This window comes from Pan troglodytes, chromosome 9, assembly GCF_028858775.2.
Source record: "Pan troglodytes isolate AG18354 chromosome 9, NHGRI_mPanTro3-v2.0_pri, whole genome shotgun sequence".
Lineage (NCBI taxonomy): Eukaryota > Metazoa > Chordata > Mammalia > Primates > Hominidae > Pan > Pan troglodytes.
This window is the reverse complement of record NC_072407.2, coordinates 59,483,919-59,720,000: the sequence shown is the minus strand read 5'-3', so window position 1 is coordinate 59,720,000 and position 236,082 is coordinate 59,483,919. Positions and strand designations below refer to the sequence as shown.

At 48.0% G+C, this 236,082-nt stretch overlaps 7 protein-coding genes and 1 non-coding gene across 34 annotated transcripts; 7 read left to right on the top strand and 1 right to left on the bottom strand.

Moving 5' to 3' along the window:
• Window positions 1–18,932: 18,932 nt before the first annotated feature.
• Window positions 18,933–39,443, top strand: SLC43A3 (solute carrier family 43 member 3). 18 transcript variants are annotated; one of them, XM_016920896.4, is made up of 14 exons: window positions 18,933–19,014; window positions 19,769–19,833; window positions 20,069–20,434; window positions 20,753–20,882; window positions 22,399–22,445; window positions 25,055–25,131; window positions 25,364–25,456; window positions 28,553–28,692; window positions 29,770–29,867; window positions 31,334–31,507; window positions 31,709–31,825; window positions 36,282–36,468; window positions 37,104–37,227; window positions 38,495–39,443. In XM_016920896.4, exons 3-14 carry the CDS (start codon window positions 20,251–20,253, stop codon window positions 38,597–38,599), a joined length of 1,476 nt encoding a protein of 491 aa, XP_016776385.2. In that variant the 5' UTR covers window positions 18,933–19,014; window positions 19,769–19,833; window positions 20,069–20,250; the 3' UTR covers window positions 38,600–39,443. The 18 variants fall into 18 exon arrangements, with proteins under 18 accessions (XP_016776385.2, XP_063640089.1, XP_063640082.1 ...); XM_063784019.1 differs by having other exon boundaries at window positions 18,941–19,014; window positions 20,032–20,434; XM_063784012.1 differs by having other exon boundaries at window positions 18,997–19,014; window positions 20,714–20,882.
• Window positions 39,444–46,737: 7,294 nt separating this feature from the next.
• Window positions 46,738–58,952, top strand: PRG2 (proteoglycan 2, pro eosinophil major basic protein). Of its 4 annotated transcripts, XM_063784020.1 has the most exons (9): window positions 46,738–46,808; window positions 52,626–53,810; window positions 55,314–55,473; window positions 55,572–55,696; window positions 56,336–56,405; window positions 56,997–57,304; window positions 57,606–57,737; window positions 58,448–58,559; window positions 58,780–58,952. In XM_063784020.1, the coding sequence occupies exons 5-9, from the start codon at window positions 56,348–56,350 to the stop codon at window positions 58,836–58,838; spliced, it is 669 nt and encodes a 222-aa protein (XP_063640090.1). In that variant the 5' UTR covers window positions 46,738–46,808; window positions 52,626–53,810; window positions 55,314–55,473; window positions 55,572–55,696; window positions 56,336–56,347; the 3' UTR covers window positions 58,839–58,952. The 4 variants fall into 4 exon arrangements, with proteins under 4 accessions (XP_063640090.1, XP_063640091.1, XP_009438690.1 ...); XM_063784021.1 differs by lacking the exon at window positions 55,572–55,696; XM_009440415.5 differs by lacking the exons at window positions 52,626–53,810; window positions 55,314–55,473; window positions 55,572–55,696 and having other exon boundaries at window positions 46,743–46,808.
• A 6,566-nt stretch (window positions 58,953–65,518) lies between these two features.
• Window positions 65,519–69,533, top strand: PRG3 (proteoglycan 3, pro eosinophil major basic protein 2). Its single transcript, XM_016920883.2, has 5 exons — window positions 65,519–65,665; window positions 66,497–66,810; window positions 67,490–67,621; window positions 68,466–68,577; window positions 69,394–69,533. Exons 1-5 carry the CDS (start codon window positions 65,605–65,607, stop codon window positions 69,450–69,452), a joined length of 678 nt encoding a protein of 225 aa, XP_016776372.1. The 5' UTR covers window positions 65,519–65,604; the 3' UTR covers window positions 69,453–69,533.
• Window positions 69,534–73,698: 4,165 nt separating this feature from the next.
• On the bottom strand, window positions 73,699–109,791 carry P2RX3 (purinergic receptor P2X 3). Of its 6 annotated transcripts, XR_010147546.1 has the most exons (14): window positions 107,078–107,408; window positions 101,573–101,831; window positions 99,099–99,234; window positions 98,591–98,662; window positions 98,293–98,356; window positions 97,508–97,601; window positions 97,067–97,144; window positions 95,862–96,003; window positions 94,847–94,983; window positions 77,654–77,747; window positions 77,319–77,384; window positions 76,972–77,186; window positions 76,319–76,396; window positions 75,144–75,873 (listed from the first exon to the last, which is right to left on the bottom strand). XR_010147546.1 is itself a non-coding variant. In XM_063784008.1 (13 exons), the coding sequence occupies exons 2-13, from the start codon at window positions 107,194–107,196 to the stop codon at window positions 75,760–75,762; spliced, it is 1,194 nt and encodes a 397-aa protein (XP_063640078.1). In that variant the 5' UTR covers window positions 107,197–107,260; window positions 108,921–109,791; the 3' UTR covers window positions 73,699–75,759. The 6 variants fall into 6 exon arrangements, 4 of the variants coding, with proteins under 4 accessions (XP_063640078.1, XP_063640079.1, XP_001136930.1 ...); XM_063784008.1 differs by lacking the exons at window positions 76,972–77,186; window positions 101,573–101,831 and adding an exon at window positions 108,921–109,791 and having other exon boundaries at window positions 73,699–75,873; window positions 107,078–107,260; XM_063784009.1 differs by lacking the exon at window positions 76,972–77,186 and having other exon boundaries at window positions 73,699–75,873.
• Window positions 109,792–109,851: 60 nt separating this feature from the next.
• SSRP1 (structure specific recognition protein 1) lies at window positions 109,852–119,751 on the top strand. The gene is made up of 17 exons (XM_003954230.5): window positions 109,852–110,013; window positions 110,503–110,675; window positions 111,095–111,280; window positions 112,201–112,306; window positions 112,592–112,782; window positions 112,886–113,116; window positions 113,255–113,358; window positions 113,461–113,589; window positions 113,851–114,072; window positions 114,812–114,884; window positions 115,310–115,448; window positions 115,601–115,646; window positions 117,313–117,442; window positions 117,857–118,027; window positions 118,225–118,313; window positions 118,850–119,036; window positions 119,261–119,751. Exons 2-17 carry the CDS (start codon window positions 110,622–110,624, stop codon window positions 119,330–119,332), a joined length of 2,130 nt encoding a protein of 709 aa, XP_003954279.2. The 5' UTR covers window positions 109,852–110,013; window positions 110,503–110,621; the 3' UTR covers window positions 119,333–119,751.
• On the top strand, window positions 116,778–116,880 carry LOC112204923 (small nucleolar RNA U13). The gene has a single exon (XR_002938666.1). It is a non-coding gene; the product is annotated as a small nucleolar RNA U13 (small nucleolar RNA).
• A 1,008-nt stretch (window positions 119,752–120,759) lies between the features above and the next one.
• Window positions 120,760–146,107, top strand: TNKS1BP1 (tankyrase 1 binding protein 1). 2 transcript variants are annotated; one of them, XM_016920876.4, is made up of 12 exons: window positions 120,760–120,897; window positions 123,785–123,943; window positions 125,034–125,667; window positions 127,860–127,929; window positions 131,860–133,215; window positions 135,193–137,354; window positions 142,924–143,290; window positions 143,525–143,675; window positions 143,806–143,942; window positions 144,708–144,865; window positions 145,149–145,221; window positions 145,668–146,107. In XM_016920876.4, the coding sequence occupies exons 2-11, from the start codon at window positions 123,850–123,852 to the stop codon at window positions 145,207–145,209; spliced, it is 5,190 nt and encodes a 1,729-aa protein (XP_016776365.3). In that variant the 5' UTR covers window positions 120,760–120,897; window positions 123,785–123,849; the 3' UTR covers window positions 145,210–145,221; window positions 145,668–146,107. The 2 variants fall into 2 exon arrangements, with proteins under 2 accessions (XP_016776365.3, XP_016776366.3); XM_016920877.4 differs by lacking the exon at window positions 120,760–120,897 and adding an exon at window positions 123,411–123,498.
• Window positions 146,108–208,243: 62,136 nt separating this feature from the next.
• APLNR (apelin receptor) lies at window positions 208,244–212,107 on the top strand. Its single transcript, XM_521984.8, has one exon. It carries the CDS (start codon window positions 208,694–208,696, stop codon window positions 209,834–209,836), a length of 1,143 nt encoding a protein of 380 aa, XP_521984.1. The 5' UTR covers window positions 208,244–208,693; the 3' UTR covers window positions 209,837–212,107.
• The last annotated feature ends 23,975 nt before the right edge of the window (window positions 212,108–236,082 follow it).

Genomic DNA, 236,082 nt, shown 5'->3' with positions numbered 1-236,082 from the left:
TCTTCAGAAGTAGAAAGTGGCCCTTCCCCAGTCATGGAATGAAAGAGTTTCCTTTCTGTCTGGGATTGCTTAGGTCCACCCACCTGAAGCCAATGACTGTCACCAGGAAGGTAATATACACTGATTGTCTTAAGTCAGGGTTCCTGAGCCAGTCTTGGGCAAGGAGTGTGATACTGTCATGATTGTCTTGGGCTCATCAGGGCAGCTCTGCGGATGAGATCAAACTCCAAGCTACATTATTCTGAACAGTGGGAAGTAGGAAAGAGACATTTTGGGAGATACAAAACACAATGTCTATCCCATATCCCTAGGTCCAGGTCACAGTGTCTTGGTTGGACATCAAATGTAGAAAAAGAAAGACTGTCCATCCATTTATCTACCTATTCATCTGGTTTTTGATTTTTTTTAAATTTTATTTTAAGACAGTCTCACTCTGTCACCCAGACTGGAGTGCAGTGGTTTGATCATGGCTCATGGCAGCCTCAACCTCCCAGGCTCAAGTGACCCTCCCATGCTCAAGTGATCCTCCTACCTCAGCCTCCCAAGTAGCTAGAACTAAAGGTGCATGCCACCACGCTCAGTTAATTTTTGCATTTTTTGTAGAGACGGGGTTTCGTCATGATGCCCATGCTAGTCTGGAACTCCTGAACTCAAGCAATATGCCTGCCTTTGCCTCCCAAAATGCTGGGATTGTAGGTATGAGCCACTGCTCCTGGCTCATCTGTTTAATAATTTATGAAACAACTACTGGGTGCTGAGCACGGGGCCAGGGGCTGGAGATCTAGCAGGGACCAGGCAGATCTCTGCCAAGTCCTTGGTTTCTTAAAGGTTTTGCTCATAATTCCCCTTTTCTTTTCTCTTTCGTTTTTTTTCTTTTATTTCTTTCTTTCTTTTTTTTTTTTTTTTGAGACAGAGTCTCACTCTGTTACCCACGCTGGAGTGCAGTGGTGCGATCTCAGCTCACTGCAACCTCTGCCTCCTGGGTTCAAGCGATTCTCCTGCCTCAGCCTCCCGAGTAGCTGGGACTACAGGCGCCTGCCACCATGCCCGGCTAATTTTTGTGTTTTTAGTAGAGACTGGGTTTCACCATATTGGCCAGGCTGGTCTTGAACTCCTGACCTTGTGATCCGCCCGCTTCGGCCTCCCACAGTGCTGGGATTACAGGCGTGAGCCACGGCGCCCAGCCAGTTTCCCTTTTCAATGAGGCCTCCCTGACCTCCATACTCTACTCCTCCACCTGGCCCACTCAGCTCTACTTTTTCTTCCCCATAGCACTCACGACCTCCTAACATACTATGTAAGTTATTTATTTACTAGGCTTACTGTGTATTGTCTGTCTTCCTCTACTAGAATGTAAACTCCATGAGAATAGAAATTTTTGCCTTTTTATTTAGTGTGGTGTCTGCAGCCCCTGGCTTAGTCCCTGGCATACAACAGTCACTCCACCCACGGTTGCTGAATAAGTGACTAAAGGTCCCTGCCCTCATATTGTTATGAGGGAGTGTGCATGTTGTTAGAGAAAAATCTGAGGCACAATAAAATTTTATAGAGTTTAAGTTTTCTTTTTTAAGCAATCCACAAATTGGGGTAGTTTCAGAGGTAGTTTTTCAGTCATGACGTATTTCAATGGCTTCACTGAGCCCAAGTTCTTTCACCTCTCTAGGACTTTATTTCCTTATTTCTAGAACGGGGATAACACATAGTTCATAAGGCAGTTATGAGAGTAAGGGAGCTGGTATGGGGTGATGCATAAGGACAGGATAGAGCAGTGGTGAGACCGCTCAGATGACAAAGCGTCAGAGACCAGTATTTACGACGGAAATGTGGAAGCATGATAAAGAAATTATTTGGGCTGGGCACAATGACTCACAACTAATAACAAAACTTTGGGAGGCCAAGGTGGGAGGATCACTTGACTTGCAGAAGGTCAAGGCTGCAGTGAGCTGTGATTTTGCCACTGCACTCCAGCCTGGTCAACAGAGTGAGACCCTGGCTTGAAACGTTATTTGATTGGTTACAGTTATACAGTTGCCTTATTTGGTCTATTCCATTTGAAAGTTCCTAGTTCTATAATTTTAAGTTTGTTGGCTGTTTCTGATTGGTTAAGCTTAAGTTTTGTTTTCCTTTAATACAGTTAAGTGCCCCATAATGACATTTTGGTCAAGGACAGACCACATATACAGTGGTGGTCCCATAAGATTATAATGGAGCTGAAACATTCCTGTTGTCTATGGCGTAGTGGTCCTGATGTTGTAGCGCAATGCATTAGTTATATGTTTGTGGCAATGCTGGTGTAAACACACCTACTGCACTGCCAGTGATATAAAAGAATAGCACATACAGTTATATATAGTACATAATATCTGATAACGATAATACATAACTATATTACTGGTTTATATATTTACTATATTATTTATCTTTATTTTATTTTTGAGACAGAGTCTCATTCTGTCACCCAGGCTGGAGTGCAGTGGCGCGATCTTGGCTCACCGCAACCTCCGCTTCCTGGGTTCAAGTGATTCTCCTGCCTCAGTCTCCTGAGTAGCTGGGATTACAGGTGTGCACCATGACACCCTGCTAATATGTTTTGTATTTTTAGTAGAGATGGGGTTTCACCATGTTGGCCAGGCTGGTCTTGAACTACTGACCTCAAGTGATCACCCCGCCTCGGCTTCCCAAAGTGCTGGGATTACAGGCGTGAGCCACCACGCATGGCCTATTTATAATTATTTTAGAGTGTACGCCTTATACTTATAAAAAAAGCTAACTGTCAAACAGCCTCGGGCAGGTCCTTCAACAGATATTCCAGAAGAAGACATTGTTATCATAGGAGATGACAGCTCCGTGCATATTATTGTCCCTGAAAACCTTCTAGTGTGGAAGTGGAAGACAGTGATATTGATGATAGGACCCAGTGTAGGCCTAGGCTAATGTGTGTGTTTGTGTCTTTGCTTTTAACAAGAAAGTTTAAAAAGTTAAAATAAAATACAAAAATTTTTAAATAGAAAAAAGCTGCCCAGGAACAATGGCTCACACCTGTAATCCCACCATTCGGGGAGGCCAAGGCGGGTGGATTGCTTGAGCTCAGGAGTTCAAGACCAGCCTGGGCAACATGGTGAAACCCCATCTCTACAAAAAATACAAAAATTAGCCGGGTGTGGTGGCATGCGGCTATAGTTCCAGCTAATCGAGGGGCTGAGGTGGGAGGATCACTTGACCCCAGGTGGTTGAGGCTGCAGTGAGCTGTGAATGTGCCACTGCACTCCAGCTTGGGTGACAGAGTGAAACCCTGTCTCAAAAGAAAAAAAAAATCTTAAAGAATAAGGATATAAAGAAAGAAAATATTTTTGTGTAGCTGTTCAATGTTTGTATTTCAAGCCAAGTGTTATTACAAAAGAGTCAAAAGTTTTTAAAAATTTAAAAGTTTATAAAGTAAAAAAGCTAAGTAAGCTAGGGTTAATTTTTTTATCGAAGAAAGAAAAATATCTTTGTATAAACTTAGTGTAGTCTAAGTGTACATTGTTTTTATTTTATTTATTTATTATTTTTTTGAAATGGAGTTTCACTCTTGTTGCCCAGGCTGGAGTGCAATGGCATGATCTTGGCTCACGGCAAGCTCTGTCTCCTGGGTTCAAGCGATTCTTCTGCCTCAGCCTCCCAAGTAGCTGGGATTATAGGCACCCGCCACCATGCACGGCTAGTTTCTTTGCATTTTTTTTTTGAAATGGAATTTTGCTCTTTGACCCAGGCTGGAGTGCAATGGTGCAATCTGGGCTAAATGCAACCTCCACCTCCCGGGTTCAAGAGATTCTCCTGCCTCAGCCCCCTGAGTAGCTGGGATTACAGGCATGCACCACCACACTCGGCTAATTTTTGTATTTTTAGTAGAGACAGGGTTCTCAACTAAAGAGAACCATGTTGGCCAGGCTGGTCTAGAATTCCTGACCTCAGGTGATCCACCCACCTCGGCCTCCCAAAGTGCTGGGATTGCAGGCATGAGCCACCATGCCCAGCCAGTATACAGTGTTTATAAAGTCTCCAGTAGTGTACAGCAATGTCCTAGACCTTCACATTCACTTACCACTCACTCACTCACTCACCCAGAGCAACTGCCAGTCCTGCAAGCTGCATGCATGATAAGTGCCCTATATAGGTGAACCATTTTTTAATATTTTATACTATATTTTTACTGCACCTTTTCTATGATTAGCTACACAAATGCTTACCATTGTGTTACAACTGCCTACAGTAATCAGTACAGTAATATGTATGGGTTTGTAGCCTAGGCTATACCATGTTGCCTACGTGTGTAGTAGTCTATACTGTCTAGTTTGTACACTCTATCATGTTTGCATAAAGATAAAATCACCTAATGACACATTTCTCTGAGTGTATTCCTGTTGTTAAGCAACACATGTATAAACATTTACAAGAAATAGCTCAAATTTTTTTTTCTTTTGATACAGGGTCTTGCTTTGTCACCCAGGCTGGAGTGCAGTGGCGCAATCTCGGCTCACTGCGATATCTACCTCCCCGGTTCAATCGATTCTCCGGCCTTAGCCTCCTGAGTAGTTAGGACTACAGGCACGCACCACCACGCCTGGCTAATTTTTTTGTATTTTTATTAAGAGATGGGGTTTTGCCATGTTGGCTAGGCTGGTCTCGAACTCCTGACCTCAGGTGATCTGCCCGCCTTGGCCTCCCAACATGCTGGGATTACAGGCATGAGCCACCATGCCCAGCCATTACGTTTTTTTGGTTGTTTAATTTTTTTTTTTAAGAGACAGATTCTCACTCTGTCATCAAGGCTGGAGTGCAATGGCACAACCATAGCTCACTGCAGCCTCCAACTCCTGGGCTCAAGGGACCCTCCTGCCTCAGCCTTCCCAGTAACTGAGACTACAGGTGTGAGCCACCATGCTCAGCTAATTATTTTTTATCTTTTATTTTTTGTAGAGGGGGGGTCTTTCTATGTTGCTCAGGTTTGTCTCAAACTCCTGGGCTCAATCAATTCTCCTGCTTTGGCCTCCCAAAGGGCTGGGATTACAGGTGTGAGCCTGAAAACCTTCTAGTGTGGAAGTGGAAGATAGGCCCAGGCCACTTATATTTTCAAGTTAAGCAAGGTTTAGGTCACTTATGAAGCCTGACTAGTTTTGTTTGCTTAAGGGATCTGCAGGCCTGGCCTCGGTTTTCATTTGTTTTAACAGTGTCTATGTGTATGTGTGTGTTTATGTACGTGCATGATGGGGGGAAAGCTCAGAAATCAAGTAAGCCAAACACAAACATGTAATTATAAGCAGGGATAAATTCTATGATGAAGAAGTATGGGCCACGGGAGAGTACTTGTGCCAGTCTGGTGATCAGGAACAATGTCCTTTGGGAAGTGACATTTGAGCCATGCCCTGAAGTATGATAGGAGTTGGTTAGGGGTGAGGCAGTAAGACCCAGAGCTGGGCTTCCTGCACAAGCTCAGCTGGGCACTGAGGACCCAGTGGACTCTGCTACAGGGCAGTGAGGAGCAGAAAGGCTGAGGAAGGCTGGGTGTGGTGGCTCACACTTGTAATCCCAGGGCTTTGAGAGGCTGATGGGGGAAAATCGGTAGAGCCCAGGAGTTTGAGACCAGCCTGAGCAACATAGCAAGACTCCATCCCTGTAAAAAGCTTTTAAAAATTAGCTGGGTGTGGTGGTATGCATCTGCAGTCTCAGCTACTCAAGAGGCTGGGGTAAGGATTGCTTGAGCCTAGGAGGTGGACGCTGCAGTGCGCCATGATTGTGCCACTGTACTCCAACCTAGGAGACAAAGCGAGATCCTGTCTCAAAACTGAATGAATAGGCTGTGTGCGGTGGCTCACTCCTGTAATCCCAGCACTTTTGGAGTTTGAGGTGGGTGGATCACCCGTGATTGGGAGTTTGAGACCAGCCTGGCCAATATGGTGAAAGCCGATACAAAAATTAACTGGGCATGGTGGCTTACATCTGTAATTCCAGCTACTCAGGAGGCTGAGGCATGAGAATGTCTTGAACCCGGGGGGCAGAGGGTGCAGTGAGCTGAGATCGCACCACTGCACTCCAGCCTGGGAGACAGCGAGACTCCATCTCAAAAAAAAAAAAAAAAAAAAAAAAAAAAACAATTAAAAAAAAAATTAAAAGGCCAGGGAGCACTGGCAGCCTGTCCAAGGTTTCAGGTCACTTTAGTAAAGGGAGAACAATGGCTCCTCCCAGGACCTCTGGGATCTCAGCATTGATACGGCAGTCATGGAAATGCTAGGGCCCAGGCAGACCATCTCAGGGAAAACAAGTGGCTCTGCCCTGCCTTGGCCACTTCCTGGCCCTCTGCATGCCCCAGGGTCTCAGCACCAAGCTGTTCTCAGTGAGTAGCTCTCATTTAGTGCCAGGGCTCTTGGGCTTACATCCTACGATGACGATGGAATGCATAAAGGATGGGGCTGTGATAGCCCAGAGCTAGGGGTTCGAATCTCATGAGATGTTCATGGAGCCCTGGGAGGGAGCTCAGTGCAAGTTCATTTCTCTTTTTTGGTTGAGATGGGGCTCAGAGGAGGAAGGACTTGTTCAAAGACACACAGGGAGTGTTTCAGTGTGGGACGGAGGTTTATGGAGAAAGGGTGACCATCCAAGGCTTGGACAAAGATCATGACTTCGACCAGCAAGCCTCAACTCTGTAGACTTGGTGGGGGCCAGGCCCTCCCAAACACACCTGATAGGTGTCTGTGGTATTGGGGACATTGTCGCTCCCCTTCCTGCTGATGCTCTGCTGTCCCTCTCCCATGAAGCGTATCTCTTCGCTGTCTCCCATCCTTGCTGAGAGAGGATGGGTTCTCTTCTTACCAATACTGAAGATCTTTAGTAAAGTTCTCTTTTTTTTCATTTTCTGAAAGTCCCTCTCTTGAGAAATCAGGACAAGTGAGTCAGGGCCAGGACAAAAAACAGTGTGGGACGAGTGTGGTGGCTCACGCCTGTAATCCCAGCACTTTGGGAGGCCAAGGTGGCGGATCACTTGAGGTCATGAGTTTGAGACTAGCCTGGCCAACATGGTGAAACCTCGTCTCTACAAAATACAAAAATTAGCCAGGCGTGGTGGTGCATGCCTGTAATCCCAGCTATTCGGGAGGCTGAGGCAGGAGAATCACATGAACCCAGGAGGCAGAGGTTGCAGCGAGCTGAAATTGGGCCACTGCACTCTGGCCTCTTGGCAACAGAGCCAGACTACCTCTCAAAACAAAAACAAAAACAAACGACAAACAGTGTAGACTTTGTGTTTTTCTCAAAAGCACTGTCAAGCCAGTGCCCGCAGCAGTGGGCCTAGACACCTCCAGTCTTGCCTCAGGGTCAGTTTCCAGCCTCCCTGGACACTTCCCCCAGGTATGTGTACTTTTTGATTGTCCTAAATCCAGAGTCTGTGGCCTGACCTGGTTTGTCACAGCTCTCAGTCCCTCCCCATCCCAAATCCCAGGGAGCCGCAGGTGTGTGCAGAAGAGGCACACCACACTCAATACATCTTGCATCCTCGCTGGACCCAATCCATTGGCTTGGTGATGTACAGACTGAGCCTCATTATAGCCGTTCGTTCCTGTTGACCTTTCCAGATCAATCTGCCAGCTTGGCTTCTCCGAGTTTCGCTTGTCAGCATTTCTCCAATCCCATCATGTACTTTGGACCTCTTTGTTGGGTGGCTTGCTTTATCTGAAATTTTCAGATTTGACTTCAGGTCTCTCCTTTGTCCCTTAATATGGCTTAATGGTGGACCCTGTCAGGGGTAGAGAAAATATTGAGGAGCCCTGACTTTGAGGTGCACAAGTTAGAGGGTTAGACAAGTCCAGCCACAACCAGCCCAAGCTGCAGTGTAGGGAGGCCTGTCCAGCTGCTCCACGGTTGAGGGTGGAGCATACAGGAAGGCTTCCTTCTTGCTGCAGCCCAGGTGTTCCGGCTGCCCTAGCTGCCTGGCTTTGGTAGAAGAAAGAAAGGCTCTGTCTCTGACTTGTCACCTAATGGCACTATGAGATTGCACATAATTAACCTGGGTCTGCTCTTCCAAAAGCCTTGGGCCTCTGACTGCAACATGGAGTCTGGGTATCACTCCCCATCCCTGCGCCACTCACCTGCTCTGGCGCTAGGCGTGTGCCAAATCACTTAATTTCTCTGTGCCGCCTCTTAGGTATCACTTCCCCTGATCCCAAATACTTACCAGGTGTGGGATGACACCTGACTAGTTACTCCTTGGAGGTATCTGCTTCTCACCGGGGACTCCGAAACCAAACGAAGAGCAAAGCCAAGCCCAGCCTAAAGGACGCTTCCTACATGACTTCAGGCTTGCGGGGGCTGGAGCGTGGGGGTGGCAATGGAGTTGGGGGGGTGCTCAGGGAGGGGATGTGGAAGTGCTTTGCTTTGCAAACTGTAGAGAACTGTGTAAATAGGAGTGATTATTCTGTCCCTTCCCTTTCTTTCCAACAGGAATCAGCATCCCACAGCCCATGTTCAGCTATGAAGAATGGAAACTGAGGCTCCGGGAGGGGTATAGGGAGGAGCCAGCAGGGTCTTGAGTTCATATTAGTGCCCTTTCCTCCATAGGCACATCTGTGTTTTCTTTTATTTTATTTTGAATTTAATGTTTTTTTTTTTTTGGCAGAGTCTTGCTCTGTCGCCCAGGCTGGAGTGCAGTGGCGCGGTCTCGGTTCACTGCAATCTCTGCCTCCTGGGTTCAAGCGATTCTCCTGCCTCAGCCTCCCGAGTAGCTGGGATTACAGGTGTACACCACCACACCCAGCTGATTTTTGCAATTTTAGTAGAGACAGGGTTTCACAGTGTTGGCCAGGCTTGTCTTGAAATCCTGACCTCAAGTGATCTGCTAGCCTCGGCCTCCCAAAGTGCTGGTATTATAGGTGTGAGCCACTGCGCTCGGCCACATCTGTGTTTTAAATGGGAGGAAAGGGGATAATGTGCATTTTGTGGAAGCTTGGGCCGTTTGTGTCTAGGACTCTTATGATCTTCATGAGTTTTCCCCCAGGGAGGACACTGTTCCCCTTAGGGAGTCAGGACCCCCAGTCCTTACAAGATTCAGCCTCTCAAAATGGAGACAGCAGTTCCAGGCCTGGGCTGGGTTCCGTTCACACTAGGAGAGGGCAAGTGAGTGGTGTTTGGGATGTGGGGAAGTATTATGAAAACAGAGATGCTCCAATTCCTAGTGATAGGAAACCATTAAGCTACTTGGCATCTTAAAACCAAGAGCGGTTCAAGTTCTGAGATTGTTAACACACCTTACAACACCGCCGCCGTTATTAGGAAGAAGCTCTGTTTGGTGATGTCCCACACTGTGGGTACCTTTATGAACAGGAATTTGCTTTTTCAAATCCCAGAGAAGTAAGATTAAAGTTGGCTGTTCTCCATCCTTGAAAAATTTGGTTTTAGGGTGAATTCAAGAATGACTGACCATACAGAATGGGGAGCAAACTTGGGAAGAAAGAAGGCACAGTTCAGAGCTCTCCCAATAGTCACCCCTGAACTGCACCCGGACCATCAGTTATCTCTGTGGGTAGAGCTCAGGAATCTAAAATCCATTTTAAAATTAAAGTATATCGGGGCTGGGCGCGGTGGCTCATGCCTGTAATCCCAGCACTTTGGGAGGCCGAGGTGGGAGGATCACGAGGTCAGGAGTTTGAGACCAGCCTGGCCACATGGTGAAACCCCGTCTCTACTAACAATACAAAAATTAGCCAGGCATGGTGGCAGACACCTGTAGTCCCAGCTATTCGGAAGGCTGAGTCAGAAGAATTGCTTGAACCCGGGAGGCAGAGGTTGCAGTAAGCCAAGATTGTGCCACTGCACTCCAGCCTGGGCAACAGAGGGAGACTCTGTCTCAAAAAAAAAAAAAAAATTAAAGTATGTCATACATACTGTTACAGGCACAGACCTTAAGCGTACAGCCCAATGAAATTTTACACATCTATACAGCTATATAACTACCACCTAGATCAAGACACATTCCAGGAACTCAGACTCCATCATACCCCTCCTCAGCAGAGGTAACAGACCCGCACCTCTCCTGCTCCGGTGGTAATTAACCACTATTCTAACTTTTCTATCAATTAGTTTTGCCCATTCTTGAGCTTCACACAGATATACATTGTCAGGCATGATGACTCATGCCTGTAATCTCAGCACTTTGGGAGGCCGAGACGGGAGTATCACTTGAGCCCAGGAGTTGGAGACTACTCTGGACAACATAGTGAGACCCCCGACTCTACAAAAAAAATAAATTAGCTGGTCATGGTGGTGCGTGCCTGTAGTCTTAGCTATTTGAGACGCTGAGAGAGGAGAATCTCTTGAGCCTGGGAGGTTGAGGCTGCAGTGAGCCGTGATTGCACCACTGCACTGCAGCCTAGGTGACAGAGTGAGATTCTGCCTCAAAAAAGAAAAAATATGGCCGGGCGCGGTGGCTCAAGCCTGTAATCCCAGCACTTTGGGAGGCCAAGGCGGGCGGATCACGAGGTCAGGAGATGGAGACCATCCTGGCTAACACGGTGAAACCCTGTCTCTACTAAAAATACAAAAAAAGAAAGAAAAAAAAAATTAGCCAGGCATGGTGGCGGGCTCTTGTAGTCCCAGTTACTTGGGAGGCTGAGGCAAGAGAATGGTGTGAACCCGGGAGGCAGAGCTTGCAGTGAGCCGAGATCGCACCACTGCACTCCAGCCTGGGCGACAGAGTAAGACTCTGTCTCAAAAAAAAAAAAAAAAAAAAAAAGGAAAAAGAAAAAATATATATACATTGTGTACTTTTCGGCATCTGGTTTATTTTGCTCAACATCACATCTGCGAAATTAATCTACACTGTGTGTATGAAAGGTTGGTTCTTTTTGTTGTGATGCAGTATTCCGTCGTGTGACTACGGGACGATTTGCTTATCCGTATTCCTATCGGTGGGCATTTGGGCTGTTACCAGGTTCTGGCTGTTATGAATAAAGTTGCTATGGATATTCTTGTACACTACTTCTGGTGAGCGTATGCACTCATTTCGCTTATGTAAATATCTTGGGTGGAATTACCTGGTCATAAGGTAGGTGTGTTGGCTTTGTAATGTGCTGACTTGGTTATGCTGAATTCCCTTTTTTGTGTATTTCTGGTTAGAGCGGAACATGAGGGTGTCTCTTCAGGGAATCTGGAGGGCGGAAGGGAAGCAGCAGTCGGTTTGTGGCTCACACATGTGACTGAACAGCTGGTGCACCTGGTTGGCATGGAGCTGGCTTCTCCTTTGGCGTTGCCTACTGTTGGGCCAGGTGTGTATGTGGTTAGCTCCATGCAATGAACCCGGGCTTCTGCAAAATACATTAACAACGACAGAGACAACAAAAGCTGATGTGGATTTAAAGGCTTCGGTTCATCCTCATGGGGTTCCAGTTCATATTTATGGGGCTCAGTTTGCTCTGTCTTGCCCACTTTATATCCATCTTCCTTTCCCAATTGCCTGACCTGTGGAATTCAACTGCAACATGACATGCAAAGATAATAGCCTTACAAGATTGCTTAACTACCTCCTACAATTGAGTAAGGCCAAATCCCTGTAGCAATCCACAGAGAGAGTGGTTCCACATCCCTGGTTGAACTTGGCGGATTCATTAAGTGTTTGTTTAACTTATTTCGAAACTGCCAGACACTTTTCCAAAGTGGTTCTTACTGCTTACTCCCTCCAGTTGTTCTGTGTCCAAGCCCCACCTTGATATTTTCATTCTTTTAAATTTTACCCATTCTGGTGGGTGGATATACCTGATTTTGAAACAAGCTCTCCTTCAGCTTGTTATGAAAGCAAATGGGTAAGAAACTAGTCTGTGGAAAGACTTTAGTGCTTAAAGGATGCCAGTTTGATTTTCAATTATATCTTCACCACTTACTGGCTGTATGATCTTAGTTGACTTTTTATCTCTCTAGGCTTCAGTTTTTTCATCTATGAAATGAATTATTAATCATCGCTAACAAGTATTGACTGCTTACCAGATGGCAGACACTGTTCTGAGCACTTTATGTGTATTCCCTCATTGAATCCTCTTGACAGATGTTGAGGTGGGTGCTATTATTATCCCCAATTCAGAGAAGGGGAAACTGACTTAGGTAATCTGCCCGAGGTTGCAGAGCTTATAAGTAACAGAGCCAGGATTCAAACCCAGATGGTCTGGCTTCCAAGTCCATGTTTTTACCATCTCTGTCCCTCCATTATAAGGAAGCATGAGGATACAGTGACAACACAGAAGTGAATTCTCTGCAAAGGGCAACACAGCTAGTATGTATTGATTATTCCTCTTCAGTGGGTCTCAATGGGAAATTGCCTTTCAGTTCTATTAAATACGCAGAAATTAATCTAAGCAAACAAGGAAACAAAAAGCCTTCCACAATCATGATAAATGCAGCCAGAAAGGTAAGATCTTCATAGGATCCAGAAAAATCCAGCACTGTCCAAAGGAGAGGACACCCAGGTGGCTCCCTGCCTTGGATATTCTGATCCTTGGCAGGATGGAGGCTTTATAGAGGTATGTCAAGCTTCACCTACGTGTCAATCCATCAACTCCCTTCCCTCTGACTTTGTACTCAACAAAGAACCTTCTGGTATTGATTTCCTTTCCCAAAAGCCTGTCCTTCCTGAAAGAGATTGTGCTGACCAGTCAGCCTTAGGATTCCCATCTGCTGCGTGGTTTCATTTCTCAGTGTTAATTAATAAATTGCATTTCAGGTTTATCAATCAGTCTCTTATGAGTTTGTTTAGTGTGGGTCATTTCCCCTATACTTAATCACAACAACTAAGCTCCCAGGGAGGGGCAGGGGAGGGAACACCATTGGAGTAGTATAACAGAGATGTCCAAAGAATGGTATGAAAAGATATACTATCAGGCTGAAGAGGACACAGAGAGGACTTCTGTATGGGGAAGGGAACATCAAGACAGGATTCCTGGAGGCAGATCACATTGGCACAGGAAAAGAGGTACTTCAGCATAATGGTGAAAACATGGGCTCTGGATACTGGGAAGTCTATCTCTTCCCATTTACTGGCTGAGTGACTTGGCCAAGTTACTTCATCTCTTGAGGCCTCAGTTTCTTCATCTTTAAAGTTGGCATAATGATAGTACCTCCGCCTCCTTATGGGGTGGCTGTGGGCATCAAATAATAATATATATTACATATAGCTCTTAGCCCAATGCCTGTCCCAAAAGCAGCACTCAGTAAATGACTGTCATTACTGTTGTCATTATTAATACCCAAAAGGGTGCTTTCACTGAGAATTCTAGAAAGGCACACATTTGAGGCCTGCTGCCTCCCTGATGCCCCTGAGGCAATTTTGTCTTAAAAGGAATAAGGATTGAGTCTGTGTTTGCTTTAGGACCTGGAGGGCAGAATGCTTTTTGCAGATAGGGCTCTTTCCTTGAGAGTGGTCACAGCCCATCTTGCGGTTTTGCAGCCCACGAGGAGAGCTGCATGTACAATCTATAAGAACCCATCAGCCCCGGGAACTTCCGTGGTTTCTGAGTCACTCTCAGGCCACTTCAGCTTCCAAGCAGAGGCTCCCAGGGCGGACTCACCATATAGGCCTTTTCTGCCCTCTCCCGTGCAGCATCTGGAGGCACATTGCAGCACCCCACGACAGATCCCTGCTTAATGTCAGCCTCTGTACAGAGTCCCAGCATTTCAGCAAGTCAGGGCTAACAGAGGTTCAGCACTCGCTTCACAGAGGTAGGAATGGAGGCCCAAGAGAGAAAGGTGCCCGGGGCAGCCCACCCAGGGGGCTCCAGGGCCAGGACTGGACCCTGGGTCTCCCACTTCCTTGTCCAGTGCTCTGTCTACAGTCCGCAGTGGAGCCTTCCCTAATTTCACCACAGACTTGCTTCTGGTCTAATGCCATGCCTTGAGTATCATCTGGGGTTCCCATCCTACATGTGCTCTCCTGGCAAGTGGAGGTTCCCCTCCACCCCAGCTTCTCCTTCTCCCTCCAGCTAATCCCTACCCACTTCCCCATCCTCCAGCACCATGGAAACTGTTCCAGTCTCTTCCGGCTTCCCTTTGCCTTTTTCCACAACAAAAGTCCAGTGTTCAATCGGCCCCAGCAGTTTCCTGCTCTTTTCATCTTTGGGGTGTTGGGCAAAGCTCTCAATGTGAAAAACCCCGTTGTTTTCACTCAGGAGTCGTCTCCTTCTCCTGGATCCATTTCCTCTTTTCATGATCATGCGTGTGGGTGGGTGTGGTGTCTGTGTGAGCAGGGCAGGGAGACACAGAATCACAGAGAGGCAGCACTACTCTCTTGTTTTAATCAAGGGTGCTGTCTGAAAGAATTACCCATCTTCATTCCTATTAGTAATAACTGGTACCCCCATCAACCCGATTCCAGAACTCATGCTCTGTGTAGCTCTTGGGAAGCCTCCCAGGAAGGCTGGGTAGGGCACAGATTAAGAGCATCAGCTGGCTGGGCATGGTGGCTCACACCTGTAATCCTAGCACTTTGGGGGGCCAAGGCAGGCAGAACACTTGAGCCCAGGAGTTTGAGACCAGTCTGGCCAACATGGCGAAACCCCGTCTCTACAAAAAATGCAAAAAAATTAGCTGGGCATGGTGGTGCACGCCTGTAATCCCAGCTACTCGGGAGGCTGAGGCAGGAGAATCACTTGAACCTGGGAAGTGGAGGCTGCAGTGAACTGAGATCACACCATTTCACTCCAGCCTTGGTGACAGAGTGAGACGCTGTCTCAAAGAAAAAAAAAAAAAAAAGCATTAGTTTCAGTCAGAGCATCAGGTTTCTATCCCAGTCCTGACACTGCTACCCGGTGACGTTGGGGGAGTTGCCTCATCCCTCTAGGCCTCAGTTGGCCCAGATAATAGATGCTAATAACAACACCTATCGTGAGATTCGGTGACAGATTAAGCAAAAAGCGCTTCGAATCAGATACATAGTCAGTGCTCAGTGCCCAGCAGGTATTATTGATATTCCTTATTTTTCTTCTCAGGGGTAGGACGTGCCTCCATGTTGACACAGTGTTCCCCAGCCTGGTCCTTAGAGTTGCAGGTTTAGATATCGTCAGTGCACTGAGGCATTCCTTTCTAGCAAAGTCTATCGGGAAGTGCAGTTACCAGTAAACAGTTGCTTGATGAACATAGAAGTGGAGCTGGGGCTTGGGAGGGTGGGTAGCAGTAGCCTCATAAGCCCTGGTGTGGTGGGGCTTGGGGCTCTGCTTTCTCTTAGGCCTGGCCCAGTGCTTCCAGTATCTGGTCTGGTGGGGGAGATCTGTTTTCTGCATGGTGAAAGGGAGGCTGATCCAGGCTGATCCTCTGCTGCCTCTAGCATCCACTGAAGCTGAGCTGGCTGCTCTGAGGGGCCAGAGTGGCCCCCACCCTCCAGTGCCTCTTTGGGTATCCTTTCAGATTCACCTCTGTTAAAGAGAAATGTCTCCCCAGAGCAAGGAGGCCTCATATTTACTTGGCTATGTAGTAGTTCCCCACCCTCCTGAGAACTGCTTTGAACACACTAGGAGATACCCTGAAGAGCCAGCTCTAAGACTCCATCCCCTTCCTGTCTACTGTGGCTCATGAACAGACTTCCCACAGCTTACAGGACAATCCAAGCCCCTGCCTTAAGCCCAGACAGTCTTGGGGGGTTGTACTGAGTGCATTTGGGTGTCATCTAGAGATCAGTTCTCTAGGGTGGGACTTCTTAAGCAAGGTAAACTGAGCTCACCCATTACTTAGTGGTTTTCCCCCTAATTTATTTCTTTTTTAGGTTAGGAACACTTTGAAATTCTCCCTAAATGTGACTTTATTTCCTCTTTGTTTTCCAGTAAGTCAATAATATTTGTTAACAACAGTAGCTGCTATTTATTAATAGTGTACTAATTGGGCAGTTTTCATACATTATCTTTAATCCATACAGCTCGATTCCAATTTTATAGATGAGGAGACGGAAGCTCAGAGATATCAGTAATTGGCTCGATAGCAGTGTGCTTGTATTATTTTTGGCACTGCCTCAAGAGGATTAGAATTTTCTCTGCAGGTGAAATGATGTTTGCATTTACCTTTTGCTTTCTGACTTCCAACACAGGCTCTAGAAACCCCTTTCAAGACCGTAGGTGGAAAACCAAACATTTTAATTTACATGAGCCCATTGTGAAAGGAAAGCTTATGTTTGTTTGTTTATGTGTTTGGCGTATCCGAAATCAAAGCCCTTTATGTGAATGGCTCAGAGTTTATCTACATATACAAATTTAGAAAGTGATGTCAGAGGGTAGGAGAGAATATCTGGACTCTGCCCAGAGAGTGGCAATTGCCCTCGCTGAGGTTGTTCAGAGGAAGTTTGAGGAGAGAGGTCTGTGGACAGGCAGGGACTGCATTGGAAGGTGATGCTCTTGAGGACTAGAGGATACTAGCCATTGTTTGTGCCAGGGGAATGATGGAGTGCAGCTCACTTATACTGCCCTCTTTGGCAAACCCTCTTTCCCTAACCTAAACATATCCATCTTCCCACTCTGTCCATAAAAACATCCATAGGGTGGATCCTGGATATCCAGACTTGCTGATGATGGGAAGGAAAACCACCTCCAGCATTGGTACTTGGGCAGTAGGATGTAGGAGATCCAGTTCTATGCTCCCTCTTCCCCTCAAAGCAATGTCTCATGGCTGGCATCCCCAGACCCTGGACTGGTCCTTACCAGCCAGTTGACTGGACCTCAGAAGGGTTTTGAGCAGTTAAGTGAAGTCATCCAGTGGGAACCATGGAAATAAACTCTTGCAGGAGAATGGCGATGGCTTGGAAGCAGATGATGCCTCTGTGAGAGATGATGAGTGTCTGCATAGAGCAGTGGCCAAGGATAGATAGGAGAGATATTAAGGGGTGAAATCAATAGGACATGATTGATTGATGTGGGCTGAATTCTTAATGCCCTCACTTAGATGGCGACGCTGGCCTCAAATCTTGCCACTTTCTTCACCAACCTGTGCTCTAGCTGGTTCCTAAATGTTATTGTTTTGTTGAGGTTCCGTGCCTTTCAATGTGCTGTGCTAGCATCTGCCTGGAAGACCATTCCCACACTCCAGAAATCTTGGGTTTCTTTGTCTGTCTCTCCCACAAGAGAATGAGCCCCTTGAGAGCAGGCACTGAATCTCTTCTCTACGAATCCCGGCACTTGGCACAGAGCCTGAGGTACCACATGTATTTGTTGAACCAATCAGTCAATTAAAAAAAAAAAAGGCGTGAGATGATGAGGAAGGAGGCGAAGAGAAAAGGGATGAAGACATCGGGTGCACCGTCAGACCTTATTATAATCACTTCTCTCTCTGATGTTACTCATTAATCCTCATTGGAGCCACGCAGGAGAGTGATCAGAATAGCATCTGCCTTTTCTAGCTGCTGGAATTCGAACCAAAGAACATGGGAATGGTTCAGAGGATATTCTAATTTCCTGTCCCATCAGTTCAGTAAGACTTGTGTTAGTGGAGGCCACGTCTTCTGCAGACATTGATGGGAGATGTGGAGTGGAGGCTCTAAGAGTCAAGAGAGGTAACAAGATAAGGTGGACAGAACCCTGGACGACCTGCCCCGTGTCCCATGCTTCAGTCCTGGATGTACAGATAGCCCATGAGCTAGATCTTTCTGGCAGGCTCCTGCAGATTAACATTCTAAAATCTCTCTCTTTACTTTGACTTTTTTCTGTTTCTCCCTTGCTACTTCCACACTTACTGATCCCCCCAGGAGACTAAAATGTATGCCAGAGCAGAAGATAGGGCATGCATTAATTTCAGAGTCTTTGTGTCTTGCAGTAAAATAGAAAATCTTGCATCTTAAGCCCTGTTTGTCCTGGGATGCTATATTTTTGTGGATTTTCTCCCATAAATAATGTTATTTTAAGAAAAGACTTGTTTTCTCTAATGTCCAAATGTTTGTTAAGATGGGGTGATGAGAGCATACGTTTCAGAGTTGGGAAGGTACTGCAGCTTTGTAGAATGACCGTGGGCAAGTTCCTTTGAAATTCCTCCCCAGAGCTGCTTCTCTGGCTCTGTCTACATAACTGCAGACTAGAAAATCTACTACCCTACAATCTGCCTATAGCACCTGCGCCATGCAGGGACCTCATACACCCATCTTATACTTCTTTTATGACAATTCCTATAATTAAGGTACTATTGTCCTCGTCTTACAGGTGGGGCAGCCAAAGAGCTTGCCTCAGGTTGTATAACTAGTGAGTAGCTTGGGGTACAGGACCCCAGCCACTCTTCCTCCATTCAGTCAAGTCACTAGGGTGGTTGCAGACTTTTATCTTTTGTGCTTTGGTGGTGATCTGGAAAATCCTCAGTTCTGGCTGTCCCCTATCCTAACCTCTATTTCTTCCTCTTAAAAAAAAGAGGAGTGGGCTTGGAATAGCTGGAGTTCCTGGGCCCTCAGGGGATCCAGGTAGCTGGGGTTGGGAGTCTGCAGACTGCATCTAATACGCAAGAAGCTCTCCCCAAACTGAGCTTTTGGCAAGGAAACGGCCACACAGGCCAAAGAAGACGTCAGCTCACGTGCTCTGGGCTGGAAGGATAGTAAGGCAGCTGCTTAGTAAGGCCTCACGCTGATCACAAGCTCCGATGAGCAATTATATATGTCTTTGATTAATAAAAAATGGGGCAATGAATGAATAGTTAATCAATGCAGTCTGGCGGGAAGGCTCTTTCAGAACCTGGGGGGTGGGGGTGAGGCAGGGAGTCATCTAAGGGGTCTTTGGGAGTGAAAATATGGGGCAGTCCTCCAGGGGATGGTTTCTGAAAAGCCCTCAGTCCTGGTTCTTGGCTTCCTGATTCTGTGGTTGGGATTTTCTTGGCAGCTCTGGGAGTGTGAAACTGGGAGAGACGGTTAAGCTGGTGAGCAAATAGGAAAAATATGTTCCCTGCCAACCCAGCGGTCAAGGCAAAATGCACAAATAGAGTGTGTGTGTCCCTATGCCCTCATGTGCTGTCTGTGTGTCCTCTGGGTGCTGTGTGTGACATTTTCCCTAGGTGGGCCTGAGCGAGTAACAGCATTCAACTAACTTGGTTAGGGGAGGCAGAGGCAAGGGGGCTGGGAGGCTGAAAGGCAGCGAGGAGGGAGGGAAAGACACCGCTGGGGTTCTAGGGGGTTCTAGAGGGAGAAGTTTCAAGAGGGAGAGGTAAAAAGGGCGCGGGAGGCTGTGAGCAAGGGAAAAGAAGAAGGAAGTGATGGAGAGTGGGAGGCCTGCCCCAGCCCCTTCCGGGCGGGCAGGAGGGGGCGGAGGCGAGCAGGGGACTGGGAGGGGCTGCGAGAGGCGCGAATGCGAACCTGGCCCGTGCGGAAAGGGCGCGGAGAGCCCCGGCGCGGAGCAGGCGGGTAGGGCGAAGGGTCCCCTTTCGGGCCCATGGGGCGCCGAGCGCAGCCTGGCCCCTCGGGCTCCTCTGCGGGGAGGGCGGGCCGCAGGCTGGAGCGGGGTGCGGAGGCTGGCGGGGAGCGGCCCCCGGAGGCTTTCCTGGTAGAAGTTGATGCGAGGAAGGGCGGCGGGGACCAGGTTTGCGAGTCCTAGGCGAGGGTCATGGGAGTTGGGGGTATTTCTGGCAGTAGAATGGCCTGCGTCGTGACTAAACTAGCCCTGTGACCTTGGGCAAGTTCCTGAAATCCGTGGGAGCTTTTGTTTCATTGTCAGTAAACTGAAGATAACACCAACTTGGCAGCGGGAGTTTGTGTCTTCTGTATGAAATCTCCCTGCCTCTGCACCTGGTTGAGTTGCTGTCATTATTTTAGGGGACGGTATTCAGAATTCGAGCGCAGGAGCTCCGCTTCTCCACCTGCTCCCGGGGAGCTATTGGGTAAGTCGTTTATCTCACCTGTGACTCCAAGTGGCCATCAAGACCTGCCTCTCTACTTGCCACGTGGTTACTCAAATGCAGTGCCTAAGATGATGTATTGGAGTATTTATTCCCCACATTTGCTGCCAGCGGCCATGATCATCCTACCTCTTAATGCACCTCACAAATAACTCTAGTCTACCTTTCCCTTTCCCGCAGGCCTCCTCTTCCAGCAGCCTCTATCTTTATTCTACAGGATCCAGAGAATCACCCGCTGATGGTTTTTGCCCAGGCCTGAAACAGAACCAGAGAGCTACGGGAAAGGAAGTGCTTGGCTTGCCAGAGGAATTTTCCAAGTGCTCAAACGCCAGGCTTACAGCGCCTGTGATCCGTCCAGGAGGACAAAGTGGGATTTGAAGATCCACTCCACCTCTGCTCATGGCGGGCCAGGGCCTGCCCCTGCACGTGGCCACACTGCTGACTGGGCTGCTGGAATGCCTGGGCTTTGCTGGCGTCCTCTTTGGCTGGCCTTCACTAGTGTTTGTCTTCAAGAATGAAGATTACTTTAAGGATCTGTGTGGACCAGATGCTGGGCCGATTGGCAATGCCACAGGGCAGGCTGGTAAGGGCAGGGATGACTTTTCTAAGGAAGTTAAGTCTGGTTCCCACGTGGTGGCAAGGAGCAGGAAGGACTCTGCCCCCTGCCCACCCCTCTTTCTATGATGAGAGGAAGGGTCAGCAGCTCTCACCCCACTTGATCTGGGAAGTGCCTGGGAGGGAGGCACCAGCTCCTGAGGGGTAATTAGGGGCAGCCACATTTCAACTCAGCTTAAGGGACAAGTTTGCGACCGACAAGCTGTCTGAGGTGGAGGGGAGCCCAGCCTGTGTGCTCATTTGGCAGGAAGGCTGGGATGCATGGGAGACCTTTTTTCTACTCCAGACTGCAAAGCCCAGGATGAGAGGTTCTCACTCATCTTCACCCTGGGGTCCTTCATGAACAACTTCATGACATTCCCCACTGGCTACATCTTTGACCGGTTCAAGACCACCGTGGCACGCCTCATAGCCATGTAAGTCCCAAAGGCCCAGCCCAGGCAAAGGTGGGTGAGAGGAATCCTTCAGGCAGCAGCCTAGCTTGGAGTGAAATCCAGAGTCAGACAGCCCGGCCACCCTGCCAGGCACCACACCTGCAGCTCGCTCCCAGCAGCTGTTAGGAACAGCCCCAGGCAGCGGGACTCTCTCTAGACTTGCCCACTTCACCACAGCCCCACTTCCATTTCCTTACCTCGTTCCCTGCTCTGCATAAATGTGGCTTCCCTATCACGTGCTGAACTGAGCCGGAGGCCAGGGTGACTTCCTGTAAGGGCTGGCTTGGAGCCAGGGTTACAAAATTAGCAAAACCTAAAATTGCTCTTCTCTTCCTTCACCCCAAGGATCCTTGTCCTCATCCCCTGCACAGCCTTACATCCAGGTTGCCCAGGCTTCATCCTCATCCTCCTCACCGCCCCCCCTCCCCACCCCAACAGCCAATTACTCCCTAGGGGCTTAGCTAATAGGAAGTTTCTTTGGTATTGCCACTGGTGGAATTTCAGGTCCCTTCTGACTGGAGGGGAGACTGTGGGGGTTTCCTGTGCAGATGAGTCAGAAGGTTCGGGACGTGATCTCACACACAGTGTGTTGCTGCATCCTAATCTCGTGCTCTGTGGCCAGGCTCAGTGGTAATCAGTGGCCTGCTGGGGGCTGATACAGCTCAGAGCAGGTGCTCCCAGGGAGGCACATGTGAGATTGGCTGTCAGAGAGAGAGACGGGAGGGCTGGCTGGGCCTGCCTTTCCGGAAATAGCCAGAGTAAAGACAGTCCCTTACAATTTAAGCCTTTGGATGCAGAATGACTGTACCTCAGTCCTTCTTGGTCCTTGGCTCCCTGCTACCTCCCCTTTCCTCCCCTTCCTTTGTCCCCTCCCTCTTCTCCAGCCTTAGGATATTGCTTTTTTTTTTTTTTACTCCATGCCTTACAAGACCCCCAAATGCTAAGGGAGCCTGATAACCTTGGGACTGTAGTCCTGAAATCATAGCACTCTGAGCTAGATCAGTCCGATCATTTCTTTTTATAGAAAAGGCTCCTGAGGCCCAGAGAAGGACAGCGCCTTGCCCAAGGTCACAGAGTGAGGAGGAGTTAGAACTCAAGGCCTTGATTTGCAGACCAGGCACTAACCCCTTTCTCCAAGGGGTTGGGCTGTTGGGGCTTCCAGGTGGGAGGACCTTCGCTTTGCCCATTCTGTCCTGGCTAAGTCCCAAGCCACTCACATCGTCAGCTGAGTTCATTGTCCAAGACTTTCCATGCTAGCCTTGGGCCTAAGAATGAGCAAAATGCACTGTCCATGAGGTCAGGACCACATCTCAATCTCATCGCGGCTTCTTGCGCCTGGTTTTGAGCCTGGGGCTCAGAGGCATCAGTGCCCGTTGCATCCCAGGCTGAGGGTGCGGTCAAGTCCTACACTTGTGGGCTGGCCGAGCAGAATCATGTTTTTTTCTCCCAGGTTTCTCCCTCCTTGACAATATTCTGCTTTTCCTGTTATGTGTTTCAGATTTTTCTACACCACCGCCACACTTATCATAGCCTTCACCTCTGCAGGTGAGTGCTGTCAGGTGGGTGGGAGGGATGCAAGCTCAGAGGCACCTGGTGGCTGGGGCAGGTGTGAGCAGAGGGCTATAGGCAAGACATACAGACCACATGGTTATTCAGAGATCTGCAGCTTGAAAGAATCCTGGAAGGATCTTGAGCTATTGCTGGTCTGTGAAAACAGTTTGTTGAGAAAATGTGAAAAGCAAGGATGATGGAGAGGGATTACTTCAGAGAGTAGAATTTATTCAAAACTTTACATCTGGCCAGGTGCAGTGGCTCACTCCTGTAATCCCAGCACTTTGGGAGGCTGAGGCGGGTGGATCATCTGAGGTCAGGAGTTCAAGACCAGCCTGGCCAACATGGTGAAATCCCTTCTCTACTAAAAAAAATACAAAAATTAGCTGGATGGTGGTGCGCGCCTGTAATCCCAGCTACTCAGGAGGCTGAGGCAGGAGAATTGCCTGAACCCAGGAGGCAGAGGTTGCAGTGAGCCGAGATCACACCATTGCACTCCAGCCTGGGTGACAAAGTGAGACTCTACCAAAAAACAAACAAAAAACCCTAAAAAACAAAACAACAACAAAAAACCTTTACATCCTTCTCCTATGTGTTAAAATGTTCTCTTTCTCTTTTTAATGAAATGATTATATGAATGACCATTTTGAAAATATCCTTACTTAGCAGGGTAAAAGTTGACAACCCTATTGTACTCAAAATCTTTGTTTTAAAATTTCACCAGTCTGTTAAGTCTGGAACTCCAATCTGGTTTATTTTCCACCACCCTTCCACCCATTACACAGAGGAGAAACTGAAGCCACAGCAGGACCCCTTGCAAAGACATGTCCATGGCCACAGAGAAAGCAAGTGGGAGGTGGGCCTGATGTGCAGGCCTCCTGATCCCTCACTCTTCTTTCTCTCATTGCCTTGGTTATGGTGGCCACGAGATGCCTCCCAATATTCCTTCCTAGTGTTAGACCCGTGGCTCAATTTTTGGTTTAGGAAAGAAAGTACATTACTCTTGTGTGTGTAAGCTATGCTAAAGCCGACAGCATCATGAGATTGTCTGCACTCATGCTGGGCAAACACAGAGGCTGAGTGTCTTTGTTCACACAGATCTCATGAGATGGCCCAGCACCTCAAACCAATTATTTCAAACCACTCTCCTTATCAAACCAGCATCATCTACTCTAAAAGCCTGTAAATGATTTTTAAGCAACTGAATGTGGAGGTGGTGGCTGGGTAATGTTTGACTCGTGCTTGCAAATCGTCTGAGCAACAATCCTCCTCTTCCTCCATAATATAGGGCTTTTCGGTTTTGAAAAAAGCATTGAGCCCATAAGGACTCTATTGTGAAAGGAGTCTCCAACCTTTAGTAATAGGAGAGATGTACGTTTTATAAAGACAGAAATTGAATGGTAAACTGTGTGAATACTCTAAAATTAGCTCTTGGCAGTGCTTCTTAAGGTATAGCACGGTAGTTAAGAGGATGTTAGGGGCACACGCATACTACGTGAACTACACTAACAAACATCAAATCACCTGGTAGAACAGCTATTCCCTTTTTATTTCTCTTTCAGTCCTTCTGATTTCATGAAAGAATGTCTTCATGTGGGGCCAGTGTGATTTTAACACTGATGGGAAGAGCAGGTCTTAGGCTTTGAACATTCTGAGGTCAAATGCATCCAGCTACAATTGAATAACATTGTTTTCCTTTCATTGTATTTATTTTGACAGTTACTTTCTATTCATGACAAGCAATGCCAGTGTTTTCATCTACAGTAGTGATATAAAGTGTCCTTTAAAAATAGATACTTTTTTGGATAAAAGTGAGTCAACTTAAAACATTTTAGCAAATAATAGGACAGGCATAGGTTGTGGCCAGAATAATGGTGGGCAGAAGTCTGGTTTGGGGAGGAAGAATTTGTCAAGGGTTCCCCTAGCCCAGCTCTTGAGCTTTTTTGCTGTGGTCTCACACTTACCAGACCTGTTATAACCATTTGTTTGCATGTCAGTCTATTTAAGGGCAAGGACTATCTGATTCATCTTGCATTTCCAGTGCCAAGCACAATGCCTGGCACCAAAGAAGTGCTCAGAGTTTAGTGAACAAAGAAAAGACCATGGTCCTTTTCTCACTCAGTTCTCATAGCACCTGAGACAGGAAGAGCAGGAACTGTTGTTCCCATTAAACAGATGATTGAAGCTCAAGGCCAATACCATGAATTAGGGAATGGGCTAGAGGGTTGAGCCAGGGACCTGAGTCCAGGGTCTTCTTTTCCAGGAGTGTCAAGGATGAAAGGGAGAGGCAGCTTGTGGTTTACTGAGGGAAGAGAGAGGTGGCTTCACTTAGAGCTCTGCCTCTGTCTGTAGACTTCCTGGCCTGCCACAGACTGAGGACCAACTTTGGTTGGGAAGAAGGTGGCTCAGAAGACTTCCACAGAGATATCTGGGGAAGCCTTGGCCGGTATCCTAAAAACCCTTGAAGGACGCTGGAACGCTGGCTAGAATTGGGGCCTGGATACCAGGATTGTTGGGAATTTGGAGCATGTGGGAGCAGAGTTTGGGGCTCCATGTTTGGGTTGCACTATGACACCACCCTACCTCTGACTTTGATGGTCCAGGCTCAGCCGTGCTGCTCTTCCTGGCCATGCCAATGCTCACCATTGGGGGAATCCTGTTTCTCATCACCAACCTGCAGGTGGGAGCCTTCCCTAATCCCAGGCACTCGGCAGGGTGGAGGGAAGGTGGAGGGAAGGAGAGACCCTTTTCTATAATTGGCTGCCTCAGATGGGGTTGGCCCAAGCTGAGGTGGGAGCTCTAGCGGTGGAGGGTGAGTTTGGGTATAAGGAGGGTCTGCCACATGCTGGGTGCTCAGGAAGTATCTGTTTCATGAATAAATAAGTGATCCAGGCTAGTCCTATCATCCCCAGATTGGGAACCTATTTGGCCAACACCGTTCGACCATCATCACTCTGTACAATGGAGCATTTGACTCTTCCTCGGCAGTCTTCCTTATTATTAAGGTAAATATAGCAACAGCCTACATTCACTGGGCACTTGTATATGCCAGACACTTGTCTTGTGAACCTGCATTATTTGTCTCCATCAACTCGGTGAGGTAGGTACTGTGTTACCCCCATTTTACAGATGAAGCATTTGAGTCTCTGAGGTTAAAAAGCTTGTTGAAGGTTCTGCAGCTAGTAGCCATGATACTGGAACTTGAACCCGGCCTTGTCGGTTCTAGAGCCTGAGCTTGTAACCGCTAAGCCCCTTCTTCAGACTTGCCCAAGCTTTTGTGGCAGTGGTCATAATGTGCTTGGGCCAGTGTTGGGTAGAGGCTGGGGGACCTTTAGAGTGGGGCGTTTGCTACTGTGAGCTTCTAGTTTGGACAAGAAGGTGGCAAGTGGCTAGTGGGTACAGCAGGGGCAGACACAGAGGCTTGTCCAGCTGTCCCAGTGGCTGATGTTGGGGTATCAGGGGATGAACTGTTGCCAAGGCTATTAGAGGTCAATCAACAACCATTCTGTCTTATTCATTGCGAACAGTTTTATCTGGGCAGTGACCCGCTTAGCCCAGGGGATGAATCCTGATTGATCAAAGCCAACCATGGCAATCCATTTACCCGTTGCTAGTGATAGGTGGAGGTCAGCATATGATCCAGTCCTTTTTAATGAGATAAAGGGAGTGTATATAGTGGAAGATTCAAGGGGACTTTTCTTTCCTGACGGAAGGTGAAAGCAGAGTAAAAACAAAGTCTTCCTCATTGAATGTTGCGGTGTGAGGATGTGATAGCTGGAGTTGTGGCAACCATGCTTCAATTATGAGGCAGCAAGCTGGAGGACTAAAGCCAGCACACCACAGATGGCTGAGTGAAAGGAAGGGAAGAGTGTGGATCTCAAGCCATCCAACCTGGGACTTCTCTCTGGGCTTAGTGTTAGCTCACAGGCAGTTGGCACTGCCTGCAGGTTATGGGGGCAGAGAAGAGGATCTCTGGCAGTCACCACCCAGACATGAGTCTAGCTTAGTCCCATAAGCTTTGGAGGTTTGGAGGGTTATGCAGAGACTGAGCCCCTGAGGCACTCAAGCCTTTCTACTCCTGGCATAAGAGTCACTTTCTGGGTTCTCCCTCCTTCCCCTGGAGAACCCAGATGGCTGCCTCATCTTTCTTTCCTCTCTCTTTTTTTTTTTTTTTTTTTTTTATTATTGAGTTGGAGTCTCACTTTGTCTCCCAGGCTGGAGTGCATTGGTGGGATCTTGGCTCACTGCAATCTCTGCCTAGTGGGTTTAAGCAATTCTCCTGCCTCAGCCTCCTGAGTAGCTGGGACTATAGGCGTGCCACCACACTCAGCTTATTTTTGTATTTTTAGTAGAGATGGGGTTTCGCCATGTTGGCCAGGCTGGTCTTGAACTCTTGACCTCAAGTAATCCGCCTTCCTTGACCTCCCAAAGTGCTGAAATTACAGGCATGAGCCACCATGCCCAGCCTCTCTCCTGTCTCTCTAGAGTTGGAAGGGGAAAGGGAGCAGGAACAGGAATTCTTAGTTTAATCTGACTTTGCTGCTGCTTACTCTGTCAATTTATTGAGCAATTCACTGCACCTCTCTGGACCTCAACGTCACTCTCTGTAAAATGGGAGGAGGTTGGGCTAGATCGGTGGTTTTCAAACTGAGCTGTTGAGGAACTTAGGAATTCTCTTTGATGTCATACCAGTCACCAAGGAGAATAAAGAGGGAGATGACTGGCAAGCTCCCCATTGGTGTGTTTTGTAAGATGAATTTTTGTGTAAAATTTTCTTTGAACAAAAGGCCTTTGCTGTCGTTGGGGGAAAAAAGGCACTGGGCTAGAAAATCTCTAGGGAGCCACACAAGGAGGCTCCACCGGCTGTGGGGATGGGTCATATGAGGACTCCTCTACTGCCGGGTGTGTCTTGGGGTGGGTGGGGGCATGTGTGTACCAGGTGTCCCTAATCAGCTTACAGGATGGTAGGTGATGGCTTGTACTAGGACTCCTTAGAAAACAGGGTTCCAGCCCCTGCCTCTTCTGCTGATGTTTTTGTATGCAATAAAATATACATAACATAAAATTTACTATCTTAACCTTTTTTTTTTTTTTTTGAGACAGAGTCTCGCTCTGTTGCCCAGGCTGGAGTGCGGTAGCAGGATCTTGGCTCACTGCAACCTCCGCCTCCCGGGTTCAAGCGATTCTCCTGCCTCAACCACCCGAGTAGCTGGGATTACAGGTGCGTGCCACCATGCCCCACTAATTTTTGTATTTTCAGTAGAGACGGGGTTTCACCATGTTGGCCGGGCTGGTCTGGAACTCCTGGCCTCAGGTGATCTGCTTGCCTCAGCCTCCCAAAGTACTGGGATTACAGGCATGTAATCATGTAATCATATCCTCTCACCTCAGCCTCCCAAGTAGCTGGAATTACAGGCATGCACCACCACGCCCAGCTGATTTATTTATTTATTTTTAGTAGAGATGAGGTCTTGCTGTTTCCCAGGCTGGTCTCAAGCTCCTGGACTCAAGCAATCCTCCTGTCTTGGTCTTCTAAAGCACTAGAATTACAGGCAGGAACCACTGAGCTCGGCCCTGCATAGTGCTCTTAAAGTTCATCCATGTTGCAGCATGTGTCAGAATTTCTTTCCTTTCCTTTTTTTTTTTTTTTATTTGGAGGCAAGGTCATGTTTCATTGTCCAGGCTGGGATGCAGTGGCCCAGTCATGGCTCACTGCAGCCTCAAACTTCTGGGCTCAAGAAATCCTCCCACTCAGCCTCCTGAGTAGCTGGGACTACAGGTGTATGCCACCACACCCAGCTAATTAAGTAAAAATTTTGTAGAGAAGGGGTGAGGGTCTCACTATGTTGTCAAGGCTGGTCTTGAACTGGGCTCAGGTGATCCTCATGCGTCCCAAAGTGCTGGGATTGTAGGTGTGAGCCAGCATGGTTGCCTCTTTCCTTTTTTAAGGCTGAATAATATTCCATTGTGTGTATAGATCACATTATGTTTAGCTATTCATCTGCTGATGGACCCTTAGTTTGCTTCCATCCTTTGGCTATTGTGAATAGTGCTGCTGTGAACGTGGGTGTGACACTGACTTTTTCCTTCTCCTTCTGCAGCTTCTTTATGAAAAAGGCATCAGCCTCAGGGCCTCCTTCATCTTCATCTCTGTCTGCAGTACCTGGCATGTAGCACGCACTTTCCTCCTGATGCCCTGGGGACACATCCCATACCCACTGCCCCCCAACTACAGCTATGGGTAAGGACTATCTGGTGATTGTGGGCCAGAGCCCCTCATTGGCCCTAGGGTGGGATGGACAGGGCAAAGCAAACCTATCACAGGAGAGGAGGAGGACTGGAGCAGTGCATCTGTTAGCTATTGCTGCATAACAAACTGTCTCAAAACTCAGCAGCCTAAAATGTTAAGCATTTATTATTTTTCACAGGTCTGTGGGTAGCTGGCTAGTTCCGCTGATCAGGGCCAGATGTAGATGATTTTGACAGGGCTCATTCATGCATCTGATCATTTGGAGGATTACATGGGGGCTGGCTATGCTAGGATGGCCTCACTCACATAGGTTTGGAGTGACAGGGATGCCTGGGTCACGTGGCTGTCATCCTCCAGCAAGCCAGCGTGGGCTCATTCACACCGTGATTTCAGGGTTCTGAAAGAGTGCAGAAATGCACAAGCGTTCTTGAGGTTTAGGCTTGGAATTGGCACAACCACTTCTGCTGCATTCTTTTGGCTGAAGCAGTTCACAAGGCTGGCCCAGATTCAGGGCATGGGGAAATAGAGCTGCAGTCTCATTCAAATTGGGGGAAATACAGAGGAGGTGAAGAAATGTGATCATTTTTGCAGTCATTTGCCACAAGGAGTAGAGGAAGGGCATTCCTTTGCTGCTCACTTACTAATTGTCAGACCCCATGTGCTCTCTGATTTCATCCTCACAATAATCCTCTGAGATATCCTTATCTCCATTTTCTAAATGCAAAAAATGAGGCTCAGAAGGGTTAAGTCTGAGCCATCTTTCTGTTGCTAGGAAGAGGCAGAGCTGGGATTTGAACCTGGGCCTGCCCTACTCTTTTCATGCTTCCTAAACTTTGCTGCTTATTAGAATCACTAGATTCACATAGAGATCTTAGAAAAGGAAGCCTGGCTCTCACCTCCAGACATTCTGATTTAACTGGTCTGGTCTGCAACCTGGGCATCAGGGTGGCTAAAAGGTGATTCCAAAGTGCGGTGGAATGTGGGATTCACCATACTATTCCCTCCAGTCTGAGTCTTAGGTTCGGCTCACAGTCCTTGGCCTTGCTGGTGGGGCTTTTGTTTCCATAGCCTGTGCTCTGGGAATGGCACCACAAAGGAAGAGAAGGAAACAGCTGAGCATGAAAACAGGGAGCTACAGTCAAAGGAGTTCCTTTCAGCGAAGGAAGGTGAGCCCTGCTGGCTAACCCATCTGTCCTCCAGACCCAAGCCTCTCCTTGTGCCTTTCCTGGCCCCTCACCTCCAGAGCTCCCCCAGGGACCCAGAATCAGGAAAGGCAGGACAGAAAAAGGGCCTTAGGCATCTTCCCAACCCTCTCACTTAATGGAGGGTCCAGGGCTTTCGTCTCTTTTCTGTCCCTCTTTTCTCTATTTCGCATCCTATCACTTCCCCACCCCTTGAAGCCCGCCTTCCATGGGTTGCCTTCCCTTCCCCCCACTCCTCGGTTCTGCCCTCTTCTGTGATGCCATTGCACTAAGTCTGGTACAGTGCCCCCATTTCTCCAGGTCTCCTGGGTCCGCCCTCTCTTATTGTCCCAACTCTATCACTGCTTCCTTTCCTTCCTCTCTGTTCCGCGTCTTTGGTTACACACATCACAAACCGCAGCTAGCTACAGTAGAAATAAGAACGGGGTGGGAGAGGAGATGGGAGATGCAGGTCGAAGGACAAAAAGGAGCAGATGAGCAGGATGAACAGGCCTAGAGATCTAATGCACAGCACGAAGACTGTAGGTCATCAAACTGCATTGTGTTTGGGACTTTCCTAAACAAGTAGATTTTAACTGCTCTTGCCACAAAACAGGTAGAAATGTGAGATGATGGATATGTTAATTTGCTTAACTGTAGTAACCATCTTAGTAGCTATATGTATCCTATGACCTCATATTGTATATCTTAAATATACAGAATAAGATTTTTTTGTTTTTATTTTTACCATCTGACAATTGGATCCAAAACATGTATTTATTTATTTATTTTAAAGAAAGAAGAATAGGGTTCTGGGAAGCTTCCAAAATCAAGGGAGGACATTGAAATTGCCAGGGTGTAGGACCTATTTTAGATTAAGTCCGTCCTAATCTAAACTCATGGCCGGTCTGCCTTGTTAGGAGGAACCATCTCATTGGTTAACCTTGAGAGAGGAAGAGAACACTGAATTCACAGTCCCATCTGGACCATGAAGATTAGGGTAGAGGAAGATTTCCCAAAGAAACTCAGGATACTGGTATCAAAAGAAAGGGAGGTGCTGAGGAGCAGGTTAGAACAGAGTATCCACACTCATTCTCCTCTCCCTTCTGACTTTCTCCTCTCCTTGTCGTTCCTTTCACCTTTCTTGCTGAGAAAGATCAGGAAGGTATTACTGCAAGAAGTGTCATTGACCAGGCTGTGAGAGACAGATCGGATTTCAATAGACAGAGAAGAACACAGAGGGTCATCCAAGGTGGTAGGGCCAACATGACAAAGCAGGGAGGTGGGGATGTGTGAGTCCGAGGCAGGTGCAGAGCATGCCGGGTGAGTTCTGGGAGCCAAGGGTAGAAGGTGGGCCCGGATCTGAAATGTTCCATTGAAGCCTCCACACTCCCCATCCTACCTGTCCACTTTCCTCGTAATTCACGTCCAGATCCTCCTCTCCCCATTAGAGACCCCAGGGGCAGGGCAGAAGCAGGAACTCCGCTCCTTCTGGAGCTACGCTTTCTCTCGGCGCTTTGCCTGGCACCTGGTGTGGCTGTCTGTGATACAGTTGTGGCACTACCTCTTCATTGGCACTCTCAACTCCTTGCTGACCAACATGGCCGGTGGGGACATGGCACGAGGTATGTGGTAGGGCTGGGAGGTAGCCCATCTGCATGTCCCAGCTGGGAACACAGAGCCTCCCAGCAGGGCTGTACACACCAGAGGAGGGTCTGATGGTGTGGGGAGGAGGGACGTGCAGACAAGGGTAAGGTGGGAGAGTCCCTGCCTGGAAGGGAGTTTTGGAAACTTCTCATCAACCAACCTCTCTCTTCCTTCTGCAGTCAGCACCTACACAAATGCCTTTGCCTTCACTCAGTTCGGAGTGCTGTGTGCCCCCTGGAATGGCCTGCTCATGGACCGGCTTAAACAGAAGTACCAGAAGGAAGCAAGAAAGACAGGTGAGATGCGGGGGAGGGCAGGGGCTGGTCAGGGAACCAGGAAGGGAGGTCTTCATTTACCCCATGACATCTTCTCTCGCTCTTTTTTTTTTTTTTTTTGTGATAGAGTCTTACTCTGTTGCCCAGGCTGGAGTGCAGTGGTGTGATCTCAGATCATTGCAGCCTGCACCTCCTGGGTTCAAGAGATTCTCCTGCCTCAGCCTCCCAAGTAGCTGGGATTACAGGCGTGTGCCACCATCCCCCACTAATTTTTGTCTTTTTAGTAGAGATGGGGTTTCACCACGTCAGGCTGGTCTTGAACTCCTGACCTCAGGTGATCTGCCCACCTCAGCCTCCCAAAGTGCTGGGATTACAGGCGTGAAGCACCATGCCTGGTCTTCTCTTTTGTTCTTAACCCTGTCTAGTTGCACTCATTCGTTCATTAAAACACTAGTCACTGAGTGATAGTTATGTGTCAGCCATGGTGCCAGACACCAGGGATTCAATGACAGACAAGATAGATGTGTTCTTTTTCTCAAGGTATTCTTAGTCTAGAGGGTGGAGAAAGGCAGGTAGTCAGGCAGTTATAATCCGTGAAGCAAACCCACAGGGGGCCATGGGGGGCACAAAGAAGCGCACATAATCTGTTCTAGGTGAGGATGGGATTGGTGTCAGGGAAGGCTTCCTGGAGGAAATGGCACCTAAGCCAAGACCTGAAGGATGAGTAAGGAGGGAGGAGATGAAGAGGTGGGGCCTTGGAGAGTGGCCCAGGAGCACAGTGGGGTCAAAATGGTGAATGAGAGAGTGAAACATTGAGGAATCTGGGCAGATGAGTCGGGCTGGCTAGGGCACAGAGCACTGGGGAATCTTAGGGAAGTGGCTGGAGAGAGAGAGGTAAGAAGGGGTCAGGCTGTTTACCACATCAGGGAGTTTTGGCCTGATCCTTGGACCTGGTTGGAGGAGTAGAGGTATGCTGAGGTATTTTAACCTGCTGGGTCAGGAGGGACAAAAGTAGACTAACATTTTGCATACTTATTTCATCTATCCCTTCCTCCACCCATGCACCTACTTCTCCCACACCTGCTAGAGTTTTCAAAGCAAATCTCAGACATCGTATCATTTCATCCGTAAATATTTCTCTATACCCATAAATGTATCTCTAACAAATAAGGCCTCTTTTACTTAAACATCACCATAAAATCATGATCACACCTAAAAAATAACAATAATTTCTTCATATCATCTACTGTGCAGTCACTGTTCAAATTCCTCCAATCATTTCAAATACATCCTTTTACAGTTGGTTTGTTCCAATTAGGATCCATGCCTGGTCCATGCAGTGTATTTGGTTGCTGTGTCTTCTATAGCTTTTAAAATCTAGAACAGTCCCCCCCCCCCCAACCTTTTCTTGTTTATTTGTTGAAGAAACTGGGTCATTTCCCCATATTTTGGATTTGGCGTTGTTTTAATGTGTCATTTAAAAGTATTCCTTTCCTTGGGTATTTCCTGTAAACAGCAGGATTAGAAGCTTGGAGGAAACGCAGTTTAATTTTTTTTTTTTTTTGCCGTGGATAACTCAGCGGTAGAGCTATGGGTTTCCTCTGTTCTCCTGTCAGCAGCCCCTGGTGTCTGTTGTCTTGTTACGATGTTAAGATTGATCAACTGGTTTAGACATTGCGAGTCTGATCCATCCACTATAAAGTTTCCCATCAACCATATACTTAGTGATTTTAGGAGCCATTAATGATCAATGCCTAGGCCCATTATTTCATTAGGATCGCAAAAGGATGCTTTTCTTTTCTTTCTTTTTTTTTTTTTGAGACAGAGTCTCACTGTGTTGCCTAGGCTGGAGTGCAGTGGCGTAATCTCAGCCTACCGTGACCTCCGCCTCCCAGGTTCAAGCGATTCTCCTGCCTCAGCATCCCGAGTAGCTGGCATTACAGGCGCCCACTACCTGGCTAATTTTTGTATTTTTAGTAGAGATGGGGTTTCACCATGTTGGCCAGGCTGGTCTCAAACTCCTGATCTCCGGTGATCCACCTGCCTCGGCCTCCCAAAATGCTGGGATTACAGCCACTGCCCCTGGCCAAAAGGATGATTTTCTATTTCTATCTTCTGCTTTTAATCACTAGAATTCTTCTAGAAAGAAAAACATTCCTTACTATTTTGTTACCCAGAAATAAATGCTTGGTTTACACATTTATTTACCAGTTTGAAATCTGAGTTGGTGCCCTAGTGACCTTCAGGGATGGCTACTAATTGTTTATTTTATAATATTTCATTTTAAAATATATTTGACATGTTTTAATCTGTTCTGTCATGATTCTTCTTGATGCTCAAATTGTCTCACCTTTGGCCATTGAAAACTTTACCAACCCAGAATCTGTGTCTTTTAGATGAAATCACATTATTTCTAGAGAGTTTCCTTACTTTCTAACACAATTAAATGTTCAGGTCCATTTCACTAGGTGTGTTTCTTGTCCTAGACATGAAATTGTCATTTTTCCCAACTAGCCCTGGGTTTCTTTAATTGGAAATGGTAGAGACTACAGTCTGGATGCTGAGGTTTCTTATTGCTCCTGGGTTGTCACTGCTTTTGGGTTTTGGATAGAGTTAACATATATATAATTTTTTATAAGAAAAATATCATAAATAATACTGATATTTTTATTCAAATTTTTATTTCCTTGATTTTACATTTGTAGCCCTTTCTCTTCCTCTGATAATCTTGGTTCCTAACATATGCATATATAAATGTACATACACATATATAGTATTTTAAATATAATTACTGGTTTTACCAATATTGATGTTACTTGATAACAATACAATTGCTAAATACTGTTGCTACTTCTTTGTTTCCTTTTTTCTGTCCTTCCTTATTCCTTTCTCATCCTTAGGATATATCCCATTAGAGATGTACAGTCAAATTGCCATATTTTCTTTTTTATTTTTAGGGATGAGGTCTCACTCTGTTGCCCAAGCTGGAGTACAGTGGTACGATCATGGCTCACTGCAGCCTTAACCTCCTGGGCTCAAGCGATCCTCTCCCTTCAGCCTCCCAAGTAGCTTGGACTACAGGCAGGCACTACCGTGTCTGGCTAATTTAAAATAATTTTTTTTTTTTTTTTGTAGGGGAAGGGTCTTTGTTGCCCAGGCTGATGTCTAACTCCTGGACTCAAGCAATCCTCTTGCCCTGGCCTCCCAAAGTGTTAGGATTGTAGGTGTGAGCCACCACACTGGGCCAAATTACTGATTTTAAGGGTCACTAATTTGGTATAGAGTTATGTTCATTGGTTTCATTTTATTTTGTTTCTGATTTTTAAAGATTGTTTTACTTGTTTTCTTCCTATTATTATTTTATTTTATTTGTAAAACATTTACATATCAGACATTTACATTTTCCCAAAGGTAAAACTGTGAAACAAGATATATTCAAAGAAGTTTACTTTCCCTCTCTGTTTCTTGTACCCCTTTTCCTCTTCTTTAGGTAACCATTTTTATTTTTTTAAATATAAACATTGTGTAGGTGTATATACATGAATTAGTCGGTTTTCATGCTGCTGATAAAGACCTATCTGAGACTGGGAAGAAAAAGAGGTTTAATTGGACTTACAGTTCCACATGGCTGGGGAGGCCTCAGAATCATGGCAGGAGGTGAAAGGCACTTCTTACATGGTGGTGGCAAGAGAAAAATGAGGAAGAATCAAAAGTGGAAACCCCTGATAAACCCATCAGATCTCGTGAGATTTATTCACTATCACAAGAATAGCGTGGGAAAGACTGGCCCCCATGATTCAGTTACCCTCCCCCACTGGGTCCCACCCACAATACGTGGGAATTCTGGGAGATAGAATTCAACGTGAGATTTGGGTGGGGACACAGCCAAACCATATCAATACATTTCCCTCTCTTTTAGATAAAAGGTAGTATACTGTATACACTATTCTGCAGAGTTTTTTTTTTGATGTAACTCTATCCTGAGGGTGCTCTGTAGCAGGGACCTCTCATGCCTTTTAACCACTGCCTGGGTCTCCATTACATGGCTGCAGCGTAGTTGCCACAGCATTCCTGTACTGATGACTATTTGGATTGTTTCCAGTCTTTTGCTATTACCAGTAGTGTTACAAAGACGATCTGGCTACATGTTCAGGGCGGGGAGGGGCAGATGTGTAGCCTGTCAGGAGGGCATTGCAGTAATCCATGACTGAGTTAATGGTGGTTTAAAGCTAGGATGAGTCAGTGGGGTTGGAGAGAAGTGGGCACATTTGAATGATATGTAGGAGGTGAATGATCAGCATTATTGATGAATTTGAGGTGGGGCATGTGGGGAAAGGATTCGAGGATGACTCCCAGGTTTCTGTTGGGACAGTGGATGGATAGTGGCTCCTCCCCTTTTTCCAATCTTCCTTGGCTCTTTGCTGACTTCTGTTGGGTTGGCCTACAGAGAGCTTCTTTTTCCTCTCTGTTCGCCCAGGTTCCTCCACTTTGGCGGTGGCCCTCTGCTCGACGGTGCCTTCGCTGGCCCTGACATCCCTGCTGTGCCTGGGCTTCGCCCTCTGTGCCTCAGTCCCCGTCCTCCCTCTCCAGTACCTCACCTTCATCCTGCAAGTGATCAGCCGCTCCTTCCTCTATGGGAGCAACGCGGCCTTCCTCACCCTTGCGTAAGTGGCCTTGGGGCGGGCTCTGTGGAGACGGACACACTGGGGCAAAGAGAAGCTGGAGGTAAAGAAATTGGGATGCAAGGCGGGGCCTGGAGGCAGTCAGGTGCGGGAGACTGGGTTTGGGGGCAGGTGTGGAGGGGGTGAGACCAGAGGTGGTGGGAAGGATAGAACATTCATGCACTTGAGCCTTTACATCTGCGGTGCCCTCTCCCTCTGTTTTCTACCTGGTGAACTCGTATTCATCCTCTGAGGCCCACTTCTGTTTCAGTTCTCCAGGGAAGAGATGGAAAAGTGTCTTCCCTTCTTTGTGCCCTTAGTACTCTAGTCTTACTTCCTTTGCTAGTGCGTGCATTGTCTGGCATGCCATCCATTTACATGCCTGTCTTTTCTTCCCTGGTGCAGCCTGCAGGAAGGTCCTGTCTGTTTGTCCAGGGCCCCGCATGTGCCTTCTCTGGGTTCTGTGGGTCAAATGTCTGAGCAGAGCTGAAGAGGGAAAGGCCAGACAGGTGTGGCTGGAGGGCAGGCCTAGGACAGGGGAGCTGGGGACAAGCGGCCGACAGCCCCCAGAGGCCAGGCTCCTGCTTGGAGGGAGGGTCCCTGAAGCTCACTGGAACCCCTGTGGTTTCTCTCCCCAGTTTCCCTTCAGAGCACTTTGGCAAGCTCTTTGGGCTGGTGATGGCCTTGTCGGCTGTGGTGTCTCTGCTCCAGTTCCCCATCTTCACCCTCATCAAAGGCTCCCTTCAGAATGACCCATTTTACGTGAGTACTGGGAGGATGGGGATCCCTGGCAGGAGGCCTGGGCCTTAGGCCTTGGCTGCCCCAAATCTGGCTGTGATGGCCTGGGTATGTAGCATGGTGCAGCTTCCCAAAGGGTCTGTGTTATTCAAGTATTTGGGGCAAAAGTATTAGTGTGTGTGGGGAAACAGACATTCTGGAGTAGGGTGGGGAATTCTCACGAAACTTCAAGCAAAATCCTGAGACCTCAAAGGTGTGGTGAGTGCAGGCCCACCCTGGCCTCTGCCCTAGGCCCACGCAGAGTTTCCACAGTTGGCCCCAGGGACAGGAGCTCTGTGCTTTCACCTCTGTGTCCTTACACCTGGAGGGATGCTCTGAGGTCCTGCTCTAGGAGGTGGGCATGAGTCTCCTGCTCTTTGCAGAAACTGAGGCTCAAAGAGGTTACTTATGTGTTCAGAGGCACCAGCTAAGGAGCAAAAGTCAACTTTGAATTCTGTGTTTTGACCACTGTACAGCTCTATTTGCCTCATTTTTTATTTTTAAAGCAGCAAATCTTAGAGTAGGAGTTTAAATCCATCACTTGGAGAAAAGAAAGACTAAATGTTTTTTGTTTTTGTTTTGGAGACACGATCTTGCTTTGTCACCCAGGCTGGAGTGCAGTGGCACAATCTCGGCTCACTGCAGCCTCGATCTCCTGGACTTAAGCGATCCTCTCATCTCAGCCTCCTGAGTAGCTGACACTACAGGCATGTGCCACCATGCCAAGCTTATTTTATTTTATTTTTTTGATAGACACTGGGGTTTCGCTATGTTGCCTGGGCTGGTTTTGAATTCCTGGCCTCAAGCGATCCACCCGCCTCTGCCTTCCAAAGTGCTGTGATTACAGGCGTGAACCACTGTGCATGGCCAAAAGAGTAAACTTGAAATCTGAGGCGAATGACTTGATTGTGACATCAGGTGACCTAGTAATCAGCTGTGTATTCTAGCTGGTGCCTCTACCAGCTTCCCATGTGACCTTGAACATGTCATTGAATGCTCGCTAGGCCTCTGTTTCTTTATCTGTGAAATGGGCTTGATATTCCTCCTCTACCCCACCCGATAGTGCAGAATGAAAAGTAACTGAAAGTCCTTCCTCCAGGGCACCATAGTGTCTGGGTGAAAAGTAGAATATAAACTCGGTAGACTTCTGGTCCCTTCATTGGTCATGGAATGGACCAGTGCTTGCTTCATTGAGCAACAGTTCTGTTGTTCAGAATTCCTGGATTTCACCTCACTTCTGCTCTCCCTGCAGGTGAATGTGATGTTCATGCTTGCCATTCTTCTGACATTCTTCCATCCCTTTCTGGTATATCGGGAATGCCGTACTTGGAAAGAAAGTCCCTCTGCAATTGCATAGTTCAGAAGCCCTCACCTTTCAGCCCTGAGGATGGTTTTGTTCATCTTCCACCACCTTTGAGGACCTCGTGTCCCAAAAGACTTTGCCTATCCCAGCAAAACACACACACACACACACACACACACAGACACAAAATAAAGACACACAAGGACGTCTGAGCAGCAAGAAAAGAATCTCAGTTGCCAAGCAGATTGATATCACACAGACTCAAAGCAAAGGCATATGGAACTTCTTTATTTCAAAACAGGAGTGTCTCCTTGCACTTAGCCTTGGCAGACCCTTGACTCCAGGGGAGATGACCTGGGGGAGGAAGTGTGTCAACTATTTCTTTAGGCCTGTTTGGCTCTGAAGCCTATATGTGCCTGGATCCTCTGCCACGGGTTAAATTTTCAGGTGAAGAGTGAGGTTGTCATGGCCTCAGCTATGCTTCCTGGCTCTCCCTCAAGAGTGCAGCCTTGGCTAGAGAACTCACAGCTCTGGGAAAAAGAGGAGCAGACAGGGTTCTCTGGGCCCAGTCTCAGCCCAGCCACTGATGCTGGATGACCTTGGCCTGACCCTGATCTGGTCTCAGAATCACTTTTCCCATCTGTAAAATTGAGATGAATTTTGGTGTTGAAAGTTCTTCCTGGAGCAGATGTCCTAGAAGGTTTTAGGAATAGTGACAGAGTCAGGCCACCCCAAGGGCCATGGGAGCCAGCTGACCTGCTTGACCGAAGGATTTCTGACAGACCATCTTTGGGGATGTTTTCAAGAAGGGATATAAGTTATTTACTTTGGGCATTTAAAAGAAAATTTCTCTCGGGAATAATTTTATAGAAAAATAAAGCTTCTGTGTCTAAGGCAACTACTGTTTCCATCTCTCTAGGCTTTGGGCCTGGGCTGTGTGTGTGTGTGTGTGTGTGTGTGTGTGTGTTTGTGTGTATGTGTATGTTTCTGAGGAGGCCCTACCCTGGCATGAGAAGAGGGTAGGGAATCTGGCTACACATCTAGTGTGGCAGCTGGACCCAGAGGTGGGGCAGGAACCCTGACTATGATTCACCCCGCTGGTCCTGGGATGTGGGCCCAGAGACTTCCCCAGGAACCCCTCTGCTTCCTCTTCCTCTCCACATCCTTAACTAACTTTAGCAGAACCCTACTCCTCACTACACACCCCCAGCTAGAAGCGCTGGATGGAATCAGAAATTTCTAGTTTGAGTTTCAATTCTGCCCCTCAGCAGCTGGGCAAGCCCCTTAACCACTCTGAGTCACTAGTTCCCCACCTGCAAAGTGCAGTTAATCATTTCTGTCTCTGATGGCGATTGTGAGAATGTAAAGTCATTGCAACTGCCTAGCACATGGTAGGAGCACATGAGGGTTTGCTCCTGTGTTTACTCATGACCCTTGGGGAGGACGGGGGCAAGGAGGGAGAAGTTGAGGGTGCAGGAGGAGAGATGGCAGGTGGGTGGGATGGGAGAATCTGGGGCACACCCGCTGTCTCATTCCCACCTTGCTAGGAGAGGGACTAGGAAAGAACAGTGGGAGGCAGGGGGATGGGGGTGGAAGGCAGGGGGCTGGCAGGTAGGTTCATCCATCCATTCATTCAACAAATGTTTATTGAGCACCTGCCACGTGTCAGGCCCTGTCCTGGGTGCTGGGGCTATAAAGATGCAGAAGGGTCTGAAACCCAGCTCTTCCTTCTTCCTGTGGACGTCGGGGTGTAATTTCCAGGGGCCCAGGAGCCTGGGTCTGAGGGCGGACACCAAAGTTCTAGTGGTGTCTATGAGCAGCGTCTAAATCTAATGGATGGATTTGGTCTTGTTACCCTGCTCAAAAGCTTTCAGCAGCTCCCCACTGTCCACAGGACAAAAACCCAGATGCTAGCCTGGCATTCAAGGCTGTCACTAGTGTGATCTCAACCTATCCCCTTCCCTCTTTACCTCCTACCAACAGCGGGGCAGAGCCCATCCCTGTGGACCAAGATTCCCAGTCTCTGGGTCTGTGTGTGCACCAGTTCCTCTGCGTGGGTGGCTCACCCTGCCTCAGCTTGTGAAATCCATCTGGTCTGCTGGGATCCTGCTCAAAATGTCATCTTCTCCAAAAATCATTACTCAGGCTTTCTAGCATGTCTGAGTCCCTGGCACTTGGTCACACCCTTCCTGGTGACTGGCATTTGCCTCCACATCATGACCCTCCCACCCCTTGCCTGGGCAGCATACTCCAGGAGGCAAGGTCTGTTCTCGCCTGGCTCTAATTAATCCGTGCTTACCATCCACATGGTACCAGCTAATTCTTGTTGAATGAATGATCGTTGAATGAGTGGATTCTTGTTTTGGCCTCAGAACCAATTAGAAGGAGCCAGAAAAACACATGGGGGTGGGGGAGGTGCAGTGTGGTGCAGTGGAAAAAAACCCTTCTGGAAATCTCAGCTCTGTCACTTACTTTGTCAGCTCTGTGACTTTGGATGGACCACTTCTTTGTCAGTATGGTGGGAGAAATAGACATGCCTCTCTGGGCTGTTGTAAGGATTACAAATTAGGTCGAGTGCTTGGCATGTGGTGGGTTGAACAGATCACAGCTAGCATTACAGATGATATATTAAAGCCAAAAAAAGATGCCTAATGTCCATCAGTTGGTGAACGGACAAAGGAAATGTACCATATTTGGGATATTATTTGGCAATCAAAAAAAGTACTGACACATGCTACAACACGGATGAATCTTGAAAACATTAGACTAAGTGAAAGAAGCCAGACACAAGAAACTGCTAATGATTCCATTTAAATATGAAATATCGGGCCAGGGTGCAGTGGCTCATGCCTGTAATCCCAGCACTTTGGGATGCCAAGGTGGGCAGATCACTTGAGGCCAGGAGTTCGTGATCAGCCTGGCCAACATGGCGAAACCCCGTCTCTACTAAAAATTAGCCGAGTGTAGTGGCATGCACCTGTAATCCCAGCTACTTGGTTGGCTGAGGCACAAGAATTGGTTGAGCCTGGGAGGTGGAGGTTGCAGTGAGCCAAGATCGTGCCACTGCACTCCAGCCTGGATGACACAGTGAGGTTCCGTCTCAAAAAAAAAAAAAAAAAAGAAAAAAGAAAAAAAGAAATTTCCAGAATAGGCCAATCTGTAGAGGCAGAAAGTAGATTCATGATTGGGTAGGCCTGGGTGTGGAGGCCATGGGTAGTGATGGCTAATGGGGAAGGGGTTTCTTTTGGGGTGATGAAAATGGGTGGACTTATGGTATGTTAATTATACCTCAATAAAACTGTTATTTAAAGGAAGAAAAGATGCCTGGATTCCCCAGGAAGTGTACAGTAGACTTCTGTGAGAATCAGAAATGATTTCTGGGGAAGACGGGCGAGAGGAGAGTAAGTGGGAGAAGTGACCACATGCGCAACTCTCATTGTTCTGCCCTGAGAGCCTTCCTCCTGCAACTTTATTTATTTATTTATTTTGAAACAGGTTCTCACTCTGTTACCCTGGCTGGAGTGCAGTGGTGTGATCTCAGCTCACTGCAGCCTCGACCTGCCAGGCTCAAGCAATCCTCCTGCTTGAGCTCCTGAGTAGCTGGGACTACAGGCGCATGCCACCACATCTGGCTAATCTTTTATTTATTTATTTATTTATTTATTTATTTATTTATTTATAGAGATTGGGGAGTCTCACTCTGTTGCTCAGGCTGGTGTCAAACACCTGGACTCAAGTGATCCTCCCACCTTGGCCTCCCAAAGTGTTGGGATTATGGGTGTGAGCCACTGTACCTGGTGCCTCCTGCAACTTCTTCCTCAAGTGGAACCAATGAGGAAGCAAGCAACTCAGAGCTTTCACAAGTTTTGATTTCAATCAGCAACGGGCTTCCAATGCAACCCTTCTTTCCTGTAACTAGCCTCAGTAGAGAGGAACTGGAGGTGAATTGGCCCCCATCACACCCCCACAGTGCCAAGCTGGGCCCTTCCATCAGGGGGAGAACACATGCCGTGTAAGGGACAGCCAACAGCATGAAATAGGAATTGTGTGATGATCCCTTTTAAGCCTATTCAGCCCAGGGAAGTGCATATGATCAGCCCCATTTCATAGATGAAGAAAGTCAGGTTCACCCATTAGCACATTGTGGGGCTGGTATTTAAACCAGGTCTGTCTGGCTCCCAAGGTCACATTCATTTAGACATTACCTTTACTTTACATTTCTTCTTCTTCTTCTTCTTCTTCTTCTTCTTCTTCTTCTTCTTCTTCTTCTTCTTCTTCTTCTTCTTCTTCTTCTTCTTCTTCCTCTTCTTCTTCTTTCTTCTTCTTCTTTTTTTTTTGAGGTGGGGTCTTGCTCTATTGCCCAGGTTGAATGCAGCATCATCATACCTAAATGCAGCCTTGAACTCCTGGCCTTAAGCAATCCTCCTGCCTCGGCCTCCAAAAGTGCCAAGATTTCAGGCATGAGCCACCATGCCCAGCCTGCATTTATTCTCTTGTAAGAAAGATATCATTTAAAACAGATGAGAAAATAAAGAGGGACATGAAAAAGACGCATCACCATTAATTGGACCACTCAGAGATAATCATGGTTAACATGTTGGTATGTTCCCTCCCGTCATTTGACTGGATGTATGTGATAATTTAAATGATCTCATAAGCTTTTCCTTATGTAATCAAATAGTAGCCAAAAACATGATTTTAAATGGCTGCTCACAACCCCATCTCGTGGTTCTGCCACGCCTTGTTTATCCCCATCCACCCCTTACTCCCTTTCCCCTTCCTTGCCTGTGTGGGGGTCCTAGATGACGGTGAGCCAGAGGGCAGCCTTGGTCAGCAGACTGGAGAGTGCAAATAATAAAAACACTCAGAAGGCGAGCTGTTGTCAAGTGGGCTTATCACAAAAGAGCATCTTGGGATATTCCAGAGAATGACCTCATACCCGCTAATCACTATCCATAATCTGGTGCTAACTGTGCTTTAGCTGAAGGTGCTGGCAGGTCCTGCCCAGGTGCTGCTAAGAGCACTTCTATTCTGTGAGAATCAGAGATGATTTCTAGGGAAAATGGGCGAGAGGGAGTAAGCAGGAGAAACAACCCACAGGCACAGCTCTCATCTTTCTGCCCTGAGAGCCTTCCTCCTGCCACGTGGTTTTGTTTGTTTGTTTGTTTGTTTCAGATAGGGTCTCACTCTGTCACCCAGGCTGGAGTGTAGTGGCAAGATCATGGCTCACTGCAGCCTCGACCTCCCAGGCTCAAGCAGTCCTCCCCAAATTCAAAGCTTGGAGTGATGGTCCCAGTGGTTATGTCTAGGAGCCCTTTTTCCTGCCAGCCCCTCAGGGGATAGATGACTCTCAAATGCTTCAGGTGTGACATGGGCACAGCAGTGAGTCATTCCTCTGACATTCTTTGGGAAGAACATTTTCCATCCAGGCTTCCAGGCATAAGATCCAGTCCTCTGGTGATAAGGAGTTCACAGACAGGACAATGTCTGAGTGTATCTTAAACCCAGGACCATGGCTTGTGTTCACACCAGACCCTCCAGGGATTTTGAGGTGTTTTGTTTGTTTGTTTGTTTTGTTTTGTTTTTTTTGAGACAGAGTCTCTCTCTGTCACCAGGCTGGAGTGCAGTGGCACGATCTCAGCTCACTGCAAACTTCGCCTCCCGGTTCAAGCAATTCTCCTGTCTCAGCCTCCTGAGTAGCTGGGACTACAGGTGTGCACCACCACACCCGGCTAATTTTTGTATTTTTAATAGAGACTGTGTTTCACCATGTTGGACAGGATGGTCTTGATCTCTTGACCTCGTGATCCTCCCGCCTTGGCCTCCCAAAATACTGGGATTACAGGCGTGAGCCACCACGGCCGGCCCAATTTCGAGTTTTTATGTTCTAATCCCAAACATCTGCTCACAGGCCCCTCAGCATATTCTTTCCTGGGTCCAGTGTCACCTCCCAGGCCTGCAGGCTGGCTAGAGCAGTAGGGTGTGTGGGAAAGCTCTGGGCTTTGCAGGCACTGATCAGCTGTGTGACCTTAACCACCCTGAACCTCAGTTTCCTCACCTGTAATGGAAATAGGTACCACGGCGGTTTGTTGCAAGGACTAGAGAGTAACCTTGGGAATAAAAGGTAGCAGCAGCTTGGGCTCTGGAGATGGACTGTCCAAGACCAACTTCCAGTTCCTCCCCACACAAGCTCTGGCACTTAGATTCCTGGTACCTCCGCTCCTTCATCTGTAAAATGGAGTAACAATAGGAATACTTTATAGAGTTGTAAGGATTGAGTGGCTGGATGAACGTCAAGCACTTCAAAGGGGACCTGGCATGTAGTGAGTGATCAATATAAACCACCTGGCTTGTAGCAGGTGTGCTGTGTGTGGCTGCAGGTGTTATTAGTAACATCTGTGTGCCCTTCAGAGCGTGCACCACACTTCACACCTTGTGGAGTCTGGAATGCCACTATTATAGTTCAGGATAGAAAACCTCCCTGCAAGCACTTGCTTTAGCTTGTCTCCACCTAACAAAACAACACAAGTTCTTTATTACTTGGAATGGGAAAACTTCAAAGGCAAAAAAAAAAAAAAAAAAAAAAAAAGACTTTCGAATTACCCCAAATCTTAAGCCAAAGTCAATGAAAAATATCAATCTTCATATTCAATTTTTGCGATACTTTTGTCTCCCCAGCAGTCAATGGAGAGAATCCAAGCGCACAGAAATGTCAATTACCAGGGGCAGGGCTATGAATTCCTTTCAGAGGCCTGGGCTGGGGAAGAGTGCAGGCAGACAGATCTGGGTCCTGTTATCACGTTCTTAGATTGGGTGTCCTTGTAGGAGTCATGAAGCATCTTAGTGCCTTTGTTTGCTACCTATAATGCCTACCTCAGAGAGTAATAAGGATAAGTAAGGCTCTACGTGAAAAGTGCTTGGCCCTGGCACATAGTAGGTCCTTCATTAATGGCAGCTACTAATTTTTATTACATATGCAAAATCACATTACAGGTCAAGTACGCTACATGACAGTGAAACAGTTTTTTTGTTTGTTTGTTTGTTTTGAGACAGAGTCTCGCTCTGTCACCCAGGCTGGAGTGCAGTGGCACGATCTCGGCTCACCGCAACTTCTGCCTTCAAGCAATTCTCCTGTCTCAGCCTCCCGAGTAGCTGGGATTACAGGCATGTGCCACCACGCCAGCTAATTTTTTTTGGTATTTTTAGTAGAGACGGGGTTTCACCATATTGGCCAGACTGGTCTCAAACTCCTGACCTTGTGATCTGCCCACCTCAGACTCCCAAAGTGCTGGGATTACTGGCATGAGCCACCGCACCTGGCTGTGAAACAGTTTTATTGTGTTTCTGTGGAATGTGTCCTACCCAACCTATAGCTAACTCCTATAGTTCCCTCAGTTCTCAGCTCAGATATCCCTTCCTTTCTGTACTGTTACCTAGTACTGGTTTTCATAGCACCAGGTACCTCTCTGGCATAGAGCTTGTCACAGTTGCAGTTTAATGTACCATCATAGGATTTTAAAAATATTCAGTTGTGTCTTCCATTAGGCTTTCATTTGGGAACTCCACGCAGGCAGTAACTGTATATTTTGTATTGCCTACTGTATCCTGAGAACTTTGTACCCTACTTAGCACAGAATGGAGGCTCAGTAAATACTGGACATGAGAGAGAGAGAGAGAGGAGAGAGAGAGAGAGAGAGACAGAGAGATTCAACCTACAATCCCAGCTCTGAGCTTCTAGTTCCCTGATGGTGAGGACTGTGATGTGTCTCACACGGTAATGAGCATTTATGCAGAAGAGGCTCAGAAAATCTCTCCTCATGGCCAACGGAAGACTTTGAGTTCTTTTCCAAGCTCCACCGTTTGCTGGCATGCAAAATTTGGACTATCACTTAAGTTTTCCAAGCCTTGCTTTTTCTATCCCTAACATAGGACAATATTCAGCATTGTTGTTTGTTTGTTGGGGGCACCATGTTTCAGGCACTTAGTAGATTATTGTACCACCACATTTCAATTGGTCCTCCTCAAGCCCTGCAACATCTGCAAGGTGGTCATCCTTAACAACTCACAGATGAGCAACAGGAGACTGGGGGGATGAGGGAACTGCCAAGGAGGTCCAGCTTATGGGCAGCAGAGCCAAGAATGGAACCAGGGTCTTTTATTTTTTTAATTTTTAAATTTTTTTTTTTAACCAGGGTCTTTTAACATCCGAGGACCACATTCTTTGTGCTTTCCAAATCATCACCTGCCCCATGCAACTTACAGGGTAAGTTACATTAAACAACGTATGTAAATGGCTTTGTGCTAGTTATTCACCACCACAGGGGAAGTGAGTCATGGACAATAGTGCAGCCGCTCCATTCGGATCCTGGCTCTGACACTTACCTGGCAAATGACTTAACCATTCCCAGGATCAGCCTTTTGTCTGTAATTTAGGTAGTTTAATGGCACTTGTGTCCTAGAGTTGTTTAGAAGGTTGAATAATATGGAGCACTTAACATACTTAGCACCTAGAATCACTTCCTAAATATTAGTTGCTGCTGTTGTTATTGTTATTAAAATTTCTGCCTAAGATCTCATTTCAGGGAGCCCAACTCAATCTTTCAAGCTTAAACAAAAATTGCTTTTCTTCATTTATTCACTTACACAGCAAACATGAATTGAGCCTGTACTGTGTTTCCAGAACTGTGCAGGACCAGAGAGGCACAGGTGAAGGAAGCAAGGCTCTGGCTCTACTGGGGAAACAGCAAGAAGATTGCTACAATGAGGTGGGAAGGGGGCTGGACTAGAGAGAAGCCCTGATTAGTGTCCTTGCTACCTTTCTCTGGGAGAGCCAAGGCAGGCTTCCTGGAAGAGGTGATCCTTGGCTGAAACTTCGATGAAGAAAAGGAAAGAGCGCAGTGGTTAGGGAGGAAAGGGCATTCTGGGCAGATGAAATGACATGTGACAAAATATGGGTGATCATGGCATGTTAGGAAAATAGCAGGGTGTTCAACATGATTGGAGCACTGTGTGTGTGTGGTGAGGGGGAGAATTGAGGTTGTCAAGAAGTGGTTCTCAACTGAGCATAGTTTTGCCTCAGAGGGGACATTTGGTAATGTCTGCAGACATTTTTTGATTGTCACAGCCCAGCCGAGAAGGTACTACTAGTATCTTTTTGGTAGAGGCTAGAGAGGCTGCTAAACATCTAACAATGCACAGGACAGGCCTCTGTAACAAAAAAGTATCCAGTCAAAAATGTCCACAGTGTTGAGAGGTTTAGGTAAGTAGGCGCTAAAACATAAGGAGACTGTGCCTGAGAGCAAGAAGGAGTAATTGGAAAGTGCTGGCGTGATTAGCTCTGGGTTTTAGAAAGCTCATTTTGGCTGCTTGTAGACAGTGCATCAGAGGTGGAGGAGGGTGGTAAGACTGGAGGCAGGGAAAGTAATTTGGGAGCCACTGAAATGATCCAGGTGAAAAACGGTCAGCAGGTGACTAGGAAAGTGGCAGAGGCAATGGGAATGGGTGGCTGGATGAGATGGTGAAGAAAGCACTATAACTAACTAATGTGTGGGTGATGGGCAGGAGGGGTGAAGGATGACCAGAGTCCTGCCTTGCAGGTCTAGTTGGAAGGTGATGGTTTCTCCTGAGAAAGTGACCACAAAAAGTGAAGCAGGTTTGTGCATATGTGTGTGTGTGTGTGTGTGTGTGTTGAGTTGAGTCTGAGATGTGTTGGACTCACAATGCCCATGGGACATCCAAGTGGAGAAGCATCTTGGGTGACCATATGTGTGAGTCTGCAGCTCAGAAACAGGCCTGGGGCTGGAGATGAAGACTTGGGAATGATCTGCGTATATATTTGGTAGCTTGAGCCACAAGAGTAGATGACATAACCCGTGGTGGGTGTGCAGAGTTAGGAGAGACGTGCACCAAGAAGCCAGGTGATCCCCAATATTTAACCATCTGGAAGAATAAGAGGAGCCTGCCAACAGAAATTGGGAGGGAATGGCCACAAAGGCTACTGAGAAGGGAAGCAGTTCTTAAGAAGGGGGAAGTGAAGAGGTATCACTACTGCAGAGGTCAAGTAGGATAAGAACTGAAGAATGTCTGTTGGGTTTGGCAATGGGGTAGTCAGTGGGCACCTGGGCAAAAGCAGTTTTGGTGGAGCAATAGGGATAACAGAAACAAGACTGCTATGGTAAGAGGAGGAAGAGGGTGTTGAGGAAGTGGCCAGCGAGTCTACACCACTTGCTGGAGGAGCTTGGCTTTGGTGCAAAGCAGAGAATCCAGCTCACTCATTGACTTAACCTCCAAGAAACACAAAATCATCCATATCCTGGCTCAAATTCCAGCACTACCAGGAGATGGTTGGCCCCTAGAAATGCCATCCCACTTCTCCTCTGCTTATCCTATCCTATCTGTCAGTCTGTTGAGCCCAGGCTAAGCGCTACCTCCTCAAGCAAGCCTTCTCTGCCTGCCGTCACACTTTAAGTGATCCTGACAACACTGAAAATGTGTGTCTCTTCCATTCATGTTAGTTCTACACTTCTGAGTATCTCCTCAATATATTGCCTTGTTTTACTAATATGCTCATTCTGTTTGCCTTATTTATCAGCTACCTTAAACCTCCCTGCAACCAGAGATTCTCTTTAAGTATTTATTGAATAAATGAATGAATGAATCGATGATCCAGAGCCTGGTAGAGGCTTGTGTCCATGGTGGATGAGGCTCAGAAAATACCTGTAGAATCGAAATAAATGCATGTGTGCTCTGATCTAAACTCAGCTAAACTTTCTCCAGGGGGTAAAGTTCAAGTTGATTAGTCAATTGATTAATTAATTCATTATGTAATGGAAAAACTCCTTCTATGACCTGGGCAGAGTTATAGGCAGTGAACAAGACAGACAAGGTCCCTGTTGTCATGAAGTTTGCTTTCTGAAGGAGAGAGATAATAAACAAGAAACCAGTAAGAAAGCAAGATTATATCATTTTGGTAAATGTTCTTGTGGAAATAAATGTGATGATGTGTAACAAAAGTACCAAATAGGAGAGTGGGGTGGGTGGGCTTCTTTTAGAAAGAGTTCTCGGAGAAGGCTTGTCTGAGGAGGTGGCCTTTTAACCAGTACAAATGCTTTAGCTTGGCCAGTGGAGCTGGGACCAGGATGACAAGGATCACTTGTCATGCCAGTGAGTTTGAGCTTGTAGACAAGAGCCTGATCATGAAAGACTTTGCAGATGGTGGTAATGGGTTTGGGTTAATTGCTACTATGTGGGAAGACTTTGAATGGGAAGCATGGGGACAATGGCCTGTGATACATGTTATCAAATATGGTCGCAGGGGCTAGTGAGGTGGCAGCAGAGATAGGGAGAAGTAGACGGACTGGGGAAGGTAGAAGATGGGGCAGGGGAGGCAATTACTGCAAAGACATATTCCTTCTAAGCTCACTGAGTGTTCATGGTCTCTGGGAGCAGAGGTTCCTGGAGGGGAAAGAGGATAATGTCACTTCCTGAGGAAGCGGGAAGAACCCATCTGAGACGTGGGGACTGTGCTGGTTCGTTTCTAAGGGGCCTTCCAGATCTCACATGCCAATCGTCTTGGTCTATGTCAATTGTTGGGGCATCCAAATGGGGAACTGTTGTCCAGGCCGATTTCACAGAACAACAGCCCAGTCCATATCTCCCGAGCCATTCACCCCTGCAGTGGCGTTAGCTCTTTCACCAGCTTTTATCTGCCCCGTGGGGATGTTGGCCAAGCCCAGTTAACAAGCAGTTGATCAGCCCCAGAGATCAGGTCCCTGGAGTCTGTCACTTTTCTGAGGGTGGGGAGAGAATCCTGGAGCAGAACATGTAACTGGAAGGGCCACCTGGCTTCCTATGGTCTGAGGGAGAGAATGGTGGGATCTCTGGCCTGAATCAAACCTCCCTTTCTCAGTGTCCATCTTACCTCTCTGCTGTACCTGGGTTATTTTCCAGCAGCTCCTCAGCCCGTTCCTGTGGGACCCTTCTCTGCCAATCCCTACACCCACTGTAAATTTCACCGTGGGAGGGAGATGGGCCTTGAGGGCTGTATTAGTCTTCTATTCTGCATAACAAATTGCCTCAAATTTAGCAGCTTCAAACAACTCATGTTTATTAGCTCATCGTGAGTTCATCAGCAGTGTGGGCCCAGCATGGCTAGGTTTTCTGCTCAGGGTCTCACAAGGCTAAAATCAAGATGTTGTCTGGGCTGTGTGCTCATCTGGAGTTTAGGGTTCTCTTCCAGGCTCACGTGGTTGTGGCAGAATTCTGTTCCCTGGAGTTGCAGGGCTGAGGTCCTGTTTTCTTGCTGACTGTCAGATGAGGGCTGCTCTCAGGTCCTCGAGGCTGCCCACATTGCTTGCCACGTGCGTGGTCTTTTCCATCCTTGAAGCCAGTGATGGAGAATTTCCTTTGGATTGAATCACCCACATGGTTGGACTCTCTGACTTCAGGAAGAGAGCCCTGTCTCTTTTATGGGATCACCTGATTAGATCATACCCATAGAGGGCAGTTCCTTTTCCTTAAAGTCAACTGTGGCATGTAACATCACACAACCACAGGAGTAAAATCCATCATATTTACAGTCCCAGGGATTATGCACAGTGCACCAGGGGACAACTGAATTCTGCCTGTCAAAAGGGCCAAGCAGGACTTTATTGGTGAAGAACAGTGGAATGTCATTCTTGGTTCTTCCAGAAAAAAATCACTCAGTAAAGTTAGAGGTTCTCTTGCGTTTTGGGAAGTCATCAAAGAATCTCATGGAGGGTTTGGACCTTCACCCTAGAAACATCACACCATATGTTTTCTATAATTGCAGGGTTCATGGTCCCTTGAAGCCTATTCATAGTTTCCAGGTCGAAAAGCTCTGCTGCAGGGTGTGGGGAGGGATGCAGGTGGAGGTGAGGGCTGAATAGTGTGAGCTGCTTATCTGGAGCTGTGGTGGTTTTTTTAGTCTTTAAGCTGCCATGTGTTGGGGGTTGGGCATGGGAGGGGCATCCCAAGAGCTCCTTGGTATTGACACCATCTCCAAGGTGATCTCTGCTCTGCCTGGTGCACACATGTTTTTCTCCTGTTGCAACAGCCCACCCTTGTAGAAGAGCAGACCCCTCAGTACCAGGTCTGACCCTGGACAGCTTGTACCAGGAGCTACAGCACACTCTCCCACAAGCCTAAAGTTGGGATGAGCCCCCGAGAATTAGATCAGAAAAGATTAAATGCAGAGGTGATCTGTCAGGTCGCCTTTGGAAGTGCTGGTATGGAGAGGATTGACTGAGTCTGTTTAGGAACCTCCAAGCTCTGTAGTAACTTTAGGGCTAGAAAGGAGGATGCCTAAGATTCAGGATCCTGCAGTGTTGAGTCAACATTTCTTGGGGAAGGAGGCAGGGCTGAGGATTAAACAGAGATGATGGGTAACGTTCTCTTGCTCAAAGGCACTGGACCCCAAGGCCTCCAGCTCTTTGCTCCCATTTGAAATTCAAGTCCTGAGCACACCACAGTTGTGATGCAGGGAAAGAATGTGCTTATCAGAGAGCCTGGGCAAGTGGGCCCCTTGTGAGTACCGTTCAACCTCATTTATGTCATTGGCACCAAAAGTAGACATCAGTCTCTTGAAAGTTTGATTAATGCTGGTCACACTCAAAGACCCTGGGTAGCATTCATTTACTAAGCAATTACTAAATACCAGTTTCTGTGCTAAATGCTGCATCAGTCAGGGCTCTTAATGGCAGGCAGCAGAAACTCTCCTTGGCTGATCTAAGTAGAAAAATCCAGGACTGAAAGGAAACGGAGTAGCTCATGAAATTGCAGGAAGGGCCGGAAAACCAGACATGGAGCCAAAGTCAGGCTGCAGAACAGGTCTAGGGAGGATCCCACTGCCGCTGAGACCTAGACCTTGTGTCTGGCACCCAGGATGTTATAGGGCTCAGACCCTGGATCAATGTATCCTGCAGTGCCTCTGTGGGTACTGCAACTCCAGGAACTCAATCTTGTCAACGCCACCGCCAGAGAGAGGCCTTCTTGGCCTCCATCTTTTTGGTCACTAGCTCCAGATTCAAAATCTTGAATAGATGCTTCTTCTCTTTGATAGAGCCCAGTCATATGCGTTAGCTGCAAAGGAAGCTGAAAATCTATTAGGAACTTTTGTCTTCAAAAATGAGAGGCCTGTCCTCCACCAAGATCCATAGGAAATGGAATCCAAGAAACCACAGGAAGGGGTGAGGTGACTGGGCAGCTCACAGCATGCATGCTACATGTGAATTATCTCATTCATTTCTCACACTACCCAGTGAGGTAGGTATTGTCATCTCTACTTCATAAATGATGATATGAGGTACAGAAAGTTTGAGGAACTTGCCCAGGACACGACACGCAGCTATTAAGTGCTAGACCCAGTCAATTTGAGTCTGACTTGGACTGTCTGACTCCAGAAGCCACCCTCTCAGACACTGCTGTATACTTCCAGTGAATGTTGATGAAATTTTCAGGGTTGCTAAGCTGTGGATTTCAGATCCTGGATTGTATGACCTAAAAGAGAGACTTCCCTAGGAGTGAGGGTCCCTGAACAGTCAACTGGTTTCCAAGAATGGGCTCCCTCTCATCACCTTATGACAGTAATCCTCTGTCCAACAGCCAAAGAGGTCCTGTGGGGAGGGCTTGCAGATGGGAGTGCGCAGAGCCCAGCTCAAAGCTCCTGACTAGGCTCTTGTTGAGTATTCCTTTGATTCCTGCTTCTGTCTTTTTAAATCAATGGAGACAGGGGAGGGTTATCTCCATCCTTGGCTCAAGATGAAATTCATCCTTCCTCGTTTTTCTCATTCCTTCCCAATGTGTGTACTGTTAACTTTAGTTATGAAGGAAATTACAGTGTCCTGTGCATATACCAAGGTTGTCCAACCTCCACACCTTTGCTCAAGCTGTTCCTTCTACTTGAAATGCCTGTTTCCTTCCCTTCTAGTTGCACCTTTCCATCCAGGTAGGAATCAGCTCCTTGGTTCATGGAGCCTTTTCTGCTCTGTTTTACTATGGATGGACTTCCTTCTGAATTAGCAGAGGATGTTTCCTAGCTTGGTCTTAACCCTTGTCCTTTTGTTTGACCTCAATTTACTCATCTTACAAATTAGGTTGTAAGCTAATTGAATACAGGATCTATGCTTCACTCTGATTTTATCTCCACCTGGATAGCATCATTTTTGACACACAAGCAGGCATATGGGAGGGGAGAGAAGTTTGGTGCCAGAAAGAACTGGATTTGAATTCTAACCCTGTTATTTACGTGAGTACATTACTTAACCATTAATTACTTCAATGTATATTTATTGAGTACCTACTATGTGCCGGGCACTGTACTAAGCACCAAGGATACAACGGTGAGTAAAGAGATGCAGCCTTCACCATCATGAAGGAAGACAGATGTTAATCCGTTAACCAAGTAATCTCACAAGAAAAGTAAAATGACTAACTGTGATAAGGACAAGCCCCTGGAGCTACAAGAGGGTGTATACAGGGCATCGATCCAATAAGGGCAGTGTTGCGGGGAGATCAGGAGCCACACAGAGCCTGGGTTGTCTCACTTGGAAAATGGGATATCAACCACCTACCTCACTAGGTTTTTAAAATCAGGTTAAATGAGGTAATACTTGCCATGAACAGTATTTTGTTGATTGATGATTGATTGAAACGGAGTCTCACTCTCTCGCCCAAGCTGGAGTGCAGTGGTGCAATCGCAGCTCACTGCAACCTCCGCTTCCTGGGTTCAAGTGATTCTCCTGCCTCAGACTCCCAAGTAGCTGGGATTACAGGCAGCCACCCCTATGCCTGACTAATTTTTGTATTTTTAGTAGAGACAAGGCTTTGCAATGTTGGCCAGGCTGGTCTCAACCTCCTGACCTCAAAAGATCCACCCACCTCAGCCTCCCAAAGTGCTGGGATCACAGGCATGAGCCACTGCATCCAGCCACTTGCCATGCATGGCATTTAAAAATGTTCAGTAAATGTTACCATAATGAAGTCTGGTAGGTTGGCCAACTGAGTGGTCTGATTCAGAAGGAAAGAAGTTAGACATACGTGAACATTTCCTGTACTTGAAGATCCTCAGGACAGTGACTCCTAGACCCATCTTCCATCACAGTCAGCTGGGAAGCTTTTTAAAAAATGCAGACATCTGACCTTCACGCTAGACCTATTAGCCAAGCAGAAGTTTCTGGGCAGGGCATCTGCATATTTTTAAAAATCTTTAATAAGGCAGCCTCAAAATTACAGATTCAGCACGCATTTACCATAACCACTGAAGTTATAAAAAGAAGATAAACAACAATCTGTCTCCTGCTTTCTTCCCTCTCCTCCCCTGCTTCTGGAGGCAACAAGGTCAACTATTTGGTGTGATTCCTTTTAGCATTCCCTCCATCAATGGTCACATAAGGATGCTCACAGATAAGCACCTATGCGGGTTTTTTTTTTTCCTTGTAAAACTATTCACATACTAAATACTTTCCTCAGTATCTTGCCTTTTTTCACTTCATGTCACAGAAACATCTCTTCAGGTTTATAGATACAGGTCCAGCTCTTCTTTTCATAGCCATATAACATTCTGTAGAATAGAGAGGACACATTTTACTCAGTGTCCGATTGATGGATATCAAGATTGTTTTCATTTCTACAAATAGTCAAGCAATAACATAACTCTGTAAAAGTTTTATTACTTATAGGCACATTTATGCCTAAAGGATAGTCTCAAAAGAGTGAAACTGATCAAATGTGCATTTTTTTATTTTAATAGGTATGGACAGATTTGTTCTCAAAATGTTTGTGGCAATTCAAAACACCAGTAAAGCAGGGGAGATATGTATTTTGGAAAAGCACCCAAGGCGATTCTGAAGTGTAGCCCAGGATAAGAACCATTGCCCAGAGCTGTTCCAGATGGCCCCTGGGTTCCTGAAGTGGGTATCGGGAGAGAAATCTTCACTGAATGAATGAGTGGGCTCCCCAGGGAAGTGATGAAATGGTCCTTATCAGCCTTGCTATCTCCCTCTGACAGAGGCAAACTCTCTCTCCCTGGGGGAAGTTCCTCCAAGGCCTCTATATAAGAAGTCTTTGTGAGAGGAAGCAAAGAAGGACCTGGGCTTTGGGAAGATCTAAAGACCCAGGAAGGTCTCTGGGTGGGTGAGTGCTTTCTCTGCTGTGGTGGAGCTCGTGACAGTTTATTCTCCCAGGAGGTCCCTGGCTGTGGCTGACAGTTTCTGGAGGGCTGGCAGGGGTCTACCTGTGGCTTTCAGGTTATGAGGATGTCAGCAGGGGCAGCCTTCATCCTCTGCCTTGCACATTCCTTCTGCGGGATGTGAAAGTGCTCCTTGGCTGGGGAAAGGAGATGGTGGAGACATGGAGGAGGGTGTGGGTGGCTTCTTGAACTCTGAGGAGGGGACATACCTTCTAAGTCCTATGTGTTCCTAGGAAAGCCAATAATCATTGCTTCTCCCACCTTTTTTATGTCATAGACTCTGAGGGACCCATTAAGTACAAACAAATAAGCGTAATAGTCCCTTCTTTACTTCCGGGCCTGAAGGAAAGCCAGCCTCAGCCACCCCTCAGGGTTTGCTGCGTTCTGTTTAGAAAGAGGTCCTTGCGTCCTGGATCCTGGAGCATCAGGAGCTGGGCTTGGCATGAGCTTTTCTGGCCCATCCTGATTTCTATTCAGGCCTTCTTTTTCTCCACCTCACTCCCACGGTCCCCTAATGGTGTGATTGTGATGTGTGTGCATGTGTGTCTGTGTGTGTCAATGACAAACTGTGTTCTCCATTGCAGGATAAAGCCAAGATGAAACTCCCCCTACTTCTGGCTCTTCTATTTGGGGCAGTTTCTGCTCTTCATCTAAGTAAGTGTTTTTTGCCTTCAGTCTTTCTTTCTCTGTTTTTTCCCTTTCTATGGTAGATGGGGTCAGAGTTACACACCCACCCCCTTCTTTGATCGTCTTCTATTTCTGAATTTCTGTGTGCTTAAAGGGATGGGGACTCTATGGCCAGGAGTTGAAAGGATTTCCCAAGGCGTCTGTTATGTCTGTGGTCTTGGTTCTACTGTGACATTCCCAATTTTGTCCTTTCTCCATTATGCTTATTTTGAGCTTACTGAGTGCACAGCACTTTCCATGCCTTCTCTCCTTTAACTCTCTTAGCATCGCCATGAAGTAGGTGGTATTGTATACCCATTTCACAGACAAAGAAATACAGCTGGTGGATGATGGAACCAGTACCCAAGCCCATGACTGCCCGACTCTAAGTCCATGCTCTTAACCACCTTGACCTTGTCAGGCAGCTTGGGTTCCCCTCATAGAGACTGGGTTCCAGGTTCCCCTTCCCAGGCAGAGTTGAGCACTCTGATGCCCAGGGCAAGGTGTGAGCTGTCTGTGGTTCTGGGGAGGAACAAGGGGAGATGCGAAGGAAGGACACTTAGCTATCCTCCCTGCCAGGGTCTGAGACTTCCACCTTTGAGACCCCTTTGGGTGCTAAGACGCTGCCTGAGGATGAGGAGACACCAGAGCAGGAGATGGAGGAGACCCCTTGCAGGGAGCTGGAGGAAGAGGAGGAGTGGGGCTCTGGAAGTGAAGATGCCTCCAAGAAAGATGGGGCTGTTGAGTCTATCTCAGTGCCAGATATGGTGGACAAAAACCTTACATGTCCTGAGGAAGAGGACACAGTAAAAGTGGTGGGCATCCCTGGGTGCCAGACCTGCCGCTACCTCCTGGTGAGAAGTCTTCAGACGTTTAATCAAGCTTGGGTGAGTGGCCTATGGCTGAGGCTGAGGTGGGAGCATGGAACGGGTGTGGGATATGCCCCCAGCATTGCTATCACTGGCTCTTTTTCCCATTGAGGGCCCTGGGGGTGTCAGTAGAACCTGAGCCTCACAGAGGTGTTGGGGTAAGAGGGGAGGGCCACCTACAGACAGAAGTTGCATTTTGGTCTCCAACCTTCAAATGGTTGTGGCAGGGGAGGGAGGGAATGAATTGTGGGAACTCAAGACTCATGTGAATTCATGTAGGAAGGATGCTCCATTCTTTGTCTTTTATCCTGCCCTGTAGTTTACTTGCCGGAGGTGCTACAGGGGCAACCTGGTTTCCATCCACAACTTCAATATTAATTATCGAATCCAGTGTTCTGTCAGCGCGCTCAACCAGGGTCAAGTCTGGATTGGAGGCAGGATCACAGGCTCAGTAAGAGAAGTGTGAACACTAAATGGGGTGCACCTGCTGATCTCAGCCAGCACTCAGCTTGCATCAGATTTGTCTGTTTTTCTCCTGTATAATCTCCAGAAGAACCAGGGATAGATGGACACCCACAGACAACACTGAGGGGGCTGCCTGGGCATTCAGGGAAGAGCTAAGGATTTAGAATCAGGAGGTTTGGGTCCAAGTTCCTTTCCATTTCTCACTATCTATGTAACTTAAGTTAGCTGGGCATGGTGGTGCATGCCTGTAATCCTAGCTACTTGGGAGGCTGAGGCAGGAGAGTCACTGGAACCTGGGAGACGGAGGTTGCGGTGAGCCGAGATGGAGCCATTGCACTCCAGCCTGGGCAACAAGAGCGAAACTCCGCTTCAAAAATAAATAAATAAATAAATAAAATTAAAAAAAATTAAAACAAGACCATGAGTTTGTTTCCTCATCTCTAGGATGAGTTGGCAACCCCTGTTGTACCTTTTGTTAGGGCTGGAAGGACAAGCCTGTCACTGGGATGCATAGACTCTGATGGTGATAATTGCCGTGGATCAGCATTTCAGATGACCAGGACTGTTCCCATCATGGTCCAGCAGGGAAGGGCCCATTGCCCGGTGGGCAGCAGAAAGAGCTGGCAGATACGGGGCCAGGTCTGCTTCTCTGCCTTCCCTCTGCCCCATCCCTTCTTCCCCTCTTGCTTTCTCCAGGGTCGCTGCAGACACTTTCAGTGGGTTGACGGCAGCCGCTGGAACTTTGCGTACTGGGCTGCTCACCAGCTCTGGTCCCGCGGTGGTCACTGCGTGGCCCTGTGTACCCGAGGTGAGGTGGGGCTGGGGATGAACGATGGAAAGGTCTGGGAGATGGGAAGTGCCCCAAGGAGGAGATGCTACAAAGAGCCTGACCCTTTGTGGGAGAGGTTTCCTGGGTCTTTTATATACTCTGACTCCACAGCAGTGTGTGGGTGGGAAAAGAGGCCCTCCTGTGGGTTGAGTTGGGATGGACAAGAGGCTGAAAGTCCCTTTCTGTTCTGCCTTCACAGGAGGCCACTGGCGTCGAGCCCACTGCCTCAGAAGACTTCCTTTCATCTGTTCCTACTGAGCTGGTCCCAGCCAGCAGTTCAGAGCTGCCCTCTCCTGGGCAGCTGCCTCCCCTCCTCTGCTTGCCGTCCCTCCCTCCACCTCCCTGCAATAAAATGGGTTTTACTGAAACGGATTTATTTTCTCCTCTGATCGCTGATCCACTCTGCTTAGCCCTCATTGAAACTTCTTCCTTATCATCTCTCCCCACACCACAACTTTCATAGAAGTGTCAGAAGCTACCACTCCTTGAGGAGGAGGATGGAGGGTGGAGTTGGGTCTATGGAGACTTTTGGAGATGGAGGAATGGGCTCAGCTAGTTCTCTTCATAGAAAACCTGATTACTGGGCACCTGCATAGGTGCTGCCAGGACCTTTCAAGGTTGTAGGTAGACTCCCAATGGCCCAGTTTGCATCTCTGTAACCAAAGGCCTTTTCTCTCTCTCTCTCCAACCCCAGAACTGTGGTTGGTTTTATATGTAAGGAAGTTAACATGTCCCTGGGAACAGTCCACAACATTCAGGAATGAATGTATAAGTACCGCAATCCCCGGCCCCTCAAGTGGAATAAATCTAACATGTATTGGGCACCATTTCCCAGTGGCCTGCTGTGGTAGTTGGCCTTATTCCATGCATTTTTATGGGCTGCCTTCCCTTCCTCAACTGCATTCTCTGCTCCTTCCTACTCTCTGCAACTCCCAAATAAACACTTGTACGCAACTCCCTCTCTCAGGATCTCCTTCTGGGGAAACCTGATATAAGACAGCTTGCCATGCGTCAGACTCTGAATGAGGCCTGGGAATACAAGACATAGTCCTCTGGCACTTGGGATATATGGTTATTTGTAACATAGGCACAAAAACATCTACTAGTTGTTACTGCTTATTGAGCACCCACAACATACCCCCTGCTGTGGCAGGCACCTTGCCTAGATGACCTCATGTGATCAATAATTATGAGCCCTATTTTACAGAACCAGGCTCAGAGAAGTTAGGACCTGTCAAAAGACTTGCCCAAGACTGAACCTCTAAATGCAACTCATATTGAAATTCAACTCTGCTCCAAAGCATGTTACTTTAACCCTTGTGCTTTTACAGCTGGCTACTCTCCCCTTATGGTCACACGGGGATGAAGCACAGGGGGAGGAAAGCCAGACTGTCTCACTCTTGGGTTCATCTTGGGACACACGACACCAGCCCAGCTGGAGGTGAGGGAGCTTTAATCAGAGGGGAGGGAGGAAGGCATTCTCAACCCTTTCTGTACTAGGGAGGTCAGCAGAAGAAAATAATTCAATGTTCTAAAGCCATTTTTTTCTCCAGCATTCCTCCAATTCATAGATCTTCATATGGGATTGGGGGCTCAGAGTGGGGTGAAACAAGAACTCTATTTTTTTGGAGTGTGGTATAGAGAAGGGATGCTAATTCTCTAAGGTCACATAGTAAGTTGAGAAAGAGACAGAAATCAAACTCAGGTTCATTTCAACTATTGTTCCACAAGAATCTGTTGATTTCAAAGATGGTGGACTATGGGTTCATCCCTGTGGTGAGTGCTGTGAGGATGCAGCTGAGGTGGAACTTTCACTACTTGCCCTCTTGGACTTTATATTCTGGTGTGGAAAGGCATTGCTTCCCTTATTTCAATATTAACAACAAAGGGTAATAATATTTCCCATTTATTAAGCATTTACTAGGTGTCAGGTACTGTGCTAAATGTTAGGTGAACTTTGTCTTGTTCCTCATAAATCTCTGCCGCTATGGGTGTGTGCTTTGACAGAAGTTTGACTTCCAGTCCACAGAGATCTTCTTTGGGGGAGTAATATCAAGAAGGGGCACGAAGGAAGCTGCAGGGCTCCTAGTCCCATCCTGTATCTCGACCTAGGCATGTTTACATTGGTGCATTCACTGTGAAGTTTCCCTGAGCAGTCCACTCTGTAGTGTGCTTTATAGGAGCACATTGTACATTCATTGAAAAATTTTTCTTGGCCGGGCACGGTGGCTCATGTCTGTAATCCCAGCACTTTGGGAGGCCGAGACAGGCAGATCACCTGAGGTAGGGAGTTTGAGACCTGCCTGACCAACATGGAGAAACCTCGTCTCTACTAAAAATACAAAAAAATTAGCCGGGTGTGGTGGCACATGCCTGTAATCCCAGCTACGCAGGAGGTTGAGGCTGGAGAATCGCTTGAACCTGGGAGGCGAAGGTTGTAGTGAGCCGAGATCGTGCCATTGCACTCCAGCCTGGGCAACAAGAGCGAAACTCCGTCTCAAAAGAAAGAGATTTTTTCTTTTTCTTAAAAAGTAAAAATCATGAAATAAGGGGACTGGGCTAATATTCCAAAATATGGGTTTGTGTGTGCATTTTCCTCTCCAGTAAGATACTAACTAAGCTCTGTGAAACTGTTTATCTATGATTCTTTATCATTGAATCCTTGGAGTTCCTTACACTGTGCAGGGCACAGAGTAGGGGCTCAATCAACAGTGCACTCATTGCTTTTTCATAGACAAGGGCCACCCTCACTCAACCCATGTGCCAGGCATAGTTCTGAGAGCTTTGCTTAAGCTGATCTCATTAGAGGTAAGTCTTGTCATTAGCCTTAGTTTACAGATGAGAAAGCTGAGGCAGAGAGGGGCTGACCCTGGAACTTGTGATTTCATTATACATCACCCTACACTGCCTCTCAAGATGGCAAGGCCTACCGTCTGCATAATGAGGGGATGGACTGAATCTTGGAACAAGAGGCGGAGTTTGAAACCCCTATGAACACTAATGCAAACATTAAGCCAGAGGCTTGGGGTTCCATGGATGCTGAAAGCAATGTTGTCATCATTGGCTAGATCATCTGGGGGTAACACATCTGGGTGTGTCAAAGAAAGCAAAGATTTGGGAGTCAGACAGACTAGGATCTGATGTATCATTTGTTACTAGTTGTGCAAACTTGGATAAGTCATTTGACTTCTCTGGGCTTTTGTAGTACCTATATAGACTAGAGATGGCAATACCCAATTTGTAGGATGACTTTTAAGGATTAAGCTGTTGTTAAGTAACAGATGTAAAAACCTTAATGAAGCATAGTGTCTGGTCCATGGAAGACCTTCAAAAATGTTTTTTCTTGTTTTAAATCAGACAGAAAAGGTCACTGAGGCCCCATTGGAATGTCTTTGCCCAGGGTTTATATACAGTGAAAGCAGGATCGACTTGAAAGAGGGAATGGTCTGTTCAGGAGGGAGGTTGATGAGAGGAGGCTAGAGAAACACAGCTATCCGGTGGATAAGGAGCTGGGAGCCTACGGTTCAGGCCTGTCTCTACTTGCTGTGTGACCTTGGGCAACTTGTTTAAAGTCTCTGAGATGTCATTTCTCCATCTGTAAAATGAAACAACAAGGCCGGGCATGGTGGCTCCCACCTGTAGTCCCAGCACTTTGGGAGGCCAAGGCGGGTAGATCACCTGAGGTCAGGAGTTCAAGACCAGCCTGGCCAACATAGTGAAACCCCGTCTCTACAAAAATAAAAAAATTATCTGGGCATGATTGCAGGTGCCTCTAATCCCAGCTACTCGGGAGGCTGAGGCCGGAGAATTGCTTGAACCTGGGAGGCGGAGGTTGTAGTGAGCCGAGATCATGCCATTGCACTCCAGCCTAGGTGATGGAGCAAGATTCTGTCTCAAAAAAAAAAAAAAAAAAAAAAAGAAAAGAAAAGAAAAGAAAAAGAAACAATGAGTGAGTGTGAGGCTCATGGTAGTATTGGTTCCTGAGAGTAGCCAACCTTATTGGTCATCCCAGCCACCAAGTGAAATGGTACCCCTGGCTTGGGCCAATGAATGAGGAAGAATAATGGCAAATGGGGGTCTATGCCTCCACCCTCCACCACTAGGGAGGTCTCAAGCTTGAAATCCAGTGACCAGGTTTTTAGGTCCTGGACCTGGCCAGTCCTCCTACAGTCAAGTAGATAAGTGGAGGGTTTGGTCCGTTGGGCTACGGAGATAGTGATCAAGGCCGTTACTCTGCAATCAGACTCAGAAATGGCCTCTCAGTTACTTCTCCATTTGTGGGTCTCTTGGGAGAGCAGAGGAGAGGAAGGAATTTAGGTCTTCTCACCCTCTGGGCTGCCTGTCCCTGCTCCCTGAGCCATGGAGGGCTGGGGTGGAATATGGGGAATAAATCTGTACTTTTTTTTTTTTTTGAGACAGAGTCTTGCTCCGTCGCCCAGGCTGGAGTGCAGTGGCATGATCTCTGCTCACAGCAGCATCTGCCTCCCGGGTTCAAGTTATTCTTCCACCTCAGTCTCCTGAGTAGCTGGGATTACAGGTGCCCACCACCACGCCCAGCTAATTTTTGTATTTTTAGTAGAGACAGGGTTTCACTGTGTTGGGCAGGCTGGTCTCAAATACCTGACCTCAGGTGATCCACCCGCACATGCCTCCCAAAGTGCTGGAATTACAGGCATGAGCCACCGTGCCCGGTCCTACCAATCTGCACATTTTAATTGACAAGGGTCACCCTCCACTCATGTGCCAGGCATAGTTCTGAGAAGCATCCCACAAGGATGCCTCTGAGTTCACCCTGACAAGTCCACTAGCTCTTGGCAGAGACATCTGGCAAATTCAAGGCTTGAGACATGCTGGCCTCTCTTTAACGTGCAGCAAATTTGTCTAGAGCTTGGTCAGTTAAAATTTTGATGTTTTGTTTTGCATTAATTTCAATTTTTAAGAAATGTTGCATTAAAATGTTATTTATCTTGAATAGTGAATTTCTTAGTGTCTCCTTAATTTCTTAGTGTGTCTGAGTTGAGAGCCTCCCCTGCCTGATTCTAGTCCAGACCCTGGGGTGACAGAAGACTGGTGGGAGATGGGAGGTGAGGAGGGGAGTGTTGGGTGGAGAGGATGATCTACAGAGTGCTGGAGAGACTCTGTGTGGAGCTTTTCATGCTGCCTGTTTGCCAGCCCTGAAGCTATGCCTTGAGGTTGGGCAAGGTGGCATATTCTAGATCAGAGATCCTCAACTGGGGCCATTTTTCTCCCCAGAGGACATTTGGAAACATGTGGAGACATTTTTGATCATCTGCGGGGGTGGGGAGAGGTGCTACTGACATCTGGTGAGTAGAGACCAGAGGGACCATTAAACTTTCTACAACGCCCAGGACAGCCCCTCCACAATAAAGAGTTATTTGACCTCACATATTAATAGCACAAAGTTGAGGAACCTTGATCTAGATCCACAGCACAGAAGAAAGGATGTAGATTTTTCACACATTAAAGATGAGAAAGCTTGTGCCTATAATCCCTGTGACTCAGGAGGCTGTGGCAGGAGGATTACTTGAGCCCAGGAATTCAGGGTTACAGTGAACTATCATCGCAGCACTGCACTCCAGCCTGGGTGACAGAGCAAGATTTTGTCTCTTAAAAAAAAAAAAAAAGATGAGGACAGACACAGTGGCTCATGCCTGTAATCCCAGCATTTTGGGAGGCCGAAGTGGGTGGATCACGAGGTTAGGAGTTCAAGACCAGCCTGGCCAACATAGTGAAACCCCATCTCTACTAAAAATACAAAAAATTAGCCAGCTACTTGGGAGGCTGAGGCAGGAGAAGCGCTTGAACCCGGGAGGTGGAGCTTGCAGTGAGCCAAAATCTTGCCATTGCACTCCAGCCTGGGTGACAGAGCAAGACTCTGTCTCAAAAAGAAAAAAAAAAAAATGAGAAAGAGGAAGGGAGAGAAAAAAGAGAGAGAGGAAAGAAAGAGAGAAGGTTTTGGAGTCAAAAAGACTTAGAAATTCCAGTTCTTCCACTTCCCATGGAACCTTGGCAAGTTGCCTTCTCTCTTTCTCTGAATCTCACATTTTGCCTCTGTGAAGTAGGGGTGGTGCCTGGTGGAGATGATGTGGAGATGAGGGTGATGGGTGTGTTGCACACAATGCCCCTAGGATGGGTGAGAGCTTGGGAGCACTGAACCTCCCTTTCCCCTCTTATTTCTTCCCCCCATTGTCTCCCACCAGCTCCCTGGGATCTCCACTTCACTCCCTGGGATTCCACCAGCAGGAGGCTACTCCTGGAGTTAAGGCATGTTGTTCAGACTGGGGCATTTTAGGGGGCATAAATAATAATTATGCCTGGACAATGGACATAACATCTAGGGCCTTCTGAAGCAAACCAGGGTGTGGGGTACCCAAACAAGGCAGTAGGCCCCAGAAGGCAGGTCCCTGCAGTCCCAGCAGAGAGCAGGGCACAGGGTTGAGAAGACTGAGCAAACTTCATTATCAGCTCCTTTGTCCCCCACTCTGTCCTGGAGCAATCATTCTGGCCTCTTCCCACTTCCCCAAAAACCCAGTATAAAGGCTGCTTCTGGCCCCTGAAGCCAGAGGCACTGAGAGTGGAGGTCTCAGACTCTTGGAAGGTGAGTTCTTTTCTGGCTGCCCAGGCAGGACCAGTGTAGGCCCTGGGAAGAAGCAGCACCTCATAGGGCAAACACGTAGGAGGCCTGTCCTTAGGAACATCATAGCTAAGCAGACCTGTCCCCGCAGGGGCAGGAGTCTGGGCTAAGGGTGATACTGGAGAGCAGCAATGGAGACTGGAAGACAAATGAAATTTGGTACCTGAGTTATCCCTCCCACCATTCCTTTTCTAGACTCTCCAGCTCAGGGTCTGTTCATGGCAAGAGGAGAAAGCAATCTTGTTTGCTCTTTAATCAAACAATTAAACAAACATTCCCTCTATACTATGTGCCAGGGGCTATACTAGACACACAAAGACAGCCCCAAGAAGGAAGGTGGAGTAGTGTCCTCGCTAAAAGACAGTAGATATGCAACGCCTCTTGCTCCTGCCCTTTCTCCTGCTGGGAACAGTTTCTGCTCTTCATCTGGGTAAGTCTCTCCCTTCCCTCCTCATGCGTCTTTCTCTTTTTTCCTTTTTCCTACACTCCCCTCCCCCCGCTTTTATTTGCACTCATGAGGCCAGGACCACAGCCTTCCCTCTTTAGCTGATACAGCTCATCTCCGGTAAGATATCACTTGGACTCAGAACTGTAACCTGGAACTTTCTCTTTTTTGTTTGATTTTTTTTGTTGTTGTTGTTTTTGTTTTTTTGTTTTTTGTTTTGTTTTGAGACGGAGTCTCACTCTGTTGCCCAGGCTGGAGTGCAGTGGCGCGATCTCGGCTCCCCACAAACTCCGCCTCCCGGGTTCAAGCAATTCTTCTGCCTCAGCCTCCTGAGTAGCTGGGACTACAGGCACATGCCACCACGCCTGGCTAATCTTTGTATTTTTAGTAGAGACGGGGTTTCACCATATTTGCCAGGCTGGTCTCAAACTCCTAACCTTGTGATTTGCCCGCCTCGGCCTCCCAAAGTGCTGGGATTACAGGCGTGAGCCACCGCACCCGGCCAACTGTAACCTGGACTTTCAGAAGGAAAAACCACCCACCTGTTAAGATGAAGGGCTGGTGACTGCCCCAGGCTTCTCACACGTGCTTTCTCCCACCTTCAAAACACACACTCGTGGTGTCGGCCAGAAGTCAGGTTCTTGTCCATTTGTGGGTGTGACCCGAGAGATCTCTCCTTACCTAACACCAAGGAAATCCTCCAGTCTTGTCTTCAGGTGGAATTCCTAGGAAAGCTCGAGCGAGGTTGCTGGAGCTGTCCACGGTGCTGGAACTAGGAAGCTCTTGACCTGATGGCAGGTTACCTCTTCTTCCCAGAGAATGATGCCCCCCATCTGGAGAGCCTAGAGACACAGGCAGACCTAGGCCAGGATCTGGATAGTTCAAAGGAGCAGGAGAGAGACTTGGCTCTGACCGAGGAGGTGATTCAGGCAGAGGAAGAGGAGGTCAAGTCTTCTGCCTGTCAAGACAACTTTGAGGATGAGGAAGCCATGGAGTCGGACCCAGCTGCCTTAGACAAGGACTTCCAGTGCCCCAGGGAAGAAGACATTGTTGAAGTGCAGGGAAGTCCAAGGTGCAAGACCTGCCGCTACCTATTGGTGCGGACTCCTAAAACTTTTGCAGAAGCTCAGGTAAGTAGTAGGGAGGCTACTGCGGAGGACCTGGGGGAAAAGAGAGTACATTCAGTCTTCTGTTCCCTATTCATTTTAGGCTAGTGGTTCTCAAAGCCTCGCATGCATCAGAATCACCTGGAGTTGTTAAAACACAGCTTTCTGGGCCTCACCTGCACAACTTCTGATTTAGGAGGGCTGAGGTGAAGCCTGAGAATTTGCATTTACAACAAATCCCCAGGTGATGATGATATTGTTGGTCTGGGGAGAACCACCGATTTAAACAAAAGGCTTTGGTGTTAGAAACGCCTGTGTTAAATTCTGGTTCTGCCTTTTATTAGCTGTGTTACCTGGGCAAGTTGCTTTGCCTTTCAGAGCTTTAGCACCTTCATTTGTAAAACGAAGATATATAGCACCAACTTCTTAGAGTTGTAGTGAGCATTAAATGAGATAATACATGAAAAGTGTTTGGAATAGTCACTGGGCTGTAATAAACTCTCAATAAGTGGTGGTTATAATTATTATGAGTATTATCATTTCCTGTAGGATTGTCCTGACAGCTAATTAAGAAGCAAAAGATAGGATTAAGGGAGTCAAGTAGGTTTATTTTTAACCTGAAAAGGGATGCTGGGCTCTTGCCTGGAGACTCAGAAACTTGAAATAAATGAGAGGGAATTCTCTACTTTGTTTCCGTCTGCAGAATGTCTGCAGCAGATGCTACGGAGGCAACCTTGTCTCTATCCATGACTTCAACTTCAACTATCGCATTCAGTGCTGCACTAGCACAGTCAACCAAGCCCAGGTCTGGATTGGAGGCAACCTCAGGGGCTGGGTAAGTCAGGGGCCAAATCTTGGGTGCAGTAAGTTCTTTCTGAATGTGTTAAAGTAGCATCTGATGGTGCCAAGCCTCAGGCCAGCAGCTAAGGTTTCCTTAATGTGGCAGGCAATGATGTGCTGGAGATGGCTTGTACTGGCTCAGGAGAACTGATGGTGCACATCTCTTACCAACTCCATGCTCAGTGACTACATGCTTGCAGCTTGACATCAGCCATGGTGGGAGTATTTACACAAAGGAAATAGGCAATTGCTACACATCAGGGCTCCTTTCTACTCCCCATCCTCCCACCCACCCCAAGAGCTGGTATAAACATTTACCAGCATACCACTGGAGTCATGAGACAGAGTCCAGGCCCAGCTTAGTCACTTAGAAAGCTAGCTAAATAGGTTTCTTGGAGTCTTGGTTTTTTTTCAATCCCTGAAATGGGGACCTTCTTCTCTCAGGGTGGTTCTGGAATTGTGGGTGAATAAGTGGCATTATATTTGGTATGGTCCATAGATCAGCAGTATGGTCCATAGATCAGCAGTACCACCATCCCCTGGGAGCTTGTTAGAACTGCAGAATCTTGGACCCCACCGCAGACCTCTTGAATCAGAACCTCCATTTTAACAAGATCCCCAGGAGATAACGTACGCACAGTAAAGTTTGAGAAGCCTGCTCTGTGTGATGTCTGAGAGAGATGGTTGCTCTTCCTGTCATTGCCTGGAAACTCTTAGGAATGGCTCTCTAGGGTGTCTGGCTCCTGGCCAGGTAGGCAGTGAGAGAAGTCAACAGGGGGTATTCCATGAGGTCCTGGATCTGAACTTCTGCCCTCTGACCTAGACTGTCACTTCTCTAGTTCCTGTGGAAGCGGTTTTGCTGGACTGATGGGAGCCACTGGAATTTTGCTTACTGGTCCCCAGGGCAACCTGGGAATGGGCAAGGCTCCTGTGTGGCCCTATGCACCAAAGGTGAGGGGGAAGGGCACCAGGGCAGGGAGAAGGGATAGTAAAGTGGATTCTTAATACTACCCCTTTGAGCTGCCTGAACACACCTCCCCAAACTCAGACCCTCCCGCTGACTGAAGAACAAAAGTCCTGTGTGTAAGGAGGGCTGAGACATAGGGAATCCTCAAAGCAAAACCAGGTGATAGGAGTTCTGGAGACAGGGGGGTGGGCTGGATGGTGTGTGTGTGGGAAAATTCTTTGCCTCCTTTGATATGAGGGCAATAAATTCGAACAACAGGTATGACCAATGAGAGTAGCGGAAGTGGATATAAGGCGTGGATGAGAGAAAAGGAAGGATGGGGGAATTAGGGATGGCTGAGAGACAAGATGCCCGCCTCCAACAGCAGACGTGGGCAGCAGCATGGGTGCCAGATGTGAGTTTAGTATAGTGGCTGAGACCATATGTGCTGGAGCAAGACTGCTGCAGTTCACATCCCAGTGCTGCCACTTGCCAACTGAGATACAGGCACGTTGTTTATCTCCACTAAGCCCCCGTTTCCTCATCTGTGAAATGGGGATGATGACAGCACCCACCTCTTGGAGTCATGGTAAGGATTAAATGCAATAGTCCACCTAAGTCCATCTAATGCAGTTAGCACACAGCCTAGCTAGCAGTAAGAGATCAGCAAATGTGAGCCAGTAGGGATGTGGGGCAAGCACACAGCTGGCAGATGACGATGGCCATAGATGGGGACATAGGAGGCCCCTGAGGAGGGAAAGAGGTGAAGCCCAGGCCAGACCCCGCAGTGCGGTGGACTTCACTGTGCTCTCTGCTGCTAGGAGGTTATTGGCGACGAGCTCAATGCGACAAGCAACTGCCCTTCGTCTGCTCCTTCTAAGCCAGCGGCACGGAGACCCTGCCAGCAGCCCCCTCCCGTCCCCCAACCTCTCCTGCTCATAAATCCAGACTTCCCACAGCATTTCCTGACTCTCGTTTCTTTATTGCTCACTTTGGGGATTACCCCAGTTCGGAAAAATCCTGGAAGCATTCACTCTCGGGAAAGTGAGCGATGGCCGAGTAGGGCGGCCCGGTGGGGGCTGGCGGCGGCGCTGGGCGGCAGAGCGGGACCTGGGGCGGCCGGAAGGCCTCCCCGGGCGTGGGGTAGGGTTGGGGGGATGGGGACAGGGGTGTGGGTGGTGGGAGTAGAGGTGGTGGAGATAGTGGTGGGGATGGGAGTAGGGGTGGGAAAAGGGAGGTGGGGGGATGGGAGTAGGGGTGGGGGTGGGAGGTGGGGGGTTGGGAGTAGGGGTGGGTGTGGTGCAGGTGAGGGGTTGGGAGTAAGGGTGCGGGGATGGGAGTAGGGATGGGTGTGGTGCAGGTGAGGGGTTAGGAGTAGGGGTGGGGGTGGGAGGTGGGGGGATGGGAGTAGGGATGGGTGTGGTGCAGGTGAGGGGTTGGGAGTAGGGGTGGGGTGGGAAGTGGGGGGATGGGAGTAGGGATGAGGGTGGGAGGTGGGGGACTGGGAGTAGGGGTGGGAGTGGGAGGTGGGGGAATGGGAGTAGGGGTGGGGGTGGGAGGTGGGGGGATGGGAGTAGGGGTAGGGTTGGTGGAGGTGAGGGGTTCGGAGTAGAGGTGGGGGTGGGAGGTGGGGGGATGGGAGTAGAGATGGGTGTGGTGGAGGTGAGGGGTTGGGAGTAGGGGTGGCAGAGATGGTGGTGGGGATGGGAGTAGGGGTGGGAGTGGGGAGGTGGGGGGATGGGAGTAGGGGTGTGGGTGGGAGGTGGGGGGATGGGAGTAGGGGTGGGGGGATGGGTGTAGGGATGGTGTGGTGCAGGTGAGGGGTTGGAAGTAGGGGTGGGGGTGGGAGGTGGGGGGATGGGAGTAGGGGTGGGAGTGGGGACGTGAGGGATTGGGAGTAGGGGTGGGGGTGGGAGGTGGGATGGAAGTAGGGATGGGTGTGGTGCAGGTGAGGGGTTGGGATTAGGGTTAGGGGTGGGAGATGGGGGATAGGAGTAGGGATGGGTGTGGTGGAGGTGAGGGGTTGGGAGTATGGGTAAGGACTGGGGGAGTGGGGGATGGGAGCTCAGTTGGTGTGGGGTGCTTTGCTGGTCCTCTTGCTTTGTTTGGATTCAGTATGCGGTGCAGGGTGGGGTGGCTTTCCAAAATAAAGGTGATGGAGCTGTTTTAAGAGTTGGTGTGGAACACTGAGGTCCCACCTAGGGGACAACACGAGGAAGTGGGGAGAAAGCAGTCTTGTCTTGGGGCAGACTGCTCCTCTGGCCCTATGCCTTTCTGGGTTCTTATAATGGCCCCCAATTTTATTTCCAGCCACCTCTGTGAGTCCCCAGCCTCCTCTGAGGCATGTTCCCCATCCATTCCCAGGAGGGTGGTGGTCCTCCCCTTCCTTCCTCCTGGCCTACCTCTGTAGAGGGGCCACATCCTTAGGAGGGAGCGACTTCTCCCCAGCAGGGCCCTGGGCACAAAGCCAGGGTGTCTGGTAGTTCCCATTCCCAGTTCTGCAGCCCCAGGCCTCTGTGTCTCTCCATCCCCCACTTTCTCAGACCCTGGGGACATTGAGAGAGATTATTGTTGTTGCTATTAACTTTGTCACAGATGAGGTACTGGGCTCCAGGAAGGATGTAGAGGTGATGAAGTACGAAACTCAGACCTGAGACTGGGTATCAAGAGGGTAGAGAGCCCTGGATTGTAGGGGGTGGAGGTGGTGGGGAGAGACAGACTTCTTGGGAGTGTGTTTCCACATGGGGCCCAGGGAGAATACAAAAGTATTTCTGTGTGTGCACATGTACATGTGTGCGTGTATATCTTGGTGTGTACATGAGTCAGTGTTTGTGTACATGTGTATACCTGTATATGTGTGAATTTATATATGTAAATGTGCATAAATCTGTGAGTCAGTATGAATTTGCATGTTGAGTATGCATATGTTTATATATCTCTGTGTATTTATGGATATGTCTGTCTGCGTACACCTGTGAATGCATATGTCTCCATAGCTTTGCAGCCTTATGTTCCCAAATCTCTCTGTGTATGCATATGTGTCTTCCTCTGTGTCTTTGACTGGTATGTATGTGGGTGGGTATATGTCTCAGTGTGTGTCTGAGCATAACTGCATACAGGACTATGTTTGTGTGTTTGTGTATATCTGTACCAGCATCTGATGGGATGTGGTTTCAGGAGCGAAAAGAACTTTTCCCAGATGTGCTGTGTTTCTAAGGGTGCTAAAGTTGAGGGGACAGGATCAGAGAGCCCTGGGGAAAGTGGGTGATGGAGAAAGCAGAGAGATGAGGCCCTTCAACATGGGCAGGCCTCTGGCAGCAGGAGAATGGGTGCTGGCATTGCCAGGGACTTTATCCATCCTGGGCCCCAGGGACTGTCTCTACATGAAAAGGCCTGTCCTCAGTAGAGGGGTCTGTCCAACTGCCATGGATGGAAATTGGGTCAGGCAGCTCCTAATCACAGCATGTCAAGTGGTCCTTCTCCCAAAGGGCATGGAAGGGGAGCTACCTGGGATTAGGGCCCCACACAGATCCACACACTACACACTACAACAGTCCCTTCTTTTTTTTTTTTTAACTTTTATTTTAGGTTCATGGGTACATGTGCAGGTTTGTTAACACATGTAAACTCATGTCACGGCGGTTTATTTGTTGTTCAGATTATTTCATCACCCAGGTACTAAGCCTACTACCCAATTATTTATTTATTTATTTATTTTTGAGACAGAGTCTCACTCTGTCGCCCAGGCTGGAGTGCAGTCGCACAATCTCGGCTCACTGCAAGCTCCGCCTACCTGGTTCACGCCATTCTCCTGCCTCAGCCTCCCGAGTAGCTGAGACTACAGGCACCCGCCACCACACCCAGCTAATTTTTTGTATTTTTAGTAGAGATGGGGTTTCACCGTGTTAGCCAGGATGGTCTCGATCTCCTGACCTCGTGATCCGCCCACCCTGGCCTCTCAAAGTGCTGGGATTACAGGCGTGAGCCACCGCACCTGGCCTACCCAATATTTTTCTGCTCTTCCCCCTCCTCCTACCCTTCACTCTCAAGGAGACCCCAGTGTCTGTTGTTCCTTTCTTTGTGTTCATGAGTTCTCATCCTTTAGCTCCTACTTATAAGTGAAAACATGAAGTATTTGGTTTTCTGTTTCTGCTTTAGTTTGCTAAGGATAATGGTCTCTAGCTCCACCCATGTTCCCAAAAAAGACATGATCTTGTTCTTTTTATGACTGCATCGTATTCCACAGTGTATATGTACCACATTTTCTTTTTCTAATTTGTCATTGATGGGCATTTAGGCTTATTCCATGTCTTTGCTATTGTGAATAATGCTGCAATAAACATTCTCGTGCCTGTGTCTTCATGGTACAATGATTTATGTTCCTCTGGGGATACACCCAGTAATGGGATTGCTGGGTCCAATGGTAGTTCTGTTCTTAGCTCTTTGAGGAATCGCCATGCTGCTTTCCACAATGGCTGAACTAATTTACGCCCCCACCAAGGGAGCACGTGTTCCCCTTTCTCCACAACCTCACCAGCATCTGTTATTTTTTGACTTTTTAGTAATAGCCATTCTGACTGGTGAGATGGTATCTTGTCGTAGTTTTGATTTGCATTTCTCTAATGATCAGTGATACTCAGCTTTTCTTTTTTATATGAATAAGCCCATTCTTTTTCTTTTTTTCCTATTGGAGAGTCATGCTTTAGAATAAGCCCACTTTTGATGCTATGCTTCTGGAAGAACAGTGTTGTCTGTCTGTGGGGGTGGGAAGGACAGGCGATAAAGGAAGTTCTGTGCACGTGGTCTGGGGATTGGGATTTCAGCTGAATGCCAAGCCCTTTGTATAACCTCTACTTATCTCCCTGATGGAGAACGAACTTTAGCCCTGCCAATAGTAAGTAATCAATGTTGGCTTTTATGCTGAATGATTAAAGAGGCAATGTAGTGTTAGGAATGGGCATAGGTTCCAGATCTCATTTCCATGTACTGTAAATTTCTTTTTCTATCAAATAGGATTAATGACAAACCATAGCAGACTCACCAGCGTTGGTGTGAGGGTCCATGTGATTATGTTGGTGATTGTGCTGAGTAAACCATAATGCAACAGAGACAAGGTAGCTGTTTTTATCACTACTGATATTAACCCTACATCTAGCACACAGAAGTGGTAACTTAGTTCAGATATGCGGAGGACAACCTCAGGCTCACACACACTTGCTGGCCGGCTCCAGAGGGGCGGAGGCACCTACAGGAGGACCACCTCCATCTGGGTAAAAGGGAGGGGTTGGGGGGGAGGGTCCCTTCAGGACACCACTGCCTCCATCTCCCCATTAGAGAGAATCCCTGTGACCCCAGCCTCCCAAGAGCTGAATTCCCCAGGGATGCCTGGGGGAGTCCCAGGTGGAGAATGTGGTGCTGCCTTCACTGATGTCTCTGCTGGAGAAGCATAGTCTGGTCAGATCTCCAGGCACTGCCCAATTCCCAAGGCTGACCCTGGGGAGATATGCCCCACCATCCTGGGCATGGGGCTGTGGGTTAGGGCAGAGTGAGGGAAGGGGTGTTGAGCTTTATGTGGGGTGGGTCTTACCCCTTCTCCCCCTGGAGCGGGGGGGTCATTGGGCAAGGCCTTTGCAAGTACCCACCATTTGAGCCTCCTGAACTACTCCTGAAGCTGTCCCTTCCCCACTTCCTGTGCCTTGTGTTGAGGGGCCGCCCTCCATCTACAGTTGAGCTGGTGCAGCTAAGACCTCATGATCATGCCCACTCTGACTGCCAGATGCAGATTTATCATGAAGCTATTGAAACATTCTTTAGGCTCATTCACTTGCATGAGCCCCTTCTAATACCTAATTTTGTATTCTTTCTAAAGAGATGCCCCCAAATTGTATATGCTTAGGATTCACAAAACCTGGTTCTGCCCCAGAGCCCTGCCCTGGGGCAATTTCTGGGCCTCTCACTGTAGGAGAGGACAGAAAGGGGATAGAGGATGTCTGGGTCAATGGATCCAGCTTCCTGTTCTTGCCTCCTTCCCTGAAGGGCCAGGACATGTGGGTTCCTTTTTGGCCACGAACTGTGGCACTGAACCAGTCATTTTCCCTTTCTGGCCTCAGTTTGCTCATCTGTAAGCAAGAGGGTTAGATAAGATGGTTTAAAAGGCCCCTTTAGCTTCTAACCTTAGAAAACGGGGCACCTTATTAAGACCCTATGGGGACAGGCCTGGCCAACCCAGCTGAGCAGCTCACAAGGCACCAGGCCTTACTGGAGCCTTTTCACTGTTGTTGTAAATGAGGACTGCTGAACTCCTGGAACAGGGTCCCAGCCTACGACAGGATCCCAGGTCCGGGAATCAAATCCCCAGAGTGAGGGGGCCCAGATGTGTGTGGGTGTGGGGTCCCAGAGAAGTACAAGAATGACCCCTTCCCTGGTTTGGGGAGAGAGCTGTGGGGAGTGATGAGGAAAAATTCACTGACAGCCATGCCTTCTGTTTCCTTCTAAATTTGGGATGCACCCAAGTCAGAGATGGGGTCCCTCACCACTGTCTAACCAGTCTCCCTAAAATGCAAACTTTGTTGCTGGGAAAGGCATGGGGCTTACTCTTTATTAACCGAATCATGGTCAGGGTGGAGGCGGCTGAAGCAGCAGGGCTGATGGACCCTGGGAGTTCATTCTTCTCTCAGGGGGTGTGGGCGATGGAGTTAGTCAGACGGACGTTCAAATCCCAGCTCTCTCACATCCTGGCTATCTGGCCTGGGGCAAATGACTCAGTCTCTCTGAGCCTTGGTTTATCTTCAAAACAAGGGAAACTAATATCTACCTCATAGGATTACTCTAAGGATTAAATGAGATAACGTGTGTGAAAGTGCCTGGCACTTGGTAGGCCCTTGTGGCCATCTGTCCTACATTATCATCTCTACTCTTTGGGAAAGGGATGGCTGGTGCTCCTGCCCCAGGGGTCCTAGGAAGCAGATGGGGCCAGGCAAGGAGTGAAGGTGAGATTGGGGTCTCAGCAGGGAGCACTGCCTGTCTGCTGGAGCAGTCGGAGGCCCAGACACCTGGGTCCCAGCTATGCTCATGGAGTGAGCAGCAGAAATGAGAGCCCCTCTTCCCTCCCATGCCCCCTTGCTCAGGCACGGTCCTCTGTGGGGAGGCCTGGAGCCTTTGTGAGTGTGGGGCCCTGGAAAGAGGCCCTAGTGGCCTATGGAGAAGGCCCCCGAATCGGTGGACTGCTTCTCTGCTGTGGTCTGGTCGCTGGGGTACACTGGGTTGGTCAAAGCCGCGATTTTCAGCGTAGTCTCATTCACCTGCAGGCGAAAGAGCTGGTGTTGTCAAGTTCTGACTATGGGCAATGTCCTCTTTTGTGACCCCATTTGACAGACTCAGCAGTGGGCGCCCATGACCTAGTCATGAGGGGAGCCAGGACATCTGTGTGATCCCAAGGCCCCTCCCATGTACCCCGAGGGCAAACAGAAACCCCATTCATCCCATGGCCTCCCCTAGTCCTGCCCCAGAAATGGAGAGGGGAGGTGACAGGGTGGGGACCATGACAGAGATGACCCACAGAACCCCCAAGATTCTCTGCAGAGCCCAGTCTTGGCCAAGCCTTCCCTTGTCTGGACCCCAAATATTCATTGAGGCCTGGTGAGCCCCCCTTCAGAAGGCCTCAGAAGGGGAGCCACTGAGAGTCCCTGCCCCTGCCTGCCCTGCCCCCTCTCCCTTTTATCCAAGGGTGCCCCTTCCCCAACCCACCTCCTCAAACTTCTTGGCTTTGTACTGGTCGGCCCCCTTGAGGAAGTTGAGCAGGATGATGTCACAGAGAACAGTTCCCTGGAGGAGGAGAGGCAGGGCGGGCTCCGAGGGGTGCCCTGGGGTGGGTGGGATCAGGGTGGCAGGAAGTGCTGGGCTCGGGCAGCATCCCCAAGCTGCCTAAACAGTGGGCAGGACATTTCACCCTTGCAACAAACTTTTGGGATAGTGCTATGGTTTGAATGTCCTCATCCAAACTCGTGCTGAAACTTAATCCCCAGTGTGGCAGTATTGACAAGTGGGGCCTTTAAGAGGTGATTGGACCCTGCGGGCTCTGCCCTCATGGATGGATTAATCCGTCCATGGATGCATGGATTAATGGATTAATGGGCTATCATGGGAGGGGAGCTGGTGGCTTTATAAGAAGAGGAAGAGAGATCCGAGCTAGCATGTTAGCAGACTGCAGGCCAGGGTGGGGACCAGTCCTCCAGGGAGGACTGAATGATGTTCCCTCTTAGAAAAATGCCCAGGGACTTTGCAGGATGTTTCAGGGCTGCCTTCCCAGCTCCTAGGGGTGACCCAGACCACAGCTGCACAGAGAGAGGACTGCGTGGGGTGGAAGGGTAGAAGTCCCTGAAGGCAGGCTATGTGCCCACCATGCCACGTGGGCTCTGTTCCTCATTAAGGCATCTCAGGTCTGCAGAAACCCAGAGCCTCCTCCCCCAGCTATACGGTGAGAAACAGAACTCTGTAACAGGTGGAGTCTCCTGAAAACGGGAAGGCTGCTTCCGGAGGTAATGAGCTCTCCATGACTGGAGACGTTCCAGCCAGGGCTGACGCAGCAGGGTGGTGGCCAAGGAGACTGAAGCACCTAGCAAGTGGGGGTAGGGGTTTTACATTCCAGGCAGAGGCAGAGTTCTGCCCCCGTCACTCCCCTGCCTGCTGGTACCAGTCCGGGCCCCACTCTGACTGGCCCGTCAGAGCGTGGAGGGGCTGAACTCACCACTCCCACAGAAGTAAAGGCCGCCACAGAGCTGATGATGGTGGGGATGATGTTGAACTTGCCAGCCTGTGTGCACAAAGACCAAGGCAAGTGGGCAGAGGGCCCATGGGATGGGGGTGAGGCCCGAGGCTGCACGTGGCGCCAGAAGGGTTCTTGGTGGATCAGCAGGTCCCTCCCCTTCACGGCACAGGTGAATTGATGGGAGAGTGACCCACCGAGGGTGTCAAAGCTGGCCAGCAGCAGACCCCTGCCCCCCAGAGGAGCTTTTTCAGAACCCGAGAGGTGGTCTGGGCTGCCTCCCCTGTCCACCCCATCTGCCTGGCCCAGGGACTCACATTCCCGTATACCAGCACGTCGAAGCGGATGCCAAAAGCCTTCAGGAGGGTGCGGTACTCACTGCCATTCTCCATTTTGTAGTACTTGGCAAACCTGGAGGTCAGAGGCAGAGATGGGTCCCTCTGTGGGATCCTGTCTCTCCTGCCTGAACCTTCTGGGTCCTCCAGAGCCCTGTGTCTTGGCTCACTGAGCAACCCTTACTTACGGTTTGCTGAGACACCTGCCACGCTCCTCCCCGTGTGGTTAGCTGACCCCTCACACAAGCATCATCTTGGGGGCTTGTTATAAAAGCAGATTTCTGAGCTCCACCCTGAACCCACAGAATCAGTATCTCTGTGGGTGCAGCCCAAGAACTTGCCTTTTATTTATTTTTATATTTTTGAGACAGAGTCTCATTCTGTCGCCCACATTGCAGTGCAGTGGTGCGATCTTGGCTCACTGAAACCTCTGCCTTCTGGGTTCAAGTGATTCTCCTGCCTCAGCTTCCCGAGTAGCTGGGATTACAGGCACGCGCCACCATCCCTGGCTAATTTTTGTATTTTTAGTAGAGACAGGGTTTCACCGTGTTGGCCAGTCTGGTCTCGAACTCCTGACCTCAAGTGATCCACCCGCCTCGGCCTCCAAAAGTGCTGGGATTATAGGGATGAGCCACCGCGTCCGGCCAGAACTCGCCTTTTAAATAATTTCCATCAGTGATTCTGATGTGCTAGAAAGTTTGAGCCACTGCTAGACTCCAAGCTTCTTCAGTTCCATTTGTCTGGGTCTCCCAGAGCCCAGCTCACTCTGCTTATTTGGGCTCAAAGCCTGGCTCTGCCGCTTACTGACTGTGCAATGTTGGGCCAGTTACTTAACATCTCTGAGACTCAATTTCCTCATTTGTGGGTGGGAATACTATACAAAAGTCCTGCTTCATAAGGCTGCCATGAGCATTGAGTGAAACCACACACGTCAGGGGTGTAGACAGTGCCTGGAATACATTAAGCACTCAGGAAACCCATTGTTGTTGTTTACATTTATAGAGCAGTTTTGAAAGGTGCTTTCAGACTATTCATCTCATTTCACCCTTGCAACAAACCTTTGGGATAGTGCTATGGTTTGAATGTCCTCATCCAAAACTCATGTCAAAACTTCATCCCCAATGTGGCAGTATTGACAGGTAGGGCCTTTAAGAGGCGATTGGACCCTGCGGGCTCTGCCCTCATGGATGGATTAATCCATTCATGGATTAATGGATTAATGGGCTATCATGGGAGGGGAACTGGTGGGTTTGTAAGAAGAGGAAGAGAGATCTGAGCTAGCACGTTAGCACACTCAGCCCCCTCTCCATGTGACACCCTGCGCCCGAGACTGCAGTCCCCACCAGTAGGAAGACTCACCACATGCGTCTGGCTCCACAGCCTTGGACTTCTCAGCCTCTATACATGAAGAAATAAATTCCTTTTCTTTGTCAATTACCCAGATTCAGGTATTTTGTAGAAGCAACGGAAAGCGGACAATTATAGATAGGCATGTGATTGCTCTGTTTTTCAAATGAGGTTCTGAGAGGGTAAGGAGACTTGTCTGGGGTTACCCAGAGCTGGTGCTGAGTTCACCAGCTGGTGAGCTCAGCACTAGATTTGCCCAAGTCCAAGACTTTGACCCCTGCACCTTCTCTGCCTTGGCTTCTGGGTGCCATGAACCATGCTGGGGACTCAGGAAAATGATCCCATTTCATTCTCACCACAAACAGGGGTTAGTGTTCAACACAGAGACGTGAGTGTTCAGACCCCCATTTTGCAGATGCCTATGGTGGGGAGGAGATTTGCCTGTGGTTTCGCAGTTAGTGAAGTGCTGGATTTGGGATTCAAATCGCATCAGTCTTTCAGCTTCTAAAGCCAGTGCACTTCCTGCTGTGTGGCTCTGCTCATCACGGGCCAAACTCTAACATTAGGAAAGTGTCATCTCTTTGGGCTACTGTCCTACAGCTGTAAAATGGGTTCCTGATGCCAGTAACTTTGGAAAGTGGTGAGGATTAAGTGAAATCACAGGAGCGAAAGGGCCCAGAAAACTCCTTAGCCGTGTGGGGTCCACATTGTTCCCTCTCAGTGTCTCCAGTCCCCACAGATTCCCAGGCCTCTCCCACCAGGGGCCTGAGAAACTGATTCCCTGAAAGTGTTCAGTGATTGACGTGATGCTCCTGACAGGGATATTTGCATTTGAACCTGTACAACAGAGAGAAGGAAATGCTCAGCCCCAGCGAATCAGTCATTGAGGGATTACAGGCATAGGAGGAAGATAACTTGTGATGGGGAAGGAGAACGTCTGCCACTATCTGCTCTGGCTGCCATCTGGCAGTGGGGCATTCTGGAATTAGGCAGAAATGAATCTAAATCCTGGCTCCACCACTTGTTAATGTGGCCTCTGGTGTTCCTTAGCCTTCAGGGTGTCCATTTCCATGTCTATAAGCACAGGTGTGCTCATGCCCTGCTAGAAGGTCTGTTGGTGAGACAGGGTAAACGCGAACACCATTGAGATTCTTGTGTTAGAGATTCTGTCTGCTCCTCCACAGCCATTCTCTGTCCCTTCTGTGCCCAGCTCTGGGCCCTGAGAGCCTGATCTGCAAAGACCGCTTTGGCCTCCGTTTCCAGGTGGGTTCAGCCAATGGAAGGCGCTGACAGGAGATCAGAGGGCAGGGAAAAAGAGAGGCCAGGGCATTGAGGTGGCTGGGCAGCCTCAGCTTTTGTTCAGGTTCTGGGAATTGCTCCTCCCCTCACTCCCGCCAGCCTAGGCGGTAGCAGCTTGGCCTCACTGCCAGCACAGAGGCCCTTCACTGGCCTGGTTAGTTCCCTTCCCTTTACCTGGAATGCACCTTTGTGTATAGTCTCTTTATTCAGTCACCCCTGTGAGACCACCCACTGTTTCCCCTCAGGTTACCTACCCTGACCACTCCCACTTTACAGAGGAGCAAGCTCAGTCCTAGAGAGCTTTATCTGGGTCAGGAGGGAGCACAGGAGAATGGGTGACACATTTTCTCTCTCTGCCTATGCGTGGGCACGAGCAGAGCTGGTGTGCCTGAGTGATGTACCTGTTGCTCGAGTAAGGCTGAGAACGACTCAGTGAAAAAAAGGTTTCCAGGGGAGCCTGACCTGGGAAGGTGTTTCCTTGTGGACTGTGCAGCTGAGGGAGGGGCAGGGGAGGCAAGGGGATCCCAAGAAAGAGTAAGACCCAGAGTAAGAATGAGAGTGGCCCTTGGAAGGCAGCAGAAAGAAGTGCAACCACTTATCCGGAAGAGGGCTTGGAGGTCAAGGAAAGAGGGGAGGGGCTAAACCAGCTTTAAAATGATGCTAAGTTCAAGTCTAGGTGGTGGAGGAAGACAGCCTCATAACCAAGGCAAAACAGAATGAATTCAAGGTGCAGCAAAAGGAGGATAATAGGATGGACACAAGAGAGGACATCATTTCTATAAAGATGACAGGGTCTAAGAACATAATTCTCCAAGGAGGACTCTCGGGATATTTTAAAGAAGTCTGCAAAAGAAGTATCTGGAATGGGCAGAAGACTCCAGGAGGTCCTTATAGACCATCACTGTCTCCACGCCCACTGTTTATAGAGCACCAACCATATAGGAAGTTCCTTAATATAAGCGTCTCCACTAATCTCATGAAGACTATACTGTTGTTGAGTCATTGTACAGATGAGGAGACAGGTGAGAAGATAACTTGCCAGAGCTGGGATTCTAATCCATACCGATGCCTCCAAAGTTCATGCTCATACCCCTTGAACCATCCTGCCTCTGAGCTCTCGGAGGCTGTTAAGGATAACGCAGCCCTTGTGCAAGATCTCAAAGCCTTCTAAATACTGTGTTCTGTCTCACATCACTGGAGAATTTAAGGCCCTTGTCTCAGAGATGTGGTTCCCCATGCCCATGGGTAGTGGGCAGGGGTGAGAGGGTGGATCACAGAGGTTTGGGGCAGGGCAGAGGCTGGGCCTGTGATCCGGAAATCTTTACTGCTGGCCAAAGGCTGCAACCATGAAAACGGCTCTGACAGTGACATCAACTTGGAGAACAAAAAGTCGTATCCTGGGCACTGCCGTTCAAAGTGAGGGCTGGCTAAATTTATCCTGGGAAGGAATGTGAAGGGAACAGGGAGAAAAATCAAAGCGGACTTGGTTTTTCTCCAGCACCTGCCTTCCAAGAGGCAATAAGCATGGTAAGATCATTATCTCACCAACCACCCACCCTCTGAGGAGGGTTGGCAGGGACTGGTTCTCTTCCCGGGTGGAGGGAGGAGGAACAGAGCTCAGGGATTGTGGGCCCAGGCTGCAGACAGAGGGGGTAACCCAGAAGTCCCAGCTTCTGCACTCTCCTGTGGCCGATGGGGATCACAGAATCTGCCCACCCCTGTGACAGAGACAGCTCATTGGTCACCAGGGTCTGGTTATCTCCTCTCTTTGCAGATGATTAGACCACATTTCCCAGTCCCCTGCATTTAGCTGGGGCCCCATGACAAGTTTTTGCCGATGAAATATGAATGGCCGTGAGGTTTGTTACCTCTGGACTGAGGTAGTTTAGAGCAGTGTACCTTCTATGTCTTCCCTTTCCTCACCTGATGGCCAGTTGCTCAGGAGTCAGGAGAGGACTCTGAGGCTCTAGAGAGACTGAGTCAAGATGGCAGAGCCTAGATCCCTGAATGACTGCATGGCGCTCCCCACCCCCACTGGCCCACAGTGCACTGTGCCATAGGTAAGAAATCAACCTTCACATTAAGCCACTGAAATGTGGGGTTTGTTTGTTATAGCAACTAGCAATGCTAACCCTGACTGTTGCAAACTCCCAGAATTTCATGGCTGAGAGATGTAATTTGCCAAGGGACAAAGAAAGAGCTGAAGTTGGGGAGTTACTCAGGATTAGACAGAGGGCACAGTCCCATGATGCTATATCCCAGGAGTAAACCCTCTAAGGAGGCCCTAGGGGATCTGGGTGTGGTGCTATGGCTGTTGTGAATTAGCTTCTTGATCTTGGGAAAGTCATTCGACTTCTCTGAGCTTTTTACTTCAACTGAAAAATTGGAGGAAAAAGAGCTCTGAGGAGGATGAGTTGAGAGAGTGTCCATATATAGTCAGTGCTTAAAACACATCCCTTTCTTATCCTAGCATAAAGATAAAATGAAACAATATCTACATTTACTTTAATCATTACACTCTCCTGGCTCCTGTAGATAATGATATTAGTAATAATAACAGCCAACATCTACTGAGTACTCCTCTGTGACCCGACACTGTGCTAAGTGCTTACGCTTATTAGCTCATTTAATGCTCACAACCACCCCATTGCATTTAAGTACTGTTGCTATTCCCATGTCACAGCTGAGGAATCAAGATCAGAGAGGTGAAGCAACTTGTCTAAGGTCACAAAACCAACAGTGAGTGAAGCTGGGATTCGAACCCAGGCAGTCCAGCTGTCGGACCCACACTCTTAGCCAGCATTCTACACTGTTCTTTTGTTGCTTGATTTCTGTTGGGTCATAACTAATTTCGTTCTCCAGCTGGGGCATCTTTTTGCATTTGCTAGGTGGGTCTCCATACCCAGAGTCACTGGCTGGGAGCAGAACAGGAAGCCTGGGGGGTCATGCAGTGTCAGGACAGAAGGACCCTGTAGCCTCCTCATCTAAAAAGGGGGATGGTTCAGCTACATACACCATGCCCAAGCCTTGATTTTCCCCAAGTCCTCTGGCTCTTACCAGGTCACTTTTATTTTTTTGGTTAGGATTGGGGTTGGTGAGAATGACAGGACCATTCCATACCTTGACCCCTCCCGACCTGGCCCAGTCCACCTGCCTTATCTGCAGGCTCTTCTCCCTGCCACACGCTCAAGTTCCAGCCATATCAGACTACCTGCCTTCCTGCATTTCCTGAACACATCCCACAGACACAGATGTCTATGCTTTTGCCCATGCTGTTCCTCTCGCCTCCCTTTTCCACCTTGCAGACTCCTATTCATCCATTAGGGCCCAGCTCAGATGACCTCTTGTTCTTTCAGCATTCAACAAACATTTGGAGCACACCTGCTCTGTGCCAGATACTGTTCTAGGTACTGCTGATACCTTGCCAAGCTCTGCTGTCATGAGAGGGAGAGAAATACTAATTAACCACACAAGCCCATAAGTAGCTAAAATCGGACATAAGGAAGGGTTGGGAAGGAGAGGAGTGCCATTCTATGAGCACAGTTAGATGTCTAACCTAGGCTGGGGGTTAGGCAAGGCTTCATGTGAAAGTGACCCTGAAACCGGAAATACCATTTAACCCAGCAATCCCATTACTGGGTATATACCCAAAGGAATATAAATCATTCTATTATAAAGATACATGCATGCATGTTTATTGCAGCACTGTTCACAATAGCAAACACATGGAATCAACTCAAATGCCCATCAATGATAGACTGGATAAAGAAAATGTGGTATATATACCATGGAATACTATGCAGCCATGAAAAGGAATGAGATCATGATCTTTGCAGGGATATAGATGAAGCTGGAAGCCATCATCCTCAGCAAACTAACACAAGAACAGAAAACCAAACATTGCATGTTATCATTCATAAGTGGGAGCTGAACAATGAGAACACATGGACACAGGGAGGGGAACAACACACACTGGGGCCTGTTGGGGGTGCAGGGGTAAGGAGAGCATCAGGATAAATAGCTAATGCATGTGGGGCTTAATACCTAAGTGATGGGTTTATTGTGCAGCAAACTACCACGGCACACGTTTACCTACGTAACAAACCTGCACGTCCTGTACATGTATCCCAGAACTTAAAAAAAAAAAAAAGTGACCCTCAAGCTGGGGCTTGAAGGATGGAGAGTTAAAAGGGCAAGAAGGCCAGAGGCAGGGGCCGCTTTCCTGGCTGAGGGATCTGCAGGCCCTCTCACGGGAAAGAACGTGGTGTTTCTGAAGCAGCTGGAAGAGGGTTGGTGGGCTGGTGGGTAGAGGCAGATGGAAGTGGCAGCAGCTGGGTCCACACATCCCAGCAGGCAGCCAATTGTGTGCATCTCTTCCCAATTCCATGTTTAGTGACTTCACCCTGGTAGCTTGAAATTGACCATCCTGGAGTATTTACCTCACAGAAATCCAGCCAATGCTACAAACCAGGGGCATGAGCTGGGGTTGGGACATCCCCCAGGGCTGCCTTTTCTCTCTCCATTAGGATTCAGCCCTCTACTACAGTATCTGCCACACCAGACTATAGCTAATAATTTGGACTACGGACTATGAGCCATATCTCGCTGTTTCTTTCTTTCTTTTTTTTTTTGAGACAGAGTCTTGCTCTGTCACCAGGCTGGAGTACACAGTGGAGCGATCTCGGCTCACTGCATCCTCTGCCTGCCAGGTTCAAGTGATTCTCCTGCCTCAGCCTCCCAAGTAGCTGGGATTACAGGTGTGCACCACCATGCCCAGCTAATTTTTTGTATTTTTTTTAGTAGAGACAGGGTTTCACCATGTTGGCCAGGATGGTCTCCATCCTGACCTTGTGATCCGCTCACCTCGACCTCCCAAAGTGCTGGAATTATAGGAATAAGCCACCGCGCCTGGCCTCATATCTCACTGTTTCTGTTTGCCCAAAGGCCTAATGCTCACAGTAGGGGGTTGAGTAAATGCTTGCTAGAAGAATAAATAATTTCTGAGATTCTTGACATCTCAAAGATTGAGTTTAGGTAGGTTGTCCTCAGGGCTCCCTCCTGCTGCCGCTGGTTTCTCCAAATGCTCCTGATTCTGCAGGTGGAGCTAGTATAAGGTAGTAACAACAGGCTGCTTCTCTCCCCAGCAGAACACAGTTAGATTTGGCAGCTAGCTAGGTGGGAAAGTGGGTGCCACTTGTGGGAGCCAGCCTCTCGATAGGGGCAATGCGGGAAAGAGTAGGAAAATATATGTGGGACAGTTACTCCTGCTAAGCACTAGGCTAGAGGCTTCCACACCTGTTGTTTCATTTAGGCCTCACAACAGCTGAACGAGTTAGCTGGCGGCTTACGCACTTTGAAATGAGATAGTCCTGGGCCTGAATCCCGGCTGTGCCACCTAGTTTATATGACCTTGGGCGAATTACCTCTCTGAGTCTGTTTTTCCATCTGTAAAATGGAGATGAGAGCAGTAGCTCTAGGGTTGCCTAGAGGATTAAATGACTATGGAATGTGAAGGCTGAACATAGTACCTAGCACACAGCTTTCTCTTAATATTGTGTACTGGTCATCAGGAAACATGCCTGATTTTACAGGTTGGGGAAAGGCACAGACATGCTCCATAGGCTACTCTGCCTGCAAGGGGCACAGCTGGGATCTGAAATCTGGCTGCTTGACTCCAAAGCCCTTGCCTACCCCTACTGCCTCCCTAAGAGAGGAGCCAAAAGGAGTTCCTTGCAGCCTCAGTGGGCAGGGAGCTTGCTAAGCTGGTGTCTGTGAAAACACCTCAGCTGTGGAGAAAGCACAGCATGGCTGTGACTGCAATGATGCCATAGGCATCAGAGGAAAGAACAGAGCCCGAACAGCTGCCAGCGCTGAGCTGGAAAAGGGGAAAGCAGCCCAGAGGCACAGGCAGGGCCAGAGTTTTCAGGGTCGGGGGCTCCTCTGACAGGCGTGGCTGGAAGGGCCACTGGAGCCCAGACACTTGAAGGGCAGCGGGGATAGTTACCTGGTGGGCCAGAGACTCTGCACTTGCCCCAGGAGCCAGTCTCTGGTCTGGGCAGCCCTGCAGGTGGACCTCTGCAGCCCACATTCCCTGGCTTCCTCCCCGCTGGTTTCTGGGGAATTTGGTCAATGGGCGGCACTGGCAGGGGACCCGAGGGTGGGAAGGAGGGGATGGGGTATGTATCTGCTCGCCGCTTCCCTGCTCTGCCTTGATTTTGCCTGTGGCTGTGTCACTTTGACTGCTGCTCCTGTCAGGCACCCCAGCTCAAAACCAGGCTCCCATTCCTCCCGCGGGGGCGGCAGGTCTACAGTGGTGACGGCTTCCCACTTTGTTCATCCCTGTGTGCCTCGACTCCCATGCTGGTTCCTGTTGTGTAAATTTCTTCACAAACCCCAGCTGAATGTGCTTTGCCTCCAGGGCCTTCACTGAGACACCCCTAGCTGTGACCAGACAGGACACCTCTAACACAGGACTCAATCGAATGGTTCTGAGGCCTAATAGTGCTGGGATGTTGTGCGTGTGAGTGCGTGTGTGTGTGAGTGTGCGCGCGCTCCCTTGTGGCATTACCAGCAAGCGATAAAGAATGAGTAAGTACAAACGTCAATTACCATAATAAATCATTTGTCAGATGCGCTTCTGCAGGGCAGGGCTGGAGCTCCATTCCAACGTGATTGTGATAGGTCTATAAATAATAGTGCATGCTTCAGCAGCCCAAATTTCCACAGCCCTTCCTCAGACACCCACACATGTTGATTCAGACTTTTAGGGCTTGAAAGAGCCTAAAAGATCATCATCTTTAACCAGCCCATTTTACAGAGGAGGAAACTGAGGCCCACAGAGGCAATGAGACGTGCTTAACATCACATCCAGCATTTACAGCAAGGCCTGAACTGTAGCCCACATCCTTCTGCTTTACTTCTGCTTCATCTTGACCATCCTTGGCTTGCCCCAGCATAACATATATATATTTCTTTTGTATAAGCATTTTTCGTTATTTGGATTCAAGTTTATCATCACTATATTAAAACTTGCTTGATTCTAGGAACTGGTCTTGTTCATCTCTGTATTCGCCACAAAGCCCAGCATGTGATATAATCTGGAAGTTGAAAGAGACCTTCAAAGTTCTCCCTACATTATCTACAAAGGGTTTCCCTGCCGATGCCTGAATACATTCAGTGCAAGGAAACTCACTACCTGTAGGAGCAGCCCAAATTTAGCTTTGGATAGCTCTAACTGTTAGAAGTACTTCCCCATGCTGAGCTGACATTTGCAGTAGTCAGCAGTCAATAAACGTTTGCTGAATGGAGAAGGGTTTTTTTATCACAATGTACAAATCCCTTGGAAGCTCTCAGACATCTGTTTAGAAATGATCCATCCTCTCATCGAGTGGTGGAAATTCCTTCTTAAAGCAGGGACACGTAACTGTTACAGCAGCAGGAAAAACAGCAACAAACTTGCCGGAGCCGGGTTTGACTTGCAAGGGAAAACTTGGGCCTGGAATTTGGGTTTCTAAGTGAAAGTGGTGGTGTTCTCAGCAAAGCTTTGCCTGGTGGGAAGTAATTTTGCCAGCTGAAATACACTTTTACAGTTGATTTCATACTGATAGGAAAATATCTCCTGGCAGACTCTGCTTCAGGGTGGGGCAACATCCTTAGAACAGGCTGGAATTCTCCTTAGAGAAGGGCCCAAAGCCATACTTATTTATTCATATTCCAGGCACCAAATCAACCTCAAAGGCAGACATTTAAAAAAACGCTTCTTGTTGATCTTTAAAAATGCATTACTATTAATTTATCTTTAATTAATAAGGTAGGGAAAGATCAATGGACCTGGAGTCAGAAGATGTACCTGAGAGCCAGGTTACTCGCTCTCTGCTCCTGAGAGGGATCTTTTTGGCCTCAGTTTCCTCATCTGTAGAATGGGCGTTACCAAACTTGTCCTACTTGTGGTTGCAAGCACAGGTTCTGGAGCCAGACTGCTAGGGTTTGAATTCTGGCTCCAGCAGTAGGAGCTGTGTGGCCTTGGACAGGTAGATGAAACCCCTGAGCTCAGGTATCCAGTTCTAAAATGTTCTCTTGAGCTGTTATATCTTTTTTTATTTTTTTGACAGAGTCTCACTCTGTCGCCCAGGCTGGAGTGCAGTGGTGAGATCTCAGCTCACTACAACCTCCGTCTCTGGGTTCAAGCAATTCTCCTGCCTCAGCCTCCTGAGTAACTGGGATTACAGGTGCGTGCCACCACGCCTGGCTAATTTTTTTAAAAATTTTTAATAGAGACAGGGTTTCATTATGTTGGCCAGGACAGTCTTGAACTCCTGAACTCGTGATCTGCCTGCCTTGGCCTCCCAAAGTGCTGGGATTATTACAGGTGTGAGCCACCACACCTGGCTTTAAAATGTTCTCTCTTCAGGGTCAACAAGATAATCACACAGAGAACCTGCTAATTCTCTGGCTCACTGGTAAGTGTTCAATGAGTGTTAGCTAATATTTTCTATGAATAATACTGGTTGCTGTGAGAATAGGGTAGACATGAACATGATAAAGGGCTATCTAAATCCAAGATCACTCTAATTGCATCACTTCCACTGAAACCTAAAAAAGATGAAGAAGAAAATGGATTATGGAGAATTCAAGCAAGTACACTTCCCATGGAAGAGGGCCTTCAAGTGTTTCTGTGGAAATGACGGTGCTGGCTGCTTTTAACACATATTCTATGGCTTTTGGAAAGAGAAAAATCCAGATTGTAGAGAGAATGATCAAAGCCAAGGGTGCACTTCGATTCTGTCTCTGTCAATTGGCCTAAGATCTTGCTGATCCACACGTTTCTGCCTGGAAGCAGGACAGGCGCCAAATCTCCGAGCTTCATGAAAGCTGCTGTGGGTACATTTCCAACATGAAACGATCACTAGAAACACCTACCGCACCAGGAACATCTAGCAGCTGAACAAATGTTTTTTTGTCCCAGACACCAAAAGAGGAAATCCAAAACTGCGTTGCCTTTTAGTAGCAAAGCTGTCTTAGGAACTCTCAGAGGAGAAACAAGAAATCAGGCATTTTGAAATGCAGTTTCGATTCTCTCCCGTCAATCACACCAGCCATCACTACCAGATATATCTCTTAGAGCTATTTTTTTCCCCCTTTTTTTCCCCCTTTGCGCATGTGATGGCGCAAGGTATGCTGGAAGCAATGGATATAGATCAAATCCCTGGGTTTGAGTCCTGATGTGCCTCTTAATTAGGCTGTATAATCTCAGGCAAGTTTTGAAATCTTTCTGAGCCTACCTTGGGGGTGGGGGAAGATGGTGAGCTGTGATCTGTCAAAAATAGGTGTGAAAGGGCTTTGCAAACTTAACTCTAGGGCTCTTAATCTGAGGTGCAGGGATAGGCTTTCATTTATTATTTATTTTTTAGAATTTTTAATCTTATTTTTGTAGAGAAGGAGTCTTGCTATTGCTGCCTAGGCTGGTCTCAAACTCCTGGCTTCAAGGGATCCTCCCGCCTCAGCCTCCCAAAGTGCTGGGATTACAGGCAGGAGCCTCCACACCTGGCTACGGGATAGGCTTTTAGAGGGCCTCAAAGTCTTGGAATTTTATGCTGCATAAATATAAATGCATAGAATAAGAACTGGAAGGAAACTCATTAAACCGTCCCAGATGTTAATTCCCTGCAAAGGGTGCAGACCTGGGGGAATGAAGGGGACTTCCCATGTCATTACTTTGTATATATCAGTATTGGTTGGATTTATTACTCTGAGAATGTATTTATATCTTATTTGTAGAAATGAAATAACCTGGCTAGGCGTGGTAGCTCACGCCTATAATCCCAGCACTTTGGGAGACCAAGGTGGGTGGATTACTTGAAGTTAGGAGTTTGAGACCAGCCTGGCCAACATGTTGAAATCCCGTCTCTACTAAAAATACAAAAATTAGCTGGGCGTGGTGGCGGGCACCTGTAATCCCAGCTACTGGGGAGGCTGAGGCAGGGGAATTGCATCAACCCGGGAGGTAGAGGTTGCAGTGAGCCGAGACTACTGCACTACTGCATTCCAGCCTGGGCAACAGAGCAAAACTCTGTCTCAAAAAAAAAAAAAAAAAAAAAAAAAAAGAAGGAAAATATCCTTTAAGAAGAGAACTTGCCTGTGAATTTTCTCATGTCTATGAATACATGCATCTTCCTTGGACAATGGTCCCCATTTTCATCGGGGGCATAAAGCAGTTAGAGTCCTCTGAAAGTTAAGGAAGGGCTGTAATTTCACAGATGTAAGTTGTCAGGACTTGTCCTGGACATCTCTGCAGGTGCCCCTCAGGTCCGTGCTCCTCCCTTCCTCGCCCTGCCCCAGGCTGCCACAGTGGGCTGCTTTGCCTCAGCTCTGGCTTCTGGTGGGGCTCTCCTGAGTCACAGCCACATGTCAGGCTGTCCTCTGCTCACATCTCTGTCCGTCTCCATGTTCCTGTCACTGCTTCCTCTCCTCGCCTCTTCAGACCTGGGTGGTAACCAGTGTCCTGTTTCTGGCCCTGGCACTGCACTATCTGTGTGGTTTCCGTACACCCTGCCCACACCTTTGAAACAGTCCCTTTATTAAACTCTCCTCAGATTACCCAGTTAGAATGTGCCATCTGTTTCCTGCGGGGACCCTGACGGATACAGTATTTTTAATCTGTCATTGCACCATCAATGCCTATACACTCACGCACACACACTGACACACTCACTCTCAGCCTCACACATTCACCCACTAACAAATACACCCACTCTCACGAACTCACATGTGCACACACACTCACACACATACACAACATCACCTGTTCCCAGGACTTTGGGAAATATAGTACTCTTGTTAAAATCCTGCTCCTGTGAATTGAGAGTCTACCTGGGCCTCAGAAACCTTGCCAACAGAGAAGACAGCCTCCTGAAGAACTGCAGGGCTCTGCTGAGGGCGCCTTTCACTTGTGCAGCACTGAACTGTTGACTCTCAACAGTTCTTATTTTTAGAAATTGCTGCACTTTGTCTGCTAGAAATCCAGATGACCCCACCAACTGCAATCTCAGTGTGCTTGGAAAGAGGCTTCATAAAAATACTAAGTTAAAGCGGCCCACGGAGTCTTTAGCCACGCAGAACAGACCAAGGAGTAAAAATAAAATCTCTCCACTAAATTTCAGGTAGGGGAAGAACAGAATCTTTAGGGGATCACAAAAATAAAGATTAACTTGCATGGACAGCACCAAGTACACTGGAGAGGAGTTAAAGGGAGGCACATTTTGGCTCAATTTGAGGTCACCTTTCCAATGAATGGAGCAGGCCACTTTGCTTGCCACGGAGATCAGATATCCCCCAGTGTCAGGGTGATTACATGGGCCTGTAATCTCTTACGTGGGTCCGTAAACTCTTTTAAATCACAAGGGTCACATTAGGAGTTGAGATCCAATGACCTTTGAGGCTACTCTAAGATGCCCCCTTTGGAACTTCCGCTTCCTCATCTGTAAAGTGACCGCCTTACTCTGGGTGACTGCAAGGGAACTTCAACAGCTATGAATTCTCAAAATCTCTGATTCTGCAGGCAAAGAGCTACAAAAAGTAGGGGCGGCGGGGAGTGACATTTGGAAGGGAGCTGCGAATGTAATTAGTGATGGAAATGTGAATCTCTAGCTGCCTCTGGATGTCTTAGTTAGCAGATTCAAGCACGGCCGAATCTTGGCTGAATAATTCCATTCCCTCCAGAGCAAATGGCAACAGTAGGGGTGTTGAAAAATCTGCCTCTGTTGGAGGGAGCAGCAAATGAATTTGTTTGGGAGACAAAAGGCCGGGCTATGAATTGTGCTGCCAGCATCTGCTAGTCTTGAAATCTCCTTGGAACTTAGATTCTTTGTTTTTAAGCTGGGATGAAAGTGTCAACCACATAGGCATGCTTTTTTTCCTGAGGATTAACAAGTACAAATGTCCCTAGTCTTCCTGGCTGGGGTGGAGATCATCCAAAGAAATATGTTTTGAATCCAGGCTCCCCCTCTTGCTTGCTTTGTGACTTTGAGAACGTTATTTAACAGTGAGACTCCATCTTCTCCTTTATAAAGTTGGGGGGGATATTGTAGCATCTACTTTGTAGGGCATGCAAGGAATGCTGAGCTGAAGCACACAAAACGTTTTGCACACAGGGTGACTAGTATGGTTTCTACTGATAAGTAGCTTGGTGAGATTCTAAAAAACAGCATACATCTTACCATATCATAGAAAGTGCACTGTGACCCACACTGAAGCTGGCTTTGTGACCCTTTCTCTCTTATTCGAGCATTCAGAAAGACAGCTTTGCAGCCTCCCACACGTGGGCTCTTAGCTTAGCCTTGGGTGCCAGTAGTTTGAGGTTGCATGAGGGTGGTGGGTGGGCACCCAGGTGAAGGGATGGGAAGGGGCTTGGGCAGAGCCCTCTGCTTGCCACTGATATCAGATGTCCCCCAATGTCAGGGCTATTACTTCGGCCCTCTGGAAACTTTTAAATCACAAGGGTCAAACTAAGCAGCTTTGCCTCCTTCTTCTCTGGCCTGGGGGACTTTGTTGGGGGAGTCAATTATCTGAGATCCTAAGAGGGGGTGGTTTCTCTTAGGCCTCTGGGAATTATGCAGGCAGGGTCTTTGGGGATATTCCGTCCTGCCTCCCCAAATACCCTCCAAGCTTATTTAGGACCAGGTCTATCCCACATCCTTCTGTGCTCAGGTGGGGAGGGAGGGAAGGCAGCCACAGTGCAATAAATTGGAGATAAAGAACTCCAGACCAATTCTTATTTAGGTGAGAGATGCTGTTCTAAAACTGTATGATATCAGTAGCTGGGGGTCTTTATAATATTCACATTCTTCATAAGCTTTCCTGCCAAATGAGTTATTTGGAGAATTAAAGAATTCCCAATGGCCAAAGGGAAGTTATGAAGATGAAAACTTGCATTTTAGATCATGAGAATTTTATTAATATGTTACTATTTTAAGCCACCATACAAATATCCTTTGTATTGATCTCAGTGTGATATACCAACTGAATAAATATGCCAATTTCTGCCAGTGAGCCGAACAGTATTTTTAACCTACTTTAAAATATGTGTTGTTTCCTATGGTTTTTTTAAAGTTTGGAGTTGATGATGAAAGTACTTCAATTTTTAAAGATTCTTCTTTCCAGAGAATATACATGTATATTTTAAACTACTAAATATAAAGCTTAATGGGGTGGGTGATTATTTTTTTAAGTTATAAATTAACAATTTTAAAAGGTGAAATGATTATTTTTGGCTTACGTATGCCATTGTATCAGAGAAAACCACCTCAACAAAGGAAATTTGAGTAACATTTATTTGAATATATTCAAATATATATTCTTATGTTCAAATGTAAATGAAATATATTCTTATGTATTTTTTTTCCCTGGTCACTCCCTATTTGTTCTATTTAAGCTGTTTAGTGTATAATGCTGTGTACTTAAACAGGGCCCTGCCAGAAACTTCAGGATCTTCAAAAACTGGGGGAAATCCACAATGTATACATGTATCAAAACATCACATTGTATCCCATATATACGCAATTGTTATTTATCAATTAAAAAGAAAACAAAACCTTTAATAAGTAGTGTTGACCTTGTAGTCTACACTTTGAGAACTGCTAACCTAAGATAACTGAGTACGGTCCTCAGCACGTAGTAGACAATTGCTATGTGTTTAATGGATGAATCAATAAATGAATGATTCAGAAAAAAAAGAAGAGAGAAACAAAACAGAAAGCTGAAGCTTTTCACATATTGGTTAATTGAATCCTGAAGATCACAGTGGTACTATCACAATTTCATAGGTGGGGAAATTAGGATGGGAGAAGACCAATGGCTTGTTTAAGCGCTTTCAGTTGCTTCCAAACAGTTTGTCCTCTAATTCCTCTCTCCCTTTCTTCAAAATGGAAAAACAAAACAAAACAAAACCCGAAAAGATCCCTGAAGCCTCAAAGCCATTGGGATGATATTTAAAGACTGGTCTGAGTTCTTGTTTGGAGAGGCATTGAAGAACCAGAGACAATTGTAACTGCTACTGGTGACACACGTTTGCGGACAGAAATGCAAAGTTGCCATCTTGTAAAATGTAAAATGATACCAGTTATCACCCTTACTTTGTAGAGCGAGAAACCTTAGAAAATTCACGCCCAGGGCAGGGAATGGGCCTATCTGGAAGTCACTTAAGCACGTCACAGTTTCAGGCCAGTGTTAGGAACAGGCAAAGAATCGCAGAACCCCAGCATTTCAAGAGACCTTGGCCCTCTCTTCTAACTACTGACCTGCAGCAGGAATCCTTGGCATGGTCCCCTTTAGTGATAAGGAGACACTGTCTCCCAGGACAACCAGCTAGATCCTAATGGCTGTTAGAGAGTCCTTCCTGATTTGAAATGAAACCTGAGGTGGGACTTGGGGCCAGGGGTGGGTGGATGGATGTGGGATCTTGTCTCCCCAATAAACATTGCCGCTAACAGCCCACACCTTCTTCTCCTGGTGTCCCAGGAGACAGGGAATTACCTGAAGTTGTAGCCTGGGGACACGCTGCTTTTCTCAGAAACGCTGTCGAGCCGGGTGAAGGAGTATTTGGGGATGCACTGGTCCCAGGCCTTGTCCAAGTCGCACACCCAGCCGATCTTAATGCCCAGAACTCCCCCCTGAAGAAACGGGCCGGGTATGAGCTTTCCCCTCGCCCTCTGACTCCCTGCGCTGGGCCAGGGTGGGGGTGGGGTGGAGGTGGTGACAAATGATTTCCTCCCATCCTCCAGGTGGGAGACGGAGGCAGGGAGAACGGAAAGTGACATGTCATATACTGCTCAGTAAAGAAGTGCTGTGGTGGCCGGGTGCGGTGATTCACACCTGTAATCCCAGCACTTTGGGAGGCCAAGGCGGGCGGATCACGAGGTCAGGAGATCGAGACCATCCTGGCTAACACGGCGAACCCCTGACTCTACTAAAAATACCAAAAATTAGCCGGGCTTGGTCCCAGCTACTCCGGAGGCTGAGGCAGGAGAATGGCGTGAACCTGGGAGGCGGAGGTTGCAGTGAGCCGAAATCGCGCCATGCACTCTAGCCTGGGCGACAGATCGAGACTCTGTCTCAAAAAAAAAAAAAAAAAAAAAGAAAAAAAAAAAAAGGTTGTGGCTCGGATGCGAACACTGGAGCCTCTGAGTCCTACTTTTGGGATCTTCAGTGCTTTAGCTACAACACAGGAGAAAGTGGCCACAGGTCTACTTTCCCGTCGTTTGGGGCTTATTACAGATCTAAGGCCTTTGCCTGAGGTGAAGTGTGAAGATGGGAGTGGGAAACTGAGGCTTGAGGAAGGTGGACTCGGCAGGGGTGGGGGGCAAGACCGCTCTGCGCGGGGAGAGCAGAAAGGATTCAGGCACAAAGCCAGTGGCAGGCCTGGGATGCTTCCACCAGGTGGCGGTGTCTCGCGGCGGCTCCTGGCCAGTGCCGGCCAAAGGGCCCTGAAATCTGGGAAAGGGCTGAAGGTGGGGAGTTTGGGGTCGCGGAAGGATGGCTAGGTCCTCACCGTGCGCGCCAGTTTGGCAAAATCCTGCCCCGCAAACTTGACCACGTCCCCTACCCGCAAGATGGGGCAGAAAGGGTCCTTGTCCGGGTGGAAGCGGCAGGTCTTCATGTCCCTGGCTGTCAGGTTGGGAAGGAGGTTTCCCCTGGGGAGGAGCAGAGAGAGAGGTCAGCCCAGGGTTCATGGGAAGATCGTCTTGTGCAATCTCTCCCCGCCTTCCGGAGCCTCAGGGCCCTCCACGCCTAGGGGGGATCTGAGCCCTCAGCCTTCATCTGGACCTCGCCATCTCCCTCCCCTCTTTCCTTTCCCTGCATCTTTCTGGTGCCCCATCACCGCCTTCCCTGTTTATCAGGGTGATGTATGTCGGTGACTAATCTCCAGCTGCCAGGCTGGGAGTTCGAGAGGGCAGGAATCATTCCTGGTTACTCTGTGCATTTTTTTTTTTTTTGAGCCGGAGTCTCGGTCTGTTGCCCAGGCTGGAGCGCGGTGGCATGATCTCGGCTCACTGCAACCTCTGCCTCCCAGGTTCAAGCGATTCTCCTGCCTCAGTCTCCCAAGTAGCTGGGATTACAGGGGTGCGCCACGGCGCCTGGCTAATTTTTTTTTTTTTTTTTGGTACAGACGGGGTTTCACCATGTTGGCCAGGCTGGTCGCAAACTCCTGACCTCGTGATCCACCCGTCTCGGCCTCCCAAAGTGCAGGGATTACAGGCATTTGTCACTGCGCCTGGCCTAGTGCACTTCTGTAGTGACTGGCATTGCCCTCTGCACATGGCCAATGCCCACTGAGTAGCTGTGGAATGAGTAAGTCAATGAAGGGGGGCTGAACTGACTAAGAGAAAAGGGATTTCCACACATGGGCTAGATGTGGGGAAAAAGAATGGGACGAGACCGAAAGGGTTTCAACCGTTGAAGGCATCCTTGACCCACGACTAGGCCTAAGTTGTCCCTCTCCTACCCCAAGCAAAACTCCCGTTTGGGTCTGAGCCCCAAGGCGGGGAGGCTGGCAGAGAAACTGACCCCAAAGTTCACCTGATCCTCAGTGGCCAAGGCCCGTTGGGAGATTGGGAATGGTAGGCCCAGGGAGATGGGTCAGTGGAGCGAAAGTGGGAAGAACTGTGGCGAGGGGGCATCTCCACTTCCCTGAAAACAGGTTGGCAGGGCCGGGGGTGCCTGCATCTTGGCTTTAGGGAAGGAGTGGGGACTCACTTCTCAAAGTTGAAGAGGGGGAAACGGATGCTGTTCTTGATGAAAATAGTGAAGTTCTCAGCTTCCATCATGATGGGCCTGTGGGTGAGCACAGGAGGCCTTAGCTTTCCAGGAAGAAGAGGGGGAAATGAAGGCTTTCACCTGAGGGCGACCTTTCCTGGTGGATGCCTCCAAAGGGAGACCTCTTATAGATAAAGGGCACTTTGAGAGTGGGCTATAGGAAGGGGCTGTCTGTGCCTGAGTGTCAGAGCAGGAGGAGGAGGCAGGTGGGTGGGCTGGGGAAGATGATACCCTGGGCCTGAGGCCACCCCCCACACCAGGAAGGGACAACACTGGAGAAAGCCACAGACCCTCCTCAAGCTCAGAGACGCACGGCTCCCACATGGGCAAAGGGGAGCTGAGGTGGGGGCCTGTCTCCTCCTGTCTGGCTTGGAGCCTTACGTTTCCACCGTGTCCACCTCCGTGGGGCACCAGCCCTGGATCTCACAGGTCCGGAGCACAGAGCTGTAGTTCACGCAGCGGCCAGTGAGGATCCCTAAAGTGAGAGCCACAGCTGCTGGGTGGCTGCCTGCCCTTTGCTCCTCTCCCTTTCCTTCCTCCCTCTTCCCTTCCCCCCATCAGGGACCCTGGCAAGTGGGGGAAAAGAGCAGGCAGGGAAAAGGGAGCTGACTTCTCTCCTGCTGCTTCTCCTGAGCCCCAGACCCAGCCAAAGGGAGGTGACAGCCTTCCTTTCATGTGCTCCGAGCCCCAGCAACCCTGAGGACACCTCTTCTTCTTGTGCTTCCTTCCTTGCCTCTGAGTCTGTGCTGCAGCTGTTCCTTCTGTCTGGAATGAACTTTTTGAAGCCCCCTCTGTCCTGCCAAATCCTATTCATCTTCAGGGACCATCCCAAATGTCACCACCTCAAGGAAGCCTTTGGGTACTGCTCACCCAGAAGCAATCTCTCCCCCTCCCCTAGGCTCAACAGTCCTTTGTACCTCCTGGACAGCACAGGCCACTTCAAGCACCCCTGTCTGTCACCACCATCCTAGACTGGGAACTCCTCTGGGGGCAGGGGCCATGCCACCTTTGTAGCACCCACTGGGTGTGGCACCCAGGGAGCAACTGTAAATGCCAGCAGAATGACATGGAACAGGCTGGTTCCCACTCCCTCTCCAACGACGGGCTCTCCCCCATGGGTCCCACTAACACTTGGGATTGTGGGGTGGGTAAGGGGCTGGACTCACCCCCACCTGGGAAGCGCTCAGGCCCGCACTGGCTGTCTGATACACAGCGGTATTTCTCCTCACTCTGTGGGCAGACGGGTCACAGGTTGGTGAAGGACACTGTCCCGGCCTGGTGAGCTCTGCGACTCCCTCGACCTCCCCACAACCAACAGCCTTAGGAGGGTGGAGGTCCCAGGTCCCAGTTGCAAGGTCAGACTTGGGGCCTCTGCTCATACCTCGCCCCTCCCTGCCACCGCTCCCACTCCCACCAACATTTTCAGCCTTGACCTGCTTCACCCAACCTCTGTCCTCCCCTCACCTCTGGGCAGAATCCTTGCATCTGATTTTCAGTAACAATCATCTTGGTGATGATGACAAAGACCGAGGTGCCCTTGGGAGGAGAGGAAGGGAGAGAAAAACATCCAACAGTCCCAATCAGTGAGACAGGGACTATAATTGATTATCCCCACTCTACAGATGAGGAAAGCGAGGCTTGTGTCTAGTGACTTGGCCAAGGTCACAGGGCTGGTGAGGGGCAGAGCTGGCTCTTTGCAGCCACCCACATGGCCCCCTTCCCCCATGTGTGTTGTCCTTGATTGCATTACAAGTTGTGGCAGAGCCTGGAGAGGAACCCAGCTTTCCTGATGCCCAGCACCACAGGCCCAAGCTCTCGCACAGCTCTCAGCTGCTGGGGGAGAGGTCCTCTGGATCAGTGACATCATGGATTCTAGTTTGGGAATCCCATTGGCACTCTTTGCTCACTTTCTCCCTTCCAACCTGCCCAGTGTCTGGACATCCACATGCCTCTCTGGGTAGGGGAACCATACCTGAGGTGGCGTCACGTAATCAGACACATCCATGACTCTGTTGGCGTAGAGTCCGGAGCCCTTCACCTTGGTTACCACCGAGGACTCAATGGCTGTGTCCCGTACCTGGTAAGCCTTCTCGTGCAAGAAAACCCACCTGGGGCAGGAGAGCATAAATGAAGAGAAAGAGAGGAGTCCATAGACCCAGCAGACAGAAGCTGGGAGAGGTCACCTTCCTGCCAACACTTGGCCATGCCTGGCAGGGTGTGCGGATGGTTCCTTCCGGAGGCGTGAGACCTAGAGTGAGCCCTTGGTTGACTTAGAATAGCGTTTCTCCACCTTTTGTCCCACTACTGCCCCTCAGGTGCCTTTCTAGACATTTTCTCCCCTAGTGGTCCCCCCCTCCATGAAACTTTGATATCACAGATATCTGTTTATGTACTGTATGCAAATTTGTGCTTTATGCATAAAAAGAGTGAGAACCAATTTTCACCTCCTTGGGGGCCATATGGCCCCATTGAGAATGCATGGCTCAAAGTCATTCCATGCTGCTGATGGGGGCCACTTCTCTGGCAGGCACCCAGGAGACAGAAGGACAGAGGATCCCAGGCCTCTGCTCCCGTGCATTCCAGCCTTGGCCCACGGCTGTACCCTAAGTGTCCAACACAAAGTAGCTCAGTAAACAAATCAATAAAGGTCCTTGGGAGCTCGGTGCTTGGCAGAATCTATCTGCCCAGGTGTCAGATGAGAACAGAGGAGGAAGCGGGGGACAGCGGCTGAGCTTTTACCTGGCAGGTAAAGGAGCTCGGTTGAAGGTGGGGGTGCTGGGGAAGGAGGGAGGAAGAGTCTGATCTTATTCCCTGGATTGTGCTGCCACCCAGTGGTCATTTACCTGTACTGGCGCCTTCCTACAGCTTTAAGCCATAATGGGACCACGTGGATGAGGCCTTCCCTTTTTCCATCCCTATCTTCCTTCTCAGACTTTCCCCGCCTCGAGCAAGAAGGGCCTGCAAATACTTGCTGGCAACTCGTGCCTCTGCTTTCCTATAAAGTGCCTGCCTTTCCATTTGAAATCGCCAATCACAGCCCTCAAGGCTGAAGTCCCCGCTCAGCCTCACTTAATCCCACACTTCCAGCCTTTGGCAAGATTGCCTTTGTTCCTGATGGCACACTGGGAGGTAGATGCTGCCACCATTCCCATTCGACAGATGAGAAAACCTCATCAAATACGTTTAGAAAATGCCATGCAACCCTCCTCCTTCCCCGAGAAACATACGATGTAAACAAACAAATACATCTATTACATTTTGTTAACCTCACTGTCTCCCAGTCTTATTTGACCACAGAAGCCAGTCTTGGAGAAATACTGGTGACGTCTCATGGAACAGAGGAGCACACTTTTGGAAATGCTGGGTGAGGGCATTTTCTGCTTCTAACCAGGGTGGCACGAGGTTGGAAAACCACACCAGATGAAGGTGAGTGGAAGGAATTTGAGACTGTGTAGCCCAGAGAAGACAAAGCCGTAGGAGTTAGAGGCTGGGAAGCTGCAGAGGCAGGAGCTGGGCTGACCTGAGGATTCTATAAGGAGGTGGGCGAGGACTTCAATCCCAGAACCGCCTGCTGCGGAAAGTCACCACACGCGTGCCACACGTCTGGGAAGACTCCAGGACAGCATGTTGCTCACCTGGCAGGTGTGCTGAGAGGAGGCCCCTTCCTCAGGTGGAGGCTGGACTGAATGATCTCTGGGGTCACCTACAGCAGCAGCTCCCAGAACGTACCGGGGGTCCCAGCCACTTATAGTTTGGACACCACAATCCTATTTACTGCAAACCCCAGCGGATATTTGCAAGCGGCTCTTCGTTCGGTTTTCAGTGAGAGGGTTTGGTGTTATCCCCATCATGGGTCTTCCTTTGCTCACTGGAATCTTTTTTTCTTTTTATTCTAATTTAAGTTTAAATTTTTGATAAATAAATACTATTTATTATTATTATTTGAGACAGAGTGTCACTCTGTTACCCAGGCACTGGCACCATCTCGGCTCACTGCAACCTCTGCCTCCCGGGCTCAAGTGATTCTCGTGCTTCAGCCTCCTGAGTAGCTGGGACTACAGGCACGCACAACCACGCCTGGCTAACTTTTTTGTTTTTAGTAGAGATGGGGTTTTTCCATGTTGGCCAGGTTGGTCTCAAACTCCTGGCCTCAAGTGATCTGCCTGCCTTGGCCTCCCAAAGTGCTGGGATTACAGGCGGGATCCACCATGCCCAGCCCTATTTATTATTGATAAGTAATAATTGTACGTATTCATGGGGCACAATGTGGGTGTTTTGATATGCCTATACCTTGTGGAATGATTATGTCATGCTAATGATCATATTTACTACCTCACATATTTATCATTTTTTCAGTAGTATTACTGGCTTGAATTCTGAATGATTTCTTGAGCAGGAGAGAAAGGGTGTAGTCACAGCACCAGCATATGGCTTCAAACCCGTTACCTGTTTTCCTATTGCTCCTTTAGAGCAGGCAGGCGGCATCCTGATTAACGCACCACTTAGAGTGACTTGCGTGCTTGTAAAATGCTCTCATGCACACCGCCTTCTATGGGGCCTTGTGGTGCTGCTTTATCTCCCAGCACTTTTCTTTTCTTCTTTTTTTGGAAGGGGAGGGGTTTCATTCAGATTTCACAAGGAAGTATGCCTCACGTAGAAATCCCATCTGCCAAATTACGTCCTTGCAGAAGAGAAGGGAGCCTCCCTGTCACAGGAAACCCAAATGAGCATTATTAGCTCACAGCCTGGGGCCCTGCAGAGTGAAGGGAGTGAGGTCTGGGGCCTAGGCTCTCTGCTTCCAGCTAAGATGGCTGTTGGCTGTACATTCGCAGAGTGCAAACTGTGGTCTAAACACACCCTTCTGGAACCGAGCCTCAATGTGCCTAGCCACAGAATAGACATATTTCTCAGTGTCGACCTAAGGAAATGGTTTTCTGAGGCCCCTGCCCTGCGTCCTTAAAGTCCAGGAACATTTGGAGATGCAGAGTTCAGACTAGTATTATATAACCAATGCAGCACTTGCTAAGCCGAATCTTTCACTACATTCTTACTGAGACAGCTTCGTTATTACCTTCATGTCATGAATGAGGAAACTGAGGCACAGAGAGGGTGCTAACTTGCCCAGGATTGCAAAGCTGGTATGTCAGCTCTAACCAGACAACCTGCTCCAGACCACTCACAGCCTCTTCACTCGAAGGTCTCTAGCTGTGTCCCAGCTCAAAGCCAGGCCATGCTGGCCCCCTGAACCGGACCCTGTGCTTTTCCTACCAGCTCCTGCTCCATCACCAGTGAAAGCATCTCCTGGCTTAGGAAAGTCTCAGGAGGAAAGGGCCGAGGACTCCAAGGAACAATCAACCAATCTCCTACCTCCTCCTCCTCCTTCAAGGCTCCTTCTTGTGCCCAGTGGGGCGGAGAGGCCACATTAGAATTCTCTCTCTGACTTAAATAACAAGTGGAAGAATTTCAATGGCCTCACAGGGCCTTGGGATGTCATCAAGGCGGCTAGAAAGAAGGGGATGCTTCATTTCCAGAACGGAGGGGCTGAGGCTGTCTCTGGAGGCCAGGGCTCAGGAGCTAGGGCAGGCCTGAGCCTTCGATTCTTGGCATTTACTCTGCTGCTCTGACTATTTTCTTCTCGCATTCATGGTTTATTATTTATAGAGCGGAAGGCGTGTGGCAGCTCCTTGGCAGGTGGGATGTGCAGGAGAGAGGCCAGAGCCGCGCCCCAGCACCCTCCCATCCGCCCCCAGGGAGTCAAGGAGGAGGCTGGGGAGTGGGTGTGAAGAGTGCACGCTGTGTGTGTGGGAGGAGGAGAGGGGTCTCTTAGGAAGGTGTGAGCTGGGCAGAGGGAAAGGGGGAGGGGTGATGGGGGGGTCTTTGTGAAGTAGTCGCAGTTGCCATCTATTACTGAGTCACCATCTCCGCAAGGCACTTGACATATGTTACCTCCCCTCCCTATAACTCCCAGGGAGGAGGTATTCCTAAATCCATTTTCCAGATATGGGGACTGAGACTTAGAGATGTAAAGTCACTCTTAGGAGGCCCTCTCCTAGTTGGTGTCAGAGCCAGGCTTCTAACCAAGTGCTCTATGTTCCATATTGGGGGAGAGGGCAGGCAGGAATGAGAGTCACTCCTCTCTCTGGACCAGGATGACTGGTCCACATGGGGCATCCAGCCAGGCATGGTGACTCATGTTGTAATCCCTGCACTTTGGGAGGTCGAGGCAGGTGGATCACTTGAGGTCAGGAGTTCGAGACCAGCCTGGCCAACATGGTGAAACCCCATCTCTACTAAAAATACAAAAATTAGCCGGGCGTCGTGGCATAGGCCTGTAATCCCAGCTACCGGTGAGGCTGAGGCAGAAGAGTCGCTTCAACCCAGGAGGCGGAGGTTGCAGTGAGTCGAGATTGCACCACTGCACTCCGGCCTGAGGGACAGAGCAAGGCTCCGTCTCAAAAAAAAAAAAAAAAAAAAGATGGGGCAGCCCAACAGTTCTTCCCACCATAACAGCTCTTTCCACCATATCTGTCACTTAATTGTGCTGACAAGGTGCCTCACAGTGATACCCTGGGCTGAGAGGATGGAGTGGAGAGCCAAGAAGGCAGGATTCTAGACCCTTCTCTTTAAACCAGAGCAGCTCCTCCCTTTCACCTGCTTTATGTATTGAACTCCCACCTAAGATCTGAAATGAGGCTGAATTTTATGAACCAAAGCATGGGGCTGTACAGATGGCAAGTTTGTGGACTGGGTCTTGTATGGGGGAGGAACAGGGCAGGTAGGGCAGGGCTGTGATGGGGTCAGAGGCTCCAGCAGCCACCAGTGACCCTTCAGCACAATGGGGCATCAAAGGCCTGGGAAGTCCCTGGCCTCCTAGTTTGCAAGGAGGCAGCTTCCTCCAGGAAGGCCCTGGAAATCAACCTCAGGCCAAGCACAGGCTATTGCTTCCAGGGACTCAGATCCTAGGGATTTCCTTCAACTTCTCAGGTCCCCAAAGGATCCAGAACGGGGATGGGCTCTCGGGAAGTCCCACTCCACAGAGGTGAGTGGGGATTACCATGTGGACCCAGAAAAGATGTGAGAAACATCAGGTAAGTCCAGGCCTCTCTGTGTGCCCTGGAGTGGGTAAAGGAAAATAGTGATGAAATGGTGTCAACCACAGACAAGCAGCTGAGGCCAGGGGCGGGGGTGAGAGCGTATGTGAGATGACCAGGTGGTGTGTTGCTGAGAAGTTCTCAGAGAAATGATGGACTCATGTTAGGCAGAGTCTAGGTTGTTGACCTGGTTGGGATGATGGGGAAGAGATTGAAGTATCAGTGAAATATTAACACTATAGCCTTAAAAATCCCTTCAAATTCGATTGGGTCCAAGCCACTGTCACCTCTCTCCATAAACTGCCTCTTAGCAGGTTTTCCTGCACCCACTCCTACTCCTTCCACTTCCAGGGAATCAGCCCAGGTGCTCTTCCCAACTCAGATCTCATCGTGTCTATCTCTCTCTCTCTCAAACTCACGTGCACACACACACAAAAGTGCACACAGACACATGGGTTAAAATGCTTTCATGGCTTCTGTTTATTCATCTCCTGTAAAAACAAAAGCTCTCTAAGGGTGTCTGAGGTCCGGCCTCTGTGTGTGTTCCCATCCACCGCACACCACCCTCACTCATCTCTGCTCCCTCGGCTCCAGCCACAATGACCTTCTTTTCTTTCCCCTGTTTGCCAGGCTCCTTCCCTTTGCAGAGGTGGGTTTCTCTGCCCTGAACTCTCTTCCTTCCCTCTTTCACCTGGGTTGCTCTTACTCATCCTTCGGGTCTTGGCTAAAATGTCACATCTCCAGAAAACCTTCCCTTACTCCCTGACTGGGCCAAACACCTTCACAGAAGTGGCTCTCTATAACTGTGCACCTCTAAGCCACAGTTGACATTTCACGTTTGTGGAGATCATCAGATGAATGCCATCTCTTGCCTTCCGCTGTAAGCCCCATGAGGGCGAGGACCCTGTCTGCTTTTGCCCACCATTCCGTCCTCAATCCACAGTGCCTGGCATGCAGAGATGCTGGTACATTTTTGCTAAATTAATGACGGTGGACTCATGAAGTCACAACGTGCATGGGTTCACATACACGGAGATGGGACTCAGGTCAGGGGGCTGGGCTGCAGAGGGCGCTGATGTAACTGGAAGGCAGTGTCCCGTGGGGAGCTGTCAGGCTAGGAGATGGATGGGGTTGGAAATTAAGATGCTAAAGAGCTTCGCACACTCGCTCCAGCAGGCTGGGCTCCAGCCCTGAGGACTGGAGGATTCTATCTGATCATGATGAGACAGAGACAAGGGCAGTGGGGGCTGAGCGGGCTGGTCTAGGAGCCCACTCTCTCCCCCATCAATCTCTGCCTGGAGCCAGTGGAGCCAGGCCAGATGGGGAATGTGCTGAGCCAGATTTTGCACTCACCTGGGCCAACATACCATCTTGTGGCTATAAACAACCACAGCATTGAATATACACGTGAACACAGAACATTTAGGAACCAACTTTGAGCCAAGCTCTAGAGATGCAGACAGTGAACATTTGCAAACCTCGTATCACACAAAACCTCAACATTGGAAGGGAACTTTGTGGCCATTTAATGCTATTCCAAAGCTTGAATCCCTTTTCTAAAATCTCCCAAAGGAGCACTGGATGGTGCAGCCTTTTTACAATACCTGCCTACTGAAGCCTACCAGGGCTTGCCCAGCACACAGAGCAAAAAATCACCTAAAAAGTCACATCTAGCCACCTTTCCCTCCACACCCTCGCATAAACTTCAACATTTCAAGCAAGCAGGTTTGCATGCATCTTCAGCCCACAGGCACACAGGATTCTCCTTTGACCTGCTTGAACTAACTCCTGACAGTCAGTGGCTTGCTGCCTCAAATGCAAAGACCCATTGTCTGAAAGAACAGCATAAGATTGGAGACCCGCATGCCAGGAAAGAAAACCTTCGAGGTTTCTGCCTGTATTTCCTGGTGCCCACCAGTGTGTGGAAATGACCACAAGAAGGACAGGACCTACATTCTTCCCCAGCCATTGTCTGCTCCACAGCCCTTTGTGTGCGTGTGTGTGTGTGTGTAGGTGTGTGCTTGCAGGCGGTGGGGGCTGAGGGGATGGTTGCACCTTCCTGGCTCTTAAGCAACTCCTAGGATGGGTTACATGGCACAGGGTCAGGGAGAGGTAGGGAACTTACACTTTTTGACAAAGGGGAGCATTTCTGGATTCCTGGGGAGGGAGCGGCACTATGTTCAGAAAAGCTCCTTTTCTCCTTGGCCACTCTTCCCTTGGGCCTCTGTTTGTTTCCTCATCAAGGGGCAGTTCCCTCTTTGTCCTCCCCTTCAAGAGCAGAGGGCTTCTCCCTTGCCCTTCTCTCTCTCACCATCTCACCCATCCATGCCAGAAGGAAATTCCTCATTCTAAAACAGATCCAGTTCTCTCTTTCCCTCCCGGCCACCAACTTGATCAACCTGCCACCACCCCCTTGTCTCAGTGCCTTCCCTTCCCTATTCCTGTGCTGTCTTGTCTTTTTGAGACCCCGAAGAGTTGACTGAGGGGAATTCGAAGATGTGGGAGGGGGTCTGCCTGTTCTCTTGTTGGGGAGATGACAGCAGGGAGGGTGGAGATGGAGCTCCTGAGCCCTCCCTCGGTGGAGGGCAGTGCCGGGGCAGGGACCCTACTACTCCAAGCATGTGTCTTGAAACCACTCTCAACCCTGGAGGATGAACTGGGAAAAGAATTCACCTGGGTGAATTCAGGTCCTAGGTGGGGGTGGCAGAGGCCAGTCTTTAAGACTCGGCTCCACAGAAGAAACTGTTTTCCCCAGGAGCAGAGGAGCTCAGGAAGCTGGATGGTAGCACCGAGGCAGGAGGGTGAAGACGGGATGCCAGGCAGCCCACCCCGCCAGGAACCTGAAGGGCCACAGACTCACCCTACAAAGTAGGAGATGATCAGAAGCTGAACTACTCGGTTGATGATCCCGATGGTCCAGCTCTTCACAACCACCGACTTGGTGGTCTCATAGGTGAAGAAGTCAGATATGCAGTTCATGCTGAGAGAGTGCTCAGGGGACACTCAGAAGGGGGCCCAGTGGTGGCCTCAGGAGAGGGAGGTCCTACAGGACAGGGAGACGAGATCACGACCTGGAGGGGGCAGCTTAGAGGGGTTGGAGGAATGGGGAGCCTGTCCCTTTAAGCCATGCAATCCTAGTGAGATTCTCTCTGCTCTTGATACTCTGGCTTCCAAGAGGCCAGGACCAGGGCGGGGGACCCCCTTTTTGTTCGTCTCCACTCCACTCCCCTGTGATGTCACAGCAGGGGTGGGGTCTCCAATCCTGCGCTCCTGATTGCCTGGGATGTAGCTGGCTGGAGCCCTCTGGGACTAATGTTTTATCTGCACTCTGTCTACTGTTTCTGTTCTGTTCTCTTCTGCAGCATCCTCATCCCAGCTCACCAGCTGCTCACACACTCCCTAAAAGCCCCTTGCAATTTCCCATCCCCCAGTCACCTAATAGCCTGCCTGAGCTAAGGACCCTCTTCATTCCTGAGTGTCTGCCAAATTCCACCCAGTTCTGCAGCCATCCCCTCCTTTCCTGAGTTGCCTCCAGTGGCATGGGCCAGGGGGAAAAGGTCTCTTGAAAGTTTTTCTGGGTCTTCTGAGGTGTGATGAGTAAAGAGTCACATATTTCTAACTCCAGCTGGTAATGAGCTTCACTCTACCTGTAGCATAGCAGTTAGCACGTCTTTTTTGTTTTGTTTTGTTTTCTTTTTATTATTATTATTATACTTTAAGTTCTACGGTACATGTGCACAACATGCAGGTTTGTTACATATGTATACGTGTGCCATGTTGGTGTGTTGCACCCGTTAACTCGTCATTTACATTAGGTATATCTCCTAATGCTATCCCTCCCCACTCTGCCCACCCCGCGACAGGCCCTGGTGTGTGTGATGTTCCCTACCCTGTGTCCAAGTGTTCTCATTGTTCAATTCCCACCTATGAGTGAGAATATGCGGTGTTTGGTTTTCTGTCCTTGTGATAATTTGCTCAGAATGATGGAGTCCAGCTTCATCCATGTCCCTGCAAAGGACATGAACTCATCCTGTTTTATAGCTGCATAGTATTCCACGGTGTATATGTGCCAACTTCTTTTTTTTTAAACTGTCACTTTATTTATTAAAGTCATTTGTTAGATTATGTTTTCCTGAAAGGTTGGGGCTGGGTTTTTTTTCTGTTTTTTTTTTTTCTTTCTTTCCTTCCCTTCCTTCCTTTTTTTTTTCTTTTTCTTTCTTTCTTTTTTTTTTTTTTTGACAGAGTCTCGCTCTGTCACCCGGGCTGGAGTGCAGTGGCACAATCTCAGCTCACTGCAACCTCTGCCTCCTGGGTTCAAGCAATTCTCATGCCTCAGCCTCCCGAGTAGCTGGGATTATAGGCACCCGCCACCACGCCTGGCTAATTTTTGTATTTTTAATAGAGACGGGGCTTCACCACGTTGGCCAGTCTGGTCTCAAACTCCTGACCTCAAGTGATCTCCCTGCCTTGGCCTCCCCAAGTGCTAGGATTACAGGTGTGAGCCACCGCGCCTGGCCGGGGATGTTTTCACCTTGTTCAAGTTTCCTCAAATCTGAGAAGTGTGCTAAAGTAGTAATAGGCCCTCAATATCTATTTATTAAACCCAGTTGAATTTATTTTGCTAGATAATGCTGGAATAGCCACTACTCAGAGGTTAAAGCTATGAGTTCAGGGGAGAAGGGTGCATTCCTGTTGTCTCTTACCCCAGGATTGATTTAGCAAGCTGGTGTATTGATTGTCAGGGAAATCTTGAGCTTACATATTCTGTACTAATGTCTTCATGTAGGACACATATCAATAGTCATTCTGAACATCCAGTCACTGTGATTATGACAGAAGATAACTGGACTGGTGGTGTTAAGGAGGTCTGGGTCCTACCTAGCCTTGTTGCCAACGCACTGAGACCCTGGGCAACTCACTCCCCTTTGGGTCTCAGTTTTCCCATCAGTAAAAGGAGGTTGGGGTAGAAAAACTAAAACATCTTTTCCAGGTCTGGTCTCTGATGTTGCAAAATGCACTCTGGGATTATACGGGGGAGACCTGGCTTCCGCAACCACAGGATGATGTGGTTTCAAATCAGTTCTGGCTCCAAGGTGAATCTGACACCAGGACTTGAACTGGATAAGGCCGTTTGCCAGCCTCTTGGAGGTACCTATAATTTTCGGTTAAGGATGTGAAAATTTTGGGTGTAGACAGTGAACTTGACAGTTCAGCCAGAAAGCAGTGCACCCACGATGACACCAACACCCGCATACTCTCCGCAGCCAGTGGGAGAGGTCGTTTCCTCCCACAACTGTTCAAATACTTCTCTTCTTGTCCCATCGACTCCTTTCCATGACACAGAAACTATTTTGCAGAGAAACGGGCACGCATCATTCCAATACACACCCCCACCCCACCCCTGTACTAAGTCTGATACAATAAAACTACACAATTTCTCTTTAGTATCTAGTCTCGACTGAAGAAGTGTCTGTAGTTTCTAAAGAGCCCTACACACATTTTCTAGGCCGGATTCCCCCTGGGTGAGAGAGGCTTCACGGCAACCACCCTTCCCTCAGGTCCTCCAGAGTCGCTGACGCTCTATGCGACTGTCTCGCAGGCGGGCCCGACTCGCGTCTCTCTAGCCAGCTCGTCCTCTCTGTGGCCTGTGCACGGCTTCCGGTGGCGGGACGCGGGGCCGCGCACGCGGGAAAAGCTTCCCCGGTGTCCCCCCATCCCCCGCCCCGCGCCCCCCCGCGTCCCCCCAGCGCGCCCACCTCTCGCGCCGGGGCCCTCGCGAGGCCGCAGCCTGAGGAGGTAGGTGGTGGTCGTCCCCGGTCCCAGGAAGGCAGGGGCCCCGCTCCCCCACGGGACGCTCGACATGGACCATTCCGCGTTCGAAACCGCGGGGAGCGGGCGAATCCATTCTGTGGGGCGGGGGTGAGCCGTGGGTCTGGGGCCGCGGGGTGGTGGGAGCGGTGCGAGGGAAACCCTGCACTCTGAGCTGGATTGGGTCGCGTGCGATGTGCGGGCTCCGGGCAGACCCTGGGGTTCCGCTGCTCGTTGCCATGGCTCCCGCCGGAGCGGCCAGAGCGGGCGTCGGGTTGGGTGTCAGCGGTATTCCAGGCCCGGTTCTCCACCCAGGCCTGGACCTGGACCCTCGGGCACTGCAGCGTCCGTCTGTAGGTTTCCAGGCAGAGGAAATCCTGAGACATCCAGGCGCAGCTGGGAGTTGCTACCTGGCTCCATCCGTGAGCACAGCGAGGTGCTGTCTTTCATGCTTATCTGTCTTCCTCTTGAATTCAGATTCCCAACCTGCTGAGCATCCGCACACCCACTCAGGAGTTGGGGCCCAGCTCCCAGTTTACTTGGTTTCCCTTGTGCAGCCTGGGGCTCTGCCCAGGCCACCACAGGCAGGGGTCGACATGGCAGAGACACTGGAGTTCAACGACGTCTATCAGGAGGTGAAAGGTTCCATGGTGAGAATGGCTTGGACAGGTGATACAAGTAGAGAGAAGGAAGGAGGGTAGAGTTTTTGTCCATTAATGAGAGCTTGCTTTGGTAACGTTATTTTGGAAAAAGAAAACTCAGTATAATGTGTACCTAGTGTCTCCACCAACTCAAGGCAATACTGAGAGATAGTCTCAGAGTTATAGGGACCATATATGCTGTTCAGTTCCCAATTCCTGTTTTACAGATGAGGAAACTGAGAATCTGTTAAGGGTTCTAGATACCAGAGTCTGGTTTAGAATCTAGACTCCTTGGCACCCTCAGCTGTTGCTCCTGCATTGATAATCTGGCCAGTCCACTTGCAGCAGGAATGTGTGTTAGGTAGAGCTGTAGAACCCAGGACATGCTGTGTACTGTCTCCATGGATCTGGGCCTGCTTTTCTTACAGAATGATGGTCGACTGAGGTTGAGCCGCCAGGGCATCATCTTCAAGAATAGCAAGACAGGCAAAGTGGACAACATCCAGGCTGGGGAGTTAACAGAAGGCATCTGGCGCCGTGTTGCTCTGGGCCATGGACTTAAACTGCTTACAAAGAATGGCCATGTCTACAAGTATGATGGCTTCCGAGAATCGGTGAGATGTCCCATGGCTATAAACCTCCTTTTTACTGCATCATCTTATTTTAATCTTCTAGAGACTCGAGGTTCCTTCCTCATGTAACCCTGTGATTGCTAGTTTGGGCTCCTTAGAGCAGGGCTGTGAGGCCATCAGGCAATCAGTGTTTGGCTTTGAGCGTTGAAGTCTTGTGAATTTCTGTGTGCCTTGACTCCAGAAGATTTTCTTCTGTCTTGATTTAGATAGTAGTTTCTGCCTGTGGCTTTTATCAAGGTTCAGAATCTTAGCTTGATTTCTTTGTGTGTGTGTGTTTTTGGTTTTTTTTGGGGACAGGGCCTTGCTCTGTCACCCAGGCTGGAGTGCAGTGGCGCAATCTCGGCTCACTGCAGCCTCCGCCTCCTGGGCTCAAGTAATCCTTCCATCTCAGCCTCCTGAGCATCTGGTACCACAGGCACATGCCACCATGCCCAGCTGATTTTTAATAATTTTTGGTAGAAACGGCGTTTTGCCATGTTACCCAGTCTGGTCTTGAGCTCTCAGACTCAAGGGATCGCCCACCTTGGCCTCCCAAAGGGTTGAGATTACAGGTATGAGCCATTGCGCCTGGCTAGCTTGATATCTTAAAGTGTGGGTTTTGTTTTCCATTTTGAACTGCTTGAGTTAAAGGCTTTATTTGATTTTAATTTCCACTTTCATTAAAGTAATACCTATACAAAGTTTATAAAGTCAGATGGCCCATAACCAGGAATGTCAGATCCAGTGGCTAGAAGCAATCTCTTTCAACAATCTTACCATGAGCTGGGTTGCTAAGTCAGCATGGATTTCTTATAAAGCCTATTTGGGGCAGTTTCTCAGAAATAGATAATCCCAGGACATTCAAGTCGGTGTTAAGGCCACCAAGGTTTACTGGGATTGTGCTTTCTTCCCTCCACCCACAGGAGTTTGAGAAACTCTCTGATTTCTTCAAAACTCACTATCGCCTTGAGCTAATGGAGAAGGACCTTTGTGTGAAGGGCTGGAACTGGGGGACAGTGAAATTTGGTGGTGAGTCCTGGGGAAGACTGAGGTTTGGGGAGGAAGATAGGGTGAAGGGTTTCAGCCTTTTACTTGTTTTGCTCTTTTCCCTCTGCCACTGTCTCTGGTTTCCTATCTATTTGCATGTTCATCATGTGTTTATTGAGTACCTACAGTATACTGCCTGGGGTTGGGGTTATAGTCTAAACAGACTAACCGCAGTATCCTGTCTCTGTGGAACTCAGTTTGGTGGGAATATTGCTTATGCAGACTTAAGGGGAGGAGCTTGTGGCTGGATAAGCCCTTTCCTCACAGGGCAGCTGCTTTCCTTTGACATTGGTGACCAGCCAGTCTTTGAGATACCCCTCAGCAATGTGTCCCAGTGCACCACAGGCAAGAATGAGGTGACACTGGAATTCCACCAAAACGATGACGCAGAGGTGTCTCTCATGGAGGTGCGCTTCTACGTCCCACCCACCCAGGAGGATGGTGTGGACCCTGTTGAGGTGAGGCTTCCCCTGGTTGCCTTGGCAGCAGATGGTGCTGAGCAGGCATTGGCTGGCCTGGGAGCAGGGCCTGCTGCTTGGTTACCAATATGTGCTTTTGCAGGCCTTTGCCCAGAATGTGTTGTCAAAGGCGGATGTAATCCAGGCCACGGGAGATGCCATCTGCATCTTCCGGGAGCTGCAGTGTCTGACTCCTCGTGGTCGTTATGACATTCGGATCTACCCCACCTTTCTGCACCTGCATGGCAAGACCTTTGACTACAAGATCCCCTACACCACAGTACTGCGTCTGTTTTTGTTACCCCACAAGGACCAGCGCCAGATGTTCTTTGTGGTAAGCAGAAACCCCTATGGCTGGATAATCCTGGTTTTTGCCTAAGTGTTAAGTAGATGGATCTCACTGGTGTGCAGAATTCTATGTTGGTTAATTGCAAGTTGTTGTAGAGTGTCAATTAGTACTCTTCCTTACTAGATCAGCCTGGATCCCCCAATCAAGCAAGGCCAAACTCGCTACCACTTCCTGATCCTCCTCTTCTCCAAGGACGAGGACATTTCGTTGACTCTGAACATGAACGAGTGAGTGTCTCCCTGGACTCGTTTCCTACCACTGTCCAGGCAGGAGACAGGTGTGCCATTAGAAGGCAGTAGTGTTGTGACCTCACCTTGCTTTCTTTGTAGGGAAGAAGTGGAGAAGCGCTTTGAGGGTCGGCTCACCAAGAACATGTCAGGATCCCTCTATGAGATGGTCAGCCGGGTCATGAAAGCACTGGTGAACCGCAAGATCACAGTGCCAGGCAACTTCCAAGGGTGAGAGTGTGGGCCTGGGATCCTGCCCTGCCTGGGTATGGGAAATACCGTGTCTCCTTGGTAAACCCTTCCTGAGATGGGAATGTGGCCTCTTAGAGGCCTGGATGGGACCTTTGTCACAATAGGTGCCAGCGCCTCTGTCAGAACAGCTCAGTGAGGTTTACTTAGTCGAGGACATGAGCACTCATGTCGCTGCTGCTAGATACGCCCTTTGCCTCTGCTGAGGTTGGCACTAACCAGGCTCCCTGCACCCTCTGTCAGGCACTCAGGGGCCCAGTGCATTACCTGTTCCTACAAGGCAAGCTCAGGACTGCTCTACCCGCTGGAGCGGGGCTTCATCTACGTCCACAAGCCACCTGTGCACATCCGCTTCGATGAGATCTCCTTTGTCAACTTTGCTCGTGGTACCACTACTACTCGTTCCTTTGACTTTGAAATTGAGACCAAGCAGGGCACTCAGTATACCTTCAGCAGCATTGAGAGGTGAGAACCTCCACCTGTCACTTCCTGGGCATCCTGGTCCCGAGCCAGCTTTGTCTAGGAAGGCTGGCGTGGCCTGGGGCACTCTCCAACCCTAGAGCAGAATTTTTCTTTTGCTACATCAGGATTTGGTCCTTTTCCCTGGAGTGCTCAGACTTTAGAAACCTCTCCATTGCTTTCTTTCTGGTCATTAAAAAAACAAAACAAAACAAAACAAAAAAAACTTTTTCCGTATTCTGAAAGCTATATGTCTTCGCTACTGGTCTTTTTTCTCCTCCACTCCCCACCATGATGGAAATGCTATCTCTTTCTTTCCTGGAATGAGCTTTGTGCCTGAGAACATAGCGGCTAATGCTTATTGAGTGCTCACTGTGGACTAAACGTTTTATAAGCATCTTCACCTGTAATCCTCATATCAACCTTGTGAAGTATGAAAAAAGATGACCACATCCCCTGCCCCAACTTACTCCCCTCTGAGCTTATTTGGTAAACAGATGCGCACCCTTCCCTGCCTTTTCTTTCCCAGAGTTCTTCAAAGCCATGCAGTTCTTTCAGGACTAATGTGTGGCTCTGGCTCTGCCTTACTGCTGTCCTCTGGGGGTTTCTAAGCTGTTGGGTTGGGTAGCATAGTCAAGAGCTCCAGGCTCCACAGTCTACCCCAGCTCATGGAATCAGAACATTGTTTAGTGTGCCCCTGTGTTGGCACTACCTCTCTGGTAACATGGTGCATGTCCCCTCACAGGGAGGAGTATGGGAAACTGTTTGATTTTGTCAACGCGAAAAAGCTCAACATCAAAAACCGAGGATTGAAAGAGGTACTTCTGTGTGGGGAGGATGAGACCCTCTCCTGGTCTTTCTATAGGGGAGAAAGGGGTGGAGATTTTTTCCGGCTTCTTTTTCACTCTTTCTTCTCTTCTTACCCTTATAGAAAAAAGAGGTGCGTGTGACCCTTTCCCCCTCCTGGTGCAGGTTTCCTCTGCATGACCTTAGACCAGTCTATGCAGCCCCTCAGGAGCCCCCAGTGGGGCTGGGAGAGGGAGGGGCTTGGGGCTTGGACTAACCCAGTTGGCAGGAAGTACTTGGGCGTAGGCCCTGCACGTTGGCTGTGTGTGGACAATCCAGCCCCAGGTCTTCTGGGAGCTGCTGCTCTGACTTGACAGGCATGGGGGTGTGCTTTTGAGTGTGCAGGGATTCTGGCTCGAGGGTGAGTTGGCCCCACTGTGAACTCTTCCCTGGCTAGGGCATGAACCCAAGCTACGATGAATATGCTGACTCTGATGAGGACCAGCATGATGCCTACTTGGAGAGGATGAAGGAGGAAGGCAAGATCCGGGAGGAGAATGCCAATGACAGCAGCGATGACTCAGGAGAAGAAACCGGTGGGTTAGCCTCCGTGCTGAGCACGAGGATGGTCAGACGCTCCTCGCTGTGGCCCGGGTTGGACTCACCCTTGGGCCAGAGCTGGGTGCCTGGGTGAGGTGGGGGGATTTCCATTGGGGCAGAAGCTGATGCATCCTGTGCCCTTTTTCAGATGAGTCATTCAACCCAGGTGAAGAGGAGGAAGATGTGGCAGAGGAGTGAGTTTTGGTGGTACCTTGTGGGGATAAGATGGTGACCCATAAGCTTAAGGGACTAGAAGATTTCTGGACATTTCTCAGGTCCCAGCATTAGCTACTGACCCAGAATGGGAGAGTGACCTCCAATGAGGTGATATACGAAAATGTTTTGGAAATTGTCAAGGGCTTTGTAAATGCAAGACATATTTTGAAGTCAGAAAAGTATAGTGGGATCTATGGCCATACCGCCCTGAATGTGCCAGTCGGGGCTGGTTCGTAGTTGGATGAGGAGAGAATGGGAATGAGCTGGTGCTTGCCACTTACTTGCTGGGGGTTGTCGAGTAAGTCATTGAATCTCAATTTCCTCATCGGTAGAAATGCAGTAGTACCCTTGCTAAATTGGTTAAGACTTTTTGTTAGCAGTGTCAGAAATGTGATTCACTCTCACTTTAAAAGGGAACATATAAAAGGGAATTTCATAAGTTCATATTACTGCGGAGTCTGGGGATTTAATTGGCTTCAGACACTACTGGATTCAGGCGCTCAAATCTATTTCTTCCGATTTCCTTAATTAAAAATAGGTTTACCCCATGGGGTGCCCAGTGACTCTCAGAAGCTCAGGGCAGGCTTAATCCTACTGGTTTAAAACAACACCAGAAGTGCCTCTTTTGGTGAACAGCATAGTGAACACAGTGGTTACCTGCCCCTTTCTAGCCTGAGTTATTAGAATGGGCCGGGGTCTGATGGGCCAGAAATAGGCCAAGTGCCCACCCTTAGAGCCTGTGGTTGGGGTAAGCCCTTCCTGAGTGGGGGCAAGGTGGTTCCCAACAGAAAATTGGGACTCTGCTCTCTTAATCCAGAAGGATTGTAAAAGAATGTCGGGCAGCAAAAAAAACACCCAACAGGAGTCCTCTAGTTCAGCCTGCCACATGTTTATGAAGGTTTATGAAGGTTTAATGAGCAAATACTTGTGAAAGTGCCTTGAAGACTGTCCAGCAGCATACAGGTGTAAGGTAGTTGCATTGTTTGAGGAGTTTCACATATATCAGACAAGACTGTCAATTACAGGGGTAGGCACTGGGTTGGACTGAAGTTGGTTTTCCTCTTTTTGTAGTAACTGATTATCTTTTCATCAGAAGACTGTAGGGGCCAATCCTTTTGTAGTTCATAAACATAATGGTTGGGTGTTACGTGCGTGTGTGAAATGTGCCACCCTCCAGCCTTGTTACGATGTCGACACATTACCCATCTGACATGGAAAAAAAAAGAAGACAAAAAAGACTATAGGGTAGATTAAGGTGATTACTCCGAAGGAAGTGGTGAAGTGGATTTGGGCCATGTTCCAGGCATGAATGAGGCAGTGTTTCTGCCAGTGGTGTCCTGGGGATGGACTAGGACCTGGTTTGGCCATGCCCAGGGAGATCCGCTGAAGCTCATTGATTTGTTTTTCATTCATTAATTCCGATCAAGTAACCAATTGCTGTGGCTGGGTCTGGAGAGGGCATGGCTGAAGCCACCACAGTGAATGGGAGGAAGCAGTGTTGGGGATTGGTGGTGGATACTGTCCTCTGGTCTTCCTCCCTTGCCCCTTTTGGGTGGGTATCTTTGGATTTGTCTTCCTCCTGTCCTGAGGCCGTGGGGTCCTGTCTTCCCTCCTCAAGTCTAAGCCTGGCTTGTTCTCTGGCAGGTTTGACAGCAACGCCTCTGCCAGCTCCTCCAGTAATGAGGGTGACAGTGACCGGGATGAGAAGAAGCGGAAACAGCTCAAAAAGGCCAAGATGGCCAAGGACCGCAAGAGCCGCAAGAAGCCTGTGGAGGTGCAGACTGTAGATAGGAGGGGCTGTGTGTGGTGCAGTGGGTGGGGGGCGTGGGAGATATTCTCTTTACCTTCTCCTGTCCACCACCAGTAGGACCTGTTCTTCCTTGGGGCTGTTTTTTATAGCCAGTGATTATAGCCTTGAGGGGTATCTTCTTGGAAATTTTTCTCACTAGCCCTGAGATTAATAAGCTTCTGGAAGGTCTGAATTAGGAGATGGGCTTCTGTCCTGGTAAGCTAGGAACTGAATTGCAGAGGGGAAGGAGATACTGTCCTTGCCCTTAGGGAGCTCTCGTCTCGCCTGATGCTATTTAGTCCTCCACTTTTTCTCCAAGTTAAGTGATCTAAATAATTTATTTGGGAAAATGTATGGGTTCTGTGGGAAATAGCTGAAGGCATTTGGGTTCTTATGTAGGTGAAGAAGGGCAAAGACCCCAATGCCCCCAAGAGGCCCATGTCTGCATACATGCTGTGGCTCAATGCCAGCCGAGAGAAGATCAAGTCAGACCATCCTGGCATCAGCATCACGGATCTTTCCAAGAAGGCCGGCGAGATCTGGAAGGGAATGTCCAAAGAGAAGAAAGAGGTGAGTAGCAGCAGAGGAGGGGTGATGCCTCTCATGGGCTGGCGAGAGGTGCTGTCTTGGGGTGGCGAGTCTCATGACTGATAGGGGAGCAGTATGAGCCATTGGTGGGACTTTCTGTATCGATTTTGCCTGCATCAGGGGAGAGGGGAGATGGGAGAGGTCTTATTCTTAACTGTTTTTTTCTGTGTGTGAGACAGGAGTGGGATCGCAAGGCTGAGGATGCCAGGAGGGACTATGAAAAAGCCATGAAAGAATATGAAGGGGGCCGAGGCGAGTCTTCTAAGAGGTGAGTGTCGAGAACATGGCCCAGTCACTGATTTTTGTGGCAGACTTTTTTTTTTTTAACAGGCCGAAGTTGAGCATTGGAAAGTTAAAGACAGCAGAGATGCTTCTGACTGCAGTAGGGTAGTGCTTCTCAAATCTGGGTAGGCCATTGCCCAAGTATGGGTGACACAATAGGGCATTCAAGTCACTGGGGAAATATGGCCTCTTTTCCTGGACCATTTTATTTGAAGGTATGGGGGAATGAAAAAACTACTATTATGGAGTGCAGTGCACAGTTCACATGAACTCTAAAAGATAAAGCAAGAAATGTCAAGTAGGTTTTGCACATTGGGCTGCTTTAGGCTGTGCCCTCTGATTCTTCTGGTGTACTCATGATACTCTCCCTTGGTGCCCTTCAGGCTGACGCAGCTATTTACGTTCAGAGTGAAATGGGCTGTGTGGCTGGGATTGGGAAAGGCCTTGTTAAAGCTGGGAGAGGTTTGGTCATGGTGACAGGGGACCTGAAGGCCCAGCTCCTCTTCCCTCTTGCCAATACAGGGACAAGTCAAAGAAGAAGAAGAAAGTAAAGGTAAAGATGGAAAAGAAATCCACGCCCTCTAGGGGCTCATCATCCAAGTCGTCCTCAAGGCAGCTAAGCGAGAGCTTCAAGAGCAAAGAGTTCGTGTCTAGTGATGAGAGCTCTTCGGGAGAGAACAAGAGCAAAAAGAAGAGGAGGAGGAGCGAGGTGCGGCAGGAATGTGGGGCCTGTGGGCTGGGCAGGGTGAGGGGCATGTGTGTCTGTGTGGGGTTGGTCTGTAAGAGTAATGAGTTGGAGTGGATGGTGGAATTCTGAGGTTCTGAAGGGGGGTGCTGTAGTTGGGGGCGGTAGGGAATTGTGGGCCCTTCACTGAAGAGTGGGTGGGGCACCCAGGACTCCAGCTTTTCCCTTAAGACACCTTTGGTTTTCAGGACTCTGAAGAAGAAGAACTAGCCAGTACTCCCCCCAGCTCAGAGGACTCAGCGTCAGGATCCGATGAGTAGAAACGGAGGAAGGTTCTCTTTGCGCTTGCCTTCTCACACCCCCAGACTCCCCACCCATATTTTGGTACCAGTTTCTCCTCATGAAATGCAGTCCCTGGATTCTGTGCCATCTGAACATGCTCTCCTGTTGGTGTGTATGTCACTAGGGCAGTGGGGAGACGTCTTAACTCTGCTGCTTCCCACGGATGGCTGTTTATAATTTGGGGAGAGATAGGGTGGGAGGCAGGGCAATGCAGGATCCAAATCCTCATCTTACTTTCCCGACCTTAAGGATGTAGCTGCTGCTTGTCCTGTTCAAGTTGCTGGAGCAGGGGTCATGTGAGGCCAGGCCTGTAGCTCCTACCTGGGGCCTATTTCTACTTTTATTTTGTATTTCTGGTCTGTGAAAATGATTTAATAAAGGGAACTGACTTTGGAAACCATGTCCTCATGCTTTCTTTGTAGCCCTGGTGTGTTGCTCCCACTTTTATTGGTGGTGTTTACTGCTCTGGTCAGACTGGGCAGGGCCTTCCTGGCCAGCCGGGAAGCAAGTCTCGAGGTACATCCTGTTCTGTTCCCGGCTGGACAAGCATTGGTTTTCACCCGCCTCTGCCCGGATGGGCCACCTGAGAGTCTAGAAATGAGAGCTGATCTGATTAGGAAGTTTCTCCCAGTTACACTCCATTAGCCAACCAAGCTAGGGGGAGGCAGCTCTTGGCTGCATCCTTACCTATGAGTCAAGGGTCTTCCAAGGCTTTCGATAATGAAATCAGGATTGACTGTCCTTCCCGCAGCCGGGGGAGTGGAAACCTGAGCCTGGAGAGTCGGGGAGGATGAGCGTGTGCGTAGAGTGGTGGTGGTTGCATCCTGGTGGTGGTGCAAGAAAGTACGGAGTATATGTGAAGCTTTTGTTCTTACGGGAAGAAGGGGGGATACAAACTTCAGTGTAGGGAGGAACCCATGTCTGAGAAGGGGCCTAAAAGGAGATAAAGGTCACTAATGAGGAATGCAGAGCTGCCAGACTTCTTCACGGCGGCTCTAAATCTGAATTGACACAGGAGGGTGGCCACGTTGCGCGCGTTCTCAGCACTCAGGTGGTTGTATCAGGAAGCCGCTTCAGTCCGCCGGCGGCTACCTTCTTGCCGGCGTAGCTCGATGATACTGTGCTCTGTGCAGGCGGCGGAGCCCGGGAGGGGCCGCCAAGGCAGTTTCTCTAGGCAGTCGTCTCGGTGGCCATTTTACCCGAGCGCTCCCGGCTGAATTGCGTCAGTTTCGCCCCGGTCTGAGACTGGGGCGGGCCCCTCATCTGCAAGCCTCATGAATAATTGAGTACTGGGCCGCGCCTGCTTGCCGACGGTGGGACGAATTCTGCACGGGCTTCCCACTCCCGGGTTCCACCGGCTCATGCATATTCACGAAGCGCCCTGGGGGCGTGGACCTGGGCGGAGTTGGGGCGGGGCCCCGCCGGGGCTCGCAGTGGCTTCGTCCCGCGGTGACGGCGGCGGCGGCGGCGGTAGCAGCGGCGGCGGCGGCGGGGACTGGCATCGGGGCCCCGAGCCGAGCGGAGCCGGACCCCGGGCGAGCGCGTGAGTGCGCGGGGGCGGGCGGGCGAAGGAGGGGGCGGGGTCCGGGATGGGGCGGGGGAGGGGCATGGAAGGAGTGGGTGCTTTCCAGCCGACACCTCGGGTTGAGGTGGTGGTGGTCGGGGGGTCACCAGGAAAGTTTGCAGGGGCCGAGGGCGCTGGGGACGCTGGAGGCCCGGGGGAAGGTGGCGCGTGTGTGCGGGGGCGGAGGGCGCATGGCTTGGAGCTCGTGCTGGCAGAGCCAGAAGAAAGGGGGGAGGGGGCGAGGGCTTGGGGCGGGGCCGGGGGCGGGCAGAGCCGCTGGAGGGACCCCTGCCTCCCCTTCCCCCAGGCCGCGCTAGCCCCCTCCTCCGGCTCCTTCGGCACGCCCCCAGCCACCCCAGTCCGCCCCCACCTGATCGACGTCTGCAGCCCACTGTCTGTTCGCCGGCTGCTTCACAGCCCGCTCACAGGTCCTCCGCTTCTGCCGCCACCGCAGCCCCCTCCTCCTCCTCCTCTTCGGCTGCCGCCGTCCCTTCTGTGTCCAGAGCTCCCCACTGGGCCCCTCCAGACAGCCCATTGCCCGGGGCTGTTCCATCTTCCCGTTGGCCCTCCCTCTTTCCAGCAGTTTACGTGCTGTCCCTGCCGACCTCTCTAGCCTCGGATCCGGCTGGAGATCCTGGGGTCCATAGGGGCGACCCCGCCTGCGCCGAGTCCCCTCCGGGGCTGGAGCTGCCCAGCCCTTCTGGAGGCCTTATCTGCCAGGGGTCAGCTCGTTTCTACCCTGCTACCCTCTACCCCCTGGTCTCTTGAGGGTGGGGACTGCTCAGAACCGCTGCGAATCGCAGCTTCTGGCCACAGCCTTGGTGGCCTTGGTCACCTGGGGCCCCTGGCTGGGGTCTCTGAGTTGCTGTGGCCACCTCCGCACCTGGGGACTCTGAGCCCGCCTTCATTGCTGCAGCCCCTCATACCGCAGAGGGGCCCATCAGAACCCCAGGTGAAAGGATTTTTTTGGTTCTGAGCCAATTCATTTCCATCTCCAACCACCCACACTATGTTCCTAGTAATAATGTTCAAGGACAAGGAAACAATCTTGTGTTTTAATTTTATTTTTTCTATCATGTGCCCCTCCCCCCACCACACTTGGCCTGGCTCTGCACAGTTATTCACCCACCCACAGTGGGCAGTCTTCCGTGGTGGTTAACTGACCAATGGGTTGACAGTACTGGGTTTCTCTACTGTCTTCATACCCTCTCCCATCTTTGAAACACCTGGGGCAGGGTCAGCGTTAGGGGAGGGGCGTTGGATTTTGCAGAGGATGAGCACTGGGGGTCCCTTTTAAGGATTTGGTGCTGTCTTCCCAGACCAGCTGGAGTGGGTGACTTTAAGTGAGGCAATGCCCCTTGCAGGTTGGAGAAGTTTGGGTTGTCCTCAGGGCTCTGCATACCAGGTGAGGGAAACTTCCGCCTTGCATGAGAGGTGCAGGGCCCTATCCCCCAGGGTCTCCATGTTTTTGTGGGTGGGAGAGTGCTTCAGGAGTCAGGATGGGAACTGAGGAGGTGGTTGGAGTATCTGAAGAACAGGTGACAGGACTAGGGCCTGGGAGAGTGAAGGAATGGTCTGGGAATGCTGGTAGCCTGGGGTCAGGGAAGAGGAGGAGGTGGTTATCAGGGATGTTAGCTCATTGGTGACACTGAATGGAATCACAGTAATAATAGGCAACATTTGTTGAACACTTATTATGTGCTAGGCATTGTGCTAAGCCTATTTCATGTACTATTTCATGTAAGCCCCCTCAGGGTCTCAATAATCCCATTTTTCAGTTGGAGAAACTGAGGCTTGGAGAAGTCACAGGGCTAGAAAGTGGTAGACCCACCCAGCACTGAATCTTGGTATATCAGATCCTGAAGCTCATGTGACAGGCTTCTACCACCGGGCTGTGCCTCTTGGTTTATTTTCTTCTGTCCCCCTCAGAACTCCTTAAAGCCAACCCTAGGCGGGTGAGTGAAGCCCACATAACCCCTTTTCATACATAGGCTGTGGCTGCTCCACCCTGACTGTCGTGGAAGGTGGAGCCCCAGGGAATTTTCCCCCAAGTCACTCCACCCCCCGGATGTTCTCAAGCCCTGTCCCGTTCTCCCAGCCCAGGCCTGGGCCGGCTCCTCCTTCCTCTTGGCTAGGCCCTGGAAATCCAGTGGGAGGCCATTGCTATGGCAACAGGACTAGGCCCTGGCTTTACCTCATCAAATTCCAAGCTGAAGCCAAGCGATTGAGAAATTAAAGAAAAAAATATATTCCAGATGTTTACTTTTTATTCCTTATTTTTCCGTGTTTGGATGAGACAGTTCTGAGGGAGGGGAGAGTGGGGCAGGGATGTGGAAGGAGAACAGGGAGAGGGGGGAGAAGGAACCACTCCCAGCTGCGGGAGGGAGGGAGAGAGGGAAGGAGGGTGAGCGGGAAGGGGGAGGCAGGCAGTAGGGCGGAGCCCAGGTTGGGGAGGAGCGGGTTTTTCCCGTCTCCCGTGAGGTGATTCACAGACAGACTTCATACTTTGCAGCTCTCTAGCTCTGCTTTGAGTAGACACCTCCAGCGGGGCCGTCCTACCCAAGGGGCACTGTGGGGACTGTAAGTGGGGTGTCTTGGAGAGCTTGTCAGAGGAGGGAGCAGTGAGTGACTCCCTGAAGCGCTAGGACTTTGGGGTTAGGAGATAAGAGTTGGGGAGGATCTTTGAAGAGTTGAGGATATGGCTGTTGGGAACCTCCCTTGACCTCCTCCTACCCCCCCACCCCCACTCCAAGTTCTCTCTTCCTGTCCCACACTCTGCCTCTGTTAGAAATAGGAGACTTCTCTCTGCTAAACCTACTGGCAACGCCCAACTCTTTTTTTCCTTCTCTTCTCTCTCTTTTCCTAGGTCTGCAGCCACCCCAGCTCATACCTCTCTGCCTCCCCGCTCTCAAGGAGGGTCTGCCGCATGTGATGAAAGTGTCTACTCTCAGGGAAAGCTCAGCCATGGCTTCCCCACTGCCCCGGGAGATGGAGGAGGAGCTGGTGCCTACTGGCCCTGAGCCAGGTACCAATGGGTGCAGGGTGGAGCCAGGTGGCTGGGAGGGGGGTGGGAAGGACAGAGGCTGCCCCCTCTTTCTGTCTTGGGGGGTGGTTGAGTGATGATTCTGTTGAGATAGGGAAGGAGTACCAAGGCAGTACAGGATGAGTTTGAAAGGTTCTCAGCTTCTCTTGAGACTCTTCAGAACTGTTTGGGATCATAAATCTCCAACAGGTGTAAGAGCAGACAGGGACCTTTGAGATGATATGGATCAAGCTGCATGCTTTGCAGAGGGGAAAACTGAGGCCCACAGGGAAAAATGGAGTGTACAAGTGGGAGTTTGAACCCAGACCTCCTGGCTCCTTGTGTAGACTCTTTTAAATTCTATTTAGCCAAATGTGTAGGAGGTACGGGATTCCATCAGGAGGACTGTGGACGAGGGTACTTCCAAGGTCATTTAGCTTTATATAGAAGGTAGATTTCTGGTCCTGTTTTTTTTTTTTTTTTTTTTCTTCCCATAGCAGATTTACTTTTGTTTGACTTGGGTCAATAGTAACTTTGCATTCCCAGTCACACACCAGATGACAGTGGGGAGGTGGCCTGGGAGTGTGCTGTGGCTGGGGGAGGTGGCAGCCTGGAGGCAGGATAGAGAAGCTCAGCTGAGATTGAAAGTTTACTATGGATGATAGAGAAGAGTGTCACATAAGGTGAAAAAACTAGATTGGGAATATGGGGGGGCTGACTGCTTGATAGGGACAGGCAGGCATTTGTTTATTGGCTCATTTATTCATTCATTCTTTTGTTTAATTATAACTTATGCTAGGGGCAAAATACAGTACAGGAAGAAATAAGGTGCCAGGTGGGTCCTTAAATAGCTTCAGCTTAAGAGGGGAATTGGCTAAAACATTTTGGGAGTTTGAAGAAGGGAGAAGATGCTTTGGGGATGTGTGTAGAAAATCAAGGAAGGCTTCATGGAAGAGGTGGCATATGACTTGTGCCTAGAAAGATGTGAATATTCTTAAATCGGAGGGTGGGAGATGAGGTGGAACAGGAAACAAAGAAGTTCTGCTTCCTGGTTCTTCTGACAGCTCCCCCACCAACCCTTTCCTTTTGGTAGGTGACACTCGGGCCAAACCCCCTGTCAAGCCCAAACCCCGGGCCCTGCCTGCCAAGCCAGCCCTGCCTGCCAAACCCAGCCTGCTGGTGCCTGTTGGGCCTCGGCCTCCCCGGGGTCCCCTGGCTGAGTTGCCTTCTGCCAGGAAGATGAACATGCTGGCAGGACCCCAGCCCTATGGTGGCAGCAAGCGCCCCCTTCCCTTTGCACCAAGGCCTGCGGTTGAGGCCTCCACTGGAGGAGAAGCCACCCAAGAGACTGGGAAAGAGGAGGCTGGGAAAGAGGAGCCACCCCCTTTGACACCCCCAGCTCGATGTGCAGCCCCAGGGGGCGTACGGAAGGCCCCTGCCCCTTTCCGCCCAGCCTCAGAGCGCTTCGCGGCCACCACGGTGGAAGAGATCCTGGCCAAGATGGAGCAGCCTCGGAAGGAGGTCCCTGCCAGCCCTGACCGCCTGTGGGGTTCCCGCCTCACCTTTAACCACGATGGCAGCTCGCGATATGGCCCCAGGACCTATGGCACGACCACTGCTCCCAGGGATGAGGATGGCAGCACCCTCTCCAGGGGATGGTCCCAGGAGGGGCCAGTAAAGTCTCCAGCAGAGTGCCGGGAAGAGCACAGCAAGACCCCTGAGGAGAGGTGAAGGGTGGGAGGTTGTATATTTTGTGGCAGCCTGGAGGTCAGGTGGGGTAGGATTGGGTGGGGGCTGGGGACCAAGTGCATGGCCCCATATAGGGTTGTGACTTTTACCTGTAGGTTGGTTGTGTGCTGTGAGTACAGGCAGATCCCGATCTAGGTCACAAATCATTCCCCAGCAGATGGTGTCATCATTACTGTATGCTTTTAAAGTTGTAGTTTTCTTTACAGAGTTGATGCAGGTTTATGTTAGAGAGTTCAAATGTACAGTATAGAAGTTTAATAGACAATAGACTTTTTTTTTTTTTTTTTTGAGATGGTGTTTTGCTCTTGTCACCCAGGCTGGAGTGCAGTGGTGCGATCTCGGCTCACTGCAACCTCTGCCTCCCAGGTTCAAGTGATTCTCCTTCCTCAGCCTCCTGAGTAGCTGGGATTACAGGCGTGGGCCACCACGCCCAGCTAATTTTTTTGTATTTTTAGTAGAGTTGCGGTTTCACCCTGTTGGCCAGGCTGGTCTTGAACTCCTGACCTCAGGTGATCTGCCTGCTTCGGCCTCCCAAAGTGCTGAGATTACAGGCATGAGCCACCACGCCCGGCCAAGAAGTTTATTTTTAGTTTCTATATACTGAGAGCTGGGCACCAAACTTTGCCTCGTTGGCATCCTGTTTGTTCAAGGGAGTATTAGATCCATTGTAGAGATGAGGAAACTGAGGCTCAAAAATGACTCCATAGTCTCGGCAAATTAAGAGGCAGAGACAGATGTTTGTTTGATTCCAAATCCTCTGCTCTTAAGTGCCAGCTCTTACAGTGGGCAGAGCAGTGTGCCAGTCCTGGGGTGGGGCTGCGTGTGTCAGGATGAGTAGGGCACAGTCTCTGCCTGTGAGGTGGAATCTGATGGGAGAGGTAAGAAAGGAACACATCTTTTTTTTTTTTTTTTTGAGACGGAGTCTCGCTTTGTCATCCAGGCTGGAGTGCAGTGGCGCAATCTCGGCTCACTGCAAGCTCCACCTCCTGGGTTCACGCCATTCTCCTGTCGCAGCCTCCCGAGTAGCTGGGACTACAGGCGCCTGCCACCACACCCGGATAATTTTTTTGTATTTTTAGTAGAGATGGGGTTTCACTGTGTTAGCCAGGATGGTCTCGATCTCCTGACCTCGTGATCTGCCTGCCTCGGCCTCCCAAAGTGCTGGGATTACAGGCGTGAGCCACTGCGCCCTGCGAGAGGAACACATCTTGATGCCAGGCCAGCTAGTGTCTGCACAGAGATTTTGGCTGGTTGGAGATATTTGCATATGATACGCTTCTCCAGAGTTGCCACTAGTGTAAAGCAAGGCTGGCCAGGAGGTGCTTCTTGGGGTGCTGGGCACGGGACATTGGAGGAAGAGGCTGAGGCATCTCAGGAGCCATCAGCTGCACAGAGGCTGTCCTTAGTGCTGGGAGAGCCAGCTTGAGGTATGGCTGGCTCCTTGGGCCTTTAACAGTTCTGCTGGGCTCAGAGGCTCCCTTTCTCTTCCTACTGCTATGAAGGCAAGAGCTGGTGTGGTCTGGGCTAAGCGGGAAGCTGAGGGTCCCTGCCCTGCCCTGCCCTCTGGCCTTGCCCTTCTCTCACCTGAAAGTGTCTGGAGCCTTGGCCCCAGAGCTAGTCCTTTGCCTGTCCCAGACCAGGGTGCTGTGAGGTCACACTCTTGCCCAGGCTGGGTTCCACCTGCCATCTTCCTTCTCTCCCTCACTCCAAGTAGGGCTTAAGAACAACTTCAACCCTGGAAAATCACTCTTTCCTCTTCCCCTCCCCCACTGCAATTCTTCAAGAAGTATTGGCAGGGCAGCAGGACCAGCTGCACTCTTCCTGGCTAGAGGAGAACTTTAACTCCTTATGGGTTAAAGGAAAGAGGAGTTATCTTTTTAGGAGCTGTTGAGAGGTCTGGGCATCCAGGATGCTTTTCCTAAAGGAGCTGGGGAATTTAACCCTTCATGCTCAGGTAGGGAATAAGCACTGTTTTCTGGGGCACTTGCCGAATGGAAAATGGACAGATTCTGTGTCCCTAATAGTTGCAGGCAGGGCTCAAGAGTAAATGGCTAGGAGGGTTTAACCTTTGGGTGCTGTTAAAGTTGCATTGGGAGACTCTCCCACATTTTCCATTCTGTGACAGACTCTAACATTCCGTGCTTCCATTTCCTGTCCTCGTCCCTCACAGGAGCCTTCCTTCCGACCTGGCCTTCAACGGGGACCTGGCTAAGGCAGCCAGCTCGGAGCTACCTGCTGATGTGAGTTATCCTCCGGTTATGAATCAGAATCACGTATTTTAGAGCTGGAAGGGTCATATGAGATCATCTTTTCTACTCTCCTTGTAGTTCAGATGGGGAAACTGAGGCCCATGGGGAGAGTGACTCACTGGAGGGCTGGCCCTGGGATTTTTTGACTCCTGGGCCAGCGCTCTTGATCACCAAAGTGGCTAGGTGTGGTTAAGGCCATGAGGCCATTCATCATAAACAGTAATGATAGTATCCACAGCAATTGCCATTGATTAAGTCCCTACTATGTGCTGGGCCTGTCCTGGGAACGTTAACCAACTCAATCCTTGTGATAACTCTGGCTAGTAGACCCGGTTAGTCCCATGTGAGAGATGAGAGCACCTGTACTCACAAAGGGTAAGTAACTTAGGCTGAGGCAGCAGCTGCTGTGTCTGCCTCCCATGCTTTCCCTGGCTGGGCTGCCTTTTCTGAGTTCAGAAGAGGGGTGAGTCCTTTTGCTGAGATTTTCCCATCATACTCCCGTTCTTGAAGATGGTCAGCCTGCTTTCTTGAGTAAACAAGGTACAGGATGGCCCTTTTTGCTCATACAGCCCTTGCTAGCTGGAGATCTGACTTGATTCATTTGTCCATCCAGCAAGCAGTGACTGAGCGCCTGTTAGGAGCTGGATGTTGGAGATAGCTGTGAAGGTAGAGTAGAGAGTGCAGGGACGAGTGTGGTCAGGGAAGGTGTCACTGTGAAGGGCAGAGGCTGAGCTGTGTGCATGTCTGGAGAGCAGCATTCTTGGTAGAGGGCACAGCAAGTACAAAGGCATTGGTGCTTTCCTGGCAAGGAGGCCAGGATGTCTGCCTGGCAGTGAGAGAGGAGTTAGGTGGTAGTGAGGACCAACGGGTTGGGGGGTTGGATTGTTTCAAGTCTTGAAGGCCTCTAGAAAGACTTTGGCTTGAGTGAGAGCAACAGGCCATTTGAAGGGTTTGCAGGAGAGGCATGGGATGCTGCTGTCTTAGTTGTGAAGAGTCACCTGGCCCACTGGATTAAGAATCAGTTGCAGGGAGGTAAGATCAGCAGCATGGACCAGTCAGGGGGCTGTTGGAATAGTCCAAGTGAGAGATGATGACAGCTTGGACCCTGGAGGTAGCCTACGGTAGAGATGGGGTGAAGTGGTTGGTTCTGGATAGAATTTGAAGGCATGGTGGAAAGGACTTTCAGATAGATAGAGAGCACAGAATCAAGGGTGACCCCATGGCTTTTGGCCTGAGCAACCGGAAGGATGAGTTTATGGTTGCCGAGACGGGGACTTCTAAGGGTGAAGCAGGATCGGGGGAGATGGAAGGAGTTTGCTTTGTGGATTTGTTGAATTTGAGATGGTTTTCAGACATCCATGTGGAAACGTCAAGCGGATGCTTGGGTAGTCGAGTCTGGCCTTCAAGGGAAGTGAGCAAATTTGAAAGGAACACTTGGGAATTGTCAGAGTAGGGATGCTTGTGAAGACTGGCTGAGATTACTGAGAGTGGGGATGGTGCAGGAGGGGAGGGCCCAGAGGCACAGCCAAGGAGACTGGGAGGACAGTGAGAGAGTCCACCAAGTGGAGACAGCCTCCAGGACTGGTGGAGGGCGCCATCAGCTGTCAGATGCCACTGACAGGTCAAGTAAGGTGAGCACAGAGAATTGGATTCAGCTCCAGGGAGGTCATCCGTGACCTTGACGAGAGTAGTTAGGTGGCAAGGTAAAGGAGAAAGCCTGTTTGGAGTGGTTTCAAGAGAGAAGGGGACAAGAAGAACTGTGGATATTAATAGTGAATATAGACAGGGCTTTCAAGAAAATGGATGGTAGCTAGTGAGTGATGTGGGGTCAAGAGTGGTTTTTTGGTTTGCTTTTTTGGCTTTTCAAGACAGAAGAAATTAGAGCAGTTTGTGTGCTGATGGAAATGATCCAGTAGAGAGGGAAAAAAAAATCGATGCAGGAGAGAGAGGAGGGATTGACCTCAGCCCCAAGCGAGGACAGTGCCTGATAGCAGAAGGGGAGGCAGAGTGCTTGGGCTCCCATGCAGGAAGTAGGTGGTGTGTGTGTGTGTGGCGGTGGGGGGGTTGTCGGGGGTTCTCTGCTGGTGGCCTCTGTGTTCTCAGGGAACAGGAAGCAAGGCCATCAGCTGAGAGAGGATTGGGGGAGGTGTGGAGGTCTGACGGGAGAAGATGCTAAAACATTGCCTGGGAGAGTCATGGAGTGAATGGCAGGGGGAGTGCCGTGGGATTCTGGGCAGCTCTAGGGCCAGCTTGAGGTCAGCAGTGAATCTGGAGTGAGACTAGCTGTCACGATTGCGTGTTTTTATCCAGCCACATGCAGCTACTCAGGTGCTGGGCTAGGATTGGCCCAGCTGTATTGGAGAGCTGTATTTAAACAGGTTAAACAGTGTGATGAAGCAGATGAGGGAGTTGAGTGTTGAGTAAAAAGTGACGTTAATGGTGATAAGAAGAGAGGTGAGGGTATGAGGGGAGTGGGGGACAATGAGAAAGAATTAGGGTTAAGGGGCTGTGCTATGAGAGGGGCTGAAAATGAGGGCGTTGGGGAAATAGAGTGAGCCGGTCAGATAGGCGGTGGGGGTGGGCAAGTGGGATACTTGGGATTGAGATGATGCAGAGGTTGCAGCCACTGGTAAGGATGAGGTCTAGGGTGTGACCTTGAGAGGATGGGTCGCACAGTCACTGGGGAAGAGGAGGTCAACGAACCAGAGGCTGGAAGGGTCGCATCTGGCTATGGAGATGACTGTAAGCTATCACAACAATGATGGAGAGGGTTGCAGTGATGCAGCGGTTATGGTTTTCAAGGAATGATGGGTGCGTAAGAGTCGATAACAAGAAAGAATTGTGGGTGCTGTAGTTTAAGGGCACGAGCTTTGACATTAGAACGTTGCAGAGGGGAGTGAGCATGGAGGGAACAGAAGGGACCTTGAGAAGCAAGCAGGACCCTTTATTTTGCCCAGGCCTAGTAGGTGATGATGTGGGAGAAATAACGACATGGGAGAGGGCGGCCAGGGAAGCGTGACCTCTGCAGAGGGCAAAGGTCAGATGGAGCCAGAGTCACTTCATTGTCTGGGGACAGGTGGAGTGCCAGGTGCTTGGTGCCTTGTTTGTCCCCCTCTTCTCTCCACGTCCTCCCCACTCTCTGCCGCCATCATCCCATGAGTCCTATGCCGAGGGGCCAGTGCACACATTTCCCTTCACCCTCACCTAACTGGGAGATGAGCATTGTTGCCACCAGCCCTAATGTACAGATGGGGAAGCTGAGGCTCAGAGAGACCAAGTGTCTGCCATATGTGAGGGAGGGCACATGCTGGTAAGAGGCAGTGCTGGGACGGCTCAAGCCAGGCGCTGTCACACCCCCCAGTGCCTTTTGCCTGGGTCCCATAGCCTTCCTGCTTCCTTGGCACCTTCTGTGCCACGAGGGGCACCCCCTGCACGCTGTAGCCACTCCCCCGAGCTGCTCTGTAGCTGCACTGCACCTCGAATCCTGCTTGGACGCGAAACCCTCTCTCCCCTCCCGACTCCCACATGCTGAGGTGCTTCAAGAGCCAGATTCTCAATGTTCCTTTTCCCTTTATAAAGCAGGTGTTATGGACCCTGAACTGTGGCCTCTGAGGAGATCCTCAGATGAGCTTTGGGTTGAGTGGGTGAGGGGTTCCAACCACCTGAGATGAAAGGAATTATGCTTTGTGAATAAGGATAGGCGCATTCTGGGGAAGAAGGTCTAAAGGGGGCTCTGTGAGAAGTCCTGCCTTGAGTCGTCTGTGGGGCCCCTCCCAGCTATCCCAAGAGGACCCCCTCAGGTTCCAGTTTCCTCCTCCCAGCCTGGGAGAAGCTGACCTGGGGTCTGTGTGGGGTCGGAGGGGACCCTCCCCGCCCCGCTGAGAGGTGAGTGATGGCTCTTGACCTTTCTTTCTCTTGCAGATTTCCAAGCCCTGGATTCCCTCAAGTCCAGCCCCCTCCTCAGAGAATGGAGGCCCTGCCAGCCCAGGCCTCCCCGCAGAAGCCTCAGGCTCAGGCCCTGGCTCTCCCCATCTTCACCCGCCTGATAAGAGTTCTCCCTGCCACTCGCAGCTTCTGGAAGCCCAGACTCCTGAAGCTTCCCAGGCTTCTCCCTGCCCCCTTGTGACTCCATCAGCTCCAAGTGCAGCCCTGCCTGACGAGGGCTCCCGCCACACCCCCAGCCCGGGGCTCCCTGCCGAGGGGGCTCCAGAGGCCCCCAGACCCAGCAGCCCTCCCCCTGAGGTCTTGGAGCCCCACAGCCTGGATCAGCCCCCTGCCACCTCACCCCGGCCCCTGATCGAGGTGGGGGAGTTGCTGGATCTCACTCGGACGTTTCCATCTGGCGGGGAGGAGGAGGCCAAGGGTGACGCACACCTCCGCCCCACCAGCCTGGTTCAGCGCCGATTCTCTGAAGGTGTGCTCCAGTCACCCAGTCAGGACCAGGAGAAGCTGGGGGGCTCGCTGGCTGCCCTGCCCCAAGGCCAGGGGAGCCAGTTGGCCCTGGATCGTCCCTTTGGGGCAGAGTCCAACTGGAGCTTATCACAGTCCTTCGAATGGACCTTCCCCACGCGACCCTCGGGTCTGGGCGTGTGGCGGCTGGACTCCCCGCCTCCCTCCCCCATCACTGAAGCCAGTGAGGCCGCCGAGGCTGCTGAGGCTGGCAACTTGGCCGTTTCCAGCAGGGAAGAAGGAGTGTCTCAGCAGGGGCAAGGGGCTGGGTCAGCTCCAAGTGGGTCAGGAAGTTCCTGGGTGCAGGGGGATGATCCAAGCATGTCCCTCACCCAGAAGGGCGATGGGGAGAGTCAACCTCAATTCCCAGCTCTTCCCCTTGAGCCCCTGCCTACAACTGAGGGCACACCTGGATTACCTTTGCAGCAGGCAGAGGAGAGATACGAGTCGCAGGAGCCCTTGGCTGGACAGGAGTCCCCTCTCCCCCTGGCTACCAGGGAGGCAGCCTTGCCCATCCTGGAGCCAGTCCTGGGGCAGGAGCAGCCAGCAGCCCCTGACCAGCCCTGTGTTCTCTTTGCTGATGCCCCTGAGCCTGGACAGGCACTGCCTGTTGAGGAGGAGGCCGTGACCCTAGCCCGGGCTGAGACCACCCAACCCAGGACAGAGGCTCAAGACTTGTGTAGGGCATCCCCCGAGCCTCCAGGCCCTGAAAGCAGCTCCCGCTGGCTGGACGACCTCCTGGCTTCACCACCACCCAGTGGTGGCGGTGCAAGGCGGGGAGCTGGATCTGAGCTGAAGGACACACAGTCCCCAAGTACCTGCTCTGAGGTGAGAATGGGCATAGGGAGAATGGGACTTCTGGGGACAGAGGCCAGGGCTTGGGTGGGCTTCATTCTTTGAACATGGATTTTACATGTCGAGAGCTTGGGCTGTGGTAGTGAGCAAGGCAGCTGTGGACCTGCAGATTGTAGCTCTGCAGAGCCACACAGGACGGTGTGTGTGTGGGGTTTCGTGTGAGGCTCTATCCCAGCTCCAGCAATCGCTAGCTGATCGGTCTTGGGAAGAACGTACCTTAACTGCTGGGCTTCAGAGTGCTTTCCTGATAGTAGCATTGGCCTCTTAGAGTTATATTGTGGGTAAATCGAGGTGGAAAGCTCTCGGCACAGTGCGTGGCAGGTGCTGAGTATTCAGTCTCTCATTATGGGAATATCGTTCAAGGCAAAATAGTGTAGCCATTTAGAGCGTGGGCTCCTGGGTTCATCTCCTGGCTCTGCTTTCCTTTGCCCAGGTGTGACCTTAAAAGAGTGACTTTTCTGCCCTCTGCCTCAGTTTCCACATCTGTAAAATGTGGATAACAAGATGAGCTCTACCTCCAAGGGTGTTGGCAAGGGTTCAATGAGCTGTAATGTCTAAAGTGCTAAGAATAGTGCCTGGCTCATCCTAAGTGCTTAAGAAGTGTTGGCTTTTACAAACGTTATTAACATTGAGCTCCAGACCTGCTTTGTAGACAGGCAGCTGGGCCTCAGAGGAGGTTAGCCTTGTGCAGTTACCCAGCAAGTTGGTGGCTGGGCCCGGGCCAGCGCCGTTTCCCGGCCCAGTGCCCTTTCTCCTACCAGGCTGCCTCTGAATTTAAGGGCCGGGGGCCAGGTGGCTTTCGAAATTTATTTCTCAAGCCGGGCCTGGGCTGCAAGGGGCGGGGCTGCAGGAAAGGAGGAGCCAGGGGGCCTCTGGGGGCTGCGGGGCGGGGAGAAGGAGGAGCAGGAAGGGGTTAAGCTGACTCCTGCAGTAGGTGTGTCTGTCCCAGGATGTGGGTGACTCAACTGGCTCCTGGGCGGGGCTGCCCAAGCTGCAGCTGCTCCGGAGGGAGCAGGGCCAGGGTGAGGGAGAGCCAGCGCCAGAGCCGTCGGACAGGTCCCAGCGCGGGTAGCAGCCCAGCCCTATCCCTGCGCCCGGCTGGCCGCACCCAGCAGCCCCAAGGCGGGTTGGGGGCGGGGGGCCATGGCCCAGCCTGGGGATGGGGAAGCCAGCATGTCTATCCTGGAGCGGCTGCTGGCCAACGCTGCACTGAGGGATGAGGCTGGCCGGCTCCGAAGCCCTGAGCCCAGGGCTCTCCCGCCCACAAGGGTGAGTCAGGGAGCGTGAGGTGGGGGGTGGGGTGCAAGAAGCCCTGGCTGGGATTTTCCCCTGTGCCAGAGGCTGCCCCTCCTGTCTTTCCTGGGCCAGGGTGAGGGCTGAGAGGTCTTCCTGGGGAAGATTGAGCAGACGGCACTTTGGTTGGGGAAGAAGGGCCTGGGTACTTACAGGAGGATGGGGGTCAGATGGGGCTTGGGGGAGGACGGGCTGGAAAAGCTGTCATTGGTGTTGGAACCTTGCCTTGCAAGGGAAGTCGCAGAGAGGCTTTGAATCTTGACCTCTCCTAATCAAAAGGAAAGTGCATTGCCTGCCATTCCTGTGTGAAGACCACTCCTCTCCTGGCTGTTAGCCAAGTATTGCCCAAGAGTTGTAAACATGACCATGGGACCATTGATTGAGTGCCCACTGCATGCCAAGCACTATGCTGAGTGCTTGGTCTAAATGATCTCATTTAATCCTCTCACACCAGCCCCATGCAATAGGAATTATCCTCGTTTAAGGATGAGGACGCTGAGACCCAGAGTGGTTAAGTGATTTGCTCAAGGTCACACAGCTTTCTGTTGCCAAAGTGGGGCTTTCAGGCACTAGGCAGCGCTGACTCTGCTGGATTGACTCCCACCCTGATGGAATCTAATCGTTGTTTCTTTGTCTATTTTTTTTTCTTATTCCCAGGGACTCCTTGGCTGGTCCCAGAAAGATCTGCAGAGTGAATTTGGGATCACAGGAGACCCACAGCCCAGCAGTTTCAGTCCTTCCAGCTGGTGTCAAGGTGCTTCTCAGGACTATGGCCTTGGGGGTGCAAGCCCTAGAGGAGACCCAGGTCTCGGAGAGAGGGACTGGACCAGCAAGTATGGGCAAGGAGCAGGGGAAGGGAGCACCAGGGAGTGGGCCAGCAGGTGTGGCATCGGCCAGGAGGAGATGGAGGCCAGCAGCAGCCAAGACCAGAGTAAAGTGTCTGCCCCAGGGGTGCTCACAGCCCAGGACCGGGTAGTTGGAAAGCCAGCCCAGCTTGGCACTCAGCGGAGCCAGGAGGCAGATGTTCAGGACTGGGAGTTCAGAAAGAGGGATTCCCAGGGCACTTACTCCAGCCGGGATGCAGAACTCCAGGACCAGGAATTCGGAAAGAGAGATTCACTGGGTACCTACAGTAGTCGAGATGTAAGCCTTGGGGACTGGGAATTTGGGAAGAGAGATTCTCTGGGTGCTTATGCCAGCCAAGATGCCAACGAGCAGGGCCAAGATTTGGGGAAGAGGGACCACCATGGTAGGTACAGCAGCCAGGATGCCGATGAGCAGGACTGGGAGTTTCAGAAGAGAGATGTGTCACTCGGCACCTATGGCAGCCGGGCTGCGGAGCCACAGGAACAGGAGTTTGGGAAGAGCGCTTGGATAAGGGACTACAGCAGTGGTGGCAGCTCCAGGACCCTTGACGCCCAGGACAGAAGCTTTGGAACGAGACCCCTGAGCTCTGGGTTCAGCCCCGAGGAAGCCCAGCAACAGGATGAGGAATTTGAGAAGAAGATTCCAAGTGTGGAAGACAGCCTTGGAGAGGGCAGCAGGGATGCTGGCCGGCCAGGAGAGAGAGGATCCGGGGGCTTGTTCAGTCCTAGCACTGCCCACGTGCCGGATGGGGCACTCGGGCAGAGAGACCAGAGCAGCTGGCAAAACAGTGATGCTAGCCAGGAGGTGGGAGGGCATCAGGAGAGACAGCAGGCAGGGGCTCAGGGCCCTGGCAGTGCTGACCTGGAAGATGGGGAGATGGGAAAGCGAGGCTGGGTCGGTGAGTTTAGCCTCAGTGTTGGCCCCCGGCGAGAGGCAGCATTTAGCCCAGGGCAGCAGGACTGGAGCCGGGACTTCTGCATCGAGGCCAGTGAGAGGAGCTATCAGTTTGGCATCATTGGCAATGACAGAGTGAGTGGTGCTGGCTTTAGCCCTTCTAGCAAGATGGAAGGTGGTCACTTTGTGCCTCCTGGGAAGACCACAGCTGGCTCGGTGGACTGGACTGACCAGCTGGGTCTCAGGAACTTGGAAGTGTCCAGCTGTGTGGGTTCTGGGGGCTCGAGCGAGGCCAGGGAGAGTGCCATGGGACAGATGGGCTGGTCAGGTGGCCTGAGCTTGAGAGACATGAACCTGGCCGGCTGTTTGGAAAGTGGAGGGTCTGAAGAGCCGGGGGGAATCGGAGTTGGGGAGAAGGACTGGACTTCTGATGTTAATGTGAAGAGCAAAGATTTGGCTGAGGTCGGGGAGGGAGGAGGCCACAGCCAGGCCAGAGAGAGTGGCGTGGGGCAGACTGACTGGTCAGGTGTGGAGGCCGGACAGTTCCTTAAATCAAGGGAGCGTGGAGTTGGACAGGCAGACTGGACACCTGACCTTGGGCTGAGAAACATGGCCCCAGGGGCAGTCTGCAGTCCTGGAGAGCCCAAAGAGCTTGGGGTGGGCCAGATGGACTGGGGTAACAATCTGGGCCTGAGGGATTTGGAAGTGACCTGTGACCCAGAGTCTGGAGGTTCTCAGGGGCTACGGGGATGTGGAGTGGGGCAGATGGACTGGACCCAGGACTTGGCGCCCCGGAATGTGGAGCTCTTTGGGGCTCCAAGTGAAGCCAGGGAGCATGGGGTGGGCGGGGTGAGCCAGTGCCCAGAGCCCGGCCTGAGGCACAATGGCAGCTTGTCTCCTGGCCTGGAGGCCAGAGACCCCTTGGAGGCCAGGGAGCTGGGGGTTGGTGAGACAAGTGGGCCAGAGACCCAGGGTGAAGATTACTCCTCGTCTTCCTTGGAGCCACACCCTGCAGACCCTGGAATGGAGACAGGAGAAGCCCTCAGCTTCGGAGCCAGGTAATGAACGGAGCCCCATCCCAAGTGTGGGAGGGAACATGTGAAGGCTGTCCAAGAAATCGGAACCTCTCTGAGGAGGGAAGAAACAGTTTTTCCTGAGGACTTTTAGTGTTTAGGTAATTGAGACATTTTGGACTAAGAATTTTTAGTTCTACTTAAAAAAAATTGAAATATGATACACATACAGGTGAGTTCCTTTTTTGAAGGATGACTAATGTGTTACTTTTGCAACCCATGTTTGAGCTTGGTGATTTGGAATTGTGACTGTGACGGGGGAAATGGTGCATGTCATAGCTTGGATGGTTTCTGATGGGTTCTACTCTTGTACACAGTAGCCGTTCCCCAGGCCTCTCAGCCCTGAAGCCACAGGTGGTTTCATAGGTATAGGGCAGAGAATTCCATGTCTTCTTGGCCAGGGCCACCACAGCCAGGAGTAGAGTGGACAGTGGAACCCACGGGTTCTCAAAGAGGTTAGGGACTTGGTGCTTCTTGCCTGTCCTGTCATGAAGCCTGGAATAGCAAGTTCAAGAACCTGAAGAGTATGGGGACCTGGCCCCATGACCTTGGCCTCTGTGCAAATTTGCTGAAAGAACTTTCCAAAGGCTTTGCAAGGCAAGCACAGTCTGTTTCATGGATGTTTTAAAACCAGCTGAGATGGTTTTGCAGCTGAGAAACGTGCTAAAAAGGCATTGCATCCGTTTTGTTAACATTTCCATCCATTGAGATTCACTTTTATTCCCTTTAGTGAGCAGAAAATGTTACCTTTTCCAGCCCCACAGTGGGAGCTTCTCACTGGGTATGTGGGGAAGGCAAGGGAAGTGTGGGGCAGGGGCTTTTATAAGTGGAAGGGGTTGGTGGTGGGAGGAGAGGAGCAGGAAGGGGCTAGAGCATATCATGGTGGTCTTGGGGAGTCAGGAGAGGCATTTGGGATGGAGGAGGAGAAGGGAGAGAGGAAGATGGGCCCAGTGAGATGCCCAAGGGGATTTGAGGAAGGGGAGCTTCCTGACGACTCAGGCTGTTGAGGGGGTGGTGACGGAGCACAGGGAACCACTGAGGCTGCATTGAGGACTGCAGGGACGAGGGGAGGGCGCAGGACTAGGAGTCGGGAGGCCCTTGTGGTCCTGGGCAGGTTGCTGGGCTCTGAGCCTCAGTTTCTCAGGGTTTGACTCAGGAAGTGCAGAGTTCCAGCTTTAATGTTCTTGGTGCAGGGGAGAGTCCAGGCTTGGCTTGGTTGTTCCTGATTTCTCTTCCTGGGACTCATAGAACTTTGCACGCCCCATGCTTAACCACACGTCTTACCTCATTGATCTTCACAGCTGCTCTGTGAAGCAGGAAAGTGATTTTTATCCTCTCCGCTGGAGGGTCAAAAGGTGGTGTGACCCCTTAAGGGCAAAGAGTCAGGAGTACCTCTTTCTCACTTGTATATGTTAACTGCTTTCAGGTGTGGCCACTGTGGGACCACCCCCCCCCCACCCCACCCCCCCGCCACCACAGCTCTCTGCCTTTCCGTTCTGTGTGGGGTGGCTCTTAAGAAGTGGAAAGTGATCATCTTGTTCCCTTAGTTTAGGATGGAGGGAGGTGGGGCGGGGATTGTGATGGGACTAGGTTAGGGGAAGAGGAGGATAGTGTCATCATTGTGTCTTTAAAACACCCAGGCTTTTGTGGTTGTGTTACCGTAATCTGGCCAGTGTTGACTTTAACCCGAGTTCAGGGGTTAGCCATGATGCCATACAGGTGAGCCTCATTGTATGCAACAGAAAGCGTGGCTCCTAACAGAAAGCACGGCTCCTCAAAAAGCCGAACAGAAACAGTTGCTTTAGAGAGGAGTTCAAGGGGCTTGTTTGAATTTTATGCTTTCGGGCAGCCTTTTCTAAAATGTGTCCTAAACAATACCAGTCTGTGAATATGTTTGGAAAATGCTGGGTACTCTGTGGCCGTACAGAAGACTTAGTCTGTATATTAGCATATATTAGTACCTTAAAGACAAGTAATGCAGTATTTTCCAAGCTAATTTGGCTAATGTCCAAGAACCTAGTGTTCTGAGCAGGGAAATTCTGATGTAGGGAAATTCTACACTATGGGCACTTTCTCTTTTTTTTTTTTTTTTTTGAAACGGAGTCTTGGTCTATCGCCCAGGCTCCCAGCCTGAAGTGCAGTGGTGCGATCTTGGCTCACTGCAACCTCTGCCTTCTGGGTTCAAGCGATTCTCCTGCCTCAGCCTCCTGAGTAGCTGGGATTACAGGCGCACATCACCACGCCCGGCTAATTTTTGTATTTTTAGCAGAGATGGGGTTTCCCCATGTTGGCCAGGCTGGTCTTGAACTCCAGACCTCAGGTGATCCACCCACCTCGGCCTCCCAAAGTGCTGGGATTACAGGCATGAGCCACCATGCCTGGCCCACTATGGGCACTTTCTCTTTAAAGAAAATTTTGGAGGTTCCCTTTTGTAACGAGAAGTCCTTGAGAATAGCTCAGAGGGGTCTGGCTCTGGGTCCATCTGCCAGGCTTGCGTTCTGATTCTGTCACCACCTCTGTGACCTTGGGCAAGTTTGTTCTCTTCTGCGGGCCTCCGATTCCTCGTCTGTAAGTTGGGAGTAACTTACTCCCAGTACTCATGGGGTTTTGTTAATTGGTCCTCACAAAAACTAGGGAAACTGAGACCCAGAGAGGCAGTGTGACTTGCACCGGTTCCCACGGCTGGTGGCTGTGGGTTCTTCTTGTCTCCCTGGGCCCAAGCCGTGCAGTCTTCTCTGGGCACCCTCCCTGTCTCTCTGGGGTCAAGGTCAGCTGCTGTTTCTCTAGACACATCTTTCCAGCTTCACCCCTCCCTCATTTCAGGTCTCAGAACACTGGGATATTCATGTTTTGTAGTTCCAGCGACATGTTTGCCTCTGGAGCAGTGGTGGAGGGTGGGGTGGGATACCGTCTTGGTCCTCAGGGTACTCTAAAGTTTAGACCAGGTGAAGGGTGTAGATGCGACAAGATGAGGCACATCCTCTCTGGCCAGGGACCCGTGTTGAGGATGATAATGACTATCCTAATAATTTGTTGTATTTGTCAAGTGCTAACTATGTGTTAGGCACATATTTCTGCCAACAAACTAGAACAGTTTATGTACTTTTATTATCCCCATTTTACAGATAAACTGAGGTTCAGAGTGGGACAAATAACTTGTGGTCAAAGCCACAGGCATAGGAGGAGACAGAGCCTAGCTGTGTCCTGGAGTGGCAGGACTCAGTCCCTGTGTTCCTAACTACCCCTCTTTCCTGCTCCCATGCCGGGAGGGGCTCAGCTTATACCTGATCTGGGTGCTTAGGGGTAGGAAAGCTGCTTCTAAGATGGGGTGAAGGGCGAGTGGGGTTTAGTCCGGCGGGGTGGACGTAGCTGCACTTTCTTGGGTTTTCCCCACTCGCCACTCTCTGCTCCTCAAGGCCACCTCCAGAGCTCACTGACCTCTGCCTGAGTGGCTTGGGCCACCTCTCGCTTTAGGAGTGGATTTTTTTTTTTTTTTTTTTTTTTGAGACGGAGTTTTGCTCTTGTTGCCTGGGCTGGAGTGCAGTGGCACGGTCTTGGCTCACTGCAACCTCCACCACCCGGGTTCAAGCGATTCTCCTGCCTCAGTCTCCCAAGAAGCTGGGATTACAGGTGCCTGCCACCATGCCCGGCTAATTTTTGTATTTTTAGTAGAAACAGAGTTTCACCATGTTGTCCAGGCTGGTCTGGAACTCCTGACCTCAGGTGATCCGCCTGTTTTGGCCTCCCAAAGTGCTGGGATTACAGGCGTGAGCCTGGGCATTTTACATCTCTTTAGCTCATGTGGCCTGCCCTTAGCCTTCTTTTGCCCCACCCCAGGGAGAGGCTTTGGGCCTGGCCTCTGTAGTCTGGGTGGGGTGCTGTTGCCGCCCCCTCCCTCCAAATTCTCCCTGATTTTAAGCTGGCTGTCAGGGTGAGCTGGCTTTGGCCCCCAGCCAGGGCTGCTCCCAATTCTGCTGCCTTGCTGTACTTCTGCTGCCGCCACTGCCTCCTCCCCCAATGTCTCTCCCCAGACCACTTTAATTTCCATCTGTCAGCAGCTTGTGGAAGGACAGACTACCACTCATGCTCTCTCTCCCTGCCCCCTCTTCCTGCTTGGTATTGACTCACCTGCCCCACTCTCCTCCTGCTTTAATCCCAGTGGGAACCTGGGGCCTGGCTTCCAGGCACTGCCGTGCCAGGCTTTCCCACACCTCTGTGCATAGTATGAGTGTGTGTGTGTGTGGGGTGGGGGTGTGGGGGCGCAGGGATTCGTGTGTTTGTGTCAGGTGTGGCTCTGTGCCGTGCCTGTAGATGTGGTGGGTGCGAGGTCCATCTGGGGGAGTGACAAACAGCGCACAAGCTCTCTGCCTGAGTGTGTGTGATGGTGATGAATGTGAATGTGTCATTTTGGGGAGTGGCCGCTGGACAGGGCGGGCAGTATGAGTTAGTGAGAGAGTGTGTGGTGTGCTTGTGCCGTGTTTGTATTTTGTTTTTAGATGGGGTCTTGCTACGTTGCCCAGGCTGGTCTTGAACTCCTGGGCTCACGTGATCCCCCTGCCCTGGCCTCCCAAGTAGCTGGAATTACAGGCGTGAGCCCTGCACCCCGTGTCCAGCTGTATTGTGTTTTGAGGAAGCAGCAGACAGAAGATGCATATGCTGCATGGAGGTCCAAGGTGACCCAGCTCCTCATTTGCTTGGCAAACATTTGCTTAGTCCGGTGCGTAGCCAGGCTCTGGGTCCGGTGCTGGGGGCATAAAGGCAGAAAGGGCTCTGTTTTTGCCCTTGAGGAGCTCACCGACAGGCTATGGGGACAAAGAACCACAGGAAAGAGGCAGGAACTGGCATGGATTGGAGCCCAGGGCTGGTAGGGCTGAGGCGGCCGTGGTGGCTGGGAGGGGGCAGGGCAGCTTCGGAAGCAGAATTGAACCAAGGGGACAGTACCACCAGGGACGGTGTGGTGCGGGGAGCTTTCCAGAAGAGGGAGCAGCTCGTTCAAAGCCAGCAGCATGTGAGGGCTGGGTGTCTTCTGATGGTCCCTGGTTGCTCTGTGAGCCTGGGGAATGAAGAGGCATAACGTGGGGGCTGAAGACAACATGAGTCCGGAGAGGCAGGTGGGCCAGTACCTGGCTCACCCCAAGGAGTGTGACTGCCCGAGCACGTGGCCCTGGGAGGGAACACATTGCTAGCATGCAACAGCAGCAGGAATAATGGCTGCTGCTTCTGCGGTTCGTGCTGACCAGGACTGTGCTAAGTGCTTTAGATTTTTCTTTCATCCTTGCAGCGACTCCGTGCAGTTAGAGGAGCCTGAGCTGTTTCCAGGGGAGGGGGCTCACCCAAGGTCTCAGGGATTTGAACCTGCCAGACTGGCTAAGCTCTTCACCTGTGTGCTGTGTTGCTCAAGCCCCTGACCGTGTCCTTCTTGGAGTCTGGAAAAAGCATGGGAAGGAGGGCAAGGGAGAGTTTGGGGGCTGGGGGAAGGAGCTTGTGAAGTAGGCTTCAGGGCAGGGAGATGGGGCCTCACGATGATCTCGTTCTCTCTCTGTCCCCTTTACAGCCCTGGCAGGTGCCCGGCCCGCCCCCCACCCTCCGGCTCCCAGGGCCTGCTGGAGGAGATGTTGGCAGCCAGCAGCTCCAAGGCGGTGGCTCGGAGGGAGTCAGCGGCCTCGGGCCTTGGGGGCCTGTTGGAGGAGGAAGGAGCCGGGGCAGGTGCTGCCCAAGAGGAGGTGCTGGAGCCTGGCAGGGACTCTCCACCCTCCTGGAGGCCCCAGCCTGATGGTGAGGCCAGCCAGACAGAAGACGTGGATGGCACCTGGGGCTCTTCAGCAGCCAGGTGGAGCGATCAGGAGCCAGCACAGACTTCTCGGCGACCCTCCCAAGGCCCTCCTGCCAGATCCCCCAGTCAGGACTTCTCCTTCATTGAGGTCAGTGGAGGGTGAGCCCATGACAGTGGGTGGGTGAGGGCGATGCAGCGAGAGCCCCATTCCTGGAGCTTCCCTGAGCAGTCCCAGTCCAGGAGGCAGAAAGAGGGTTGTAGGTGCGTCACGTGAACGTGAAGCTCCGGCTGCAGGAGGGGTCCAGCTCCTGGTCAGCTACTGTTGAGGGGCTCCCGTGGGATGAGGCAGCAATGGCAGTGGTGTCACCATTGTCCCAAGCAGGACACCGAGATCCTCGACAGTGCCATGTATCGGAGCCGTGCCAACTTGGGGCGCAAGCGTGGGCACCGGGCCCCGGCCATTCGGCCTGGGGGTACCTTGGGCCTGTCGGAGGCAGCAGACTCGGATGCACGCCTGTTCCAGGACTCTACAGGTAGGGCTGATGTATTATTTGGTGATGTCTCTTGATCTCTGGGGCATTAGGCCAAGCTTTTGCAGGGGTTATGAGTTCGGCGAGTCTGGGTGTGCTGCCTTTTCTGAGCCCCTTTCCCGGGCCTTTGCAGAGCCACGGGCATCTCGGGTGCCATCTTCAGATGAAGAGGTAGTGGAGGAACCTCAGAGCCGCCGGACACGGATGTCGTTGGGCACCAAGGGGCTGAAAGTCAACCTCTTTCCTGGCCTGAGCCCCTCAGCCCTGAAGGTACCATCTGATCATTAAGCAAACATGTCCAGCCATCTGGCCAGGTGGCCACCTTGCATGCTGTCTTTCTTCTCTTCATCCATCAATTCATTCCCCTGTCCCCCTCTCCCATTCCTCCTCTCACTCTCCTCTCCATTGAGGGCTCCAGAAGATCCCTTTGTGCCCCGCCGGGCCCTATGCTGTGTGCCAAATGGGATGGAAAGAAGAACAAGATGTGTTCTTGTCTTGGAACCTCAGGGGCAGTGGGAGACATGATGCCCATAATTAGCCTGGATGAGAGAAGAAGTTTAGGTGTCCCTGAGGAGAGGCACAGATAAGGGCTGGGCCTGTTCAGAGAGAGAGGAGTTATTTCCTAACAGCAGAGTGGAGGGGGATGGGAAGGGAGGGTGGATTGGAGAAGGCCTCTTCTAAGTATTTGATCTTAGCCGGCGGCAGGCACAGGAGTTGGCTCCTGGAGCTGGGATGGTGGGGTGGCATTGCAGGCAGAGGGAACAGGGGTGGGAAGTCACCACTGGCTTTGTCCCACCCAGTTTGTCTGAATTCAATCCTGCCATATGTTTTTGAGGACAGAAAGGTGTGCAAGGCATAGCTCAGTTCTGCGGGAAGTGCATCTCTAAGTGACTTCCCATCCTTTGGGGTGAAAGGACTGCAGAGGGGTCTCTCCTTGATTCTGGGGACTGCACACTCTTGAGATAAGGTCTTACCCCCTGAGAATCCTACTGCCTGTCCCTCTACTATCTATCTGCTTCTGGACTTGCTTCTCAGGCCAAGCTGCGCCCCCGGAATCGCTCAGCTGAGGAGGGAGAGCTGGCTGAGAGCAAGTCGAGCCAGAAGGAGTCCGCGGTCCAGCGTTCGAAATCCTGCAAGGTCCCAGGACTGGGAAAGCCCCTCACGTTACCTCCCAAGCCAGAGAAATCCTCAGGGTAGGTGACCTAAGCTCTGGGCATCTGCTGACCTCACTGTATTACCCTGATGAAAAGGGAAACTCTCACTTCACAGAAGAGGCAAACTGAGGCTCAAAGAGGAACCTCAGTCGGACATGCCCCAGATGAACGGTATGAAGATGGTGTCAGAATTCGGGTCCCTGAAGCCAGGCCCCAGACTGCCTCTTCTGGTTAGAGGGTGGTTTCTGTCCCTATCACGTCTCCTTGTTGTGTTCAGTTTCCTCAAAGTTTGCATTCTGGACCTTTGCCGTCTGCCTCCTAGGTCAGAAGGATCGTCGCCCAACTGGCTTCAAGCCCTGAAACTGAAGAAGAAGAAGGTCTGAGAAGTCACTGAGGTAAGGACAGGTTCCTGGGCTTGGATCCAGTCTGAGGAGGGCCTGCCCTGGAGGCTTCGGAGGCCTCATGCCCCTTCTGTCCCTTAGCTCCCACCCCTTTCTGTGCAAGTTTAGAAACAGCAGGTGAAGCCAAGCTCCAGAGACTCGGTAGGCCCTTGGCTCCTCTAGATTTTGTCCACAGGGAGGTCAGGTTGTTGTCTGGCCTGGTGTGGAAGAGGAGAAGGGCTACCATCCTGGCCTGCTTCCCTGTGCTCAGGGACAGTACCCCCATGCTCCCTGGCTGGACGGAGAGTGGTCAGCCAGCCCTTCTTGTCTGGGACCCTGTGGGCACTTACCAGGCTCCATGACCAGGCTTAGCTGGGGGCACCAAGATGGGTGTAGGGGAGAGGAAGCTGAAGCCTCCACAGTGTCCTTCCCTGATGTCTTTTCCTCCCTTCCCATTGCAGGTTCTTCCCACCTGGCAGTCTCAGGCAGTGCCCATTCCTGTGGGGTCCCTGGGTGAGGAGACGGCTGGAGCCCCACCATGCCCCAGGCTGCAGCCTCTGTCCCTTCCACCTCTGAGGAGCGTCTGGGGAGGCACATTTATGCACTTTGTATCACCTTCCGAACTCCCCCCACACCTTCCCTTCCCTGGATTTCATCACTAGTGGTTGAAGGTTTTGTCCCTTCCTCTCCTCCTTCCCTCTCCCTCTCTGCTTCCTCCTCCAGCCTCCCTTGGGTTTTCTTTTGATACCAATTTATAGCATTTTTTATAAAAGCCTTTGATTTTTATAATGGGTGGGACTGTATCCCTGCCTCACCCCAGGTCTCCCTCTGCCCCGCCAGGTACCCCACAGAGACCAATGACATTTTGCCACTTGAAACAATAAATAAAGTTTTTTGGGAATTGGTGCTGTCCAGGTGGTGGTACGTGGTCATGGCTGCCCATTTCCTCTTCCAAGGCTGTGGTTGGAAAATGCTGATTCCCACTCTGCCCCACCAGGGGCTCACTCTGACACTGGGTGTGTCACTTCCCTTTTACTGACATCACTGAGAAGGGTATATTGTTTACAATAGGCTGATCAAGAATTCAGACACCCCCTAAATCTTAGTAGTTTAACACAAAAAGGTTTATATTTCATCCATGACACAGTCCAGGGTGGGCTGGTGATAGGGGCACTCTGCACCTTGATGTCATTCAGAGCCCAGGCTCTTTCCCTGTTGTGGCTCGGCCATCTTCAGGGCTTGGAGTCTTCTGCCACATCTAATGGAGAAAGGGGGAATCTTTTGTGGGAGATACTCTGAGTCCATTCAGGCTGCTGTAACAAAATACTGTAGACTTGGATGGCTTATAAACAACAGACACCTATTTCTCACAGTTCTGGAGGCCAGGAAGCTGAAGAACAAAGCACTGACAGATTCAGTGTCTGGTGAGGACCTGTTTTGTGGTTTATAGAGAGTGCCTTCTTGCTGCATCCTCGCATACATGGTAGAAGGGACAAGGGAGCTCTCTGGGGCCTCTCTTATAAGGGCACTAATCCTATTTGTGAGACCTGCAACCTCATGAACTAAACATTTCCCTTTTTTTTTTTTTTTTTTTTTTTGAGATGGAGTCTTGCTCTGTCACCAAGACTGGAGTGTGGTGCAATCTCGGCTCAGTGCAACCTCCACCTCCCAGGTTCAAGTGATTTTCCTGCCTCAGTCTCCCCAGTAGCTGGGATTACAGGCACTCACCACCACACCTGGCTAATTTTTGTATTTTTAATAGAGATGTGGTTTCACCATCTTGGCCAGGTTGATCTTGAACTCCTGACCTCAAGTGATCTGCCCACCTTGGCTTCCCAAAGTGCTGGGATTAAGGCCTGAGCCACCTTGCTCTGGAAAGTCCTCTCTTCCTAGTAGCACCTTAGAGGTTAGGAATTTAACAACATTTAACAAATGTTGGGCACAAACATTCAGACCATGGCTTTCTACCCATCTAAAGTCTCATCTTAATATTATCTAATGCTGGGCGTGGTGGCTCACACCTGTAATCCTAGCACTTTGGGAGGCCAAGGTGGGCGGATCACTTGAGGTCAGTAGTTCACGGCCAGCCTGGCCAACAGGGTAAAACCCCATCTCTACTAAAAATACAGAAAAAAAAAAAAAGGTATGGTGGTGTGTGCCTGTAGTCCAGCTACTCAGAAGGCTGAGGCACAAGAATCGCTGGAACCTTGGAGGTGGAGGTTATAGTGAGCTGAGATTGCACCACTGCACTATAGCCTGGGTGACAGTGAGACTCTGTCTCAAAAAAAAAAAAAAAAAGATACAGATGGGACTCAAAGCATAATTCATAATTCATCCTGAGGCAAAATGTTCTCCAGCTGTGAACATGTGGAATATGTGCTTCCAAAATACACTGGTGGGGTAGGTAGGCATAGGATAGACATTCTCATTCCAAAAGGGAGAAATAGGAAGGAAGGGGTAACAGATCCCTAGCAAGTACAAAACTTTAAGGCTGGAAAATAGTCATCTTTGACTTGAGGCTCTGCCCTCTTAAGTCCACAGGGGTAGAGAAGTCCTGTCTTCTGGACCCACTGGGCTGGTGGTCCTGCCTCCATGGCAGTTCTGTCTTGTGGTCCCATTTTCTGTGGAGGCTCTGTGCCTAGGTTGTACACCTGTAGCTATCTTGGGCTGGGATCACACACTGGTGGCCCCACTGGTCTGGGTTGTAAGGTAGCCCTACTTCCGTGGCTCCCCTGGGCATTGCCCTTGTTGGGGCTTTCTACAGTGGCCCTGCCCGTGCGGTGGTTCTTTGGCTGGCCCCTTACGCTCTCTGGAGCATCTTTGAAATCTAGGTGAAGGTAACCATGTCCCCACAGTACATATACTCTGTGTACTGGCTGAGATGGCACCATGCGGATGCCACCAAAATTTACCACCTATGTCCTTTAGGGGTGGGAGGAGGGTGGGCACTGGAGCTGAACTTGGGATGGTGAGGAGGACTACACTGAAATGCAGGGAGCAGAGCCTTGAGGTGATGCTGGACAGTGAGCACTGAGGGCCTGTGGCTCCTCTTTTGAAATCATTCTGTTCCTTAGGCCCTGGCACTCTAGGCCTGTGATGGAAGGGGCAGCCCCTATAATCTCTGAAATGCCTTTGGGGCCATTTTTCTATTGTCTTGAAGAATAGTGCGTGCCTGATTCATGCTAGTCTCTGTAGCAAATGCCTGAGCACACTTTCTCATTTTTTACAATATAAATAGGCTGAGACGTTTCCTAATCTTTAAGTTCTGCTTCTCTTTTGATGAAAAATTCCATCTTTAGAGTTTGTCTTCTTGCATTTTACTATAAGCATTTAAGAAGAGCCAAGTTGCACCTTCATTACTTTGCTTGGAAATTTCTTCAGCCAAATATCCTATTTCATTGCTCACAAGTTCTACCTTCCACAAAACAGTAGGACATGAACAAAAGCCAAATGTCTTTGCCACTTTTTAACAAGGGTCATCTCTCCTCCAGTTTTCAATAAGATGTTCCTCATTTTCATCTAAGACCCCATCAGAACAGCCCTTACCATCTGTATTTCTACCAACATTCTGATGACCACTTGGGTGATCTCTAAGAAGATTGAGGCTCTCTCTATAGCACCCCTTTTCTGAGCCCTTGCCAGAATCACCTTTAATAGTCTGTTTATGGCAATGTAGATTTTTTTTTTCTAGCATTCATCTCAAAATTCTTCCAGCTTCTACTCATTACCCAATTCCAAAGCCTCTTCCACATTTTAGATATTTGTTATAGCCGCACCCTACTTCTTGATACACATTTTCTGTTGTTAGTCCGTTTGGGCTGCTATAACAAACTACCTTAAACTGGGTGGCTTACAAACAACAAACATTTATTTCCCATAGTTCTGGAGGCTTGGAGGTCCAAAATCAAGGCACTGGCAGATTTGATGTCTGGTGAGGGCCTTTTCATATGAACCCATTATATTAGTCTGTTCTCACACTGCTGATAACGACATACCTGAGACTGAGCAATTTACAAAAGAAAAGTTTGTTGGACTTATAGTTCCATGTGGCTGGGGAGATTTCACAATCGTGGCAGAAGGTGAAAGGCATGTCTCACATGGTGCAGACAAGAGAAGAGAATGAGAATCAAGCAAAGCGGGTTTCTCCTTATCAAACCATCAGATCTCATGAGACTTATTCACTACCACGAGAACTGTATGGGAGAAACTGCCCCCATTATGCAATTACTTCCCACTGAGTCCCTTTCACAACATGTGGGAATTATGGGAGTACAATTCAAGATGAGATTTGGGTGGGGACACAGAGCCAAACCATATCACCCATCCTGTTCATAGATAGTGCCTTCTCACTGTCATATGGTGGAAAGGGCAAGGGAGCTCTCTGGGGTCTCTTTTGTAAGGACACTAATCCCATTCATGAGGGTTCCACCTTCATGACCTAATTACCTCCCAAAAGGCTCCACTTCCTAAACCTATCACCTTAGGGGCTAGGATTTTGGGGAGACACAAACATCCAGACCATAGCAGAGATCCACATTCCATTGGGCAGAATTCAACTCATTACCTCCGCCAACTGCAGGGGAGTGAGAAATGAGGTTTAGCTATGTGGCCAGAGAGAGAGGACCTGACATTGGTAAAAATTTACCCCTCTTGCCAGAGGTTTGCCTTCATTGATATCTAAGGGTCCTTTCAGCCCAGGTATTCTAGAATTTCCCCTAACCTGTGTCATTTCTCACCCAAGCCCATGGCCATTGCCATCCTATTGTCCCTCAGCCTAGTTCTATGTCATCCTGGTTTCCCCAGACTTGCCAGCCTTTTTCAAGGCCAGCCTTGTCTTTCCCTGAGATTTGGTAAAAGGAGAGCATCCTGGGGGCTTGCCCTGATGGGGGCCTGAACAGGGTCACCAAGTTGTGGCAGGTCAGAGCTACAACTGAACTTAGGAATCATCTCATTTACTAGTGCTTCTTAGCCTTTTGTTTTAATTTTTAATTTTTTTTAGAGATGGCCTCTTGCACTGTCACCCAGGCTGGAGTGCTGTAGCATGATCATGGCTCACTGCAGCAGCCTCAAGCTCCTGGGTTCAAGTGATCCTTGAGCCTCAGCCTCTTGAGTAGCTGGGACTACAGGTATGTGTCACCATGCCCAGCTAAGTTATTATTTTTTTAAATTATCTGTAGAGATGGGGTCTTGCTATGTTGCCCAGGCTGGTCTTGAACTTCTGGCCTCAAGCTATCCTTCTGTCTCTACCTCCCAAAATGCTGGGATTATAGGCTGTGAGCTACCACATCGGGCTTGTTTTTAAAAAACTTTTAAAGGGTTATGGGGACTATTGACCTAATGTGAGAATTTGACAACTGTGGGCTCTAGAAAAATGCACATATACACAATTTCACCAGCCAGCCTGAATCCCTGTCATTGACTTTCTGGAACACTGGTTTTTAATCTTCATTATGCATCACAATCTCCTGAGGTGCTTATTAAAAATGCACATTCCTGAGCCTCACCCCAGGATTCCAACCCAGGAAGTATGCCCAGGAATCTGCACTGTGGGAAGCCCCTGAAGTGGAGGGTAAAGAAAGGCTGTGGGCCTCAAATGGGTTCCTGGCTGCACCCCTGGGTGGGTCTGGGCCAGGCAGCCCCTGTGCCAGTCTGCCCAGGGCCCAGCAGAACTGAGCTGGCATGAGCTTTGTCCCATTCTTCCCACTCCCTCCTCTCTGTAGGAGTAGGACTGGCAGGAGCCCAAGCCAAATACTTAAGACTCATTAGAGGAACAAATGGAGCCTGGGCTGATCCCAGCACAGGGGCTCTGTGCTGGGAGGGAGAAGAGGCAGGGGGCCATGCTTCTAGGGAAGTCAGAGGAGGGTGTCTCACACTCTGCCAACATCTGGGGAATGGTTCAGAGCCTTTGTTGGGAGTCAGGGAGAGAGGAAGCCAACACACACAAGCTTTGACCCTAAAGGCAGGTGTCTGACCAATAACACAACTGAGAAAGTAATGATATGTCTGCCATGCAGCCCTTTCTCAGACTATGCCCAGGGTTCTCGGGAGCAGCCTCAGAGGGGCAGGTCTTGGTCTTTTGAACCTGGATTTGGATTTTGGAAATAGCTGAAAGTTCTTTGGCTACCCGTATTGGGGAATACTTTGGACAATCAAGCAGGTTGACCAATTTTGGTCAAAGGTTGCCCTGAAGGCAATTTCTGAAGAGTTGAATGAGCTCTGGAGAAGTCACTAGAATAACTGGACAGCCTTTCAGGGGACCACTTTGAAGCCAACATCTCAGTGTTTGTATTAAAAAAAAAAAAAGGCCTTTCAGAGAGGCTACCTGTGCCCGGGCACGGTGGCTCACACCTGTACTACCAGCACTTTGGGAGGCCAAGGCAGGTGGATCACTTGAGGTCAGGAGTTCGAGACCAGCCTGGCCAACATGATGAAACCCCATCTCTACTAAAAATACAAAAATTAGCTAGGCATGGTGACGTGTGCCTGTAATCCTAGCTACTCCAGAGGCCGAGGTGAGAGAATTGCTTGAGGCAGAGGTTGCAGTGAGCCAAGATCATGCCAGGTTGGGCGGCAGAGTGAGACTCCATCTCAAAAAAAAAAAAAAAAAAAAAAAAAAAAGAAGGCTACCTGTTAGAAAGCTGAGTTGTTGTTCCTCCCAGGGGGTTCTTGTTGCCAACTCTCAGAGAGAGAAAGGATCTGGTCCCAATGCAATTACAGTGAGAAATGTCTCAGCACCGTCTCCCTCCTGGCCCCTGCTTTGGAGGTCCTCAGCAAGGGGAGGGCCTGTCTGCCTAGGAATTGGACACCAGGATGATGGAGGATGCCCTTGGGAATGGAACAGCAGTGGAGCCCAGGGAGCAGTCACTGGTGCTCTCCCACGTTTCCCAGGATCCAGGAGCTGCAACTGGTGTTTGGGCCCAAGAACGAGCTGGCCTTTGTCCATGGAGCCCTCAGTATTGGGGTGGTGGTGGTTGGTGTCAGGGGAGGTCTGAAGGGTGCTGCCCACTGCTTGACACTTCCTTTCTCCAGCATCCTGTCTCCTAAACGTAGTCCAGCCATCTGCTGTGGTCATGGCACATTCCCGAGATGGGTAGAGACAGGTGTCCTTCTTGCGGGCAGCTCTGGAATGAGTAGATCAGAGTTTATATCCTGCTTCTGACTCTTGTGAGCTGGGGACTCTCTCTCTGAGCCTGAGCTTTAAAAGAAGTGCAAAAATAAAGAATCAGCTTTATCTGACTGCTTGAGGTCTGGATGCAGGACAAAGTGCCTGGGACAAACCACACATTCCTGGCGAGTCTCGTCTTGTCTTTTGTTCGTATGGTGAGAACTGAGAACCCTTTGCAGTCTTCCTGCCTCCCAGACTGATGACCCAGAGCAGGCTGAGGCTTGGCCTAGAAGCTGATGGATGAGATTTTCCTGGGGCTGATTTGCCTGGGGCCTCTTGAGACAGCAGTGTGGGCTTACCCGGGATAGCCCTTTGACCTCTGTCAGCAAGTGTATCATAGAAAAAATGCTGGCAGGTTCAGAAGCACACCACCCTCCCCCGGGGAGAGTGCCAGGCCCTGGGTGCAGAGCGATAAGGTGTTTTTTTGTTTTTTGTTTGTTTGTTTTGTTTTAAGATGGAGTCTGGCTCTGTTGCGCAGGCTGGAGTGCAGTGGCGTGCTCTCTGCTCACTGCAAGCTCCGCCTCCCAGGTTCACACCATTCTCCTGCCTCAGCCTCCCGAGTAACTGGGACTACAGGCGCCCACCACCACGCCTAGCTAATTGTAATTTTTTGTATTTTTAGTAGAGATGGGGTTTTACTGCGTTAGCCAGGATGGTCTCAATCTCCTGACCTTGTGATCCTCCCACCTCAGCCTCCCAGAGTGCTGGGATTACAGGCGTGAGCCACTGCGCCTGGCCTTTTTTTTTTGAGACATGGTTTCACTCCTTTTGCCCAGGCTGCAGTGCAATGGCACGCTCTTGGCTCACTGCAACCTTCGCCTCCTGGGTTCACGAGATTCTCCTGCCTCGGCCTCCTGAGTAGCTGGGATTACAGGCACCCACCACCATGCCCAGCTAATTTTTGTATTTTTAGTAGAGATGGGGTTTCACTATGTTGGTCAGGCTGGTCTTGAACTTCTGACCTCAAGTGATCTGCCCGCCTTGGCCTCCCAAAGTGCTGGGATTACAGGTGTGAGCCACCACGCCCGGCCGATAAAATGGGTTTTAGTCGCTGTCCAAGGACGATTCTAGTTATACTTTTATGTATATAGTACTGTCTCCAAAGAGCCTAACATCTATTCATTTTTTTAAAAAGTAATGTTCATTGAATTTTTTTTCTGATGTCAAAAGCAGTAAGTATTCCTCATAGACCATTTGAAAAATACAGACCCAGCTACAGACTCAGTTTACTTGCTTGAGCCCAGGAGTTGGAGGCTGTTGTATGCTATGATCGAGCCTGTGAATAGCCACTGCACTCCAGCCTTGGCAACACAGACAGACCCTGTCTCAAAAAGAAGAAAAATTAAACATATAGAGACAAATAAAACTAAGAAAAGAAATTGTCTGTAATCTTACCACCAGATCAACTACTAGCATTCTGAAAGCCAATACTCTTTTTTAGAATAGATTTAGATTTACAGAAAAGCTGAAATGATGGTACAGAGAGTTCTCCTGTACTTCACCCCTAGTTTCCCCTAATGTTAACCGCTTACATTAGTATGGCACATTTGTCAACAACGAATGAAGCAATATTGATACAGTATTGTTGACCACAGTCCATACTTTATTCACATTTCCTTACTTTCTACCTCATTTCTTATTTTTGCTCCAGGATCCTATTCAGGATACTACAATACATTTAGTCATCCTATCTCCTTAGATTCCTTTAGATTGGGACAGTTTCTCAGGCTTGTTTTTTGAAGAACTTGATAGTTTTTGAGACGTTTTGGTCAGGTATTTTGTAGCATGTCCTTCCATTTGAGTCCGTCTGATACTTTTCTCATGATTAGACTGGGTAATGAATTTTTGGAAGTTAGAGGTAAAGTGCCATCTATCTATGATACATCTATCATATCAATGTGATTTATCACCGGTAACTTTAACCTTGGCCAGCTGGCTGGAGTAGCGCTTGTTGAATTTCTCCACTGCAAGGTTATTCTTTCCTTCCCTTTCCATACCACACTCTTCAGAAGGAATCGCTAATTACTAGAATTTTCATATATTTACTTCAATCTAAATCCATCCCTTTGTCTACACCATCTTGAAAGCAAAATTTCACTAGGCACTTGTTCTTTCTTTCTCTCTTTTTTTTTTTTCGACTCTTGCAGTTTGAAAGTCAACAAAATTCTTTTTTTTTTTATTGAGACATAGACTCTCTCTATCGCCCAGGCTGGAGTACAGTGGCGCAATCTTGGCTCGCTGCAACCTCCATCTCCCAGGTGTGATTCTCATGCCTCAGCCTCCCTCGTAGCTGGGATTACAGGCACCCGCCACCATGCCCAGTCAATTTTTATATTTTTAGTAGAGACAGGGTTTCATCATGTTGGCCAGGCCTGTCTCGAACTCTTGACCTCAAGTGATCTGCCCGCCTCAGCCTCCCAAAGTGCTGGGATTACAGGCATGAGCCACCACGCGCCCAGTCTCAACTTGTTAATTCTTGACACCCTTCAATTTTGCCAGGAGCTGGGATCTGGGTTTTCCAGCCTCGTTACTTTAATTTTCTTATTTTTGGCAATTTTAGCACAGAGACACATATCACCATTCTAAATGGGTCTATGCCTTGGTCTTGTCATTCATTAAAAACAAAATTATCTAGCAATACTATGTACTGGGCACTGTGCTACGTGCTTTCCCTGACTTATTAATCTACATATGACCCCGTGATGGAGGTGATACTACTGTCTTCATGTTATGGATGAAAACTGTGATTTGCAGTAGTGAAATCAGTTGCCCAGAGTCACCATCTTGCAAGTGGCCAGAATTGGAATTCAGTCCTTGCTTTATGATCCCAGAACTCAGCACTAAACCAAGCTTCACCAGACTGCTTCAGAGCAGTCATAGAGAAGAGAGGTTCAGAGTGCAGGCTTGGGGGTTTGAGTCATACATAACTCTTCCTCATACTGGCTCTGTAGCCTTGTCTAAGTCCCTTCATAACTTTATATCTCAGTTTTCTTATCTGTTCAACGGAGAAAATAATATTATCTGTCTCATAGGGCTGTTGTGAGAATTGAATAGTTTAAAATAATGCCTGGCTCAGGGTAAGCAGTCCATGAGGGTTATTATTGCTATTACTGTGCTATTTTTTCATTTGCATTTCTATCCATTAATCCAGTCACCATCTGTGCACTCACTATCCATCCATCCCTTCATCATCCATCCATCCATATGTCTATCTATCCATCCATCCATCCATCCATCCATCCAGAAGAAGCACTGCCTGTCTTGGACTTTGGTTTCTCCATCTATAGTGAAGGTTAAAGCCCAGTAGGAATTCTTAATCCTTTCTGTGTCGTGGACACTTTTGAAGGCTGGTAATATAAAATACATGGAATAACAAAGTTAACTAACGATACCAAAATACAGTTGTCAAAATAAAAAAACAAATTTGTGATATAGCAGTAACAATGCTTATTTATTAATGCATTAAGCGAGATCTAGAGGTGGCCCTGATCATTACTACAATTTTGAGGTAGTATTAATGAACAATGTTTTGAGAATTCTGGAATGCCTGTACTGAGCTATAAAAATGCCTGTCATGTCTCTTGGTGACAAAGTCTTAGGTTCTCCAAATTCTACTGTAGTTTGTTGCTTAGGTTCATGATAGAAATAAATGCTAAACTTCAGTTATAGATTAGTGAATCTTTTCCCTCCGACCTATCCAAGTTCATAGATGGATGAATTCTTAACATGTTCCCCAGATAAAAAACTGCATTGGAGAATGCTTGGGGTCCTTTCCAGCTCTGTGATTCTGTGAGACTCTGAGTCTGATCCTGGAGGGTGCTGGGGGTGAGGAGAGGGACCCTGTGCTCTGAGGATATTGACCCCAGGACAGGCCTACCTAAGGGCCTTTCAAGCCTCAGCCTTGCTTTCCTGGATGGCTCTGTTCTAGACGTTTCAGAGAAACTGGCTGGCTGCTCCCCGCGGGAGCCTTTGCCCTCACTGATCAATGGCTGCTGCGGCAGATTTATTGACCCAGCCCTTTGTTTTCGGGAAACAGCTGCCTTTCTCTTGTTAACCCCAGCCAGCCTGGCCCCAAACAGGATGCCTTCTGTGCTTTGGGTTCAGCACTAGGGGAAGATGGACATCAGGAGAAGAGTAGCATTCTATGGATAAAGGGCATGCTCCAAAGGCCAGGAGCTATGCTGGGCCCTTTCATCTGGCTCCTTTATCAGCTGGCAGCAAAGGAGTGAGGCTTCTAACCAGGTCTGTCTGAAAGTCAAAGGCTGCGTCCTCCCTAGGGTTCTAGAAGCCTCCAGCCCTGCTTCACCACACAAGTGAGTTTAGGGATTTTTCCACCTCAGGATGCACATATATATCCTTCCCCCGGACCCTCTCCAACACACACACACACACATACACATACACACACACACACACACACACACGAACACTTCCTCTGATTCACAGACAGCTCAGGGCTGATTTCACCCAGCGTGGGAAGGAGCTATTGATTCAAGCTTTGGGGTGCTGGATAGCTGAGAAGGGACCTCCCCTCCCCTTGAGTTTGTTATGTTCAGCCCCTGGCATCCTACATTGTTATCATGAGTAATCCATGTCTCCAGGTTAAACATTGCCCTCCCCCCAGTCTTTGTTTTATAATACAGTTGCTCCTTGACTTATGATGTGGGGTTAGTGCCCAATAAACCCATTGTAAGTTGAAAATGCATTTACTACATCTAACTTACTGAATATCATAGCTTAGCCTAGCCTACTTTAAACATGCTCAGACACTGGCATTAGCCTACAGTTGGGCAAAATCATCTGGCAACACAGTATACTGTCGAGTACCAGTTGTTTGCTCTCGTGATAGTGTGGCTCAGTGGGAGCTGCAGCTCATTCCTGCTGCCCAGCATCACAGGAGAGCATATTTCCACTTATTGCTAGCCTGGGCAAAGATCAAAATTCAAAATTTGAAGAATGGTTTCTAATGAATGTGTATTGCTTTTACACCGTCTTAAAGTCAGAAAATTGTACGCTGAACCATTGTAAGTTGGGGACCATCTGGACCACCTCTATACAATTTCTAAGACAGTGCTAATTCTTTTGACCTTAAAGCCTTTTTGGCATTTGTGCAGGGTGCAAGGTGGATACAGTGAAGGGGAAGTGTGGGTTCTGAGGGGCAAAGACCCTGCCAGGGCATGCTGAAGCACTCAGCAAATTCTCCAGTTCAGTTCAATCCAGCAGACATTTTATCACACCATTTGTTATTCAGGCTGGGGATGCGGAGATGAGTAAGGAATAGCCAGTGTCTCCAGGGTCAAGGTCTGTCAAGAAGATAAACTAAAATATGGTGTCATAGGGATGATAATGGTTACAAGTGTACAATGCAAGACTGTGTAGCACGGTTCACTGACTCAGGGCTTGAAGAGACATGTCATGGAGCAATTGGCGGGGAAGGACTGGAAGGTGGTGTTTTTCAGAGGGTCAAGGGAGGAGGGAGGGAAAGGCACCCCAGGCAGGTGTAAAAATGTGTGACACTTAGGAAATGGGAGTTATATAGTTTGCTAGGGCTGCTGTAACAAAATATGACAGACACAAACAACAGAAATTTATTTTCTTATGGTTCTGGAGGCTGGACGTCCAAGAGCAAGGTATCAGCAGGTCTGGTTTCCTCTGAGGTCTCTTTCCTTGGCTTGCAGATGGCTGACTTCTTGCCCTGCCTCCTCCGAACATCCCTGGTGTGTCAGTGTGTCCAAATTTCCTCTTCTTATAAGGACACCAGTCAGACTGGATTAGGGACCATTCTAAGGGCCTCATTTTAACTTAACCTCTTTAATGACTCAGTCTCCAAGTATAGTCACATTCTGAGGCACTGGGGTGTCAGGACTTCAACATATGAATTTTGGGGGAACACCATTCAGTCCATAATAGAAGCTGACTGCAAAAGACAGGGGGTGGTAGGGGGATGGGCAAAGCCAGATCAGGAAAAGGCTTGATTGTTGGGGCTTCACATTTTAGGACTTAAGATGCTGGCTTCTGGTTCGAGCCTTGGGAGGTTCATTGGAAAGCGAAAGCATCTCAGCTTCCCACCCCGTTTCTGGTAATTCTGGGAGGGATGAAATCTCTCAGGCCCACAGCCCCCAGGGTCTGTGATCAGAGCCATGCCCCAAGGAGTGGCTAGCATTATCCCTCTGCCTAGGCCTTGTGGAAAATCCCCACCCAGCTAGGTGGGTCCCGGAATCTTATCAAGTGAGAAACCTTCCTGCCTTCCAGAAACTCCCATTTGGATAGACATGGATGCACAGAGCCCACGCTAAGCAGTCTTACAGGCAATGGAGGGCTCTGCCTCACTGAGAGGAAGAGAAAGACCCTAAGACTGTAGTTCTGCCTTCGCCGTCAGAGGAGTCCGGGCCTTACCTGCCTCCCTGGCTGCACATTCCAGTCCCTCCACCACTCCCCTTCCTGCTTTCCTCCTCCATAAAATAAGGGTATGAAATGAAACCACGATAGTCCTGGCACCTTCCAGCACTTTTGGATTCTAAAACGGAGAAGGAAGTCCGGGCAGAAGGGCAGAGGAGGGGCTGGAAACGCCTCCCCTAAAGAGCTGCATCCACAAGCCATCGACTAGCCAGAGCGGGGAGGCCTGGGAATCTGCTTTTCTAGGGCATGTAAATCTGGCTAGGGGAAGGGATGGAGAGTGAGGTGCTCCGACTGGATAGGATAATTCTTTTGTTCCCCCTCTCCTCTCCTCTTGAGGATAATTCCTTTACAAAATTTTTATTGAAGTAGAAAATCCATAGTGTCGCCAGTGCATGACTTTTAAGTATAGGAGTTGATTAATTTTTTACATATGAATACATTTGTGTAACAAATGTATTAATATAAAGAACATGCCAGAAGCCTAGACAGCTCCCTCCCTTGTGCCCCTTTGCACCCCACCTGCAGGTAACTGCTATTCTGAACTTAGTTTTGTCTTTCCTTGAATGCTGCATAAACGGAACCACACAGTTAGCACTCTTTTGCACCTGTCTTCTTTGGCTTATCATTATGCCTGGGAGATTCTGCTATTGGATTCTGCAGGAAATAGGTCCCCGGATAGGGGAAGATCCTCTGTAGTCTCTTTTGCATATGCCCTTGAGCTTGGCTCCTTCCTGGAAGGCAGGTTGTGAAGGCTTTAAAACATGGCCTCCAAATTCCTTAATTCCTTGACATTCCTCTGCCTTAGTAGCTGGAATACTGGTGCTTGGAGCACTGGGCCACTAAGTAGGAAGTCTCAGTACTCTAAGGCCACCATGCATTGAAGAAGCCAAGCTGCAGGGAGAGACCACATGTAGGTGCTCTGTTGTTAATCCCAGCCTTTGAGTCTCCCATCATATGAGCAAAATGGCCCCAGATAACTACAACCCTAGCCATCAAATCATTCCTTGCCTTCGGGTCTTTCTGGTTGAGGCCCCAGATTATGGAACAGAGACAAGTCATCCCTCTGGTCATCTTGTTCACCCCATGCCCTGCCCAAGTTCCTGACCCACAGAATAAAGGTGCATAATAAAAATGGTTATGTTAAGATGCTAAATTGTGGGGTAATTTGTTATGTCACGGTAGTAACTGGAACACAGGGTGAGAAGTGGCTGAACTTGGGAAGGGTAAGTTTAGCCTTCTCACTGGGTGGCTGTTCCACAGTAAGTCTACTGGCTGATGTACAGCTCTGCCTTGGCCTCATCCTCTGGTCCTGTCTTCAGAGCTTCTCTTATTCACTTTAGGCCAGTTGTAAATTGTCTGCCCCATTTCCCTCTAAAGCAAAAGGCATCTTCTAGTAAGGGTGTGATTTTTCCTGTAGACTGTTGCCTTTCTATCAGAGTCTCCTGACGAGGTGGGCACATGGAATATTTGGGCAGGACAGATAGTTTCTGGCATGTGCAAGTAAATTGCTTAACACAGTCCCAAGCACACAGTCCTCAAGAGACGTGCCTACCAAAGGCATTATCCTTCCATTCCATATAGTCTGTTCTTTCATCACTAAAAAGAAATACCTGAAGCTAGGTAATTTATGAAGAAAAGAGGTTTAATTGGCTCATGGTTCTGTAGGCTGCAGAGGAAGCATGGCACTGGCATCTGCTCCTGGTGAGGGCCTCAGGAAGCTTACAATCATGGAGGAAAGCAAAGGGGGAGCAGGTGCGTCACAGAGCAAAAGCAAGAGCAAGAACGAGAGAAGAGGGAAGTCGTAGACTCTTTTAAACAATAAACAATCAGATCTGGCAGGGCATGGTGGCTCACCCCTGTAATCCCAGCACTTTGGGAGGCCGAGGTGCGTGGATCATGAGGTCAGGAGTTCAAGACCAGCCTGGCCAAGATGGTGAAATCCTGTCTGTACTAAAAATACAAAAATTAGCTGGGTGTGATGGTGGGCACCTGTAATCCCAGATACTCGGGAGGCTGAGGCAGAGAATTGCTTGAACCTGGGAGGCGGAGGTTGCAGTGAGCTGAGATTGCACCATTGCACTCCAGTCTGGGTGACAGAGCAAGACTCTGTCTCAAAAAAAAAAAAAAAAAAAAAAAAATCAGATCTCGCATGAACTGGTGGAGAGAGAACTCACTCATTACCAAGGGGATAATGCTGAGTCATTCATGAGGAATTCACCCCCATAATCAAATTGCCTCCCACCAGGCACCATCTCCAACATTGGAGGTCACATTTCAACATGAGATTTGGAAGGGACAAACATCCAAACCATATCAGTCCGCCCCTGGCCCTCTAAATCTCATGTTCTTCTCATATTGCAAGATACAATCATTCCTTCGCAACAGTCTTCCAAAGTGTTAACTCGTTCCAGCATCAAGTCCAAAGTTTTAAGTTTTATCTGAGACTCACTCCTTCTACCTATCAGCCTGTAAAATCAAAAGAAGTTATTTACTTTCAAGATACAATGGTGGTACCAGCATTGGGTAAATATTCTCATTCCAAAAGGGAAAAATCAGCCAGAAGAAAGGGGCAGTAGGCCCCATACAAATCTGAAACCCAGCAGGTCAGTTATTAAATCTTAAAGCTCCAAAATAGTCTCCTTTGATACCATGTCCCACATCCAGAGCACACTTATGGAAGGGTGGGACTCTAAGGCCTTTGGAAAGTCTGCCCTTGTGGTTTTGCAGGGTGCAACCCCCATGGCCACTCTCAGGGATTGGAGTTGAGTGCCTGAGGCTTTTCCAGGCTCAGGATGCAAGCTGCTGTTGGCTGTACCATTGTGGGGTCTGAAGACTGGTGGCCCCTTTCTTACAGCTCCACTAGGTAGTGCTCTAGTGGGGACTTCGTGTGGAGGCCCCAACCCCGCACTTTCCCTTTGCACTGCCCTAGTAGAACATCTCTGTGGTGGGGTCCACCCCTGCAGGAGGCTTCTGCCTGGGCTCCTAAGCCTTTCCATGCATTCTCTGAAATATAGGTGGAGCTACCAAGCCTCCTTCACTCTTGCATTCTGTACACCTACAGGCTTAACATTATGTGGAAGCCACTAAGGCTTACAGCATGAGCCCTCTAGAGTGGCAGATTGAGCTGTACCTGGGCCCCTTTGAGCCAAGGCCGTAGCCAGAGTAGGCCTGAATCAGGAAACAGTGTCCTGAGGCTGTGCAGGGCAGCAAGTGCCCTGGGAGTGGCTCCTGAAACTGTTCTTTCCTCCTATGTTTCTGGGCCTGTGATGGGAGGGGCTACCTAGAAGATTTCTAAAATGCCTTCAAGGCCTTTTTTCCCATTGTCTTGCTTATTAGCACTTGGATCCTTTTTTAGTCACACTAATCTCTCTAGCAAGTGGTTGCTTTGTGGCCTGCTTGTATTCCTCCTCTGAAAATGCTTTTTCTTTCTTTACCACATGGGCAGGCTGCAAATTTTCCAAATTTTTATGCTCTGCTTCCCTTTTAAATACAAGTTCCAAACATAAGTCATTTCTTTGTCTCTGTATTTGATCGTAGGTTATTAGAAGCAGACATACCACATCTTGAATGCTTTGCTGCTTAGAAATTTCTTCTGCCAGATACCCTAAGTCATCACTCTGAAGTTCAAACTCCCACAGATCCCTAGGGCCTGAACACAAAGCAGCCAAGCTCTTTGCTAAGGTGTAACATGGGTGACCTTTGTTGACCTGCATTCTCCATTAAGTTACTCATTTTTATCTGAGACCTCATCAGCCTGGACTTCATTTTCCATATTTCTATCAGCATTCTGGTCACAACCCTTTAACCAGTTTCTAAGAAGTTTCAAACTTTCCCTCATCTTCCTGTCTTCTTCTGAACTCTCCAAACTCTTCTAACCTCTAACTGTTACCCAGTTCAAAATCTACTTCCACATCTTCAGGTACCTTTATAGCAATGCCCAACTCCTTGGTACCAATTTTTTTGTATTAGTCTGTTTTTGCGTTGCTATCAAAGAATAAGTATTCCTTGAGACTGGGTAATTTATAAAGACAAGAGGTTTAGTTGGCTCGCAGTTCTGCAGGCTGTACAGGAAGCATGGCACTGGCTCTGCTCCTGGTGAGGGCCTCAGGAAGCTTACAATCATGGAGGAAGGCAAAGGGGGTGCAGGTGTGTCACATGGTGAGAGTGGAAGAGAGAAGAGGGAGGTCTCAGACTCTTAAACAACCAGATCTTGTTGCAGGAAGTCAGGGACCCCAAACGGAGGGACTGGCAGAAGAACATGGATTGTGAAGATTTCATGGACATTTATTAGTTCCCCAAATTAATACTTTTATAATTTCTTATGCCTGTCTTTACTGCAGTCTCTAAATTGTGAAGATTTCATGGACACTTATCACTTCCCCAATCAATACCCTTGTGATTTCCTATGCCTGTCTTTACTTTAGTCTCTTAATCCTGTCATCTCGTAAACCGAGGAGGATATATGTCGCCTCAGGACCCTGTGATAATTGTGTTAACTGCACAAGTTGTACAGCATGTGTGTTTAAACAATATGAAATCTGGGCACCTTGAAAAAAGAACAGGATAACAGCAATGTTTAGGGAACAAGAGAGATAACCTTAAACTCTGACTGCTGGTGAGCTGGGCAGAACAGAGCCATATTTCTCTTCTTTCAAAAGCAAATGGGAGAAATATTGCTGAATTCTTTTTCTCAGCAAGGAACATCCCTGGGAAAGAGAATATGCGCCTGAGGGTGGGTCTCTGAAATGGACCCCTTGGGTTTGGCCGTCTTCTATGGTCAAGACTGTAGGGATGAAATAAACCCCAGTCTCCCATAGCGCTCCCAGGCTTATTAGGAAGAGGAAATTCCCACCTAATAAATTTTGGTCAGACTGGTTGCTCTCAAACCCTGTCTCCTGATAAGATGTTATCAATGACAATGGTGCCCGAAACTTCATTAGCAATTTTAATTTCGCCCCATCCTGTGGTCCTGTGATCTTGCCCTGCCTCCATTTGCCTCGTGATATTCTATTACCTTGTGAAGTACGTGATCTTTGTGACCCACACCCTATTCGTACACTCCCTCCCCTTTTGAAAGTCCCTAATAAAAACTTGCTGGTTTTGCGGCTTGTGGGGCATCATGGAACCTACTGACATGTGATGTCTCCCCCGGACACCCAGCTTTAAAATTTCTCTCTTTTGTACTCTGTCCCTTTATTTCTCAAACCGGCTGACGCTTAGGCAAAATAGAAAAGAACCTACGTGACTATCAGGACACGTTCCCTGATAAGATCTCACGTGAACTAACTGAGAGAGAATTCACTCATCACCAAGGGGATGGCACTAAGCCATTCATGAGGGATTCATCCCCATGTTGCAATGCCTCCTGTTAGGCTCTACCTCCAATATTGGAGGTCACATTTTTTTTTTGTTTGTTTCATTTTGTTTTATTCTTACTGCTTGTATAACTGCAGAATGGAGGTCACATTTCAACATGAGATTTGGAGGGAACAAACATCCAAGCCATGTCACCTTCACATGGCAGGTGTCCTGTCTGTGGCCTCTGGATAGGGACACTACTCGGGGGAATGATTTTGGTACCCTGGTGATATGGTTTGGCTGTGCCTCCACCCAAATCTCATCTTGAATTGTAATCCCCATGTGTCTAGGGAGAGACCTGGTGGCAGGTGATTGGATCACGGGGGTGGTTTCACCCATATTATTCTAGTGATAGTGAGTTCTCACGAGATGTGATAGTTTTATAAGGGGTTCTTCCCCCTTTGCTCACACTGTCTCCTGCCTGCATGTGAAGAAGGTCCTTGCTTTCCCTTCACCTTCCACCATGATTGTAAGTTTCCTGAGGTCTCCCCAGTCATGCAGAATTGTGAGTCAATTAAACCTCTTTCCTTTATAAATTACCCAGTCTTGGGTATTTCTTTATAGCAGTGTGGAGACAGACTGATACACCTGGCTCTCAGGACTCTTGTCTGAGGGCCCAACTCTGTGTCAAGCTCTTTATCTACTTATGAAATGTCACTCTTGCTATACGGATAGAGTATAGTATGATACTTAAAATGATGACTTGGGCATAGTGGCTTTGCCACTTGTTAGCTTTGTGACAATGGAGAAGTTGTCTGACTTCTCTGAACCTCTGTTCCTTCATATCTAAAAATGGCATAATAAGAAATCATTCTGGATTTGTCCAGGATTGCAGTGAAGACTAACAGAGATATTAATGCCTGTACAGCATTTGCTTAGTACCTAGTAAGCCTTCAATAAATGTTAGCCCAACAAAAGAAAACAAACTGGGGAGGGGAAGAGTGAGGGCAGCTTACATGATAGGCATTATTATTGAATTTTTTAAAAGATGAGTATAGGCCTGAGGTCATAGAACTGACAGATAGAAGGGACGTGGTGCCAATTTGGGTCTGTCTGTTGCCAAAGCTCATTTTGCTTCTGTTCTGTCTCTGTCTTTAGAGCAGGTGTCTGTGGGTCTGGAGCCCATGTGTGACCTGGCAGAGTTTATGCCACACCCGGCCTTACAGCCATACCTGGTGGTAGTAGAGCTGTGTTACTCTCCTTGGTACATGGTGTCAGCCGGTTACAGTGTATCCTCCAGCTTCAATGGGCCTGGCCATGATGGCCACTAGCAATGAGCTGCTGCCAGGACTAAAGAGCCCTCTGGGCACTGAGGGTCACAGTACAACACAACTCTCCTGCCTCCAGCCTCCAGAGGTCCTGATTTTGTTTTCCTTCTGTGATTCATACTGTTGGGAATACAGGGGCTTGGAAACAGCCCTTGCCTCAAGCAGGTGTACAAAGAAGAGCTTGGTTTATTTTACTTTTTTAACAGATTTATTGATAAATAATTTACCGGCCATATAAGTCACCCATTTAAAGTGTACAATCCAATGGCATTTAGTATATTCAGAGTTGTGCAACCATCATCACAAGCAACTTAAGAACATTTTTATCAGCCCATAAAGACACCTTGTACCCCTTAGCCATAATTGTCTACCCCCACCCCCAGCCTCACGCCTGCACCAGCCCTAGGCAACTGCAAATCTACTTTCTGTCTCTATAGACTTGCCTATTCTGGACATTTCATTTCATTTCATATAAGCAGAATTATGAAATATGCGGCTCTTTGTGACTGCTTCTTTCACTTAGCATAATGTTTTCAAGGTTCCTCCATGTTATAGCATGTGTTGGTTCTTCATTCCTTTTTATTGCCAAATAACATTCCATTGTATGACTATAGACATCTTTTTTTTTTTTTTTTTTTGAGACAGAGTCTCCTTCTGTTGCCCAGGCTGGAGTGCAGTGGTGCAATCTCAGCTCACTGCAACATCTGCCTCCCAGGTTCAATTGATTCTCCTGCCTCAGCCTCCTGATAGCTGGGATTACAGGCTTGTGCCACCATGCCTGGTAATTTTTTTGTATTTTTAGTAGAGACGAGTTTCACCATGTTGGCCAGGCTGGTCTTGAACTCCTGACCTCAAATGACCAGCCCGCCTCCGCCTCTCAAAGTGCTGGAATTACAGGCGTGAGCCACCTTGTCCTGCCGACTATAGACATCTTATTTGTTGCGTATTTGGGTTGTTTTCACTTCTTGGCTGTTACGAATGATGCTTTTATGGGAACTTGTGTGCATGTTTTTGTGTGGATATATGTTTTCATCTCTTGGATATATATAACTAGGAGTGGAATTGTTGAGTCATACTGTAACTCTATAACTTTTGGGAAGCCTCCAGGCTGTTTTTCAAGAAGTTGCATCCATTTTCCATTCTCCCCACCACCCCCTGGAAGTGTGTGAGGGTTCTGGTTTCTTCACAACCTCACCAACACCTGTCTTTTTGATTTTAGCTCACCTCGTGTGTATGAGGTCGCATCTTTATCATTTTGCTTTGCATGTCCCTGATGGCTGATCATGTTGATCACCTTTCCATGTGCTTATTGGTTTTTAAAAAATGTCTATTCGGACCTGATATGGTTTGGATCTGTGCTCCCACCAAATGTCATATAGAATTGTAATCCCCAGTGTTGGAGGTGGGGCCTGGTGGGAGGTAATTGAATCATGGGGCCAAATTCTCATGAATGGGTTAGCACCATTCCCTCGGTGCTGTTCTCCTGATCGTGAGTGAGTTATCGTGAGATCTTGTTTAAATGTGTGTAGCACCTCCCCACTCTCTCTCTTCCTCCTGCTCTGGCCATGTGAGTTGTTTGCTCCCCCTTTGCCTTCTGCCATCATTGAAAGCTCCCTGAGGCTTCCCCAGAAGCTGCTATGCTTCCTGTGTAGCCGGGAGAACCATGAGCCAGTTAAGCCTCTTTTCTTTATAAATTACCCTGTCTCAGGTATTTCTTTAAAGCAATGTGAGAATGGACTAATACAAAACGTTTTGCTGATTTGTCTTTTGATGATTAGGTTGTAAAAGTTCTTTTTTTTTTTTTTTTTGTAGAGATGAGGTCTCACTATGTTGCCCAGGCGGGTCTTGAATTCCTGGGCTCAAGTGATCCTCCTACCTTGTCCTCCCAAAGTACTGAGATTACAGGCATTAGCCACAGTGCTCTGCCAGGTTGCAAGGATTCTTTACATATTCTCCATACTAGTCCCTTTGGCTGGGGTATTTTTAAGGATCTTTAGAAAGGTCATGTCATAACTTCCTTGTTCCTGTGTTTACTGGCTGAAGAATTGCATCAGAAACAAATCACTGGCTCTCATTCCACGAGGTGGAGCTGACACCCCTTGGAAGCACCAGCTGACATGCATTCCTAGTGCTTGTGAAGACAGACAGGATCCTTTTGACTCCCTTTCCCCTTTTCTCTCTTTTCGGCTTCACCGAAATCAGACAACCTCAAGTGCATAGAGTGGAAGGCACTCCAGGATCCCCTGCGGGATTATTTCAACTCCCACAGTCTCGCCTGCCTCCAAGAGTTGGATATGTTTTCCTTTTCCTCCCCTGCCCCCACGTCCCACTTTCTTTTGAAAACCACTGTCCCAAGGAATACTTTGGAGAGTCATCCTGGCATGGCATGAAATGGCCTCTGGGTGGCAGCAAATCTGAGACGAAGACCTGGGATTGGCGGCAGTGACCAGTGCCGAATCTCCGACAAAGAAAAGAACATTCTCTTCTCGCTGGCAGTTGCACGTGAAGCCGGGTTAGGTGGTCAGTTTGTTCTCCAGCTGAAGCCAAGAGTGTCATGTAGTGAGACACGATCATGCCCTGAGGGAGGAAGGAAGGAATAGTGGCATCTTTTTGTCTCCCAGAAAGATCTTGGCAGCATCATTCAGTGTTTATTAAGTTCTAATGTTGAGCCAGGCATTGTGCTAAGCATTTTATATTCCTTGTCTCATTAATCCTCACCATAATCTTATGGGTTAGGTACAGTGGATCGTTATTTTCCAAATAAGGAAAGTGAGCGCAGGTAGATTAACTTGCCAGCTATCACCCAGCTAGCAGGTGGCAGAACTGGGATTAAAACCCAGGCCATCTGACTTCAACACCTGTATGCTTAAACAACTCCCTCTTGGTGCACAGAGCACCCAAGCTTTTGAATTCAAATCCTATGGATGTTCATTTTCACATTGTCGATTTCCATAGAAATTTGCATGAGACACAGCTGAACTGTAGAAGAAACAGCCCCTAGCATGTGTTAGAAAACTGGCACTGAGATGTATTGCAGCACGCACAGGTTTTGAGCGACTTCGGTCAATTACATCATCCTTCTCTAAATTTCCTTATTGCACAATAGAGGTAGAGATAGCATACCCACGTCATAGGGTTATTGTGAGGGTCAAATGAGATGATTGCTGTATGATTTGGAAAATCTAAAGTTTGAAAAGTCAGGGATTGTTATTCTTACTGCATTGTTCAGTTAATTCAAGTCAAATCCTGTAATTAACAGCCATAAACTTAGATAACAAGAGTTCTGAGTCTTAGCCAAGAAGCTTAGGGTTGGCTTACTTGTGAGCAATATTCAAGACAATAGACATGGGGTACCACCCAAGTGTTGGGTGCTTTGTACCTGGTTAATTCTCGAATCCTATCCATCTCTCTCCACTCCCCAGCCACCAGCTTGAATCTTGGCTCTTTTTCCCTCCCCCACCCTCTGAATTTGTACTGACTGGGCTGGCTGAGCCTTTATCTTCTGCATGACCCCTGGCAGGAGTGTAAGGTTCTTTGTGGCAGAGATGGGATATGTTCGCCAAATGTCCACACACTAATTGGTTGGGTGAGTGAAATGTGAGCAGGAGTGACATGTGTTCCCTTTAGGCTGAGGCAGCAAAGAGCCAGTGCTCCTCTTCCACTTCTCCCTTCCCCTGTTGGAGGCCTGCTATCAGATGGAAGAGGGCCACTTGCCCCACATTAGTCCATAACATGAGCAGGACATAAATCTTGGTTGTGATAAGCTACTGAAATTTGAGGGTTTATTTGTTCAGAGTTTAACTTGGTGTTACTTTGATGAATGTATTCCTTGATATGAGTCTACAAAGAGGTGAGGAGGAAGACCTTATTCCATGAATCAAGATATGACATGTTCAAGGGAGAAGGAGAAAATTGGTGTAGATAGGGCTGAGGTTCGTGTTCATAGGGCCCTAGAAGATAGTGGCTAAGGTCACACACTTTGAGTTGTGGCTCTGCCACTGACTGGCTGTGTGCCTTGGACAAGTTCCTGTCTCTGAGCCTTGGTTTCCTTCACTGTAAACTGTAAACAATAACAGCATCCAGACAATGGAATTGTGGAGATTGAATGAGTACTTAGCTCAGGATAAGTGCCTGGATAAGAATTAACCATGTTAAATATCAGTCATTGTTATAATAACAGAGGGCTGGGAAACTGATTTCAGGACAAGAAAAAGGGCTTTCTATATTTACAGTAATCTGGAGCCTAGGGTGGTAAATATGAGAAGAGGAGATAGAGTGTTCTGAGGGCACTCAGAACCAATTCATCCACCTTTCATTGCACTCCTCCATCTGTCTATCCACTCATCTATCCATCCATACATCCGTCCATCTGTCCATCTGTCCATATATCCATCCAACTATCCATCCATCCATCCAACAAACAAAACAATTAATAAATTGTTAATTTATTAATCTGTCCGGGAGTCTAACCAACAGGGAGATAGAGCCTGAAACACTAGGTTATGGGATAAATCTTTTACGGACCTGTTGCCTCTTTAACAGGAGGTAGAAAAAAATAGAAAAGTCAGGAGGGGAGCCAAGGCCAATGACGTCTCAATAGGAAGGGCAGCGACAGGAAACCAGCATCAAGGCTAAGTGCTTTTTCTTGGTGTGTGTTCTCTCTGGAGGAGGAGTGGGTGAGGGGAATCTCCAACCCAGGGCACCTTAGTCATGGAGTTTCTGGCTTTCACTCCACCAGGCTTCTGGGCTGGTGGAAGGAGAGCAGGATGATGGAAAGCCAGGCTATGCTACGCTCAAGTGAAATCTTAGAGCCACAGTGAGTGGGAAATGTCACCATGCGCAGCCTGTCATGGCCTCTGCAGCAACATCCCTTGCAGACTCTTCGGTGTGTTTGGACCTCCAGTGAACAGAGCTGTAAAGTCTGGGCAGAGTGAATGTGGTGGACTTTATGTGCTCTGGTTCCATTGCCCTGTCTCCTGGTTGCTGAGCCCACTTTAAACCCATAGGTTCAGTGGGACTGATTCTATCTCCAGCTCCAGGAATGGGCAAGTGATGTATGTTTGATAAATTACAGTGTTGATTCTTGAAGGCCACAGTGATTGGCTCAGGGGTGGGCATGTGACCAAACTGGTCCCATGAGATTCTATTGGTAAGCCTTTTTTTTTTTTCTTTTTTACTATAATAATTTTGGCATCTATTGGTGAACTTTTATTTGAACTATTGGGGAGTAGAATCTCTCTTAATAGACTCATAGTTAGAAGGATATGACCTAGAGCTTTTGGAAGTTAGTAAGTATAGATAAAGCCTGCCTGAGAGTGAGGCTAACACAGCAAAGCATAGTGTTGAGAGAAAGACAGAGGCCACATCCTGAAGCTGTTGCATGTGAGACCCTGGATCCCACCATACCTGAAGGCAGCTGACTTTTTCAGTTATTTGAGAGTTCTGACTGGTACACTGGCATGCTTTTCTAAAGAACATCTTTGGCTTTCTGAACATGATGAGATGGGGAATCTCACCACTAGCATGCATATCCACATTCCATCTTTCCAAGCTTCCACATTTTACAATGGACAAATTAGTCTGCACCAGTTTCGGAGCTGTGCTCCTGGGATAGAAAAACAAACAGGACCTGGGCCTTATCACAGTCACAGTTTAGAAGGGGTGACAAACATAACCAGAACAGTTCAGCATAAGATGATAAGAGATAAAAATGAAGTGTCCTGGGAACTAAGAAGAGAAAGAAAGCCTGAATCTCAGAGGGAGAGGAGTGTCAATTAAAGCTATTTAGAGGAGATAATATTTATTCATTCATTCAATAGATATTTACTGAGCATCTACTATGTGCCACAAACTGTTCTAGGCACTGGTGATATAGTGGTGATCACAGACAGATATGGTCCCTGACCTAAAGGAACTGATAGTCTATGAGAACAGGAGCATCAGATTTCTCAGAATAACCCTGGGGGCAGGGCAGGAATATGGTGCTATGAGAATAAATAACAAGGGAACCAGACTTGACTTTGGGATCTATGGGAGGCTTCCCTGAAGATGAAATGCTTCAGCTGATAGTTGAAGGAGAAGCAGGAATTAACTAGGCCAAGTGGAATGAGTGTGGATGTGGGGAATCATCCTTAGCAGAGGAAACAGCACCTCCAAAGGTTCTGTAGAGGGAAGGAGCAAAAGGTGCAAGGGAAGGAGCAAAAGGTGCAAATAACTATTATAATAAGACCCATGTGTTTGGAGCACAGAGAGAGGAGAGGGTAAGAGATGAAGCTGGAGAAATAGGCAAGAGTCAGACTCTAAGGGCCTTAAAACCCATTGCCTTCTTATGGGTTTTTGGTCTGTCTTTGATACTGGATCTGGAAGGATAAGTGAGCAAATGGCACACCAGAAGGAAGAAATGGCATGTGCAAAGGCAAAGCTGTGTGAGGCTTAGAGATCACCCCATAGCTATGTGTGCTTGAAGTGCCAGGGAGCATCATGGGGCCAGACTGTAGAAGACCTTGTCTGCCCAGCTAAGGCTAATGATATTCTCTTGCGGGTTCTTGTCTTGACCTGCCCTCCCTACTCCCTGCCTGTTGATGATGTATCTTTTTTCTAACATACCTCCATAGCTCCTCTCCCTCCGAGTAGTATTTCAACTAACTCTTGATGCAAAATAAGCTATCCCTAGACTTAATGGCTTAAAACAACAATGACTTATGCTTTCTCATTATTCTTTGGGTCAGGAATTTGGGCAGGGTTCAGCTGGGTGGTTCTTCTGCTCTAGTCACTCACTCAGTTGCATTTATCTGGAAGCTGGGCCTGGGATGGAAAGCCTAAGAAGGCTTCATGCATGTATCTGGTACCTTGGTACTCTTCCACTTGGCTTCCCTCTCTCTCCATGTGTCCCTGTCCGTAGCTACCTTGGGCTTCCTTGCAGCACGGTGGACCCAAGGTAACTAGACTTTTACATGATGGCTAGCTTTCAAGAAAGAGGTAGCAGAGCTGCTAGTCCTCTTTGGTCTGGGTTCAGAATGGTCACAGTGTCACTTCTGTCATATTTCAGTCACTAGAGCAAATCAAAAGGCCACCCCAAGTTGAAGGGGAGGAAAAAGAGACCTAACTTCTTGATGTGAGGAGTTGTGAGCAAGAGCAGAGAGGGAAGGAATCTATGGCATCATTTTTATATACTGCTGACCACACCCAGAACCTGTCAAACTCCATCTCTACACCCACCAAGCAGTGTGACTGCTGAGGCTACTCACTCCAGAACTCTGCTCTAAGATCTCTGGGGTAGTGGGATCTTTTTCTAGTTACCCCTTCTGCATGCTAATGTTGAAAAAACATGGATGAATCAGCACCAGCTCTGCCATATGCTAGGTGATGACTTTTGATGAGTTACTTCATTTCACTTTGCATAGGTTCAGCATGAATGAAATACCCTTTTGTGTGTGTGTGTGTGTGTGTGTGTGTGTGTGTCAGAGACTTTTTTGGGTATAGCAATAGTTTTTGTTTATTTTCATACTCAGAGTAAAGCTTCGTTATTAATTTTACATAATCACAAAACAAATAGAATGAATTATCTGGCTTTTTTTTTTTGAGATGGAGCCTTGCTCTGTTATCCAGGCTGGAGTGCAGTGGCGCTATCTGGGCTCACTGCAACCTCTGACTCTTGGGTTCAAGCAATTCTCCTGCCTCAGACTCCCTAGTAGCTGGGATTACAGGTGTGCACCACCACGCCCAGCTAATTTTTTGTATTTTTAGCAGAGACAGGGTTTCACCATGTTGGCTAGGCTGGTCTCAAACTCCTGACCTCAAGTGATCTATCCACCTTTGCCTCCCAAAGTGCTGGGATTACAGGTGTGAGTCACTGTGCCCAGCCTGATCTGGCTCTTATCCTGAGAAGTTAGGACCCATGATCCTTAGCTCCATAGCTTCCTTAACCCAGATGTTTTAAAAATCACTCTATCATTTTTCTTAACTATAAATGGGATAATAACACCAATTTGTTATCACAGGCCTGTTGTGGGGATGCAATGAGAAGGTAGTCAGTAAATTTCAGTGAATTAAAAGAAAAATCTTTAGAGACAGGGTCTAGCTCTGTTGCCCAGGCTGGAGTGCAGTGGCACAATCATAGCTCACTGTAAACTCAAATTCTTGGGCTCAAGGTATCCTCCTGCCTCCGCCTTCTGAGTAGCTAGGACTACAGGCACACGCCACCACACCCGGCAATTTTTATTTTTATTTTTGTAGAGACAGGATCTTGCTATGTTGCTCAGGCTAATTGCAATGATTAATAATGCTTCCCTTCCCCACAGGCCCATCCCCATCATCTCAGTGTACAGTGGTTTAGGCTGTCATTTGGTCTCCAGAGTTTCCACTTTCATCAACACTCCTTTCCACTGATCAGCTCCTCACAGTTCTGACCCCAGAACCTCGCTCCCACTGACATCTCCAGGTGGCCAAGAATTGACTTGAGCAAGAAGGATGGAGGCAGACAGAGGGTGTTATGGGATGAACTGTTCCCTATGCCCCCCAATTCACATATTGAGGTTCTAACTCCCAGTGCCTCACACTGAGACTGTATTTAGAGATAGAGTCTTTAAAGAGGTCATTGAATTAAAATGATATCATTAGGGTGGGCCCTGATCTAATACTATTGGGGTCCTCCTAAGATAAGATTTGGATATAGACCTGTACAGAGGGAAGAGAATGTGAAGACATGGGAAGACTGAGGCCATCTACAAGCCAACAAAAGGGGCCTGGGACAGATCTTTCCCTCATGGCCCTCAGAAAGAACCAACTTTGCTGACACCTTGATCTGGGACTTCTGGCCTCCAGAGCTGTGAGAAAATAAATTTATGTTGTTTAAGCCCTCTGTTCTGTGTTGCTTTTTTATGGCAGCACTAACAAAGGAATACAAGGTGACAGCAAGAGGCACAGAAAGGCACCTGTGTCCCCCAGCAATCCCCTGAGGCTGGAAGAGGGGCTGTACTCTCCTGTCCTTGGACACAGGTGAGAGAAGGAGAGAAATAGGCCCTGGGAACAAAGAGCTCTGTCCTCCTGCTTCCTGCACCTGTCCTGGGATGTGGGCAGGTGAATGGTGACATCTCTCAAGCCAGGCTGGAGTCAGACTTCATGGGCTCTGATGTCCTGACTCCACTACCTCCTGGCTGTGTGAGTTTGGGAAAGTTGCTTACCCTCTGTGTGCTTTACCTTCATCATCACTAAAATGTGAATCATATGTGTACCTACTCTACTGAGTTGTGGAGATTACAGGACAGTGCCTGGCATACAGGTAAGACCAAAGAGGACTAGCAGCTTCACCACCTCTTTCTTGGAAGCCAGCCACCATGTAAAACTCTACTTACCCTGGGTCCACCATGCTGTAAGGAAGCCCAAGGTAGCAATGGACAAGGAACATGGAGAGGGAGGGAGGCCAAGTGCAAGAGCACCAAGGGCTGTGCTATGTAAGGGCTAGTGAGCGTTGGGATTACTCCCATCGCAGAACCTCACTCTTAACATGGGAGGCACATTCCTGGCCTCCTTAGATTATGCTAAATCTGAAATAGGACATGAGGTGTAAAGGAGTCTACAGATGTTAGTTCTTGAATTATTCCCTTAGTTCAAGTCCTAGTTCTTAGTTCTGCCACCCTTTCAGGCATTCAGTTAACCTATGGATTTTAGTTTGCCTTCTTGTATTAATAAAAGGGTTCAGCTGATTCAAATGAGATAGTGATTTTGAAACTGCTTCATAGAACTGTAAAGCCCTGTAATAGAATGAATTTATACATACTCCTCAAAATACGTTACTAAGAGCTAATATTTATGGTGTGCTTACCATTATTGGCATTCTTCTAAGTATCTTACACACATTTCTCATTTAGTCTTTACAAAAACTCTGGGCTGGATCCTGTTATTTCCCATTTTATAGAGCAGGAAACTGAGGATGAGGAGGTTCAGTAACTTGCCCAGGGTCACCAGTAAGCGGTGGAGCTGGGATTGCAGCCTTGAGTCGAATCAGGGTTCACACCCTCAATCACAGGGCCAGTGCTGTCCCATGGAACATCCTGTGATGATGGAGATGCTCTGTAGCTGCCCTGTCCAATACAGTAGGCTTGCTGAGCACTTGAAATTGCCTAGTGTGACAGAGAAATGGAATTTTTAATCTAATTTAATTTTAATTGATTGAAATTGAAATTTAAACTGCTCCATGTGGCTTGTAGCTACTGTATTGGATAGGCACAGCACTAGGTACCCTGTCTACACATTTTTGTGCAAAAGCTAAATTTCAGAGAGCATGCAGGTGAGAAAACAGAAGATTGTCCAGGTCCTCACAGCTACCAGCCACAAAGCTGGGACCTCAACTTTGCTCTTGGCATTGATTCCAGGCTTCAAGCCAGACCTGACTCTTCCTTGATGAACCAGTAAAGAACAAGCTGTAACTTCCCATACCTGAGAGGCTACAAAAGTCAGGAGATTTTTCCCGTGGCAAGGATCAGAACTTCTACGTTCCCATGGGGAAGTGGCCACAGTGGTTGAGGGCCCCTCCCTTGCTCTGCTGCTCTCCTTGCTCCCTCCATTCCCAGGCCCTGAGCTCTGCTCCCCCTGCAAGGCAGACAGAGGCTGGAAGGGAAGCTGAGGCCATGCATGCCTGCATTTCCTCTCTGAGCTGGAAGCTGAGCTGGCAGGCATTCAAGGTTTAATTAGCTGAAATAACTGCACATAATAATCTTTAAAATGATAGTGGTTAGAGTTCAGGCCTCACTGCTTCTGATTATTCAGTTCCCCTGCATGAGTGTCCTGTTGCCAGCTCAACCATGCCAATGAAGCTACCAGGCTGAGTGGGATGATTCTGGCATGCCCTGTTGAAGCAATCCTCCTGCCATTCATTTGTCGTGTGATGGGAGAGGCAAGGCTCAATGTCTTCGGGGCTCACCTCTGCATCTGTGTGAGGGAGATTGTACCAGTCAAGCAGATGGGTACAAGAGGAGTCAGCTCAGGCTTCACAAAACCATCAAATACTCCCAAATAACCAGCTGTGTGAATGTCACAGATAAGGGGACACTGGCTTTCACTGCTCAGTGACCGTGAGCACAATACGTCATGTCTGTAAGCCTGTTTCCTTCTCTGGAAAATGGGAAGTGCTCACTTTTCAAGATTGTCCTGGAGGATCAATAGGCATATATATATGCAACACTTAGTCTAAGGGCCTGGCACATAGTAAATGCTCAACAATTAGTACCTTCTCCTTTTTTGGTTTTCTCTGTTCTTTCTGCTGTATCTTTGTAAACTTTCCTACTGCAGAATGAGAGCGGAGGACTTGGTCAGCAGGTTGAAAGGGGCTGATGCCCCAGAAACAGTTATTTCCCCAATGCCTGCCAATGCTTTCTCTAAGGGACACAGATTTTAGCAAGTGTTGGGGCCTGTGGATGGGACCCCTGTGAGGACAGGTCGTGTGTGTTCTTCCCTAGAAACCCCTAGCAAGGGAGAGGACTCCAAAGCTAACAGATTACTTTTTGTAGTAGAATTATTAGGTTGAACCATAGGAAATTACCTTTTTTTCCCCACCATTTTATTTATTTATTTTTTAACATTTATTTTACGTTCAGGGGAACGTGTGCAGGATGTGCAGGTTTGTGACACAGGCAAACTTGTGTCATGGGGGTTGTTGTACAGATTATTTCACCACCCAGGTATTAAGCCTAGTATCCATTAGTTATTTTTCCTAGTCCTCTCCCTCTTCTTACCCTCCATCCTCTGAAAGGTCACAGTGTGCATTGTTCCCCTCTATGTGTCCATGTATTTTCATCATCTAGTTCCCATTTACAAGCGAGAACATACGGTATTTGGTTTTCTGTTCCTGCATTAGTTTGCTAAGGATAATGGCTGCCAGCTCCATCCATGTTCCTGCAAAGAACATTATCTCATTCTTTTTTTATGGCTGCATAGTATTCCATGATGTATATGTACCACATTTTCTTTATCCAGTCTATCATTGATGGGCATGTAGGTTGATTCCATGTCTTTGCTATTGTGAATAGTGCTGCAATGAACATACACATGCATGTCTCTTTATAATAGAACCATTTACATTTCTTTGAGTATATACCCAGTAATTGGATTGCTGGGTTGAATTGTTATTGGTGGAAGGGTGTTCAGGTTCTTGGTGTTTTGAACAAAGAATTGGACTAAACAGAAAAACAAGGCAAGGAAAGAATGAAGCAACAAAAGCAGAGATTTACTGCAAATGAAAACACACTCCATGGGGTGGGAGCAGGCCCAAGCAAGTGGCTCAAGGGCCCCAGTTACAGAATTTTCTGGGGTTTCAATACCTTCTAGAGGTTTCACATTGGTTACTTGGTGTATGCCCTATGTAAATGAAGAGGATGAAGTTAAGTTACAAAGTCATTTACTGGGTGTATGCCCTATGTAAATGAAGACGGTATTTCTTGTCATAGCTCAAGTGTTTCCATTTGATTTAGTTCTAGGAAGTTCTTAGGTTCCCTGCCTCCAGGCCCTATTCTATTACCTCATTTCCCACCTGAAAGATGTGATCCCCATAAATCTTTATGGGAGGCAGAGGGACTGATGGTCTTTCTTCTGTAACTGCTTCGTGTTGGCTTGGGGTGTAGTCCCTACCTATTGGGAATCACAGAACTCTTGCCCTACTCTGTCTAGTGGAGACAGGGTAGATTCTTGATGGCAGGATGTAGTGCCTTCACTTGGAACTTGCTGGAAACCTTGTCACATGATCATCTGAAGCTTGATGGTCTCTAGGCAAGAGGATGTGAATTTGGTTAAAAGATCGAATGGGAATATCGGGGGTGGATACCGATGCTGTCAAGAATGTTTATTATAGAGATGAATTGAAACATTCTGCTTAATTACTACAGAGGAAGTAATTCCATCTGTTTGGAAGGGGGCGATATAAAAATGGCCACTATTATCCAGAGCAGGTGATCTCTCCTTCCATGTTTTAACAAGTACCTTATCTCCTGGCCTGATTTTGGGTTGCTGGGATTGGCCAAGATTCAGCTATTGTTACATGTGCATATTCCTAAGTTAGGTTACAGTTTGCTCACAAGGTCTCAAATATAGAAGTACAGAGTCCTTCTCAGGCCATGGAATGCAGAACCTTTAATAACAAGAGCTTTTAGGACTCAGGAAGGACAGGCAGCCATTCTGGTTCTCCATGTGTCCATGCTTAACGTTGAACTTACGTCCTCTTGAATACCATTTGTTTCTCCAGTTTAGATGCATAGCACTGATAACTCATGGGTTATCATAGGTAATTTGACTTAGCCCATGGAGTTCATTCAAATTGTATATCTAAACAATTTCAGTATCAGCTGATTTAGCATGCAAATCTGGCAATGTATTTTCTTGGTATTCATTTAGTTTTGGGTTAGTAGTTTTATACAAGGAAATTTGATTATTTCTGTGGTCTACAGTAACTTAACATAATAAACATTATAACTGATATTATATACTCAGACATATTTAGAATTTTAGAAATCCCATACAATTTTGTAACATATATTAATATTCACTAAAATATAACCTGAAAAAGATTAAACATTTTTTTTTATTTTGACAGTGCTTCCCATGTAACTAAACATGTCAGATAATCCTGTTTACCTCTCTTTCAGATGCTTCAGGGGCCCTCTGTAGCATCCCAAAGTTAGATGTCAGAAATGACAATTTTAAAGCAGAAGTTTGATTTTGGGAAGTCTATTAAAGATGTTAAAGGTTTACAAAATTTACATTCCTATTTCTTCTTATAATCTTTTACCATTCATTCAACCAGTTTGCACAGAGAGATGGGGCAGAAGTCTGACTGGTAAGAAATTCTTACCTTATTGGTGGCATGTCAGGTTCAGGGTTCTCTTTCCCTGAGTGGCCCTAGCAACCCTGCTCAACTGTATGCAAACAAATGCATTGCCATGAATTAAGAATATTCACAAATAATTTACAGATTTTGGAGAAATTAGGCAGAGAGAGAACTATGACTCAAATGCTATTGATGAATGTATACTCAATGCACTTAAAGTATCAGGAAGCCTAATATCCAAAAAGTTAGTTTAAGGTTTAAGAAAAAGCTGTTGTGCTCCAACAGTTCTTGCAGGCTGGACAAAGGTAGTCTAGGAATTCCAGATAAATGAAATAAATGATTACTTGCTAGAAATGCATAGGAAACAAAGTAACTATTCACAGAACCAAATAAAATCCTTCTGCTAGAAAATAAAAAAGCGTCATGGCTAGCTGAGCACAGTAGCTCATGCCCGTAATCCCAGCACTTTGGGATGCTGAGGTGGGTGGATCACCTGAGGTCAGGAGTTCGAGACCAGCCTGGGCAACATAGTGAAACCATGTCTCTACTAAAAGTACAAAAAATTAGCTGGGCATGGTGGCAAATGCCTGTAATCCCAGCTACTAGGGAGGCTGAGGCAGGAGAATCACTTGAACCTGGGAGGCAGAGGTTGCAGTGAGTCGAGATTGCACTATTGCACTCCAGCCTGGGCAACAAGAGTGAAACTCTGTCTCAAAAAAAAAACAAAAAGCAAAAAGAAAGCATCATGGCTTTATATATCTCCACACATAAGCAAAGCCCAGAGGAGAATAAATAGCAAACAAAAGAAAATTAGAAGCAAAAACAAATAAACAGAAAACCAACCATAAATTTTTCCTACTCAATCTACCCTGGAGGCTACATTGTTACCCAGATGCCCTAAAAACCCACATAATGAATATTTTATTCCTGATACACAATTTAATATCCTTAAGTCCACTAATATCAACATACATCCTGTGCAATCAAGAAATTTACTCTAGGCACATGACCAGTAAGTATTCCAGTGCCAACACTATCCATGAAAAACAGTAATATAGTGTGAAGCAAGCAGGTATGTGAAATTTGGCTCCACACTAAATCCAGCTCCATTCTTAATTATATTAAAAAAAGAATTGCCAAACAGCCAATACATTTCTTTACAATATTTCTTATTTTTCTTTAATCAAGATTAAGAGCTTTAACTATGAAAATGTTAATTAGTCAAATGTCTCCTATTCTCTATGAGGTTTTAAGGAATATTTTATTATCTAAACTTTTCCCCCAATTTTAGAAACATATTTCCCCATATTGCAACCCCTTCTTAATTGGAAATAACCCAGATATTCAATGAGCATCAAAAATAATTTTAAGATTTTAGTTTACACAAAAATTTACGTAAAATATTTATCTTATTTACTGTACTCAATTCTTTCATTTTTAATAGTTTATCCAGATTACTTCTGTAAACTGAGATATTAGACAGTATCACTGTTTTGAATAGCCAGGGAACATCAGGTGCTCACCTAAACCTAAGTAAAAGCCTCAAAGTTAAATACACAGGTATTTTTGCCAATAACTCAGAAGATTTAGCTACCAACATTAAATTACTCTCATTTGTCAGAAAAAGGCATGCAAACCAAGATCATTTTGTTTTGGCTTATAGCTTTATAACCTTCTATGCCAAAGCCTGACACCTCAAAATATCTAGCAGAGACAAATATAAAATCCAGACAGAAATGTATGCTGATAATTCTTTTTTGAGATGAAGTTTCACTCTTGTTGCCTAGGCTGGAGTGCAGTGGTGCAATCTTGGCTCACTGCAACCTCCACCCGGCAAGTTCAAGCGATTCTCCTGCCTCAGCCTCCCATGTAGTTGGGATTACAGGCATGTGCCACCACACCTGGCTAATTTTGTATTTTTAGTAGAGATGGGGTTTCTCCATGTTGGTCAGGCTTGAACTCCTGACCTCAGGTGATCTGCCTGCCTCGGCCTCCCAAAGTGCTGGGATTACAGGCATGAGCCACTGCACCTGACCATGTGTTGACAATTCTGAAGGGATTTCTATTTTTATTTTACCAATAATTTTAAAACCAGCTTGTTTAGTAAAGTTATACTTAAATCATGTGCACTCGAAAATTGCTTAGACTTAATTTATAAGTGCTCTTTTACTTATAAGCCAATTTAGTAGACACAATATACAACAATAAGTGTGCATACAAATAAGCACATCTAGACATGTGTACAACACACATAAATGAAGATCCAATAGCTTTTATTTTGGAACCCTAGCCATGAGATAGCAATACAAACTCACCAGTTTTACTTTGTTTGCCCCAATAGGTAATCCAATGAAGGGTGTGAACCAAAATTTTGGGTACAGCAGTTTCCATGGCTGTTTGATTTTTAAAGGCCAAACCTCCCCAGACTCCAAAGAACACTGGGGTCAGACAGCACCACAGGAGAACATCACGTAATAACCAGGCCTGATCCTGCTTAGAACAGCAGCACAAAAGCCTAGCTATTACAACTCCAACCTACTTTCCCATTCAACAGCAAACTCCAGATTCCAAACAATATTGGGGCCAAACGGTATTGCAGCTGTGAGAGAAAATTCTAAGGAGGGCTTAGTACTAGGCCTCAGAACTTCTGCCAAGGGCATCCCCTTTGGAGAGCTGAGGTCCAGGGGATCCCCTGGGGTGTCCCCCCTTTGGTGTCTAATCTTAGAGTTTCAGACATCTCTGACTTTAGGTGGGCACTGGTGCCGCTTTGCATATTTTCCCTCCAGAGGCGATGGCCTACTATGAACTTTGCTTTTGTCCCTGGATGAAGACCTCGACTTCCAGCGTCCTTATAATTTGATATGGCCACACTTTCCCATGCTTCCCGTTCCATGAACTTTCATGTTAGGAACTGGAGGCTGGGTGGGTTTCTTTTGTCCCTAGCCAGTTGAGTAGGGGAAGGGAAGAATTTAGCATAAGAAAAGAAGGTTTAAGTGACCTGAAACGTATGTGAATTTGCCTGAATGAGCTGAGCCACATGTAGGAATCAGGGACCACAACCAAAAAAGATAGAAAAGAGTCCTTCCCTCTCCAGGCAGGGCAACTATCCCCATTCACTCCTTGGCCTTCAGGCAACACCCGAGGGTGGCCCTGGCCAGTTGCCCTCAATTGCCAAGGAGCTGCTAGGAAGTGACCACTGAAAGACCGAAAAAGAAAAAGGAAAAAAGGGAAAAAGACCCAGGTCTCTTACTTGAACCAGGTGACGGCAGTCAGGAGCCTCCATACGCAAACTCCTTAGTTTCACCAGAGAGTGGCCATGGCCAGAAACCTGCAGTTACCTCTGTGTTTAGGAACTGCCCACCAAGGGTCCTGAGTTGGAAAGAAAAAGAGAGAGAGAGAGAGAAAAAAAGAGATTCCCCTGTATGGAGTAGAAAGGAAAAGAGAAAGGAGAAAAATAAATCCCAAACTTTGGGCTTACCTCCTGGCTTGCTGGCAAAAATATGTTACCGGTGGATGGTGTCCAGATTCTTGGCATTTTGAACAAAGAATTGGACAAAATGCACAAACAAAGCAAGGAAAGAATGAAATAACAAAGGCAGAGATTTTTTGCAAATGAAAGCACACTCCATAGGGTGGGAGCAGGCCCTGAGCAAGTGGCTCAAGGGTCCTGGTTACAAAATTTTCTGGGGTTTCAATACCCTGTAGAGGTTTCCCATTGGTTACTTGGTGTATGCCCTACAAGGATGAAGTAGGCTGGGCATGGTGGCTCACGCCTGTAATCCCAGCACTTTGGGAGACTGAGGTGGGTGGATCACAAGGTCAAGAGATCGAGACCATCCTGGCCAACATGGTGAAACCCCGTCTCTACTAAAAAATACAAAAATTAGCTGGGCGTGGTGGCATGCACCTGTAGTCCCAGCTACTTGGGAGGCTGAGGCAGGAGAATTGCTTGAACCTGGGAGGTGGAGGTTGCAATGAGCAGAGATCATGCCACTGCACTCCAGCCTGACGAAAGAGCAAGACTTCATCTCAAAAACAAAACCAAACAAAAAAAAAACCAAGAGGATGAAGTGAAGCTACAAAGTCATGTGTACACCTTATGTAAATGAAAAGCATAAAGTTACAAAGTCATTTACTGGGTGTATGCCCTATGTAAATGAAGAGAGTATTTTCTGTCATAGCTGAATGGGTCTCTGATTTAGTTCTAGGCAGCTCTCAGGTTTCCTGGCTCCAGGTCCTATTCTTCAGAATGGCATGTGTATCTTTAGGTCTTTGAGGAATCACCTCACTGTCTTCCACAATGGCTGAACTAATTTACACTCCCACCAACAGCATAAAAGTGTTCCTTTTCTCCGCAACCTTGCCAGCATCTGTTATTTTTTGACTTTTTAATTATCACCATTCTGACTGGTGTGAGATGGTATCTCATTGTGGTTTTGATTTGCATTTCTGTAATGATCAGTGATGTTGAGCTTTTTTTCATATGATTATTGGGAAAGTGCCATTTTTCTAGGTCAAAGTTGGTTGAATGTAGACAAGTCTTCTAATGTAAATAAAGGTACTACACTTGGTTTTAATTAATTAGTTCAGCCTGCATTAGGGGATGTGCTGCTTCTATGGACCTATTTAAGAACATGAGAAAAAGGTATACATATTTTAATAATGAGATTTCAATAGTCGTTCAAAACACAATAGGAGAGAGACTATCAGGCAGGATGTAACTAATTGCCACGTAATCAATAAGAAAATGATTGGTGTAGGAGTTGAGAGGAAGGAGAGGGTGCGCCAGAGTAAGTGGGGTGATGAGTTAGTGGAAGGAGGCATGGTTTGAGTTGTGTGTAGAAGGAGGGCTAGCAGCTTAGACAGGCAGAGAAGAGTCAGAACAATGCTCTTGGCAGAGAGAAACTGCAAGACCAAGGTCTGGGAACTAAACCACCAGGGCAGGGAGACCATGTCTGTGTAAACAATTCTGCATCACACATACTTCCTGTCACAGAGCAGGCACCAGTACATATGGGATAAAAGAGTACATGAATGAATGAATGAACAAATGAAAAGCATGTGCAGGTGAGTGAGCAAATTGGTTGTTTGTGGGGTAGTGGGAGGCAAGGCTGAAATGACTGGCCATGGAGGGTTGTGAGTGCAGATGAAGGAGTCTGGATCTGACTCAGAGGGAATAGGAGTTCCCATCTATGAATTTAACAAATATATATTCTGTGTAAAGTCAGATTCTAGAGGTTAGAGAAGGGCCATCTAGGATCTCAAAATTTGCTGATTTTAAGTTGATGTGATCCTGGAAAATGAGGCCATTCTGTATAAGTTGGGATAAGTTAGATTATGTTGCAATCACAAATAACTCTTGAATTCCAGCGGCTTAAAGCAACCAAATGTATCTCTTGCTCCCTCTGCATCTCCACCCAGGTCAGCTGTAGCACTACCCCAAGACATCTTGGCTGATCGGTAGCCTATATGTGGGGCATTACTGGGTTTTGTTTTGTTTTGAGACAAAGTCTTGCTCTGTTGTCCAGGCTGGAGAGCAGTGACACCATCATGGCACTGCAACCTTGACCTCCAGGCTCAAGTTATCCTCCCAGCTCAGTCTCCCAACTAGCTGGGGCTATAGGTGCACACCACCATGCCTAGATAATTTTGTATTTTTTTGTAAAGACAGGGTCTCACTATGTTGCCTAAGCTGGTCTTGAATTCCGGGGCTCAAGCAATCCCAGCTTTGGCCTCCTAAAGTGCTGGGATTGCAGGTGTGAGCCATCGTGCCCAGCTATCCATTACTGGTTTTGTAACAGAAGGAAAATAAAACACGGTAAACATGCGCAGGGTCTGCTTCTGCTTAAAAGTGAGGCATTTTCTTGGCTAAAGCAAATCATACGACCAAGCCAGATGTCAGTGGGGTGAGGAAGCATAATCCCCCCTCCTCAGGGAGTGGCAACGAATACCTTTAAACACCATAGTTCCTCACTGGAATTTTGTGGAAAGTAAGAGTAACTAGGCTATGGAAGACAAATGATCTGGGGTTTTATTCTTGGGTCAATCCAGGTCTGAGCTTTGTAATTTTTTTCCTAGCTGTAGAGAAGACATTCTTGTCCATGTTCTGGATAGACAAGTGTTCTTTATAGGGCAGGATGGGTTACATTGCCTGTGAAAAATAAAAATGTGCACTTCCTTATTTAAAACTTGTTAAGAATTTTAGGCTGGGCATGGTGGCTCATGCTTGTAATCCTAGCACTTTGGGAGGCCGAGGTGGGCAGATTGCTTGAGCTCAGGAGATCAAGACCAGCCTGGGCAACATGGTGAAACCCCATCTCGATACAAAAAAATTAGCCGGGTGTGGGGGCATGTGCCTGTAGTCCCAGCTACTTGGGGGGATGAGGCAGGAGGATTGCTTGCACCTGAGAGGTCAAGGCTGCAGTGAGCAGAGATGGCACCACTGCACTCCAGCCTGGGCAACAGAGCAAGACCCTGTCTAAACAAAACAAAACAAAACAAAAAACTCAACTTGTTAAGAATTTCAAGGCAGTGAGAGCAGAACGTGAAACCACAGGGAGCCACTTCCGCCATGGAGTTCTGTGCAATGGCACATGGTGCGTGCTCCTGAGATGGCCCTGCTGAAAGGTTTAGAAAAGTCCAGGGTGGAGCTGGAGGTTCCCTCTCCTCTCCCTTTCCATTTTGACTTCCTCCTCTTTTGCACTTTCTCTCTGTCATTGTTCTCCAGATCTGAATAAGGTTATCAATTTCTCATTGTCCTGGCAACCATTTCCCTCACTCTGACCCCAATGAGCACTTTTGTTTGAGAAGCCCTTTATGAATTGCATGGAGGGCCAAAGGGAGAAGTGGGAAGAGGGCGCCAGTGGGCAGGAGTGTGAGGCAACATCAGTACGGCAGGACTCCCAGCGACCACCATCTCACCTCCACAACTATTTCGTTTCTTCTTCATTCTCTTCAGACTTCAAGGCTGCTACCCTCTGTCAACCTGTTCAGCCATCAGATGAGAACAGTCATACTCTCAAATCCAAATCTTCAAACCTATAACACCTGCATTCATCCCAGTGCCCTGGATAGGAGGTTTCTGTCCTCCTGCCTAAGGCTAGCCCTTCCACGTGTCCTTGAATTCTTCCCCTGGGTAGCTATCATTATCTTTTTTTGCTTTCACCTAATTGTTAACTCGATTCTTTTCATTTTAAAATGATAACAGCTATATTAAGATATAACTCATCTACCATGCAATTCACCTATTTAAAGTGTACAATTCTTTTTAAAAATTGTATTTATTTTTATTCATTTTTTAAACTTTTTTTGGTTTTTTTTTTGAGACGGAGTCTCACTCTGTCACCCAGGCTGGAGTGCAGTGGCACGATCTCGACTCACTGCAACCTCTGCCTGTGAGTTCAAGCAATTCTGCCTCAGCCTCCCGAGTAGCTGGGACTATAGGTGGGTGCCACCATGCCCGGCTAATTTTTGTATTTTTAGTAGAGATGGAGTTTCACCATGTTGGCCAGGCTGGTCTCAAACTCCTGACCTCAAGTGATCCACCCACCTTGGCCTCCCAAAGTGCTGGGATTACAGGCGTGAGCCACCATGCCTGGCCTATTTTTTAACTCTTATTTTAGGCTCAGGGATACAGGTGCAGGTTTGTTATATAGATAAACTGTATGTCTTGGGGGTTTGGCGTACAGATAATTTCATTACCTGGGTAATAAGCATAGTACTAGGTAGGTGTTTTTTCTGATCCTCTCCCTCCTCCCACCCAGTGTCTGTCATTCCCCTCCTAGTATCCATGTGTTCTCCTTGTTTAGCTCCCACTTACCAGTGAGAACATGTGGTATTTGATTTTCTGTTCCTGTGGTAGTTTGCTTAAGGTAGTGACTTCCAGCTCCATCCATGTTGCTGCAAAGGACATGATCTCGTTCTTATTTATGGTTGTATAGTATTCCATGGTATAGATGTACCACATTTTCTTTTTCCAGCCTACTGTTGAAAGGCATTTGGGTTTATTCCATGTCTTTGCTATTGTGAGTAGCTGCAATGAATATACGCACGTACGTGTCTTTATGATAGAATGATTTATGTTCCCTTGGGTACATACCCAATAATTCTGTTTTAAGTTTTTTGAGAAGTCATCACACTGCTTTTCACAATGGCTGAAAAAATGCTCAGCATCACCAGTCATTAAAGAAATGCAAATCAAAACCACAATGAGATATCATCTCATACCAGTCAGAATTAAAAAGTAAAAAAACAGCAGATGCTGGGAAGATTGCTGAGAAAAGGGAATGCTTATACACTGTTGGTGGGAGTGTAAAGTGTACAATTCAATTTTTTTAAAGAATACTCAGAGGTATGCACTCATCACTATAATAAATTTTAGAGCATTTTTATCACTCTGCAAAAATAACCCCATACCCATTAGCAGTCACTGCCCTTTTCACCTCCCCTTCTTCCTGCCCAGCCCTAGGCAACCACTAATATACTTTTTAAAAATAGATTTGTCTATTTTGGACATTTCCTATAAATTGAATCATACAATATGTGGTTCTTTGTGACTGGCTAATTTCACCTAGCACAATGTTTTCAAGGATCATCCATGTTGTAGCAGGTATTTGTACTTCATTCCTTGTTATTGCCAAATAATATTCCACTGTGTGGAGGTACCACATTTTTGTTGTTAGGCCTTTGAGTTGTCTCACCCTTTTGGCTACTATGAATAATGCTTCTATGAACAAGAATGTACAAATTTTTGTTTGAGCACATGTTTTCATTTTTCTTGGTGTCATAGTCTGTTGGGCTGCTATAACAAAAATACTATAGGCTAGGTGGCTTATAAGCAGAAAACATTTATTTGCCACAGTTCTGGGGGCTTGAAAGTCCAGGATCAAGGGAACTGGCAGATTTGGTGTGTGCTGAGGGCTTGTTCCTCACAGATGGTGTCACTTGCTATGTTCTTTTACAGTGGAAGGGGCAAGGCAGCTCTCTGGGGCTTATTTTGTAAGAGTACTAATCCCATTAACAAGAGCTCCTACCTCATGATCTAATCACCTCCCAAAGGCCCCACCTCCTAATACTATCATCTTAGGGGTTAGGATTTCAACATATGAATTTTGAGGGGACATAAACATCCAGATAATAGGAGTTGGGTATATACCTAGGAGAGGAATTGCTGGGTCATATGGTATCTCATTTGGGGGAACTGCCAGATTGTTTTCCAAAGCAACTGCACCATTGTATGTTTCCACGAGCAGTGTTATGAGGGTTTGTTTTTCTCCATCCTCATCAACACTTCTTATTGTCTGTAGTTCTGATTATAGTCATCCCACTGGGTATGAAATAGTATCTCACTGTGGTTTTGCTTTGCATTTTCCTGATAGCTAAGGATGTTAAGCCTCTTTTCACATGCTTATTGGCTATTTGTATATCTTCTTTAGATAAAAGTCTTTTCAAATCCTTTGCCCATTTAAAAGTTGGCTTGTTAGTCTTTTTTTACTGTTTTTGCTGGATATAGGATTCTTAGTTGACCATTTTTTTTTTTCTTTTAGCACTTTGTATGTAATCCTACTGCATTCTGGTACCTATTGTGTCTAATAGTTGGCTGTTAATGTTATTAGGGTTGTCTTCTAGCTGACAAGTCATTTTTCTTTTGCTGCTTTCAAATTTTATCTTTATCTCTGGCTTTCAGCATTTTTACCATGATGTGTTTGGATGTGGATTGCTGTGTATTTATCTTACTTGGAGTTAATTGAGCTTCTTAGATGGTATTTTTTCATTAAATTTAAAAACATTTTGCTGGGTGTGGTGGCTCATGTCTGTAATTCCAGTGACTCAGGAGGCTGAAACAGGAGGATAGCTTGAGGTCATATGTTCAAGACCAGCCTGGGCAACATAGTGAGACTTCATCTCGAAAAAAATTTAAAAAATTAGTTGGGCATCGTGGTGCACATCTACCTGGGAGGCTGAGAGGGGAAGATCACTTGAACCCAGAAGTTCAAGGCTTTCTCAAAAATAAATAAATAAATAAGAACTTTTCCACCATGTTTTGAGTATTTTTTCTGCTCATTTCTTTTTGTCATTTCTTTCTAGCAATCTCATTATGCATATTTTGCTGTGTTTAATGGTATCTCACATTTCTGTGTTCTATTTTATTTTCTCATTCTTTTTCCTATCTTTGTCCTTTGTATTGCATAATCATTATTGACCCACCTTCAAGCTCACTGATTTTTTTCTTCTGTCAGGTAAAATCTATTGTTGAGTTACTTCAGTGAGTTTTTCATATCAACTATACATTTTTAACTTCAGGATTTCCATTCAGTTCTTTTTAAAATAATCACTGTCTCTTTGTTTTTATTCTCATTTTGATAAGACATTGTCATCATACCTTCATTTACTTCTTTAAATATAATTCCCTTTAGTTCTTTGAAAGCATTTATCATGGCCGCTTTGACATCTTTAAAATCTATATCTGTGCCATCTCACAGGCATTTTCTGTTGTCTACTACCCCCCCAGGTATGGGGCACATTTTACCATTTCTTTGCATGTCTTTGCATTTTTTCATTGTTGAAACCCAGACATTTTAGGTCATATATTTTAGGAATGCTGGAGAGTGAGTCTGTCTTCCCTCCATGGTTTGTTCTTGTTGTTCTTTGTGTGTTTATTTGTCTAGTGACTTGGCTGAACTATTTTAGTGAAGCCTATTTCCCCTTTAATATGAAGCCTCTAATGTCACTCCTCAGAGAGTTTAGCCATGGGCATGCATACAATCATCCTGCATGACTAGTCTCAGCTGGACTGTCTTTGACTGTCTCTTTCTTAGATCTCTTTGTTAAACTGTCTGACTGCTAGTATAACATTGAGATTTTACCCTTCACTAATTGTCATCTGATTTCTCTATTGTTTTAAACAATGCACTGGAACATAAATTGCTTTGCAGTTTGATCAAATTAAATGTAGGACTTTTGCGGAGGTAGTTTTAAAGGCAAGACTTTGAAGGAACTCAACAGTAGATTTTACCTGACTCCAGGAAGCCTCTTCTTAGTTCACTCTTACCATAATTATCTCTGGTAAATGATCTGGACTTTGGTTTATCTTGCTGCCCTAATGGAGCTACTGGCCTCCATTTATTATTACTTACTACCAAAATCTCCACTGTTATTTAGAGCACCCTTAGGCTTGAACTTCCCTACACTCTGTTTCAAATAAAGTCAGTTCATCTTGAGAGAGCTTTGGAGCTCTTTGTTCTTATTAACTGCCTCTCCTACTGGCCAAAGTCTTTGAACCTTTTCTCTGGATCTGGGAACAGGGATAATGACCCACTTCTCTTAGAGTGATACCCAGATATTAGAGCAGGGCACTGAGTGATAATGGTTAACTCTTCCTCTTCTCAGTTTGCCTCCTCCAGCGTGGAACCTCTGCCTTAAAACTAAAGGTAATCAAGACCCCCGTATTCTCAGTCTGCTGTGCCTGGGGTGAATCTCTGCTCCATGAATGAGAACTAGCTGGAGAAAGTGAGCTCCTGATAGTTTGCCCACAATTCCCAGGAGTTTATCCTCTGTATTTTGGAGTTTGGGGAAATGAGAAATGCTGGTGGTCTGTCTTTCCCAGTGAAATATTATGTCCCTTGTCTGGGAACTTAGGGAAGAAGGAGTCACATTTTTTGACCACACCCATTCAGACTGAAGCCTCTATTGTCTGTCTGGACCGAGAATGTAGGACTAGGGGAAAAAGAAAGGGAGAAAGAGAGAGAGTGAGTGAGAGAGTGAGCACACATGTCATAGCTCAAGTTCCACAGACTCTTGCTGTTTTATTGAACTTTAGTTTTTGAGTAAATGTTTCACTTGCTATATACCCTTAGGATATTTTCTAGAGACTTTAAATGGTTGGGTTTTCCAGGGCTATCAGTCCTGAGATATTGGCTTCTGTCCTAAGGTCACCAGTGACGTCTGCATCTCAATGTCCATCAAGTATTCTTCTCTCATCTTATTTGATCTGTCAGCAGCATCTCAACACTCTTGACTATTCCCTCCTTATTGACCAGTCCTATTCTCTTGGATTCTATGACTTGGTGCTATGATTTGGATGTTTGTCCCCTCCGACACTCATGTTGAAGTTTGATCTCCAGTGTTGGAGGTGGGGCCCAATGGATGTGTTTTTGTCATGAGGGAAGATTTCTCATGAATACATTAATGCCCTTTCTCAGAGGCGAGTGGCTTCTCAGTCAATTAATTCCCGTAAGAGCTGGTTGCTAAAAAGAGCCTGGTATCCCACCCCTTTCTCTTTTGCTTCCTCTCTTGCCAAGTGATCTCTGCACAAGCTGGCTCCCCTTCACCTTCTGCCATGAGTGGAAGAAGCCTGAGACCCTCACCAGATGCAGAGGCCAAGTCTTAAACATTCCAGCCATTAAATGATGAGTCAAATAACCCCTTTTTCTTTATAAAGTATTCAGCCTCAGGCATTCCTTTATAGCAGCACAAAATTGATAAAGACATTTGGCACTCACCTGGATTGCCCTGATGTATAATGTTCTAGGCTCATTCTCCTCTACCAGCTACTAAACGACAGGGTCCTCTGGGCCCTTGCATGGGCTCTGTCTTAGTTATTAATTGCCGAGAAGCACATCCTCCTCAAACTTAGTAGCTTAGAACAACAGGCACTTTTTATCTTGCAGTTTCTCTGGGTCAGGAGCCTGGCTGTGGCTTAGCTAGATGTTTCCGACTTAGAGTCTCATACAGCTGCAGTCAAGGTGTTGCAAGGTGTTAGCTGGGGCTCAGTCATCTGAAAGCTTGAGAGGGATTGTAGAATCTGCTTCCAAGCTCTTTCACAGGTAGTTGGCAGAATTCCTTTCTTTACAAGATGTTGGACTAAGGGCCTCAATCCCTCACTGGCTGTTGGGTGGAAGCCTTCCTCAGGCCCTTGCTACATAGATCTGTCCCCAGGGCAGCTAACAATATGAAGTTGACTTCTCTCAAAAAAAGTGACTGAGAGAGGGGGCACTCAAGATGGAAGCCAGTGTTTTTATCATCTAGTCTTGGATGTGACATCCCATTACTTTTGCCATATTATATATTTTTGAAATGAGTCACTAGGTTCAGCCCACATTCCAGTGGAGAGGATTGCAAATGGACAAAAATACCAGGAGGTGCAGATAATTGGGGTCACCTTAGAAGCTGCCTACCACAGGCATCCTTCTCTTCTCACTCTCTTCCTTCTCCTTAGACCATCTCACACACACAGAGATTTTAATTACCTACCACACGTGAAAGGGAGACTATTCACAAACTTGTATTTTCAGTCCAGACCTCTCCTCTGATATCTGGACTTGTGCCTAACTGATCAATTGATATTTCACTTACATTTCTCAAAACCTTCTCAAATGCAACATGCCCCAAACTGCATTCAAGCCTGGTCTTGTTCCACTGTTCCCTAAGTGTGAGTTATGGTACAAGTTAAGATATGAGGCAGAGAGACAGGGCTTTAAAAATAGTCATTTTTCTTTCTATTAATAAGCCAGAGGTAGACAGGTGGCTCAGCTCTCCTGCACACAGTGTCTTGTTGCTCTGTTGCCCTGCTTCCATTTGGATGTTGTCTTCATCTGCATGGTCAAAGCTGGCTTGCTATCCCACATCCATGTTCCACCATATAAGAAAGGAGAAAGGATATAAAGAGTAAGCAATTTCCTTTTTTAAAGAATGTGACCCAGAAGAAGCACACATTACTTTGTTCATATCACTTTGATAAGGCTTCAGGTAGTTGTAAGGGGAGGTGGAACATCTAGTCTATAGCTGGGTAGTGTGTTCCCAGCTAAAACTTGGATATTATGTTACTACCTCAGTCTAGTGTCCTAGTTTGTTTTGTGTTGTTATAACAGAATGGCATGGACTGGGTATTTTATATGAATAGAAATTTATTGGCTCATGGCTATGGAGACCGAGAAGTCCAGTGTCAAAGTGGTAGCAACTGGCCAGGGACATCTTGCTGTGTCATCCCATGGCAGAAGGTGGAAGGGCAAGAGAACACAAGAGAGCAAGAGAAACGAAGGGGGCTGAACTTACTCTTTTATTGGAAACCCACTGCCATGATGACTAACCCACTTTGAGGTCATGGAATTAATCCATTTATGAGCATTGGTCTATCCAACGGTATTAATCCATCCATTAATCCATTCATGAGCCCTAATGACCTAATCACTTCTTAAAGTTCCCACTTCTCAACACTGTAGCATCGGGGATTAAGTTTCCAACGCATAAATTTTGCGGGACACATTTAATTTAAACCATACCACTGGGTTTCCTGGAAAGCAAGTCTGGAGCTGAAAGTTTACAAATCGGAGTAACTAACAAGGAGAGTGAAGAAGAAAAGAGAGACAATTAATATGAGGGTCCATGTTAATTGACCAATCTATAGAAACAAGACACCAAGAAGTTGTATCAACTGTTCCTGAGGACCAGACCTCTGGGAGAGAATGCAGGAAGAATATCTCCAGTGGCTCTTCTCATTGGTCAAAACATTTTTCTGTGGAGTGCCGACTGTTTTGCTTTTCTGAGTTTCCATGCAAAACATGGGCACCGTGCCAAGTCCAGTGAAATCAGCAAAAGCCCATGTGGGTGGTGAGAAAGGCATAGCAGGGACCAGAGGGGAGGGAGCTATCAGACTGTGCCTGCTTTGGGTTCATCAGAACCCTCCCAGAGCTGATAAAAAAGGTAAATGAGCCTGAGAAGATCGGAAGTTGGCATGTAAGAAGACTCCGGTGCAATCACTAAAGGAAAAAGGAGAAAGTAGACACTGGGGCTTGCTCACCAGTTCAGCCACACCATGTTCACTTAGTTCCAGCAAGTGAGAAACCTGAGATGTCCTGAAAGCTCCCTTTTCCTTACACCTATACCCAATCCAACATATTGCTCAAGTCTACTTACTTCTCTCCATTTTATCTACCACACTCTTAATCCAGGCTCCTATCATCTCTCCTGGGGATTAATGTCTCCTTATTGGACTCTTGTCCTCTTGCTCTTTCTCTTGCTCTCTTGTGTTCTCTTGCCCTTCCACCTTCTGCTATGGGATGACACAGCAAGGAGTCCCTGGCCAGATGCTACCACTTTGACACTGGACTTCCCAGTCTCCAGAACCATGAACCAATACATTTCTATTGATATAAAATACCCATTCCATGCCATTCTGTTATAGCAACACGAAACAAATTAGGACAGTAGGCTAAGGTGCTTGTCCTCTTGCCAATCCACTTTCGGCATACAGCCAGTGTGGCTTTTCTGTAACACCAACTGGATCATGCCCTGCCAATTAAAACCCTTCAACAGCTTTCCATTGCTTGGAGGATAAAGGCAAAACTCCTCAAGGTGTCCCACAAAGCCCAGTGTGGTCTGGCTCCTTGTCTTCTCTTACAACACAGTCCTCATTGTCCTCTGTTCCAGCCTCTCCCACCTTCTTTCAGCCTCTGCTATCTCAAGCTCTCAGCTTCTGCAGGAAGTACACGATCTGCCCAGTGCTTGCTGTAATTGTTCGTCATGGTTTTCACCTTTCTGCTTCTTATCCTGTAGCTCTCAGTACTGTTACCATTTTCTTAGGAAAGTCTTTCCAAATTTTCCTGACTAGGTCAAACTCCTATTATATATGTATCCACTCTTGGATTCCCCAACAGGCTGGCTAAACATCTCTTTCAGGCATTAGAGAAACAGGGTCACTCCCAATTTTTCATAACATGCTATTTGATTCCTTTTAGCATAAAATACTTTCAAAGATGTCATTATGGGAAAAATAAGGCTTTTGGGGATTTCTTTACACCTATCTTTAAATTGTTTGTTTTCACTTAAAATAGATTATGGAGGGGGCCATGATATTTTCAGTCCTTTGAAGTCTCTAAAAGTCAGACTCTAAAAATCCTGTCTGTGGACATAGCTTTCCTTGTAATACTTTGCACAGTTACAGCTTTACTTTTTTACATCATTCTTTAGTAGATGCCTCTCTCCCTGACAAGGCTCTATCTTTCGAGGGCAGAATCCTGGGTGGGGTTTTGATTTACCATTGAGCTTAGCATAGGGTCCCCTACAGAGGAAGGACTTAGTGGACATTTTTTGAGTAAGTCACAGAGCCCTGAAGCCCCAGCTCTGGCTCGGTCACTAATTAGCTGTGTCCCCCACAACCTGTCTGTGCTGAAGTTCCCCTGTCTTAACAGAGTGGCTGCTGCCTGAGAAACAGGAAAACGTATTTCCAGAAAGAGAAAGAGGGAAAGGAAAATATACACACGTATTTTAAGAGATTTGTCTAATTAAATCTGTGAGTGACCTTCAGGGTCCCAGGGCTGACATTGGAATAACTGGGAGGGCTCATGCATAAAGAATATCTCCATGGACACCTTCTTATGTGGGCCAACTCAACAGTGTAGCCACCCTTTTTCCCATGCTAAAATTAGTGAGTGTATAGAAAGAGATTTCAGTGCAAAGTTCATTGAGATAAAAGATTCAGATAAGAGGCTCAGCAGAGAAACAGGTGAAAGGGAACATAAGAAATGCTCAATAAATGTTTTTAGTGGTGGGTAGAGAAATGAGTGGAAGCTGGAATCGCTGTCCTGTGAGCAGCCACAAGGTGGCGCTGGGTGCTCAGCAATGAGATTCCTGCCCCCAGGGACTTGGCTCAACTTTTCTCTGACATTGATAATGTCAGCTTATTAAAAAAAAAAAAAAAAAAAAAAAAAAAAAAAAAAAAAAAGCAGTCTTTTTCTAGTCCATAATTTTCCTTAATAAAACAGGGTAACATTTTCCCTTTCATATGTTGTCTTTACAGAGTGACATGCTTGAGGAAGAGTGATGAATAATACTGAGGATGATTCAACGTCTCTTGGTTTTACTTCTGCACCACCCAAACAGAAAATAATTAGACAAGAACATTTCTTTTTCTATATCAGTATCATAATATGTATTATTACAGTGCGGTGTAATCACATGTCAGAAGAGAATGCGTAGCTCAAAACACTGAACTAGGTGGAGAGGCCGAGGCCTTAATTCTGCAAGAGACTGGGACCTGTGCTGGGTTCTAGCGCCTGTTCAGCGTCAGAATCATCAGCTGGGTAAGTTCCTTTTGCTAAAGGTTCTTCTAGCCCCTGAGCCATAAGGTTCCAGGGTAGACAATTCCAGATACCACAGAGCCCTGGAATAAGGAGAGAGGTTGGGCTTAGGTGCGCCCTCTGGGGTCTCAGGCTGCTGGGTCTGCATCCCGGTGGCGGGGCTGGAAGCCAGTGCTGGGACTCCTGGTGCTCAGGGGGAGGTCAAAGCTGAGTAGCAGCTCATCTCCACCAGAGGTCAGCATCACCGAGCCATCAGAGGCACAGCAGCCAAACAGCCAGGCTCAGGAGGCAGCTCTGTGCTTGAGCTGGCTCACCCATGTCCAGTTCTTCTTTCCACCTCCCCAACCATCCTTAGGCCCCGAGCAGTCCTAAGAGTGGGAGATGCTGTAGCACTAGTGTCGTGCCTTCTTGGCAAGGGTAGATTGCCGCTGGATACCTGTGGGACCCGTGGGACTGATGGTTCATTCATCAGCAGAGCCCCGCTGCATCTGGGGCAGCTACCTCTCTCTGTGCTCACACAAAGCTGTTGACTATCCCACTGGCTTCTGTCAAAGCCTCGGGCAGGCAGGGCAGGCACGTTCCACACTTCAAGGAACTAAGATGGAAAGTATCATTAAAGAAGAAGAACAAGAAAAAAATATGACTTTACAAACTGTTTAAGATTAAGAACTGTCTACCATGGTAGCTAAGACTGCAGATCCTCAAATCAGCCCTCCTAGGTCGAATCCCATCTCCAATACTGAGAAATGGAGGGGCTTAGACAAGTTTCTTATTGTTTCGCATCTCAGTTTCTGCATCTGTAAACTGGGAATATTATCATTCCCATTTATCACTATTGATCCTCTCTACCCATTGGGTTATTGTGGGGATTAAATGAGATGATTGTAACAGAAAATATTAACTGAGCATTTCCCCTGTGCCAGGCATGGACCTGTCTGGTATCTAAGCCTATTATCTCATAATTCTGACAATGCTGTATACGGTTACCCCTATTTTATAGTTGATGAAACTGAGGCTTCATATACTAGCAGAACTAGTATTTGAAACCAGCTATTTTTGCTTCCAGGGTTTACTTTTTAAATCGTGGTCCTTCACTAGAACAGTGCCTGCTGACATGGAGTAAGCACTTAATAAATAAGAGCCATTATTATTATTATTAATAATTTTGTTTTAAGTTCTGGGATACATGTGAAGAACATGCCGGTTGGTTACATAGGTATACATGTGACATGGTGGTTTGCTGCACCTATCAACCCATCATCAAGGTTTTAAGCTCTGCATACATTAGGTATTTGTCCTAATGCTCTCCCACCCTTGCCCTCCACCCCCCACCAGGCCCCAGTGTGTGATGTTCCCCTCCCTGTGTCCATGTGTCCTCATTGTTCAACTCCCACTTATGAGTGAGAACATGCTGTGTTTGGTTTTCTCTTCCTGTGTTAGTTTGCTGAGAATGATGGTTTCCAGCTTCATTCATGTCCCTGCAAAGGACATGAACTCATTCTTTTTTATGGCTGCATAGTATTCCATGGTGCATATGTGCCACATTTTCTTTATCCAGTCTATCATTGATGGGCATTTGGGTTGGTTCCAAGTCTTTGCTATTGTAAATAGTTACTAGTATTATTTACTAGTATTGTTATTGCTGTTATTGTGGAGTTATTCATAGCTTGATCTTCATGTCTACAGGTCAATGAGTAATTACAAACATGCTGGTTTTACAAATTATCTTTTTATCATCATAGCTGTGAGCCTATGTGAATTTTTCTCCACTCAATCTCATCATCCTTCAGACAGGCGGAGAGAGCGGGATCCATCTATGAGATTTCTCTGCCATCCCCCTCCACTGAAGCAACAGCAGGTCATATCTGAATGCAGAAGCATGGCCTTGTGCTGGGAAAACACATCCTGGCTGTAGAGCTCTCAGGCTTCTAGAGTCAAAGCCAAGGGTTCAAATCCTCTCTGTCTTACTCAGAAGTCACATGGTCCTGAGACAGTGAAGTAACTCTGTGAACCTCAGTTTACCAATCTGTAAGATGGGGATCATAATGTAAAAGATGGCATTAAAACTTACATTGGGAAAAAGCATTTGAGTGTGCTTATACAGTGCCTGGTAATAAACTTTACCTATTAGGATGCAATACACTACCTGTTACTACGGGAGTAATAGTAAGAGATGACTACCTAAGTCTGGTATCTAAGCCTAGTATCTCGTAGTTCTGACAATGCTATATATGGTTACCCCTATTTTAAGGTTGATGAAACTGAGGCTTCGTATACTAGCAGAACCAGGATTTAAAACCAGGCATTTTTGCTTTCAGAGTTCACTTTTTAAAATCATGGTCCTTCACTAGAACAGTGCCTGCTGACATGGAGTAAGCACTTAATAAGTAAGAGCCATTACTATTATTATTATTATTTTTTGTTTGTTGGTGACAAACTACCTGTAGTTGGAAAATTGGAATTGGAGTCTTCTCCTTAATACGGGCCTTTGGTCTGAAAAACTGCACCTGTTTCCTAATGAGCCTAACCCATTCTAACCCATCCTCAAAGATGCCTCCAGAGTGAGCATCCTAAGGCTTAGATATGATCCTTCAGCTCAGCACTATCCAATAGGACTATAACAGAAGTTACATATGTGATTTTAATTTTCCTAGTAGACACATTAAAAAAGTAAACGAGGCTGGGCATGGAGGCTCACTCCTGTAATCCCAGCACTTTGGGAGGCCGATGTGGGCATATCACTTGATGTCAGGATTTTGAGACCAGCCTGGTCAATATGGCAAAACCCTGTCTCTACCAAAAATACAAAAATTTTCCAGGCATGATTGCACATACCTGTAATCTTAGCTACTCGGGAGGCTGAGGCGGGAGAATCACTTGAACCCGGGAGACGGAGGTTGCAATGAGCCGAAATCCCGCCACTGCACTCCAGCCTGGGTGACAGAGCAAGACTCTGTCTCACAAAAAAAAAAAAAAAAAAGTAAAAGAAACAGAAGAAGTAGACTTCAACAGTGTACTTACTTTAATATATCCAAATGTTATCATTTTGACATGCAATCAATAGAAAAAAATTACTAATGAGATATATTACGTTCTTTTTTCATACTAAGTCTTTGAAACCCAGTGTGTGTTCTACACCTGCAGTGTCTCACCATCTGCCTGGCCACATTTCCAGCCCTCCATAGCCACATGTGGCAAGTGGCTCGCTCACTGCACAGTGCAGTGTTAGCTCTTCAGCAGCAAAATGGCATTTGCTAATTTTCTTAGCCTTATGTCACTTTAGTCCTAGGACATTTTAAATTCTTTCTTTTTTTCTTCTTTTTTTTTTTTGAGATGGAGTCTCACTTTGTTGCACAGGCTGGTTGAAGTGGTGCGATCTCAGCTCACTGCAACCTCTGCCTCCCAGGTTTAAGCAATTCTCTGCCTCAGCCTCCAAAGTAGCTGGGATTACAGGCGCCCGCCACCACACCCATCTAATTTTTGTATTTTTAGTAGAGGTGGGGGTTTCACCATCTTGGCCAGGCTAGTCTTGAACTCCTGACCTTGTGATCTGCCCGCCTTGGCCTCCCAAATGCTGGGATTACAGGCGTGAGCCACCACACCCAGCTTTAAATTCTTCCTTTTGCATCTTTGCACCTTGGCCTGCGTCTTTCTGTCCACATGGCATTCTTTGCATGCTGTCTCCTTTACCTTGCTGAATCCTTATACCAGCCCTGGGGCAGTAGATATTCTAATGACTCCCATTTTACAGATGAGAAAACCAAGACTTGAAATGATCACACTCCTTGGTGCTCCATGGCAAAGTGACTTGTAAGTGGCTACCTGACTCCAGCCTCTATGTTCTGAACCACTCTTCTCTCCTGAAGGTTGAATGGGTAGGGATGCCAAGACTGGAATGGGAATGGGCTGCTGGGGGCAGAATTGAGTGTCTGGTCAACAGAGGTATTCAAGAGACCCCTGGATGGTCCTCAGAGTGGGTGCGGTAGAGGAGATTTCTGCACTGAATTGGGGTCAGGGATGCAGGTTGAAGATGCTCGTTGCAGGTCCAGGAATCTGGGATGTTTTCTGTTCCCCGGGGGAGGTTTCTAGGTCATTGTGGTCTCCAGTGCCTGTTTGGGCCCCAGGGTGGAAGGCTTGATTTCTTCCTTTAGCTGTGCAAGGCTGGCCTTCCCCAAGGCTTCCCATAAGGCCTTCCCACAAGGCTGGCCTTGCCTTTGTGCAGCCTCTGGGCTAATTGCATTGGTCTTCTACCCTGGAGGGCCTGGCCCAGCATCCTCCCATTGTCAGTGCTGATATATATCTCATTAATGTAGACTCACTGTAAATATTTTTAGAAACACCATGTTGCTCTCCTGAAGGCTGGCAGGGCTGGGTGTGAGCCGGCCTGGTCCTGTCAGCCTCTTCCTGACCTCCTTCCTGCCTCTGCTGTACTTCCTGTCTTCATGGCCTCCTGCCCAAGTCCCTCCTCTCAGCCAAACAAAGACTTCCTCTGCACCCAACCTTTGGGGGTGGGAGGAGAAGACAGGCTGGCATAGGGACACCTGGACAAAACCCTTTCGCTCTCCCTCCCTCGCTTTCCCCATGGGTAAGGTCAAGTGTGTGGAGTAGATCGCAGCCACAACCTTTCAGCATCAAAGACTGTCTCGCTTGCTTTCCTGTTCTCCCCGCAGTGAATCCTTTTTAAGGAAGGAGTCTGTTGATCTAACCCACCTTGTTTATGAAATCGTAATGAATTCATCTGCTCAGTTTTTATTCATCAAAGGCATGATGAGCAGCATGGAGTAGCCAGAGTCCCCACACTAATTTATTAAAGTCTAAGCTCGCGGTGCTGGTGCTTGACATTTAAAGAGGGTTGTCTTATGATAGGGTGAGAAGAATGTGCCATTTCCACAAGATTTCATGAAATGCTGATGCTGGCCCAAGCTACTGCCTCTCTCCCCGTTTCTATCATCAAGGGTCTCTGATGTCAGCGTGGGAATCAATGGGCTAATAAAATTTTAGGCATCTTTCCTGTTCTAAGTCATGGGAACCCAGTGCCCCATCCAGATTGTCCTAAGAAAGTTCTTTCTTTCTTTTCTTTTCTTTTCTTTTTTTTTTGAGACAGAATTTTACTCTTGTTGCCCAGGCTGGAGTGCAATGCTGTGATCTTGGCTCGTAGCAAATTCTCCTGTCTTAGCCTCCTGAGTAGCTGGGATTACAGGTGCCCACCACCACGCCCAGCTAATTTTTTGTATTTTTAGTAGAGACAGAGTTTCACCCTGTTGGCCAGGCTGGTATCAAACTCCTGATCTCAGGTGATCCACCTGCCTCGGCCTCCCAAAGTGCTGGGTTACAGGGGTGAGCCACCGGGCCCAGCCCCGAAGAAAGTTCTGATTACTCCAGAGGTTATAGAAATGGGGGTCCTGCAATTCCAGTGCATATATTAGAGGGCACTATGTATAGGGCGCTGTGCCAAGTAATGGGGGGATGGGTGGGTAATGGTAGGTAAAAGGGTGACAGGAGGTGGGTGGGAGATAAGGAAAGGCTTCCAGACCCCTGATTCTCACAGTCTAACAAATAGCCCATCAAATAGGGCTTGGTGCTGTAGTGGGGAGAATGGATTCTCATGTGATCTTGCCATTCATCAACAAGAGGGTCAGTTTGTCTCCCACTTTTGATCTTTTTGGCAAGAAACCCACTTCTCCAATCACATCTGGAAGCCATAGCCATAATTCCCAGAATCACAGAAAGCTAAACCCGGCTGGCCCAATGTCCTCATGTACAGATAGGGAAACTGCCCCACAGAGAGGGGCAAAAGCCTTGCCCAGGGTACAAAGCAAGCTAGTTATTGGGGTTCAGGTAAGATATCAGTGACTCCTAAGAAACCTCCCCGATCTATACTATCTGAAAATGCCAGTTTCCATTTACTCGCTGCATCACTCTCCAGTTTATCTTTCCTTGTAGTGCTTATCATTACCTGAGTTCACTGCATTTATCTAACTTTCATCGTTTTGTCTCTCTTCCACCTCTAGAATGAAAGTGCAGGAAACCGAGGGCATAGTTTGAATTGCTCACACTGTATGGCAAGTGCCTCAAATAGAGCCTGGCACATAGTAGTTGCTCAATTTTTTTTTTTTTTTTTTGAGATGGAGTCTCGCTCTTGTTGCCCAGGCAGGAGTGCAGTGGCGCGATCTCGGCTCACTACAACGTCTGCCTCCTAGGTTCCAGCGATTCTCGTTATTCAGCCTCCCAGGTAGCTGGGATTACAGGCGTCCGCGACCACGCCCGGCTGATATTTGTATTTTTAGTAGAGACGGAGTTTCCCCATGTTGGCCAAGTTGGTCTCGAACTCCGTACCTCAGGTGATCCACCCACCTAGGCCTCCCAAAGTGCTGGGATTACAGGCGTAAGCCACCATGTCCGGCCAGTAGTTGCTCAATATTTTCTGAGCGAATGAATTAGGATGGGATTAGAACGAGAGGGTCAGTTTGTCTCCCACTTTTGAACTTTTTGGCAAGAAACCCACTTCTCCAACCACATTTGGAAACCATAGCCGTAATTCCCAGAATCACAGAAAGCTAGAACCGGGCCAGTGAGTGAGTTTTCTGGCTGTCCCCAGAGACCAGGGAGTTTTGGGAGTTTGCAGTATGGCCTTAGAGTTTGAAATAGCAACAAATGGTGGGGTTCGGGGTGGAGAGAGTTGCTGAGGGGGTTTCTGTTTTTATTATCAGAAAGCGGCTGACCATTTGTTTTTGGTCAGATAAGCTGCTAAAGTAGGGCATGTGTGTGTGTGTGTGTGTGTGTGTGTGCGCGCGCACGCGCGCGCCTAGGGCGGGGGTTGGGGGTGTTGTGTCCCTAGAGAAAGGAGAGGTGAAATTCCTCAGTGTGGGCTGGGCAGTCAAGTTGTATCCCTCCTGTGTCCCTGCCCTCCCTTCCCCTTTCCCTCAGATAACACCACCAGCTGTTAGGGACACAGCTGTGGCTGCCTCTCGGGAAGGAGAGAAAAAGGCCCTGTTGCCCTGGGTGAGTTCCCAAGCTGTGGAGTTCAAAGCAGACCTGTGAAGTGAGGGGGCTGGAGTGGAGAGCTAGGAGGGAGGAGGTGAGAAGTCAGGAAGGGCACAGAAAGGCAGTACTTCCACTTTGATGTCCCCAGCCCACAGCTTTGGGTAGGGTCTGGGTGAGGTCCCAGCAGAGGGGTTCAGCTTTCCCCCTTCATCCCAAACTCTTAGAGAGATCCAATTAAGCACCCCTCCCTGTACTGCAAGCAGTGTGTTTATTCAGATCTCTGATCCCACTACACACAAGCAAGCACACTCTTCTTCGCACCCGATGTACATTCCTTGGGTGAATGTGTGCATTCAGTGCACGCTCATGCCTACAACACACAAACATGCATACTCTTCTATACACGTTAATGCATGAACCCAATGCACATCATAGCCCACTATGCACAAGCAAGCACACTGTTCTACATGCATGAATGCATGCACCCAATGCACATCCTACCTCACTATGCACAAGCAAGCACACTCTTCTACATCCATGAATGCATGCACCCAGTGCACACTCATATCCCCATGCACACACAAGTTCAGCCTGCTCACAAGCACCTACAGACTTCACATCCAAGTGGCCTCGTGGCACACAGAAAACTTGCATTCACAAAGCACACATAGTCAGTATGTCCATGGGCACAGGCCAAGTCAGGCTCTGCTTTTTAGGCCAGGCACAAACCTGGTGGTGGGGTGGGTGAGGGATATTGAACCACTGACTCCAGAGGTCTCCCAGCAGTCTGGGCTCTCCTCAAAGGGCACTAGCAGGTCTGGAGTGCTTTTCTGCCAGGTGTCATTCATCTCGGTCTCATCACAATGCCCTGAAGAAATCACCCAGGAGAGAGAGGGAAGTTCCCCAGGAAACCTGTTTAGGCCTCTCCAGGGCAGGCCAGCTCTGGGCACCCTGGCCAACAGGCTTGCCTTAGCTATTGGTTTGCCAGATAGCTCAGAGTAGATTTTCCTGGATCACTTTAGCAAAAGTTGCCTTGTTAATGCAGTAGAGCAGCTCTGGGGTGAAGACCCAAGTCTTACACCCTTCTCCTGAGTGTGTTTCTATTGCTTTAATTCAACAGACTTTTACCAGGTGCCAAGTAGGGTGGGGGGCAGAAATGAAAAGAAGATATCTGTCCCAGGCCTTGTATATGTCTAGTCTGTGAGGCCCAGGACCGATATACTTCTGAGCCCTGGGACACACAAGGTTCATCTTCAGCTACTGGTCCTATTTTCCAGTCTTTCTTCTGTGTGGAATGGTGCAATGCGGAACAGGGACAGATCAGATCAGGCAGGATAAGGAGTGAGCTGGCTAATTCTGCTCACTTCAGGCTGTCATTGCAGGGGGCACTCAGGCCATCTGGCTACAGCTGGCTCCTGGTTGGAGGCCGGATCTTATCAGCACTCTACCCTCTCTGGTCCCAAATGGTGGCCTCTTCCCAGCCCTGGCCCCCAATTCCCTCCCCTCTCAATGAATCTGGTAACTCTAGTGAGATTAACTGCTCTTTACTCCCTCTAGGGCAGAGATCCTGGAGGTCGGCAGATGAAAGCGATGGATCCATATCCTTTCCCACAGGGGTCTCCAGGCTCCTGTCTGGCTCAGCATTCCAGTGGGAACAGCTGAGGGGAGGGAGACGGGGACCTGATTTCAGGGACGCTTCAAGCTTGCTAGCTCCCTTCTCTCTGTATTTCTAGCTGCAAAGGGCACAGACATCTGCATCTTTCTGGGAGAATCATGGGAGAACTGGGATCACTAGGCATCTCAAACTTGGTCTTTATCCTGGAATGTCCCAAGCAGTAATGTTTACTCATAAAAGGGCCATCTATTATGACCTGACCTGAGCCAAGCTGGTCCCTGCACAACTCCAAGGTCCCCTTTGATAGGTAAAGATAGCTTACCACTGAAGAAGTCTGAGGTAGCCAAAGGTTAGCTATTTCCACCCAGGATATAATGTCAGGATATAATGAAACTATTATATCAGGATATGATGAATGAATCATGATATGATGAATGAATGTCAGGATATAATGAAAACCATTCTGCCATCTGCGCAGAACTTCTATTAGGCAAAAATGCAGGAGCAAGAGGCCCTAAGCAATTCCTACCCTGTGTACTGTGAGATGGATGGAGCCCCAGCTCTGGATCCTATTGGGTGTCCCAGCCCCCACTGTACAGAATGCCAAGATTCCAGGGGCAGAGTCCTGTTAGCTTTCTAGCTGGCACCAGGCAACCAGGAATTCTTTTTGGCAATGGCTAGAGCGAGGGTGCTTTCTGGATCAAGTCTATGGTGCTAACCCTAAGTGTACAGATTATTGCCTGGCAGGATTCTTATACCCTGTCTAATCAATGTGAGGTGTGTCTCTAAATAGTCAATCTATTTAAAATCTCACCCGGTAGAGCTTATTTTAAGGTAAATTACAGGTATCCTGGCATCGCCCTACATTTCTCTAATGCTTAACAGATGACACACCCCTCAGTTTAAAAAGGATTGGGCATTTTTCTTTGGGAGAATAGTGGTTTAATCCATGGGCTCGAGACAGCTTTGGTTCAAATTCTGGCTCTGACAATTACTGCTGGGTGATCTTGGCTAAACTGCTTCACCTCTGTGTGCCTCAGTTTCCTCATCTGTAAATTGAGGCTAATGAGAGCACCTTCCTCCTAATGTCGTTTTGATGATTAAAAGAGATACTGATAAATATATGTAGAATGTATAAAATGTTTAGAAGACTGCCTGGCACACAGTAAGTGGGCAACATGTAGTCCTCATAAGAAACACCAACATATTCATTACTCCACATTGCATTTAGGTGAAGGTCACGGGATCTTTCTAATCTCTCTCTGCAGCCTTCTCTCCTGTATCTCCCCACTGCACTCTAAGGCTTTTTCTATCTTTGCATTTTTTGTTTCCTCCTCCTGGCCCATCCTCTTGGTTCTTCTCCTGCCTTCTATTCTTGGCAAGCTCCTGTTTAAAGAACACAAACTCGGGGGCCAAAGACATGTTTTACTTATCATGGTCTGTGCTTTTTTTTGAAATGAAAATTGATTTCCAAAATTTACAAATATGAAAATTTCTTACAAAAATCCATAATTTGAAATTATCTTGGAAAAATCCTAAGACACAGTCATGCTGGGGTCCAGCTTTGTGCGTGGCAACCAGAGACTACAGCTGAAGAGGCCTCCCTATGATGGAATGGGCACCCTCCAGTTTGCCACAGTCTTTACCATTCTCTGTTGTCTCAAACTACACTCTTGGCCTGTTTTTTTTTTTTTTTTTTTTTTGCAGGTATTTGAGTTTGAGTTCCTTGATCTCTGCATACGATTTTCTGATCCACTCTCCCTCCAGAAAATGGATTCCAGCTTTTGTAGTAACTTAAGACAAATATATATCGTGAGACAGGGTCTTGGCTGTGTTGTTCAGGCTAGTCTTGAACTCCTGGGCTCAAGCAGTCTTCCTGCCTTGGCCTCCCAAAGTGCTGGGATTATAGGCATGAGCCACCTTGCCTGGCCAATTCCAGCTTTTGTAAGTCTTTGGCGTTGGAAGTGGCTAAGGCTCAGCTCCTGCTTTTGTTGCATCTCACTATTACCCAACGTCAGGTGGCTTCCCCAACTCTTCAATGTTGTGGAAAGGGTGCGTATTTTTTAAAAAAAATCTTACATCGTGCATCTTCCTTCCTTCCTAGAGGTCCTGGAGAGGTGATGAGATGGGGCAAAGTGAGCGTCTACGGAACTTTCCCCACAGTATCCTCCAGTGACTGCGTCTTTCTCTAGAGACCCCCCTCCTCTAGCTCAACTTCCTGACCCCCTGTGGTCTTACCGAAACCTCTTGGTGCACGGAGGATAGTAAAAACCTGAGAACTGAAATGTATCCATGTTCTCACCACGTAGTAATTCTTACACTCATTCTTCCATCTATGGATTCCCCTTTTCACTCACATCCTACGTCATCCATCCACTTACTCACTCAACAGCCATTCACCCGGCTGGGCATGGTGGCTCATGCCTGTAATTCCAGCACTTTGGGAGGCCGAGGTGGGTGGATCATCTGAGGTCAGGAGTTTGAGACTAGCCTGGTCAATCCCCATCTCTACTAAAAATACAAAAAAATTAGCCTGCAATCCCAGCTACTAGGGAGTCTGAGGCGGGAGAATCGCTTGAACCCAGGAGGCAGAGGTTGCAGTGAGCCGAGACCAGCCTGGGCAACAAGAGTGAAACTCTGTCTCAACAAACAAACAAACAAACAAAACAGGCATTCACCTACGACATGCCAGGTACTGTGTTATGTTCGTTTGGAGAAGAAGAAAAGCAAACAATCAACTGTAGCATAATTCACTTTATTACCTTGGGCAAAACACTGACCTTGTTGGGCCTTTGTTTCCTACAGATTTAATGACTTGTTTAGAGATAATTTTGTCCTGGGTTTCTTCCGTCCTGTGACTGCCCTTAACCTTCTAATGCATCCTGTGCCATCCGCAAACTGCAAACTGCAGTCTACACTAGTGTAGGGGTATTTCTCTAGAAACCACAAAAGTTCTCAGAGGGAGGGTCAAAGCCAAGGGGTAGAGAAAGATGAAGTGAGAGGCAAAGTGGGAGAAGACCCTCCTGTGACACCTGGTCTGGGTGGGGGCTGGGGGTGCAGGAAGGGAGCCGAGGGGGCCAGACCTGCCTGCCAGGAGGACCTGCCAGATGCCCTGCCCATCCTGCGAAATCTTACACCCTCCTTGCTCCCTACCAGCCCTGGCTCCAGCTCAAGCTGGATTGCAATCTGCATAATGTGTCCCATTTAGATTGGATGGGAGGGGGTGAGAACAGGAGGGCGGAGATCACTGAGGAGGGAGTGCCCTAAAGGGCAGGCAGGAAGTGGTGGCCAGAGGAAAGTGGAGGGATAGGGGCTGGGGTGAAGGTGGGTGGCAGCCAGAAAGGAGAGGCGGGGCCAGGAGAGCCGACTTGCAAAACCACAGATAATGTTCAGCCCAGCACAGTAGGGGTCAATTTGGTCCACTTGCTCAGTGACAAAAAGAAAAAAAAAAGTGGGCTGTCACTAAAGATTTTGACTCACAAGAGAGGGGCTGGTCTGGAGGTGGGAGGAGGGAGTGACGAGTCAAGGAGGAGACAGGGACGCAGGAGGGTGCAAGGAAGTGTCTTAACTGAGACGGGGGTAAGGCAGGAGAGGGTGGAGGAAATTCTGCAGGAGACAGGCTTCCTCCAGGGTCTGGAGAACCCAGAGGCAGCTCCTCCTGAGTGCTGGGAAGGACTCTGGGCATCTTCAGCCCTTCTTACTCTCTGAGGCTCAAGCCAGAAATTCAGGCTGCTTGCAGAGTGGGTGACAGAGCCACGGAGCTGGTGTCCCTGGGACCCCCTGCCCGTCTTCTCTCCACTCCCCAGCATGGAGGAAGGTGGTGATTTTGACAACTACTATGGGGCAGACAACCAGTCTGAGTGTGAGTACACAGACTGGAAATCCTCGGGGGCCCTCATCCCTGCCATCTACATGTTGGTCTTCCTCCTGGGCACCACGGGCAATGGTCTGGTGCTCTGGACCGTGTTTCGGAGCAGCCGGGAGAAGAGGCGTTCAGCTGATATCTTCATTGCTAGCCTGGCGGTGGCTGACCTGACCTTTGTGGTGACGCTGCCCCTGTGGGCTACCTACACGTACCGGGACTATGACTGGCCCTTTGGGACCTTCTTCTGCAAGCTCAGCAGCTACCTCATCTTCGTCAACATGTACGCCAGCGTCTTCTGCCTCACCGGCCTCAGCTTCGACCGCTACCTGGCCATCGTGAGGCCAGTGGCCAATGCTCGGCTGAGGCTGCGGATCAGCGGGGCCGTGGCCACGGCAGTTCTGTGGGTGCTGGCCGCCCTCCTGGCCATGCCTGTCATGGTGTTACGCACCACCGGGGACTTGGAGAACACCACTAAGGTGCAGTGCTACATGGACTACTCCATGGTGGCCACTGTGAGCTCAGAGTGGGCCTGGGAGGTGGGCCTTGGGGTCTCGTCCACCACCGTGGGCTTTGTGGTGCCCTTCACCATCATGCTGACCTGTTACTTCTTCATCGCCCAAACCATCGCTGGCCACTTCCGCAAGGAACGCATCGAGGGCCTGCGGAAGCGGCGCCGGCTGCTCAGCATCATCGTGGTGCTGGTGGTGACCTTTGCCCTGTGCTGGATGCCCTACCACCTGGTGAAGACGCTGTACATGCTGGGCAGCCTGCTGCACTGGCCCTGTGACTTTGACCTCTTCCTCATGAACATCTTCCCCTACTGCACCTGCATCAGCTACGTCAACAGCTGCCTCAATCCCTTCCTCTATGCCTTTTTCGACCCCCGCTTCCGCCAGGCCTGCACCTCCATGCTCTGCTGTGGCCAGAGCAGGTGCGCAGGCACCTCCCACAGCAGCAGTGGGGAGAAGTCAGCCAGCTACTCTTCGGGGCACAGCCAGGGGCCCGGCCCCAACATGGGCAAGGGTGGAGAACAGATGCACGAGAAATCCATCCCCTACAGCCAGGAGACCCTTGTGGTTGACTAGGGCTGGGAGCAGAGAGAAGCCTGGCGCCCTCGGCCCTCCCTGGCCTTTGCCCTTGCTTTCTGAAAATCAGGTAGTGTGGCTACTCCTTGTCCTATGCACATCCTTTAACTGTCCCCTGATTCTGCCCCGCCCTGTCCTCCTCTACTGCTTTATTCTTTCTCAGAGGTTTGTGGTTTAGGGGAAAGAGACTGGGCTCTACAGACCTGACCCTGCACAAGCCATTTAATCTCACTCAGCCTCAGTTTCTCCATTGGTATGAAATGGGGGAAAGTCATATTGATCCTAAAATGTTGAAGCCTGAGTCTGGACGCAATAAAAGCTTGTTTCCCTCTGCTGCTTTCTTGGATCTGCAATCGTCTTTCCTCCCTCCTTTCCTTGTAGTTTTTCCCCCACCACTCTCTGCAGCTGTCGCTCCTTATCCCTGCCTTCTGGCACCAATCCCCTCCTACAGCTCGTCCCCCTCCCTCCATCCATCCTTCTCCCCTGTCTACTTTCTTGTTCTGAAGGGCTACTAAGGGTTAAGGATCCCAAAGCTTGCAGAGACTGACCCTGTTTAAGCTTTCTATCCTGTTTTCTGAGTGTGAGGCAGGGAATGGGCTGGGGCGGGGGGTGGGCTGTGTGTCAGCAGATAATTAGTGCTCCAGCCCTTAGATCTGGGAGCTCCAGAGCTTGCCCTAAAATTGGATCACTTCCCTGTCATTTTGGGCATTGGGGCTTGTGTGATTCCTGCAGTTCCCCCATGGCACCATGACACTGACTAGATATGCTTTCTCCAAATTGTCCGCAGACCCTTTCATCCTTCCTCTATTTTCTATGGGAATTGGAAGGCAGCAGGGCTGATGAATGGATGTACTCCTTGGTTTCATTATGTGAGTGGGGAGTTGGGAAGGGCAACTAGAGAGAGAGGATGGAGGGGTGTCTGCATTTAGTCCAGACACTGCTTGGCTCGCTCCCCGAGTCCTCCTGTTTCTGACTTCCTGCATAACTGTGAGCTGAAGGGTTTCCGCATCTCCCCATCTTACCCCATCATACTGATTTCTTTCTTGGGCACTGGTGCTACTTGGTGCCAAGAATCGTGTTGTTTGGGATGGAGATGCCTGCCTCTTGTCTGTGTGTGTTGTACTTACATGTCTATATGGATGAGCCTGGCATGAACAGCAGTGCGCCTGGGTCATTTGGACAAATCTCCTCCCACCCCCCAATCCACTGCAACTCTGCTGTTCACACATTACCCTTGGCAGGGGGTGGTGGGGGGCAGGGACACACTGAGGCAATGAAAAATGTAGAATAAAAATGAGTCCACCCCCTACTGGATTTGGGGGCTCCAACGGCTGGTCCGTGCTTTAGGAGAGAAGTTAATGTTTGCACCAGGCTTCCTGTAGGGAGATCCCTCCCCAAAGCAGCTGGCGCCAAGGCTTGGGGGCGTCCTACTGAGCTGGGTTCCTGCTCCTTCTTGGGCTCCATGAAGGAAGTAAGAGGCTAGTTGAGAGCCTCCCTTGGCCCCTTTCCGGTGCCTCCCCGCCTGGCTTCAAATTTATGAGCATTGCCCTCATCATCCTTCCTTGTTCCAGGGTCAGTGGCCCTCTTCCTAAGGAGGCCTCCTGCTTGCCATGGGCCAAAAGGCACGGGGTGGGTTTTTTCTCTCCCTACCCTCAGGATTGGACCTCTTGGCTTCTCCTGGATTGGGGATCTGGGAATAGGGACTGGAGCAAGTGTGCAGATAGCATGATGTCTACACTGCCAGAGAGACCGTGAGGATGAAATTAATAGTGGGGCCTTTGTGAGCTAGAGGCTGGGAGTGTCTATTCCGGGTTTTGTTCTTGGAGGACTATGAAAGTGAAGGACAAGACATGAGCGATGGAGATAAGAAAAGCCCAGCTTGATGTGAATGGACATCTTGACCCTCCCTGGAATGACGCCAGCTCTGGGGGCAGAGGGAGGAGGAGAGGCGAAGGGGCTCCTCACAGCCTAGTCTCCCCATCTTAAGACAGCATCTTTCACAGAGTCACCTCCTCTGCCCAGAGCTGTCCTCAAAGCATCCAGTGAACACTGGAAGAGGCTTCTAGAAGGGAAGAAATTGTCCCTCTGAGGCCGCCGTGGGTGACCTGCAGAGACTTCCTGCCTGGAACTCATCTGTGAACTGGGACAGAAGCAGAGGAGGCTGCCTGCTGTGATACCCCCTTACCTCCCCCAGTGCCTTCTTCAGAATATCTGCACTGTCTTCTGACCCTGTTAGTCACTGTGGTTCATCAAATAAAACTGTTTGTGCAACTGTTGTGTCCAAAGCCTCTTCTCATGAAAGTGTCTTGGGATAACCTCCAGCTTGCAAATGTTTCAGCATAGTGAGGGGGAAGCCGTAAAGAGAAGTGGGAGCTAAAAGGAGGGGGCGAAGTGAGGAGGGAGAGAGGATGGAGGAAATAGGCATCAGGAAAGGGAAAGGATGGGATTTAGGTGCAGAGAAGAGAAGGAAGAAAAGAAACAGGGGAGCAGCTAAGTGTTGTGCTCTGAAAAGCCACAGAACAAAAGGACACACATTTTGGAGGCCAGAGCATAGGTCTGGGGAAAAATACCAGCATTTCTTCCCATGGAGGTAGACCTATTACTCATCTATCCATCCATCCATCCATCCATCCATCCATCCACCCATCCATCCACCAATCCATCTACTCATTTATGCCTTTATTCATTTACCATCTCCTATCAATTGATTCACTTAATATCACTTGAGTAGCCACTGAGTTTAGACCAGAAGCTTGAATCCCTGTTCTCCAATCAGAGTCGCTCTGGATGCTTTTGAAAATACCCAGTTCCTGGGTATCACCCCAGACCTATGGAGTCAGACTCTCCTTGACTCACCCCAGATATTTACAATTACTAAAAACTCAGATAATTTTTTGGGAAAGCCAGGCTTAGGGAATCTCTATCCAGATGGATTCTGCCCAAATTAAAGTGGGCATAGAAGACCAGAGGGTCAGAACCACAGCCAACTGGGCTTTGGTGGTCATCTATTTGGAGGAGGGGGGAAGGAGCTGAAATGATCCTGGGGTCGGCGTGGTGGTGGGGCTATTCAGTCCAGAGGTGTTTGTCATCTTCAGTAATGATCTCCTGGGTATTAATAATGTTTGCAGACAACGCAAAAAAAAAAAATAATCATAGTAGAACTGATAGTAACAAGAGAGCTCGCATTTATGGAGTTCTGCCACTGTGCTAAGCATTTCCCAAGCATTATCTCATTTAATCCTTGCAGCCATCCTTTGAGAGGGGGCATTTTCACCTCATTTTGCTCATAAGGAAGCTGAGACTCGGAGAGGTTAGTTAGACCTCTTGACCAAGATCACAGACTAGTAGGTGGAAGAGCTGGGCTTGAAACCAGCTGAATCTGTCTGGCTCCCAAGCCCAAAGCCCACATTCTTGACCATGGTAAGGGGATGTTTCTCCCAAAGTACAAATGAGGCAACACTCGGTGTCTGGGAAGGAAAGTGAGAACTTCTGTGTGAGATGCCTGGCACACAGTGGAGAGTGAATGGGGATGGGGAGGGAAATGATGGAGAGTACCCGAAAGACAGAGACAGGGCAGAGAGGAGAAAGCAGAGGGACAGAGAAAGAAGAGAGAGAGGCGAGATAGTGAAGAGAAAGATAGAGACAGGGGGAGAGAGAGAGGGGGAGAGAGAAAGAGAGAGAGAGAGAGAGAAATGAAGTGTGGGGAGAGAGAAACAGAGGCAGAGATAGTGGAAGAGAGAGATATAGAAGCAGGGAGAGAGGAATTGAGAGAGAAAAGACAGAGGGAAAGGGAAGAGAGAGTGAATCAGGTAGACAGTGAAACAGAAAGATAGAGACAAAGGAGGGAGAGAGAGGAGAGACAGGGAGAAAGAGAGAGATTGAGAAGAGAGAGAAACAGAGCAGAGATAGTGAAAAAGATAGAGACAGAAGCAGAGGGAGGGAGAAGAGAGAAACAGACGCAAAGATAGTGTAAGAGACAGAGATGGAGGGAGAGAAAGAGAAAAGAGAGAGAGAAAGAGAGAGGAAAGAGAAACAGAGGCAGAAATAGTGAAAGAAAAAGAAAGGGAGAGGGAGAGAAGAGAGAGGAGAGAGAGAGATTGAGAGAGAGAGAAGAGAGAGAAACAGGCAGAGAGAGTGAAAGAGAGAGAGAGAGAGACAGGGACAGTGGGGAGAGAAAGAAACAGAGACAAAGACAGAGACAGAGACCGTGAAAGAGAGGCAGAGTGAGGAGAGAGAAATAGAGTCAGAGAGAGACAGAGAGTGAGAACATAGGTGGGAAGAAGAAACGGGGAGGCAGGGAGGGAGACTGAGGGCAGGGAATCAGTGCCTGCTCTCCCTCTTCTGAAACACACCAGGGAAAGCCCTTTGGGAATTTACGACGGCAACAACAGGCCATTGGAGCTACTATTATCATTATTTTTACAGATGCTGTAAAAAACCTCAGCAAGTCTCCTGGGAAATCTGAGGTAAGCTATCCAAAACATGATACGGTTTTAGCCTTCCCTTGGTTGTGACAGCACTTACTAATTCACTGGTTCACACATGCCTTCATTTATTCACCCATTCATTCATCTGTTTGTTCCACAAGTCCTTATTTATCACGTACGTGCCAAGCACTATGCTGGACGCAGGACCAAATGGTGAGCGGCCTCCAGTGGGCTCGCAGTCGGCTGGTGGAGGCAGACAGTGAAATGGGCAATTACAGCTCAGGGTGGTGAGTTCTAAGGGAATGTGTGAAGTGTTCGAGGGCCTGTCGTGGAGACAATGGAAGGAGTCAGGCAGGGCGTCAGGGGAGACTTTACAGCCACGGTGCCTGCCTGGAGCCTGCTCTGAAGCATGGAGTGTGAGTGGTTAGTGGGGAAAATGTTCTGGACAGAGGAATTGCCCACGGAGAACACAGCCCCTCTGAGGAACTGGAACGAACACTCATCCTTGTTTTTACTCACCCCCACCCCAACTCTGGGAGGTTGGCCAGTTAGAGGCACAGAGAAAATCTTGCCCAGTTCTCATGGCGTGGATGCCGAGAATACTGGGGGCTGGGACTAAAATCCAGGAATCCAGGTCTCTAGATAATTGGGGTTGTGCAGGGATTTTCTTTTCTTTTTTTTTCTTTTCTTTTTTATTTTTTTGTCACTTCCAGTTTCTTCCCTCCCTGGGTTTGAGCTATCTTCCTCTAAGTTATCTGCCAGGGTCTCCTAACCAGGGGCTGGGAGGCCCAGGCCCCTTCACTCTGAGCTTGTTAAAAAGAGGCAGATAGATCCGTGGGAAGATCCTCCCCAACTTCAGAAGCCAGGATGACCCCCAGCGCAATAAGCTTTAGATGTGACACACCTCCCCACCGTCTCAGCAGACACCACTGTCTGCATTCCAAGGAGTTCAACACTTGCAGGGCCTGATCTGGGAGGGCCAGCTCTTCTCAATCATTGCACAAATGCTTATAAAGTCTCCATGCACGACGTTGGAGACAGACACAAAGATGTGACCCAGGGAGCTTGAAATCAAATGCACAAGAAAGGAGGTTCTGAGATGCTGAGCTCACTATAGAAGTTTCCATTTCTAGTTAGAGTGTTGGAGTATCAGAGCAATGCTCATTTATGTATTCATTGAATCCTTTTTTATTTTTCAGTGTCTGTCTTGTGCCTGGGACTGTCTTAGAAGCTGGAGATGCTGCCGTGAATGAGACACACCATCCCTGCCTTCATGGACCGACTAGAAGCACCTTCTAGTATTACTTTCTCATTGAACAGAGGGGTAAACTGAGGCTCATGGTTGGGTGGGGGAGATGATTGACACATGGTCATATAGTGGGATGGTGGCAGAAGTGGGACTAGATCTCAGGTTCCTCACTGCCAGGCAAGAGCGTGTTCTGTGACTCTAGGCTTAGAAAGGAGAGGAAGTCTCTTACTGAGAACACACAGGGCAAGTGGAAAGTCAGATCCATGATGAGCCACCAACTGGGAAGTAGGAGGGCACAAAGGTGCTTGAGGATCATTCAAGGTTTTGTTAATAAACCTTTTGTTTCAGAAGAGTTTTAGATTTACAGAAAAGTTGCTGATAGAATACAGAGAATCCTCATATATTCCACACCCAGTTTCCTTTATTATTAGCATTTTAGATTAGCAGGACATGCTTGCCACAATTAATGAACCCTATTGATACCTCACTATGAACTGAAGTCCACTATGAACTGAAGCCCAACCCTATTGATACCTCACTATGAAGTTCAGACTTCCTTACTTTTTAGCTCATGTTCTTTCTCTGTTCCAGGATCTCATGCAGAATACCACATCACATTTAGTCATCATGTCTCAGACTTCTCTTGGCTGTGACAGTTTCACAGGCTTTGTTTTTGATGACCTTGATGGTTTGGAGGAACATTGCTCAGGTATTTTGTCCCATGTAGAAATATCTTTCTATGTCCAGGCACATGCTTGGTGATGAGAAGAAGCAATACAAGATATACATGTGATTCCTGCTCTTTTGGAGTTTAACAATCAATAATAAAGTGCAGTAAGCATATTGCAGAGGAAGTACAGGATGCAGTGGGGACAAACACCCATATTCTGGTCTGCACCACAGAGGGGTCCCAAGACAGGGCTAGTGCGCTGGCTCAATGTACAGGCCCACGTTCAATTCCACAGGGGTGTAAATGTCTGACATTCTCCTACTTCCAAAGCCACCTTAGGGTGCATTTTCTTGCCTAAATAACTAGAAACCTGAGGACATGAGACAAAGGACTATTTGTGCTCAGTGAGCATCTCCCCCAATATTGTTCTGTACTTTATTATTTAGTTATATGGCACATCTCTTGCTACTTGAGGCACCTTCTTACATGGACAGTGGATAATCAGAAATGGATTCCCCAAACCTACTTGAAGTACCCCACTTGGCCAGCACCCTAGTACTCCCAGCCCCTTGTCCCCTGCGCACAGGGAACAGGTCTCTAGAAAAGCCCAGATCTGGCCACTCTGTCTGGGCTCTGCATTCCTTCTCATCTCTTCTGCTCTCTGGGCAGCTCCTCTAGACTAGGGCTACGTTTATGCATCTTTTTTGTTCCCAGTGCCTGGAATGTGGCAGATGCTTAAAGGATGCTTGCTTAAATAATCAAACAACTGAATAGAGAAAGTGCAGGAGAAAAGGTGAGAAAAGCTGGTTTTTGCTTACAGCAAACAAGTTGATTGCTTTTAAAATAGCCCAGAAAGATGAAGTTAGGACTGGTGCTACAAGAGACACACTGGGATTGATAAGCACTAAGATTATTAACCCCGACCCAATTAAACCAAATGTTCTGGCTCCTAAGAGCTGCCCTCTGGGGACCCAGTGACAGAACAAAGGACTGGCTGGACCATGGTACAGGGGCTCTTCTGATCTTCTCAGTAGAGTTTCTCAAATTATGGCATTGTGGCAACCAGTTCAGTGTTCATACTGGAAACTAGGTCTTCAGGTCTCTTTGGATGGATGATGGTTTGCAAAGCTGGTTGGCTTCCTGGGGAAGTTATGGGTGAGCCAAGTGGAGCTGACACTGAGTCAAACAGTTTCTGGGAATCCATGTCTGGACATCCACTGTTCATGGAGGAAGGACTTTTGTGGTGGGGGTGGGGAATGTACCAATTGAATAGAAAATAAGATCTTGGATTTCCCCCTGTATAAAAATACTCAAGGAAAACTTCTCTTCCGTTCCCTGAGAAAATCTGGGCCACGTTTAAGGGCATCCAGGAAGATTTGGCAGTCTTTCTTCTGGGTCTGGAATATGTCCCTAAGGTCACTAGGTCTTCCTGTATGATAGGGATGAAGCAGCCTCTGATGATAAGAGAGGGACCCAGGGAGGCAGAGATTGCAGTGAACCGAGATTGTGCGATTGCACTCCAGCTTGTGCGACACAGTGAGACTCAGTCTCAAAAAAATAGAAAGAGAGAGAGGGACCCAGGCTTTACTCTACGTGGACCGGGTCTGGTCTCTTTAGCAGAAAAAAAACTTGGGTAGCAGGGCCAGCCAGTGACCCAGAGTCTGAGGACTGTCACTGCAACGTGCCAGGAATGAAGATAATGGATGCAACCCTTGCCCTTAGGAAAATAGATACACCAATATGGTGGTTAGTTGGCTTCCGGGATGAGACCTGGAAGCCCTTGAGATTCTTAGGATTCAGCTGGTTGTAAGCTCTGTACTGGGGCACTGTCAGGACCCCTGCAAGATGGTGGTTATTTGCTGTGCAGATAATAAGCTATTTTTATGTTTGGAAAAAGCAACACAGCAATTACCAAAGGAATTGACTAAAGGTAGACATTACAGGCTGGAGAAGGAAGTGATTTCTACTTTGATGGTTTCAGGAGCAGCTCAGTGGGCTGATGTGAGGAACGCCACATAATTGAGCTGCACAGAATTGTCCCTCCAGTCCCACTTCACTGGTAAAGAAAATGGGGCCCTGGGACACTGGGCCATTGCTAAGTAGTGGTTGATTTGGCTGGTTTGCTTCTCTTGATTTTCAGGCCTGTTTACTTTCCACATCACCAGGTTTCCTCCTTTCTACATTGTAGACAGCTTTGGAAGGGATGGTCATAGTACTAGACAGGTAATCAGATGTGCTGCTGATGTGTACAACTTATACCAGTGATGACTTAACCTGTCTCCTTTAAAACCACGATGTTTTTGTCTTGGGTGTCCATTCTGTTAAGGGTACAGTCAGGCAGACCTAATTTATTTATTTATTTCCATAGGTTTTTGGGGAACAGGTGATATTTGTTTAAACGAGTAAGTTCTTTAGTGGTAATTTGTGAGATTTTGGTGCACCCACCACCCAGGCAGTATACACTGAACTTGATTTGTAGTCTTTTATCCCTCACCCCCTTCCCACCCTTTCCCTCTGAGTTCCCAAAGTCTGTTGTGTCGTTCTTATGCCTTTGTATCCGAATAGTTTATTTCCCACTTATAAGTGAGAACATACATCGTTTGGTTTTCCATTCCTGAGTTACTTCACTTAGAATAATAGTCTGCGATCCCATCCAGATTGCTGCAAATGCCATTAATTCATTCTTGTTTTATGGCTGAGTAGTGTTCCACTGTGTGTGTGTATATATATGTATATATGTTTTATATATATATGTATATATATGTGCATATATACACCCACGTATATATGTATATGTGTATATACATATGTGCATGTGTATATGTATATATACACGTATACGTGTATATATACATATATGTATATATATCACAGTTTCTTTATCCACTCCTTGATTGATGGGCATTTGGGTTGGCTCCACATTTTTGCAATTGTGAATTGTGCTGCTATAAACATGTGTGTGCAAGTATCCTTGTCATACGATGACTTATTTTCCTCTGGGTAGATACCCAGTAGTGGGCTATCTGGATCAAATGGTAGTTCTACTTTTAGTTCTTTGAGGAATCTACACACTGTTTTCCATAGTGGTTGTACTAGTTTACATTCCCACCAGCAGTGTAGAAGTGTTCCCTTTTCACTGCATCCATGCCAACAGCTATTATTTTTTATTTTTTGATTGTGGCCATTCTTGCAGGAGTAAGGTGGTATTACATTGGGGTTTTGATTTGCATTTCCCTCATCATCAGTGATGTTGAGCATTTTTTTCATATGTTTGTTGGCCATATGTATATCTTCTTTGGAGAATTGTCTATTCATGTCCTCAGCCCACTTTTTGATGAGATTGTTTGTTTTTTCTTGCTAGTTTGTTTGAGTTTGTTGTAGATTCTGGGTATTAGTCCTCAGACAGACCTAATTAGAATCCTAATTCATCTGTTATGTTATTTGGTTGTATTATCTAGACCATTGCTTCCTAAACTTGTGTGTGCAGAAGAATCATTAGGAGATGTTAAAATACACATTTGGATTCAACAGATCTAGAGGGTGTCCTAAGTATCTTGTTTCTTAAAGCCCTCCAACAATGGTGGATGCTATTAGTTCATAGACTACATTCAGGGGAGCAAAGATCTAGGGGCATAACACCCATTAATGGGCTGTTTTCTCATCTGTCAAAATAAAATAGCTTTAAAAGCAGTTTCCTCAGAGAACTATTTTGAAGGTTACCTGAGGTAATGTTTGCAAGGAACTCTCACAGTCTCCAGCACATAAGAAGTAATCTATAGGTTTTAATTTCCTCCCATTCTCCTGTTTGCCACTCCTGTTACAAAGAAAAGTGACTTGAGAAGCTCCTTTCCACTACAGAGGTCTTGGAGGATCTTTGCATTTAAAAGAAGGGTGCAAGGAAGAAGGGAGTGTACAATTCCAGGAATGTGGTGGTTGGTAATTAATCTTGTACTTAAAATATTTTTATCTTGGTAGTATCAAAACAAAACTAGAAAAAATTGACAGAAGTTTGCATATGAAATTAATCTGGTCAGAACTTTGTTGAAAAAGAAAGATAAAAAATAATATCTTGCATATATATATATATATAATTAAAAATTCACAATCTCAATCACCTTTCAAGTCTATGTGAGCCTCAGCTTCTCAGTCTGGGATGTAGAAAAGGTAGCCTGATATAATTCCACACTGGTGATGTAGAGATGGAAACTCTGTTCCCAGCACAGTCTCCTACTTAGTGTGTTCCCTGGGAAGTCATGCCACCTGCCTCAACCTCAGTTTTCCCATCTGTATCATGAGGAGCTTGAAAAAGATCTGGACAGTCATAACCTTCCTATTGTTGTGGATGGCCTTTCTGGTATGATTGTGGTCCCAAAACTCATAATCCCTCTCCATGCAGCACTCTGGGCAATTGAAATGATAAATGCAATTTTGATCCACCGTCTGTAAGGGCTGACATTCTATAATTCTAAGAATGACTAATGGTGGAATCTCAGGCATTAGAGTTGAAGATGGGCCTGAAAGGATAACTAGGATTTTGGTGACTTGAATGTGGAATGGGGGTGGTAGGAGGCATCCAGCCTGAGGAGACAGGGTGAAAGAGGGTAAGGAAGAGCATAGGAGGTCTGAGGAGCAAGTTGACTAGCTTGTGTGTAGGGTATACATAAAAAGGAATGTGGAATAAAGGAGGAAGGATTAGACTGGGGACAAATCATGATGACTCATTCATTCATCAAATACTTGTTGAACATTTACTGTGTGCCACTCACTCAGCTAGCCACTAGGATTATAGTGATGAGATAGACCTTATCTAGCTTAGCATTTTTGTAGGGAAAGATAGAAAATACACAGATGCATAAACTGGCCATTTTATGAAATGGCCAGTTATGGAACATACTATGAAGGAAATAACATCTGAAGTGGAAAAAATATTAAGTACAACCTCAGAAAAGGTGCTTGGGGAAGGCCATCTTGGAAGCTGACCTTTCCGTTGACATCTGAAGAATAAGAATGAGCCTGCCCTGTGCAACGGAGGCTCAGAGAGTCCCAGATGCAGGAAACAACAAATGCAGAGACTGTGAAGCAAGAAAGATCATAGTAGGTTCTGGGAAGGTTGTCAGGGCAACTGGAAGGCTAGTCCCAGGAAGCCAGGCAGGGGGTGGCCTGAGACAAAGAGAGACAAAAAGGGGCCAGGTCATGTAGGACCTTGAAGGCTGTGGTAAGAAGTGTGACTTTATTAAATGCAATGAGAAATCATCAGAAAAATGATACAATCTAATTTGCATTTAAAATTATTCCTCAAGCTGTTGCATAGGGAATGAGTTGAAGGGGAGTAGGAGGGAAAGCAGAGAGACCTGTTAGGAAGCTACTTCAGAGGCCAAGATGAGGGATGTTGGTGGGTCACATTAGGGTGGTATCCACAGCGACTGAGAAGAGAGGCAGGTTTGAGCTATATTTTTGATGCAGAATGAATAGGACTTCTGATCGCCTGGGTTTGAGTGAGTGGGTGGATGAGGGGGTGAGAAAGAAGGAATTATCCAAAGTTTCTGACTTGAGCAACTGGGAAGAGGGTGATACCAATTAGTGAGATAGGGAAGGCTGGAGAAAGAATAGCTTAGGTTTTAGCTACATCACCATATCATCCCTGAGATGTTAATAAGACATTCAAGTGCGGATGTTGAGAAGGCAGTTTGATATGTAATGGAAGAGAGGTCTGGACTGATGATAAAAATCTGAGCATCATAGAGATGGAACTGTGAAGCATCCTACTGAGAGGTCAGATAAGAGGAAACCAGAAAACGATCCACTGGATTTGGTGACACAGAGGTCTTTGGTGACATGGGTCAGGGGTTACAGTGAATTGTGTTCATAGAAGATAGACTACAGGTTGTGTTTGTAGAAGACAGACAGTAGAAGACAGACTGCAGAGAGCTGACGAGTGGATAGGAGGATTGGAGAATGCTTGTGAAAACAACTCTTTTCAACAGTTTTGCCATTTTGGGAGGCCAAGGTAGACAGATCACTTGAGGTCAGGAGTTTGAAACCAGCCTGGCCAACATGGTGAAACCCCATCTCTACTAAAAATACAAAAATTAGGCGGGTGTGGTGGTGTGCACCTGTAATCCCAGCTACTCAGGAGGCTGAGGCAGGAGAATAGCTTGGACCCGGGAGGCGGAAATTGCAGTGAGCCAAGATTGTGTCACTACACTCCAGCCTGGGCGACACAGCCAGTTTCTGTTTCAAACAAACAAACAAACAAACAAACACCCCCAAACAATAACAGTTTTGCTGGGAAGGTAAGGAGAGAAATGGGCAATAGCTAGAGAAGGGCTTTAAAAAATTAAAGATACAAGGGCATGTTTGTGTGCTAGTAACAATCTAAGAAAGACCAAAACTATAAGTGAGGGTGAGGGCAAGAATGAGCCATGAAGAGACTGATGCTTTTGTGGAGAAGAGATGACTGGAGGAGAAAAGCCTTCAAGAAAGACAGAAGGGATGCAGGCAGGAGCACATGTGGGAGGGTCAGCCTTTGCTAGGAAGAGAGGACATTTCATTCAGTGCACTAGAAAGGACGTAGGAGAGGATGGATTAAGAAGCAGATAAGTTGGTAGAGTTTGGTGGTGGGAAGATCAGGAAGTCCTGGCTTTGGGACCTCCCATTTCTAACTGAATTGTAAAATGAGATCATCTGCTGAACATGCAGTAGGGAAAGGGGTCTAGAAAGTTTTAGGGGGATAAAATGTTATCTTGGGCAATGAAAAAACAAAAATTCCTAGGGAAGCTTCCAGCTCCAATTTTCCACTTGAGATTTGTGTCCATGAATTTAAAGTGAAATCACTTAGCCAGGTTGTGTGAAGTTCTCTGGCAACATTTAGATGCTGCAGCAAAGGCACAGAGAAGGTAATAAGCACATGTTGGAGTTTTGCAAAGGGATTGTGACAGAGGAGAGAGGCTCCAGGGCGTTGGGATTGTTTGTGAGAGTAATTATAAAGAAGGACAATGGAATCTAATTTATGTAAGGAAGGAAACAAAGGCAGGAAGTGGCTGCTGGAGGGTGGGTGTGTGGTGAGATCGATGGGTTAGTGGTCAAGATAAGGGGCCAGAAGTATGGGGATGAAGGGTACCAGAGCAAATGAGCTAGAATTACTGGAAGTGAAGGCCAAATAGAAGCATGTGGAAATAGAGATTTCTGGCCATGTCATGGTCTATGGTGTGGCTGTTGAGTGGGTGGCTGCAGTGGAGTGAGGACAAAGGTTGGTGGGGTAGAAAACATCAAAGAACAAGACCAAGTGGCTCGTTGAGTTGCACATACAGATATTGAAGTTTTGAGAATTATTGTAGGAAGAGGGCAGTGAACATGATTGTAACCAGGACCTAAAGTCTTCAGTGAAGGAGGAAGGATGATTAAGAGGTGAGTAGAATGACCCCAGTGAGGAGGAGGGCAAGGGTATAAAATAGCTGAAATTGGGGCCATGGCTAGCTCATATGATGCCTTTGTACAAATTAGGAAAAAATAGTCTTTCTCCAGTGGAAGCGGGCCCACCCAAGGGTGACGCCTGTGGGGATGTGGGCTGGATTCTACTTACCTCTCAGGTGGGCTTCCTTGGCCAGGACGCAACCTACTTGTATAACCTGTACAGCTGTGCCTGGACACCCTGGTTGAATGGCATAGGTGTCAAAGGAATCAGCTTTTTGAAGGAGAAAGAGCCTGAAAGAGGCAAGGGGGAGCAAAGATCAACCTTCTCATTTTACAGACAGGGAAACTGAGGCCCAAAGAAGGAGGAAATAATTCAGACATACTGGAGGTTGGGGGCAGAACTGGAACTAAACTCTGCTCTCCTGAGACTCAGTGCTTTCTGTGACACCCTATAATGGAAGTGATGTTTTAGCAAACACTCCAAAATTGCAAATTCAAAAATATGTTGTCCCTCAAAGTTGCTTCTGTGGGAGGTGAGAGACTTCTTTCTAGTGATGCTGCCATTGTTCCAACCATTTCTGGAAACTCCTTCCGAAAGAAGATTTTCAGAACCAGCTTGTGAGTCACAAAGACAGCCCACTGCACTGCAGAGACTTATTTAGCATATGGGTTGGGAACTGTCCTTTTCCTTCTTCGGTGCAGGGTCTCAGAGTCCAAGATTCAACCTGTGAACAAGGAGTCTTGTGGCTTTTCTTCATTGTATTTCAGCACATATTTATTTTCTACTCAGCATGTTCCAGGCACATGAGATCCCAGTTTAGGTGGGGAGTCAGATATTGCTGTGAGGTCTATTCAGTCCGATGAGGTTTGATTTTGTTAGGCTGGCAGGCATGAGGTTTGCATCCTTCGGGGATCTTAGATGTAAACAATACCCCTCTTTACAATACAAGATGTAAACAGTACCCCTCTCAGCTATTTATGCAGAAAATGAATTTGATAAAGGAATTCAGGGAGCTCACAGAATCTCTGGAGCATTGGGCTGCAGGAAGGAATCATCCGAGAATTATCTGTCTCTAGTAGGGACTTCTCTGCTTGCACCATGAAGTTCTGTATGGGACTGGATCTCCAGAAGTCTCACTGCAGCTGTCTCTGAGACCTTGAAGATTCTCTGCTACTTTCCCTCCTTAGACAGAAAATCGGCTTCATGCAGCTCCTGGATCCTCAGGTGGTTTTCTTTCAAAGTGAATTTTCACACTTGGCGAATGGTGGAGCCCAGGTCAATGCTAGCATTAGTGGCAAAGGAATCTGGGAAAGTGAATTCTAGCTTCTAACTTGGAAAGTGGTGCTCAGATTGTGGGAAGATCCTCAAACACAGTGAGTCTGCTTAAAAAAACCTTGTGTGCCACAGATGTGGCAAAGGTTGGCCACAAGGTTGTTGGTTTCCTTGGACCTTGGTTCCTAGAATTTGGGAAAGCTGCCCCAAGTTGCGCAGTCCTGGCTGAGCCGCGGTCCTTCCTGGTCCCATGGCCTATCTTTACGAAGTGTGATAGCCAGCTCAGAGATCACGGTACACTTGGGCTTTTTGTATTAAAAATTTAGAGTTCCCTTTAAAATGAATGCAGTTAAAATATATACAGGAAATCTTTCTTCAAGCCCCCGAAAGTGGATGGTTGTCAAGGTTAAAGCCTCCCACCAACGAACTGGTGTCCATGAAGAAAGCTGAGACGTTCAACCTGGAAATGCTCTTCCTCAGTGATCCAGAATTCTTTCCATCCAGTCTCCATAATAAATAGACAGATGACCCAGCAGCTCCCTATGCATGCTGAATGTTAGTAGGGCTAGCTAGGTGTCAGGGACTGAGCTTGAGCCTGAGCCGAGGGGGCCATGAGGTTTCAGAGATGATGAAAATATGACCTCTGTTTACAGAAAACTCAGTCTAATGTGGGAGACAGACAGGACCATGTCCATGTGTCCATGGAGTATAGTAAGTAGGGGAAAGGGGCCTTGGAGCCTTTTGACCTCAGGATCATACGCTGGGCTCTGTGAACTAGTTTTCCTATCTGCAAAGTGGGATAATAAGGCTTAACTCATGTGGTGGTTAGAGTCTGTGGAGTTGCTAGTGGCGCATAGTGGGCACTTAGCAAGTTATGCACCTTGCCCCCACCCCTCCTCTTCTCCATTCATTGTAAAGTGTGATGGGATCACAGAGAAGGTAGTGGTTAATTCCGCTTGATGGATTTAGGCTGGGCTCCTAATGATGACAGGGAGTTCTTTAGGTGGAGGGCTAGGAGGACACTTCAGGAAATGGGAACTGTGTGATCAAAGCCACGGAATACTATGTCTGGTGAATGGTGCACTGAGTGTCTGGCTGGAGGTGTGTGAGTGGGAGAGGGGAATGGCAGGAGGTGAGGCTGGAGGGGGATTTAAGGGCTCCATGAACCACAAGGGGAGGCTGAATGTTCTCCTGTAAACGTTCAACCATGGAAACATGGATGGTCAATGAAGGGCTCTGAGGCAGAGGCCTGTTCCGGAAAAGCCAGAGCAGCTGCTTTGGTTGGTGAAAATATCTGCCTTTTATTTGGAACTGCCCTGGACTTTGAGAGATAAGGATGGAATGGGTGAAGTGCTTCTTGGCCTCCGTTCAGCCTGGGGATGTATCTGGTTGGTGGACATCTGCCACTCTCAGCACACTGTTAGGTGTTTTACATAAACAATCCCAAATCCTTTGAATAACTTTGTAAAAGGAGGTATTATCATCTCATTTTTGCAGAAGTAACTGAAGCTCAGGAAATGTTAGGCAATTTGCTCAAGGTCATGTGATCAGTACACGGCCATGCCAGGATTCAGAGCTGGGTTTGCCTAATAGTAAAATCCGTGCAAGTTTCACCATGCCGTGCTCCTGAGTCCCACTGGATTATTTTTAATTGACATGAAACTTGTGGCATGAAAACTCTCAATCTGTATTCATACTCTCTCTCTCTCTACCTACCCACCTATCTATCTAATGGAATGTCAGAAATTTACCTAGTATCTCGAAATCTCTTGCCTTCCTTTCCTAAAATCGCTGGGAAGTCCAGTGAATTCTCTTTTTTGGATGCTGAAACGTGGCTAACTGTTGCCATCAGAAGTGTCCTAGAGTGAGGCTGTCCTGCCTGACACCTCAGTCATGCACAGACCCAGATCTGGTTCCAGAAGAAGGAAGCTTTGGAAGCTGCCTTACAGAGTGTGATAGAGATTCCTGAAACTTCTTTTTTATTTTAATAGGTTTTTGGGGGAACAGGTGGTGTTTGGTTACATGAATAAGTCCTTTAGCGGTGATTTCTGAGATTTTGGTGCACCCATCACCTGAGCAGTGTATACTGTACCCAATGTGTAGTCTTTTATCCCTCACCCCCTTCCCATTCTTTCCCCTGAGTCCCCAAAGTCCATTGTATCATTCTTATGGCTTTGCATCCTCATAGCTTAGCTCCCACTTATGAGTGAGAACATATGATGTTTGTTTTTCCATTCCTGAGTTACTTCACTTAGAATAATAGTCTGCAACTCCATCAAGATTGCCGTGAATGCCATTATTTTTTTCCTTTTTATGACTGAGTAGTATTCCATGGTATGTGTGTGTATATATATATATATATATATATATATATATATATATATGCCACAATTATATATATGGTATATATATATATGGTGTGTATATATGGTATATATATATGGTGTGTATATATATATATGGTATATATATGTATATATGGTATATATATGTATGTGCCACAATTTCTTTATTTTCTTTATTCACTTGTTGGTTGATGGGCATTTGGGCTGGGTCCATATTTTAGCAATTGCGAATTGTGCTGCTATAAACATTCGCTTGCAAGCATCTTTTTCGTATAATGGCTTCTTTTCCTTTGGGTAGATATGCATTAGTGGGATTGCTGGATCAAATGGTAGATCTACTTTTAGTTCCTTAAGGGAGATTTCTCAAACTTCTGTCTCTCCCTGCAGATCCCTTTAGACACCTGGCAATGCCAGAAATTCCTCTGTCTTTTGGTGTATTTTGGTATCGTGAGATGCATACGGCTTTGGACTCACAAAGACCTCAGCTGAACTGTCAGCTCTTCCCTTACCAGCAATTGAATCTATGGATGAGTTAGAGAACACCTCTGAGCCTCAGTTGTCAGCCAAGTAGAGGTGGCAATTGTACCTACTTATAGGCTGTTGTGAGAATAAAATGAGATGTCTGTAAAATTCTGGACACACAAATGTTTATTATGTATCTTCTTTAAACTTTTCTAGGGTGGAAATGTATTAAGCTATATTAGATAGTCATTTGGAATAATTACTTGGAGCCTCATCTTTGGAAAGACTGATTGGGGTTAGATTGTAAGGGTACTTGGCCATGGTGTGGAAGACGGGTGGGACTGGAGGTAGAAAAGGGAAGAAAGCACGAAAAGGGTCTTATCAGAAACAAAGTTCAGTGACTTCATAATTTATTCAGGATCCAGGCCCAGGTCAGCCTATGAAAGTGGTAGCAGATGGGCCTGGGCAGGCCCCTTTGATGCTGACTCTGTCCGTAAAAGGTTGGATGAAATCTTCATGAAGCCATAAATATGTTCTGGGCTCCAAATACAATCTTTCCTTAAAGGGCAAAATGCTCTCAGGTGGAGAGGTGACTTTATTTGGGTTTCCCTGAGACGAACAGCTCCTTACTGAAGGCTGCTGGCAGGAAGCTGTCCTGGTGGCTCTTGGCCAGGCCGGTGGAGATCTCTGACCTCCTCTCTGGCCCTCAGGAACTTCTGCTTCCCCAGGAGGAGGAAGGTGGCGGGGAGGAGGGGAAGGCACAGGGAGGAGCAACTGGAGTTTTCCAGAAAAAAATTTGGCATTCAGGGAACCAAGGTGAGTGGGAGGACTCCAGCTGAACTGTAAGCTTTATGAGTTCGTTGGTAGTTTTTGTTTTTGTTGTTTGTTTGTGACGCTTACTTCTTGAGTACTCCTTGAAGTCAGTGAGTGATGAAGGATCATTGGGTCTCACCGCTCCATTTAGCTTTATGTAACAAAGACCTGGAAAGGGCAAGTGGGGTTCCCAGGGTCCCTGGACTCTTCACTGTTCTCCCTATCCTTCTCTGCTCTACTGTATTATTTTGTTATCGAGTTGTTCTAGACTTAAGCGGCATCGCTAATAATAATAATAACAACAACAGCACCAGCAGCAAAGTCAATTGAACACTTTCCAAGCTGGACACTTCCTCAGCTGGAGTATTTCATGGGCTTTAATTTCATTTAATTCTGGGAGGCACAGGGGCTATTGTGATCAGCCCCATTATACCCCCATTATACAGATGAGTAAACTGATGTTCAGAAGGATGACGTAACCTGCCAAACATGAAATCATAGCCAGCAAGGGATAGTTGGGATTTGAACGAGGGTGGATGGGATCCAGGGCCTGAGGATTTCTTAACTACAATATTGTACTGTTTGGTTGAAAGTGATTGCATTTTACTCACCCCCTGGTCATCTGCAGTGCTTGGTATGTGGGGTCAAATTGCTCAGTAAATTGTTTGTACATAAGTAACAATGAAATTTTTCTTTTTTGCACTTTACAGTTTTGCTTGGATCTTTGTGCTGAGAATACACATTAGGCACTCAAAATTGATTGGTTCAAAATTAATTTTCATGGGTAGTGAGGGACTGGTGTAGAGACACTAGGCATTAATGTGCACATATAAGATCTATTGCCTCCTTGAGATAGACAACATGGCAAGAGAGAACATGATTGATGTTGTTTCACATCTGTCCAGCACACTGAAGAGAAGTAGTGTGCTTTGAACACACTTGTGCAGGACATTTTAGTATTGTTATCTTGCAATCCCTGCAACTGTCTTGAGGAGAGGGTCCTGTGTTATTCTATCTATTTTGCAGATAAAATTTAGAGTCAAAGACGCTGGCAAGGATGTGGAGAAAAGGGAACTCTTATACACTGTTGGTGGGGATGTAAATTAGTACAGCCACCATGGAAAACAGTATGGTGATTTCTCAAAAAACTAAAAATAGAATTACCATTTGATCCAAGCAATCCCACTGCTGGGTATTTATCAAAAAAAAAAAAAAAAAAAAAGAAAGGAAATCAGTATATCAGATGATACCTTTATTCTCATGTTTATTGTGGCACATTTCACCATAGCAAAGATATGAAATCAACCTGAGTGTCCATTAATGGATGAATAAAGAAAATATGGTGTATATACACAATGGAACACTATTTGGCTATAAGAAATGAAATCTTGATTTTTTATTTTATTTTATGTTTTTATTTTCAACTTTTATTAAGTTCAGGGGCACATGTGCAGATTTGTTACATAGGGTGAATGTGTGCCTGGTGGTTTGCTGTGCAGATCATCCCATCACCCAGGTATTAAGCCCAGCATCCACTAGTTATTCTTCCTGGTGCTCTCCCTCCTCTCACCCCCCACCCTCTGACAGGTACCAGTGTGTGTTGTTCCCCTCCGTGTGTCCATGTATTCTCATTAAAAAAATGAATTCTTGTCATTTACAGCAACATAGGCTGGGTGTGGTGGCCCATGTCTGCAATCCCAGCACTTTGGGAGGCCAAGGCGGGCAGATAACGAGGTCAAGAGATCGAGACCAGCCTGGCCAACATGGTGAAACCCCGTCTCTACTGAAAATACAAAAATTAGCTGGGCGTGGTGACATGCACCTGTAATTCCAGCTACTTGGGAGGCTGATGCAGGAGAATCACTTGAACCCGGGAGGCGGAGGTTACAGTTAGCCAAGATCACGCCACTGCACTCCAGCCTGGTGACAGAGTGAGACTCTGTCTAAAAAAAAAAATTAGAGTTAAATGAACTTTGCTAAGGCAATATTGTAATTGAAAGAGTCAGGTTAGGGACCCTGAAAAGTTGGAACCCAAATCTACTACACCAAGTTGCCGCTCAGGTGGTGGATAAATGATTTAAGCAGAGACAGGACCAGATTTAAATTCCACTCCACATGCAGGGGTGAGATCTAGGCAGAGGAAGAGGAGGGGTCTCTTATTTTCCCTTTGAGGAGTAAAGAATTAATGCAAAGTAGAGGTACAGAGTAAACTAAGCAAGGACTTTGGGTGGGCCCTACATAAAGCACGGACTCAAGGGGCTTGGCCTCTGTGTTTCCCCACCACCGAGACCCCCTGATGCTCAGAAATATCTGGTCTCCCAAGCAGACTGTGCTGGATGAGAACTAATCCCTAGGTTATTTTATTTACTAAAAAATTAAGCTGGAACACCAGAACCGCCCACCAGATTCCAGACTGCTTTGTAATGGCCGATGAGTACAATCTGGAATGCTGTTACTTGTTACAAAGATAGAGGCTGCACACTTTCATTCCCCTGCACTGCTATGGCTTGTCCAGCATCCACAGAACCCTGAAAATATTACTGGTACTTGGAGGGTGCCTTTCCAACCTGAATACACTCTTAGGGGTCTGGATCTTCAGGCTGGAACCCATCAAAGTGGGAAATGAAATGTTTCTCTCCTGTCCTCATTTATCACTTGCCCACCATCCTTTGTCCTGTTGAGCAGGATCAATGGCTTCTGCTGGGATCACGTGGGAAAGCCGACAGGGGTGGGGGGCTTCCAGTCTGCAGCATCTGTGACTCTCCTGTCACCAGGCGCTTAAAGAGGTAAGAAGCAAGTTTTCAACTGTCAGTTTTAAGACCAGGGGACTGAGGCACAAGGGGCTGGGGGCTGGGGGCTTCTGAGGGTGTGGTCATTGGAAGGGTTTTTGCATCCTGGGAATGTACAGAGGGTGTTCTAAGTGCAGGGCTGTCTTATGGAAGGTTTGTTTTCTTAGTGGACTGAGCCCAGCTGTACTGGGAAAGGCGGGGCTGGTGAGTGTGGATTTGTGTGTATGTGTGAAAGTGTGTGTGTGTGTGTATGTTTGTGCTTGAGTGTGGCTGTGCAGGTAGGTATAGGAGTGTGTGTATGTGTGTTTGTGTTTGTATGAGTGTGACTGGGTATGTATATGAGTGTGTGTGTGTGTGTCTTTGTCTCTTTGTGTGTGTGTGTCTTTGTGTGTGCGTGTGTGTGTGTCTGTGTGTGTGTGTGTTTGTATGAGTGTGACTGGGTATGTATATGAGTGTGTGTGTGTGTGTCTTTGTCTCTTTGTGTGTGTGTGTCTTTGTGTGTGCGTGTGTGTGTGTCTGTGTGTGTGTGTGTGTGTGCGCCTGTGCATATGTGTGTTCCTTTAGGGCTGCCAGGCTGAGTTTGGACTTAACCCAGCACAGCCCCTTTGAAGTGGAAATGAGCTCAGTTCCTCTTTCCCCCCTTAAACCAGATCGAGAGCATGATGGGCAGGCATTTGTAAGCTGTTTTTGCACTTTCTCACTGTCTCTGCCACCCCAAATGGTGGCACAAACAGTGTTTTTGCAAAAGACCCCCTGGCTCCTGGGCCTCTCTGGTTTCCGTGGAAACCATAAAGCCCATTTGCAGGGGCGCTTGAGAGAGAGGAGGGGCTGGGAAGGGAGAGAGCCTGGAAGCTCCAGCCGGTGGGTGGGTGGGAGGCTTCATCTCCAGACAAAGGGAGGAACAAAGGCTTGGGGGAGGGGAAGGAGGAGTGTCACTAAGGACCAGATTTATCGCCTTGTCTTGTGGTTCTCCGAACTGATTACAGAATAATGAGCTTTGGGGCGGAGTAGTGGGGGAGGTAGCTAAAGGGGGACTGTGAGGCTATGTCATGTGTGGCCCTTTGTCCAAGACCAGGACAAAGGGGTTGGAGGAAAAGTCCTCTTCACAACCCCTTGCCGGCAGGATAAACTCCGAATTCCCTGGACTGCCATTCAAGGCCCTTTCAGTATCTGAGCTCGAGTTGCCTACTTTCCTGGATATCCTCCCTGACAGTCCCATAGAAAAGCATCAGCTTTGGACTGTAATTTCCTCCAGGGCAGCAACCTTGTCTTATTTATTTCTGCATCTTCAATGCTTGGCCTCATAGCTCAGTTGTATAAATTGGTAAAATGTGCATGCTAACTTCAGTACCCCCTGTCTGGAAGGCCCTGATTCTTCTCTCTCCCCATACAAATCCTACCCTTTTTAAAACTATCACGTCTCCAAAAGTTTTCCCAACCCACATTCATTACCAAGGTCCTTAAAAGATGAATATAGTTCCTTGGCTTGTAAGTGTATATTAATATCTGGTTTCTTTAAACACCTGTGTTTGTAATTAATCACAGCCTGTTTGTTTTTAAAATGCACACTCTTTCCCTTCTGTTGGAAAGGGCATGGAATTTGGATAAACAATAATGAAGAATGCTCATCAATAATTCAGTTCCTATTATGAGTGCTTTGCATGCAGATTATCATTTGAAGTAAAAAAAATCTGACTTTGAGACTTGGTTGTACATCTACTACTTGTGAACTTAAGCAAAACATTTCAACTCTCTGAACTTCAATGTCTTCATCTGGAATATGGGAATTCTCATACTAATCTCCACATTCTCTTCATTGGGTTGTTTTAAGAGCTAGTAGTCAGAACAGTGCTTTGAAACCTGGTGTTGTGAGTTATTGTCACCGGTAGGAGTTCTTTGAATGCAGGGCACGTGTCTAACCGACTTTATAGCCTTCTTTCTGTTCCACCCCATGCATGAGGTTCAGCCACCAAACCAGTAACACACATCAGATGCTTCTTGAGTGGAACTGAAGGTTTGTAGAGAAAATGGTGCTGGAGGATTGTCTGACTCTAGGTGGGGAATCCATACCCATTGTGTGTGGTCATTCAGGCCTGGGGATTGTTAGGGTGTTTGTGGGATTTTCTTAGGGTAACAAATCCACAGGGGTCAAAGGTCACAGCTTAGGGTTGAGAAATATTAAGAGAAAATTTAGGAAAAAGGGCAAGGTGAAGGCTAAGAAATCCTAGGGAACAGAGTTAAGGAAGCTCAGACTTTAAACTACAGTTGACCATTAAACAATGCACAGTCAAAAATCCGTGTATAACTTTGTACTCCCCGAAAACTACTAATAGTCTACTGGTGATGGTAAGCCTTATTGATAACATACATATTAACACATAGTTTGTATGTTATATGTATTTTATACCATATTCTTACAATAAAGGAAGTTAGAGAAAAGAAAATGTTACTAAGAAAACCATAAGGAAATAAAATATATTTACTCTTCATTAAGTGTAAGTAGATTATCATAATAGTCTTTATCCTGGTTGTCTTCACGTTGAGTAGAGCAAGCTTGTCCAACTTACGGCCCACGGCTGCATGTGGCCCAGGACAGCTTTGAATGCCGTCTAACACAAATTCATAAACTTTCTTAAAACATTATGAGACTTTTTTGTGATTTTTTTTTCTTTTAAGCTCATCAGCTATTGTTAGTGTTAGTGTATTTCATGTGTGGCCCAAGACAATTCTTCTTCCAACGTGGCTCAGGGAAGCCAAAAGAGTGGACATTCCCAGGAGAAAGAAGGAGGCAAGGAGGGGTTGGTTTTGCTGTCTCAGGGATGGCAGAGGCAGAAGAGGTGGAGGAGATGGAAGGGGAGGCGGGAGAGGCAGGCTGTGTTATTCAAGGGTGAATCGTAGTTGAGTACCCCTGCTACTTGACAGCCACATTCATCTATTAATCATCATCTGGTTTTATTTTCACAACCACCTTGTTAAGTGGGTGTTGCTATCCCATATTAAGGGTGAAGTGACTGGGCTCAGAAGCTTGCCTTGCCCCAACCCAGGCCTTCTTCTGCAGCTTTGTATTACTTCCATGACCCTGTACCCTGGTCTCGAAGTCTCATTGCCCTAATGGAGCAAAAGTAAGATGATCCCTCTGAAGCCCCACTGAAGATATTGCCAGGGGAGAGAAAACCAATAGGTGTGGTGACTGTAAGAAAACATTTGGTTGGAAATCACAGCTTGTCATCCAGGAACGAGCTCACACCAGGGAGAAGAAACCCAACAGAGCTTCCTGTGTTGTTGCCCGGGTGGTCTGCTCCCTGCACTCACACTCCCTGCCTGCCTGTCCATCCATTTAACTCACAAACATCCATCATCACAGGGCATTGCAGGGTGAGGTGACATAGAGGGGCAGGGAATGTGGAGGGGGAAGGGAAAAGCAAATGGTGATCACCAACAGCTGGCCTCCCTCTCCTTCCCCCACCCCCAGGACCTCAAGGTTCCCAGGGGCAGGGGTGAGCCCGATTAAGAGCCGTCCGTCAGGACATACCCACCAGCTGCCGGGTGACCTCGGAGGCTGTTTAATGTCCAGCAACACAATGTCAGTCACAACCTTTGCCCTGTCTGCACCGTTGGAGGATGGAGCTTATTCCAAAGAGGAAAACGTCTTTAAAATAGAAGCTAGTCTCCTCAGCCTGCCCCCTGGCTTTTCCTGCAACTTCAAGGCTCCTGCTGGAACCTTGGAGATGGGTGTTTTCCTTCTTCAGTTGAGCCAAGAAAGGGGCCAGGTGGGAATTTACCAAATGGAACAGACCACCAGGACCAATTGTTATCTCAGAGCCCACAAAAACATTTTGATTTCCAAGGACATGTCTTAGCATGCCTCCCAACCCTTTTATGAAGGGAGGAGAGCCCCTCATTTTAATTCTTCAGTCCCTGCCTGTTATCTAGAGGGGTAGTGTACCCTCCTAGGTCTAGAGCTGCAGTGGTCCAATACGGTAGCCAATAACCACATGTGGCTATGCAAATTCCAATTTATATTATTTAAAGTTAAATAAAATTAAAATTTTAGTTCTTCGGCAGCACTGGCCACATTTCAAGGGCTCTATAGCCACATGTGGCTGGTACTTACCACACGGGACAGTACAGATATGGAGCACTTCCATCATGGCACAAAATTCTTGTGAACAGCATTGGCATAACACAATCTGTTTTTATTCAGCATACCCCTGCGGCTGCACATTGGTATCATCTGGAAACTTTGGAAAAGTCCTGATGTCTGGCTGGGCTTACCTCCAAGACTCTAAGTCAGTGGGTCTTGAGTGAGGTCTGTCATTGGGATTTTTCAAAAGCTCCCCCAGGTGATTCTAATGTGTAGCCAGCACTGGTCTACTGAGTCTCAAGCTTATCTCATTATAAGAATTATGAACGGCCGGATGTGGTGGTTTACGCCTGTAATCCTAGCACTTTGGGAGGCTGAGGCAGGTGGATTGCAAGGTCAAGAGATCGAGACCATCCTGGCTAACACGGTGAAAACCCATCTCTACTAAAAATATAAAAATTAACTAGGTGTGGTGGCATGTGCCTGTAGTCCTAGCTACTGGGGAGGCTGAGGCAGGAGAATGGCTTGAACCCGGGACGCGGAGGTTGCAGTGGTGCAGGATCGCACCACTGCACTCCAGCCTGGTGACAGAGCAAGACTCCGTATCAAAAAAAAAAAAAAAACAAACAATTAGGAACATGAGAGACTTCTAAAAAGAAATACAGACTCTTGGGAACTATTTTCTAAGGATTCGAATTCAGCAGGTGTGGGGCAGGTTTCA

Coding starts and splice junctions, on each gene's coding strand:
- SLC43A3 (XM_063784012.1), top strand. CDS start 20,251: ATGGCGGGCCAGGGCCTGCCCCTGCACGTGGCCACACTGCTGACTGGG. Junction 22,446..25,054: donor CATAGCCTTCACCTCTGCAG/GTGAGTGCTGTC, acceptor TTGATGGTCCAG/GCTCAGCCGTGCTGCTCTTC. Junction 29,868..31,333: donor GTTCCTTTCAGCGAAGGAAG/GTGAGCCCTGCT, acceptor TCTCCCCATTAG/AGACCCCAGGGGCAGGGCAG.
- PRG2 (XM_063784021.1), top strand. CDS start 56,348: ATGAAACTCCCCCTACTTCTGGCTCTTCTATTTGGGGCAGTTTCTGCT. Junction 56,406..56,996: donor AGTTTCTGCTCTTCATCTAA/GTAAGTGTTTTT, acceptor CCTCCCTGCCAG/GGTCTGAGACTTCCACCTTT. Junction 57,738..58,447: donor GAGGCAGGATCACAGGCTCA/GTAAGAGAAGTG, acceptor TGCTTTCTCCAG/GGTCGCTGCAGACACTTTCA.
- PRG3 (XM_016920883.2), top strand. CDS start 65,605: ATGCAACGCCTCTTGCTCCTGCCCTTTCTCCTGCTGGGAACAGTTTCT. Junction 65,666..66,496: donor AGTTTCTGCTCTTCATCTGG/GTAAGTCTCTCC, acceptor TCTTCTTCCCAG/AGAATGATGCCCCCCATCTG. Junction 68,578..69,393: donor TGTGGCCCTATGCACCAAAG/GTGAGGGGGAAG, acceptor CTCTGCTGCTAG/GAGGTTATTGGCGACGAGCT.
- P2RX3 (XM_063784008.1), bottom strand. CDS start 107,196: ATGAACTGCATATCTGACTTCTTCACCTATGAGACCACCAAGTCGGTG. Junction 94,984..95,861: donor TTGCCAAACTGGCGCGCACG/GTGAGGACCTAG, acceptor CCGTTTCTTCAG/GGGGGAGTTCTGGGCATTAA. Junction 76,397..77,318: donor CCTTTACTTCTGTGGGAGTG/GTGAGTTCAGCC, acceptor CTCCTCCTCCAG/GGAACTGTTCTCTGTGACAT.
- SSRP1 (XM_003954230.5), top strand. CDS start 110,622: ATGGCAGAGACACTGGAGTTCAACGACGTCTATCAGGAGGTGAAAGGT. Junction 110,676..111,094: donor AGGAGGTGAAAGGTTCCATG/GTGAGAATGGCT, acceptor CTTTTCTTACAG/AATGATGGTCGACTGAGGTT. Junction 118,028..118,224: donor TGTCCAAAGAGAAGAAAGAG/GTGAGTAGCAGC, acceptor TGTGTGAGACAG/GAGTGGGATCGCAAGGCTGA.
- TNKS1BP1 (XM_016920876.4), top strand. CDS start 123,850: ATGAAAGTGTCTACTCTCAGGGAAAGCTCAGCCATGGCTTCCCCACTG. Junction 127,930..131,859: donor GCTCGGAGCTACCTGCTGAT/GTGAGTTATCCT, acceptor TTTCTCTTGCAG/ATTTCCAAGCCCTGGATTCC. Junction 143,676..143,805: donor CCTGTTCCAGGACTCTACAG/GTAGGGCTGATG, acceptor GGGCCTTTGCAG/AGCCACGGGCATCTCGGGTG.
- APLNR (XM_521984.8), top strand. CDS start 208,694: ATGGAGGAAGGTGGTGATTTTGACAACTACTATGGGGCAGACAACCAG.